The sequence below is a fragment of the Labrus bergylta genome, chromosome 4 (genome assembly GCF_963930695.1).
Source record: "Labrus bergylta chromosome 4, fLabBer1.1, whole genome shotgun sequence".
Taxonomy (NCBI): domain Eukaryota; kingdom Metazoa; phylum Chordata; class Actinopteri; order Labriformes; family Labridae; genus Labrus; species Labrus bergylta.
In genome coordinates, this window is record NC_089198.1 from 25944572 (window position 1) to 26199423 (window position 254852).

A 254852-nucleotide genomic window follows, 5' to 3' on the forward strand; every position below is an offset into this window, starting at 1 on the left:
CAGCCTCTGGCATCAGTGTGTGAATGGGTGCGAATGGGTTGGGGTGTCCTGTGGTTTAAAAGCGCTTTGAGTAGTCAGAAGACTAGAAAAGTCTATACTAAAGTATACTATACTAAAGTCCATTTACCATTTACCATATCTTACATTCAAGGAAAAAGTAATCAGGTTTGCATTATGTTTTTATCATGTTATTTACTGTTTTTAACAATCCTTAATAAGTATTATTTGTAGGAGAAATGGTTTTGTATTGATGTTCATTCCTGCTTGACAGAAATGAAACACCGTCTTAGTGCTTGTGGGTTTACATTCACCAGGAGGCAGGCTTGTTTGTAGCTCAGCTCTGCTCCACTGGCCTGAGTATGTTTTTATTCCAGGCTGTCTTTTATTGATCTTTCTAAAATGTTCAGACATTTATCAAGTTGGAGTCTGGCCATATTTTAAACTTAATTGGCATCTTCTACTGCACTGGACTTAAAATAAGAGCAGATCCTGAGTTGAACCTCAATTTCAACATTAATAATTGTGTTAGCATTCAACACATAAAGCTCCCAGGATTCTTATCGGTAATTGCACCACCAATACCTCACTGTCTGAGCGTAGAAGAATAACCAGGAGCAGGATGTATAAAATAAAAACGAGTAAGAGCTATCCTTAGACAAACACTTCTGAACTTTGCAAAGGGCAAAATCATAAAAACACTATGCTTGCTTTCAATTCTTTAAATGCAAAAAGATTTGTATTTTCCCTTGTCCAGGGATTTTTCACAATAATAAAAGGGTACATGTACTGTAAAGGGTGTACGCTCAGAACAGTAAACAGTAGGTACACTTAAACATTTACAAGATCAAAACAAAACCTGTGAATGAACAATTACAAGTAATGGTATGGAAGGACAAATACACTTGAATTATAGCATAATAGACATCAGCACTATTCTTCAGCAGCCAACAGTCTATGTAGTAAATTCACTTACACAAACAAATATCCTCACACTATCATATATTCTCTAAGTGTAAGCTAGTCACTGTGGTATAAACATCCAATGAATTTTAAAGGGAAATGGGTTTTTTTTTTTCAAGCAGCTGCCCACGCTGAGAGCAATTTATTTCGTTGAGGTGGCCTTCACTCAAAGCAAAAAATAGTCTTCTTCAATTTAGGAGATACACAATTAGGTGTCAAACACACTTTCCCATTTATAAATCATTTTAGTGTTGCTGTGTGAATATACTTAATAGAAGGTTGGATATCTGCTGGGGGAAGTTTGGGGTGCAAACTTTCCAGTTGTTATGGAAATGTTGAGAGCGTAGTGACTCGCATATGAACACCTTGACTCTCTGCTGAACTTTATCCCAGAAAATAACAATGAATAATGCAGCTGAAAACTTAAATGCAAAAAGCATTAGGTGTGTTTCCTGTCTCACAGTTCCAGAGAATTTATCGCCTGTGATTTATCAGAATAAGAAGCATCTGACCAGGTTGTAAAGCACTTTCTGGCTGTAGAAGCCACCCACTCAACAAGAAACTTGTACTGTAGGTTAAACCCCTTTTCACACACTCCCTTCACTCCTGAAAATGTGCCAACATTGTCTGAGTTGGGTGCACATTTAAATGCACACAGCTAAATATGTTCATCCTGACTTTTAGCAGAACGTACGCCCCCTGGTATTATACGCCAAAGTCGTGGAGAGCAGATATGTGATTGCAACAGATTATAGTAGCAAATATCGTAGATTATATAACAACATTTCAGTATGCCTTGTTATATTCCAGTGCTTAGTCCCCAAAAGGAGACTCCTGAGTAGTGTCTTTTACAGGTTTTCCTTTCTTAATAGGAATTAGTGTTCTGAATCCACAGTAAGGACTGTGATCATTTAACATATCCGATTGTAACATCTCATCTTTATGTGAAAGGAGACATCTTCTTTCCCTCCGGCATTTCCAATAAAAGCATTTCTGTTGGTGGCAAGTTTCAAAGTAAACCAGATTGCTCTTTGTTTCCCTCAGAGCCTAGCAACTACCAACAACAAAGGGGAAAACTGTGTTGCAGGCCTGGATGTTGTTGCTATGATAAAGGAAGAGTCAACCATCTAGTAGTGTTAATAAGTAGCAGGTTTTGTTACATACTGGCCCAGAAAAAGATTGCTGAAAGTCGGTTTGTAACCCTCAAAAGTATAGTAGCACAGTTAATGTCCCTCCAAGGTTAACTCTTAAAACCTGAGCCTACGTGATGTCAACCATTGGATTCTCAACTGTGAATATGGAGCTTTGAGTTTTGCATTTGGACAACACAATGTTGGTTTTCTGGAGCAATAATTTACCATATTTGGTAGAAAGTGTGGGGCTGGACAGGAGGAGGTGTCTGCAAATGCCAAGCTATCAAAACTAAACAGTCAACACCTGTGGCTTATTAATTAGCTAGCTAATTAGGAACGTTGCCCTTGTGTTTCTCACAACATGAGACTCTTTTCATGGTGATGGCTGTTCTGCGTTTTTGTTGTTGTTGTCTTACCAGGCTCTAAACATGTTTATTTGTACTTAAAAATGGACATTTTAATATTGGGTCTAATGAAGATTTTTTTTTTTTTTTTTGTACTTTTGGAGCCGACACTCAAGGAACTACATCTTTCTTGATCATTTTTTAAAAAAGATTGTTCTTGCTTGAGGAACCAAATATGATATCCTGTTTCTGTTTTGCTTGCAGGATGGTCAATGCTCTTTCTTTGCGCTGTATAGCAAGCTTTATGCTGTCATTTTCACAGGCCCTCATAACTGTTGGGACATAGAAGTTTAAATCATGGCTCGTTTGGGTCTTAACTTAACACCAATGTGTGTGCTCAATCCAGAATTTTTACATCCTGCAAATCAAAATGTTCTTTGTCATAATACATTTAAAGCTAAAAACTTTTTAAATTGCTCCTTTAACTTCATTTAAGTTCTGGAAAAACGGTTAATATTGTCTTGTTTTCGAACATGTATCAATTTTAATCTGATGGCTTTTCATCCTCGCTATGAGAGTTCAACCACCTGACCAAAATGGCCTTCCCTGTTGGTTTAGAGCTTGGGGCTGGGGTTTTGTTTCCATTCTGTGGCCTTCAAAGGAAATTAATAAAGATATTTCTCACTGTAGGTGATCCAGTAGCCTGCATGTATGTCACTCTGTCTTTAAAAAAGACCTCTGGGAACGGATAAGAGTCAGAGAGTGGTGTAACCTTGCAAGCCAATGCCCAGTAATGAATTAAATAAATCAAATACTTTGGAAGCTCAGGTCTCAAATTTATCTGAATCAATGTTGTTTGGTCTGAAGAATCTGGGTATGACTCGGATGTCAGCTCATGGATCAATGAGAGAAAGGTACAATTTTACTTGATACCTCTTTATCATGTTTTAGACAAGGCCATTAGCTGTTGTTAAAGCTGAATAGGCTTGCAATGATAAAAGGGATATTTGTGTCCGTTGGAGACTATGTTGGCTGCAAAATGTGATCTGTGGTGGTGGCTCCCTTTTCACACGAAGTTTAGAAAGTCATGATCTTCTGTGTGACGTGTATCTCCCCGTATGCCTACAATTGTATGTTTACACTGTCAATCTGCTGCCTGAGGTGTTTCTAGTGTCACTTCAGGACAAAAAAAGATTCTCCTGCTCTCTGTGAGGGAAACCCAGCAGAACGTGGAAGAGATATTTACTTCTGGAGAAAACAGCAGTTCCAGTGTCTCGACAACAAACCAAGGCTTGTACCTGACAGGCTGACAGCTTACCTAGAAAACCTCTGCAGATCAATCAGTCAACGTCTTTTTATGTGGCACCGAATATTCCAACTAAATCCAACATTGATCCGCAGTAACTTAGCACTAGGCAATATTTTGTCTCGTAAAACTTCCTTTAATTGACCAGACTCATTTTGAAATGCCAGCTACATAGACAGACAGACATACTGACAGACAGATGGACAGATGGACGAAAAGACAGACAGGCAGGCAGGCAGGCAGACAGAGGGGAAACAGGGAGACGGACAGAGAGACAGACAAACATACCGACAGGCAGACTTACAGACAGAAAAACAGACATGAAGACACATGGAAAGACAGGGAGATGGACAGATGAACAGACAGACAGACAGATGTATCGACGGATGAACAGAACAGAGAGATGTACACACACTCACAGACATAACAGTGTTACAGACTAATAGTAACATTTCTAATAATATTAGTTGAAATATGACAGATATTGGCATCAAAAACTATAATGATTAAGGCTGATAAGAACTGTAGGGAGTCAAGCAGGGCCAAGACAGGAGGCGGTCCACAACAACGATTCACACAAACTTCCCGACAAGGGAGCACAAAAACTCCCTGAAAACTATTTCAGTTTGTTTCCTCGACTTGCCTTATCTATTTCCTTTAAGTAGCTACCAAAAACAACAACTTTAAACTTCCCCGAACTCCCAATCCACTTTGTTGATACAACATCTGCTGAACTCCCTTTAGCTTCTCTTAATATTTCTGTCAATACTGACCAGGCGCAGAGGTGATGCTGCTTCTAATTGTTATTGATCCTTCTGCCTGCAGAGCCTTGGACAAATGATTTGTATAGACATGTCTAAATTGTTCTCTACTGAAAGTGCTGCAACTGATTAAAGAAACCTCTTGTGTGGCTCTGGTCTGGCACCTCCGAGGAGGAACGCCATTTTTCCTCGCACTTCCTGTAGAGCTAATTTAGACTTTTAATCTAATTTATCACCATTAATCCAAAAGTCAATAAGTTCTAAAGGTAGTCGCACATTACTCTCCATTATCTCACCTGGCTGATGGACAGTGGGAAATATAGTGTTTGTCACTCTAATATCAGCCTCATTACCTAGAGGGGATCACAATTACGGCTTTGAAGTGTCAGGTAGAATAACATGGGAGATGTATCAAAGGGACATGAAACTCAGCATTAGCGAAAGCCCACAGATTAGTTTAATAGACAAGAGTGTGTGTGTGTGTGTGTGTGAGTGTGGGTGGGTGGGTGTGTTTTTGTGGTTGATGGACTTGTAGCTGTCGTGCCGTTTTTTCTCTTTGATGCCGAGTAGTAAATGAGCTGCAGCAGATGAAGCTGCCACGAGCCATCGCAGCAGGTCATCGGCATGGAGAGCATCCTGTGGAAGACACGGCCTTGACCTGTGTATGAGAATAAACTGTCATCATAAAACACTCACACACAAAAAGTAGAAATAGACTTCTCTCCTCCAGGATGCAGGCATATATTTGAGAAAATGAACTTACTGTGCAGCAGGCTTCTATTTTCATCAGCACTACCTTGATAGGGCTCTGCATCTATCTGATAGAAAGCACACTTGTGTCTTTTTAATCGTTTGTGGAAGCAGGAACAGGATGTTTCTATCCTACTTCCTCAATGAATGCTTCTCTGTCTAAAAACAGGAATTGTTGCAGCCAAAAATAGATCTACTAGCACTGATCCTCTCCTCCTCTCCCCCACCCAATCTCATTATCTAATACATACACATCTGTAGCTCAGGGGATCCAGACTTTCCTGGTTACTCCAGAACTCGTTTGTAGTTGGCAAAGCTCCGATGTACGTGGAAAAAAATAAATAGATCTGCATTTCACATGAAGACTGTTGCATTGCGTGACACAAATCCAAGAGAAATTCTTTGATTTTTACAGCGATATGACTTATACATAAAGAAAGGGTTTCTGGCAAATCTTTTGAGGAAATCTTTTGCATTTTGCAGCGCCCTCAAACCCCCCTCCCATGAAATCATCCCACGTGATGAAATTCCAATGCTTTGCTTGAGCTGTATGGCTTTGTAAGCACATTCATCTTTTCTGCTACAATACTGAATGTCAATCTATTTTTCTCATTCCATTGTAGCTTTGGCTGGCATATTTATCCCTACGTCTGAGCACATAAACAGTTGCATTTCAGTGTTTTTGAAAGAACTCAATGAAATGACAGAAATAAATGACAGTTTAATGACTCATAGACATATTCCCCCAATTAGCTGTCATACTGTTTTCTTTTATGCTCCACTGATTGCTTTTGTAGATGGCATTCAAATGAAATAGATCTACAGCAGTTTTTTTTGTTATGAACTGTATTTATAGACGGAATCTATATGCTTGAATATATCTGTATTTTTTTTTTGCACTAAATCTGTAAAACTATTGCAAGAAATTTCTGTTTGAAAATATCTTTCTAATTAGGCGACATGAACCGATCACCTCAGGCAACAGATTTGGTTAACAACTCTGCTTGGGCATCTGGCTGTGAGAAAAACCATGGCTCATGATTACAATTTTCTTGCACACAATACTTCCTACTTGCAGTCCTCAAAGTTTATAAGAGCCAAAAGGTTTCGAAAAACTTCTTTTGAGATTAAATCGACAGAACGAGTCAACAGCCCGAGGCGTTTGTTTAGTCACACATACATTTAAAGCGTTTAGTCTTTGACTATTTAAACACACCGCCCATCGCCTGACCCCCACCAAGGCATGAGGGGGCAAATAATTAGCATTTTATCTCAAACATTATCAATAAGTGACTCCTCTACTCTCACATGGCTCATATCATTTATACATTAAAAGCAAGTTGCAGTGCGCATGCTTTGCACTCTACCCCCACGTCCTGCTGGAATGCTATTAATAGTTTTTACTGCGTGTCTTCTTCTTCCTATACACCTTTTACACCACAGGGTTTGTTTTAGAGAAAGGCAATTAAATGACAGTTTCACAGGCAAGAAAACACGCTGGTGTGTGCTGATGTCTGTGCGCAAAGGCAATCACAAAACAGAAAGTTAACTCAAAGAGATTTTTTTTCTGTTCAAGCAAAATCCCACACGATGAAGACAAAACATGGGAAAGACGACAAAACCAAGAGTAACGAGCAGCTCCTGTGTTTGAAGATATTAGTGGTGTCCACTATTATCTAATGTTACATAATCCTTACTGTGAGAAGAAATGGCATTAGAAGGTAGGACTGATTCAGTTACCGAGCCTCTCTTTTACTAAAAATGAGAAAGGCGTAAACTCAATTTCAGCTGCCATTGAATTGTTTTTATATCATTACCACAGACAAATGTTCGGTATGAAGCTGGGGGAGAATGTCGGCCAAAACTGAAGAAGAATCAAATTACTTTGGGAGTGATTGACCAGTCAAAATAATGTGGCTCTGTGAATGGCGAATCCTGCAGGCTTAATGTGTGGATATGACAGGAGATCCATATTACATCTTGCATCTGCGTAATGAAAATAAGAAATTGCAGACATGAAGCACATGTAATTGGCAGAGCTGTTTTAACGAAATCATGGGAAAACTGCTGCTGCGTCTTGAACAAAGACATAACGGGGCTCGGATAAAGCCAACGTTTTTACAATGTAATATTTAGCTCTTCTTCAGGATTTCATTAGCCTTCACACCTGCTCACCGGCGGAACTCGTGACACATTGACATTCATTAGTACAGATGCTGCAGGAATTCATTATCTGCCAGCTGACGAGACATAAGCTCCTCTTGGAGAGGTGTTGCCGTTTGATTCCATCAAAAGCAATACTTTCCGCAGCATCACCAAAAGTTCTGTGATAAACTGTTGCTGCTGCGTGAGGTTTTACACTCTCTGCCTTCTGATGATTCCAATCAGTGCTCGCATTTCACACCAATTTATGAGCACTAGAGAAATATCTCATTTGAAGTAGTAATTTCAATGTAGAAGCAGTCATTGTAACTTCCTAATTGAATTTCTGCATGGTGAGTCAGATAATAGTTTCCCTCTCAGTGTAAATCCATATGGATGTTACAATGATTGGGCTCATGAATGCAGCAGTGGGTGCAGTTGAAAACTGTCACATTATGCCTAAATAAAGATTAATTTCATACAACATGCTCACTAAAAATAGGAGGTTATTTAACAGGCATAAGGACAGGCTTCTAAAATAGATGCAATGGATCATTACCGATCAGAACTAATCCCCTTGTGCTGTAATGATAATAAGCAGCAGTTTAATACTCTCCATACAAAGGAAACATGAGACCTGCAGCTGCTTGTTAGTGTTACTTGTCAGGGCTAAGTAAGCAGCAGAGGGGAGAATGGACAGAGTAAGACGCTGCACTAATGAGCTTCATTATCAGTCAATGATTTTAAGAGGCTTTGTGGAGAGACCCACAAGGGAAATGAATGAACAAAATTTAGAATAGAAATGCACCAGTGATTCATATCAAATAGCCTTTGAAGCATGTGATTATTGGGAAACAAATTCAATACAAAAACAAGAAGATAAAACTGCAGTATACAAGGATAACACACCGTTTATGGGCCTGTAATCACACACAAGTCATCTGCATCAAATCTGATCTGATGAACATAAAGGGACACATAAGCAGGAGACAAGATGCTAATTTTTCAGCATTAAAATTAAAAACTTTCTCCATCCGGAAAGTGGCTGTGTTCATCTGTGAGTCATGCTCCCTCCCTCCCTCCCTCCCTCCCTGTTTTCAAACGCCTTCTCAGATCCTTGGCCCCTCCCTTCCAGACGCCCTCCTCCCACTCCATTTCTCACCGCAGCAGTAGGTAGGTATCGTCGGATCCCTGCTGCATTACCGGAGGCTTCTGATCTAATTGTTTTGTAATGCAGGGATTTTGCTTAGGATGACTCATAACTTGGAGAGGGGGGAGTGAGAGAGGGAGAAAAAAAAAAGTGCAGATGTCACCAAAAATTTGGATGAGTGCAAAATAACAAACTCAAAGAAAAATAAAAAGAGCTGTCTCTTCAAATAGATATTTGTCCTCTGAATTTTTCCCCTCTTTACGTTTGTTCTTTTTTTTCTCAACTTTTCCTTCAATACAGTTCCTTCAAATATTTAGTTTTTCTAAGCTGAAAAAAAAAAACCCAGTTACTATAAAAGCTCCTCAGATTGTTATAAACAGCAATATCCCCTCAGTTATAGTCCTTGCATTTAGAGTTAATTTAAAGCCTTTGTATCATTGCCATACAGTGCAAAAAAACAGCAAAAAGCAGGCAGAATGCTTTCCCGCTAATGATATACCAGCTTACATTGACAGTATTTCAGTGATGGTTTCTTTGTCTCTATAAACAGATTTCTTCATAAAAGTGCAACTGACAATCCATCGTAAATCAAACATTTCAACTTGAGCCACAGATCTGCTGCGTCGTGGAAGCCATTAAGCGTTTAGTTTCGTAAATGATCGATCCGACCTCCATTCCACAAACGAGCATTTCAGAAGTTGTTTTTCTTCTCCTCTTGATGTCAGAACTGACAAAGCTAAAAATCTTTACTTTAAACAAGTCTGTGTCATGATGACGTATTTCGGCCAAGTAGTGGTAACAGCAACCTTTTCTGCTGCACTGATGCGCTGGTATTTTATCACAGGTGGGTGTGGTCACAAGCACATCAGAACTCTGCCCCCTGTGCTGTCAGGTGTAGTCGGGGTCCTATAGAGCAGTGGTTCTCAACTGGTGGGTCGGGACCCAAAAGTGGGTCGCAGAGCTGTTTTCAGTAGGTCGCAGAAGTGTGTCAAAAAGTCTATCAAGCAATTTTCAAACATGTTTTTTTTTTCCCCTTTTCTTATACTTTTTGAGGTATTGTTGATATTTTCAACACTTTTGTTTCACTTTCAGATAAAAAAAAAATCACAAATGAAAAGTCAGTGTATCAATAATTTTCAACCACACAAAGGGTAATAAATAGATAGTACACGTGTTCTTTTTTAAGCTTAGACAGACTATCAACTGTTTCTTAAGTACTATAATAACTTTCCACTATAAGGCTGCTTAACTCTTACTACAGCTCGCAGCCTTTATTTTCTCCTCCACAGTATCATCGACACATTCGTTATAGTTGATGTCATCTAAAACGATGAATTCTTCGTCCAAGCACTTTTCTCCCCCGGACATCTAATTATGCTAAATGGCTCTCTGTTAGTGTGTGTGTGTGTGTGTGTGTGTGTGTGTGTGTGTGTGCTCCTTTCACAGGCTTCTCTACTAATCAGGATGTGGGCTGCCGGCTACTTGTTAGCTGACCTGCTCATTATTCTTTGGCGTAAACCTGTCACATGTTGAGATGCGGTTAATTGTTTGCAGCTAGCTGGGGACTCGCCCACCTTTGTAACTCAGGTTTACATATCTCTTAATGGGGTTTTTTCCTATCAGGCTTTTTTCAGCAATATTCAGCACAAAAACAAAGTCTTGTTAGGAAAAAAAATTACTGTTCAATGCCAAAATGTATCAAATTATTGCACTTTGAAGGATTTCCTAGCTATAAAATCATGAAGATAGATTTCTGTAAGACATACAGGATACTTTCTACATGGCCAATTGAACAACGATAACATCTGGATAGATCTGCTTGTCAATTCAACCCAAAACCTACTTGTTGATCATTAAAGCTCTTAACGCAACAGATTTGGTTATTTGTTTCTCTCACTGTAGATTATGAATTAGCCTTATTGTGTTTGTTTAGTACAGCTTCTTCTCCTTCAATCGCATGACGAATGCCACCGTAATCACCTGCATCCTGAACCACAGATTAATCTTGCTTAGAACATTCCTCCATGTGACAGCCCAGATTGAGAAAAATGTCTGTTAGCGAGAAAGCCCGAGCATCGGCACCCCGGCTAAACGTCCTGGCCCCACCTCTCCACCTCTCCACCTCCCTCCCCAATCCTCAATTGCCCTGGGCTTGTTCTGCTCATCCTCAACATCAGTTGTTAGGGAGGACCATGATTTATTTGCCCACGCCGGCCTGTGAGATATGAGGGTGTTTGTGAGCATAATTGAGCAGTAGAGTTTTTATTGGGGAATGTGTGTGAAAGCATGTGTGAGTGTGTGGTGGGGTTTGGGTGTGTGTGTGTACAGGTCAGGATTGCATGCAAGGAGACTGAAATATGCTAGCTGTCTTTGTGGTTGTGTCACTTCTGCAGCCTCCAATTAACCGACTAGCTATTTCCTCAACAATGTGTGTTAAGGTGTGCACAGGTTACAGGTTTGATATTGAATTAAAAGAATAGATTGGTTTCCTTCAGAAATCCTGTACAAAAATGCTCATTTTGCTCATAAGCTTGTTTTTTTAAACCAATAAATTCTCTATTTGTATATAACTACTAGATGACATATAAACAAACACAAAAGCAAAATTTGTTCTTTCTGAAACATAGCCCTTAATTTAGGAACAATCAAGATCAATATGAAGAAGAACACACAAGTGTTCCCTGAGACGGAAATACAGATAACAGCAGACATGTTGCATATTTATCATCCTGCTAATTTGCTCAGATGTTTACCAACAGCGTCTGCATTTTCAAAGCCTCAAAGATCTTTTATTCAGATTTGTCAGCTCAAAGTCAGCAGCCATGCATGCAGACTGATGGCTAATTAAACAACATATGAAAGGGAGCGGGGATGCTCTTTGACATCCACACACCACAGAGTAACCAGCAGGACACTGAAACCTGTTAGTGAGGACACGGGTAGCTCAGATCTGGATCCTGCTCAGCGTGCGTCCTGCCTATCGAAGCAGCTCTCATATCTGCCCTGAGTTGTTGACTTTAAGGATGTCAAACTAAGACACATTTAGAAATATACAGTTTTTAACAGAATGTGTGCAAGTGTATACATATCTTTACACACAAGCTACAGGTTCTTTGATCTCCCTTACTTTAAACTGGGTATCAAGTGGAGGAGCACACGGTTGCGGTTTTACTCCCACGTCCCTTCGTTCCCTTTGAAGTCTGCGAACATGAAGACACAGGTGACTTAATAGTTCCCGATTGTCATCAAAGAGATTTGTGTGATCTCAAGCCCCTCAGTAATTCTGACGGTCTGGGCTTTAATGAATATTTTACATTTTCATTTCTCATTTTTTCACACTTGACGTGAGGGAAGGAGCAGTGCCATTACTGTGACATGCTTACCATTGCTAGCATAGCTTTAAAATGTTGACTCTGAATATAGCACAAGAATTTAACTTTTGATGTGTGCAGCTTTTCTTTACTCTGAAATTAGCAACGGTGGTCGATTAGTTGCTATCAATTGATTAGATTATTTTCGTCTACCATGAATCATCTACCTTCACAATCAATATGTATGACTGAATGCACATGGTCAAGTTTTCCCCCATCCATCGTCTGTTTTTGTTAGGATGCACAGAATATCTATAAAATGATGATCCCTCAAGTTTTAACTGTACATTTTTATTTTAATATGCACTGATATCATGGCTTTGTAACTTGTACACGCAATATGTAACTCTGACACCTAGCGCTTAAAACGGGTACTGCAGCCAAAATTCAAAACATTAGAGAGAGCTGTCTCCCCTCGCCCCCTCCTCCCTAGAGTCGTTGTGCAAACAGGTTGCCATGTTGTAGACACGAAAGCTTCAGTGTTTAGCCAGCTCTGCATCGGTCTTGAAACCTTTCTGCTTTCTAACCATCTCAATTTTTTTTCCCTACTTTTACCATGTTTCTGCTCGTGGAGCTTTTTAGAAAAATGCAGAGGATTTTGAGGTTGGGTAGAATCAGTTATATCTGAACCAGTTCACTTGCTCGCTTCCATCGCTGCAACACCTGTTTGTGTGCCGTTTGCCTGGCAAACTGAGGGGCGTCCAAAGTGGATCAGAATTGAAAATTCAAATGGAGAACATACTGGCTGCTGCATTGTCGATAAAGAAACCAGCACTTCATCATAGCATGTTTACTTCATGTCTGATAATATTGTAAGGACATTTTATGATTTAATTCAGTAAATATCTTACATATACAGTAGCTTATTTAAATTGAATGCCGCCTTCATCAGTCCTTTGTACCTTAAATAAATTGACAAGCAGGGTCTCAATTTAAATTCTTAATTGAAAAATGATCTAAATTAATTATCTTTAGATCCACTCCTACATCTGCAGTTCTGAAGGAAAAAAACAAAACATCATAATTTACAAGTCTCTGTTGCATTAGAACACACTAGATTAGTGTGTTTCTCTCCATGTGTTTCTGTGTATATTAGACAGAAGAATTGGAGTCGTTTTTTGGCTGCGTGAAGCTCCAGTAGGATTCTCCGTGAGTTGAAACAGGCATCTTGGGATATAGCGGTGAGCATTTTCTTCCAGCTCTCTGTCCCATTACAAGCTTGGTTTCAATGAATGGGCAAATAACAAAATAATTTAACTGATCTGTGGGAGCGCTGCTGTGCTCCTCTGTGTGTCTGCAGTCAACACACTTTAGAACAGGTGGTTTATGGCGCAGTTGCTTCCCTCATCCTCAAGATACAAACAATTCATCCGTGTGCCTGACCACACGTCATTTTAAGACAAACACATCCCACTGCCTGCTAAAGAGAGGCCCAAGTTCAATTGCCATTTACCCAACGGTGGCGCCATGTGTGGAAATTGTATGTGTTTCTGGAGAAAACTAGGAAAGACACCTATGCTGTACGCCAAGCTGCTTTGGACCAAGATGCTTTGCGCCTGCGTACAATAAGGCTCTTTATCTTTCTTGTGAGACACAGTAGTGTACAAGTAACCCCATATTGACTATGCTTACATGTACAACATATTCAGCTATTCAGATTTATAATTTAATGGAAAATATTTCTACTACGATGTTAGTCCCTAGTCCTGCTAACTGTTTGCTAGGCCAAATATAATTACTCTTTTAAAAAACAAATGATTTCAGCTTATTCCATATGTCTTGAAGAATAATCTATGATCACAATGTGGCCTAAGTCTTGATAGTGAAATAGAATATGCTTTTTGACCTATATCAAATTGGGGATGATAGTTAAAAATTTGTGTCAGTGTTGATGTATTAATTTAATTCAACAAAAGGTTGAACATAAGGTTAAAGCAACGAGTGAGGCAAACATAATCTAATACAACAAAAGTCAAATTTAGTCTTGGGTTTGGAGAATTCTGGTAGACCTCCAGCAGTCTCCAAAATGCTTTGTTTCCTGCCTTGCGTTGAAGACAACACCCTAAACAAGCACTTTCAAATATACAAACTGACTTCTTATCCTAATTGGACTTTTCCTGCCTCCCTCCTCTTGGCTCCTGCATGGTTTGGCTGCAGTGGGGAGCAGACTCTGCTGGTTTCTGGACTTGAATTGGTCATCTCGTGCCAGGTTGGGCTGTCTGGGATGCAGTGCCAGTGACATAGACAAGGTCAGCCAAAACACTACGTAACCATTGCTACATTAGTGCCAAAACCCAGCCCACAAGTGAGATTAACCTCGATTACAGAAACACACTCACTGCAATCATATGAGCGAGGGGTTATAGGTTGTATAAAAGCAATCATTCCTGAATCAGTTGTGATTAATTGGAAAGCATAATTAGATTTGGAGATTTGGAACGGAATACTCAGCAGAACATATCTAATGAGTAATTGAAATAGACAAATGCTTCATTAATATGAATTTCTGAACTGAATGAATACATTAGCGAATGAGTGATGCTTTTGGGTGTGAGTCAGATCTTTACTTGCACTGAAACGCTTGAGAAGCTCAGTCTGACAGCTGGAAAACAAACACCAATGCTGAATAATCACGTCTTTTGGATTCATGCCCTCTGTCATGAATGCTGACATTTCTTCTACTGTTTTAGTCAGACTCACCAACACAGCGAAAGGGGTACACATTTATTTTAGGTAAGCACACATCAGCACATGCTGAAAGTCCCTGGAATGGATACAATAAAACAGCCTTGAAAAAAGATTAAAAAACTGCTCCTGAAACCACGACTGAGTATGCAGGAAACAGGGCCAGAATGACCACTGACCAGTTTGTTTTCATCGCTTTAAAAACAAGTCAAACCTTGGCTTTGTTGAGGTGCCTCAGGCCCACACTCAATCTTGAGCAATGTTAGGTGAAATTGGTCACGAGATTATTCAGGCTTGAAATCCATGGGCATTAGAGTGTAAACCATTCCCCGACTGCGTTGGAGAGAAACAAGTTTTATAAACTGTAATAAGCTTTTCTCTTTTTCAGCAGGAAAAGCCAGACAACCTTTTTTTAAACAAAAACACTTTATAGTGAGGAACAGTGTCTACAATGTACAGTTTCTTTTTTGTGTGCAAACTCAAGGCTGGATGTTAAGGTCAGGGTTTGGGTGTGAAAACCATCTAATCTTTCATACATGATTATTATGCCATTTCAAATAGTCAATGCTGATTGGTCGATTACAACATTCAATGGTCTAATTCTTTATAGCTGTGATCAGATACTCTAGAGGACTAATTGTTAGCATATTATTCTACTGAAAAAAAGGTCTGGTTAATTGACGTCATTCATATATGTGACAATGAACTGAACGTGGTTTGGGGGACAAGACAGTGAAATAGAAAATGCAGAAAACTGTAAAGGTTTTGTAATGATTCATGAGATCTTGTTAATGTTGTCTCTCTTTATCATCAGTGGAAATATTAAGTTCAATGTGGGCTACAAAAGCTAGGCAGACTAGTTTTGTTATCATTCAAATGTAGAGTCAAAAGCACTATTTTGTTAAAAAGGTATATCATCTTTTTTTATAAAAATTCAATTAGAAACACACATTGTCCTTTCAAACTTTAGTGTAAAATTACTGATTTATTTTGTAAAAAAAAGTGTAATAAGTAGGAATGATCTAAGGAGACACATTTCCTAGATGGTTAGTTGGAAATTTAAATCAAGATGAACTGACTTGTCCAGAAAACAGTCAAAACTGAGAACAATTTAATTATTGTTGTCAGCTGGAAAATGATGTGATTTGGTTTGCCAAGTGTGGCTCACATTAGCATTGGACCACCGTCAGCCCTCCTTTCAGCTTAACATCCACATGCCTACGCCAAACTGGGTGACACATTACTCCAGTCGATATGCCAGTTTGAATTTGACCTTACACAGCCTAAATACATTTTTATCTCAGTTTTCTACATCAAAATACTGCCAAACCACATTGCTCCTATGAGATGCTATTCACTCACTGCTTTTTTACATCCAGGTAGTAGAGCAGGTAGAGCAGACTTGTCGACTGGAGCTAAGCCAGTCTATGGCTGCAGCCTCGACCAGTGGCTGCGTTGCACTTTGATTGCAACATTTGAACTGCTTAGCTGGCCAATATATAAAACTATAACATAAAACATATAACTAGTAATCCTGGTGCAACTAGCAAGGGCGATGACACTTAACCGTTTAGTAGACTAAACGCACACATCTAGTAATAAACACAATAACAACCGCTCACTAGAAGTTATCTCTTACATATTCCTTCTCACACTTCTTCCATATGTTCTTTATTGATGAGCCTGCTCCAGGATATATATAAAAATCCCAAGTGATGTGTGGTCTCACCTATCGATCTTTACCTAAATCAGTATGGAGCACACTCCTTTGACCTTTTTGTGTCTGATCCTTCCAGCAGGACCCATAGATATATACTGATATCATCCAACTGCTGTCTTCAGATGCACTGCTGCCTTCTGTGACATACACTGTGACTGATCTTTAAAACCAACCTCACACACGCACACACACACACACACACACACACACACACACACACACACACACACACACACACACACACACACACGGTAAGACCCCGAGCACGAGTTTGATGTGTCATGTTTGGGGTTTTCCCTTTCCCTGCCAAAGATCTCTCCCTGAAGTTGCATCCTCGTGCTTCCTCCTCCGCCTTAGCACTTTGGACTGTTTGATGTGAAGGTTTAAAGCAAAGATGCTGAGCTCGGAGCTGATGACCTTCAGTTTGGCTCAATGACTACAAGAGCAAACGAAGACTGCAGACGATGCAGTGTGTCTTCTTCATTAGTTGTAGATTTTTTATATTGATGAATCTGACAGCCAATATCACTTCACCTTGGATGTTTGAGTACTTATGTTGTGATACCTGCAGCACAAATTCAGTGTTAGAATCATGTTCTCTTAAATAGGAAAACCCCTAAATGACATTTTGAAGAAAGAGTTGTGAAAAGCTAAGCACACTTTGATGATTTTGAAGTTTGTAAGGTGAAACTTGCCCTTTGATAGTCTGGTGGCCATGAACCTGTCCCATTTGATTGGATATTCTGGATTCTCCCATGATTGACAGGAAAGGCTATTTTCCCCAGCACTCAAACTGGAAACAAGATGGCGGCTCTTTCATAATATTAAAATACCTCATCATACATAAACAGTGCACTGAAATCTCATTCTGAAAGCATTTGGTGCGAGAAATGTGTAATGTAGTTTCTGAATCTTGACCCATTCGGCTTGAATAAAAACTTTGTTTGACCTTCGTGGTGTATGCTCCGCTGTGATTGACAGTTGCTTGTTCACGCCATGGTTCACGGCCACAAGCAGCAGGAAGACGAGGCGACAAGCGAAGGTCTTGTGTGAAAGTTTGTGACTTGTCGTATGCAGTGGGGTGGAGGAGGGTTTTGATTTTGGCTTTTGAAGAAAAATAAATAAAAGAAAAAGTATATAAATGCTGTAAAATTTCCGTCCTAAAGATTATGAAGAATGTTTGTTTGAGTACACATTATCCACAATTATTTACAGATACTGTTAAGATATGTAAGTTGAATACAAATGACAACATCAGACATGTCATTTTACACTGAATGCATTACAGTTTGTGTCTACCAAAGCCAAGTGCTGGAGCTGAAGGAAGAGATGTCACGAGAACGTTTTTCATGTAAATATAATGACTAGTGGCAGGATTATACTACAGAAGACCTCGCTTAAGGTAAGCCTGACAAAATTGAAAAATTGAATGCTGACGCAACCAGCCACCTTTGGTAGAGAGCTGCAAAACCAGCACACAATGAAAGAGAAAAAAAATCTTACATACATACACACAACATACATAAATAGCAATAACGTCAAATAGAGCACCTTTTGCCACTGCATCTTCAAGGAAGGCATTCATGCAGTTTTTTGACTGTAAACACCAAAATATGACAGAAGTAGTCGAGTAAGATTTCAGAGAGAGAAGGTCGAACCCTGAATTTGTTCTCACCTTCACCCATCTTGCATGAAGTGGGAGTGTGAATACAACATTGACTGTGAGCATTGTTTGATCATTTGAGATGCAGTCTAATGAAGAATAGATGCTTTCAGTGTCTTATATTTAACAATTCAGGACAGAACAGCAGCAGCAGCATTAATAAGTAAAGGAATTGTCACTTTAAGCTAAACCTAATCTTCTCATGTAATGTACAATCTGCTGGATGTGCATACATATTCAAAGGAAGAGTGTTGTGTCTTGATACTTTATTGCTAAATCTTGTGAAACAACACGTTTTTCTTTAAGTACACAATTAGCTCTTTGAAGGGACCATGCAGCTCGGTGCTGATGAGAAACAAATTTGCCTCCTCTTTTTTATTTAGCGAATGAGTAAAACTAAAGCAGAACTCATTAATTAGCTGATAACAGCCCTTTGTCATGTTTACTCTGGCATTAGTGCTGAATTATCATGTTCATTTGATTAGTGTAGCAGATGAGCTGGCTGGAGTGATTTGAAGATGGCACTCTGATCGGGCAAACTCTCGAGATGAAGAGTAGATAGCAGGATGGACAGATGCTCGTCCTCTTCTTTGCTGAGGTCTTTTCGTCGTCCTGCATGCCAACATGGGGGACTGTTGTCTGCGAGTACAGCTATGACTCACACTGCTGCAGTGTACAGTCACACACCTTTGCAGCATGCAGAACTTACTATGTGCACCGCTTGTAAGAGGTAACTGTCACATTAGCCAGTGCTGGAAAGACATCACCCAGAAACAGACAACAGATTAATAAAACATAGTGGAAGGTAAGATGAGATACTTTAGAGATGTTGATTCTCACAATAAAATATGTATGATTCTTTTTTTTCCTTTAGGAAAAATGATCTCACAATCTAAAGGGCAAAGTACAACAGCAAGCAGAAAGAGTAGTAACAACATGTGGCTCCTCACATTTTCTACCTCGTACATTCAGGCCTGGACTTAATTTCTTTTTACCCTCAAAGGTGCTCTGACTTATACAACCCAAGGCACAGGCAGGGATACAATGAAAACACATATATAATGCTTTTCCATAGCAACTGTCCACACAACCGGCAGTATAATAACTTTAAAACAGCAAAAACTGGCACACTGAAAATCAAGTGAAACTGCCACAAAACCAAAGAACTCTCTCAGGACATAATGATCCGCTTTCATCAACAAGTTTTATTTTATAACTTCCCTTAGCTACTTCTAATAAGAAAGATGAGACAATCACTCTTGCTGCCTTTCGCACTCCTCAAGTCATAAACATTTCGTTTTGTGCGACTACTCTGACAGTTCAATTTACAGTCAGAGCTAAATCAGTCAGACAAAGACTTAAAACTAACTACAAAAGTGTTTCTATAATTATATTATACATGAAGTACGTAAGACATCTGTATTAAACATGCATTATAGTACAAACAAGTTTATTGATGCCAACCTCCAACCTCAGTATGACTCTGTGCAAGTAATAATACTAAATAACAACTAACACATGTATTCTGAACATATATAGCCACTTATGTGCTTTTTAAAAGTATCATGTGCAAAAGTACTTTTTATGTTAAATATACATATTGATATCATGCACATTATTACTTTTCATCATCAGGTGCTATACTGTGTGAGTTATCATGTGCAATATGACTGACATTTTATGCTTATTAATACTATGTGCAACATAAGGGGCGGGGCTAGACTCTCAGTGCAAAGGGGCCTGTGCATTCTTGAAGGGCTCTGCTGATAAAAACTAGTTTTTAAAATTCACAGCTGTATATAAATAGGCAAAAAAATAATAATAAATCCACACACCAAGGCGCTCCCCTTTAAAGGAATAAGTGAAGTTTTGAGCCAAAATGCCCTTCCTGTTGGCACGTCTTTATACTTATTAGTTTGTTGGATCCAGCACTCACTTAGGGGTGTGCGTGTCTTTTTTTGTTTTTGTTTTTTTTCAAAATTCACAGCTGTCACATTTAAAAAAATATATCTTTATTAAGATGAATTGTCATTTATTAGGCCAAAAAAGTGTAAAATAGCGTATCAGTTGAGAAGTAGTTCAGCACCACAGCTAAAGGACAGCGAAACATAAAACTGACACAGAAGTCCACATCACGACAAAGCCCTTTTCCAACATCAAGCAGACAATCCACTCCACAGACAGTGTAGCAGTTTAGTGACAATATGCAGTAAACATAGAAAGACAGCACATTATTTATCTGATTTATTCTAAACCAAAACTTTAATCATGATTATGTATTTTAACTCATCAACTGTCTCCGCACAGTCAGCAGTAGTTCAGTGTAGTTTGCATATTCCAACAACCTGGTCCATGTCTATGTTTACCTCTGAGAGGGCTTTAGAAGGATACAGACAGACACAGACAAAAAGATTGCAGCAACAAAAAAAACAATGAAAAGGATCACAAAAAAGAAGAAGAGGCTTTGGAAAAGATCCTGGAGATGAGCATCTGGTAGTGGAGGAGGAGCGTGGGACCTGGGATGGCCACATCCTCTGCCCCGCGGTCCCCTCTGCTTAAAGGTGGGGCATATTACAGATATAGCAAACATATCCTCCTGACGCGTGTGGTACAATTATCGATCCCCAAAACTACTGTCAATTTAATTGCTGTGTTTCGTCCTGAGGCTGTTTTAACACCCTCAGAGCTCATGTTGTTTAAATAGTAAATTAACTTGTGCTCCTGTAAGCGCCCAGGGGTGTGTTTGTTTTGAAAATGAGGTGGGGTCAGGCAAGACACATGATCTATCCTCTTTGCGCTCTGTGCCTGGCTCTCCGCCCAGATTGTGCGTCACGAAAATACCAAAATGAAGGTGGACACGCCCCAAATCACTGTGTGCCACGTGCTTTATACGACACGGGCCCCAGGTGTTTGTTAAACAGCATTGGTTGGTTAATATGTTCAACAATAATTTCAGAACATGACCTGTTTATGTAATACACATTATCAGCACATCACATGTCTAGTTTGAGGATAGAATTCTCCAAAGAAACAACATCTGACTGTCTTGTATAAACTTCCTTTTAGTCTCATTACCTTCTCACCCCCGGCTTTCTCTCTTAATAAACAAGTGACTGCTGGCTGAACCCAAGGGCTGATGGGAAATGGGAAAAGCCCTCCATCATGTCATCCAACACTGGTAGAGGGAACCCATAGCCCTGCAGTCATGATTTTCCTGGCCCCTGAGACCCCCAGCAAGACGTACCTTTTATCAGCTTGTCCCTGGAGGGAAGCAGCCACCATAACCTTCCTCCAGACAGAGCTCAGGTCTTCCCTCCCAGACACAATCTCAGCTCGAGACAACCTTTAAATGAAGACAGATCTGCCCTGCTGTCTCACTGTACACTCACTAAAATTGTCTATTGGGTTTGTCTGTTGGTCTACCTCCCTCCCCCCACCTTATGCTCAAATATTGCCAGCCTCTCAAAACAGGTTAGCTTGCTGTCAAAGAGAATACACTCACTCGGATTGCCCTGTGGGGAATTTGTTGGAATTTACCAAGAGCTATAGTAGTGAGTGATTGGTATTTTTCATTTTAAAGGTGCTCTTCATCAATTTTTCAAAGCAGGTGGGTGTTTCCTCCTATGACTCCCCTCAATTTGACCCCCTGTGCACATCTGAATAACAATATCTCGAAGTAACTGTTTGCATATATCAGCCTGGGCGACACATACTTGCAGCTTTAAATCAACATTTTCCAGCCTTTTAAAAGATTTATACCGAACCCTGCTGACATAGGAACTGATCACAGTATTAATATCAGAATCAGAATAGATCCATGTTTTATTAGCATTTTATGAGGCAGGGTGTTAAAATAATGGCCATCAGTTTACAAGCATGAGGACTGCAAATCATTTTCATTGTAATAGTACCGTATGTGACATGTTTTATATGCATAAAAAAACATGGCTGCAGTTGGTTCACAAGACTGTGATCATTGTCAGGGACTCAACAGGTGTTTTTGTATTTTATCACATACATACATTTAATATAACAATCACACATTTCAATGTTGTTTCCTTGTCTTTTTTCACGATGTATATAATGATATAGAAAACCATTAGGACATAAAATCAAGTGAGAGAAACCTGCAGTTGTATTATCAATTAATTATTCGTTTTTTAGCTGTGGTTAAGTTGTTTTTTTGTTGTTGTTTTGTATTGTATTTGTTGGGCGTTCTGACTTTAACCAACCAATAGTGACTGACTTTTCCATCAACTGAAAGTCAAATTCAGTCAACACAAAGCTGGTTTAAAGGAAACCCATCATTTCCAAAACCAAATAATTTCGAGGTAACCTGTTGCATTTTTGCACAGTAGCAATAAAGTGTTTTTTATCATGTAGTAAGCTCTAGGATGCAGGTGCAAATAGAGATATAGAAAACAGTAACCGCAAAACAATCTAAATTAAACGTTTCATATCTATTCTGCCTTGTTGTCAGTAATATTGCTCCAATTCTTCACTCAATGAAGCTTTAGCGCTTCTCTTGATGGCTCGATATGCAGCTTTGGGTTATAAATTTAGCTCTGGCATTTTTGTTTTAAACATTAGCCTTTTTAACACTTACTGTCCAGGATAAGATTGTTTTGCCTGTCACAGACTTGGCTGTCAAAGTAATACCACAAAAGCAGGACAAAGTCGTTCTGCTGCTCAGCTGGCATCGGAGGTATTTGATGCGGGCAGGATGGATCAGTCCTGTGTGGCTGCCAATTTCCACATACACCGTATGCGTCACGGTCCGTCAGCGTAGCGCACTATGCCGCTGTACGCTGCTACTATAGTCAATGCTCCTGTTTCCACAGCAAGCATTTAGCTTGTTGCGGTCTGTCTCTTCTGCACATTCCAGCAGAGCCTAAAAGCTCTTCTCTGTTTTTTAAATAATCTGCAAGTCTATTTGCGAGATCGAGCCAGACAGAGGGTCGGACAAAGAAACGTACAGAGCGTCTGCTTAATTTTAAAATAAAACACAATATACGGACATACGATCGTATTTCCCATTACTTTATCAACATAACGATTAAACAGGCATCAAATGAAGAAAGACAAAACAACATATTGTTTGCACATTTTTTTCTTTATTCCCACGTGGCGCTGACAGAACCCAGCACATTTATGTGTGGAAATTGGCAGTAAAGCTTAAGCTGTTTTTCTACACATCATGCCTCTTGTGCTTCTGTAACTCCTTAACACTATATCTTAATGTAAAATGGCTACAAAGTATTGAAAAAGTGTCCAATTATCAACTTTCAACAAGCCTAGTTACATCACAATGACACTCAAATGGGTTAACTTTATCTATTTTTTAGAATTACATTTGTTGTGGTACTTATACAGACTTGTTAAATTACTTTCATGAATAAACTTGGTTCAACATTCAAATCTATCATGTTCCTCTTAGATTTACTGACTCGCTTAAAATTTCTAAAATGTGGACCGTTTCCCAGAGGCCCAAGAAATTAAACAAAAACAGACTAATTAAGACATATACACTTGTGACAAACTTTATTCTGGGGAAAATACCTTAACAAGTTCATTAAAACCCAAAGTACAGCTTTCTTTATAAATGGTTATAGAGTAAAGATTTTTTTCAAATGCCATCTTGGAAACTAATTAAGTGTCTCTTTACTTGTCAGCTCTTGGCATTAACCTTTATGGTTTCTTTTGAGAACACCTGAAGAAAAAATAGCACATTTTCTCACATGCTGATGTATGTTGTTGTGTTTCCTTCATACTGTATGTCAACTCCACTGCACACGTTGGAGGTAGGATATGTGTATTAATATTTAAACATGTGACAGGCAGAGCGATGGAAACACTGGTGGAAAACTGCCGTCATCTATTGATTAGTCACTGTGTGAAGAGATGAGGTGCTTTGTCCGTGTCAGTGCAGCTCATGGGAAAGGGAGTTGTAGTACACGTGACCTTTAGACATGCCATCACTGTTACTCCTTTAGATTAAATGTCACCTCGGTTTTTCCTGCACAGGTGGCTCATCTGCTCCTGTCAACCCACACTTGAGAGTTTATCCCAGAAAAATTGCTTTTGTCAACTTTTTCTCTAGCCGCCATTTTGTTTCCACCAAAACAAATAACGATAACACATAAAAAAGACACCCATCATCTTCAACCCCATAGATTATCATGATAAAAGTAGTAAAATCTCAATGTTCTATGTTAAGAAGAGGTAAAAAGAAGAAAACCAAAAAATATATAAAAGACAGAAAAAAAACGAGGATAGCAAAAATAAAAAAAAACAGACTGCTGGAAAAAGCACAACGAAGAGAGATTAAAAAGGGTATGTTGTAGAGCTGTGTGCTTTTAGTCAACTAAACAGTTAAACCTCACCACCCTTGCTAGTCGGTTAAAGGTATTGTTAATATTTTTTTTATAATAAACCTCATTGCTGGTCAGATGTTATGCTCAAACATTATTCTCATGCAACTAGCCGCCACTAGTCGGGGCTGTAGCCATAGACTGGCTGTAGCTCTAATTAATGGACCTGCTCTCCCTGCTCTACTACTCGGATGTAAACAAGCACAGTGAATGGATACTGCAAACGTTAGCCACACTCAGCAAAACAAATGACATTGTTCAGCAGCAGACATTTTTATATATATTGTGGTCAATTTTCAGTTTTTTGTTTTCTCACTTTTAAACTGAATTTACATTTCTATTCAATCAAATAGGAAAATAGTTACCTAGGAACATGTGTTGATGTGCCATTTAAAGTAAACAGTTACTACTACTGTGTTAATAGGACCTCCACTACCAAAAAGAAAGAGAATAAGAAAACCAGAAAGCAAACATTATGGCACATGTTAAAAAAATAATAAAAGGCACAATAGAACAAAGCAAACATCTTGAAAGGTTGCAATACACTTATGTTATATTTTGTTTATTACAGAGAACAGGTATAACCAACTCCCCATCCCCCACCAGCCATAAACCAAATAACAAATTAACATAGAAAGAAGGTATATCAATACACCCCCATAATGAAAAAACTTTACATGAATAAAACACATTGTCATAGGCAAACAAAAAATAACAAACAAACAGAAGAATTGGCATCCAGTGAGGTGTTTTTACATCAATGATTAAAGTTTTCAATGTGCTGTTAAGGAGCTCGTTCAAACATCAAAGCCGTGTCATTAACACGCAAGTTAGCAGAGTGGGCCGAGCATTAACAATTCAGATAGGGCCTTAGCCCGTCTGGATGAACCAGACGGTGAAAGAGCTGAATAACACGAGTCCTCATCTGTCCCCTGGTCTTACTCAGAGCTTTGTAGCAGGGATATCTCTTTACTTTGTGCTCAACCTTTACAGAGGAATCTCTCTGCAGTTATTCTCTCCGTTTATTGGCAGCAAATGACCAGATTATGAAACAAAACCACTTCATTTGCAAGATCACAGGTGTGAATTGTACTAAATGTTTTCTGTCATGACCTCTGCATCTCCAAACCGTCACACATGGCGTCACACATATATTCCCCAAGATGCTGAATTCATCAGAAGCTCTCCTTTCCCAGAGAGGTCACCTGTTACAAGGCTGATGTATTTTTCATCACCACCACAATTCCTTGATTCATCTCACCCATAACCCCGGCATCAAACGACTGACATTATCACAGTCCTGAGGGTGCCGGGGACATTACAAATTCATGTGCCCTATTGACTTTGGTGGCTACATCAGAACAATCACCTGCAGTCATGGAGCGGTTCAAAAACTCACTTACAATAATGAGATAGTTAGAAGTTTTGGCACTTTGGTTAACCCAGTGTGTGAGAGATGATGATGGCTATGGCTATAATGGTGGTGTTTTCGAAAAAGTCTTGAGAAATAATAAGCACCTTCATTATTTTCACAAAGTATGGGGTTCCCTCTTTAACCATAATGTTGAACACACACAAATGCCAACACATGCATGTGTGTGTGTTTGCTGATAAGTACGAGTGGGTTTATTGAAAAATGTTCTTGCGATTGAATGCTTGTGTACAAGACCTCCTGTGGCACTCCTGCAAAATACATTTATGAGAAAATACGTTAGCTCAGTTGTGTTGTGCAGCTAGTTTCTGTTATATTTGACCAGTCACCATATCTATAAACATAATGTAAAGGTAAAGAGGGAGAAAACATCTCTGAGATCACATATATTATTGTTAAGAAGATAGACGGATTTAGAGTTGGTTTCCCACCTGATGTTAGCAAAGGGAACACAGTGTAACTGAATCCTTTACAGGTTACAGACGAGGTGAGTTCTCCAACATTCTTTTGTGTGTGCAAAGTTTTGGTGTTTACATGGAAGTCATAAGGAGGGGGTCAGTGTAGATAGTTACCAGAGTTCACGATTAAAGCTGATTTTAGCTGACGATTGAACAGAATATCTTAAAAATATATTTTTTATGTCTTAAAGCTACTAAACAGAGTTTTTAGCTGGTTATGGTGCAGACTGAAATTAATACTGATGCATCTGTATGACTTACAAAAGCAATTAAGACCAATAGTATACTACTTGGATGTCTCCTGCAAAATACATTTGTGACACATTTGTTTTGCCAGTTGTGTTTGGCAGTTTCTTTCTTTTGAATTTTAATCAATTCAAGTGATTTACAAGTGCACCAAATGACTGCCATGGTCAGGGTAAGTGTCTTCAAAATAGACATCTACCCTGAAATCTGAATGATTGAAACATTATACTTTAATAGTCATACCACGCTTAAGCTGCCACAAGCCTTGCAATAATGGTTTATGTTAGGGAAAACAGAGCATGTCTCCAAAACCTTAATAGAAAACATATTTTACGTTTCCATTTAACAATCTTGCAAATTGGAAATTTACGATTTTCCCCCTTGGATAGATAATTGCATCACAGATGACATTATTTCTCAAAATAGGTTTTCTGTTAGATGTTAGTTTAAGTTTAAGCAAAGTATGTTATAATACTTTTAAGAAGTTGTTCATGATATTAGATTTACATGATCATAATTTCCAGAAGACAAAGTTGAGGTGTGCGAGTAAATGCCTGTGTAATGCATATGTACGTTTAATAATAGGTTTGCATTTTTGACGATAGAAGTTCTCTTTTGCATGCTCCATCTTTGTTTGAATCATCTCTTCATAGTCACGCTCAAGAGGGAGGAAAATTTACCATGTAATCGATGGTACATCGGAATTCTTTTTTTTCCCACCATCTCTTCGGCTGATTAAAATGCCACAGTGTCTCCAGCTAGAGCCATCTGATAGACGTAACCTTTAAGTGGACCATTAGGAATATATTAAAAAAGACTCATTTCCTGGGGACATGTCACTGATGAATTATTAAAACATCTAAAACAGGGCAAACCATTCCCCTCATTCCCCCCCAAAAAAGATCACCATTGATGAGGATTTAACCCATGAAAAGACGAGTGCATGAAATATATATTTCCACTTGTAGGATCGGGATGTAGCTAGGAACCAGCCCACAGATCATTAGGCAGAGTCTAATATAATTTTCACATCGATTTAGGGTCCAGGGCCCTGCTGACTTTGCCTGAGTGAACCACTGATCCTGGCGATCAGTATGCATTCAAAATCAATGGGCCGAGCAAACACACAAGGGGGGAAGGTGGGACCTTTAATTGTGCATGTGTAAAGAGTCTTAGTCAAGCCCCAACACTTGATTCCCCTCCAGACCAATATAAGCAGTTAAATGTTTCTTATTTTTAAGAACTAATTCAGGGATCAGGTATGAGACTGAATTACAGAGTGAAAGTAAATATAAATAAGGCATGAGTGACTAGTTAAAAGTCAACAGGCGGGGAATTGAAAAGGTAACATTATGCAAATGAAATGCAGGGACAATGTTATGATGACTCACATCTGCTCTAACCTTCTTTATTTGAGTCTACAAAATAATATTCAAGGCACACCCAATATTTCTTACACTTTTTGGTTAAGGTTTCAGCACCCATACAATTAACTTAGGGTGAGCAGGTATTTTGGTATCCCTTTTTTTCTCTAGCCATGCTATTCCTAAGGTAAACATAATAATTACCTGAATTATATGGGGCTGGGTGTTTGTGTATGTATTTAGTACGTGGGCATTCACTGAATAATCCACATCAGAAGAGTTCGAAGCAGCAGTCTTGACGATTTCAGTTTTCTGCCTCTTTGACGTCACCTGTGGCAATGATTGGTTTCTGCAGGTATCTGTGGATCTCACTCCAGTAAAGACGTAAACTGAGTCCTCACTGACTGTTTTCTTTTCTTTGTATTCAATCTCGTTTTTGAAGGTTCGTCATCTGTGGTCATCAGGCTTTTCTTTGTTCAGCCACATTAACGAGTTACTAACAGCCCAGCTGACAGCTCAACAACCATCACCCATCAGTGGTGAACACAACTCAATTCTCCCTGCAATGTTCTGTTCAATGCCAATTTAAACATACAAAGAAGACTGCAAACGTGATGACTTTTATCAGTGTACCGAAGCCTCGATCAAGTCTTGTTAATTAATTCATCTAAAACAAACCTTAAAGAGGTATTCAAATGATTAAAACTTTAAGGACCTTTTCTTATTTATTCTGCTTGAAGATGCACTTTATGAATCAATATTAAAGACACTCACTACGTGAATAATCACAGATAAACATGTTCAACAGAATTAATAAAAAAACGTTTTAAGATCATTGATGAACATGTTTAGGACAGTTAACAATCTATAAAAAACAATAAGTTATAATCAAAATATTTTTTATTTTAAGAGCTTTTTTGCAAATTGTTTTTGCTCTTGCAGCCCTCAGTTGGTCTTTTCAGGTTCATTTTCTCAACCCTTGTGGACTTTGTATTCAGCAGCAGATCCTTCATCCAAACTTTACATGCCCACCATCAAGTGATGGATAAATAAATAAAAATGAGCTGGTCAACAGATACTTCCCTCTGGAAATGGTTGAGAACAAAGCGTACCTTTGAAGCAAGAGAATTTGAATTTGTCAGGAGACTCAAAACACAAAATCAATTGAATGCTTATGTTTCTTTTTGCCTGCTGGATGGGAAAATTAGCTTTTGTTTGTCTCCCAAAAACCATCTTAACGGCTCGATATAGTATAAATACATAATACATTTTTAGGGAAGCATACCAATGAGATGTGTTTTTTTTTGTCCTTAAAATAAATAGTGGAATACAATTGCAGCAGAGTTTTTAAGTTTCTAGTCGAGGCTTATTTTAAGCCCTTAATGAGTACACAGCATTATGCAATGCCACAATATGTTTATTATATTGTGATAGCCACAAAGCTTAAAAAACTTTCTCTGTTTTCCAATTATCAGCTTGCAGCAGAAGCCCATATTTCCAGCACAGACTCCGTGTTTTCTTCTTTCTGCCATTCACATGCTCTGAGGTGCACACAGTTGGACAGGTGCGTGTTGTCCTCCAAATGTTTGCGCTGCAGGGGCCGCGTTCGCGTGGGCTTGTTGTGGAGTTAACTGATGTCTATCCTTAGCTGGGTTTCCAGGCGTGCAGTAGAGTCAGGCAAACAAGCAGAGAGGAAGAAGCTCAGGAGAGGGATGAGGAGGAGATGGCTGGCTGCCTGGCTGAGCCGGTAGGGCAAGGATTACGATGGAGCATTGTGCCTGAGCAGCTTGGGCTGAAGGAGCGTGAGAGAGGCCAGCAGCTGGCCCATGGGGCCCACAGATGGAGCCTCTGGTTGGGGAGTGGAGAACCTGCTCAGGCATTTCAGATGGACTTATGATTACTCACAAGCCCACAGGATCCCAAACACCAACTCTGAGTCATAAGGCAGGCCACTCCTGTCCTTGTTTACTGATGAGGAAAACAGAAAATGGGCTTTACATTGTCACATTGTCACATTGACTTATGACTCTTCTATTAACTAGGTTCATATGTCCTTAACTAATCCGGACTCTTCCAGTCAAACAATCTTCTTCAATTCAAATCAAACACATCTATCATTTCTTTAGGTCAAGAGAAGGGCATGAATACACTTCGTGTCAAGTGTCTCTTTTTAGAGAGAGACACATTTGGAATGCATTGCAGACGACAACAACAAGACTTTAAATTCTGCGGTGCTATTTTTGATTCATAGTCAATATTGACTTCTAATACGTGAGTATATTGGTAAAATATTGAAAGCAAATCACATCATGAAGTATGTATATAAGAACATTTTACAAACATGTGCAAATGAATTGGCAATTTTATAAAACTCAAACTCAAACTCAGCCATGACTTGGAAAAGCAAATCAATTTCTAATGATATTCCTCTGACACTTCCGGAGTGAGTGCCCCATTTGTGACAGCATCACTGGAAATATTAATACGTGGTGAAGGTGGGTGTGTAAACCAGCGCACAGTGAGGGGTTATTATAGCTGAGGAAGTGAGAAAAGCGTCAGTTAAGTGGAGGTCCAGGAGATGTTACATTGATTTTAAGCATCACAAGATGTGGAAAGTGGTCATAGCTGTGCTGTTTTTGCACCACACTTGAAGCAGATCAATTGCTGACTTGTCACAAAGTATGCTTTGAGAACTTGTAATGGTCATGTGATGGCAAACCAGAATATTAGTCATTTTTGTCATCACATGACCATTACAAGCATAGCATACTTTGTAATTTATTCACTATTGAATTAATGTGTTTTACCACATTGCTTGTCATTGTAGCCATATTTTATGTAAAAATTGATTGATTTTGAAATGTGATTTTGAAAGTAGCGTTCCCCCAGTGCTCCGTCCGCACTCGTGTTCTCCCCTCTTTGCTCCCTCAAAAGCCACGCCCCTCACTCACATGCACAAGAACCATTGGTCCAGGACCTCCGCTCATGCTTTGAGTGTGGGCTTGTGCATGCAAGGGGTAGAGAACGAGCAAGAAGACAGGGAGGCATGATTGGTTCATCAGATTGGTACCTCGTGGCAGACATTGGTCAAAGATTTCACAGGCTTACAACTGCTACAGATGACAAATTTTCTTCATTCTCATGAATTTTCATGAATTTTCATGAGTTATTAATGTCTGTCAGGACCTAAAGGCAATTTCAACCAAAATCTTAAAAAATATATTTGGAGAAAATGACCAACCCTGCCTTTAATTTGCTGCTGATAGAAGTTAAATCTCCATTACTTAGTTGAGGGAAATATTTCCCCATGTTACCTAAAAGTACTGCCTGATATGTAAAAATGTAGCCGCCAGGGAATTTGCTTTATAATATAAAGACCAGAACACTAATAAACAGCATGACGACTTCTCTTTCTCTCTCAGGAAAATAAGATCACAGACGAGCTGTTCTTCACAACTTCATGGACCGCTTTTATATCCTACATTTGTTCTTTGCAACATTATGGTGATAATGTGCTGTGAAAATTAAAGACATTGCCTCACTCTTTGAATAAGCTGGCAAGGAAAGAAACCCACACTGACTGAAACCTTGTTATTTTCTTCTCAAGAGTACAAAAAAAAGCAAAAAACACATCACCAGTTGGAATTTATCTTGGTAGGAAATAAAATGTATCCACACACCACCAGGGACTGACAGCTACAATAATACAGAAATCAAGGCTTGGGATGTTTTAATCCACATTTTACCAATCTGTGATACAGAAAAAATAAAAACCTTTTTTACATGAAGAATTTATAGATTGTAAAAAAGTATTCAGAGAGGAACAAACCCAAAACTCTTCAAAAGTCAGAGGCCCATTTGTTAGGATAAAAGTACAAGATCATTCCTGACAGTTATCCATTATAAGGTTCCATAAACGACGGCACTCAGTGTTATAAATAACTCATGGTTGATGTAACTCCTTTTTAGATACAGGCTGATGTATACCTGTAAGTTGATTTAAAACGCTGAAAAAAAATTACATTACTTAGCTGTACAATTATCAGGAGTCAATCAACGCCATTCAGCCAATCAGAATCAAGTACCGAGACCATGCTTTAAAGGCTGATAAAGCATCAACAAGAAAGCAATAATAATCTCTCCTTTTTGAAGAGAGAAAATTTAATTTTTATATATAAGGTGCAAAGGAATCTTTTCTTCAGTGTAATCTGTGATACTGCTTCATTGAAAATCTCACTTTTCCTGAATATACCGTGATCCTCCCACACAGTTTTCCGCCTCCAAATGTGATGTCTCTGTTTCAGCCATCTGGTTCAATTCAGGTTCTCTGTGCACTCCAACTTTTCAGAACATTACGAACCATGTCTGCAGTGTTAGCTCCATTAGCACCCGGTGCAGAGCGCCGGGTCACGCAAACCAAGACACTCCATCCAGAAATAAACCAGGACCCTGACACACAGACCTCACTCTTGTCTTACTCTTGTGTTTTTCTCCCCTGTTGTAGCACACTAATTCTGCCACTCAAACAGAAGCGAGGAGACATCAAATCCTTTATAGACACATCATGCATATTTGAAGACGGAGCATTTGGCCCATAAATAGAAAAGGCAGCTAAATTATTTAGGAAGGATTTGCTGAAAATATACGAATACGTTGTGTCAGCTTCATGGCCACATTTCGTCTGTGTGGGATCTGCTGCATGTTGTGAATTTGATGCTGTAGTATGAGCAGATGTTTGTTCCCATATTTGTTGTTAAATGATATAGCAGACCTCAGATGATGCTGAGGCATGTGGAAGTTCTACAGAACATTAATATGCTGCTAAAAAACCATCAGTTTCTCTGAAATGTAATGCTTTTGGTTTTTATTTTTGGGACAATTAAAACATCAATAATAAAAAATCAGTGTCTCTCATCATTTTCTTGAGAAACAGATGGTAATGTCTGCTGTGGCAAATTGTTACTCATTATGTCATCCCATTATAACAATATTGACAATATTACCTTGAAAGCTTTTCTTCTAAGTGATTGCAACATTGCCTCCAAGGTCCTTATGCAACCAGAGATAGAGTGACAAACAAAGAGGGAACAAATTCCAACTATTTGGGGACTTCTGGTATAGCCAGTGGGGAGCAAGGATAGAATTGAAGTTGACGGGCAACGTCTAAGAGCGGTCGTCAGCTGCACTTGCATGCTCATGTCCGTTTTTAGGTGTTTATTAAAAATATAATTTGTCACTGATTTAGCTTTTTATCACTGAAGCATTCTGGTATTGCATTGAGTCTGATGCTTTGCTCCTCCTTTGCTCTCCACAGGACTGTATACCTGTATACAGCCAACGCCTGCTGAAACGCTAGTGGACAATTAAACATAATTCTTCTGAAACCCAATCAAAAGTCATTTGCCCACAGATTCTCTATTTTGTTGTATAATCTGTATCAAAGTGACTTTATTCAGTGTTTTTGTAACTTTTTTTATGTACCAATAAGTCAACAATGTAACTATGTTAAATTGGATGACTTATAGTGATTCAGCAGCTAATTATCACATTATTATCACAGGCCCTCTTGGCCTTAAAGTGAGTTTCAGCTCATTGTAGAGTTGTCTGACCACAAACCAAAACAGAACAATTGTTTTTTAGTGTAGCAGGCAGTCAGTGCTCACAGCTGTTGTCCCCTTTGCATATTCAAGTTTAAAGACAGATTTTGATTTTGTACTTGAGTATTTCCATTTCATACTATTTCTTCTCAGAGCAGATTTTGACATAAAAATAAATGCACTCTTCAGACACACCTCCTTCAACCCTCAGCTCGCCCCTTCCTTTCTATCTCTACACTTCCCCTGCCCTTCCTAGTTCACTAGCAGGGTTCTGTAAGGCAGAGAAAGCAGCGGTGCTAATAAACATCTGAAAACTGTGATAAACTTCAAGTAATGATATGCATCTCAAAGTTGATTTGGTTGTTATATGTTTGTCTTTTTAGACTCTGTAAAGTGTGGGAGGTCTGTTGGTTCTCCTTCCGTTGTAGTTTAGCGACGACACTCGATTGAAGTGGCTCTAGACATATCTTTCCAGAGTGGGCACGGCCCCCACGTGGTGTTTGGTCTACTGGTTGGAGAGAAAGGGGTTCACTCAGGGAAAAAAAACACATGTATGATCCTCTGAATGAAACATTAACAAGCTGAAGGAAGCGCTGCCCCATCCCTGAACACAGAGCCAATTATGTATTTGGTATATTGGATTTTTGCCAAATGAATAGTCAGAATGTCGCATATTATGTCTGAAAGGTAATTAAATTGGATTGGAGTAATTAGTTTCCAATCTGAAATCCAATTATTATCATATTACATTATTAGCTATAACAGAAAAATCTACCCTCAAATAAATGAAGAAGCTAAACATACTTCCATGTTGAATATTGCAACATTTAAATGTTACTTACAAAAAGGTCGTAACAATGCAATTAAAACGGTTGATACTGATGAAAGCATCCTGTAAAAGAAACATTCTGCATCATTTCAAAACCATTAAATAGTGAATCAATGCTCTTTCCTAATGGCACTAACGTTATTTTTTAAGAAATAAAAACATGACTCCTTCCTTTTATTCCTACAAGACTGTTCTAACCGGATCAGGAACTCTAACTGGTAACCTTCTCGTCTGAAAGTCAGATAGTATTCTCTCCAACCTCTAAGCTGCTGCCTGCTCAGTGTCCTGCGGGCCGGTTTTGATTTCCATACCATGCCGGTTATTTGAAATCTTGAGGAAGATACATGTTCACGGTGAAAGGGAGAGTGTTGTAATAGAGGGCATGCTTTTATTGCGGTGTGTTTCAGCACACAAGGGCCAGATGAGGTCTGGGTGTGTTTCTTCAACGGTGGAATGAATTTTTTTACTGCAAATGCAAGGCCAAGAATGGGAATACAACCTCTGTGTACCCCTCAACATCCAATTTCTTCCTTTCTCTTTTCTTTCACACATACACACACACAAACAAAAAGCATGCAGGCATAGATGCTCACATGCACATATGTATTCAGCTGACGGTTCTGAATTATTGAGAGGCTGCAATAAAATGAATGGTGCACATAAGAGTGAAGGATGGAAGTGGAAATAGAGAAGAGTCCCAGGGATTGCCTGCAGGTCAGAGTTAACATGTGAATCATCATGTATGGATGTGGAAGAACGCCACACATTATTGGACTTCTCTGACAGCTGGATCCATGATTGTCTTTTTCGCTCTTTCTCCTCTCTTTTCTTTCTCTGTCTTTTAAGCACACACACGCACCCTGGCAGAGTTCAGCCCGGAGTGAATAAGTCAAATGAACTGGAACAAATTTAACGCGAGGGGCTTTCTTCTGCATCCTAGATTAAGATGTTATAAAATATGAATGTACAAATATTGAATTAATGTGTAAAAAGACAAAATGGACCCAGGCAGTAGAGTTTCAGGTTTTTACATCATGGCATGTGGGGAGAAAAAAAAAGAGGATTATGTAACTTACAAAATGGGAGCAAACGATGTCAAAATGTTGGTTTTCCATGCATGAGAACAACCAGGAAACAGGTAAATATAATCTACATGTGTACTTCATCACATTACATTGCACTTCATGTTTGCTTTTCTCACACTGTATTCTTAAGCAAGACTTTGAGAGTAGTAGCTTTCAGACCGCTTTGTCTCTGGAAAAACACAGCCTTTTTGGTGAAAAAAGTCCAGTGTACTCCTTTCCTGCATGTCATTCCACATTCTCTCCCTGATTTCCAACTCTATTCACTGTCCTATCTCTCCATTGAAAAAATAATCTTAAAAATAAATTTAAAAAATGTATATTCCAGAAAGTAGAGTGTTCAGAAAAAAATATTTTAGTATTAATAACAGACTTGCATCAGTGTATGCAGCCTCTTCATTCATTCAGTAAGCCCTCTTGGCATTGGCACAACTGGGGTCACAGAATAAAGCTTTCTGGCACAAAAACACATGGAGGAAAAATAGCTGCCTAGCAGAAAAAAAGATGAACATTTCTCACTTTTTGCCACAATTTTATAAAAACGTCATCACTGTTAAACTGGAAATGATGACCACGCTTTTGACCATGTGTTTGCTGACTTAACTAAAAATGTCAGGAATGGAGGGAGTGGCCGCAGACTGCAGCGTTAAATATCAATCCCGCCGACCTTTATTTATTTGTTCTAGATAGCTGTATCACCAATGTAATAAAAATGTAAACTTGCCCAAATCATGGCGATTTGAATAACATGTTAACACTTTGAATCCTATCTCTTTCTGCAGACTAGAACCATCAACCAATCACCAGCAATACATGTTGACATGAATAACAAATGAAGTAGCTACATTGTTTTGCATCTCAGATTTGGATTGCGGGGAAAACAAAGAAAAAGATGGTGCAATGCATAGGTAAAGATGTTTGGAAGAAGAGCTGGAGCAGAAGAAAGTTACTGCACATTATCTATTCGATCAATGGCACTAGCTATCACTTATGTGTAATCTAACAATCCAAGTAGATTATGTCATGGCTTAAATTCTAATTGTAATGACATAACAAGCACCAAAAAATCCTGACTGCATTGTGTCTCCTCCTTTAACAGGTCTGAATATGGCCTAAATAGTACCACACTGTTGTTGGTCAGGGAGTACTCGTAGCCTGTGAGTAGCAGTTTATTAGCCAACCTTATTTTCTCTCAGCCTCAGAGTGATACTCAATAGTACAGGGAGATTATACCGTACATCAGAACAGTTATATAGTTATTACACCTCTGGAGAAGCCTACTTCATAACCGAGACTGTGTACTCAGAGATGAATGAATATAACCTGCATGTATTGGAATTCAATGGGAATGGAATGTGGTGTGAGACTAGAAGGGCCCTGAAGTAATCTAGAGGTGGATTTTTACACTAATTATTTCCCCATAGAGGCGTTACAGCTGAGAGGGAAGTGCAAGGCGATCGCTCGATGACTAATCTCCACACATCGTTTTATTCAAATGGATAAATGACCATCTTTATAGAGGAAGAAAACAAACAAGTGCTACAACAGTTTCTAATATTGACAATTTAAAAGGGTCAAACTCTAGTAAACTAGAACAAACTTCTGAGTCAGTTCAGAAACTTTATTGTGATTTTAGTTGCGTGTTCTCATTTCAGGTTACATCACTGGAGAGTGAAACAGATGAGAGGTTACAATCACAATGGCAGAGGAAGGCCCTCGTTATTTAAACTTCACAGGCTCTCAGTCTTTGATCGTAGCTGCCATGACAATAAGGTTGCCAGGTTATAATGTGCTGCTATTTATAAGCAGCAATTTCTCTGAATAAAATATGGGACGAGAATAAGAATGTAGTAAAGGTCAACTTCATCTGTAGGACTTCTGAGTTGCAATGAGCCCTCAAATTTTACATTCAGGTACCGACAAGAAACCCACTTAATCCCACAAATTCAATGCAGATACATTTGACAGTCAAAGAGAGGCAAAGAGAGAAGGACTCCACCTAATACAAATGTATTCCATTAAATTATTTAATAAGATTTAAATGCAAACAGACCATCCTTATTATTGTATTGTGAATTTATTGTGGGAAGAAATAACAAATGAGCAATTTAGTTGTGGAGGTGTTTAATAAGCCTACTGGAAAAATAAACAAACCATAAACAAAAACATACACAGAAACATGCACATGTCCAGGCACATACCCCCTTTCCCAGTTTGGAAGATCCTTCCATTAACAAAATCTTTTAGGTTAAAAAGCAACACGTCCAGCAATCTCAGTCACTTCTTGCTTGCCTTTCATCTTGTATTGTCAGTTCTATCCCTTCTTATTTATTAATAACTTGTTTTAATTGGGTTTGTTAAGGTGATTCAAAAGGTGTGTTGTTTATTCACAAAACAGAAATGCCCGCAAGCACCCCAAATCATTGTTTTTTTTATCACCCATCACAATTCATACAGCCTCGCTCGTTGTATGCCACTCTGGTAGATATCGCCCAACTATATATGTCTTATCTGCCTGTCCTAACTTCTTTTAGACATAATTTTTTTAAATTTTTATTTATATTGTACTGCTTCATGTTTTTCTTCATTGTCCTGATTTCACATGTTGTGTGATTATTGTTTTCCACGGCTTATTTAACACAAGATCAAGGGCAAATAGTTAAAAATTAGCCTTCTGGTTAACACTGGGACATTTACATTGACTTTGTTGACTGTGACTTCCCTTGAGAATAGATACATTAAATAATATTTACAAATTGTGCGCACTAAAAAGGCTAAACACCTTTTACAAAATGATTTTCAGTATTTGCAGAAGCTACACGACATGAACTGCCTAGGTATTGTAATCCCAATTAATGCACAGAGTACATTTTTATGTTGTTTTTATTACTTGAGTTTATGACACTATTTATGACAGCAATGATGTTTCAGCAGAGAAGAAATATATACATATGATATATACATAAAAAAATTGTAAGTAGGGAATAAGGAGATGCCAACAAACCATCTACAGCTACAGTAGCCCTGAAGGGACATATGTCATGTCTATTTTTTTATTAAGCTTGATATAACACATTATAAATTTGCATCAGGGTGTGAAACACGTTACACTTTTCTTATCGAGTTCATTTTCACAGCTGGCTAAATTTGTTCTCATTTCGTCAAGTTCTTCAAGAGTCCAAATTAAAGTCTGCTGAAGATGTTTCAGGCAAGGCGATACTGGGATTTGTGACTCTCAGACTGACCTTTGAGTAAATGCCTTTCACAGAACAATCGCCTCATGCATTACAAGTTTCTTATGGGGATGTTTCGAAGAGGGAAGAGTGGTTTATCCAACAAAGACCTTGCATGTCTTGTCTTGCATGAGGAGTAAAGGAAATTATTTCTTGTTTTTATCCATGTTTTATTTCATAATTCTGCCACTTCTTTCAGTCATAAATTAAAATGGTATTAATTGTAAAATATAGATTAGCCACATGGTGTTGTTAGTGGTTTGGTGGAATGTGAGTTAATCTTTATAAGGCTAAACCTCTCATGATTATATACTGGACTTCATGGTTGATGTGTGAGTAGAAACAGCTCTTTTCACAATTGGTTGCCCAGATTGTCGACCAGTCATACCATTTGATTCTATCTTCCTACAGTGAAAAAGCATCAGCATCCACCTGTGGTTGACTTGTGTTTGTGTGTTCAGCCTTTTCTTCAATTGAATGTAAAGATATAAAAAGCAGCTTTAGAAAATTTCAATTGAAACAATTGAACTCTTCTTTCATTGACAAACAGAAGATTTATTAATGGGCACTGTAGGCCCAACACCCACAGGGGGTGTCGCGTGTATGATAAGCAGGCAACGCAGACTGTTTCTTGGTACATGGATTGTCACCTCTCGGGGGAAGGAGCCCGAGTTGGTATGTGAGGTGGAGCGCTACAAGCTAGATATAGTCAGTCCTCAGTCTTGGACCTCCAGCAGGCATTGGGGCAGTTTGCAACCAAATATGCAAAGTGGCTGGGATAAGAGTCAGCGCCTCCAAGTCCAAGGCAATGGTTCTCTGCTGGGAAACGTTGCATTGCTCCCTCCGGGTTGGGAGTGAGTCATTGCCCCACGTGAAGTATCTCAACTTAACTTCAACATTATTTGTCCCCGAAGGGCAAGGCAGAACAAGACAGTAAAAAGACATAAGACAAAAGTACATCCAAACCGCCAACACAGCGAAATGCAAGAGACACTGCAGCCTTCGAGAAACAACCGAGTTCGTTGACTGAGGCTCTTAGCAGCTTTCATTAAAATAAAGTGGAGAGTCAACATGAAATATAAACAGGTCACTGTTAAATATACATCACTGGTAATAAAATTCAAAAGTGCATATTACAACACAGTCAAATACATACCGAAACAACTTGGGGTTATCTAGTGTTTTGAGTGAGGACAAGATGGGCCGTGAGATTGACGGGCAGATTCAGGTCATGTACTGGATTGTCATGGTGAAGAGGGACCTGAGCCTGAAGGCAAAGCTCTAGATTTACTGATCTTCATTCTAACCCTCACCTATGGTCATAAAGTATGGATGCTGACTGGAAGAATAAGATCGCAGATTCAGGTAGCCAAAATGAGTTTCCTCTGGAGGGTGGCAGGGCTCAGTCTTAGAGATAGGGTTAGGAGTTCAGACAATCGGTGGGAGCTCCGTGTAGAGCCGCTACTCCTTCGCGTCGAAAGAAGCCAGTTGAGGTTGTTCAGGCATCTGATTAGGATGCCTCCTGGACACCTCCTTTTGGAGGTTTTCCTGGCACGTATAACTGGGAGGACATCCTGGATAGACCTAGTTTTCGCTGGAGGGATTATATATCCCATCTGGCCTGGGAACGCCTTGGAATCCCCCAGGAGGAGCTGGGAAATATTGCTTGGGGAAGAGAGAAGTCTTGGTTGACTTGCTTTTCCTGTTTGCCACTGCGACCTGACCTTGGATAAGCAGAAGAAAATGGATAGATTGATTGATGGATAGATGGATTGGTAGTGAGATTTTTTGTACTATCCACTGTTTTACTTATTGTTGTTTACAGGAGGACATGTAAAAACGCATCTTTAAAGCAGAGGTTTGTTGCTGAAGAACAAAAACAATGCGCTCGAAGAGGCCAACCGATAAGTCTTTGGAGTCTTTGTTCTGTGATTTTAAAATTTATTTAAATGCACCTTCTATACTCTGAGGATTTTTTGCTGTAAATGACACAGCCTTTAACCAATATTAATACTTATAACTATTGCACACTAAAGAGAACCAGACTTTGAAGAAGAAGCATGGTAATTCTAATACATATATTTTATATGCCTGTCAAGATGCCTTAAAAAGCTTTAAAAATAAATTGCCACACAAAAGATGAACTGAGTTGGGCATTGGACATTTAATGTAAAGAAAGATGATATTTTTCTCAACCAAAAAAAAATGAACCCATGTACAGGACAAGATTATCAAAGGGATTAATTGCCCTGCTTTCACATGGGACACAAAAATGAACACAAACTGAAAGTTCCTCATAGTAGCTTTAAAAGGAAAATTTTTAATCCTGTCATGAATTTATGATTATATGATTATGACGCCTAATTAAAACTATCAGTTACACACAGAATGCATACTTTAACAAAAAATAGAACAGATGGTTTGGTTTCACAAATCTGCATCTTTTATTTTCAACACATACCAGTTAGTGAATCAGTTTAAAATATGGTGTTCAACCATCAATTAATTAAAAAGCAGAGAACATGTAAGAGCTGCACACATGCACAATTGCTTGACTTTGTCCTGTCCTGATACTGTTTGAGGCCATGTGTATGACCTGTACTGTCAATACATCGGCCTAGAGCTCCTGTCTGAAGACTCTCTATTGCTGATAACAGAGATTGATGACACTGAAAGTAGTCACACATAATTGACTACATTTACCTCCTGGCTTTTAAAGAGTATCGCTTAGCTTTACATCCATCATTTGTCTAAAAGGTTTGGTTAGCAGCTACATGGGACATCCCAGCCTGAGGCGCTCAGACTTACTGTACATGGGTGTCTGTAAGGGGAGATGTAACTGCTGTATGGCAAGGTTAAAATTAAAGTACCTGAAGGCAACATTTATGAAAAAAAAACAAAGATATGTTTATTCATACTCAACAGTTTTACTGTATGTAAACTTTAGGCCCTAACTGATGAGGTAATTGTGATGGACAGTAGTTTTAAAATGTGCCATGTGGAATTGAATGTTTTTTCCTTCTTCAGAACAGATAGGGAAACAAGGAAGAAATGAGCAGGGATAAAGAAGTAAATGTTTGAGAAATATCCTGTGAAAAGTTTATACTTTCTAATCGATCTTGCTCAAGTGTATTTTGTTGGGCAGAGGAATTTCTCTTTCTGTTGCTTATCTTATTTATTATTTCATTGTGTGTTGCATTAAATTGTATCTATTGTCTTAAAGGCAGTGGATGTTTCCACCAGTTGCTTCAAGTATTGCAAAACCCCCCAAAGAGACCGCCTTGGAAACTATAAATGTAAAAATGAATTACAATAAATACATTATATGTGTTTAAACACTATTTTTCTGCAAATATACATGCTTCAGTTTAATAACTGGACTTTTTAAAGTTATCCCCTGCTCCTTTTCAGCTGCTTTAACCCCCTTTTTGTTCCCATCATGAAGAGAAGTGTTCCTAAAATCTTTGTTCCTAATTAGGGCTCAGTTCCTGCCTCTGGCGCTGCTACACATACCCTGCAGATCACTGCAGGTGTTTGCATTGGCACAGAGGTGGAGAACACCATGCCTGAACAGAAAAGAAGACAATCACAAAACTCTGGTATAGTCACGTGGACTTCAAAACTCCCAAGAACCCACGCAAACTGTCTTTGCTTGACTCTGAATGGTAGAAGCCACTGGGACATTGGCAGCGCTTTATATTTAGCTGCCGCAGTTCTTTTTCAGTGTTGTGACGTCTCCTGCGGTCTCCCCCAGCTGTTTTATCAAGTCATTCTGTCAGGCAGGCAACCCCGCACTGCTGCATTATTCATCCTCTGTTATGGAGATGGGGGAATCGGAAGTCCCGACCACCACTTTGATGACATGCAAAGAAGGAGGGGGGGAGAGACTCTCTGCAACATTTACATCTGCTGTCACCTGTGCTTTCACCACCACTGTGATCATCAAGACCAGCACAGGAATCAGAGATGGGCCTGAACATGTGTGTTTTTATGGGTTTTTGGATTTCATGGCGGCCGATGAGATTTGTGTGGGGAGGTAAATGGGCGCTTATGTGTGTGTGTGTAGATAAAATTATGCACAAATCCTCCACTTGCATGTGCGCGGCAAATTGCATTTTTTTGTTTAATGTTATTTTCATCCACATCTCCCTCTGGTATTACATTTATGCAATACGTTCATTAAAACCATTCATCATCCTCATAGCTTTGGGTTTCCCTTGCACAGCTCCTCTCTGTGCTATAAATAAACTTCATGGTAAAACACCCTCCTCAAGATGTGTCAGAGACAAATCCAACCAGCAGCTTGGATAAAATATGTCCACGTACATTTTAGGGTAATTACATAATCCAGACATTCTGACAAGGAAACAGATGTGAAAAATTAGAAACATGTGCTTCTAATGCATTATATTCCACAAAGTCTTGCTTTCTACTTATGTTTGATAGAGACTGTGGCTGTAGGGAGTGTGGCTTATCCTCCATCACAGAGATTTTGGTGTCAGTCTAACGTCATAATAGTAATACAACAAAGCCAGATGGATTATAAAGACACACACACAACAAAGGTATTGCCGCTGGAAAAGAGGCATGTTTGAAACCCTGATGTAAAAGTCGGCAAGAATCAGTGTTCGCTGATGTTTGCCCATTTGTGTTTGCATAAATGGGCGAGCTTGATTGACAGTGTGAGTGCTGGTGTTGACTCAGTGTGATTGAGTTGGAGATGTGAGTGCACTCCGCCGGCTGCGTTCTCCATTTGTCACCATCTCAAGCCTGCGAGACGGTCCGGTGGACCGAAAAGCTTCTGTCTGCCTCCCTGTAATCCCACTCTTAGCATGTACAGGCACGTCTACGGCCCCCAAGAACACCCATCTCATGGAAGCTAATCCATTGATCCCTCTCCGTGTGTCAGTCACAAAAGCAGTTAGTGCTGTGTTAGCTGTGTGCTACAGAGCCATGCTATGTCAAGTGTGGTCCTCGAGGCTCAGGAATCCATAGTGTGAACGTCATTTGTGATGCAAATGGTGGAAATGATGGCTCTCAGTGTGTGTTGAGCAGGGAAAGAGGACGTACGGTTGAAATAGGTACTTTCATAATAAACGAACCATTACATTACATTGTGAACAACAAATATGCCCCACAATTTCAGCTTTATCTACAGATACTCTGTTTTATTAGGGATGTTCTTATCAACTAAATTCCCCATGTATTAAACAGGAAATTTTTATCTGGACAAAACTTGATTTATTTTAAGGTAAGAAAACAATCAGAAAACAGTTCAAATTGAGCACAATTTATTCATCAGGGCTACTCTGTCCAAATGATATTGCTTAAATATACCCTATGAAGGACGCTGACATATTTCAAATTTGCAGCTGTAGCATGTCCTGGACATGCAAAAAGGGGTGAATAACTTTACTATAGCTAACGGAAGCTCACCACCCATTAGTTAACTAATTAGTGAACTTAAATGAGATCTCGCTTCCGACCAACCTGCTAGTCTACTATTTCCTAGTGGAAGGAGCTATGTAAAATTATTCCACTAACACCCTTTTGAGGACATATGAACAAGTTATAATCACAGCCCCAGGATAATCTGCCTAACATTCATTTCTAGAATAATTAGATTCAAGAATAACCCCTGATATAGGACTCTAGATTACTACTATCCCCCCCCCCCCGGAGTGTGCCATGGTGTGACTGCTGAAGCTTACCTTCCGAGGTTCATGGAGTCCTTAAGGGGGACTCCAGTCTTTGTGTTGTAAATGATTTCAGTCAGAAAATGATTTCAAAAAGTTTCCGAAAATGTATTAAAAATTTTCAAATTATAAATTCAAATGCAAATACAAAACAGTAAATAAAAATATAAAAATGTAAGAAGAAAAGCAAAACACAAAGACCAAAGTCTAAACCCGAGAGTGTAGACACTTGAGGTTTTAAAATATCTTGGTCTCAGAGACTAAGTCCCAAAATGGGGATTCAAAAGTCAGAGTGACGTGGAGTCCTTTAGAAAGGCAAAAAAGAACCCCAATCAACATTTCTACAGCGTTTTTATAGCCAAACTGTCTCTTTTTTCAAGATCCTGTAAAACCTCAACAATGCACGTTCTCAGAAATGTGATATATCCACAGATGATACCAAGTTCAACCAAGTTCATAACACAGGTGATACTAAGTTCATATGTGGTTTTAGCTCGAAGACCGTGAACCGAGCAGATATGCAGAAACGCTATATACGCTTACGAGCTCGTATGTGGTTTTACTCAATTGTATGGCACACTTATCCTGACCTCACAGGTGCGTATAGGCACCGCGAGTGTGTGTAAGTTTAACAGGAAATATAAAAGCAGAGAGAAAAAAAAAAAAGTTATGACATATGAATTAAATGATAAATTGATTAAATGATAAAAAAAAGAAAAAGGAAATATATGAAGTAAATGATAAATTGATTAAATGATAATAAAAGAAAATGGTAAAAACAAATTCAACAATTGCATAACTCTTTCTGAGCTTTCAACACAGCCAAAGAAAGCACATTAGAGATCACCCGGTTGAGCCATTTTACTGACGTCCCTCCCCTCCAGCTAACCAAAACATAGATCAAACTATCAGATCAAATGCAACCCAGTCTCATGTCAAAATGTGTAATACCTACGTTGGTCCACAGCGCAAAACGTAGTAGTTTCATAATAAGGGCTCTAAAATTGTGACATGTCCACGTTTCCTTTTGCCTGTTCTTTTGTATAGGCATACCTCAGGTCACGTGACTGCCCAGTTTTCCCCTGGCGAAAAAAAAAAATTAGCGGACATCCCTTCTATTTTCGGCGGAAAATGCAATATTTTAAGATAGTTTGAGGCTTAAGTGTCGTTTTGATAACCTTTCTGCCGACAAATGTACATTGTATCTTCATAATCTTCGTTCGGTTTATGTTTATGATCTTTAGTTTCTTCGTTTCTACGAAGATTCTTTCAGGTCTTGCTAGAGAAATGTTGGACTGTTACGTTTTCTACTGTTGCTATGGTGATAGCTATGGACGTTATCAACAACGAACCGGAAGGAAGTGGACGTTCAGTTCGTGGCTCTTAAAGCGGGTTACATCAGACCCTAGACATCAAACTAAACTCCTATGCAATAAATAATGATTTCTGTTACATTTTTATGGATGTCTTTCATTACAACCAAATTTAATAAAACGATTGGAACAGATCGATGCATATTAGCAACATTATAAACTATAACATGTAACAATACATAAAGACAATACTGTGATTTATATGATTTTATTTAACTAAATAATCCTGACAGATTAATACTATCTTTTAAAACAGGTTTGATTTGACCACTTTTTCACAATATATATAGTCTAGATTATTTTACAAAACCCATTCGGATTTAGTAAATATTTGATATCGTGGGTAGATATACATTTTTTGCAACCCTAATAATGTTCCCTCTGTGCACAACGCCAGACATAACTACCAAAATTCCTGTTTCTAGAATAACAGTCAAAATATCTGAAATTAACTGATATATGTACTTTATTTTAACATAGATCATATATGTACTATGCAATAAATACTTCGGCCACACGAGATCCGTGGCATATTCAGTGAATATATCTTTTGTAAGCCTTTTATAATCCTAGTTACAACCTTTTTTTGGAAACGGAAAAGACTACAATTATGACGCCATTCAGCATCAAGCTGTATGACTTGACTCTGAGGAATTGTAGTCTTTTAGACAAATCTCAGTGTTTCCCTTACCTAAGAAGTAATATATATTTAATTGAGGGTACACAGGGGAGTTTAGTTGGATGGTTAACACATTTATGTTATCAGATATTTAAAAAATAATTGACACTTTATATGGTATTTTAACCATATATAGCAGCTCCCCCTATTGTATTGATGAGCTGACTACCCTCACATGGTACTTTGTTCCAAGACCTCTCTAAAACAGTTATTCCCATGTCTGTAGCCCCTTTTGTTGCTGAGGTATAAGCCTTCAAACATGCCAAACATGTCAAGGTTCAAAGGGCATTATTTCAAAACAGGGGTCATGTTGAAACCTCAGCTTCACATATGTTACTCTCCAGGATGAGACCTTTCCAACGATGTATGTCGTTCAGGTCTAAGCCAAAAACTTAAATATTCTCATTTCATAGGCAAGGGGTCTTGCAGTCATACTTTCATAGAGCGCTTTCAAAGCCCAGTACAAAATATGTTTTTTTTCATTTTGTTTGTTTGTTTGTTTGTTTGTTTGTTTTGGTTTAAGTATATCATAAAATCTGGGGAACTATATGCTTGGAGGACAGCTCTAAGTGCTTGGTTTAGAATTATGGCTAAAAGTAAAAATCTCTTATGCTCTTGTCCATATTAATTCATCCTAGTACTTTTTTTTATCCTTCTTTTCTTATAGAAGAGTTAATCTAATTTGTCATCATTCATTGTTTTAATATTCAGTTTAATGTCTTTCATAGAGCAACAGGGTTGAACAGGTCAAAAGGCTTCATGTCTCTGCTCAAATGGTCAAATTAGCTCTTTTAAGCACCTTTAAAAGGGGTTTTTAACATCAGTCTTGTTCACAAAGAATACCGCATATAGTGGAGAATGACCCTCTGTCTTTTGGAACATTTTCACACTTTTTAACACCCTTTTTTGATGTTTTGATAAAAGTGTTTCAATTGTGAAAGGTTTGGCAAATTGAGAGTGGGGCCTTAAATGACTTGTGGGCTCACAAAATCTCTTTTGACAAACAAAAGTTTTTGTTTTTGTGACAGTTCCCAATCTCACAAACAATGAAAATTTGGGGGTTCTAGGTCAAACATAAGTATATAAAAAAGGGATTTAAAAATTGAGTCTACGGAGAGGAGGGAGAGGGGGGAGGGGGGGGAGGGCGTTGAATCGATAGTGAACGCGCCCTCGGCTTTTAAACCGACAGTGCAATCGAGCCGACTGCTCGATTGCGCATGTCAGCAGCACTGGCAGACCATAGCATAATGGGCTTTTTGAATGAGTTTTTGCTTAGATTCCTGGAATGGGATCTTTGGTTAACACAGATTTAGTGTTTTTGCAACCAACCTTAAAAAACATCAGTAAATACCCCCTGAAAGATCTAATAAAGAGGTCGCTCACAAGTGACGATTATCATATGTCATTATTTGATGTCAGTGTCATGCGCCCGTTTGTAGTTCTTATCGCTGGCCATTTACTTTATTGACTGCATTTTCTGGTATTAATCTAATCCATTAGGATTATTTTGTTAAATACAATGTTAACATCATATGAATTACACAAACTGTACAGTATTGTCTTTATGTATTGTTACATGTTATAGTTTATAATGTTGCTAATATGCATCGATCTGTTCCAATCGTTTTATTAAATTTGGTTGTAATGAAAGACATCCATAAAAATGTAACAGAAATCATTATTTATTGCATAGGAGTTTAGTTTGATGTCTAGGGTCTGATGTAACCCGTTTTAAGAGCCGCGAACCAAACGTCCACTTCCTTCCGGGTTGTTGTTATTGATAGCGTCCATAGCTATCACCATAGCAACAGTTGAAAACGTAACAGTCCAACGTTTTTTCTGGTGAGACCTGAAAGAATCTTCGTAGAAACGAAGAAACTAAAGATCATAAACATAAACCGAACGAAGATTATGAAGATACAATGTACACTTGTTGCCAGAAAGGTTATCAAAACGACACTTAAGCCTCAAACTATCTTAAAATATTGCATTTTCCACCAAAAATAGAAGGGATGTCCGCTAATTTTTTTTTTTTCGCCAGGGGAAAACTGGGCAGTCACGTGACCTGAGGTATGCCTGTACAAAAGAACAGGCAAAAGGAAACAGAGGCATGTCACAATTTTAGAGCCCTTATTGTGAAACTACTACGTTTTGCGCTGTGAACCAACGTAGGTATTACACATTTTGACATGAGACTGGGTTGTCAAATGTCAAAGGATCCCTCAAGTCGGTACAGTCCACAGCAGAACAGATTCAGTTTGAAGCTCACACTGTTGGTTATGGGAAGTTCAATGACAGTAGTGTTCATTTATGTTACATTTTCTTTTATTGTTCCTCCTGTACTCTGATACGCTGTCAATCCTTAAATTGTACCCCTTTTCATAGCTTCAGATAATTATTAAATAAGTTTATTATACAATTAAACTGTTAAGACCTAATTTGATTTTCTAGTTTGACCCATATCCCAGCTGTTAACACAAATGAGGCATTACATATGACCTATACTACAGCCTGACAGTAGGGGGAGCTCCAAATATTTTGGCTTCACTTTGAGAAAGCAGTCATTTTGTTACATTTTAAAACATGTTATAGCCGTGGTCCTCAAAACCCAAGAGCCCATAATGAACTTGTCACCCACATTTCTGATAGTTCATCAGATTTAGGTAATGATACTGACTCTGTTTGATACATGTCATCCCAAACTCTCTCTCCCTACATTTCCTGTCACTCTCTTTATCCAATCAAACAGTCCTTTTTAAATAAATATGGTTTGTCTATGATTAAAAGTCTGAGCAAGAAAGCCTTAAGAAGGCACCAGAAAATATCATTCATCACCCTCTATTTTTCGAAAGTCTAAGGACATTTGTTCCCTTCCCCCCCGTGTACATCACGTCTAGGAATAAAACCCAAATAAAAAGTGATATAAAATGATTTATGGAAGAGACTCATTGGAGAGTCAGGCAATGAAAATGCCATCCGCCTGAAAATCTAATAAGCATCCTCAGTGAATGGGCAAGCGAGGCGGTGGCATGTTCAGGAAGCTTTTCACAGGATGATCATGTATTAAACAGACTTCCCCTCCTCAAATATTCATGGGCAGAGATTTACTCATTAATCTTTCATTATCTTCTATCTCTCTATTTTGCATACATCAGGGGCTTGTTATTGGTTACAATAACCTTCATTGCACTTTTTCCTGGGAGAGGACGTCTGTGGTTCCGGGCAGCTTGTATTGCCTTCAAGAAGAAGACAATGAGTCAATTCAATGTTTGAGTTTCTGATTTTGTCGTCTCAGTTTTTGTTTGCACTGGAAATCAAATCAGATGTTATCATGAAAGACACAGACAGAGAGTGAGTTCTCTGGATTTCCAGCTCAAAGGCTTAAGTGAGAGAGGAGTTTGGTTGACCGCACATCATCAGGCTCACTGCAGCTTAACAGGATCTCTATATCAGTACAGATGTGTGTCTCACTGACAGGACTCGATTCAACATGTCAATACGGCTGCAGGTGTACCGACAGAGAGAACAAACAGGGCTGGAAGAAGTACCTGTATTCCTTCTTTGTAACCCTTTATAGCTGAGAGCACAGACACAGAAGGGGAATACAGAGACATAGAAGAGACATGAAGTGAGAAGATATTCTAAGAACCAGAAATTATTTTACTTTATATATATATTTATATACTTTATTAGTATGTAAATAAGTATAAAACATAGCGTGTGACGATATAACCAGAAATACACAGAAGTATTCAAAAACTTTACTGAAGCAAATCAAGCAACAACACAACGTTAAAACATCCAATTACAAGTCTTGGGAGCAATATTCAAATGAAAAGAACATAATTCTTAACGTTTATAAGAAGGACTCATTTCTTATAATATATATATATATATATATATATATATATATATATATATACCATTGTTGCGGTGCCACTTTTCATTCCATGCTCTCACAGTCCATGTTTCCATATCCTTTTATTTAATAAAGTCATAAATGGGGTATCAGATGTTTTTTGCCTAAAGTTTTTTTGTTTAAAGCTATCAAAGGCAAATAGAGATATTGACATTGATATCCTCCCTTCTGCCTCTCATACAGATACACAGGGTTCACTTTATCTATTTTCAGCCCTTCAGACATGCTTCAATGTGGAAAACAATCGTTGGTTGGAAAGGTTCAGGCTACAAAACGTCTTGATGAGGAAAATAACATAGTTTGGGTCACACAGAACAGTATCAAGGGTCTCCTGGGTTAAAGTCCAGTTGTTTGACCAGTCTATTGACAACCATCCCCTCACTATATGCAGACTATGTCACTCTTTATTCTTCTAATATTGTCTTGGCCTGGTTGACATTGGAGTTAGAAGAAAGCCTAGAGGGAGGTGGAGGTGGAGGGGCTAGAGAAAGTGTCAATACTTGACAACCTTGGAATGAAAACAGTGATAATCTGAAAATGGAAAAACAGAGTTGTGCTTCATGTGTTGGAATACAATTCTTGGAATAAACTTTATTGTAATTTATTTTATTTCTTAAATATACAACTTTTTTTTTTCTCTTTTTGTCTCTTCAAAGTAATTTATTATAAAGCAATTGAGTTTGGAGTGAAAATCTGTCTTTGGTGGAAATACTACCTGCTCAAAGACACCTGAAGTAGAAAAGAGCCTTAACTAGATATTGTTATGGATATTAGGGTCATTGCAAGCTTAATTTTAAAAATGCAACTAGAGTCACAATCTTAACACATTTTATAGAAACCCTTATCCGAAAAAGTAATACATCTGTCATGAATATAATGTAATAAAAAAGCATATCACTAAAATGTAGCATTAAATACAAAATATAAATATTTAAGGAAATCCACCTAATAAGTACAGTATGGGAGCACAAGCATGTTTATCTACCGTCTCTGCAGACATGCACATTGTACAACAACAATCTTTACCTTCTCTGCTGCCATTAAAGGGCATAAAAAGATGAAAGTAGCCCTCCTAAGATCATAACAACAACCAGTCTTTTGATTTGCGCCCATTTCTGTGATGCTGTGACGTGAATCCTGTGTTCTAAATTAGACTATTTCAGGGAGAAAAAGTACAAACTGTCCCTCTGAGATGAAAGTTGTTGGTAGTCCACAGAGGTCAGCGGTTCACTGGATGCACACTTGGCTTTGCTGAACCGCCCCCAGCATGATTAAGGCTGTGCTGTGATGTGATCCCAGTGATTAACATAGATGACTATAGGAGGGAAAAGCTGCTGGGAGATAGTGTGTGTGTGTGTGTGTGTGTGTGTGTGTGTGTGTGTGTGTGTGTGTGTGTGTGTGTGTGTGTGTGTGTGTGTGTGTGTTGGACTTTAGGGGGACACTGGTGGGCAGGGGCTTTATCGACCTGCTCCCTTGGATCTCTGTTAATAATATACAGGGACTTAACACGCCTACACATGTGGACAATGCCCAGACAGAAATGCATGGAAAAAAAGCACAAACCAAGAAAGCACTGGTAGAAAGAAATAAGAACAAACAAGGCACCTAACTAAAAATATATATCACACATGCACACACGTGCGCGCACACACACACACACACACACACACACACACACACACACACACACACATACTATGAGTGACATACATAAACTCAATAATACCTCAAATCCAACACGTTGTTTGAAATGTGGTAAAAATCTAAATGTTGCTTCTGGTAATTAATTTTCACACCACCTGTAGCGTCACTATCACCCTTTGATAACCTCTCATAACCATTTGATAACCATCGTCACTTTATTTCTGAGAAAACAAAAAATTATCCACCAAAAAGTCAATTGTTGCCTTTTGCTCAAACACTGACTCACTGAAAGCTGAAACAGCTTTTAGATCAGACCAGTGGAAAAACTAAAATCTCCACAGAACAACATATGCTAGCTTGTGTTCGTATCCTGAAGTGTGGGTTTCTGTCTCTGAAAGGACTTCAGTAATTTTGTGAAAGTAAGAAACATTTTTTAGAGATTCTTTCTTCATCTCTTTCTGTCCACTGATGTGACTAATGTCATCGTGAATCAGTGCTGTGCAGTCAGGCTCATGCTGTTCCCACTGGTCATCGGGTTCTGAAGAGGTATGCATGTCGGCCATCTGTTGTTATTTGGACACCCGCTGACACCATAAAATGATGCATTGATTCATGTCTATTGACAGGTTTTCATGCTTTTATTTAGCCGCACCCCACAAAAAGAAACCTATAGAGGAAATGGGATATGCTGTAACTTGTTGCTATTATCAGAGTGTATCTTGCAGCGCTAACCCCTGATAGTTCATCAAACACACGGTGATAAAAAGAGTTTAAGTCAACCAAGTTTTCATACACCTGTTAGCGGTAGAAAAATAATTCAAGCAGAGACTGCACATTTTCAGCCGCCTTTGTGTTTGTTAGATCTATCTGTCGACTTTCCATCAGGGCCGTACTCTTTACAGAAAGCGGCCTAATGGGTGTCTTATGCATGTGTTACAACACTCTTCTGGATTTAATAAGTAAGTAAGCTAGCTTGCTTGGAGTCAGGCTAAAGCTAAATTAACCAGCCAAAAGAAACCAGAGCTGCTCACATCTACAGTTAAGAGGACTAAAGCAATTAAGGATGATGTTGTCCTGCGTTGCAAGAAATTGTCCTTGCAGCTTGTCCAGACACATTCTAAATCCTTGATGTTCTCTCTGCAGCCATTAGCATAGCCGTTAACAGGCAGCTCGCTAAGTGCATGTAAAATTAATATTTTATTACTGCACTTTATTATGTATCTTTGATGTGGCATTGTGTTAACAAGTTTATATTACATTCTTTCAAATCCCTGGAAATCAAACCAATTACTGATACATTATAAAAGCACTAGTATCTCAGCTGATATTTAAAAAAAAAACACATTATAAAAGAGCCATAGATATGTTTGAGATATGTTTAATAAGTGGGCTTTACATAATATATCCAACACAGATGGTTAATATCATCATGGTCGTTATCAACTAAGTACAGAACAATCTGAACCACATCATTATTATTAACAAGACTCGTTAAATGATCCATTAAATAAAACATTTGTGACTTTTATGAACTTATGTCTAGCATGAGTACAAGATAAGCAGTCAGTGGGGTATTACCTACATGGTTGGGTGTAGACTGGGGGAGGGGCGTGGTGGGGTTGTTCTGTCATGTCAAACACAAGATAAAGTAATGAACAACGTGCCTTTGACCTGACCCCAGTTCAATTCCCAGTGGATTTCAATACCTAAATTGCCCCATCTCGCCTCCATCACAGCTGACACAAGTCTCACCTCCCACTTCAGCTCAGCTCACGTTCATGCTGCGTTTGCAAAATCAGAACAACAGAAAAACATTTGTAGCTGTGAGTTGACATTTTCACTGCACACTCACGCAGAATAAGCCCCTTGTGGCACCCCCCCACATGCTGTCATGACACTGGATGCTAACTGGTCCCTGTGTTTGACCATGTGTATCTTCAGTGACTGATGATATGGCTGAAGTTCTCTTGAAGGGCAAACTGACAGAGGACTTTCCAGCATTAGCTGCTTTGAGCCTCTAATGTCTTTGCTGACGATAGAGTAATGGAAAGTCCCGAGATTCATCGAGAGCATTGATTAAAATTACATATAGCACTGTCAGTACTAATGTACAGCTGAAACAGATGGGCAGATGAAACAGCTGTGCTTCTAAATTAATAGCATGTGCAGCATCTAGCTGACAGCCCGTCTCAGTGGGCACTGTGGTAGTTTCCAAACAAAACTCTAATGTACGGAGGTTGTAGTTCTTGATGCGGGTGGCCCCGGTTCGAATGCGGCCTTTTGCTTCTTTCCCGCATTACATTCCCCCACTCTCTCTGTCCCCGATTTACAACTCTATCCTCTGTCCTGTCTCTACAATCAAGGCATAAAATGCCCCCAAAAAATCTTGGAAAAAAAACCCCAAACTCTAATAACAATAGAAACTCTTCTTATAAAGCAATGTCATTTTAAATTGGTCAAACACAAAGAGTAGGAATAGTAGTCATGGAGATTTGTTGTTTTGTTGGGGGAGGGGTGGCTTCACAAATGTCTCTTAGCTAAATGCTACACTCTTGTTCACCAACTAACTGCAAGTTCTGTCTTTTTCTTTAGTCGTGAACAGAAGCTTTCAAACTGAAAACATCTGCCTGCTGTGTAGATGAAACTTTTGAGAGCAGTTACAAGGATAAAAACAAACAACCAAGAAACAAACTTAAAGCCGTGCATACACTGTATGATTTCAGGCAGTGTACACTGATGCACAACGACCTATTACAGAGTTTACCCTACACTCACACACTAGAAGTTCACATTAACCCCAAAACCCCGGCTGCAGTCAACTTCCGCTAAAACATAATCATTACACAAACTCTCACCTCTCACACCACAACATTGTTGAACATCAACATATTCAACACATAGACACTGCTCAACTCCTCAACTCTCCTCTACCTCTCAAGTCCCCCTTACAAAGCACCTTCTCTCTCTCCTCTTCTCTCTTTCTCTCTATCGCTTCTTTCACTTCTTGTATCCTTTCTTAGGTATTTCGTATGGTTTTGTAATGTCTTTGCTGGTTGTAGTCTAATGTGTGTCTATTGATGTCTTAGTACGTTGCTGTCTTTATTTATTTATGCCTCATTTGTTATGTATATGTCACCAGTTTGTCACACTATTGCACTTACCAATTTTAATTATAATTTCAATATTATTTTGGGGGTCAAATTCACATTAGGTCACTCAATCTCAGATAAATTGGATGCTTACTTGTTTGACGGTGGTGAAAAATGACATCCTTTTTTTTTACCCACCTTCACACTTAATATATGATGCTCTGGAGATGAGATTCTCTCATGTGAGACTACATTTACATACTATCCCTCTCTGTCAGTTGGTGTCATCTCAGACTACTTCGTAAGGCGACCATGACGCGCCTGCAGCAATGTGACCTTCCTGCCTCTGCACCTCAATAGCATTTTTTATTGGATATCTCTTTTATAAAGTTCTGCAGACACTGTGAGATCTTATTTCAACATCTCTTGGTTGATTCTGGCTTTTAATGTGAGGTTTGAAAGCAATACGTCTGAGGCAGATATTTTGCCTTCTATTTTACAGAGACGCACCTTGCTGTTTTTATCTGTAGGACATTTTTTACTCCCAATTCTTAGTGCGGTTTTTCACAATGCCTCATGGATTATTGGTCCATGAACGGGGCGGATGGGGACTGGATGTGTCACCAGGCTGATGACGTGTTGCCACTAAGAAAAGTCTCTGAAGACAAACATCTGACATGTGGTTTTGTTACTGTCTAATGGTTTCTGATGGAATGAAATCATCCCGAGACAAAACTTCACACATGTATTCTTAGGAGAGATGGAAAAAAAAAGGCTCATCTCTCAGCACTCTGCAGGAATTCCAAGGATGTTAGAACTTCTCTTATCTTTTACCTCAGAAAAAGTAGACCTCATTTATGTGTTCGTCACTATATTTTATAATGTATTGCTTAACTTCTCCAACTGCACGCTTACTTACTTTCCTCATAAGCCTGGAGGGGCTGGGTGTGCGTATCTGTGTCCACAGCTAATCTTGAAAACCACTGGATCCATCAGCCAAATAGCTTGCGTGCAAGTTTGAGCCTGTGTAACAGCCACCAATGACAGCTGTCATTCTAAGTTTTCCAAAATGCATGTCTTATACCATTAATAGTATACTGTAATTTGTTATATACCCGGAATAAGCCAGTCATTCGTCTACCGCCTGCAGCTGGTCCAAAACACTGCAGCGGCTTCTGGAGGAACATATTACTCCTGTCCTAGCATCCCTTCACTGGCTCCCAATGCACTTCAGAATTCATTTTAAGGATGCGCTGTTTGCTTTTAAAGCCCTGACTGGCCTGGCTCATCTGCACATGACCGCCCTCCTTTGCCCTTACACCTCATCATGGCCCCTTAGATCGTCCAACATGGGCCTCCTGGCAGTCCCTTGCTCACGGCTCGAGCTCAAAGGTGATAGTGCCTTTACTCCTAAACTGCTGAACAGCCTTCCATCTGTTGACTCTTTTAAGTCCCGCCTCAAATCATAACATTATATGTTAGCATTTGAGCCCTCAGGTTTGGTTTATTTATTTTGTTATTTCTTTATTCTTATAAATGTTGTAAACTCATGCATATTGTTTCTTTAATGCATCAGAAAGCACTTTGGTCAGCTGCTGCTGTTTTTAAATGTGCTTTATAAATAAATGTGACTTGACTTAACTTGACTATTGACTGCTGACTTCTCTCTCATCTTTTCTGGCCAATAGGAGCTACAAGAAATACAAAAAAATTGCTTAAGTTTTGAACCTTGTTCTGAAGTAGAATCTAGTCCCTGAAGAACGAAGCATCCCTGTGTCCTTGCTTCAATTGCGAGTCAACCCCTGTTCATTCTGGCTGTGGACATATCTTTTAATGAATCTGCTCTTGTTCTTACACTTACTCTCTTTATATGTTAACTGTAAAATGTCAAAGAAATATAGAATATGAAAATAGTAAAGATTAATCACAGTCAAATTATTCTTTAAAAATCCCCAAATTTCAAAAGATTAGAAATTGTCCTGTAGTAGAGACACACTAAAGAGGACTTTTTCTATGTAAAATGCTTTGCATAAACATTAAATATATTAGAATGATTTGGTTTGATGTGCATCTAATCATTTTTTGGGGGGGGCTTTTTGTGCCTTTTAATGGAGAGATAGGACAGTGGATAGAGTTGGAAATCAGGGAGAGAGAGAGTGGGGAATGACATGTGGGAAATGAGCCACAGGCTTTATTTGAACCTGGGCCAAATACATTTTTGTGGTCAACAATGAACAGTTGGCGTCTGTTTGGCAAAATAAAACACATTCCTTTTTAGTTATCCTTCCCTTTTAAATGGATACTTCATCAATTTGCATTAATCTTTGTATCATTAGAAACCTGGTATTATTTTTGAATGGTCGTGCATCCCGCCCTCATTTTCCCCTGAGATGGGAAACCTTTTTATTTAAGTCTGAAAAGGAGCTTCCAGTGGAAGCTGTTGCGGTTAGCGGGGTAAAACTACAACGCTAGTTCCTCATATTTTCGACCACAGAAGCTGCAGACCAATCACAGATCAGTGGGTGGGAACTCACTCCCAGAATCAAAACTTAACGTCCGCCATATTGCTTGGAAGCTATGCTAACAGGCTCTATGGAGAAAGCTGATAATGGTGAAAAAATATAAATATAGCGGCGAGATGGCTGCTGCCGACAGGCTGGTCTTGTGTCTTGGCCGCTGGGCGCTGGCCCAGGTGCTGGCCGCCGCTAGCTTGGCCGCTAGCCCGAAATTTGGGAATCAGTTGAGGAAATGGCCGTATGTGTTGAAGTAAATATGTCTGTAAATGTTTTTATTACTATACTGTATTTTTACTGCTATATTGTATATTTTGGAGAACCTGTAACAATCGAATTTCCCTCTGGGATTAATAAAGTATTTCTGATTCTGAAATAGAGGACCTTAGTGGGAGTGGCCTGAGGTGCTGTGCATTCTGGGATTTGGTGTCTTTCATCCACATGAGCCAAAAATACATTTTCTGCCTTTTCCCGGCCAAGAAGGCACCAACTTCAAAATTGATTTCACATTTCTACTACATACATGACCCAATGTCAATACAGATTCATGTTTCAACGGGTGAAGTATCCCTTTAAACTTTAAAACTTTCTCAACAGTTTAACATCCTGATCCCTAAGAAAACTTGAGAGCTCAGTTTACTTTCTGAGCCTGTTAAGCTGACCTGGCTCTGCACTCTCTGGCAAGTAGCTGCGAGATGCCTGAGCAGATCCATATCCTCAGAGACCAAAGTATTTTTTACCTTCTATTCAAGACAAAAATACAACAGTAGCTGTCTAATCTGTTACAGCACAGCATGTTTATGAGGCATCCACCATGTTGGTCTGACTGAATGTGCCTTAAGGTCAATACTGCCACATCTAGCTGCATTTGCAAAAAAGTAATAACATTACACTTACATGCCATCATAGTTAGGCAAATAATAGTGTGATTCTGTGCTTTTTGTAATAATTATTTTGTAAAATGTAAAAGCTTATCGCCATGACTGTATGAATACAGATGTACTTCTGTATATGTAACAGTGTGCATGCTCCTGTATCTCCTCTCCTCTCTTCACCCAAATGTTTCATCTGTCTGCTTCTTAGGCAATGAAGCAACTACAGAGGGTTGAGGAATACCCTCTTATGTTTATTTTTAGATCAAAGAGAAAATAACACGTCAAATGTGGCGTTTTGAGCAAAAGGCAACAACGCTAACAATCAGCGGGTTTATTTTTCCTCTAGGTTAGGATGGCTTCTGTTTGGATCTATTTATGAACCCACCAGGGAAATGTTATATCAGCTCTGATGTGTCCCACTAACTGAGGGAGCTGACTGCAGCGCTGCAGCTCTGCAGCATCACAACAGGCTTTACTGATCCTGCAACAGTCATGGCAGGATCAAAAAAATTCCTCATAGAAACTCTGGTGCAAACAGAGAGCATCGTGGGACCATGCACTGTGGCTGCTATAATTATGGCGTTCTAACTCCAGTTCCCTTATGCGCTTTATTTATGATTGTAAAACCTTCAAAGCACGTATACACCAGCACTATTTGGGCTCCTTATTAAAAAATCAGACACTAAAATTTAAAGTTTATACTGCTTGGTCAGATCCCTAAAAGCCATTGTGTACATGGGGCCCATGGTTGATGTGGAAAACAAGATGCATCAAAAGAGAAGAAATTGAAGCCAAATCCTGGCATGAAAGCTTAAATGTGTTACTTTTGAATAAAAAATAATATTTTTTGGGACTTTTAAAACATATCCACCTCCTCATTTATAGGATACAACACATTCTATAAACTCTACTGTTTTTATAAAACCAACAAAATAACCCAAAAGGCATGAAAAACTTGAGTTTGTAAATTTGGACAGAAAAACATGCGCTGTGACCACAAGTTGAAACTATAACTATAAAATAATAGCAAATTCAATTTCAATTATTCTTCCAAGATTGATTCCTTTGATTCAGTTCTATTAAAACATCATGTTAAGATAAATAAAAAAAGGAGAACAGCATGCATGTATTGAGTCATCCTCAGTGTTAGGACTACCGTGTTTCTACCACGTTACTGTAACGCCACTGCTATTTGCGGTACCTAGTAACATATCTCGTAACTTTCCAGATTCAATAACACACTTACAATTACTGACATTTAAAAGCATGTGTTATTTATTAATTAAGGCTATGTGAAACAGCCGACAACAATACCAGATTAAGGTTTATTGACGTTGATTCTGGGAGGAAGAACGTTACGTGCAGTAAACAAACACAGGCAGGTGATCATTCAGCCGTGAGCTGTCTGGCTCGGAAATACTGTCATTATCTTCCCCTGCTCAAGTTAAACGACAACAATAAAGTAGTGGGTTGTATTCTGTGTACAGGAAGGAAAACCTTTCTCATAAGATAGAACACTCGAGGCCCAGGAGCAGCTCAAGTTAGCTCGGCAAATCTAGGAAGAGACACTCCTCTCAAACAGACAAGGCTTGATTTAAAACACTGCCAGATCCGTGATCTGTAAGCGGGGCTAGTAGACTGATAAACAGGTATGTTGTCGGCAATGTGCTTCATATCAACTGTTGAGTCTGTTGCCTTCAGAGACCTAATTGGTAAAATACCTTTACATTTCAAATGATTACACTGTTTTTTTAAATGTGCAAGTGGTCAGAGCTCAGTTCTGCCACAGCGCCACTAAATAATGTGCACATTAATATAAGGAATGTAGAGTAACTTTTATAAAGCAGTAGCCCTGTTAGTAATTCAGTTCCTTATTGAGTTGTTTTTGTAGTAACTAGTAACTGTAACTACTTATTTTCAGTAACGTGCTAAACATTGCTCATCCTTTCTACAATTTTCAACTGGCCAACTGCAATGTTAAAAAAATGACATGCAACCCCAAAAAACATTTTTCCCTCAAACAAAAGCCCATCAAAGTTGGTTCTCCATCTGATAAATTCCCTTTTTTATGGGCAAAAGTTGAATTAAAACCAAGCATCACACTTCAGACACTTCAACAGCAACTCCACCTTTCTTTACAAAGATGTTTCATCACTTTGTATCATTGAGTCCTGCTGTGGTAAAGGTTGCGATTAACATCAACTTTTAGGAAGAAAAAAAAAAGTACAAAGAGTTGCTCCCGGTGACGAAATTCTGAGGAAAGGATCATGCTGTTTTCCCCTTAAAGTTTTGACTAGATCCTGGTACAGATGAGTTATTCACAAAGCATCTTAGCCCTTAAGAGTGCTCATTTGGTGAAAATCTGTCAGGAATAGTGAGGAGGACTTTGAAGAGAAAATTGTGGAAAGATGCAAAAGTAGGTGACCCCACAAACAATTACAGCTTTTTCACAACCTTAACATTAATATCAAAAAGCACTAAAATAATTATTTGATAATTTTAGATATTTTATTCCATTAGCGAGCACTCCTTGAACTTCTTTCTAGATCCATCTATCCATTTTCTTCCGCTTATCCGAGGTCGAGTCTCGGAGGCAACAGGTGAAGTAGGTCAACCCACACATCCCTCTCTTCAGCAACACTTTCCAGCTCCTCCTGAGGGATTTCAAGGTGTTCCAATGATGGGAGAAAAAAAAAACCTTCAGCGAGCTCTGGGTCTAACCCGGGTTTCATCCCAGTTAAGGGTGCCTGGAAACCTTCCAAAGGGAGGCATCCTAATCAGAAGCCTGATCCACCTCAACTGGCTCTTTTTGTTGCAAAGTAGTAGCAGCTCTACTCCAACTTCCCCTCGAATGTCCGAGCCCCCCCTACTAACTCTAAGGCTGAGCCCAGGCCCAAACTCATTTCAGCCACTTGTATCCGCAATCTTGTTCTTCCAGAGAATACCCATAGCTCATGACCATAGGTGAGGGTTGGAACAAAGACCGAACGATAAAACGAGAGCTTTGCCTTCAGGCTTAGGTCCCTCTTCACCACAACGATCCAGTACAACTGTAGAACTTGCTTTCAAACTCAGAAGATTTTGGCCAGTATTTTACAAACCACCATCACCTTCAGAAAAAATGGACTCGACACATTTATTAAAGGTATTTATTGTGGGGCTTTTTATTGCCCTAATTCACAGATAGGACAGTTGATAGAGTCAGAAACCAGTTGGATTTCAACCCCAGACTGCCTGCCCGGAGGACCACAGCCTCATACATGTGGTGTGGGCACTAACCACTAGGCTACTGGTGTCCCCTAAACACATATTTTTGTCTTTATTGCCAGTCATAGCAGAATGGCTGCTAGTGAGGCATTGTCATTCACTTGCATTCACAGCCTTCACAGCTTGTCCACAGCACAGTGCCAAGTCTTTATCCAGCTCTCAGGCCAATCGAATATTGTTCCAACCAAAATAAGATAGAGAAAATCAAACATCTTGCCATCTGAATAACAAAAGACTTCACCCTGCTTTTAATAAACCTCAGATTCCCAAAATCAATCAGAATTAAAGTATTTGATTACCAGTTTCCTAGCAACCCAAGACCATGGCCATCTGTTGCTCCTGCAGACAGAAGAGTCAGCCTGCGCTGCAGCCAGCAGGGAGGAATTCCTCCACGAGTTATATTCCTCCAGCTCATGCAGAGGTCTTTCTTTACCCTGAGATGAAAATACAGGACCCAGTAGAATGGAATTTCCAAAATCTGGGAGCCTTACAAAGACTGTTTTTCAGAGTGTATTCTGTTCAATAATTTATCATTGGACTGAAGGAAAAATGTAATATTCATACAGACAAATGTCCCGCTGTATTTCAGTCAGGACTATGGAGGACTGAGAGGATACCAAGCACTTCCTTTGACACTGTAGACAAAAAAGACATGAGGGGTATATACACAGAGACAGGGGATCAGTTGGAGTTCAGCTTGTAGCTTTAAAAGAAGTTGATGAAGCCTCAGGGTGAAAACTGAAGCCAGTAAAAAAAATGCCTAAAACCTGCATTCTTTCTATTTCATCTACTTTCATCACACACTGGGTCCAGCCCTCTGACAGCGACTCTGACTAACACAGAGAGTGGAAGGTGGAAAGGTGAATTTTCTACATAAACTTTACAAATCAACTTGTGTCTTACAATTGCGTTACTTGTACCTCTCGTAAAACAAGCCTTACCGTCTTCAGCTGCCTGTGACTCCCACACAATGTTTCATCATGTGTGCTGCACTCACCTCTACAAGTAAACAATCAGTAGAAAATCCGCTCCATTAACGGTCTGTATATGTGGACACAGCATTAATGAGCACCAGGACGAGCTGCTGCTGATAAAACTCATTTCAGATTTGTAATTTAGCATCTGTCTCATGCTTCATGCCAGTATATCCGGGACGACAGCAGCATCACCTGTAGCCAATACATTTTTACATTAAGGTTACACCTGCACACTGGTCAGTTCTCTGACTACTGATGGTGATATCACACAGACTTTTATTGTACATTAGTCATGGAAAAGAGAAAACTGGCTATTTTGGTTTGCATCAAACAGTTCAAACATTGCATCATGACCCTAAGAAACAATTATTAGCCGAGATGCTAACTGTGCTAGCAGAGTGAATGCTAAAATGGGAGACCTTTTCAATGCTGGGGTGCATTACATTCTGAATCCCTTTACGATGCTGAGCCGTTAAAAGGCCTCACTCAGCAGATCCAAGAGGCCTTTTAGGACATTAAGGAGCAAAATACTTACTCATGTACTCTGATATGCAAGGCTTCATCCAATCAGAGACACTGGCTTGTAAAGATATTGACAGCCAGAGCAGAGAAACCCAACTGTGATATGATGAGGAATTCATGCATTTTTGATACAAGAGATTTATGCGTTTGGAATCATATATCATTTAAAAAGAATTTTGAATAATCCTATATCATCTTACAAAAGTGCAACACACTGTTGCTAAGTACAAACAGATTGCCTAAAATCCTCTACCCTATTCATATTTAATTTATCTGCAGGAATTCTACTTTTTTTCCCCCATTTATCTCATTTGATGAATATTTTAAGTAATGTTGCTGAGCGTAGTCCCAGCTCAATTTTGACAAAGAGTTGCTGTATTCATATTTTAAGTTGTCCTGTAAAGAGAAGTCAATTTTTTTAACTATCCTAAAACCTCTCTTAAAAACACAATCCTTTGCTAAAATGTGTACATCAAGGTTATTGTACAATGACTACTCAAAACAAAAGGTTGCCCCCAACTTTTTCTACCTAGATGAAGGAGAACATAGTAAAACGTGTTCTTTATAAGAAGAGATGGTTATAAAGGAACATGTGTAACAATATCGATTGACATATCAATAAAGAGGGCCAAACCAGTGACGATAGGGAAAGGAGATACAACAGGATCTCCTCTGTGTCTAGACAGTGGTGGTTTTGAATCAATGGGTTGAAAAATAAACCCAGTCGGATAGATCTATGAAAGAAAAAAAGAAGATCATGGTGGCGATGGAAAGGTGGTGAGTTGTGAAATAGTAGATCTGAAGGACAGAATAGAAAGATTGCACTTATGTCACCAGGTTCAAATAACCAATCTTCTCAGAAAAGACTGCTTCAATGATGGATAAAGAGACAATATGAATGCTAAGAATGAGCTGAAAGTCATGAATATAAGATGAAAGAATCTTGCTGATGAGCTTCATCAAAGGTTAATTTGTAACAGAGACAATGCATCAGGGAAATGATGTAAACATTGATTTGAACATCAAAGTAGAAATCAAGCCTGAGTGTGAGTACATCCATTTGACTATCAGTGGAAGAAACATGAGCATTAAGTTTATATCAATTCCTGCTGCAGAACCATTGTATACATTGTCACACTGGAACACATCTGGCCTATCAATAATTCATAGTTTTATAGATTTTACAATAATGACACATGCGCGCATTATCTAACAAGCAAATCACTTCATGAGCAATTAAGTCTGGCTTCAGTCTAAAGAGGATGTTAGCCTCAATGATTGGATTTATTCAGGGGCCGAGCCTGATAATTTCTGTAACTTCCTATATGACATTAACACCCTCTTCACGCTGTGATTAGACCAGAGAGGAGCCTGAGATTAAACTTCACACATAAATTGTCTTTTTTGTTTTTCATTCCTGGCATTTAGTCAATATTCATGTTCATCTCAGGAACCAACAGGCTGAGGGGGGGGGGGGGGGGGGGAGGCTGTTGTATTTGCCTGTGATCGCCATGATTTTGATGTCTTTGTCATCTGTTGTTTTATGCCTTGTCTGTAAAGCACTTTGACCAGCTCAGGCTGTTTAAAACATGCGATACAAATAACTTGACTTGACTTGACATGACTTGACTCTTTTACATTTTATTAGCCTTTTCGATATACAGGTGTATATTTTTTTCAGCCTTCAGCAGTGCAGAAAAAAGTGAAAGGATTAATATCTTCTCGCTATATGTCTATGAATCTGTATGAGTGCAAATACGCTTTTCTTGTGCTGCTGCAGTGGATGGCTACCAAACTGAATAACATTGTTGCCCTTATGCAAAAAGGATCTAATAATAACTCCTCATCCTGAAGAAGAGAACTTAAACCTCTTTTAATACCAAAATACTGTTGGACGATGTGATTATTATTATTATTCTTTTACTTTGAATTCTAAGCGGTTGACTAATCACAAGAAATGTTCATATATTTGTCGGGTTTTTAAGCTTTTCTAGTACTTACAGTATTTATTCAGCTGAAATGTTTCTCCCAAAATAGAAAAGCCCATGGTTTGGCCTTCATAGCTGTCACTTTCTTCCTGTACCTTTGTGAACTAAACCGCTGACTTTTACATCTGTGCAGGAAGAGCGTCAGCTTCACATCATCTGTGCCTCCAACCCGGTTTGTCCTCATTGTGACAATATTTCTTGCAGCTGTAGGCAGCCTGTTAGAGTTGAATTAAATCATCCAGCACGCAAAGTTACTCTCTGCAGCTCTCTTTTGATTCTTTGACGTTCTTCTGAGACACTTTTTGTGTCTTTAATTTTGCCTTGTTTTGTGACTTGGTAAATAATACTGAAAATAGCTTGGTGTCACCTGAGAGCAGGTAGCAGGTGATTTTCCAGTGGGACAGCTAAGCTTCTTCTCTGTCTCTCTCTCTCTCTCTCTCTCTCTCTCTCTTTCCTCCTCTGTTCCTCTCACTGCCTGGCAGACAGACTGTCTTGACTCCAGGCTGTGTTTGCTGCACACTGTACCTTCACTGAGACATTCAATAATGTCTTTCTATAATTAGAAGCTGTAGTAGTGCACTCATTTCCCCTCTTTAATCCTCGGTGGTAGCTGTTGGCTGCAGCCCTGGTTTGGTAATATTATGTTATTAGCTGGATTTTCCCACCATATGGCTGCCTGACATATAAGTAGCCTCTATAATATCCTCGGTTTTATTAAAGATCTTATTTATATCCCTCATTATTTTGTGGGAACAGTATCTGCAATAAATTTGACAGTTGCTCAACTGTTGTTCATACCTGTATAAGAGGCTTTATCACTTAAAATCCATCCATTTTCTATTGATTTACTCAGAGAGTGAAGACTAGGGGTGGGTTATAAAACAATCTTAAAAGCCATTCTTAAGAAATTTTACATCCAAAGATATGATTAAGATGAGTTTAGTGTAGTTTTAATTGTACTTAATTGGTAGCCATCTGCCATTTTGGTTTGCACATGAAGTAAACACTGGAACAAGGCTTTTTCTTTCTTCGCGCTGACAGTGAATAAAGTGGATCTCTTAAAATCAAAAGAAAAATAGAGAAACAAAAACGACAGTGAAAGTGAACTCCCATTTCTCACAAAAATGGAATTTCTGATGCGGATCCAACCAAAACCACCTCGTGTGATCCTGTTCCTGTTGGAGAACATTGTAGGTACACTGAGTTTTAACTGTCTTTTTTCTAATTTATTATAGTTAACTTTTCTGAAAATACATTCTAGCCTTAGAAATGTGTCAAAGAACTTAATGATATGTCCACTAACTATTTACTGAAGTTTAACTTGTGAGCATTTTGGTTTCATGAGAAGTTCAAGAAAAATGCTCCATTTCAAATTTGCTCTCCTTGTGACATCACAAGTGGGATTCAGGTTAAAAAAAAAAAAAAACCCTCTCCTTCCCCTGATATCTCCAACCATGGACTCCACCCCCAGAATAGAACAAAACTTATGCCCAGGTCCGCCATTTTTACTCTCGCTACAGAGGAGTGAAGTCTACCGAGAAAACTCAGTGGAGCTAAAGGCTCGAGACCCCATTGATGAAGGGCAGGCCAGGAGGTGTGGTGAGGAGCATGGAGGAAGCAGAACAGAGGGTTTGAGAGGGTGTGTAGGTGTGAAGGAGATCAGAAAGGTACAGAGGTGAGAGGTTATGGAGAGCCTTGAAAGTGAGAAGGAGAATTTTAAAATGAATGGGATATTTGACAGAGAGCCAGTGGAGTTGTTGAAGGACAGGAGTGAGGTGTTCTGTGGAGGGGGTTCTGGTGATGATCCGGGAATCTGAGTTCTGGACCAGTTGGAGTTTATGGAGAAGCTTGAGAGGTAGACCAGAGAGGAGAGAGTTGCAATAGTCTATACGGGAGGTGACCAGGGTATTGACAATGCACTTCTTTTTTTTTTTTTTTGCATTTAACCCTTAAACACTTTGTTTATCATACTATCTGTGCTATACATTTAGAGAAATTTAGCACGTGAATTCTCATCAAGTTCTTTTTTTTTTTTATCTGTATGGAGAAAATTCACTGGTTCAGAAGGAAGCCCTTAAACATGCATGCACTGTAGAAATCTTTGTTTGCATTAGCTGTTGTTTGTTTGCTGGTAGTTTCCTCCCTCTTCTCCTCCCTCTGGACACCACTTGCATCATTACACCATTCAGCACGGGTGCTGCTTTAAAAGGGGCAAAGCCAGCCCCGCTGGAATCCTTCAATGGCCATTATTAGTATTCTGTGGGGAAATGAAGGGGCCCATCTGTGGTGGTGGTGATGAGGGGGTGACAGGAGGACGAGGGGGAGGAGGAGAGGGTGGGTGGCATCCCCTGAGAGACCCAGGGATTAACCACTGACACATGGAGCCTGCTAATAAGGCGGTTGAGAGAACCCCAGCTATAGGGGTGTTAGTTACTAACTAACAGCAGTAACTAACAGCACACATGCACAAGCAGTCTTATAGTTTAATATATCTATCTACAGTAGCAGTGTTTCTCCCACGCACAAGCAGAATCTTAAGTCTGTCGAACACACACTCACAGGCAAACACACCCAGTGGCATCTTAGCATCTTTATTAAATTTGTAGTAGGGCCACATCTGGTCACTTACACCCCGAGAACAAAAGAAAGAGGTGGTGGATGAGGAGGCAGAGGGGTGGAGAAAAGCTTGGTGTCAGATATGGAGATTTAATTCCTTGCTGCAGATTATTAATGTGCGTGTGCACGCGCCAAGCATCTGTCACATCTAATTGGAAGGTGTCAGGTGCGGACATGGGGGCCAGATTCAGTCCACCCACAACATGAATTGTCTGCTCCTGTGACTGGTAGAATCTGTGTGTCAACATCTTTATTTATTACGGGGGTGACCCAGAGGTTTTGGGACGACAACTGCCTGATGGGGGATGAATGACTCTTGAGATTGCTGTGAATCACGTTGCGTCAATCGGCAGACCAGAAGCGCCTCATTTGTAGCAGCCCCTATGTTGCTGTTGTAGATTTAATCGGAATTCATTGATTGTCCGGAGGTTTTCCCCTGGGGATGTTATTTCTTCTTTCTTTCTTTGGACTAAAGTAAAATCTTGGTTAATAGTGGATCTTTGATAAAGCAGTAAAGAAGGACTGTTTTGGCTGTCCAAATTGTCCCATCACCAAGTGTTGCATCTATATGGGATCCAAGTGCGTGAACATGGACACTTCCTCTCATTAGACTTACCTGTCTCTACAAACACAACACAAGCTCCCAAGAGGCACAGTCCTGCTTGGTAGGATAAAACACTGCACCACCAGCTTCTGTAAAAAGGTTTTGACACATCCCCACACTGTTTGTGAACGCAGCCCAGAATTGTCTCAGAGTTGAGTTCCGGTTCCGCTTTGTCTGACTGCTGCTGAATGGGTGCTGACATGAGGCAAAATACTGCTCGTTACCTCCAGGTTTCATTCACGCTGCGTAGGTTACCTGACACGCCTGTTGATGAGCCCTCTTGGAATTTACCCAAGAGGCCATGCAATTAACAATCAGGCAGAGCAGCCTCAACAACAATATGACAGGGGGTTCTTCCTCCTTCAGTCTCTGCATCTAACCTAAATTTAGCTTAAGTGACAGTTATAGAGTTCTCGGATAGAAATAGATCACTTGGACAGGGGGAGAGACGAGGTAATTTAATGTCATTCACTGCAAATCAGGTCTCGTTGACTTCCTGAGATATGTTGGATCCAGAAATAGAATTTTGCTGACAAAGGAAGTTGTTGCCACCAAAAATCGATACACTCACTCGCCTCCCCTGCTTGAAGCCCTCAGCATTTTTCTGAGCGCTGCATTTTGTTTTCCTTGTTCCTGTCTGGCCGTGCACTGACTTACGAGATGCTAGTTTTGACTTTAATAAAGTTTACTCCTGAAAGACTGGAGTGCCTGCAGAGTCAGCTTACAGGGGAATTATGCAGACTGAGGCTGCAGTCAGCCAAGACTTAGAGTTAGAAACCTTTATTATTGTAAGTTTTACAGCTGGGACAAAACAAATATTAATCTTCTCTATAAGATATGATATGTTGCTATGTCAACGCACTTGATAGGAAATTTCCTCAGCGCTCTTTCGAAAATATTCAAAGTCTCAGGTAAAATCCAATACATGAACACAAAAAGCAAGATCCTATTTATCAACTCAGACCTTTGTGTTGTGTGCTTTGTGTTGCTTCTTTTATTGTATGACATACGGACCAGTGAAAAGCTAATGAAACACCATGGTGCCATAATGTGGTCCCATTGTACTATCGATTGGCTTTCCAGGATTTATTTCTAGTAATTCTTTATTCTCTGAAATGTCAAACAGTGAAAAAAATGCCTTTCACTATTTTCAGAAAATCAAGTTGGTTTTCTTAATGCTTGTTTGGCTTCACTAACAGTCCAAGAATTAAAAAAAAATACTTAATGTACCATCACATATAATGAAGAAAGAGGCATTCATTTCCAGTAACAACATTCAGCAGCATTATCATGCACTGATGATCAGCTATAACATTATGAGCACTGACAGGTAAAGTGAATGAAATAGATGATGTCAGTAGGTTGGACATGTTAGGCAGCAGGTGAACATTTTGTCCTTGAATTTGATGTGTTGAAAGCAGGAAAAATGGGCGAGGGTAATGATGTTAACAACTTTGACAAGGGACAACTTGTGATGGCAAAACAACTGGGAAGGGAATCTCCAATTCTACAGCCCTTCTGCGGTGTTCCCGGTCTGCAGTGATGAGTACCTCGCAAAAATAGTCCAGAGAAGGAAAACCGTTGGACAAGCAACACGGTAACAGGCGGCCGACGCTCATTGATGATCACTGGGAGTGAAGGCTGGTCTGTGTGGTCCATTTCAAAAAGAGAGCTGAAGCTAAAATTGCTGAGAAAGTTAAGTCTGGTTCTGATAGAAAGGTGTCGGAATACACGGTGCAGTTGGTTTTCTCTGTCCACCACCTAAAGCACCTACAATGAGCACATGAGTATCAGAACTGGACCATGGAGCAATGGGAGAAGGTTGATCCCCGCTCCTGTCGAGTATCTGTTGGATGTCCAACCAAGTCTGATCCATGGAGGCCCAACCCCACAAATGACAGGACTTAAAGGCTCTGCTGCTAACTCCAGAGGTCTAGTGGAGTTCATGTTCTGTCAGCTCAGGGCCAAAACAGTTCATACAGTGCCAACAGTCACATTAGTTCTAATTTGTCAGAGTGCTCAACCAATTTTGTGCTTACAGAAAAGTCTTCTCAACCTCAAAGCATTTTCCTTCACTCTTTTCAGTTGAGAGGCCTGGAAGACAGGACTCCTGCCTTGGAAAGCAAGCAAGGACAGTTATTGTCCTTTAAAGTTGTTTTTATTTTTTTATTTTACTGGAGCCAAGTAAAACTTTGTTGTCATGCTAAACAATATTTATATTTAATTTATAAGCCAAATTTTATTAAAGGTTACTCAATGTGCTTATCATTCTGAACAAAGAACATGGGAATATAAGAATTAACAATCTCTTCCACTATCATGAATAAGACAAAAGTCAAAACAATTAAGCAAACACAAACCCAAACCAAACACAAAACTAGAAAGTCATAGCCACACAAGTGATCGCATATACAATCACACAGAGTAACTATTGGCACACTCTAGAGAATGGATTGGCTTTGAGTTTAACTAGAGAAAAAGGCCTTCTTACAGGACTTTGATCTAATTTTGGGTAAGGGTAAGACCTGCAGGATTGCGTCTGATATTCAGGTCTAATATTGTATCCATGTATTGGACACATTTCAGGGTTTTGCAAAACTTTCCATGTTGTCTGATAATAAGTTTATGGTAACTTTTTGTAGAGAGTCTCTGCCCTCCTTACAAATCTAATGTGAAGATTTCAACTTTGGATCAACATCATTTGCTCAAAGGGGATTTGTTACTTTTTCAAACAACAGCAAACTGAGCTCCTAAATGAACCAATTGAAATGTTCTTTCTGGCACAGTGCTGTATTTTACACACCGAGTTAAACACTGAAGCCTTCGGCTTGCACCAACATGCGGCAGTCAGTCTTTCCCCATATGGCTCTGAACATGCTCACAAGCTGCTGTCAATCAGTGACTCGATGCTTCCCACACCCAACAGTGGAAAGTGAGATGGGCCTACGCTACACGTCCAGCAAAACAGCAGCAGATGGTGAATATTCTGGATCCACGAGCCATTGTGATGGACTCCTCTGAGAGTCGCCTGAGTGACAGCTGTTTCTCAGTACCTCTCCAGATACTGTGTATTCAGCCACAGATCAGCAGGATGACCCTGAGGGGAGGTTGGCAAGAAAAAGCTTAATCACAGATTGGACATTGTCAACATGCACCCTTAGTTATATCATTAAGTGATAATGAGGTGGTCAGAACCAATAAAGATAATGGGGTTTTTAAATGATCAAGGATTTCACAAATTTAACCTTATATTCTTCTACCTGGATCGACAATTATTTTTACTTCCATGCAGGCTCTATAACAATGTCATTAGACAGATGTTCCCTGTCAACCTCTTAAACACTTTATTTTTAATAATGAAAGATGGCTGCTTGCATCCCACCTTAATGAATTATGATCAACTAAGCTTGTGAAAATAAAGCATCTAAACAGTTTAAGTAGGCAATCTGTGAAGCGTGCTTAACTCTCATGACGATAAGGTGACTTTTTGCATCTCTGTTAGCACATTTTCACTATTTTTAACTCCATTTGCTGAACTACTTTTCCTTTCTTTTCTCAGAAGACATGAACACAAAAGCCTTATCCTCACCATCTGCTGGTGTTGCTGCTTCTGTCAAACATCTAGCAATGCTATTTGTGGTATAAACAGTGTATGAACTCAGAGGTGGAAGAAAAGCCATGCATAAAAAAGAAAACATCATGCACTCATTAAAGGTGCTCGACAGAAAAGCGGTTATGAATGGAATTTGCTCAAGCACTAATTCAAGTATCGGTTTTAAGGGCAGGTGAAAGGTTAGTCTCGTTAAATTCGAACATGCTTCTCTTACTATCTTTTCTTCTTTTCTTATGTTGTGAATAAAGTCACTTATTTGACAGGGAATATCAAAGGTATCTGCGTGGAGAGAGAGCCTCTGTAGTTTTTTTTTAAATGGCTTCACTTTGCATAGGATTGGCACAGATTCAAATCAATCACATCAGATGAATACTGTGTGAAAGTAGATAATGCCAGTTTGACATGCATTTGTGAAATTTGAGGCACACTCATTATAAATCCTTGTGTAATTTTTGCCTAGAAATGACTGACCTAAATGGGCACAGAGCTTATGCAGGGTTAACTTAGTTGTTGATCTTGTCTTATGGGATAGATTTGTGTTTCTTCATGTTTTCTCTGACTGAAATCTACCCACTGAAGACTACTTTGACTACATTGTACTAAGCCAGTGTTTTAGTACTTCATCTTTATTGCGTGTGTCTCTTAACATTAGCCAATTAAATTAGCTTATAGTGATTATCTGCACTGTTTTTGTTTTTATTTGCAGACATCTTTGGTGCTAATCAGTCATTGCTGTGTTGTTTTCACTGCATCTCCGACTAATCACTGTGCCAGTACTGGGTTGTCACTGCACTGACAGCAGCTGCCAAACCCCAAAACAAACAGGCACGAGCCTCGGAGGCTACAAATAACACAACGGCAGAAATTAACACAGTGACTAAGTCTGAAGAGACAAGAATATCTGCACAATTTTCAAGAGCCTTTTATGAGTTGATATAGATATAGACACACGTTTTGTAGTCATTAGAGAACAAAGTAGACACTACTTTGAACTACTTTATTGAGCCACTGCTTACAGTACTCTTTTCTCTTTATAAAATATTCCTGCCTGAGTATTTTTCTCGATGTATAACAAGATGTGAAACTTGCTGATCCATGAGAATTAATGCACTCAGTCTAGACTGTGACTACAAGCCGCTATAGAAACAAGCAGTGCAAAAGATAAAACAACGTGATTTACATCTAATAATCCATCTTCACATCCTTTTTTAATGCAAAGTGAAGATGCAGTGCAGTATTACATCAGTCTATCTCTATTCCCTTCAAACTTAATTGTTTGAAATAATTCCAAAGAAAGATAAAAGAGTCCCCTCCTCTCCCCTCCCTCCGCATGACACAAATGAATAATATCAAAGTACTGCAGTGTTTGTTTGTGTCGATTAATATGGTAGTACAGCAGAGATTACTTTTTGCCATTTCCCTTAGAACAGAAAAATTAGAGGCATGTGTGGCCCAAAACTGAATGTGTATGTCCTTGTTCTAAAGCCCTCTAGCAACGGTAGTTATCTGACAGTGATGTAGGCTGACCTCAGGCCAAAAAGGTTGGAAACCCTGAGTTACAGAATCAGCTACAGAGCTGCAAAACACAATTTTTAAATGTCACGGATCAATCCTTTAGGAGCAGGATTGTTTCATCACCATGCCTATGAATGTAACAAAAGGGTCTCTGATGGGAAGAGCGGCATCTGACAGAAGTGAGGAGAGACAAAAGGGAGATAGCGGGAGACACGAGGCAGAATGTGTCTCCCCTCTGTGTCATGCTGCTGCAGTAACAGGATGTTGCTCACAGGTGTGAATGAAGAGCCTGGTTGGTTGCCTCGCCTCTCTATGTTTCCCACTCACACCTCTCCCCTCATCACACTGCCTCATTTCTTTGGGAGCCGCTGCAGACAGTTCCCAAAGAGTTATGTGTTGCTCAGTGACAGGCAGTACATTCTGTTAAGAATATGTGTGAAAAGATGGGAAAAGCCTACGCCTGCTTTGTGCCCCTACCTCTCAAAGCGAACGCTTACCCTTTTTTGGTTTAGTATTTGAGGTTTTTCTCAAAGCAATCTCTAGAATCTCTGTGTGGGAACTCTTGCAATCATGTGAAGTCTGTAAGAATGGAGACGATGCATTTAACAAGCTGATGCGACTATTTTAACACAACAAACTGTTTCCAGTACAAACAAAAGGTTGTGAGACAATGTTCAATTCTCTCTATGTGAATCCTTCCAAGCTGTGTACCGCAAGAAAATAATAACTTTTTAGCTATTTTTTTTTTCCAGTAACTTTTTCTTCAAACACATGCTATGCTTCATAGTCCATAGAACTTGCATCTGGAGATGTTCCCATAGAAACGGGATGTTTGCATCACCCTTATGCAGTCTTTGCCAGTATTTTGTCGACCCATTAAACATTCTTCACTACACACTCACACACACACACACTCATTTTGTGTTCATTAAAATAAAGATACATATAGAACAAAGATAACACGAGCACAAGCTGTGCGTCAGCATGTAAATGTAACTATCAGGAAGCCTGAAACCTGACGCTCGTCTCTCTCATCTGTTCATTATCACTCTTCTCATTCAGGAATTGTGTTCCAACTTTGCAGCCGTGAGGGTGAATGATGTGGAAAGGAATGGATCTGCAGGGGGCAGGAGTAATAGGGAGTCTTTCTCCTTCATTTACAGGAAACTGAGAGAGACGGGGAGGAGAATAAAAAGAGCATGAACATGTTCCTTCCAACTAATCTCGCACTGAGTGTTCACACCTAACTGCTCCAGCAATGTTACATTATTCAGTGTTTGTACAGCATCATCCAATCCAAAATGAGCTCTGTGAGTGTTCCAGTTACAGGTGAAATATATCACAAAAAGACCGTAAAGTTCAAGGTGTCTATTGGTTCACCTCGTACACAACTCCTACTGCCAGCGTGTTCAAGGTTTAGATTCTATAGTTCATCTGTACTATGTTGCACAAACCCTCTGGCGTTGTTATTGACAGAAAATTTTGAGGACACATGAGACGGTTCTCTGTTCATGTCTTTTTTAGAGATCCACAGTGGGAGAAGGCGGCTTTAAAGTCATTTGTTTGAAGTTAAAGCACACAGAGACACAATCTCTGGGGATCTTTCCAGTTAAGTATTAGTGACTAAAGGGAAAGGGAGTTCTGAGAAAAAGCCTGTTAAAATGTGCACTAACAAATCAGGGATAGCACTGAGAGCCTCAGTAATCAGACTTACATAAGAGAGGGGTTTAGAGAGTATAACGTGTAACTAATGGAGATATTTGCAAATTAATGCTCATGTTTGTTCGATTTGCCCTCATAAGGATTGGATTCATGACTGTGAGTGAAGGTGTGACTTTAAGGTTAGGTATAGACTAATTCCCCAAGAAGCGAACCCGCCTGACTGAAAATCAAACCTCAGGCAGTGATAGTACATGCCTCACAACTTGGTATATTTCTGTGAATACAGATTTGAAAAGGTGCAGTAAAGTCGCCGTTAAAGTTTTATCCTCTAGAATAATGCTACAAAAATGCATTTCAAATGCTTATTAATAAACTAAAGAAATACACGTAACATCCAAGCGGCAACCTCCGGTGTGAAGCCAATGCGGAAGTGTAATATGTTGCAGTTCATCTAGTGTCCACTTGGACTGGCTGCAGAAGCACTAGAAGTCACATACACGCCCATACAAAAAAGCCAGCTTTCACAGCAGAAATTAAAGTCTTTACAGCCTGGTTCAAAAAACTTAATTGGTCTGATTAGCTCATGCCATGATCAGCAAAAAATGTACAGCGGAGGGCGAGTTTTTTTGATAACTCATCCGTTTTGATTTTATGAAGAAGAAGTGTTGTTCACAATATAGCCCATAGCTGACCTGATTGACAGGCGGTGCGATGTAACGGGTTGTTCCAGCTCTTACCCCTTCGTTGGCTTGACTGAAAGTTAGGGTGAGACAAGCATTTCTAGCACGGCCAACAAAGGACTCCAAAGCGCTCAGCAGTACCAGATGGGTGATGTCACTCAGGTTTCGTCCATTAATATTTACAGTCTATGATGACATACGATAAGATGAGATCAATTTTGTTGTTCTTCCATTGGGGGAAATGTGGTTGTTACAACAGCTCCAAAAAAAGAGGAGTACAATCAGCAAAAAGTTATAAACAAACATATTTAAAGTAATTAGATATAAGAAGGAAAATACGGCAGTAATAAAATAGTAGAAATATACTCTATGTAAACTTTTGCTTCTGAAAAGGCAGAGAACAATTATTTAAAAAACAAAAAATCACACACAGTGTATCGTCCAGCCCCAAGAGGCCACTTGGAATAACTGCATTTTTCTAAATCATTTTTTTTCCCTCGGAGGCTGCTTGACTTTACATTGTGTTTATTGGATTGTTAAAAACATGATTTCAAATAAATACTAACACTGATCCGTTTCCCTCTGCTGTTATCAGAGGCAGTTAACACACCCTTCATATAAGTTTACCTATAGGGAAACATTGTTTCATGCAGGTTTCATTTTACTTATAATATAACTTACTGAAGAAAATTACAGTTTGATTAAATTGGAAGAGCAAATATCTGGCAAATCATAAAGCAATTTCCTTTAAATGATCCTAAGACATGCTTTGTATTTGTTTGCTCGTAGTTTTAAACATTTGTAGCATATTAACATATTGCACCGTTCTTTGCAATCTATTGATTTCCTGTGTTAAGAAACATTAGCCGGTACCTCAAACATTGCATCATCTGATAAACCTTGTGGCTCGTTTAGTCTTTTCAGTTTACCTGCTTGATCTTCTCGGTTTAAGCATGTCTTCTGTTCTCATCCCAAGTTTTCAGATACGGTCAAATGATGATGTATCCTCCTTCTAGAGTCATTTCTGGATACTCCTTTGAATTTTCCTTATGATGTAGCTTTGAATTCAGGTTGCCAAGTATGAAGACCAGAACAGTTAGCTGTGGTTGGTCATCAGGGTAAGATGGGTTAAACAAACACTGGACATCTTGTTCACCTATATCCGATCTATAGTTACATTGCTTATTAGTGAAGTAAATTATTGTGGATTAGTTAGTTAGCTTCATCATGATACAACAGCTGTTTACATACTTACAGACTGAAGCTAAGGTTTGCAACCACATTTTACAGATTGTTCAAGTTAAATGTCAAATATCTGTCAATCGTGAGACTTGTCAGCAGACTTTATTTGAATAGAACTACATGATGCCTATTTATTTTCACTACTTTGTCTGCTTTTTAAGCCTATTTTGTAAGCTTGAATGCAGAAACCTACATGTTGGAAATGAACTCTTATAAATATGTTTTACTCTAATGAATGTGTTTGGCACAAATATTCTCTTTTGGTTGAACAACGTTTTGATTATCTTAGGATACACGCCATATTAAAACTGAACACACACACACACACACACACACACACACACACACACACACACACACACACACACACACACACAGTAAGACAGAGAACAAGACATTTGAAATGGTCATTTCCTTCCTGGCTCTATTGCTTTATGATAAATGATGGATAGTTGGTCACCCATGCCTGCCCAAGCAGTACAGGTAAGTGTTTCCCTCTAAGCCTGAAGCAACTCTTGATCAGTGGTCCGCGTCTGCAACCCTCGCCCACACCTCTCTCTCTCATCTCCCTGGGGGGGGGCTGCTGTTCACCACAGAGTGCCTCCTGCTTAATGCTGGATGTGACAGAGCCCATCGCACGGTGGGATTCAAGGGAGAGGAGGAATGGAGGGCTTCGGGGGCCGACACAATTTGCAGGTTTCATTGCAGGCATGAGTGACCGGACCGTCCCCCCTTCAAACCTGACCGCTGAATGATTCATGATGAGAAAAGCAAGGGGTGGGGGTGAGGTGTGTGTGTTATTGCATCATGGCTGTGTCTGGGCCTCTCTGGTGAGTGCTGTATTCTTAACCCTGACACGCATGAGGGAGGCTGGGGGAGGAGGAGGGGAGGTGGTGGGCCGTGTTTGTGTTGGAGGCAAATAAGCACAAACACACACGGCTAAAGGAGGAGGCAAATGTTAATAATACAAGCAATAAATCAGGATTACACATGCACACACACTCCTGGCACCAATGGTTACAAAGAAAGCTGGGTGTGGCTGTGGGTTTAGGGGGGTTGCAGTAAGGGTATCCCCACTGGAAAAGCCCTGAACACAACCTGCCCCTCCCCCTCTGTCACCTTATACATAATTAAGACATGTCGAGAGGCATTGTGGGTTAAAGGGAAGATTATTCAAAGCTGTGTATGGTCCCAAACTCTGTGTAGAGTGAGCCAGACTGATTTTGCAGCTTTTCTTTTCAGAGATGTTCCAATTTTCCACCCAGAATGCGTCAACTTAACAAGTCTCTTGAAATGAAAGCTCACTCAATCCTACAAACAGCTTGAAGATGCTAACAGGGAGATAAGAAGTGGAGTGGTGCATGCCTTAGAGGAGCTAGTTAAGAGGAGGCGCCATCTTTTATTGATTCAGGCATTAATGTACATTATGTACAAATTGGTCAAGGGTGGCCCCCGTCTTGTGAAGCCTACCGCTGCACAAACCAATTTGGAGCATTTGTTTCAATATCTACCTTGTGCTCACATCCGGACGTAAGCTGTAACTCCAATTTACTGATGAATACATTTTCTTTGTTTAATTCTTCTTGTTTCGTATATATAGAGATTTTTTAGTCTCAAAGGAGAAATGTGTGAATATCTGCATGTCAGGAGGACTCAGCATGACTTTCTTGGTGACGACTGAAGAAGAAGAAGTGAGGGAGTGAGATAAATAAAGAATAGAGTTGTTATATATCACACAGGTAGCTCAAACCCTGACAATCGACAAACTGTCAGCCTTTTCATAGCAACAGGGCACACTCTTATGAATCAACATCCTCAGGGAGGAAACAAGGGTTTAAGTCTCAGAATGTGTTTGTGCATGTGTTTTTAAGTTTTTCAGGGTTATTTGTTGTTTAAATGTAATTTATCACATTAATTCATATTGCCAGTGACTGCTTGCATCGTGGAGAAACATACAGTGTGCATTTGTGTTTCCTGTGTTCTGCAGGCAGTGTGTCTTTGTGAACACTAAAGTGAAGTGTAACGTAGAACCCAAATACAGAACCAACTCAAGTCCCGTCTGTGCAAATGCACTCTTTAACATGTACACACACATACACAAATCCACACACACTCATCCCCTCTCGCTCCCTTTCCACACATCCAAACACACTTGACACATGCGTATACATAACCATGTCCCTTTGTGGACGGTTGCCATGCAACATTTCTCTGATTGGGTTAGTTGAGCTCTGCTGCATGTGCACTCACACACACACACAGTTGCTGGCTGATGAGGATCAGATCACACACACACTCCTTCGCCACACCCATCCTCCTCTCCCAGGGGACACAGCTGCACTTCCAAGGCCAAGGATGAAGAGATCGAGGAGGGAGAGTTGGCTGATCCTGGAGGAGGATGTGCTGCTCGGTCCAGGGTCGCAACTTCTGCTCATGATCTCCTCTGAGGATTTAGACCATCCTTTGGTTTGAATTCCAGGAGCAATTTCTTGGGCTCAATCAACCTTTTTCTCATTTTTTTTTTTTTTAAACCAGTTACTTGATATTCTTGTACCCCTTTGAAATGTCATTATATGATAAGGTTTGATCCAAAAAATACCCAAAGTCCATCTACCTTTGCTTTTTTGTTTTTATTTTTTAAATGGTCATTTGTCTTGCTGATACGTCAGCTGTTGCAGTAATGCCTTAAGTTTTCAAGATGTTCTGTTTTACGCCTGCTGAGATGACTTTGAAGAGATAAGTTTGACTTGACGAGACTTCAGGGCAACATAAACCTATAGAAAAAAAATATAAATCATTTTGTTTTGCTGCCGGATGTCTAACCAGTTTGCTGTCCCTGCTTTGACACAAATTGTAAACCTCATATTCATGTACACTCAGCTTTAGTAAAGCTATTATTAATCTTGGTTCTTATGTAAGCTGAGAAACCAGGCTGCCATCAAGATCTGTGACGAGGCCACAAGTTGCTCTCTACTTCCTTTTTTTTCTCCACAACACGTGTATCTTCTTAAAAAGTAATCAAGGATTAGACATTGATTAGAAAATGTTGTTGTTTACAAAAATTTATTCATACAAATCTTACAACACTTTCATGACATTGAGAAACGTAAAACCCCATAGAAGGACTGTGTGGATAACGATGTCACTTGTACTAAGGTTCACTTTTCAAACACATAGTTTTCAGATAGATAAGAGATTAAACATTGAAGTAAGGCGTTTGGCGCTTTCAGAAATATCAACAACAGGCATTTTTTTATGATCTGAACAACATCGCAGTCATGGTCTCAAACCCTTTAATCCTACATAGTGATGCACAGAATATGTTAGGGGTTTTTCTGATTAATAATAAATTACTGACCAATATCAAATTAACAACACCTCATAATCGACAGGAACAATCACTGGTCATTGTTCACAACTCGCACGGACACTGAACACCCCGAAACCCATGCGCACACGCATACACACACACTTACACACACATATTGCTTGCTCCATCAACAAATACATTCCACTCTTTTTTTTTTTTTTTTTTTTATTATTTTATTTTATTTTTTAACTCCATGAATCGTTGGCCATGCTTTACAAAGAACGTCTAATTCTACTACTCTCGGGGCAGACTAAGCCGAGCAATTAAACAGACTTAAAAAGAAAAGGAAGTTTCAATGTAAGCTAATGGACTGCAGCATTGTAGGGCCACTAAAAATTGCCATCTGTCACTTGTGGCGAATTTTATCTTGGTTTTTTTTTTCTCACGTCAAAGCAAGGCACCAAAGCCAAAAGCTGTTTCCGCCCCCTCATGCGCGTTCAGACAGTCGCTCATTCACACAGACAGACGTTCAATGCACACACACACACACACACACACGCACACACGCTCACAAACTACGGTGCAAACATCTACACATTCACACAAAGCCTGAAAGCCAAATTGAAGAGTGTATTGATAGTTTCTACGTGGGAACGCAGGCCACAGATTGGATTGCAGGGGTGTTTAAAGCTGCATTTGCATAATATTGAATAAATACCTTAGACTACACTGGCTTTAATTCACCTCCCTTTTAATCTGAGGTGGTTGGGCTCTGTGATCTATGTGGCCTCGTCAAGCTTCACGTGTACACTTAATGTCTTTCTGACAAAACAAAAGGAAGGGAATTCAACATCTGATATGCCCTATCAGACTCATTGACCCTGATCCCACTCTGTTTGTCCCTGTATTGCACCTCTCTCAGACCTTCCTCTTATGTAACAGCTTTTTGTCTTACACACACGCACTCTAATACTTCTTCGCTTCCTCACTCTATCACCTGACAATCGTCTCATCTCTTTGTCACATCCTCGCTGCACACACCTCAGTATACACCTAACACATATCAGCTTTGTTGGTACAAAGAACCACAGCACTAAAATCAACAATTTAGCACAGTAGTCTAGAAGCAAAACATCTCGTAAAAGAAAGGAAAAACACCAGGACAAAGGCAAAAAAAAGGGGGGTCCAGTGTCTCGTCTTATTACATCCACATGACAGCAGCAGGAGAGGTAGAAAGAAAAAAAAAAATCAACAAGTCAGTGCAGTACCAGTTTCCACCACCTCTAGCCCTCCTTTTTCACATTCCCAACACATCTGAGGAGGAGGGGAGTGGTGTTGAAATAGGCCTGGCGCAGCCTACCTCCCAAGTAGCACAATCCAAAAGAAAGCACGATGGCATGCAGTTTCTGAGCAAAAAATTGGTCCAGATGTCAGTCTCCGCATGCACCGATAAATATGACATACTAATCCTAACTCTGATGCTACCTTTCCTCTTCACCTCTTCACAATAAAATGTTTTGTTTCCCGCATCTTACATGGTCTGGGTCTTTTCTGAGTTTCTGTAAAGCCTCCCAAACACAATCAACAGTTGGAGCACATTCTTCCATATAATAATCCTGTTGTCTGACAACATTGAGATGTGCACTGTGTAATTTCTTAACTGTACATAACACACACACACACACACACACACATATGGAACATTCTTTACACGAGTATGATTAATCTCCTGCAGTAAAATGACTTTGAGGCAAGTGAGCAAGCAGTGTTCGCCGCATACTCCTAACAGCAACTTGAGTGCTTCCTCTCTGTTTTGTAAAGGCAATGTGACGCCCTTGGAAAAAGCCTGTGATTAATTTGTGTTTAAAAAGAGAACTGGATTTTCTTTTTAAACACCAGTTACACCAATCACTGTGCAAGTCAATCAGTTATCCGTCAAATAAGAGGCTGTGCAACAAAAGCCATCCGGATTCCCCTGGAGGGGGCAGCAAGCTCTACAAACCCACAGAGCTCCCATTAAAGGGAGCCAGGAGGAGGAGGAGAAGGAGGGTGGACAAGGGCAAAGCATCTATCATTTAGGGATAAGCTGGATATGCCTCACAGAGCATGCTCACTGCTTCTTTGGGCCTGTTTTTTCTCTTCTTTTTTGTGAAAACAAACAACACTAAAAAAATAGAACGTTGGTTACAAAAATAAGTATAACATTCAATACTTTGATTGTCTTTTTAAAATTTATTTTCTGCATATGTAGATGACTTTTTAAAGATTTCAAGCGCATAACGTTGAAGGTGCACAACTATCTTTTTCTGATTTATTTCTTTTCCTTTTTTTTTTTGTTTGTTTTTGATTTCAACATCCTAACATGAAAATAAAATATTGGTCCACAAAGTATAACTGTGTGGTATCAAGTGCTTTTGTACAAAAAGAAAAAAAAACGATATTATTATTAAAATATTCATTTTAATGGCTTTACTTCATACATAAATACATGTTGAAAGAACACAGGCGCAATCCACTGGTTGGTCAGATATATCTGAATGACTTTGATTTAACGACTGGATGTATTTACACAGGAGGGCAGTTTGGGCGCTTTGACGACGCTACAAATAGGTGAGCCGGCGTCCTTTGTTCCTAACTCTCTGTCTGTACCTTCTTCCCAGCACCGCTGCCAGGTATTTCTGCGCCGCCTTCTGCTTTCTATAGCGGCTGTAGCTGTCGGTGAAGATCCCATCTGAATGTCTTTTGGATAGGGGCTCTGACTCTTCCTCCATACTGGTGTCTTCACTGTAAAAATAAAAAAAACAACAAACAAAAAACACAAGTTAAAACTGCAACATTCCATTTCTCCACATATTTATGCTCTTTTTAAATTATGACTTTAATTAATCTTTTCATTTTTGCCTTGATGCAAAGTGCCTAAAATGTATTAAACTGCTTTTTGTTGGCCTTTTACGCGTTAATATTTCGTTTAAAAATATGCAACAAGCAAGACAGTGGAACAGAAACTGTGATTTAAGCGTTTTATAAAACGTATAAATTATTCATCTTGCAGCCCATTGCATATTCTGACGCATGATTCCTCATTAGCGCAAGAAAAAAATCAATTTATAGATTGACCACATATAAATCGCAGTGAATATTAGTCTCAGACCTTTTTGTCCCTAGGGGAGCACAGTTATGAACGCAGAGCCACGCCACAACAAAAACACAAACCATGAAAATGCCAGACGGTTATTTTTTATATAACGAAGGATGAAAAAATAAAAATAAATGAATCACTCACATGAAATAATAAGACAGCGATGCAGCAGCCGTGACATGAAACAGATGATGATGACTGCAGGTGAACGCGTAAAAGAAATGCCCTTACCCTGCACGAATTGTCATCAGAGAATGCAGATAATGTCTCGCTGTTAACTGACCCAGGATCTCCCTCAAGGCTCTATCTAATTCTTCCTCAGCATGCCTTTCTGCTCTGAGATGATAAAACGCCAAAAACACATAGATCATCAGTGACTAAAAAAAAAAGCGCAGACACAATGATCAAAAGTAGCTTAAAATGTTCCCCTCCACCCTCCCGTAGCACCAGAATCACATCAGGTGCAAGCCTTTTCTTGCAAACATTTATCCGTTTTTAAATGGATTATTAACAGTATTTGATGCAACATTTTAGGCTACTCGGCATGAAAATAACACAGAACAAATAACATGAGAAACTCTGGGATAAAACAAAGCAAGCAAACATTATCGCAGTCATTATCCAGTGATCTGATAAAGGCACATTTACCTCTTTTCAGGCGGGTAGTAGAGGGTGTACGCGTCGTCGTTTAAGGATGGAGGGCTTCGTATAGCAATCTGATCGCTATCAAACCCCATGTCGGATAATGAGTTCCCATCTTCATCGAAGGCGTCGTTTTCAAGTCTGCAGGGAAAAAGAGGAGACAGAGCATTGATCACAAATCTGATCTGTGCACGAGCCCGAGTGAAAGAATGCCAAAATGTCTGCGTCCGTTTCTAAAATCAGTGGGAGGTTATAGATGCATTGGAAATATGGGAGGAAAACGAAAATAAAAATGCAATGATTTTTTTTATTTTTTAAACGAGTTAAAAAAATTTAGCACAATAAATAATAACCTTATATTCATTAAATACGTTAAGCTTGATTTTCTGTTTCTTTAAAAAAAAAAAAAATGATCGGGAAATCTGTCTTTTATTCCAACTTGATGCTGCTTCCCTTAACGTACAGCCTCATTAATTATTAAGGACTGGGAAACAATGGGTGTGAAAATGATCACATTCGATGCAGGCATGGGGCCAAAAATTGGATTAAAAAAAGAATGCTGCAATTAGCGGAGAAAATTTAGAATCAATAAGAACCACGCCCAAATTATGGATATGCTTTACACGGAGAGGGAGGGTGAGAGAGGGGGGAAAAAGATAAATCTTAAATGGCTAGAGCTCTATTCGGTTTTGCCTCGCCTCTCCTTGGTGACGCCAGTCCACCGTCATCCCGAGGGCTATCCATTGCAACGACTGCACTCTCATTTTTAATAAGGGGAGTTCTGTGTAACGTCCCACCGGACAGATACCTCTACGCAATTTCAAATGCAATTTTCCACACACGCATTTATGCATTTTGAAAACACGTAATTACCTTTTCCCTCGCCAAATTCAATTATTTAAAATTACGCGCACATTTTCGTGCGCAATTACGCATACTTATTTGAAATAAAAGAACCAGATCCAATTTCTTAAATAATACTTTCTGGGGGGGGGGAAAAATCAAAATGCACTATGAACACAAATGATTTGCAGAAGCATTTATCATCGAGTAATAAAAAAAAGTATATTTAAATCAGAGTACAATGATACATATAAAGCGCTCCCACCTACCTAATCTTAGGGTAACTTAGTCCGAGAGGTGTGCAGAAGACGCTGTAGTGCATTAAGATTCCGTAGATGAGCAAGATTAAAGTGGATTTGCTCGAACTGGCCATGCTGTTAGGACATGAAAGAAAAACATGACACATGTTAGTAACTCCCAGGAACAACATGCTCGCTCTTTGTTCTGTCTAATTCATACGCTGTGCTTACTTCTCTCACTACAAACTACAAAGCTGGATTGAAAAAAAAAGAACTGATTAAACAAAGCTTCCAGTGTAGATTTCTCTTGTGTTTTTAGAAAAATCCCATTTCGTAAAAGTTTAAATATTAGCAGAGAATCCTTTGCATGCAGCGCCAAAGTAACCAAACCCAGCAGACCTCCATGCAGTGCAAAAAAAAAAAGAAAAAAGGAGAATAATTTCCATTACTTTATCTCGTTCTCCATTCAAGAATCTCGACGAGTTTTAAGAGAATCCGTGGATAAAGCACGTACCTATAGCAGGGGAGCAGGGAGAGCGCGGAGTGCTGTGCTGGAGGATGTGATCCGGGCGCGGCTGTGCTGCTAGTGAGTGTATGTCTGTGTGAAAAGAGGGAGACGGTATCTTTCTCACGGCACTTCTTTCCTGGCTGAAGCGCCTCCGTCGTCTCCTTGTGTTGCCCTCCGTGCAGCCGCCTCTCTCACTTTTTATACACAGATAATAAGACTCAAGCAGCCGGAACAAAAAACTCAGGAGGAAAAGTGCGCCGTGTCCTCGTCTACATATCGGTGCTCTAAACTTTTTTGTCCTGCGCTGTGATTGCCTTGGATTTTTATCCATGCATCGTAAGCCTTGCCCCCCCCCCCTCCTCCCTCTACTCCTCACCTCCCCTCCACCTCCTCCTCCCTCCAATAAGTCACACTAAGGATGCTATAGACGTCATCAAGTCTGCCTCCCGGAATATAAAAGTACAGTTCCTTCCTCATCGATGCATCCGTCAAACCCCTCCCCCCCCCCCCCCCCTAAAATGGAAGTTTACCTCTAAACTTTTTTTTAAACAAAAAAAAAAAAGTGAAAAGAGATAGTTGTGAATGCACTCACGGATTAATCACCGGATTTTGTGACTGCCGACACAAATCAATTTGTCCCACACCAAAACCGAGACCACATGTGCCCCCCCCCCCCCCCCCCCCCCCCACACACACACACACACACACACACACACACACACACACACACACACACACGCGTCATCAATAAGTCCAATTAGGCTTTTATGATCATGACTGAGCTGGGAAATGACCATCCTCCCTTGACTGTGGTGGTTTCGTGTGACTCGAGGACTTTAATGGAAGTAAAGGGTGTGTATCAGTGTATGTGGTGGTTGGGGGGGGGGAGAGAGATCAGGCTTCCGATGACCAAGTTGAAGGCCTCTGGGGACTCGGGAGCTGTCCGGTGCTGAAATGAATACTCTCGAGTTGCGGCTTTTCTTGTATTTACAGTAACTTTTCTTTCCTAATCACTTCCAATAATTGCTCACTTGATTGATATCGGCTTTAATGGCCGTGCAATGACAACGCTCAGGCCTCTCTGCAGATCTGTTGGATAGTTGAAAGAAGCGAGGCACGTAATGTGATTTGAACACGGACTGGTGACGCAGGATGCCGCTTCAGAAAGCTGTCATAGAGCCTACGTGGCTCTTTAAACGATTCACGCATTCTCGCAGACATTATTCTGGTGATCTTTTTAATGTGATATTGTACTGATTGATGCGCTCGAACGAAAAAAACAAGAGGAAAGTCTCTAAGTGGTAGGCTATATGCAGAATGTGGCATTCACCTATGAGGAGCATTGGGGCCTTTTTCCTTCGCCTCACACTGGGTCGATAAAGTCAAATTTCGAGATTTTCTTTTTAAACATGTACGTCTACTTTCAACTCTCTGTAATGTTTGTCTTATTATTTTGTTAAAAAAATTGAAGCTCAATAAAATCCAAGCGTTTCTTTTAATTTCTCATAAAACTGATGTTTTACAGCAGATTACGAGTCTTATAATATAAAGGCGTACGCCTGTGTAAGAATCTAATTTTGTAATCCTATAAGGGCCTTGTCACAGTCATCAACACGAGGTCATATCGCTGTACAACACTGAATCAGTTCTATAGTTCATCTTCCAATTCAAGAGTTTGCCAAAGAGGCGAGAGATCCACGTCAGCGTTTTTGTTTACTCTGACGCAATATGACGAACAGGGCCAGTCATTGCAGGAGGGGACGAGGGGGGCTATCCACAACTTCTTTCTTTTCCTCTTTCTTGTGCTAGGAAGAGAACAACTTAAAGCCCATATGGGTTAACTGGAGCAGACAGCAGATATCAGGCCTGTTACGGCAGGTGGAGATGCAGCTCAGTAGGATGAACACAGAGCGCCATCATGAGGAGAGAAGAAAAACGCATGTTCATTCTTCTTGCACATGGGGGGAAGGGAATAGGTGAGGGAATACTCTCACATTTTTAGTGGTCACCAGCCAAACAACCAGAAGCAAAAACAGATGTGTTTCTACAGCACTAGAAATCTTATTTTTCTCCCTTCTTCCCTTCAGGGATTGTCATTCTGATGAGAATGTATTTTACTCTAAATATATATATTTCTGTCTATGACCTTTAATAAATCAGCTCTTTTGCGAACATAGAGTTGGCCTAGTCATAGAATTTGCTCTTTGTTAGTTACTTGCTTTTATTCATAACTAGCATGTTTGTTTTGATTTTAGAAAATTTGACTGAAGGGGAAGTTATTGTGCTGTATTGGGACATTTGAATTGTTTTCAAGTCATCTCATTACACCCTTTGGATTCAGTTAGTAGTTTATAGTTTTAAAAATAGGCAGTGGTTCCCAGTCTGTCTGGTTTTCACTCATTAAAACGTAGCAGCATTGCTTTTATGACTTTTGGCAAGAGTCATAACCTCCTTCTGAAAATCTCAGATTGTTTGACGTTAGAGACCTAAAGATGCAACCACATCAATAGGCCTACATAAACGAAGAAAATGTCTAAAAAAAAATAGATATAGTCACATTTTTCAACCGATATGAAGCAATAGAGGCCTGGGGAAAAAAAGGGTTGAAACAATACATAAACATTGACTATACTGGAACACTTTATTTAGATTATGGTCTTTTTTGGTTGTACAATCAATCATTAGAGTAAAGAATACGTGTCGAGAGCAAACATTCAAATGTGTGTATGTTTATGACTTCATTGTGTCGTTTTATTTTGGCAATCTTAATTTCTTAATTTGTGACACATCATTTTTATCTTCTTCCCGTGTGTGTGTGTGTGTGTGTGTGTGTGTGTGTGTGTGTGTGTGTGTGTGTGTGTGAAGCCTCTTCTCTTTTCAGGAGACCTCCCTCCAGGGAACATAGGAGCGGCCTGCGCACAGTGCAGTCAGAGTCAGTAGGGGTCAGCAAATCACTTCAAAAATCTCTGTAGCAGGCGCTCTCACACATTTTCCTCCTGCAGTCAAATGGCAATGCAGGTAGCTATCGTTTTGGCTGATAAAAGTTGTTTTTTATGTGCATCCCACTCTCTTATTCTGGCTTTTTATTATCACTTTGCAGCCCATAGCAAACAAACCACTGTCCCACTATATTCTTTTATAAATGTTATATGAACTTAAACATCAACAAAGTTCAATATTTTTTTCGAACACCAATAGTTAACTTCATGCGTGTATTGGTATTTACTGGTAATAGAAGTAAAGAATGTATCATTTATCCTTTATTTGACCTAGAGGGCGCCAGATGCTTGCCCATTGTGATTGAGGTTCATAGGTTAAGAGGGACGATATGACGTCATATGTACGTCTTTAATGATAAAACTTGCAAATATTTTTATTTAATTTTAATTCACTGATTCAATGGAAAAAAAAGAAAAGAGCTTTATCGGTTTGTTTCAGGGCCAGATGGTGGATTTCTTTCCCCCCAATCTGAGCCAACAAAGTCCGCCATATTGGGCACAAGGGAAAACCATTCATGATGTGACGTTCAAGTGCTCTCAGAAAATAATCGGATATAGAGGCATGTGTTCTTGACAAACCTTGAAAACGAAGTCTAAATTTCCTCACACTTTGTCCTAGAAGGCTGGTTGCGTGTAGATGTTTTTACGAGATTAAAATAAATACATGAAACGTGTCATAGTCCTTTTTGTACTATGCAGCTGCTCTGATCGTAAACGAGTAGTTAATTTAAATGCCACAGCTTTGATGGCTGTAATATGTCAATTTTCTAAATGTTGAAAAGTTAGAAGTTATTATCTCATGTTTGCCATTTTCACAGATTTACAGTGAGTGAATATATTTGTTTTTTTGTACCATTTTGTCTTTAAAGAAGACATTAGTGTAGGCCTTAGTCTAATAATTAACGGATAGGCCCACCTGATATTAAGAAAATGGTTAGCTGCAGCCATAATTTATACACATTTGGATATAAAGAGTCCGGTAGATAAAATGCAATTTCGACTTTTTATTATCGTTGCTTTTTGTAGGACAACGTTGAAAAATCTTATATTTAACAAGCACATAGGTAATGCTACAGTTTACGGTGTTCTCGTGTGGCCATGTTATTGTTTAAGCCTTGATGGTTTTAATTCACTGTATACGTGTTTTAGGATCAGTTGATGCTAACAAAGCAAGATGTACGAGTCTTCTCTGAGTACCTGAACGCGGCATTGTTCCTTCTTTGGCCTCGTCGGCTCCTCGGTGCTAGTTCGGCTATTGTTGTGTGTCTTTCAGGGCAACCCTGACCTATCAGCAGGCGGTGATTTGTGGATATTTTAACTGTTTTGCTTAGCTCTCATCCCGCCTGATTAAGCAGCCTTTTGTCGGCTGACGGCGCGTTTTCATTTTAGCAGAATATAAAGGATCCCAGCGGAGGAGGCTGCTGAAGTAGTAAATCGGTATGGGACAGAGGGAAGACTGAGATTGTCCAGTGCATTGGTCGGCTGTTTCCACTTCTTTGGATTTCCTACGTAAAAAAACGAAACGTGGGGGAGAAAACATCACAGGACGTATGTAGCCGAAGAACGACACTGCAAAAGTCGCTTTTAAGGTAAGAAATACTCGCCAGGGAAAGTCACATTTTGCCTGAGAAGTAGTGAGCTGGGCCTCGTAGTCACTTGGAGAAAGTTGGGATAAGGAATCACGAGAGTTTCCTTCATGTGCTACATTGTTACAAAACATATTTTACGTTGTTTTTCATGGGACAGGAATGTACTTTTAGGGTAGTTTAGTTTTAAAATTTAATGTAAGGAAAACATTATGAAAAACCAGGAACGAGCCAATAATACTGCATTTAAAGCTATTTATATAAACCGTCAACTTAACAGGATGACCACGAAACCCCTTTTTGTAGCCTGTAGAGCATTTCTTAAAAAGTTTTTATTTTAGATTTCCACAAGTTTACTACCTACCATTCCCTTTCTCACTGCCTCACCCAATCTCTCTCTCTCTCTCTCTCTCTCTCTCTCTCTCTCTCACACACACACTCACACTCAGCTGCTCTAGGCCTCAGCTGTTCAAGGCCTTTATTGCAATGCATATTGTTTCACAAGAGATGAAATCTGTTAACCTTCTTTTTTTCTTTTTAAAGTTTTTTTCAATCCTCCTCTTGAATGTTTTTAGTGTGACAGTGCAGCTGTACTCTACAGGTTTGCACTCACTAAAACATTGATGTGTGTGAGAAGAAGTAATGATGTAATTTTGCTTTAGTGTGTGTGTGTGTGTGTGTGTGTGTGTGTGTGTGTGTGTGGGGCTACAAATTCACTGTCCCTGACTGTGCATGGGTCTGTCCGGGTACTTATGCACTCGGGTGCCACAGTAATCCTCCTCGATGCTAATCCCTCTGTTAGTGCTGCCTAAATTGGTTGGACAGTCGTGTCGCACACACGCACACACACACAGCTGGAATGGAGAGGGGCTGTTGGCAGAGGAGTGAGGCGCACTAACAGGTGGTGTTGGCAGGGATTCAGCGACTTGAGTTTAACTGCAGACATTAAGGATCCTCTCATAGTCCTCAAGTGTCCTCATGGCACGAATGAGACTCTACAATGTCATTTCAGTTTGCTGATTAAAAACTTAGAAGTCAAACTCATTACGTGACACACACTCTCATGCTAACAAACTGGATGAATGTTTGGACTTGTGTCGACCGAAAGAGAAAATCAGTCTTCAGAAAGACTGCAGTCAGTGATGAGGGAGAACAAGAGAACAAGAAGAGCTCTTATATTTTATAGCTTGTAGATGGCTCATTCTCTTTCCCAGCTTCACTCCAGTCTTTGACAGCCACAGCAGGTGGGCTCAGTGGCTTGAATGGATTCGGAAGGAAGTTCCCCCCCCCCCCCCCCCCCCCCTGTGGCCCCCTCTGCTTACAGTGATCGGCAGAGATGGCAGGCTGCCCTGAAGATAAGGCCGGGCTGCGCCTCTGAAAGTGTGCCAGGGAAATTACTGTGCTACGCTTCAGTAATGGTTTGCAGCCCTGGGTACGATCTCCTCTCTGTGAGGAAAGTGTTTACAGTGCAAGTGTTTCAACTTGGCTCTCGGGCTCACACACTGGATTTATCTCTCATAGCAGAAGCAAGATCGCATTGTTAGATTTCACATGCTGCAGTTTGGCTTAGCTATGTGTAGAAATGCTCAAGAGCATCCTCGTGGCTCTTTTTCGTTGTGTTGAAATGAATACAAGGAATTGTAGCTCATCATCATTGTAGTGATTAAAAATCTTCTCAGTGAAGCAGAAAGGCTAACGGCTAAACTGCTTTCAGGTTCTCAAATTTTACAATTAGCTACTTTTCCAAAGGTAATGTTGTGAAACTAAGATTTTTTTTGTGCGGTACACAAAGTCATTACTACTTACTCTCTGGGATTGTGATTTCCTTCCTTCACTATTTTCCTATTACAAGCATTCTCTGTAAATAGCATCAGCCATCCTGAAACATACTATTTTTTTTTTAATCAATGGTATGTGTAGTTCAACACATTCATAAAAAAAGAAAAATCAGTTTTATTGCATAACATGGAGATCCCACCAGTGGCATGAATGGAGTAAATGGTCATGCACCAGTCACAGGATGAAAGCATCAAGATGACCCCCTCTGGCTTGCGGTGAATTTTTCCTGAATATTTTGGCTGGGTTCTCACATCAGCTCACTCCGACCTCCCACAGAAAATAGTTTGAACACTAATGGTCAAAGCACCATCAGTGTTGTTACCTGACTCTTAATTGTCATACCAAAATTACATCTATTTCAGTACTGTATTCTGAGATGTAAAAACCTCAGAATCAGAAATCCTTTATTAATCCCAGGGGGAAATTCATGCTGTTACAACTGTAACAGGCAGCTTGCGCGGTTTGTGCTAGTGCACTCATTTTGAACCTGGTTGAATACCTAACTTCACCCAGTCTGATTATCCTGCCGTCCTTGACAAATTGTTGTGACAGCCTGCCTTTTCCTCATCCTTTGTAGCACTGATGTTGTGTGGGACAATAGAACCGCTCTACAAAGGACCACACCTGCCCACGTCCCGCTGTAACGTTGAATGTGTTCAGAGGTTCCTCAGATGTGACGACCTTGAAAGCAATAGTAGCCGTCCACTGAAAATAATCATAGGACCTTAAACTGGGACAACAAAGCAATGGATTGAAACGAATGCTCAATGAGACAGAATTTTACAGACCTATAAAAAATGTGAAGATGTTTCTTTTTTCTTATCTTTCATTAGAAAGTTTTGGACATGTGGTGTCTTTGCATATTTCTAATTCATATTGCCATCTGATGTCTCATTGCCCTTCAGCAAAAGTTTGGCCAGGTTAGACTGTTTTGCAGACGACTTTGCATGGTCATTTAGGGACAAGAGTTTAGCCTGGACAGACAAGCATCTATCCTTTTGTAAGGAGAAAGCTATATCTGTTTTGTTAACTGAGTGATTGATAGTTTCTGTTGCTGTGATATCAACTAAGTTGTTGATCAGTATGCATGCTTACAATGCTTTCAAAGCTTGATCCAAATTGACATTGTATCTCCTCTCTTGATCCTTGCTTGTGTTGTACTTACTCTCTGATGTACGCCACTTTGGATAAAACTGTCTGCTAAATGAAATGTAGAATGATAGAATGAACTATCTGATCAAAGAATAGATCAAGATCAAATGTAGTAAAGTTGGACAAATGAATAAATATAAATCCTGTGCTGTATATCCTAAATATAATCTCTTAACGAAGGTGTCAGTTTGGTCCCCGGTGATCAAAAAAGTTACATAAGTCAGTAGCTCAAAGGTCGGTTGGCCTCTCCCAGTACTGCAGAGTTGCATCTTATCTGAGGAGTCACACCGATAACCAGAGTTCAGAGCTTTGTAATGTTTGATCAACACATATCTAGAGAGGTCACTCTTTTCTGTGGTATCTTGTAATGCCAGGTTTAATAAGCTTCTCTCCCAAAAAATAGTGTCAATACTATGATCTATTTAGGCCTTTAAAGAGGGTATACCTCTGTAACTGCTGCATTATGCTAATATTACAAATAAAAGACATGAGTTGGCCCTAAAACACTTCAGACCTACAGGCCTGGTTAGGCATTGTGCTGGGATTTTCTTTTCCACTCAAATGTCGCCTGCATGCCAGCCACTGCAAAAGCTTCCCTCCTGCAGCTCTCCTGCATTGTTGTTATTCAGGCCTGTGTGAAGCAGGAGCCTGTGTCTCCTTAATCTGACACGGCATCACTGGCAGTCTGGCACTCAGCCTCACATGTGACATGTCCTTGGATGGGGTCTGGCTCCAGCAATTTGTTTGAACACATACCACAGGCTTTTGTGTTATAGTTATAAGCGTATACAGTAAGCAGAGAGAGCTGTGAGCAAAGTCTGTCTCCTGTGTGTGAGCACATTTCAGATGTACTTTTGTCACTGTATGACAGAGCAGTGTTTACTGCGTTCCCTTGGAGCCTCTGAAAGAATGGTGCATTCCTCCAGCTAATCTCATTGTGTGTTAAACAGCCTCATTTAGGAAACCATCTGAGAGAGGGTAAAATAGTCAGCCTGTAATTTGATGTGCTGTGGAGTCAATTAGAGGCATCATTCGTTTTCGTAAATTTGTCACACGAGGAAGTAAAGCGGAGGCGGTGATCATTCATCTTCAACACTGATATTATCTCCTTTTAATTTATCAGTTTATGTAGTTTCCTGGAAGGGTTTGCCTTGTTTTTTCTTTTCAGAGAGTGAGGGTTGAATGAAAGATGAAAAGCATGGTGGAATCCCCCACACTGCCAGAATAATCAAAAACAAGTGTTTTTACTCAATGGTCTGCATTGTAAAACCTGCCCATTCACAGTGGCTGTACTTGTAAATATATTCCTGACAATTAACTCGTCTGTTTTTTTTTTTTTTTTTTACTTGATGTTTTGATTGATGGTTGGCTTTCTGACTCCATTCTTGTAAGCACAGCATCTTCAGCCTTATTAGCATTTGTGCTGCTTGGTGTTAGCATGTGTATGGCTCAGAGGATTGTGAGTGTGCTGTGCTCCGTGGGGGAGCAGCACATGGTACTTTCTCTTTGCACATAACAAAAGGTAGATGGGACTAACAAAAGAATAAATGGGAAGCCTTTCTCTGTCATATTAAACAGGGAGAGTTGGGAGAACAGTTCTCCATGGGTGGTTTCAAAGATGCCTTTCAAAAGAACTAAAGCTGAAGCTAGAGGATTGAGTACGTTTAAAATGATGTCTTGATAATTTGTTGATTTTTTTTTTTTTTTAGGGGATTTTGTACCAGAGGCAGCAGCAACATGTCAGTCACTCACTGAGCAAGATTGTGCCTTTAAAAGCACCAAAAAGTAACTGATAATAAAAACAAGATCTTTTCATGGAAGAGCCTGACCAATACATTTTTAGGCTGATGTTTTCGCTCATTGGGGATATAACAGTATCAGCCCATGTGGTGTCTGATATTTGCCAAAATTTAAACTTGTCTTAAGCTTTTGCAGATTTAAGAATGATGTCAATATTGCATACTTTTCTATTCGACTGCAGGACTAACCTTGTATCCTTTGCCAGAGAAGAAAGGATTCCAAGTCAAACTTGAAGGTTATGGATAATGTGCCAACACTGTTGGCCTTGCTCAGGATTGTGATCGTCATGGCTATTTCAGGAGATAATCCTCCCAATGTATGATGGTGCAAATCGTAAAGATTGTCACTTATAGAAGAAAGTGGTGTTTTAATATATTGTCCAGGCTTTATTACATGACCACATGACCAAGAAAAACAACACGCTGCTGAGACAATGATATACTTTAAGTCGAGGACTTCTGCTCATCCAGTGGAAATAATTTTATTAGTCATAAAGACACTGATCCAAACAAAACCAAAACTACTTTGATTCACCTCATTCTAGTTCAAGGTCCAGAATTTTGCTTTCAGTTTGAAAGAAGTAATAAGTTAATCTTCGTTAAGCTGTTAGTCGAGACAGAATGGAATCACAGTCATCATGATCTGTGGTAGTCTGGTTCATCAGGATTAATCCCAGACTGGAGTATTCACTTCCAGGAAACGGCAGAGGATTTGACCCATTGATACCCTCTTTGAACTACACTTGCACTCTGCTTCCATGTTTTCTTTAACAGGCCAGCCGTTTTGTTTGCTGTAGCATTAGCTTTAAGGTCAGGCACTAAGTGTTGTGGACATTTAGAAACATGTCACGGTCGACACGTGCGACAGAATAAGGTCAAAGGTGGTGGTCATGTTTATGTTGGCACCGGCTCTGATTTCTGTGGCTTCTATTACGTCAAAGTGGCAAGCATTTTTTTTATGGTTAGTCCTTCCTGCATATTAATACAGTAAATACTACACAATCCAGTGACATGGGCTGCATCAATATTATTCCCCTCTTCATCCGTTAAATGAGCAGTTTTTAGATAGGTCTGTGAACTGCCCATTATAATTTTCTTGAGCTGTAAGACACTGACAAACATTTTGTTGTAGTCATAAACTGTATATAACATGGATATACACTCAGTGATGTCACCAGAAAGCTCCTGAGCATTCTGAAGAGGCTTTATGAATCTAAATGATGGTGGTCCCCATATTTGAAATGTTATCTCTGCCTAACTTTCATTCAATCTAGAAAAAGATATGGTAGAGCTAAGGAGGCCCTAAGCCTCCTGGCAAACAACTACAATGGCACCACATGTCAGTCAATTCAGCCAAGCCCATAATTAAGCAAATATTTGAATAACTCTTATGCCTGATAACATCAAGACGCACAAGTTTTTAATAAATTCACCCTAACCCGTTTCCTAATATAGAAATTAGCTATTGATGCCTTTTTTTTTTTTTTGTTGAACCAGGCTTTAAACGTGTTTATTTGTGCTGTAATAAAGGGCATTTCTTGGCTTTTGCGGGAAGCCTCAAGTGGACACTCTAGGGACTGCAGTATTTTTCATGTCAGAATAGGCTTCATTTTGAACACAGGGGGTTGCTGCTTGATTTTATCGTTCATGTAAGGTTGTATGGGTGGATGGATGAATGCCCCCCACATAAATTATCAGTTGAAATGTTAATCAGAGCTAGCAAAATGTCAGCAATTATTATAAAAATTGATTTAAATGTTGCCTTTGAAAGGAAACTTTGTCTCAGGACTTGTCTATCTGGAATGGCCCACAATCCTTCCCTGACACAAGCTGTAAGGAAAGATGATCCACTGCTGTGACATTTTTGTTCAGGGTAAAGAGTCATGACTGTCATCTTCTTCCTGGATGGTTTCATTGTCTTTCAATTCAATTTCTCGTCCTTCAACGGGAACCAACACTTGCAAATCTCTTCCTACCCTTTATGTTTCAGTGGTTCATTGAATCAAACAAACCTGATGAGTTTAGCAGTGGAGAATGTTCATTGTCTTCAGGGTTGAGTGAACATAAAGAATCAAAGGACAAAAGAACACAGATGGCCCATTGTGTTTTCTATCTAATTGTTATTCTAGTTTAAGATTGATTCTTTTTTTTTGGGGTGTTTTTTTTTTTGTTTTTCATTCAGAGTTTTACAGTATATGACATCTCTCTCTGGTGCTCACTATAATCTGATGTGCATGTATAGTCTCTGACACATATGTAGACATGAACAAATCAACTCAGCAGAGTCAACTATGCTAATGTGACATTTAGGCTTTATGACAACTCAAACACCTAGGGATGCACTGACTGAAACTTCTTTGGCCTGTTCCAATTTCTGATTTTGCAAGGTCTGATCTACTGATTTTGATTTTGGCCAATTCAGATTTTCTTAATATAATTGACACCAAAAGCTATATTTTTCTTGTAACCTCTTCAATTGAAATCATAATACATCACTGACTGTTATCTAGGCTAACTATTGATTGCCGAACCGGCACCAGTTTACATCTCCCTCTCTCTTGTAAAGTAAAACCTGCTTCACTCTCTTAAGCTTCGCCGACGCTCTCATTCTCCTTGACTCCTTTTTTAGGACTTACCCATCAAGTAACCACAATTGGTAACCATTTCTTTAGGCTATTGCTTGCAGTGTCTTGTCTGTCTCTCTTTCTTCCTGCCATTGTATTTGCCACTGTAGAGTTCATCTGATCTTGTTTCGTATCTGTTAATTATGGATATACATGAATCTGTATTATTCCCTGACACTGATACTTCTCATCATGGCAGGTCAAACGTTTTAATCGCTCACACCCTGAACACCCTTTTTATCATTTAAGTGTCCAACTGTTACTAAAGAATATTACAGGAATATTAATCAAATAATATTTAAGGTCCTGTACTACCCCAGCCCTGAGGAGCAGAAGCCAGAAATAGGGACCGGGCAAACGCATACGATGCAGAATAAAACCTTGTAGAGATACTTTCAGGCAAGAGGAGCGAGTGCCAGGAAAAAGTCCTTGTTTATCCTCCAGCAGGTCAATTACTTTTAACCTCTGCTGACGGGCACCCCGTGTCCATAATGCCAACATGTTAGCTTGCACATGGTGTCAAACATGCGGCTTGTGTTCTAATCTGAGTTCCATACATAATCAGATATATTTAAAAGGACTGGATGGTCACCTACATGGGCGATTGGGTGAAAACAAGCTGAAAATCCGTCACCAGCCATAAACATTCACTTTAAAAATAGAACCTTTTTTACTCAGCATACAGGTGAATAAACAGAGTGGCCAACTTAATCAGACTATATTATTGCAAATGAAGTGGATTAGTTAGGTGGCCCTTGTACATGAGTCTGGCTGCCATTTATCATTTTTTAGGATCTGATTCTTTTCTGCTTGGAAAAATGATCTCATCTTCATGAACCTATCTTAGACACTGTAGCAGGTTAATTTACAAGATGTTGCTGTCAGGTCATGGCAGCAATTTAACTGATAAAACTGTTTGACTAAGAAAACTCTGACCATTTTTTTTCTGTCCAGCTCCTCAAGTTTTACAGCTTCCTGTATAAAAATGAATCTCCATCCATCATGCAGACTCTATTTCCGCTGCCTCAGCCAGCATTGGCTTTTGGTCAATACTGTTCATGGAAGCAAATCAATACACCATTCATCTAAAGAAAAGTATATCCATAGATAGATTTTTGACTGTTATTAGGTTTAGTTGTAGAGCTGCCCTGCACAAGTGGAAGTCATACTTTCAGTAGAGTCTGAGGATTTGTTTTTGTCTTAGTTCCAGTTTGTTAGAACAAACTTAAGTGCTGCCAAATCGATACATCCATAAAGAAATCACAGTCGTGGTTGGTGCGGGGGGTCATCTGAAGTAAGCATGTTGCCTCTCTGGTTTGTGATTTGGGTTATGCATCAGTTATTCAACTTCTGAAAGGGCAGATTAATTGTCTCTTGTACAGTTTTGGACACCTGACGGGGTCATAGCCAATTTTAATCACAGTAGTTTATGTTAAATGTTAATTTAAACAGAAAAACGTGTATGTACCGGTATATCAAAGTAGCTCACACATTATTAAGTACAACAGAAGGTACTGAAATAAGAAATTCATGTTCTTAATACATGATCAATTAAATACAATGAAAAAATGATGCCACCTGATGATGTCAGGTGACAGAATTTGGCACCAAGCAAGAAACACTATGCAAATATACTTATTATGTATACACTTAATATTCCTACATGCTCAACTCAAAATTATGAAAAAGCTGTGTAATTGAATGTAAGAACAATGGTCCATTAACTTGCCTTAAAAGTAAAAACCGAGTCTCTCTGAGCCACTGAGATGTATCATCTGTCCTTTGTTCTACCTCTCTTGTCTTTTTGTTTCTTGTCTTGACTTTTTGTCCTCCCATATATGAATGACAGCAGCACTGACCTTTGTCATCCTATTACAAAAACCAGTATGTGACCTGTCTCTGACGGCCATTTGAAACCATGTTGTAACATTCCCTGGCCAGGATATGAGTCATGGGCAGTGGATCTGTCTCGGAGTTGTCCTGTCTTGGCAGATTGTTTCATTTTGTACACAGGAGGACACACACATGAACAGAACTACTTGACGATGAGGCCAAAGGTGACAGAACAATGAGTAAACAGAGGAAGCTGTAGTTGACCCCACACAAACATATACAGTTATAAAATCAACTGCATTTATGTATTTATATATTTCCTCCCAATGACTGACTCTCTGTCCAAACATTAAACATTCTCACACAATAACTGAGCCTAAACATTTCAAGAGGAGGATATGTTGTCTTTCCTTTGAGCTGAACTGATTTGGTCTAAGTCCTTGAAGTCCAGGAAACGCATCATGACACATACGCATGGGTTCATATATGAGTAAGCTCAGTAGCGTAGAGCATGGACTTGTAACACCAGGAGCCCCCTCCCCCCTCTCAAATCTGTGTCTAGTGTGATGAAAGGGGGCAGAGTTGAAGTGGCCATAGGCTGTAATTGGAGCTCATTTCTAGATGGGCTGACTTGACAGGCTTTTGTTGGGACTTGTGAAGTCGTATGAGGTCATTCATTGGATTGCATTCTTTGTGTTCTGTAATGTAAAGAATGGTACCCCAAAAAGATCAGGCCTAGTATGAACAATAACAAAATCAGTTCTTGACATTTGTTGCAGTAAATGTACAACAACAACACCCAGTTCTTCTATCCTTCTACAAATGATGGCCTGTTGTTAGGTTTATTTCACAGAAGTAACAATAAACACCTAATTGTTTCACATTCACAAATACTACTGAAAATGGGATAGTGTTGTATAGTTCTCTTTTCTTTTAGCAGAAATGTATTGACTGTTTAGCTCAATACTTTCCATCTCTACACTGAAAGGCATAAAAAGCCCCAAAATCTTTAAAAAATACTCATCACTTCTAGGGAGTTTTTGAAATGTGTATCTTCAAGTCCAGTACAGTTTGGTTTAATGATTCTTTGTACATATTGATCACAAGCTATAACCCCCCCCCCCCCCCATAATTATTTTTTATGTTAGAAAAATGTCTTGAACAGCCGATCTAGTAGATAATTTGAATGGTCAAGTCAAAGATAGGAATACACTTTTACTGTTTGTGTTGACAGCAAATCAGCTCACCTTTTTCTTTCTCCTCCTCCCTGCAGGCTTGACGATGGGTTGCGTCAGGAGTAAAGAAGACAAGGGCCCGGCTCTAAAGTACCGACCTGACAACCCAAATGCCACGCCGCTCAATTCTCACTTGGGCCACTACGGGCCTGACCCCACCCTGATGGGTCATTCACCTGCCATGAAGACACTCAACAACAGCTACAACAGTCATGCCGCCGCCCTAACGCCGTTCGGTGGGGCGTCTTCAATCATGACGCCGTTCGGTGGGGCCTCCACCTCCTTCACCTCAGTTGCTGTGAGCAGCCCGTTCCCCGGCATCATCACAGGTGAGTCAGTGGAGGAGGTCACAGAGGGGGAAAGAAGGAATAACTTTGGATAGCTTAGCCCTTTCAGAAAAGAAACACAAAACAAAACCTATTAACCTCTGTCAGTTTCTAACTTTTCTTTATGTGTTAGTCAGGGTTCAACTTTGGAATAAACTCTGCTGAACATTTTCCTATGCAGTATGCACAGGACGTTATGAACAGCAGATGTTGTGCAAATTAGACATTTGAAAGGACTGGTCCAAAACATCAAGGCCAAAGAGGAACCCAAAAATAGTCTGTAATATGGGAAGCAATGCACAGTGGCTCTGGAGCCAAAGAAAACAATGACTGACCCTGACTTCAGTGAACTGAGTCATCCACAGTTCTAGTTCTACTTTGGATGTGACTTTGGATTTGTCAGAAATGAAATGACTGCTGGTGACATGAAAAGTACTCGTGAGCCTATTTTGTGTAGTTTATAAATTATAGATTAGATGGTTAAATTATGCAATAAACATACATAGCACTGAGTGAAGGTTCCTCCCAAAGCATACACACTCACACACTCACACACTCACACACTCACACACACTCACACATCCCCCGGTCCCTGCTGTGATCTCTCAGGGAGGATAATCTGGCCTGAGGTGCTGCTGTAGATCTAATCCTGCCCGTTCAATTTCCTCCTCCAGATAAACATATCAGAGTCATGTTGCCTCTCTGTACTCTGTCACTTCAGAGCTGACAAATCATCTCTTTTCATTACGGAGAAGAGATTAAGTGACATCAATTTGATTCACTGATGTGACGCTATGCCTCCCAGTCACATAAAAATGTGATTCTCTGGTGTGTTTTCTGTCCAGGCTCTGAAGCGCAGGCAGGCAGCGGGATATTAGAAAAAATAAAACAAAGTGTTTGTTTTAGAGAAATGTCTCCAATAAAGTGTTTTGTTTTATATTCTTGGATTGAGCATGAATGAGTCTTAAGAAAGTAGTGTGTAATTCTTTTCACTCAGGTGTAAAATTTAATAAAAGTAAGAAAGGAAGGTGATAAAAAGAGCATCTTATTTTGAAGGTTTTACATTGTTGAAGGACTTTTTGTTTCTTGTGCAACACTTCAAAGTAAAAAAAAAAAAAATGACTTAATTTACGGAATCCGACGTCCCATTGAGGAACTGAAGGTTTAAGTAGCTTTGGCATGTCCACACTTTTGATGCTTCGTATTCTCTCGTTTTCAGGCGGTGTAACATTTTTCGTCGCGCTGTACGACTACGAAGCGAGGACATCGGATGATCTTTCATTCAAAAAAGGGGATCGCTTCCAGATTATCAACAACACGTGAGTTAAAACAGACAAACTCCTGCTGCGGGGATATGTGTCCTCATGGTTGTGTGTGTGTTTTTAATCCCTCATTGTATTGGAGTCTGATATTAAGGCTGAAATCTGTCTGGGTTAATGGTTCCTCTAATGGGCCATCTGTTTAGTCCTCATAGCTTCTCTCACGCCACAGTTGATTCCTCCAGTTTTACTTTTGGAATACAGTAATTATCAAACTGCTCTCCCCTCATTATTTCAGATACGAGCCGTTGATGTGATGTAATGTGTAACATTTAGAGAATCTGTATTTAAAGCCACTAAAAGTATGCTGAAACAAACCTGAAGGTCAAACTCTTCAGGAATCTGTTTGCTTTAAAACACTTCTGCTCCTTCTCAAGAGACAAATGTTGTTAGCGATGTAGCATGTCTATTAAAAGCATTCCTCGCTCTTGTTTATGTCGCTAAATATTATTTGTGAGAGCTAAATTCAATATCACAGCTAGAGCATGGCCTACTATATTTGACTGATGTTCATCATACATGTCTTAGTGGTGTTAAATAATCAAATAACTAAAGGGTGCTAAATGCTAATTCCTCAGTTCAGAAGAACAATATTTCCCAGGCGTGCACAGGTGTGAAAATAGGCACAGTGCCAAGTTCTCCAAATTCATCACACCCGTCTTAAGCCACAGTCCATACACAGTGATGAAAAGTCCATCTGCTTACAGAAAGGAGGTGGGAGGAAGATGTTTTTCATAACTGCAGGGAAACAGTTTCTTCCTATAGGACGGTTCCTGATCTTTGTTTAATTTATGCTCGCACATCTGCTGTTGTTCTCATGGACGTAGGATTTAGTGTTTTATATCTTACTGCAACATTTCCATTGTTAGTTGTAGGCGTAGTGTTTTATATCTGAAACTGTGGAAGTGGAGCATCAATTAAAACAGATTTTGAGCATGTCTTTAAAAACATATTTCTATTCTTGTACTTTTCCACGAACCTATGAAGCTTTTAATACAGTCACAACTGTAGGCCATCAGTGGTGAAAGGAAACGTGTGTACTTTTTTTATTCATAACGCGTTACCAATCACAGTCTTTCAGACTAAGATTTGACATAACGATGCACAAGAAGCAAGTTTACTTTGAAATATCAAAGATTAGAAAAGCATTTTGTAACCTCTTCCAACAACTTTTTAATTAATCGCATGACAGCATGCTGATCAAGGGCTTTTATTGTGCAGAACAAGTACCATTACTTTTTTGTAGATGACACTCCTGTGTCCATGTTAAAGCAGGGTTGCTTATGCACGACTATTCCTATGATATTCATGCATTTCCCTCAGTAAGGGATTTACGTACTTCATCCACCTCTGCTTGCCATGACTTATAAACCACTCCCTCCGTATAATGGCTTGGAGAACTGACGTGTTTGAATGACGCATAATGTGACCTTGTTATTTAAGATCTTTTTTTTTTCCTTTTAAACCTTCAGTCTACTTTTAAGAGTAGGTGTATTTTTCAGTCATGCTTTTGTGTCTGTATTGTGTGTTTCTGATTTCCAATTTGCTTCCCTCAGTGAAGGTGACTGGTGGGAGGCTCGCTCCATCAACACCGGTCAGAAAGGTTACATCCCCAGTAACTACGTGGCTCCAGCCGACTCCATACAGGCTGAAGAGTGAGCTCATTAACTTTTCTTTACACCCTTTGTTTCTATCCCCGTCATTATCCCACCCTATTATTTCTTTTATTTTGATTTCCTTCTCATTATTCCTTTCTGCTGCCTCACCCTGCTTAGTTCTTCTCTGATTGAGACAACATGATTTGGCTGGGCGATCGCACATTGTGACAAACAAGTCGTGCACCGACATGGCAGCACAGAGTTGAAACAATGGAGCCCTGTGCTGTCGCCGAGAGCCGGTGGCATTCCCATTGCTGTTTATCCGGTGTGACAGAACGGTTCAGAAACTGTGCTGCTAATAGACCATCATGGCCTGGTTTCTGATTGGTTGACAGCTGCGAGGATACCTGTATTAGTTGTTTAAGCAACTCATTAGAAAAAAGAAAATTGTGGTTAAACCAGTTTGTTAACTTCTGCCTCAGTCTAAAAGAGTGTTCAGGACTGAAAACAGCCAGAGCTAATATTTTTTTGTGAAGGTGTTGTGATAGCTTGGGCTGAATAGTTTCGACATAAGAGCAGATAAGAGCTGTCAGGGAGCTATAATAATGAGAGTTTAGGGGCGCTGGTTTGCCTCTGCCAGTAGAGCGAGCGCCCATTAGACAGAGGTGAAGCTGTCGTCCCACTGGTTGCTGGTTCGACTCCTGCCGTATGTCCATCTGGTGCATGTCCTCCCCTCGCTCTCTCTTCCCCACATATCCTCTCTCTCTCTTCAGCTATCAAAAAAAGTCAAGGGCTGGGAGCGTCGGTAGCCTAGCAGTTATGTTGTGCGCCCCATGTTCACAGGCTATCCTCAAATATATAACAGTTGTAGGTTCAAATCCAACATCGGCCCTTTGCTTCATGTCATCCCCCTCTCTCTCCTCCCAGCATTTCTTGTCTCTCTTCAGCTGTCCTGTCCAATAAAGGAAAAAAGCCCACCCCCCCAAAAAAAAAAATTAAATAATGATAAACTAAATCAATCCTTAAAATACTATTCTTGCTTTTACCTTATTCCACATCATCAGATTAGAGGCTGATACATTTCTTCAGTCTGAGTTTGAAGACCGTTTCATCAGAACCAGATACAAATTCCTGACTTTTTATAGAATCTACCTAACTTAAAGTGTTACCTATTTTCCTGTTCCATTTTTTTTCATCACGTTAACTTAGTCAAGATGTTTGAGATTCCTACATAACCAGAGCAAACAGCAAAGAATCAGATCCCCAGTCATACTAACTCCTGTGCAGTGTTTCACTCTGAGAGCTTCTCCTGTGTCTGACTCTCTGACTCTCTTGCTTTGGCAGATGGTACTTTGGTAAAATGGGCCGCAAGGACGCTGAGCGTCTCTTATTGCTTCCAGGGAACCAGCGGGGCGTTTTCTTGGCACGAGAGAGCGAGACAACCAAAGGTACGAGGATTATTTATTGAAAGAAGTTCTTAAAAGAAAGGAAATGTATTCTTGTTCCCTTTTGTGTACTTAAGTAAAATGCTGACTTGGTTTTATTGCAGCCATTCGATAATTCAGACGAGAAAAATGTAGATTTGTTTACGTAGGCTAGAAGTGAAATGAAATGTATCTTTAGTGTTAAGTAAAGGGATTCATTGGATAAAGATTTGTGTCACCATAAAGCATAACATAACATCTGTGGATTTCAAAGGTGCCTACTCTCTCTCGATCCGGGACTGGGATGAGGTGAAGGGAGACAACGTCAAACACTACAAGATTCGCAAGCTGGACAGCGGCGGTTATTACATCACCACTCGGGCCCAATTTGACACTCTGCAGAAGCTGGTGAAACACTACACAGGTATGCAGTCTGTCAGCATGACCTGCTTACACATCAGCATCATCGTCATCTCATGAAGGCAGCATTTAGACAAATAGTTGTTTACAACAGGACTGCTGCTCCTACTCTCAGGAAGTTTGTCATCTTTTCCTCTCAGACTCATGTTGTAGTTTGTCATCTGGAAAAACACACAGATGACTTCTAGTCATTTCAGCATTTACAGTGGAGTAGTCTTTGTAATGCAAGTTTCCAATGAATTCAGTTTGTTTAACTGAAATGAATCATTCAGATTGTGGAACTCCTGGGACGGTGTTGAGTATGTTTTACAGACACAGTTGTAGCTCAGTAATCATGCCTAAGTCCCCAAAAAATCTGCAACATGTTTTGCTTAAGCCAATAGAAGCGTGAATATAAGAAATGTCCCATTAAAAAAACACAGCCCTAAGCCTGCTGTTCTCTTTCCATTACATTGATAAGCAGGCAGCTGTTCCCAGAAATATCCCCCTGACTGTCACAAGAAAGTCTTTAGATGATGAAAGCACTGGGAGGATAGACTGATCATTGAAAGTGTGCTCTAAATCACCCAGAAGTAGAACTCCTCAGTTTAGGGGAATAAGAAACTCTTCTTCATTTAATTCATCACGTGTATTGAATTGACTGATGATTTCGAAGCTCCACACTCCTTTATCTCCCTTCAAGTGTAGAGCTGTGAAGTGCAGACAGAGGTCAATAACAAGTGTGAGATCATGCAATTGATGTTTGTAGCTTCTTACCTGTTCAGTGGATGATTAACTGTCTCTGTTTGCCGAATTCAAATAAGGCTTTTCACATGAATTTTAATGCTGTTGAGATCAGCCACTGTTTGCACCGTGTTCTTTATCAAAAAAAAAAAACAACCCTGTGATATTTATGCTTTTTAACTCAAATTGGAATCAAATTGGGTTCCTCGTGGTTCATCTCAGGATGTTCAAATAACCAGACATTGTGATTATTTCTGGAAGAGAAAACAAAGTGTTGTTCTAGGAATAACTGACTTATTGTCAATTTAATCTGTTGTTGTTAGAGTGCAGTTTGCAGCTGTTGATGTGATGCACTGTGATGTATAACTTTTATTTTGACTGTCCACTTGCTGTAGAACAGCTCTGCTCTCTGCTAGGATTTAGTGTGCACTAAATACTATACATTGTGTTTGTGTTGAACAGACTGACGGTTTTACTTAGCAGGCTTTAACTAAAACATATTTCTTTTCTGTTTCTACATGTCTTCTCCTGACCAGAACATGCTGACGGTCTGTGCTACCGGCTAACAACCGTGTGCCCGACAGTAAAGCCTCAGACTCAGGGGCTCGCTAGGGACGCCTGGGAAATCCCACGAGAGTCTCTCAGACTGGAGGTCAAACTGGGACAGGGCTGCTTCGGAGAAGTCTGGATGGGTAAGACACTATTACTGCTCTACTCCAGCTCACAGTGAATGTCTCATAAGCTGGGTTTTTATACAGTAACTTCAGTCGGGCAGGGGGATTTTCGAGGAACTCTTTGCATTCCCACCACATTAATCAGGCTCTAAATAAACCCAGAGGACTCAATTCTCAAAAGTGTTCCTGCTTTGGGAGAAGTACTTTCCTAAAGTAAGGGGACTTTGGGGCAGGGCTTTTGGAGCTAGACGTTTCTGACTGGTGCTGGTGGAAACACAGACAACACGGTTTGAAGAACGGTTTAGTCTCTTGGAAAGACACTCTGATCTCAAAGTTCCAGGTAGATAGCTGCCATGATTATTGTCTTGTCTCCTAAGTAATTTGCAAAAACTCTGAATAAATAGTACTGAGATCTCTGTGACTAAATGACCGCCTGTAGCTGACTAAGTAATGATTGATTCAATTAAAAGGATAGAAAACTACATTTTCCACTCGCTCCATGCTGCTGCAGAGTTTTTGTTGTATATTCTTCTTTACTCTATTCTACTCTAGCAGAACAGGCTTGGATGAAATTGGATGGCAGGAGAAGTAATTTAATATATATTGTTAGCTGCTGCTGCCTTTTAGTTTCATCAGCAATGAATCCATCCTTTTTCTCTTGATTCATCATTTAATTTGTTTAGAAAATAGCAAAAGAAAAACACACATCTACATTTCAAGTAGCCGAAGCAAACATACTGATACTACTTGTTACGAGCAACAATTCAAAAACTAAATGATTTGAGTTGAACCTGATGAAGAACAGAGGTAGGCAGAACATGATTTCATTTGAGGAGCTTTTACCAATTCATGTTTTTAACCCACGTGAAAAATTCATGTTTTTCAAAACAAAAACTTAAACACATCTTTTTGTTGCAGATTTATTTTCTGTTTACAAACTCACAGATTATTAACTCATAATAATTTTAAACTGTAGGAAGTGCTGATTGAAGAAGTTTCTTTTAGAAGTGTTGATTTTGTGTCACAAGATCTTTATTGGGTAAGAAGTGTGTTTCTATCTGAAACACAAATAGTCAGAGTTTTACTTTGTAATTTCAGTCTAACCAGGTGTAATGAGGATTCCTGTTGAATCATAATTGTGTTAAATCTTTAAGCTCATGTAGAAGTCCTAAATCCAGATGTTGCTGATGCAGTTAGAACATGTATCAATTAGAAGAATTATTCTGTCGACTTCCTTTGTGCAGCACACACACGTGCATAAAAAAACACTGAAATATTGATGTTTTAATGCTGACACTGATCATGAATTAGTAAAGAAAACAAACAACTGCAGAAACACACACTCACAGAGCCATTAGGGTTTACATATAGAAACAAAACATCCACTGTACATTATTTATAAGGCATGTACATTTGATGTAAAACAACTCAGAAACAGTAAAAGCACATACACAAACTGTGTTTATCGAGTGATTCATGTTAGCTTGATGCTGAGTGGGACTGACCTCAGAACAGATCTGGTCTTGCTGCCTCACTGGCCCACATACTGATGCAGAGACGGATTGCAGCACGCAGCTCAGTAATGACAGGTCACCTCCTACGCTTCAGTTCCTGGGTCCTGCGAGTGAGCACGACGCTGTTCTTTCACCACTCAGTCTTTCATTAAGCGTGGCCTGCAGCAAGCCTCGACCTGAGCGCCTCCGCTGTGCAATCCCAGGAATCTCTCTCTCTATCTCTCCGTCTTCGTTCTGTGTGGTCTTGCTCGGCTACAACTTCTTCCTGAAACTCCTCTTTTTTTTTTTTCCCCCTGTCTGTCCAACTCTGAACTTTTTTTAAATGTCTTGCAGCCTGTCAGTTGACCCCTGCTCTCCTACAACCACATGGTATTAGAAGATCATTATCATTGCCCTACTTTGTCCTTCAGCTTGTGTGTGTAGTCTGTTCAGTATGATTCATTCATGAAGGTCAGCCACATGACGGAAGCAGCAGATCTCCTGCCTCAGCTCATTGTATGTAAGCAGGGCGTGAGTAAGTGGCTCTCAAACGAGGAAGTGGCTGATTATTTAAGCTGCTGTGTTCTCTCTGAACCGCTCTTTACCCACAGGAATGCTGCCAGGGATCACTGGCATGGCGGCGGATTTTTAGAATCCACTTTTTAATCACTTAAAAGGGGTCAAAAAGTCTAAAATGCACCTACATGGTTTAAGCATTACAGAATGTATCACTTAATAAATTGAAAATGCGTTAGATTAATTATTTTCTGCATTTATACCGTTCAAGCTCCATGAATGCACCACTGCTTAGCGGTTTATTTTGAACGAGAGCTCTCATTTTGCTCTCATTCTATGTTGTTCAGGTACGTGGAATGGCACTACTAAGGTGGCCATTAAGACACTGAAGCCGGGCACCATGTCCCCAGAGGCCTTCCTGCAGGAGGCTCAGATCATGAAGAAACTCCGACATGACAAACTGGTGCCTCTCTATGCTGTGGTGTCTGAGGAGCCCATCTACATCGTGACAGAGTTCATGGGCAAAGGTAAAGACTGGAGAATGTACCCATACTTCTATTCATTCCTGTGAAAAATCCCCACATGTTCAGGGCTGAATAATAAGCACACAGCTTCATTCACTGCTACCCGTTAACATGAACATGAAGTATACTGTCGCTAGTTATGCATTTCTCCGTCTAAGCACATAAAAAGACGCAGACTGGTATTCCTGCAGGATATTATCTCCACATCATCTGGATCTACTCATTAAGGCTTTTCATTGGATTACTTTGTTTGACCAAAACTGAAGATTACCATCGCTATGTCAGGCAGATAAGATGTGTTTAAAGTTCTCCCCTGCAAGCTGCTGGCTCTTCCCAAACACTTGAATGCTGTGTGTACTTTTCTATTATTTTGTTGCCCAGTGAATGTGTACATTTGAACAGCTTTTTGTTTTATATTTGTATTAGTTGTTTTGGCAATCACAATAAGGGAAGATGTCACAATAGCACAATTTTATGAATGAGAGACTATAATGTCTGAAAAAAAGAATTAAAAACAAACCTGCTTGATTGATCGCAATCAGCAACAAGCTGCTTTTGTTAATGTAGCTTTAAATATATTAAGCTGTTTTGACCATGCCCCTCTGGATATTCTTGGGTGGTTTGGACTTTCCTTGCACCATGCCCTATTGTTTAACGGTGAGAAGGCAGACTCAGAGGGCAGAACAAACACCTAGCTGTGAGAGTGTCACCCACCTGGGGGAGGGGTTACAGCCCTTTGTGATGTCACAAAGGGAAGATCTCCAAACGGCATGTTTGAGCACACATTTTCTGAAAAGTGGAGCACGCAAAAGATGGAGATGATGGACTTTTCTCCATCTTGGGGGGGGGGGGGGTTTGTAGACAGGTTAGGAACATAATATGTGACCTTTAAACACCATATGAAAGTCTTTACATTTGATGGAGGAAAGTGATGTAATAAATCTGAAACTTGCTGCTTAGTTATGGTAAAATACAATAAGAGGAACTTTCTTTAGTTAGGCACACATTCATGTTTAAACACCGCTCAAGCTGTGTCAATTTACATGCAAACAAATGAAGCTACTGTAGAAAGCTTGTTTTTTGTGTTTTCTCATGCTGAAACTTGGTCTCCTGTGATGCTGCATTTGTTTTGTGTTGATACTTTGACCAGACTGTTGTATTGATCGTGCCTCACTGTAGTTCTTGAAAACCTCCCACAGGTAGTTTACTGGACTTCCTGAAGGAGGGAGATGGTAAATATCTGAAGCTGCCCCAACTGGTGGACATGGCTGCACAGGTAGGATGAAACCCTGGTGTTTGAGCTCTAACACTCCTCCCCTTGAATTTCTGAGCTGTTGTTTACACTGGGAGGGATTATCATGCATGATGAATAAAACAAAGAGAGCTGCATGTGGGCGTGTACCCAGCCGTGTGCGTAGGTGTGCATGAGTCAGAATAAAGGTTCTAGTTAACTCTCCATCTGGCTGTTATATTTATTTAATACACAACCTGACACTTCTACCTTCTTCCTCCTCCTCCCTGCTGTACGTGCATCCCTCCAGTCTCCACCACTTAACTGACTTGTAGCACTTAAACACCACTCATCAGAGGCCACTTGAGCTGGCGACTTCAGTCACCTACTGTGATCTGTTCTTAATTCCCAGGCTCCCTTTTCTCCCTCCTCTCCTCATTCAGCAGAGCATGACAGTGTTTGAGAATGACATTGAGGCTTTTTGAAACCCAGACAAGCCTCTGAGGGAGTCGAGTGAGGAAATGTTGGATAGACTGATGGGGTGCCGGTTTGCCTAGCGTTATGAAGGGTGCCCCGTGTACAGAGGCTGTACAGAGTCCTTGGAATCAAATCCGACCTCAGTCCTGTCATCCTAAGCTCTCTTCTCCAAAAATCTCCTGTCTCTCTTCAGCTATCCAATTAAGACAAAAATGGCCCATAAAATAACTTGTTTTATCCGATTGCGAGTAGGGTTGATTCTCTTGTCTGCCAAAGTTTGAAGCTCTCAAACCAGCTGTCTTTGATTTAGGTTGTTTTAATGTCTTTTTTTTTTTTTTTACTTCTCCTCCTTCCATCTCTTCCTCTTCCTCTGTCCTCTCCAACAACCTCTCAGATTGCAGACGGCATGGCCTTCATTGAGAGGATGAACTACATCCACAGGGACCTGAGAGCCGCTAACATCCTTGTGGCTGATAACCTGGTGTGCAAGATAGCCGACTTTGGCCTCGCCCGGCTCATCGAGGACAACGAGTATACGGCCAGACAAGGTTTGTGGAGAGAGAGCATTGGATGTATTAGATGTGCAGAGACTCATGGGCCGATGTAGTGAGAACTTACACTGGCTCGAAAGAAACTACACATTTCTTCTGAACACTTCTGTCCCAACCCTGAGGTTCAGTTTATCCAATTATTGCCTCAAGAATTATTGAAGTCATTAAATTCTCCACGGCTTTGCTATAAAGCTATGTCATGTTGACTTTTTAAGAGTATTCAACAGATTTATGAATAATGAATGAGCATGGTATTCACAACCATATCACTAGAATCTGTCCTGTTTATAACTCATCATATTTCTTTTCTTAACCCCCCCTTTCCCAGGTGCCAAATTCCCCATCAAGTGGACGGCTCCTGAAGCTGCTCTGTACGGCCGCTTCACCATCAAATCAGACGTCTGGTCTTTTGGTATACTACTCACTGAACTGGTGACCAAGGGCAGAGTTCCATACCCAGGTACAGATGAGAAAAAGTTCTGCGTCCTGTTCAAACTTTCCCAGTATCTTGTATGTGTTTGTCCCTCCCCAAAGAACATGAAGGACTGTTTTATGAAGTTCATCATGGACGGCTGGCATGATTCACTCATTTATGCCTCAGGATAATTCCTACATGCTATTCTGATTCTCCGTCAGCTGAAGCTTTTAATAGCTTTTTTTTCTCACACATGCAGATCAGAAAAGCACTGCATGAAGCTGAAATGAGTCATCACAGATGTCTACTGATTTATCAGAGCATGGGAAACTACCCCTCACTCTCATACATGATCTCTCTGCTTCTTGTCGCCTCACCTCTGCCCCCTGCTGTCTAAGAGGGGTACTGCTGTCAGCGTGTCAGTGGTGGTGACTGTTGGAGTGGCACTGATTACAGAGCGAGCCATATGGCAGACTTAACCACCCTCTCTCTTAGGGGACCATCTGGCTCCTGTGGCCCTCTTGGTTTTTGATGCAAACTGTTGGGTTTGATTAATTCACCTCAGAGCTGCAGAGTCTTGGGGATGAACCCCCTCGTTTCTTTTTTTTTTTTATAACTGAAGTGTGACTCACCAGACATTTCTGGCTCCGGTCCTGCTGTGCGGGGAGTTTTATTTTTATTCCATGGTAGCATAGAGCAATATGAAGCAGGTATACCAAGACCGCGTGCCAAGTGTCTGCATCAGAACACATCATCTTTCGTCTATTTCAGTCTGTGTTTTTATAAATAAATGTATAGCTTCATGACAGCATGTTATTAGAGCCGAGGTTCAGAGTTCCAAGACATAAATCACGCTAACACCTCAGCATCCGACACACCATCACCGCAACCATATCCTGGTCCTCAGCAGTGGCTCTGGGTCTTTCCTCTTTCCCAGTGTGAGATAACCTGATCCCCACTCCCCCACAGAGAAAGGGGGGAGATGGAGGGGGGGTGGTTTGGCAGGATGCATCTCCAACCATGCCACCGACTTTGTGTCATCACCTCTTTTAGCTGCATTAGACCTCCCCATGGAGCAGTTTCTGCACAGTGTCACAGGGTTCAGGATGACGTACTGTCGTACTGTCTTGAAGAATCTAAGACTCTGGCTGCTCTAGTAGTTTTTTTTTAAGACTGCAATTAAAAGTAAGGAATTGCAGCATGAGTTACAAACATGAATTTCTATCAGTGTCCTTCAGGTTGCAATATCTTGTGTTTATCTCTACACATTTTGTTTTTTTGCCAGAGATCACTGGGACATGTTACATTTATATTTACATTTCATTTCTACAGAATAAGGACAACAATTCTAATCTGTATGTGTACAGGCCTCAGGTTGAACACGTTTAGTTTGTGTGATTTTTCCTCCCCCATTTTTTTCTCAAAGCAAGAGTATGTAACTTTTACACTTTTAAACACTAGTTTCAAAGGTCGATTTAACATACAAAAAAAAAACTTTCAGCAGGGAGAATAGCGTCTACCCCATGGCCACAGTGCAGCCCGATCACCTGTTTACTGCAGTATGTAACTTTGGCAGCGGGCCATGGTCATCTTGTGAAAAGTGTGTACGGCTTTAAGGCACTAGTTCACACCATCCTTCAGTTGTAAAAACAAACCAGTAAACCTGTCTCAGTACTGTTAGATACAACATTTGATGCTAAGAGACTTAGGAGAACAGTGACAGCTAAGAAGAGAAAAAGAGAGAGAGAGACAGAGCATGGAGCAGAGTGCTCATCCCTGCAGATATTATTCAGAACAGATTTCAATGTAACTTTAGGCTGTATAGTTATAGGTGTCATCATTGTCTCATGTTTAGCAGCTTTACCTGGTGCAGAAAGTCATCTAACACAAGTTATCTAACGCCAAAACAGTGTCTTTCCTCATTGATCTTCAAGTTGGCTTTTTAAGATTGGAACCTTACAACTCTATGTCAACCAGCATGTAATAAATACGCCTCTCCAATGTAGCTGTTTAACCACATCCCACTGCTTTACACCATCAGTCTACTTGGTTGATTTTCACCATATTTGTGTTTTTCTCCCAGGTATGGTGAATCGCGAGGTACTCGAGCAGGTAGAGCGAGGTTACCGAATGCCATGCCCCCAGGGGTGCCCCGAGTCCCTCCATGAGATGATGAGGCATTGCTGGAAGAAGGATCCAGATGAGAGACCCACCTTCGAATACATCCAGTCGTTTTTGGAAGACTACTTCACAGCCACAGAGCCACAGTACCAGCCAGGAGACAACCTCTAGTTTAGGCCTCAATCGGTTCAAACGTTGGCGTCTCAAAGAGATAAATGAGTGGAGATCAAAGCTTGGGACAACGGAAAACCTTCAATTAATGGGAGAAGCCTTGACGAGGCTGCAAAGAGAAATCTTAATGCTACAAACTAGTCCACAACCACACTGGTACATCTGCAATGCAAGAAGAAAAATGTGTTGGGAGGTAGAGGTTTGTTTGTACCGCTGGACCAAACATGTGGGGAAAGCATTAATTTGTGCACATTGGTGCTGGTACGTTAAACTCTGGGATTAATTAGAATAATCCACATGGACCGGCCAAAGCACTGTGATCTAAGAGCAAAGGTTTTTTTTTTCTCCAATCATTTTTTAAATCAACAGCTACTTTATTATGCTTCTTTTTTCTTTTTTTTTTACGATTTAGATGATAAATTTCCCTTTGCTCCTCTGATTTTTTTCAAATGTTATTTCACAAAACAATTCTTTGATGTACGTGAGGTTGAATATGTTGGTGAATAAGTGTGTTTTTAAGCGATCAACAACTGTGGTTGAGTTGTCAAGTACGTGCTGTGACTGTTAAACTTGGATGGAGAAAAGATGGAGAGGAAGAAGATGGCAGACGTTATGGATGAGAGAGTGCACAGGAATATCCTGAGGAGATGTACAGACAGTATGTGCAAACAGATGTATTGTAGCAGGTGTGATCAGGTGGATGAATGAGAGCACGACGAGTGATTTTGTATGATTCAGTTTTGACATGGTCACTTGAATGGCAAATCAAGTCGGTTTATTCTGATAATTTTTTTTTATTTAAACAAGGACTTGAAATCACAGAGAGGTATTTTGATAATATACGAAAAACATTTTCTGTTTAACATTGTATAAATGTTTTTAAAATGACACTTCAGCTGTGAAATTTCAGTACGATTCGTTCGTTTCTGTTGAAAATGAGCATCTTGTCTTTCATTTGAGTCACCACTCTGATTGCTGTAAAACACTCTTTAACAAATGTCTTTATTTTTTAACAAATCTCTACATACAGCTGTCGTATTTCTTGTCTCTTTCCAGTAAAGTCCCAGCGACCTGTGACTAAACATGCCTTCACTGTCCTCAGTTCTGTTTCTGCTGCAGATAAAGCTTCATCCAAAGCCAACAACACAAAAGACATCCCTTTAATTTGTGTAACTATGCAAAGTCAGCCAGTAATGTTTTATGGAAAGAAGCTGCCATTATGTCATTGATTTCCTTTTTTTAATTCCCTGTTTTAGAGAGGATGGATCCTGTCTTCAGTGAGGTAACAACAACCAGACAAAACCAACACCTTGCACACGTTGTGGTCAGGTTAAATCAGGCGAGATGTTGACGACACGTACATCCCTTAAATAAGTTCTTAATGAAAGTCCCGCTGTCAGTGCAGCTGTGTGTGATGGGACATTTAAAACAGTCGTCTGTCAGTAACCAAGCTTAGCAATGTGGTAAAGATGTGAACTTTTTTTTGTATTTCTTTCATTCTTGAGAAGATAACCTGACTGTTTTTAGACATTTGGACTTGACTTAGGGAGGGGGATAATATTGGACTTCCTGAAATATGGTAACTAATATGATTTTGTACAGAAGAAATAAAAAGTTTTAATTAAAAGATTGTTTTTAGCTTTCGTGTTCTTGACAAGCGACGGTGATCCTCGTTCTACACCACAGCACAAAGATGACACCCAGAGATCACCAAGTCAATTTATTCCATCAAGATTCAGCTGGTGAAAATGTTTGTCACCTTTAAAAATACTCGTTTTTTTGCTTTTTTCTTTATATACACCGATCGACAGCAGGTATGACCTTCATTTTCTTTTTTGACATTCACAAGTAATTAATGATATGAGCTTAATTTAAGATTAAGATTTACTTTTATTGATCCCAAGGGAAAATTTCTGTTTTTACACTCTGTAAGTCATGCAGCACACACATGCACAAACAGGAGCCTATGTTCATGCACTAATGGAGAGATGTCAGAGTGGCGCAGGCTCTCCCGAGCTGATGGTGGAGGGGGGATTCGGTGCCTTGGTCAAGGGCACCTCGGCAATGCTCAGGAAGCGATCTGGCACCTCTCCAGCTACCAGACCAACTTCAAGATTTGGTCCGCAGCGGGACTTGAACCGGCGACCCTCCGGTTCCCAGTCCAAGTCCTTACTACTGCCGCCCCCTTTTTGCAGTATGTTTACATTTCAGCAAGATGATGCTACTTTACAGGAAAGCAATCTAGTTCTGTTTACAAAGAAAGTGCAGAAAGAAGCTCTGAAGAGGAGAAACTGTAGGTTTACTCATCATCAAACCTGTGAAGAGAGAGAATATTCAATCATGTCTGCAATTTAACAGTCAATAATGAAATAAAATATTTGTAAGCCCAGTACTTTAAAGGCACACTGTCGTCCTCAACTAAGTAGCTCAAAATATAAGACTTTTTTTGCATTGAGGTTAAGGTTCTCACCTGACCATGTCCTTGTACTTGTTCAGAGCCTCCTGGGTCACATACTGGATGAAGTCTGGGTCCTGCAGCTGCAGCTCCCCGGGGACTGAGAGGATCAGAGAGGGAGAGTTCAGGACGCTCACCTCCACTGTGGTCTCAGTCTCTGACAGATTCTGTTCATCAAGGATCTTTGGCGCCACCTGGAGAGAGGAAGAAGTAATATGTTACAGCTAACACTGCCGGCATCCAAATGATCTACAATTGTCCCTGTTTCCTTAAGAAAAGTCCTACAGTATTTTTTTTCCCAGTATGGACCAAAAGTTGGTCTGGAGAGGTGTCGGGTCACATCCTGAGTACTGCAGAGGTGCCATTAAACACCAAGCCGCCAACATCTCTAGTGTGCTCCCTGTGCAGCAGCATCTCTCCATTGTCCATATGTCCTGTTTGTGCATGTGTGTATTCCAGGCCAATGTGTTAGGAACATGTCTCTCAATAATGAAGTGTAGTTAAAAAAAAATAGTTTATTTGATGTTTTAATTTATTTCTAGAGTTCAATTAATTGGTGCAGTGGAGTATTTCAGCAGTTACAGCTTCATCTTGTCTTTAGGTCTGTTCTCTGTGCACTCTTGCTTGGGCTCCTTAAAAGACTGAGGTCAAATGAAGAAGATGAGAGTCATATATATATAAAGATATAATGATTTTATATATGTGAGTTCATGATTCTAGCCAATTAAGTTGGTTCAAATGTCTAATGAGTACACATGTTCTCTTTATTGTTAAAGCCAAGTAACTGCTGTTCATGAGTATGTAAGGATTGTTTTAAGAAACTTTGAATTATTCCTTACCACAGTGACACGGAAGACGTTCTCTGGAACGCTGCCGTTGCTCACAGCCTGAGCAACCCAGCTGAACTCGGCTGCCATGTTGCTGAGCCAGCTGACCGTTTCATCAGTGTGACGCTGCACGATGGACAGGATCTCATCATACTGCTCTTTGGACACATCCAGCAGCTGGGAGACCTCATCCAGCTCCACGTGTAGCTCCCGCACAGCCTGGCACTCTGGAGACAGGAGGAAGAGTGGTCAAATGAAGTAGTGTAAGTGGATATCAGATTAAGTCAACAAGGGCACTGAGGGGGAGGGGGATGGAGAGGCTTTACCTGTGAGAAGGGCTCCCTGGCAAGACTCACACTGGCTCTGGAGCCTCCAGCACTCTGAGGTCTGCTTGCGAAGGTCTCGGCACAACTTCCTGTTCTGCAGGAAGCGAGGGAAACTCTCCCTCTCTGAATGAAAAAGAAAACTGGTTTCATTTTCTTACTCCTAAATGTATTTCCAAAGTCACCTCTGATATATAAGCACACTTTAAGAATGGGTTTTGATGCAGTCATTTCAACATCTTCTGCAATCCTCTACCTCTCTTCTTCTCTTCCTCCACTGTCTCCTGGATGTCATCAAACACCTGCGTCACCACGGCTCCAAACTCCTCCACCACACTCTTGCCAAAGTCAAAGAAGGAGTCCAGCACCTCCTCCAGTCCCACACCCTCCAGGAAGCCGGAGTCCCGGGCGGGGTTGTAGGGATCCGAGGTGTCGGCCCCCTCCTTCATGATGTCAGTGTTGTTGAGGAAAGCCCTCTGGAGGACTTTGTCCAGCCGGCCTCTCATCTTGGAGACCAGGGTGACGCTGTTGCTCACCAGGGTGCCCACCTTGCTCATAAGGCGGCTAAACGACTTCTGGATTTGGGCGACCTCTGTGTCGGTGTTGTCAGGGCCTTGATTCACCAGGATGTCTGCTTCAACACGGGGCTGTTGGGGGCCAAAGCGTCGGGACACTCTGCTGAACAAGTTCTCCACCTTGAATTAGACAGTAACAGAAGTGAGTTTACTTTGCTGTTGTCAGTATGGCTTGTGAGCTTTTTCTAACTATTAGGCAACTTATCTTTCATTGTTTCATAATTTAAAGTTCTACCTCTTCAGGCCTCCTAACAACCTCAAAGAGTGCACAGACTGAGGCCAGAGATCTGATTCCACAAAAGGTAAAGTTCTAAGTAAGGAAATGTTGCTCCAAGTTTCCAGCTCAGAGTGAAAAGGAAGGTGTTGGAGGTGTAGTTTTCATACCTTGGTCTTGAAAGTTGCAAATCCCCTGCGGCAGGTGGAGGTGTAGAAAGTTTTGCACGCATCCTCCAAACAGGGTCTGCACTCCTCCCACTCTGACTGCAGGGAGTCTTTGCACTGCTCCTCCGCCTCCTTCAGCTTGTCAGTCACCTCCTTAGCCAGCTGAACTGCCCCCTAGTGGCAGGAAGGGAAACCGTTCATTTATCTCTTTATTATCTCTCTATTAGGAGAGTTTGTTGTTGTTTTTCTCACCTTCTTCTTATCGCTGCTGTGTTGGAGCGACCTCATGAGGTGATCGTGCTTCTGCTCATTTCTCCACATCACCTCCTTCATCTGTTTCACCCCGTACAGAGCCCTCCTCATCTCCTCATCCACCAGTTTCTCCCCACTCAAGGACAACTCTGAGAAGAATGACACAAGGCCAGGGTGAGATATATTCTTAAGTTTGTTTTACACTTTTCTTACAGTGAACACAGGGAATGTATAAAAGCTGTTGTGATTTATAAGTCAAACAAATGTAATAAAAATAACTACCAGCTATATAAAGTGTGTAACATAAGTGAATTTGTGTCTGATATGTGACTGTATATCTGACATTTGCAAAGGGATTGCTGTTAAAAACAAACTTTAACCAACTCTGGTACAAAACCTAATTGATAATGGTTTAAAACAAGTCATGTAAGTTAAACATAGATTTGGTTTTCTTTGTGCTGACTCACCCTTTAAGGTGTCCCCTGAGATGCCTGTAAACTGGTCCTCAGGGGTAGAATAAAGGACCCCCAGAGTCCCTACCAGGACAGCCAAACGCAGCAGGAGCTTCATTGTTTAGCTCAGTGGGTTTCTCTGAAGACGAGCTCAGTCTCTGAAATCACATGGCAAGAAATCCGACAAATAGAACGTCATACAATACAAGCTCACATGCTCGCAACACAGGGGGGACAAAAACAAGACAAACACTCTTGTCTGGTGTAGTTCATAGAATCTGAGTGGAGTATGATCAAACATGAAGCACCCTGCACATGGTCACAATAAGGTCTGCCACTTGGTGGTGCTAAATATCTGTTCAACCCTCAAACACTACTATGTGGAAACTAAGACTTGGATAAAGGTCAATAAATAACTGGGTCAGGGAATGTTGATTGGTAACCTCAAAAAATATGTTCCAAACAAAGGTTTAAATGGTTCATGTGCAGCAAAACCAGTGACAAATTAAAACGGCAAAGCTTATGGGTAGATTTTCAGCTCTAAAACAGTTTTCTTTAGTGACATGGGGTGTGAGGTGAATATGTCGACAACTAGAGCATTTACCTACAGATGAGTTCTCCTTTGTGACAAAGTTTCAGTCCAGTATGTTCTATTACTTAGCTATAAAACCGCACAAGTATTGTTTCTTATTTTGGACATTAATCTGTAGATATAAGAGCCTTAGGTGAAACCATAAGGCGTCAGCAGTAGGGGGTGAGTGTTGGACACCTTAAAGGATACCTCTCAGAGCCAACCACAGCTTAAAAAAAATGTGCCCGTCTGTGTTTACGTCTTCACCATCTGCTGTGTCACGAGGTCAGCCTCCATCAAAAGCACAGAAGAGACCCTTAGAGGCTTCTTTTATCACAACATGTGCTGACATGATCATTTGTTTTACCAGTAAAAAAGCTGAGCTCACCTCTCTGCATCACTTAACTGGAGACTTTGCCCCAGTTGAGTTACACAAGTTGGCATCCAGCGGGGATTTACAGTAAATGAGGATGTTCCCGCCTGACTTATTTCATTATGGGTTTAAGATGCTGGTACAATCAGTTCTATTGTATTCTTCTCACAACATGTTTAGCTGTTTCTAATCTACAACATTATTACAGCAATAGCTATAGAGACAGGTGAATATTTATTCATTAGAATGACATCTAAAAAGGGCTCAAGTTGACAAACGGATGTCGTAGTAAACATCAAAACTAAAATAATCAACCTTAAAGTAGTAAGCAGTCAAAAAAAAAAAAAAAACTTTTAGCAAATCAAAATAAACTTTAATAATATATTTAGCAAAGAATATATCACAAAAATGATTACATATTAAAGTAAATTACGGTTAAACACAGAAAGCGAAGTCATGACTGATGGAACTGGTTCAAAAAGTTGCACACTGACCATGTCAACAAAGAAACTTACCAGCAGAGTGAGAAGGCGCTTCTCCACCGGCGGGAATAAACAAAGTGTTCTGTGTAAAGAATTCCTGCAGTCCCTTTGAACTGATCAGGTCTATTTGAGCCCTTTGCACTCCAGCTTTATCCTATTATAGTCTTTACTTGATGTTTATCCCGTTAATCCAGCATTCAGCACGCCGACTGAGCGGCTTGTTTTGCATAAGAGGATGCTTAGTCATTCAGACAGTCAGACACAGGCTACTGTTTACATGGCAGAAACATGGGTGAGTGAGGTTACAAAGGGTACGGCATATGCCAGAAAATGCTAAATTATCTGTGTGTTCAAGGTTAAAATCTGATGTTTTATTTCTAATGACAATGCAGAAGGCGTTTACATTTCAACAGCCGTCTTTCATATGGGCGGGAATCACAGTTACTATAACATCCTGATACAGCTAATATCAATAATTCTGCAAGACAAACTCAGAATGATATATCAAATTATCAGATAATCTTAACAATACAAAATGCCCCATAAGAGGTAAAGTGTCGGATTAATGTATTTATTCACATCAAATTGATGTCATTGTCACCTCTTATCACACTTCATCTCTTAACTTCTTTTCACCACTGTCCAACACTCTCCATCTTCTCCTTCTTTTTTATCCAGCTCTAAACTTCTTCTTTTACCAGTTAACCTCAATTCATGTCACACTCATTGATGTCATACGCGCCACCTTGAGGAGTCATGAAGCAGTGACTTTGTAACAACCCTGGCATGCACAGAAGTGGTGTCATCACTGTACTTGAAATGTTTCTGGTATCTGATTGATGGGGCAACTTGTCAGTGTGGGATTATGGGTAACTTTGTTGCAGTTATCCAATAAGAAGAGCAAGAAAGAAATAACATGATCAGGAAGCTGGCACCTGTAAATATGAAAACCCATTCACATAGAACACAGATTATTATATTGAAGAGTCTGTCACTGCAGCTATTCTTAGATCTACTCCCAGATGTGGATCTGTTGTATTTTTAGTAAAAGGAAACTCTCAATGTGAAGCTGTTTAGCATGTCCTCTCCTGGTGGAATGTGAGGGTCTCGGGGTGAAAGGGTTCCTATGTCCCCGTCTCTTTACTGGTGCCCCATCTACCTCAAAAATGTGCCCTCTTTGCATGCTGTGACCCAGAAAATAGGGTCCTCACTGGATAATAATCAAAACCAGCCATTTCTTCGGCTCGGTCTGCGGCCTCGCTGACACCTTTGACACCTGGTTCCTATAACACAGGGAGAGACGCTCTTCCCATGTTCTCCCTGTAGAGTGACCTCAACATAAAGCAGTTGTCAGTAAAAAGCTCTGAGGATACAGACGTGCTATTACTCATGCAGAGAGAAATGTAAATCACATAAAGTTGAATCAGTCGTAGTGATATGAGCGCTCATTTCAATATGTGCACACTTTGAAGTTGTATAAAATTCAAGGTGTAGCAGAAGGTCCATATAAAGAGCTCACGGTGGGAGCTTGTGTAAAATGTTGTGGTGCGGATCAAAGCACAGCGTCCTGAACTGACGAGGTAAACAGGTGCAGGGGATAAAGTGCTTTAAATAGACCTGGAGTAATGGATGAAACAGTTAAAGAGTGGGAACACACAGGTCTGAGAGCTCTGTGTGTTTTGTTTCAAGGCAGGGGAACACAGGGAAGCTCACAGGGGAAAGTGCAGCACATATTTCCTCATTATAAAACACAAAAATGCAACATCATGCAACACATCTGCAAGAAATGGGAAACATATTCAACAGAACAATAAACTTATTCACACATGTTTGACATAAATATATGAATCTTTCTTCTTTGGCAACACACAATCATTATTATTATCACTCAATGTCAAAAGATGCCTCTTTTGACATTGAGTGATAGCTGAGTCTACCATTTCCTATTCGTGAAATGTAAATATTGATTGTACAGAGAAATCTCAGTCTGCAGGTTCTCTTAGCTCAATGTTTTGGTTTTTCCGGCAAAAAATGTTCCTGTTTATTTTTTCGTTCCCACCACTCTTATCAGTTTGTTTTTAGTCTCGTAGGACAGCTGTTTTCAGAGGAAAGGCTTTGATTTACTCACTGTGCTTCACTACTTGTTGTGCTTAAACAGCACTTAGACACAGTCAGAAACAAGCTGGTGAACATTGTGAGACCTTCATCAGTTAAATTGTCCCCCATCAGCAGATGTTGAAGATATTTGTTCTTTTATCGCCCTGCTGGCTAGACACATGACGCATAATCAATGATAATGTGTCTCTGTGTTTGCTGGATATGTGAGAGGCCAACTTTGGTGAACAGGTTTGTCATTTTATCTAAAGCTTGTTGCTGCCTCAAAGGTTGAAGAGCTTTTGTGAAGGATAAGAGTGTCTTTACTTTTAACAAGTTACAGATGATCATCTATTTGTAATTCTGGCTTATATTAGAACATTAGACAAGAACAGAAACATTTGAAAGTGTATGAATACATTGACACATATAGCATGTTAACTTATTTTAGTTGAGGGTTATCACAATCCAAATTTGAAAAAGACGGTGGCTTTGATTTCAGTGAAGAAAATCTTGCAGAATGGGGTCTTGTCCATCTCGTCACCATCACAAGTTGCTAAAATGTGTCTATTGACTTACTGAGGTAGCTTAAAAGTCCACACACACACAAACGCGCGCACACTTGGAGCAGCAAGGAGTGCAGACGGTGCGTACAGATGTGGGAACACGTGGCCTCTCCTTGCAGCCCTGCGGGCGCACTACTTCCTCTCACGTTTGGATTTCTTCACTCTTGGAGTTTCTCTGTTTGCGGCTGCGGGTACCACCGGAGTGCTGAGCTCGACTAGGATAAACCCCCCACCTCTGCATCTCTTCAGACTGCCAGATAAATAAGAAGAAAGTTTTCTCCTTTCGCTCTTTAAACTTTCGCTTGCACTCAACTGGTGCAGCAAACTTTATTCCTGCAGCTGAGGTGTTTCACTGAAGTTACCTGCGCTATACGAGTTTGTCCTCAGTGTGAAGATTCAAGAAACACGGATGAAGATTTGAATCATCATTTTTGCAACTCCATCAAAGAAGACATTGGGAGCTATAAAGGGTACTGTTGGGCTGATACCAATGCGATGCAGTGGATGTGACTTCAAACAACAACGGTAGAGTCCTGCAGCCTGCACCACAATGAAAGGTAGGATCTCTCAGGCGCGTAGATAAGTAAAGCTGAAGTTCACATTGCAAAGCCAATGGTGATTTTTTTTGATGTAGGTTTTGGTGGTACAACATACCTCATGCACTTTCTTTGTCACTTTTCTGCCTCTTTCTCTGTGTGAGACGTGAGGAATGCGTGGGCTACAACTCACTACGTCTAACATCTGGTTTCAATTAAGGGACTCTGTTTGGGATTTTCGCATCTGGCCGCTGCAGCACATCAAACACAAGCTACACTAACACAAGTATTCACATCAGTACCACAGAAACATGACAATAACTTCACAGAGAGAGCATTGTAAAAACATTTCGTGTTGCTAATTAAATAGCCCATAAAAGAAAAAAATAATAATAAATGTAAAATTTTGTTGATATATAACAGATTTTATTTCCCATGTCATGCTGCAATAAAGGACTTGGTTGGTTCATTAGTTTGTCTTTGCTTTAATAAAATCTCATACTTGCTTTATTGTGGTCGGACTCCCTTTAACACATTTGGTGAACTAAAATAGACCAAAAAAGTGCATGAGTCATTGTGGTCATTGAGTAATAAGTCGTGATTTATATAAAGCTTCATTCCCTGATGTTTTGGACGTGGTTAAATTAGTATCGTGCACGTCACTCTCACCCTCACACACTTGATGGATCAGGATCAAAACAGAAAGCTGGTGTCTTTATTACATTATATAATCAATACTAGACTACTGCCACCTTGTGGTACTTTGCAGAATAATAACACAAAGCTCCCCATTGTGGGCATGAATATATCCCGCTCACAGTAAGCCACTAGCCACTTCCGGTAGCTACTGTAATGCTGTGACTGCAGTAAGAGGGAGTTAGACTTAACATTACACCCTTTAAGGGTTTGATTTCAGAGGGCTGTTGTGGCTGATATAATTTGTGTGTGTCTGTATTTGATTTATTCCAGATTCATGCAAGGTGTTTTCTTCTTCTAGAAATGGTGTTTAGTTGTGTAAGCACTAGTCAGCATGTTGGCATATCGACTGAAGGACCAGCTTGCACCTGCGAGATCTGTTGTGTGTTTTTATTATTACCAGAACTTCAGAGGCAGCAGTGATCAAGGTTTCTTTGTTATTTGTGAGCTTGATTGCCAAGGATAGATAAACCTCAAGAAAAATGGAAAAACTTTGTTGAGCTTCTTTGTTCATTTCTGAGTCAAAGCTCCCTTGTGTTTTTTCTGGAAGCTTCTAGCCTACATCAGTGCACGGCATTTGCTCATCTCGCAATTGAGATTTGGCAAGAAAAAAAAAGACTTATTCTTAGACTTTTTTTGAGAAATCAGAATGAGCTTGTATGCTTACGCATAAAAGGTATTTGTCTTTGGTGAACTGTGCTTTGAATGTACAAAAGTATAACATTAAATATAAACATAAAATTAGCAAAGAATAATATATTCAAGGCCAAATAAGACAATAGTGTAGTGTGTGAGTAGTGCAAAAATGCTGAGCAATGGTCAAATTTTAACCTGCTCCCAGATTGTCCAAGTCAGTGGCATGTTCCTGACGTTAATTATAGACAAATACCAAATACAATGACTAATGGCCTCAGAATGCAGGATATCATATTTATTATAAGCATATTCATTCTCTGTGACTTTTCTCTAAATATTTAAGCATAATGTCAACGTTAGTGGTCAACTGTCTTGTCCAAAGACATCAAATATACTCGCTTTCCAATCAAGTTTTGTCCAGTTTTGTTTAAATGTCATGACATTGTTTTGCAAACTCACCAAATAAGTGCTTGCTGGGATCTGCTTCTGTGATTTTGACTAATCCTTATTCAGTGTAATGGCCCTATGTAGCAACATTCCCCCCAAACTCCAAATAACACAAAGTTGGACTCAGTGTTCTCCTCTCCAGTCTTCTTAGTTTTTTTTTAACCCTTTGGGTGAAGTGTAATGAACTCCACTTCCCGGAATGGCTCTTAAAAATCCAATCACACTTACGTTTCCATTGTGATGGGACACAAGCATGTTGCTCAGTAACAGAAACCGTATGGGGGGGGGGGGGGGGGGTATTGGGAAATGCAAATTCCTGGAGTAAGGTGTGATTACATATTATACAATTGTTCAGATTGTCACATTTTATTTCACTCTCCTCTCTGTCATGAGAGACATGTTAAGAGTATCTGGGATTTCTTTCACCTTTAAGCCCCAGGAACAGTTTTTCTGAACATTACCAGACTACATGTTGAGCTCAGAGAGACATGCAGTTCTTTAAGAGTTCTTAATTTTCCTGTTATCTCTACAAGGAGCCATTCTTCACTGATGGGCAGCCTTAAGTGGTATACATAATAAATGGTTGGATTAGTTTTTTCTGAAGATGTTTGGGACATGCAATGATTCTTTATTTTCACTTGACAGGGATCATGAAAAGCAAAGAAAGCTTTGAAGTTGGCAAATTCATTTACAACAGATAACGAGCTGCACTCAGTGGCTCTCAGGTCATACAGAATATTAGTTATAAAACAAAGTAAAAGAAAACAATTGACATTATTGAGTTATTATTATTGAGCTGAGCAAGGAATAGAAAGTCAGGGTTCTGACTCAAGCTCTGCACATACAAGCTACCTGGCTACATGTGGCCATACAAGCTTTGAAAAATAGACATTTCCTATAACTGGATAAGAATCATAGTCGAATTTGCTGATTAGTTAACTTGTAAAATTTGATTGTTGACCTTGGATAACCTTGAAATATACATTTGCATACTCTGCTTACCTGCTTTTTAGCAGACTGCACTCAGCAAAGTCTTTCTATTTGTGAAGACCCTCAGAGGTGGAAAAGACTTTTAAATTTCACCTTGCCTTATTTTTGATTTTTGTGTGGTCATTATTACAATGTTACAATTCACTTAGCAGACACTTTTATCCAAAGCAATGTACATCAGATAGTAAGTACTAATCCATTCATACACAGTCACTGAAGGAATGCAGTGCAGGGTTGAGTGTCTTGCCCAAGGACACATCTGACACATTGCTAAGATGGGGGATTGAACCCTCAACCTTTCGGTTGAGAGGTGACGACTCTACCAACTGAACTACAGCCGCACTGTTATTCCCATCTTTGTTTCTGTTGTTTAGCCAAAGTATAACTATGTCTCATTCCATCTTTATTTGAGCATTAATTTGTTTATTTCTGTGTTCTCCCTGCAGACGACTTTGCTGATGAGGAGGAGGTGCAGTCCTTTGGCTATAAGAGGTTTGGTAAGTTTCAAATGACTTCTTGATTTCCAGCTGTGAACTTAAAGGATCACCTTTGAGCCATCCCTTATGTGACACCCGTGATGTTAATGCTCTAAATGATTGCATTTTCTCAAAATGAAAGGCTGTAACCCTCCTACAATAACTTCTGAAGTTAAAAGGAGGCTACACCTCGCTTCTCGGGAACTTATTTTTGGCGGCAGCTTTTATTTTTGTTTCTCTGTTAAAACAGAAGTGAGCTACAGAGGAAAGGAAAGCCACAGCATCCTGGGTGTTCCTGACCAATCAAATAACTTTGCAACCTTATCAGCCCCTCTGTGTAATTTTTGTCTTCGACTCAGCAAAAAAACTGAACATAATAACTTTGGTCTAAAACCAAAGGAATCAGCCTGAAAATGAGTCTGCTGATTTCCTCCCTTGTGTCTGAGTCTCACATCCAATTTTCTTTTCCATTCAAGTCTATAATCTCACTCACTCATCAGGTGATAGAAATGTTACCCTTCGGCCAGATGTTGGTATAGATCCTGAGCTGTGTAGCAGGTTCAGAAATAATACATTCACACATTCCTGTTGTAGATCCCCTGACAAAGTCACAGCCACAGTCATTTCCTCCAAGATTTTAGCAAAATATGCAAAACGTTCTCATCTGAAGAATTCTTTCTGCAGTGCCGAAGAAGGTCCTGAAATACTTTTTTTTGAACAAAACAAAAAAAAAAGGTAACTTTATGTTATATATGATCGATGATTTATTTAGAGATAAGGGCTGCTCGATTTTGGCAAAAATTATAATGAGGATTATTTTGATTGATATTGAGATCACGATTATTATACGCGATACTCATTGATTTGACAACATCTGGATAACATTCACTTTTCAAACTTAAACAATCATACCACTTTATCGTTCTGAACACTTAAGAAAAACAATTATTAAAATGAATGATTGAAAAATATGAATATATAAAAATACAATAAATATATCAATTAACATAAATTAACTATGTTATTGGGGTAGTGGGGATGTACTGTTGCGGCGAAAATATAACAACAAACACTTTGAAACATTCAACACACATGGTAAAACCTTTGGACCAAACGATGACAGCAAAGCATGCTGCACAATAATCGTTTATCTTCATTATCTCGTTTACATGATTGTAGGAAGTTGAGATTGTAATTGAAATTGAAACTCAGCCCTATAGAGATACCTCAGGGGGACTAGGTACATTATTGAAATAAATATTGTACTTTTTAACTTTGTTACCTGACTACTTTTTTGGTGGAACTTAACATTCAGGTCCAGATTTTTGGTGACTGCACACATTTGGAGGAGCAGAACTTTCTAAATGCTAGAAACTCAATCTCAACCTCCGTAAATCTAAATCGATCCATTTTTTTTTATCTAAATAATCCAGGATGGATAACTGTCATAGTTCCACTTGGCAAATTCCGTCAGATTCAATCAGCAGTCCACCTTCCAAGTGTGAAGTTGATAAGATGTGCTGTTGTCAAGAAAGTGGGCTGACATAAAGACAGACTAGGATTCCTTCCTTTATTGTAAGATTATACACTAACTCATCTTCACCATTTGTTTATATTCAGTATGTCCCACACATTCCTCGACTCTGTAATGTGCCGCTTTCAGCTCTATATTTTCATCTCTTTGATTGCATAGCTGGGAAAGCCAAACCTTCAGTGTGGTGTAGAAGTGTCTGACTCCCCATTACTCTCTCTGCTTCTGTCCCAGAACAAAGCTCAGGTTTCAACACTTTGGGGTGAAATGGTCACAGTGATCCCTCTGGTTTCAGAATCAGAATCAGAATCAGAATCAGATTTATTGGCCAGGCATGCTTACACACACAAGGAATTTAACTTCGGTGAACTGTGCTCTCTTATGTACAGGTACAACATTAAATATCAACAATAAACATAATAAGACTAATATTTACATGACTAAACATGAAACAGTGCAGTGATGAATAGTGCAAAAGATGCTGAAGTAACATGATAAGTAAAATGCAGTGCAATGCACAAAAATGCATGTGACAGATGGGTCAATTAAGATGTCAATAACAGTATTTACATAAATAAGTGTGCGTATATTGATAATTTAAATTAAATTATATATACATATATGTATATTCACAGTGACAGTTGGTTTAGAGTAATTTCACCGCTGCAGGTCTGACACTCTGTGACTGTTTAGCGTTCATCAGAGTGACAACCTGGGGGAAGAAACTGTTCTTATGGCGGGTTGTTTTTGCGTACAGTGTTCTGTAACGCCTGCCAGAGGGGAGGAGTTTGAAAAGTTTGTGTCCAGGGTGTGAGGAGTCTGCAGTGATACTACCTGCCCGTTTCCTGGCCCGGGACTGGTATAAGTCCTGGATGGGGGGGCAGGTCGACACCAATGATTTTTGGTGTATTGAATGATTTAAGAGGTGTTTCAGTGGATATGTGTCTTCCAAGCACTCAGCAGATGTATGTCAGGAGGTGTGGGTGTAGTAGAGGTCCACATTGTGTGTCATCACAATTCATACATGTACACATCTCTTGCTGCATAACCCAATCCAAGCCTCCATTCAAATTCTCAAATACAAAAATATGCCTTGCCATATAACGTGTTGGGCAGTGTCCCCCACATGGAAGTGTTTGCATATGTTGCATTTCGCTCATTTATCAAGGGTTTCTTTTAAACAAATAGTAGCAGAAATCTCTTGAAAAACGACTGATATTTCCCAGAGGAGCTGTGTATGTGAACGCAAACAGCCAAATGTTTCACTCGGACTTCACCCGCAGTTCCTCCTGCTAGACTCCTAGTTTTTTTTTTTCTCAGCAAGTCCGAGTGGGCTGATGTGGGAACTCAGTGGAATATTCTCACCTCGAGCCAATAGGAGGGAGAGTGACGTTTATATACTATGACTGTCTGCAAGCGACCACTACGATCTCGGTGCACGTTATTAAATGACTGCATTGTGTTTTCTGTTTGCCAGTATGTTATTCTCCGTTTGTCATTCCGTTTGACTACACATAGCATTGATATAAAGGCAAATATTTCATTCTAGCACAGTATAGGGGACTCTGTTGCTTCATCTGCCACTTCCACATCAGAGGCAAACAAGTAGATAAATGTGTCAATCTCAGCAAAACATTTTGTACGAGTAAATTCCAAAAATCCTGAACTTTTCCCTCTGTTTGACATCCATCCCCAGCTTCCACACATTCTTGTGTACTGGCAGAGAAATTGGTTGACCTGCTTCTTGTTTGTCTTCAGTGTGGAGAGGAATGAGGTCCTTGACTCATTTTGACATCTGCTTTCCACAAGAGGTCTATTATTCCACTGAGAGTGTATCCAAACCTGAGAAGTTGCTGAGCCACTTCCTGCCTCCATACTGGAAGTTTATTCAGGGCAAACCTATATACTTGTAGAGTACATGGAGAGGTGGAGAGGGAGTGGGCATTATGGGCCTTCAGGGTTTACACTTGGGCTGTGCTGTGTCAGCAATGTGTCAAGGACAATGAAGGAAGAGGGGGATGGAAAAAGAGAAAAAATACAACCTCATGTGGATATCATTTTACAAATGTTTATTCCTAGATGTTTAAATCTAATTTCTTTATAGTTGTGTCCCTCAATGCCAATTGGATGTTTTAAATTGTATTGAAATACTTTATTCGTTTGAATTCTTGGAGAAACTGTTTCAGCTGAGAAGTCACATTCCTGACTTATTTTTGGGTTAGGGTTAGCAAGTGGTTTCAATTTACGGGGACTTTATTAGCAGAAAAGAATGTTTTCAGGATGCCTGCCTGTTACTTAAAGCCCCCTCCAGGGCCTGCATGCATGCACTCTGTGATGTCTCGTCCTAATGAAAGATTACTCGCTCATGTTTTCAATAAAGTGCAGAAAGACTGAGAGAATATTTCAGGATTACAAAGAACAGATACAAGTTAACAACATAGTTACAAAAGAAGAGAGAAGACATTTAAAATAACATAGAGCAGTGATGGGTTGACTTGTTTTTTATCTTATCCCAGGTTTGCATAGCCCGAAGGAATCATCTGTCACTGGTCAAAGGATGGTGGGTCAATCCCTGACTGACCAATGACAGGCAGACAGGAATGCATCCCAGCATCCCAGACACAGCACAAATCAATGCGTCCCAGCAGGGGCCAGTAAAGCATACCATGATGATTTCTGCTGAGAGTATTAGTGTGGCGTAGGTCAGCTGCATATAAACCACACACTAAACAGCAGCCTATTGTTTAAACTTAATACAGCTGATAATGGCTCAAATGTAGATAATAATAAGAAAAAGCTTGAGTCTAATAATCCTAGTCAGTAGAGTCTTATGGCAATGTCTTTTAAATGTAGCCACACTGGCTGATCAACAAAATCAGACTAGTAACAATACTGAGCGAAAGAGAAGATTACAAACTAAAATATTTTTGTTTTCAGTCTTTTAATAAATCCTTGGCTAACTTTTGATGTTAGGTCCAGTATCCTTGTAAATAACATTCATACAGGAATATGTCAGGAATAGCATTTTATTCTGGTCCTGATAGTTTACCTAAAACATATCCTAGAGAATCGGGAAATTGTTGACCCTTACCAGCCTTTCTCCATCATGTACTTTAATGTAGTTGATAATATTTAGCAAGTATCTACTTCAGGTTACCATGGAAATCAAAATCAGTCTGACTGACAACTTTTTGGATGCAAAGAGTCAGGCATCATCTACATAAAGTTGAACCCTACTTGACTTTCCTATGTATTAAGTTTCAGAGTTCTTCAAACCTAACTATAATTATAGTCTCCTAACCTCAACTATACAAACTATATAGGAACCATACCTACTCAATCACACAATTTATTTCCCTGAGACCCCCCTTTGGTGGAGCCTGAAAGAACACTTCAGTAAAAATAACACAAACTGAGGTAAACATTTAAAAAAAAATCATATGAATCTAAATACAAAGGCTGCTATGAAGTTGGAAAGTTATTTTTGCTGAAAGTGCCAAGGACATACAGGACGTAAGCATTGGTGAATGCAATTACAGTAGTGCTGTATTGTATGGACTGCTCAGTGTCAAACAAAGGATATTTTCATAGATGCTTTTAAGGTATATGGATCATATGATTATAAAGAGAATCGTTCTGCCTGATTTACTGCATGGCTCCAGTTGTTATCAAGTTTGGAGATCAAAATGCGTTCCAGCTGCTCTGACTTCCATCTTATCTTTATAGGAAGCACGTATTAGACTCACACAGTGCAGACACTGCTATGCAGGCATTAGAGATGGGGCTCCTGAAACGTCTGTGTGACCAATATGGTTGCAGTGCATGTCATATTTAGCCACAATACAGCCATCTCAGTCCCAACCAGGGACCTTTGTTGCATGGCAAACCCCAGTCCCTTCCCCTTTTTTGTCAGTCTGTCTTCTGGACTGTCAACCAAAGCGAAAAACATGTCAGAGAAAATTGTGTTAAAATAAAGGAAGACCTGGAGAAAAGGCATTGACACTCATGGTTTTACTATAGTGTCTGTCAGTAAGTCATTTTATATATTGCTGTAGTTGTTTTGACCAAAATCATCCTAACCACCTCATCAAACATCTTAACACCAATGTGTTCCCAAGGGATGTGTTGATCAATGGTAACGACATGCCTGCAACCGACTGTCATCTGGCCGAGTGTCTTCTTTCACATAATGGATGTTTGTTAGTTAGGCTCTTCTTTCACAGCAGGTTTTGGCTCAGTAACAAGAATAACACACACAAGCAACTGGAAGTCTCTGGCTCCATTTTCTGTCGACAGTCTCAGAAAGGCTGCCTGAAGAAGTTCTACATATGGTTCAGCGTCGGCGTCACACTTGATGGAAGGTTTTGGCTCTGGAGAGGGCCAACATCAACCTCGCTGCTTCCTCAGAAAGCTCAAATGAAAAAAGTGTATTTTTCTTTGTTCTGCTATGAGTCACAGTGCTCACTATCCGACTCTCAGACCTGGCTGTGCTGCGTTTATGGCTCTGGCTGTGATTATGTTGGCCCAAAACAAGCACACCACTTGGTGTGTTTCTTGTTTATACCCTTAGTACTTGTATTGTGAAGATGCTGGAAAAATGTCTGCGCGTTTTGGAAAGAAGGTAGCCATGTAGTTTTTTTCCAATGACTCAGCGCTCAAGTGTGGTATGTGTCTGTGTTTTCACATCTGTACAGCTGCTGCAAGTTTCAGAACCCCTCGGTCTGCCTAAACATAACAAAAGCAACTTTTATTAAGTACAATTAACTCCATTGCACTAAGTAGTTTAGTACAATAGTTCAGGATTAGTTCACCCACACAGAAACATATGTTTTGAGTTGCCTCGTTAAGTAGTGGCTAGTCAAGAAGATAGATGGAGTTTTGGTTTTGTTATGGCCACATATTGGGATTTCTGCAATCCAATTGAGGCATATTTAGTTTATAAAGCTTACAGCAATGTTCTTGTTGGTCCTTTTGTGTTGTGGACAGAATTTCTAAATGTGCACAAAATGGAATTTGACACCCCAGTCAACAAGACTTCCAGTGTGCTATATGTTTAATCACTTTCTATTTGCACTATTGAACTTAAGAAGCAAATTGGGATACTCATTCAGGAAAGGAAGGTTTTGTATTTCATTTATTGATATATTTCTATTGTCCTTGTAATATACCAAATCGTCCTTTTCACCCTATAGTTCAGAGTTACATATTGTCATGGTAGCTGTTTTTGATATAATTTTAGTCAACATACGGTAACTCGGAGAAATTAGCTTTACATTTGTCAATCAATATTTTAAAAAAATCAAACATGATAATATTTACTCAACTTTTAGCCACAGTAGTCTGTATACATTATCAGTTTTTGGTGACAGTTTTTCTGTCCCTTTACCTGTGGCATTGAAAAATTACACCAACAGTTCTTTGGAGTTTGATATTGTTTGTTGTTTTTTAAACAGCAGTGCAATGACAGAATATTCATTCAATTCTTGGATAGGAATTATTTGTCTTTTAATTTAGAAATCATGTATGTACATTATGTAACTCTACTAGTTTAAACTTGATTTACAGAGCTGCTACACTGGCCTTATGCAGCAGTCATAATCCACCTTCTTTGTGGTCAGCGTCTCTACCCAGACGTAAAGCCAGACTTGGCTGGATGTCTGGCTTGATCCACACTGTGTGGTTTTATTGGCTCTGTTTGGCGATGAAGCTTGAAAGTGGTGTCCAGTGATGCGATGGAGTACAGCGTAGGTTCATGCTGGGGATCAGTAGACTGGGTGATGACTGTTTCTGATTCAGTATCTTAAGTGCATCCACGGCAGGCCACCCAGCCAGCATGACCACACAAAAACCCCACTGCACAGATGGACTGTGAAGTTAACTCCAGTTCAACTTGGCACCCCGGCAGCGGTTTGGGGCTTGAATGAATGTGTAATGAAATATTCTTAACCCACATGATAAAATATGCCTCACTTTGTTTGTGTTGTTGTTGTTGTGGTGGTGAGGTACAGATCAGTAAGAGTCAGGCTTTTTGGACTTATTGCACTGCACCAAATTGTTAAATATCTGCCAAGGCACAGATATGAGTCATCACTTTGGGAGCCATCAAAAATAAAATGGCTCTTCTCCACACTGGCATGGTTACAATTATAGAAATTGTTTGCTATTGATCATATGTGTATAATCCAGATTTCACAATCCAGATTTCACAAACAAAGTGCAAAATGTTTTTCCTTTTAAAAGAATGCTGGACCAAAATAGGCCTTTGAGATGTAATGACATCATAAGCACAACACATTTCGTCATAGAAGTTTCAGTCCAAAAATACAACCTCTCATAAATTCTTACTTTACTGGAGCCTCTTGTGCACTTTGCCTTACCCTGGAAATGACTTAACATAAACTTTTGCATCTAATGTGGCTTTTGTCATTGAAGTGGCTGGTGCTTGCACAAAATGGGCTGTTTTATAATTTCCATTCTCAAATGTTGGCAGACTATTTCGCCTTTTCAACAACACATTTTAAAGCGTCTCTCTCACTGTTGGAGTTAGAATGGGTTTTAAAGCTAACCCTTATAAGCTGTTGTAGAACGTAACAGAACTGATCCACTACATTATTTTGGGACATTTGTAATCAAGTTTTTCAACCAAAAACAAACTAGATGACATGTTTTGCCACCAACAACTCTCTGCTGTTATAGAGATCCCAACGGTCACAGTGCCGTAGCAGTTGTAGTTTAAGATATTGTACATTTTTACAAGGGACCTTTTCCAGATCTTTGACAAACACACTCAATAACATGGCTGATTTTCATTCAAAAACCAAATGCCATTTTTGACATGGACCCCTTGGAGAACTTTATTTAATGCGTAGATTTATTTTTACTGTTACAATTTTTAATTGTGTTTTTTTGATTTACAGGTAGTTAAGCTAACTAGGCATTGCACTAGCTGTCTGAGCCTAATGAAATGCAAATAGGATATAGCAGATTACTGTTAAGCTAACTGATGACTTTATGTTTTGATTTTTACTCTTGTGGATGCTAATTAATTTCCTAAAGATCCTTAACATTTTCCAGCTAAAACATTGCTTCTGTCTGGCGCTTTCAGCCTGTTGTCCACTGTTGTTTTCATAGTTTCACATCAAATCTTTAAAGCTTTTACCTGTTTTCAACCTTTATTGGAAGGTTTTTTAGCACACTAAATTGTTGTAAATCTTGATGAATATTTACAGCAGAAGAACATGCATTGCACATTCTCATTAGTCATTAGTCAAAGATTAGATAACAAACGCTCATGTAGTGTGTCTGACATGATGAAAGTGAGGATCAGTGGCCGACCCCCTCCTCTCAGTCTCTCTCTGAGGTTCACATGGTCCTGGTTTACGTGAAATGACCTAATTCCAACATGCCAACACTGGAACATGAGCTGGAGGAGCCAGGGGGTCTGTAGTCCTCCACTCAGGCCATTAAAGATAGTTTATGGTCCCATGTTTTTTAAATAAATTCATGGTTATACATGGCTTTTATAGAGCAGCCATTTTACATTTCTAATTAAAAATATTTTACATTTTAGTTGGAAATATGTTTTTATTGCAATCAGACAAAAAGCTTCAGAGTGCAAAGTTTTGCACACAAGATAAGTTAGTACAGTATATGGTGCATAACCATAATCAGTAACACTGATTAGAGTTAATTATCGAACATGTTCAAGACTCAGCCCCTTGACTTGAGATTTTACAACATTACTGAACTTGTATTCACAGCTCTAATCAAACCATAATTTGCAGACTGAATTAATTGTTCTCCATCAAATCATAGTTTGACCAAGCCATGTATAACAACAACAAAATCTATAATAAAGTAAAGTAGTGATTATAACTTTGATTAAGACGGCATGAGAAGTTTCATTGTGGGGCTGAAATTCCTCATTAGTTAGTAAAGTAAATAAGATCTTAGTGTGTATGCATGAGTGTACATACTGTTCTTGCATGTGCCTGCTAAAAACATTCATTTTTAATAGTGCAGATGCAGGTGCTGTTTTAGTTGCATTTTACAGTTTTCCCAGGGAATATTAATTCTCAATTACATGAAAAACAAATCTAACACCACTTCTGCTTGCCAACTCACGTTGCACATAAAACACATGTTGTATTTCATAACACAGTCAATAATGTGCGTTTTTTGACTTTAACTCTACTTTTTATCTCCAAATCTCATCCTCCACAGTTAGACACACGCACAGGGGCGGCATTTCAATCTTAAATCGAAACTGCTGACTGGCACAGCATGTTTTTCTTTTATTTTGATATTCAATCCTGCTCCACAGTCATCTTATTACGGTGGCCCAGCTTTGTTTATGAGGCACACTTGCGTGCTTAAAAGTCTGTCTCTTAAGATCAAGATATATGAGCCATTTGTCATAGTCTGTCTTCTTTTAACCAAGCACAGATGTGCTGACAAAACCAAATTTAATCATCTCCATGTCCACTGCTTCATTAGATCTCAGTCTCTGTTTTAATAGACCATCTAACTGTTTTCTCTACCAATTCGGCTGTTTGTGTCTTTTAGAACTTTGGGGGTGACAAAACAGGAACATGCACAAGAAATGCACCATAAAGTTTAACCTCAACATTCAGCCCTGTTCAAGGGAAGGATACCAGGCTTCTCTTTTAGCTTCTTTCAAAAAGTACACCACTGTTCATCATTTCCAATGGTTTCTCTACTGCTGATGGTAAAGTAATGCACATTACTTGCATTTGTAGTTTTTGCATAGAAAATTTACAGCACAAAGAGAAAGAGGTCCAATCCATGTTGATTTTGCATGGCATATACACTAAATAAGTAAAAAATGCAATTCTCAGCAACAATGAACTCCTAGATATCTGGGCGGGTGGGGGTTAAATCTAATTTGTTACTTTGCAAGACAGCCCCCCATCATTTTTATATATTTTTTGACGGTCCTCTTGACATTGAAAACAAATAAGGGAAGTCCATCAGATTATAAAAATGAAAGCTATCTTTGTGGTTCTACTTGTGGACTTTAATAAAGCCATAACTTACACTTTAGCATAAAAGAAAAAACAATAACCTGTCTCCCCTAGCAGTATTTGTATAGTCTCTAAGTTAGATGCAGACCCATGTGGCACAAGATAGCATGCTGAGGAGGATATTTTCTGAAGACGCCCATCCATATTGTACTGTATATCTCAGTATGGTGTTTATGTTATGGCCTTCAAAGGACACTGTTCAGCTTTGTCAGCTTTAGGCAATGGTGTGTGTGTGTGTGTGTGTGTGTGTGTGTGTGTGTGTGTGTGTGTGTGTGTGTGTGTGTGTGTGTGTGTGTGTGTGTGTGTGTGTGTGTGTGTGTGTGTGTGTGTGTGTGTGTTGTGTGTGTCCATATGTTATTCTTCTTTAAAACTACCCAACATACAGATCTCTGTCTGTAAACCACTGCTCTCCTCTCTCATCTTGAAAAGGAATGAGTACCACTTTTATAAAAGCGACCAAAAAGCCCACTGTAAGCACATAAAAAACATAGCCCCTTCTTCTTCTGATGCTTTGCATGAAGGGCTGATGTATCAAATGTTTGCATACATGCTTTGATTGGGCTCCACTATAACAAGGTCCAGATGTTTTAGTAGACTGGGCCCAATTTAAAGTGTCATAAACCTGCAAGAGAAAAAAAAAGGAAAAGAAAAAACATGGCTCAGGCATGCAAGGCTTGCTCAGCAATTCAAGGACCCTAATGTCTTAGTAATTTGTCTCAGTGGTAACTTCCCCTGTTGGAGAGTGTTTACTTGTTAACATTCCTGTTGGCAACTGTTAATACTGGGGTAGTTTTAGGGGCCAGAGGGGGACACCATGGCCGTGGTGTACCTTGTTAGCCAAGTAAGTTACATTGTCTCAAGATTGAAGTCAGTGACTTCAATGAACACCAATCAACAACGCAAAAAAATGATAAATAGCCTACAATTCTATTCCATCCGTCTACATTGTATTGCACAGGAAAAAATTATCTATGAAATTAAGTCTCTGTAGCCTATTTACAGAAATTCAAGTGTTGTACATGGTGAAATCTGCAAACAGAAAGTAGCAAACAATATACTGATGATATACAAAATGTCAGCTTGCAATACAAAAAAGTGATCACTCTGTTTAGAGCATAAGGGTTCAAAACTGGATGGAAAGGACTCCAAAATGTGTCCCAATAGAGAAACAACAAGACACCAGAAAAAATACAAATAAAATAACCAGTAAGCCATACTGTTAGCTTGATGTTGCTAGCAGCAGGGCTAAGCTAGCAGTATTTTTATTAGGGCAACCTTGACAAGACTTGAAAAGATTAATTGTCTGAAAGCATTCAAGGTTACCAAAGGATCAATTTTTATGACTTTGAAGTTCCTCTGACTCTTCAACGGCCTCCATCATGATGGTGATATTTGTAGCTTTGAGGCAAGTTTCTTTATGTATTGCAATGACATCAAGTGCACTAAACCATGTCTTCTTTAGGATGAATGGACTTATAGTGCCATCATTAGAGCCAAATTTCAGTTTATCAAACATCTCCCCAATCACTCCTGTGTTAGCCTCAGCTGTGGGAACATGCTGAACAATGCCTGCCAAATACATACATGTTAGCACTAACTATAACGGTTTGTAGCATGCACATGTTAGCATTTAGCTGAAGGCACAGCAACGACGGTAGAGTCTTGTTTTTCTTTCCCCTAGTTTTTACTTTTTTCACTTGAGGTCCTGGAAACTGTCACCTCTCCAGGCTGCTAAACAACCTCTAAATAACAGGCTATAAACCCAAGAAGGAAAAAACTCTTTGGTTGACTTGTTTAGATGACACCTCCCCACTAAGGCCATAACCTGTCACAAGCTGACAAGAAGACAGTACATCATTTAAAGAGGTCATACGGGAAAAAAGTGAATTTCTGGTTAGGAGTCTAAAATTACACAGAAATAGAATGTGCATAAACTGGGTTGAAACCATATCATGTGTAATGACTCTTCTTAAATGCCATTTTAAATTCTTCTTTCTTTGCGGTATTGGCTGTCTTATCCAATAACACATTTCTTAAATATTTTTATACAAGTAAATCGAGACAATGAGGCAAAATAAATGTTACCGGTATTTGTCTCAGGATTGGAAATAAGACTATACCATATTGAAACTGTGTATTTCATCCTCAGTAATCCACTGTGGTTTAAAATGTTTGTTTTTTTTGCGTGAGTGTGCTTTTCAGAAACTACTTTAAAACCAACATATCTGGTGAAAGAAATTTCAGACTGTAACTTGAGTCACAGTGAGATGTTAACTGTAGTTTTGACACTTTGCAGCAGACTACCTGACAGTAACCATTAAAAAGAAATAATATGTGTTCCCTCCCTGCATTTGGCTGTGAAGTGAAAGAATTCCTGTGGTCTCCTCCCTGTTACTGTATATAACATAGTATTAACACTCTGTACAAAGAGTCTTCACACAAAGTCAAGTTTAGTCTGTACAGGGTTTCTTTGTGTTGCCATGGAAGTTTCCATTGCCAGGCAGGAGTGAGACAGGCCATGCAGCGAGTCTAATGGCAGGTACATGGAATAAGGGAATAAGTGTTGAGATTTTTTTTTTCTCTTTGACTGAGTGAGAGGCCAAATGAAATACAGCTGTTTTACAGACACATAAGACTGGCATATCCTTTTTTTCTGTCTCTCTACCTGTTTCGCTGCCTCTCTATCTTTCAGTTGCATAACAGTCAGCTAACTAACAATAATAAACATTGAGACACAGTTGACAATAACATTGTTGCTTCTTCTTCTACTACTTCTTCTTCTTCTTCTCTTGAGCATGCTGCACTCCACTAGTTACTACAGCTGGCAGCTAAATATACTTTAAATAGTGTCTAGGTGAAAAACTTTTTACAATGTCAAAACAAACTTAAGGGCGTGGTCACACTGGCCATCTGTACCGTGCCGTACTCAAGCACGATTGGCCCCCGTGTACATAACGTCATAATACAACGCATGCATGCTTTATGAGAGAGAGAGAGAGAGAGAAAAGGGACGCGCAGTCGAGTCCGCGTCTGCACATCGGAGAACAACACAGAAAACATGACAGCTACTTTGTGGCTTATATTGAGTCATTTTAGTCAGATACAGACATTAAACTCTAGATTTCTCCATAATGAAGGCTCTCCGAATTGTGCCAAAGCCTGAGCACGGCACGAAGCGGTCACACTGGCCAAACGAACTGGACTTTAGGGTTGAAGCGTGCTTGGGCACAGTACGGATGGCCAGTGAGACTGTACCCTAAAAGACATTCTAGCAGTGCTGTAAATCTGTATTTTGCATAATAGTGCTATTAAATAAGAGACTTTACATTCATGCTAACATGCTTCCAAGGCTTACTGGCTATTATTTAGCATTGATGTGCTTCTTGTGCTCACCATTTAAGTATTTTCTGTTTGCTTGCTTATATTTTCTAGTTCTAAATTCAAAAGCAATGTCGTAAGTTTTGCAGGTAAGAGGGAAAAAACCAAAGCATGAATTAGATATCTTCAAATATTATACAATTTAACCTGCAGGGAATGAACGTATGAAATGTTATAACAATAGTTATCAATGCATTTCACTTAAAACTATAAATGTAAGCCTTTTGGTGTTGCTGTGTAAAAGGCTGGAGGTGGACCATGTCTTTAAAATACATCTTTTTAATCAGCCCGAGACCCCCAATGACAGCATGGCTAGTAAGAAGTTTTTTGGGAAAATTATTTTTTTTCTCTTGGTCTGTAAGCAGAGCCTAAAAATGACCATGCAAATACATAAAGCAAGCCAAACTGGACACACATGGTTCTGACTTGACAGCAATATGTAAGACACTGTCTTCCCCATGTTCTACCTCTGCTCTTTCTAGGCTTTTTTTGGCATTTACCTTCCCCTTGGGAATGATCTGGCACGACTCCAGCTTGTTGATTTGGATGTCCTGGCTGCCGTCCACCTCCCCATCTTTCTACATGCTCAGTCCTTTGTGTTCTTTACTGAGCCATTTAGTTTGGAAATGTGTTTTCAGTCAGCTCATGACATGTTTGTGTCAGCATGTTTATGTTCTGTGGTATCTGTATATGCATCAACAGCAAATAGTCATAATGGCATTTGGATATAAAAAAAAAAGGTGTCCTACATTGACTTACGTGACACAAAACGAGTAATACATCAGCAAGAAAATAAATGTATTTTTCATTTAAAGGCTCTATTTCACTTTTCATTATCAATTTGTACATGAAATATGACCCCTTGTTTCAGCTTAAATAGATTTTATATGATGTTTTTGACTGCCCAGGGATTCGTTGCAAATGTTTTTTTTATTTTCATCCTCAGGATAATTAACAGGGTGAGTTCTGTCAGGCTAATAATCACACGTTTGCACACTGAAAATGGCTTGGCGACCCACTTTTGGGTCCCAATCCACCACTTGACAACCAATGCTCTATGCACTGCCATCATTAACTCAGACAAAAAGGTGGCTTAGTGGTTGGTGCGCGCGCCACAAGTGCAGAGGCTATGGTCTTCCAACGTGCAGCCAGGTTCGAGTCTGGTCTTTGGCTCATTCTACTCAACTACATTCCGGCATGTAGTTCCCCACTCTCTCTCTCTCCCCGATTGTGACTCTCTCCCCTGTCCTGTCTCTAAATAAAGACATAAAAAGCCCCAAAATAAACCCACTCCAATTATTGATATAGAACCCTTTTAGTTTTATTATACTTCTAGTTTCTATGTAACAGAATACTGCAGCTACCTTGGAAGTATTGGCTTCACAGCACTGACAGAATTGTTGTTTAAGCAGAATACCTTAGAAGTGAACACTTAATTACTGTAGTGACAAGCAGAGGAAAAACTGTTGTGACCCCAAAAGGAGTTTACTTGCTTTTCTGCCCAGAATCAATTTCCATGTTAGTTCAGTGGAAGAATGCTGTCTCTGAGAAGATCATTTTATGGGTTTGTAACTTTTCTCTGCCAGGCTAAACAGCTAAATATGTTTAAAGATGTGGAGGTGTAAACTCAAGGAGCTTTAAAGTTTACCAAGAGAACAAATATGCATTTATGTTTAAGTCCTTATAGTTAAGGTTTAGAATGTTTGCTTGTGATTAAAAAAAAATAGAGAAACTTTCCCAGGACAGGACAAATTACTTGAACATGTGTGTTCGGAGTGAGAATCCAAATATGATTCAGCGTTTTCCATTACTGCCCCCGAACATACTACAGTCTGTAAATGTACAATGTGTTAGGTCTTACCCTTCTCTGCCAATTTTTAAATCCTTCTTTGAAGGATAGGAACGTACTCTTTGTTCCACATATTTTCCTCCTTTCCAACATCTATCCTACATTACACATGATGTCATCATTTGTCTTTTTTTTTGCTGACTTTTGCTGTTGTTTATTGCCTTAATACCTTCAAGTAATGTTATTTAGTTTGAACAGCGATGAAATGTGGCTTCAACTCTGTTAAAATTGGAAATGATTACAACAACTTTGACAACAAGCTGAAAAGCCATTTTGAATTTGATCAAGAAACATGCTCAGCCTGACATTAAGTCCAGTAATCAACACAGTCTGTGAGTGCAGATTGATGACAAAAATGTTCCTACTGAGGGCTATGTTTAAAGGGATACTTCACCCGTTGAAACATGAATCTGTATTGACATTGGGTCATGTATGTAGTAGAAATGTGAAATAAATTTTGAAGTTGGTGCCTCCTTGGCCAAGAAAAGGCAGAAAGTGTCTTTTTGGCTCATGTGGATGAAAGACACCAAATCCCAGAATGCACAGCACCGCAGGCCACTCCAACTAAGGTCCTCTAGTTCAGAATCAGAAATACTTTATTAATCCCAGAGGGAAATTCGATCGTTACAGTTTCTCCAAAATATACAGTATAAAAACATTTACAGACATATTTACTTCAACACATGAGGCCATTTCCTCAATTGATTCCCAAATTTCTTCCAGAATTGATCTGGGAAATTCCTGGCAGAAAATAGACTCTGTGTCTGTGTCCATAGACAAACAGTGAGAGCACCGACACTACCAGTTCGCTCCAGCTCGAGCCGGCCCGGGCTCCTCGTCCTCACTGCCGCCGACAGGCAGGCCTTAAGTCTCGGTTGCTGAGCTGGCAGCGGCCGGTGGTCTTGTTTCGCGGTGGCCCCGGCGCACGGCAGCCGCAGCAGCCGAAACACAAGACCGGCCTATCGGCAGCAGCCGTCTCGCCGCTGTATTTATATTTTTGAGCCATTATAAGCTTTCTCCATAGAGTCTGTGAACATAGCTTCTGAGCAATATGGCGGACGTTAAGTTTTGATTCTGGGAGTGAGTTCCCACCCACTGATCTGTGATAGGTCTGTAGCTTCAGTGGTCGAAAATATGAGGAACTAGCGTTGTAGTTTCACCCCGCTAACCGCAACAGCTTCCAGTGACACAAAGATTGTCATTTTGCGTCACTGGAAGCTCCTTTTCAGACTTAGAAATACAAAGATTTCCCATCTCAGGGGAAAATGAGGGCGGGATGCACGACCATTAAAAAATACTACCAGGTTACTAATGATACAAAGCTTAATGCAAATAGTGAAGTATCCCTTTAAGATTCATGCGCTTGTTACTTTTAAAACTTTCTTTTATTTGTTATTTTCATTACGTAAACATATCTTTTTGTCTTTACACATTCTGTTCATATCTGTAAATTAAGCTACATGTTAACAATTTCATAAAGCACATCAGAATTATCATCTCTGATATCTATAACACAATTGGCCATATAGTTATAACACAAAGGTATGTGTTGGAATTTTTCCTCCTGGAATCGCTCCTTTATGTCATTGTTGTGGCTATCGTAGAAAAGTTCATTTCTGGGTCTCTGGATGGCCTTAGCGGTTATGTTGCATGGCCCATGTACAGAGGCTGTAGTCCTCATCACAGAGGCCGGGGGTTTGAATCTGACCTCAACCCTTTGCTGCATGCCGTCCCCTGCTCTCTCCTCCCAACATTTCCTGTCTCTCTACAGCTGTCCTATCCCAAAAAGGCAAAAATAGCCCAACGGTATATCTTAATTATTGAAATATCTAGAATGCTAAATGCTTGAATGAAAGAGCTTTGTCCTTGAACTCTATTGACCCTGTAAGCATGAAGTACAAACGTATGAAACAGCCACCATGGTTGAGTTCTGAATAAAAAAACACCAGCTCTGCTTTGCTCTTGACCCAGAACCTGCAGACGCTCCTCTGCTTGTTTACATGGCGAGATGTTGTGGTCAGGACCAGTAGGGGGAGGGTTGTTCTGATGGAGCCCTCCATACTGGTTCCCAACATGAGGCCCTCGAGACACACAAGGACAACAGAGATGTGCACATCCATGTCTGGGTCCTTGGCTGGGCCCCTTTGAGGTGGTCGGATGTGATGTTTGCACAGATGTGTAGGTCCAAGGCCTAAAGGACCAACCACCCTCCCAGTGCCCCTCTGGTGGTCCTGTCCCACCCCTGACTGGGAAGGATGGAGCCTCTTGTGGCAACACATTGAGTCCCATCATGGGTGACATGGCTTAAAGAGACAGAGCTGGGATTCTGATTCTCAAAGTTACATGAAGATTTCTGTCCAGCTGGGGAACTTTGGACTGGAAACAATAAACCTACCTATCATACAAAGACGCTCAGTGCTTCAGATGATGATTCTGTTGTGGTGACATTATCCATTTCTCCTGTCTTCTAGACTTCTAAACACCAATCAGAATCAAGTTTATTGCCAAGAAGGGATAAAGGAGTAGAATCAAAACATTAACAGCTAGTAAACAGCAGTACTCTTACTGTATGTGGACATTGATAGAATAAGATCAAATCAACAGTAAAGAAGAGAAATACAAAAAACAATATAATAGCTAATATGTACATTAGCTGAAATTGAAGAACTTTACAGTTGTGCAGGTATAGGCGTACTTAAGTCGGGTATTCTTTTACTGTGCATGCCAAACGAGAGTTTAAGTCAAGAGTTTAAACAAAAGTTTAGTTATTCCTAAAACATATCTAAAAGTAAAGCTACGTGATGGAGAAAACCTGTATTTATTTTACATAATATGAAGACAATATCTGAACTTTAAATCCATGCAAAATGGTTAAAAAAAATGTTAATGGTCAAATTCATGAGCACCTGAAAACATGAAAACATTGACTTGGCTTGTAAAAAAAAATGAAATTGAACATAGGGTATGTGTTTGAACACATGTGAACATTATTACCAGTCCTGTCTTTTAATGATCACACTGTAAAACTCTTCATAAATAAAAAGTAGCTTGAACTTAAAAAATGAAGTGTCAGTGCTGCCCTAAAATTTAGGCTGCTATATTAGTTTTGTTTCCAACACAGAATTTACTTTCCAATCATGGCCAAACCGAGATAAAAACCTTCTAACTGTGTTAATAGCTGAATGATCTGCTCCAAGTATAGCCACTTCATGTAAAATCATCTCAATAATATATTTTTGTTTGGGTCAGCTTTATGTTAAAGTTTATCCTCTTGACCAATATTCTTATTTTCAATTGAATTATTTTTGTAGGTTGGAAATCTTAAGAATAGTTGAGATTACACAACATTAAGACTTATTCCTTGTTGAAGTGACAATACATGTTACCATGACTAAGTGTTTTTACAGTGCATGATGAGTAGGTGACATTAAATCAGTATTAAATTGTGCCCATTAGTTCCATTTGTTACAATACAATATGTTCCACCAGTTTTTGGACTATGACGAGGTGGCTACTGGTGAGAGAAGATTTCTTGAATAATGTTATTTATATAAAGGCAATAATAAGCAGGTATCTGTGACAGTGCTCACTACACATGGCTTAGCTCCTTCAGTGTTCCCTCATTATGTGCTCACTTCTCGCTCACCTATTTTAAGCAGTGTTTCCTATTTTGAGTTCCCTGCAGTCACTCAGATGAGTCCAAAGCAAAAATAATAGTCAAGCAGCGATACACCAAATATCTCTAATCAGTTGCATTTTGTCGAACCTCAATTTTGAGTCCAGTTTGTGATCATAGAAAGTTATATTTTGAATTGTTATTGCTTACTATGTTTTACGCTATTCTGTCTAAAAATGTTGTAAAATATTTCCAAAATCTCTCTTTTTCCATGTAATCCTACTTTGCAATTTCTTCTATTTCCATAAAGCTCATTATAGCCTGTTGTGAATACACAGCTACACAGCTTGGCTCTCATTCTGCCTGCTAGAGGCTTCTATGTCTCTTCTAATGAAGTCATGTAAACATCCTGTCTGTGGTTTGATGTTTAGCATTGTATCACATGGTGCTGGTGGTTTTCAGGACGTAGTGTCAGACCAGTGAACAACATCTGGGACATGGATGACCAAAACAGTCACTGCAGTGTGTCTTTAGTTGGATGGCAACAAAGAATGTCAGAAATGAAACTACTTTGTTTATAGCTTTGCTTGTCATATGGCCGACACATGTTGCTAAAGATTCATAATGACTCTTCTTGCCTCCTCATGAGAGGAAATGTTTTCAATTGATCCTTGGCTGAGGACAGGCACAACGTGTCCCATTTTTAGACATGCAATACTAAACTTAGTTATGAAAAGACAAAAACATTCCATGTGATTTCATCCTTCGGGGTGTTATTATTAACTCACAGCTCCAGTTGCACAGTGTACGACTACTACTGCTTCAAACATTGTATACTGTTTCTAGGCTAAAGCAGACTTATGGCATAATATACACTGATTTGTGACATAACATCTGTTGTATGTTGCAGGAATTCAGGAGGGGACGGAGTGCACTAAGTGTAAAAATGACTGGGCACTGAGGGCGGCTATTGCACTGCTGTATGTGCTCTGTGCCCTGCTCACCATAGTCGTGGCTGTGCTCGGATACAAAGGTGAGTCCTCTGTATTTACAGATTTTAACATCTGGGCTATTGTGTGGTATACACAAGCATGCTCAAAGTTAATGCAGACTCATTGACTGGCAGGGGGGTTATCTTTTTTTATAACTCATCCGTTTTGATTTATTTAAGATTGGCTAAGAGTTATACATGATAAGATAATTATTAGCTTTGGTAATTTCATAGCTGTTTGCCAGGAGACTGTTACTTGAGTGAAGTAACCTAAATCTGTTGCTAACCTTAAACTGTCGGCTTTGTTGTTTTCGTCATTTGAAATATGCTTGCTAGATGACAAGCTAGAAGAGTCTGATGTGCATTTCTCAGCAGCCTGGTATACATTCGGCCCGCCTCAACTCCACCTCTTTGCTTGCTTCTTTAACATTAAGTTGGAGTTAGCTTTCCGATTTGGTGACCGCCATCTTGGGCATCTTAACGCCTCTTTAGAAACAAATGGGTGACGTCAATGAGACTACATCCATGTTTTATACAAAGTATGATTTATACAAAGTTTATACACTTACCGTTAGGTAGTGCCCTCCAGACGCTGCAGTCCTTTTTACGGGAGAAAAGGTGGAAGTTATTAGTATAAAGAAAACGGTTTGTATCTCGTGTGGAGCTTAAGTAAAAGCCAATGTTGTTGTACCTGTGTTCCTGTCCTCAGCGTTAACTTAAACAAAGAGCTACCATCACCTCACCATCACCTCACCATAACCTCACGTTTCATGCCTGTGTGAGGTATGAGGACATGTTGGCCATGACAGTTCAGTTAAAATCAAGGTCCCCTGAGGATGTAGCTCACTGACTTTTGTTATCTCCCTATCCTCAGACAAACAATAAACAGTCAAAATTCTAATGCGTCTAATTCTTTGGTTTATGGCAGTCATATTACTGGCCACAGGATGTAAAATCAAATCCAAAGTCAGAGAGTACAGCCGAAGATTTACCACATTAAGAGACTCCCTTGACAGAATGCATTGTTTAGTCTCAGTTGAATTGATATATTTCAGATATAAACCATAGCTTTGGATTATAAACACATTTGTTGTGCAACACTGTCCTAACTGCATTAATTTTGTAGTGTTTCTCCCTGTTTGATCCAGGGCAGTAATGTTAAATAGAAACAGAAACGATTCCAGTTATCACACACACCATCAATAAGGAATGCTCTTTGTGTATTGTCCAAATTTAAACATTTGGGATCACAATCAATCGTAGAAAAGTTGTTGAAATATCCTGGAGCGAAATATTGTAGACCCACTTGCTCCACAGGTGGCCTGTAACCTGATGAATCATGTGCCTGAAATAACACACAAAAAGCTGCATTTGCAAAGCAGGGAAAGCATTTTTTCAAAACATGCTAACATTAAAATATCTGAGTCTGATTCAGGTCTTGTAAGGTCTGTCAGGAGTTTCCAGATTTGGGTCTGTGTCAGCATGGAGTCCATGTGATGGTTTGGCTCTAATGTCTACCAGATGACCATGAACCAACTACCCAGGCTTAACAACCCAGAGGAGATTTTATGGCTTGGTAGCAATTTGCTGTCTCATGAACCACAGGTTGACTCACATAAGCCTGCAAGTGTCCAAAATATTTGTCCAGTGTCGGCTTGATTGTTTGTTTTCTTCTCCTCTACACCGTTTAACAGCATATTCTTTAGTTGACCAGAAAATATGGACAGAGTTTTTGCCCTTTTGTCACTTGTTCTTGTCTTGCACCTTATCCATTCTTTGAAGTCAAAAGCATTTGCTTGCCTTATGTTAGGTAACTGCTTAAGTATTGCTCATAATTTAGGTCATAATAAGCCTTACTCAAATTAGATGTCTTATATAATTGCTAATGCTTTTCAAAAACAGTACTGTGGGGTGGGTGGGGGATAGAAGGTTTGCAAGACTTTATGAAATATTTTGTTTTTTCCATGAATTCCTATTGTATGTTATGTTAGTGTCACTTATTTAGGGATAGATTTCCCAGTGCTCAGAAAGATAAAGAAATGAGCACTTTAGCAGGGAGAGGGAAAAGATGAGATCCAAGCTGCAGACAGTCAGCACCGACAGCTTATTGGCCCGTGTTTCTTTGTTTATCCCAAGTGCATGTTATTGTTTCGTGTTTTTGTCACTTCTGGAATGATAACAGTGGAAGCTGAGGATGTTTTCCAGTGAACATTTAAGTCTCTCACATACCAACAGAATAACAAACATTGGAGTAGACCAGATGAACTTTTGTAGCAGATGTGATGAGGAGAAGAGAAACTGTAACCAGAGGTGTATTCTTTATGTTCCACACTGTTTATATTAAATGAAGTGGAATTTGTGCCTGCACTCTGCACCATGAGTTTTTGTAATAACCAACAAATATACAGTTGATCGGCTGCAGAAATGTAGAAAAGTTTTCATGCTGTTCACAGTTCAGTGTGCAGAGCAGCAGTTTGAGGTTCCAGATTTTCACTGGAGAGGAGAAAAAAACAACAGCAACCTCTGCTGTTCACTGTCAGTATTACACCTCTGGTTTCTATCTATCTCTCTATCTATCTTTCTCTCTCTCTCTCTATTGTCAATTGTCTTTCTTTTCTTTTGTGAAGCACTTTTGGTGCTATATGACAAAGTAGAGTTGGGTTGAGTTATTTTGTATTAAATCTTTCTTTCCTCTTTTATCAGTGGTCCAGAGAATGGACAATGTCTCAGAGGGCATGCAGAATTATGGCGGCAAGATCAGTGCTGTTGAGACGGACCTAAAGAACCTGGGTAAGGATCATTAGATATTTAAAACGAGTAGTTTTCTCCTTTTTGGGCTTTGAACAAAGTTTTTTTTCTGTGTGGAAAATGTTAAGTTTTCTATTATCCTATATCTCTTTCCCCTTTTCAGATTATCAGAACGGAGAGAAGTCAGTAAATTCCACAAGTGCAATAAAGACTTTCAAGTCAGATCTGGAAGCTTTACAGCACCAGCTGAATGATGTTGCCGTGAGGGCGAGCAAAAACAGAGACATACTCAACGAGCTGCAGATCACAGGAGACGATATGCAAAATGGCCATGTCTCCCTGCAGAGTTTTCTACAAGGAAACGCTGCCTCACTGCGTGGGGTCAACCAGACACTTGCCACCTACGGGGGCATGATTGACAACCTCCAGACAAACACTGCATGGCTCCAGTCTGAGATACAGAACCAGGTCAAAGAGCAGAGTCAGACCCAGGTTACTGTCAGCGCGCTAAACATCACCCAGGCCCAGCAGCGCAATCTGCTCAGCACGCTGCAGAAGACAGTTGAGGACGCAGGCCAGGCAGTGCAGAAACTCAAGAATGACTATCAGAGTTTGCAGCAGACAGCTAGGCAGACCCGGGCTGACACAGAGTGGCTGAAGGAGAAAGTCCAGAACCTCCAGGTTTTGGCAGCCAATAACTCAGCTCTGGCCCGGACCAATGGTGAAGCTCTGGATGACCTGGGGTCACAGCTCAGCACGCTAGCCAGCCAGATCCAGAATGCCTCATCTCTTACTGAGGGGCACGACCAGAGCCTTCGGGAGATCATGGACCACCAAAGAGACCACGATAATACCACCTCATCCAAGTTTGACGAAATGGAGGCTCGATTAGACAGACAGGAGAACGACATGGACCGTGTAACAGGGAATGTGAGCTTTGCTGCGCAGCTGCTAGGCTCCATCAACTCGGACCTGAACGGTCTGAGGTCCTGCGCTGAGACTGTGCTGCAACATTCAGACCTTTTACTGGGGCTGAACAGTAGTGTGACCGAGGCCAGGACAGAGAGCCATGAACTGAGAGCCCAGCAGGATGAGTTGACAGCCAGGCTGGACAAAGAGGTCAACAACCTGTCCATTGTGATGGAGGAGATGAAGCTGGTGGACAGCAAGCATTCCCAGATCATCACCAACTTCACCATCCTGCAGGGTGAGAACAGTAGATGTACTGTCAATTATGATCCAGATCATAACACGGTTTATTTGTTTGATTCAAATTAACTTTCCAAATACAAGTGAAAGTAGTGAAATGCAGACTGAACTTGTAGCTATCAGTATGCACAGTATGCAGATTTTTGCCCTTTTGACCCTTTACATGTAATACTTTTTGATAAAGAAACCAGCACAAGTCTTCTGAATGCAATATCCTTAGGATGAGAAGGTGGATATCCTCATGCAAACATCCCCTTGGACATAAAGAAGGGACTGATGAGAACTTAGCTATGACTCAAGACTTAGTACTATCCTTATGATAAGATTTCTAACAAATAGGCTATCTAACAAGATGCAATAACCAATTTTCATTTCTACGTATGCCTAACAAACATCCATTTGAACACATGTTGAGGAAAATCCTTTAATTTGGGCATGAACAACTATTTGGACTTAAAAGTGAAATTATTACATTTTGATGGTACTGGTTAATGTCAAGGTCATGCCATAGTGACCAGAAATTCATCTTATATTTGTGAACAATACGTCCTTATCAGTCCTTTGTACACCAAAAGTAGTTTCAAAAGTACCGAGTCCAGTCATACATGCCAATATAATAACTATTATTCATATTAAATTGTATTTAAAGCTCCTGTGTTGAACTACGGTGTGTGTTGATTATAGCGACCTCTGTGGACAAAGCATTATGTCTTCTCTCTTTGCTGATTTTGTCTTGTATAAGCTTAATTTTACCAGGATAAGATATCCCTATCAAAAATATTTGCCGTGGAAAATGTACAAAAAAAAAGGTCTATCTTTGGGCAGGTTGCTGCTAAATACTTGACTGACACCTACCTGCCGGCAGCGGTTTAATGCATTTAAATGACAGTATAGAAATAATGAATCTTGTGGCTGACTGTCTCTTTTGCTTTAGTAGGTGATGAAGACATCAATATTTGTTTCAGTCTGTTTCATAACCCGCTAAAAATATCCTTGAAGTAACTTTAATATTTGTGTCATAATTGATGTTTCATTGAATTCCGATATAGTCTTCAATAATTATATTACCTGACTCTAGACATACATAAAGGTTAACAGCAAAATAATTGGCATGCAACTTGGAGGTAGTAGTTTCAGTTTGGGCCTATACTAAAAATGTAGCACTCAAAGTAAAAAGGAAATTGAATTAACTGCGACAATGCCCCCCATGCAATGAGAGCACTGGGATCCAACACATAACAATATATATGTTTTTTTTTACTACATGGAGGACTATTTGCTAATCTGCTAAAAACTTTTGTATCTGTGTAATAATATTAATTAAAGATAACCATGTAGAGTAAGTAATATTTTTTTTCTGTAATAGAAATATAATAAACAATACATTTTGAAACAGAAAGTCCTCTCATACACTGTAATTATGTTTCAGGTCCACCAGGTCCAAGGGGGGCAAAAGGCGACAAGGGTCCCCAGGGGCCAGTGGGCCAGTCCGGACAGAAGGGCGATAAAGGAGATAAAGGAATGCCCGGGTTGGCGGGAACTAAAGGAGACAAAGGTGCTGTTGGAATTCCAGGTGCAACAGGTCCAAAAGGTGCAGCAGGAGCTCGGGGTCTTACAGGGGCTAAAGGATCGAGAGGGTCTGGTGGTCGACCTGGAAGTCCTGGTGAAAAAGGTGACCCAGGGTCTACTGGGCTGCCTGGTCTTGATGGACTTCCAGGGATGACAGGTCCAGAAGGGCCACAGGGGCCCTCAGGAGCTCCAGGACCTGCAGGGTTGGAGGGGCCTCGTGGGCCCGTTGGACCCATTGGCCCTGCCGGTCCTCCAGGGCTACCTGGGTTACCTGCACCTGTACCTCCACCACCTTCTAAGGCACCTCAGCGTCCTCAGCCCACCCAGCCTGCAAAAATCCTTGTTTCCCCCAAACCACCTCAACCTCCCAAACCAGAAGAGAATCAACAAGGGTCCACGTCACCGCAGGTCCAACCCCCTGTCGCCCCGACTCCAACACCTGGTAAGTTCTATAGCTACAGCAGAGTCAATCTTGGGACCCAGCAGCGATTATGTGACGACAATCTAGCCTCTGGGAGTGACAGGCAACTCTTCAGGGCTGCTAATGTAGCTTGCGGTTAAAGGACCTCAATTCAAGACTTAATTTTCTGTGCACTGGCCAATGTTTTCAGTTCAATCAGCTTCTTCAGATCTAGGAATGGAGAGATGATTTCTAATTGATTGATACATTGGTGTGCGCACTTGCATGCATATATCTGTTGATAGTGATAGACAAATGTAATCCTCCATAGACGACTGCTGATTGGTTCAGGTATTGCATTGAGGCTAATTGTATTCCGTCTCTCTTGAACTAACCTTAATATTCTGTAAATGATCCACTCCAGGTTGCCCACCTGAGTTCAAAAAGTTTGGAGACAGCTGCTATTACTTTTCTTCTGGACCTCAGAGACTCAATTTTGATGAGTCCTTTCAGTTTTGTTCCAACACGTCATCTCATATGCTCATTATTAACGACAACGAGGAACAGGTAAATGACACTCGAATTAAACATTTTTTATTATCTTACAGTCCAAGGCTTTCTTTCTAAACTAATTATCCTCTCTGACATATTTTGTTTTTTCATCCGTAGACATTTGTGAGAAATGCTATTGCAGGAAAAGGCTATTTCTGGCTGGGTCTCACAGACAGGGAGGAGGAAAATGTGTGGAAATGGGTGGATGGGACCCTACCTGTTTTTAAGTGAGTAAAGCTGCCAAATTGTTTTGACAACTACAGTCTAAATATAGTTTTATTAAGCAAATTTAACCTGTGTTTTCTAGGGATTTCTGACGTGATTCATTCTGTTCTAAATAACCACTTGTATGACGCTTGAACTTTGACACATGTTTGCATGCTGTTGATATCAGGAAATGGAAGCCTGGCCAGCCTGATAACTGGACTCATGGCCATGAAGACGGCGAGGACTGTGCTGGCCTGATCCACAATGCCAATTGGAATGATTTCTACTGCACCGACCGCATCGGTTTCGTCTGTGAACGTGCCTCTGACTGTTAGTACTTGCTAAATATCAGGCCTTGTTTTGCATAGTTAGGTTTAGATTTTTTTTGTAAAAAGCTGGTCCTGTTCTATACCAAAACCAAAGTTGTGTGGGTTAGACAAACTTATACATTCATTTTTTTCAAGTTTAAATTTAAAGATTAAGAAAAATGAACGGGGTAATATAGCATCAAAGCAGGTGGGAACTGGAATACTATATATAGAATATACGGTATTTTGTAAGACAGGTGCAAATGTTGTATATGTTAGGGACTATTTTGTGCAGCAGATTTGTTAACTTTTGTCCCTGCACGGAGTCATAATATTGAGTACACCGGGATGTTGTGATTGTATTTTTTCTGGACTTTTTGATCACATCACATGGCCTGGAAGTCGAGTTACATAAGAGGACATGAAAATATAGAAGTTAAAATTTTCCATAACTCCAAGCTCCTCTAGGAATTGTCATTTATGACCATATTATCAGCAATTGATAAAGCAGTCTGTATTAGTGCAAATATTAACAGCAAAATAACATGTCCAAATGTAGGAGTGGGACATGTTTGTACTTTAATTAGTTGGAGGAATATGCTTTGTATCAGACTGTTTGCATCATTTTATATGGCAACATTTCTGACTAATCTAATTTAGTCAAGTTTTTCTGTTGCTTTAATATATAAGGTCATAATTTCTGTACATCACAAAGTTGTTTTAATATATCTTACATGCTTTGTCTTTTTTCTGTTCACAGTGAAAGTTCCAGTTTTATAGCATTCATCTAAGGCAGTGTGGGCTGTCTCTGGGAATGAAATGAAAAAAGGCTAAAGCTGGGATGGAAGATGCTGAAGGATAATGAAGGACACAAAGAGCTCTAAATGACTGGAGGACTCAGAAAAAGCTCGCTCTGTCAAGCATCACTGAGCGTGGACTGATCTTTGTCTTGAAGGCACTTCACAACACAGTGTGGTGCAAAAGACAGAGCATGAAGGACGGACATAGCCCTCCATGTATTGATTTAGTACTGAAGGAAACATAAGAATGTCGGCATTTATTTAGGCTATACTAAGTCATTGCTTGGTGCAGCCATTGTTGTACAGTTGTATCTGTAAATAACACTTCATAAAAAAAAACCATTGTTTTCATATTGAATTCAATATAGTTGCATTCCTTGGCTGCCGTCTCAACCCCAACATTTACACAACAAAATCTATATCAGAGAGTTATGTTGTAAGTGAGGTGGAGCTTTTATTTTTTTTAACTGTCAAACACACAAAACATTCAAAACTGTGATTACAAATAAGCTCTTAAGAGAACAACGAGCAACCACTCTCCATCACCAAATGACTGAAAATGAATAAATCAGAAGGGTATTGTAAATTTCACAAAAATTGAAATATTAATAGCATTTTTTTATTATGTTGTTTGAGAATAGGTGCTCTATGTGAGCAGTGCTGCTGTTTATGAAGGACATTTTTTCTAGCTATTAGACTGCCAGTATGAGTTTTATATAGTATGAAGCACATATAAACAATATTTACGTGTTTTTGTTTTGTAGCCTATGATGATTTGTTCCAAATGCCAAGTACAATATGTGAAATTGATGTTTATGATTTGAATAATCACTTCTTATTGTTGTATGATTGTCCTTGAATAATTACTTCTATGCTTAAGGACTGAATAGCAGTCAGTAACCTTCTAAAGGCTCATATTACCTGAATTAAACATTACAGAGTTCCTATGGATCACAATAAAAAAGGACCAAAACTGTGTGTGGAGTCAGTGATTTGTGTCCTATGATGAACTGAATGAATTGGGGGATGGAGCATGAAAAGCCATTTATGTTTCTTTAAAAACCAAAGAAGAATAAGACTTCTATCAGATGCTCTGAAGATTACACTCAGTAACATCTGCATCCTTTCACAATATTTCATTTGTATTGTGTTTTTCCAGTTCTAGTTAGAATTATAATTAAGGATATGCATATTTACATTCTAGATATTTAGACTAAAGGCTACATTTTCATTTTGAATATCTAAAATTAAAATTATACAATTACAACTGGGTTGTAGATATCTGAAATGAGAGTTGAATTCTATTGCAGATATCTTGAATGTTCATTCTTGATAAGAATAAAAGAACGACCTTGTTGATAGGTGAAATTATAAATCCAATACACCGCTGGCTTAACATGATTTCTCTTAGCTTGTGGATATCTGTAGACAATTGTTGATAAGAGGAATGTTATTGTGGATATCTCAAATGTTCATGTTGACTAGCCTATAGGAAGAATTGAATAATATCTCTTATGAATATCCATTCTAGCTATTAAATGTTAATTCCGCTTGCCATAGGCTAAAAAAACAACTGGCCAGTTTCAAGTAGGCCTGCCTACTTGACTGAAAGCTTGGATCTGTTTATTTTTTCTTTCTTTTAAAATTGTTTTTTTTTTAAATCAGTATAGGCTAAATGATTATAATTCAAACGTAGCAAGGTTCACCCAAAAGATAGCCCCCTAAAGTAAAAGTTAAATGACTGATTTTAAAAATGACTCGAAAAGTAGGGTTCAATATTTATATTTATTTTATTTATTTATATTTATTTTTTGTTTCCTGTCAAAGCGTCTTTGAGTATTTAGAAAAGCGCTATATAAATGTATTATAATTATTATAATTATAATAATAATTATTAATATTAATATTAATATTAATATTAATATTATTATTAATAATAATAATAATAATAATAATAATAATAATAATAATAATAATAATAATATAAGCCTACACAAAAAATATTTCAAAACAGTAACAGAAGTAAATGTAATTCAATGTAAACAGGAAACATTAATTTGTTGTGCACATATGATGGTCACTACTGTAGAGGTAACAGTCACGTGATCGCCGTCACCTGACGATGACATGTTATTTTTCCACGACGGAGGGCGATGCTAGCGTTTCAATTACTGTCATAACACATTGAAGCGAGAGACACTAGCAGCTGTATGAGTCTGAGTTTTAAAGTATAGTCGATGACAGCGGTGGATTTTACACGCTACTGTCCGCTTCAATTACCCAGAATGCCTCGCTTGTTTCCGTCTGGCGAAGCAGTGACAGTGTAGAATAGACTCAGCCAGCTAACAAGAGACATTTGACATTCATGAAGTTCTCGTTACTATGCATTCGTGTTGGATGAAATAAGGCAAAGAGGGTGCGAAAATATCAGGGGAAGGGCAATTTTTTGTTGTTGTTGTCAATACGCCAGCAATGCCTCTCTTCGCGACCAACCCATTTGACCAAGATGTTGGTGAGTAATCAGAAGTGGAGGCTACGTCTAGCATGCGAGCTAAAGTGGCTTTTATCACTCATCTTTGTTTGTGTTTCCCACCTGAATGCTGCTCAAATATCAGCCTTTACACCTATATTAATGCGGTAAATGTGTGGGGGTTTCTTGTAGTATAAATCGCAGGTCAGATATACCGCAAAGCTCTAGTCTTAATGTTATTTCTTTTAGATGCCTGTGTTTGTTGTGATTTGCTCAGTTAGTCATACAGCACAGTTGGCGTTAGCTTCCCTTTTAATGTATGTGCAAATTGAAGCTTTAGTAGCAACTCAAACTTTGTTTTTTTTACAATCTAGTAGCCTTGAAAACGGTCTACAGAGTTCGATATTTGAGTAGTTATGTGATTTAATTACATAAAGGTCACATTTGAAGTGTCTGTTGAGGGTTACATGGACGGGGGACACCGATGTTGTCACCAGATATTTGACGTGACGTTAGCCAGCTAGCCGTCTGCCTCATCATCGCCTCACTGTTGGCTTGCCGACATGATGAGCCTGCCATCTCACTGTTACAGCAAGTGGAAGAGGAAGCGGTGAAATATGAAACCATTTACCTACTCTGTGTTTCCCTTTTCTCTCTTTGAGCAGTGTCGAGTGGTTAACCACTTCATTTGCATGTTACAGAGTTCAAAGGAGTGATAAAACTGTAGCCCTTTAAACCAGCAGTCAATGACATTAGGTTAAGATAATAATGGGTATTTGTGGATTGGCAGGTGTTTATCAGCATGGGTGGTCTGCCTGTTTGTTCAGTTTTTGTTTAAATGTTGATAAAATAAATATAATAATAATTGGGTTTACAAGTTTTGTATACACAGGTGTATGTTAATGTGTATTATATATATATGTAAATTGGACATATAGTAGCTATATCAAATTGTGTGTGTATAGATTGCATCAAATGTATAATTGTAAACATACTGTAACAAACTGTATAGATATAAGGATTGTATAAATATCTAAATATAGTACATCAAATTGTACAAATAGATATGCATATATAGATATATGGGTTGTATAAATATATAAATTATAAAAAATCATAATATATCAAGTTGTATATATGTATGGAAAATCATTGGATTGTAAATATCAAATATAGTATAGCAAATTGTGTATAGATAGATTGTAACTATAGGTTAGGAGTATACATTAAATTCTGTTTATCTGAAGAAAAACAAACATTTTTTTTAAATTATATTTGGTAGTCTTTTTTACTAGGATGCAACAATGTGTGTCAATACCTGAAATAATTGAAAATGGCTTACTATTTAGACTATGTAAGTGCAGTTAACTGACTGCATTTTATTACAAATACAGCTGAAGACACGGATCTTATGGTTGGATAGCAGTGTGTGTCTGCTTTGTCTCCTGTTTTCTTTCTTTTTTTGTTTTTGCTTTTTGTAAAAGTGAAGTACATTTTGGAATTAGATACTACTATATCAATCATTCAATCTTTGTTTGTATAGTTCCGATTCATATCAAATGTTATCTCAAGACACATTACAAAAGAGCAGGTAAAATACCTTACTCTTGATTATATTGTCAGAATCAGAATCAGGTTTTATTGCCAAGCACATTTACACATACAAGGAATTTGACTTGGTGTATTGGTGCTAAACAGTTAACAAGGAAATAAAGCAGAACTAACAACAACTTAAATAATACAGTATAAGAAGCTATTACAATATATTAAATAGAATTTTAAAATGTAAACTATATTATGTTACAAAGACCCAACATTAACCCATCAGGAGCACAGCACTATGCAACATTGAGCAAAGTTACAGTTGCAAGGGAAAACGTCCTTTTAAGAGGCAGAAACCTTGAGCAAAACCGGACTCATGTTTGGTTTAGGCCGTCTGCTGAAACTGTGTAAGACAGGAAGGAGGAGACTGATAGAGACAGAGCAACAGCAACAACAATGAATAATATTTATAGCTATAATGTCAGTAGAAATATTGGCAAAAGTATATGTAGTATTAGCAGTAACAGATAAGTAAGGTAACAGACTAATCAGTCTAATATTAACATAAGCAACTGTAAGAATATTATCTGTAATTCATAAACTGCTGATCCATCAAGCACTGTGAAATTATGTGTTTTGGAGATGAGGGAAGTCTTCCAAAATTCATATGCCAGAGACGGAGAAACTGCTATGGCAAAAAGAAACTCACTCACTACCACTCGATGAAAAACAGTAATCTTTATGTTTTCTTTACTGCACAAGCTAGCGTCCCAAGATTGGTTTTATACAGTACCTCCAGCGGTCTTTACACAAACCAAACATTATGAGATTCATCAAATTGGTATTTACTGCAGGGCTTTGAAATGTATAGGGTTTCTGTTTTTGTGTGTGTCTTTATCTCTCTAGTGTTTTTGCCCATTTGTAAGGGTTGTTAATATGGATGTTGTTTACACAGATTTAAGATCACAAGTTCTTAAATCATAGGGACTATGGTTAATTTAAAAAAAAAAAAAAGCTGAATCAATTCTCTCATTAGCTGCTATTGTAATAATCTTTACCTCTCTCACTTGTCTCTAAATAGTCAAAGTCTTTCTATCTTTAATCTGTTTTCTTACACTGGTTACTGTGCTTCTTCCCTGCAGAGAAAGCGACCAGTGAGATGAACACAGCTGAGGACTGGGGCCTCATTCTGGACATATGTGATAAGATAGGACAGTCACGCACTGGGTTAGTTAACTGCCTTCAAACATAACCTCGCACACAAACACATTAACACACTTCAAGTACTTCAGTAATAAAACATACATGATCTAGGGTTAGTGGTTAAACCCAGGGACAGAAAGAGTACAAGGTATATACAAATGTTGATAGTGAAGTTGTATATTTTCTTGCACAAAGTTTGGGTCATCTTTTCCTAGCAGTTCAGCTCCAAAACCTTTTTCGTCCTATCATCTTGTTACAGTCCAAAAGAATGTCTCCGCTCGATAATGAGAAGAGTGAACCACAAGGATCCCCATGTGGCCATGCAGGCACTGACTGTGAGTAAACTAATCACCTGGATGTTTACAAGATAATTGTTGTTAAACACTAAAAAAGGGTTGAAGAAAGCCAGGAAGGGGTGCCAGTTAGCCTAGCGGACTCTCCCTCTTCCTGGTTTCTGCCTCTATCGACTGTTCTACCTGAATAAGAACATAAAAGCCCTAAAAACAAGTCTTTATTGAAAACAAGACAAAGGTATCAACATGGTGAGTGCTAGAACGAGAAAGTACCAGATGTATGTAACTGTTGAGTTGTCGACTGTAACCAGTTTGTCGCTTTCTAATTTATTTGTCAAAAAACAAGTTACCATGTTATGTTACGTAATAAGTTTACTGATAGATGTTTTCAAAAATAACAAGCTGAACGGGGGCCTAATCGAGCTATACTGTAGCTCACCTTAACTATGCAAGTGAACTTACTGACTAAATGTGAGCTTGTAGAGTGCCTGCTTTCTCATTTGTAAAGTTACTGTGGATTTAGTTGGGAGTCTTATAAATAGTTTTACCTCTTTTCTTACAGCTCCTTGGTGCCTGTGTCTCAAACTGTGGGAAGATATTCCACTTGGAGGTTTGCTCCAGAGAGTTTGCCAGTGAAGTCAGTAATGTCTTAAACAAGGTAGGTGCTGTCATGTTTACTTGCAGTGAGTGTGCTGTCAACATGAGGCCCATCTACTACTTTCTATTACTTGAAATGAGGTCGCATTGCCTCCACTTCCTTGTTATCTTTATGTGTTGTGTTAATGTTGTCCTCAGGGCCATCCCAAAGTGTGTGAGAAGCTGAAAGCACTGATGGTGGAGTGGGCAGAGGACTTCCGCAACGACCCCCAGCTTAGTCTGATTTCAGCTATGATCAAGAATCTACGTGAACAGGGGGTCACATTTCCAGCCGTTGGATCCCAGGTATGTGTATGGTCCAAAACAAAAAGTTCTTTAATTTTTTCTTTATATAACAAGAGTAACAGGTATTTATTAAGACCCCTACCATAGCCAAGTTTCTCATTGAACCTCTCTATTGCCTCCCATGTTTCATGCTTGTGTCTAGCCTTTATCTTAGTTAGTAAAATTGTAAAAAAGGTAAAATACTGCCACATTATCTAAAAAAATATTTCATTTAATTGTAAAATCTGTGGTAGTCTTGCTTTCATATAAAGATTCAGACTCGTCCTTTAATCTTGTTATTTTATCATCTAAACTGTTTGTTATCACCTAAACTTGTGATTATCATTTTATTTATAGGCTGCAGAGCAAGCAAAAGCAAGCCCTGCTTTAGTTGCAAAGGATCCCTCCACCTCAACAAACAAAAAAGAAGAAGAAGACTTGGCTAAGGGTAATGACTCATATTTGATCCTTTAAGTAAACATTGCTTTGAAGAGGCTTTATTCTAAAAGCTTTCTGACTTTTATTTCATAAATCACTTTTTACATCAGATGTATGCATTGCAGATGTTTAGCTGTTTTTGAAGGCATTAAAGGGCAAATGCTTAATTTTATGCGTCTGTCTTTTTCTGTTTCAGCCATTGAGCTGTCACTGAAGGAGCAACGCCAGCATCCACAGACCTCCCTGTCGAGCCTTTACCCAAGCACCTCCAGCCTACTCTCCTCACACAAGTCTGATGGCAGGAAGGTCCGCGCCATCTATGACTTTGAGGCAGCCGAGGACAACGAGCTTACCTTCAAGTCAGGAGAAATCATCACGATCTTAGACGACAGGTGAACTTTTTTTCTAAAGATTATCTTTGGGGGTTTTCTTTCATTTGGATAGGATAGCTGTAGAGTGGCAGGAAATGTGGGCAGTCAAACCTGCAACCACTGCAACAAGGACTATGGCCTCTGTCCATGGGGCGTCTGCTCTCAGAGGGATTCATATTTGGCTGCTTTTTTAAATGTCCTTGAGTGAAGCACTGAGTCTGCCTGTTTTAAAAATATCTCAAATTTAATTTATTAACATACTTGATCATGGAGTTTGATAAAAAACTAAAAGAAACCCCTCTTCTAAGTGAATGAATCCCTAATGGGATATCTGTCCAGCAGTAAAAAGACCGCAATTAAATCTGTATTTGGTCTTCTGATCACTTTGGTCTGTTTGTTCTTTTAGTGACCCCAACTGGTGGAAAGGGGAAACATACCAGGGAATAGGGTTGTTTCCATCCAACTTTGTCACAGCTGACCTCACTGCAGAGCCTGAGATGAGTGAGTAGGCACACACACACTCACACACACTCACACAACCATTATCCTCACATATCTAATGACATTTCTGCCTCTTTGATAACACATCAAGTCCATTAGCAATATTGCTTTATTGATCGTAAAGAGGGAAAAACTTTTATCACACACGTAGCTGATGGAACAATACCAGAAACACAGTGCAATTAAGACATTGGTTGCTCACACAGCACATTTCAGTAGGTTGTAATGACATGCGGTCAAAACTGTACTGCCTGTAATTCTGGTAAGCCATACAAGAGTTGCGCTGATAGCCTTTTGGATACATTTCATCTTATGAAGAGAGTTGCTTTTCCATTTGTTACAAAAGCTGTGTCTGCCTTATTGATTTTCTTTTGTAGTTTCTGACCTGTTCATTTGCTACTGTAATGCTCTTGGCTTTGTCTGGTGGCATGATGCATGCTCTTCTCAAATCGTCCCTCATTAACAATAACTTCATCACTTCATCTACAGTGTGTGCCAACAAAACTGTTATCCTCTGCAATGCCAAACTTGCAGTGTTTGGTCAGATGTAGGTATAAAAGAAAGTCCTCTGGAAGGAATTTACAGATCTATTGGTTCAACAATTGTTGACAATGTATTGCTGGATCTGTGTTGTCTGCATTTATATAGAAGTTCTATTTTTAAAACCCCATGCAGATAAAGTTCATCGTCTGGCATTAAATTGATTCCATGCAATCAAGTGTGATTTTTTTCAAGCCTCCTGGTAATATCCAAATGTTCTTAATTACTGGTCTTGTAATATCCCTAGTTGCTTGCACAACTTCATTATATTCCTTTGCATTTTCATTCTGCAATGGCGTCATCCCTCATAACCTTCATGCTGCATGAAAGCATACTACTAAACTTAATTTTCATTTGGTTTCTGGACCATAGCTTGATGTTCTCCTGCCTTTAAAATATCTGTAATGATTGCTTTTGCGTTGTTTTGCTCCTGCGGCACCCGCTGCTGCTTGGAAATCTCCAGTGAAGACAGAGAAGAAGACAGTACAGTTCAGTGAGGACATCCAGGTGGAGACCATAGAGCCTGAGCAAGAGCCTGTTTTTATAGACGAGGTAAGTTTCTTTGTTTTCACACTTAAATATGTTAGGTACTACCATATAAAAACAGTCATCTGCTGAACTAAACGGAACATAGTAGCATTGACTTGTAGACACCAAAACTTTTTCATAAAAAACACACTGAATTGAATTCATAGCATGAACCTGGAAAGTTTCATCTTAGAAACTTGATTGAAATCTTCCAGGACAAAATGGACCAGCTACTTCAGATGATCCAGAGTGCAGACCCAACAGACAACCAGTCGGACAGCGTGGAGTTGCTTCAGTTGGAAGGTGAAGCTAATTTTTTTCTCAATTGCTATAGAGTTTGTTAATGTATGTAAGTTAGAAGTCAGTGCCTGAATATAGAAGCTTTTCTGTCTGTTTTGACTGACGTGAATTTTATTTCAGATTAAATCATTAATTAGATGTTTATTTTATCTTTAGGTGCCTGCAATCAGATGGGGCCCCTCATTGACCAGAAGTTGGAGGATATAGACAGGTACATTGAGCTGTTGTTTGTTGTGTGTGTTAAGTTTGCTATTTTATTTGTTTTACAAGTAGTAGACATTTCTAAGTTGAGCTGTCTTGTTTTGTGTTTCCCAGGAAGCACTCAGAGTTGTCAGACCTAAATGTGAAGGTGATGGAAGCTCTGTCTCTGTATGCTAAGCTAATGAATGAAGATCCTGTCTACGCCATGTATGCCAAGCTGCAGAGCCAACAGTACTACATGCAGCAGCCGGCCAACGCAGCTCAACAGGTACAGTCACTTAGTCATATAGAGATGACCCCGGGACCGAAGCCCATGAGGGTCAGTCTTTTAAAAAGCATAAAATCCAAACCTGCTGCCATCAAAGGGGGTAAACTAAAGGTGTAAAGGTTTAAAGGGAACTTGGTGGACTGCAAAATGTTATTGAAGACTCAAAAGTGAAATCACTCGACAGCACAGTAGATATGTACGTTTAAGTATAATATTAAGACTGTCATTTTTTTAAATATTAATCGCCAAATTTTAAAAGTTGATCGGGATTAATCAGTTGTACAAAATTTTTATTTTTCGCATTTAAAAATAAAAACTGTTAGGCTTTTATTTTGAATTTTTGTACTGTCTTAAAAAGAACTGTATGTGCTGTTTGAATTCAACCCTACTTTTATTTTGAAATAAAGTAAGGACCTGGTAGAAACACGGAAAAAGGAACTCGTTACAGATCAAAAATGAAATGAAAACAGCTAAAAGGAACAGGAAAAGAGAAATGATTGACGTTGTAAGGAAGATATTACTTCTTACTTATCAGCTGAGCTGTCTGAGAGTTTTTAAAGCGAAATGAGAAATTCAAATTCAAGACATTCAAAGATGAAGCAGTGTCCTTTTCCTTCACTGTGACTACAGGGAGACACTGCGGAGGCTTATCCACAGTTAAGTGATAAAATAGCCTGCGATTAATCACGATTATTAAAAACTGAATTGACCTTAATGAATTGAAATAACTATTGTATGCCCTTTAATGAAAGTTGAAAGAAAAATCTGAGAGCATGATTTACATCCAGATGCTTGAGCTCTTTACTGTAATCTGTGCCTTTCAGAAATGTGTTTTCTTATCATTTTATGTATCATAACCTACTATTTAACAAAGTTTCTTCTTCTTTTCACAGGCTTAGTCCTTCATTAACCCTCGATATGTGCTTTGCTTGTATGTGACCCTAGGTGTACCATGGTCAGCCTGCATCAGGTTCTTACGCCATGAGTGGCACCGCGGTGCAGGGTTACACCGTTCCAATAGAACAACTTCCAGCTGGAACCCCCATACCTGGTCAGCCAGCCCCTAGGTGAGTCTCTCACGCAGCCTGTTTTGGCGATATTCTGAAACGAGTGCATTTTCTCCCCTACATGGGCACTGTGATATATAGAAGAAAAACTATTTATTGCCAATTTACAAACAGCAGGATATGAGGAAATGCTGCTTTACTCCTTTTACATTATTGTATTCTCATTTAGAGTGTGTTTAACTTTTTTTTCCCAATCAAACCTTTGTTTGTAATGAAAATTCTAAAATTGAGTCTCTGACTCTTTTGTCTTTTTATTAACCACAGAATGAACCAGGCTTTAACGTGTGACAGAAATAAAGAAGACACATTTCTTTTGCTACAGCCCCAATCATTAAAAAAATATACTTTAGTATATTTAGTATGAAGCCTTGTTGTCTTATCTGCTCCATATTTTTGCTGGTGATTCCAGCTCAAAGCTTCTTCCATGTTAAGCTGCAGTTTGACAAATGCAGTATCTTAATTCACCAACAAAGTCAGTGACCACTCTGCTGCTGTTAACTGTGTTTATTCACAAATGATTGAAATAGCATAGTTTCTACCACTCCTTGTTATAAATGCTGATATTTACAAGAACTGGTGAGTCCTAATTAAAAACATAATGACCCTCATCAGCTCCTTAGTTTTACCGGTCCTTTTGAAGTCCTTTTTTCTTTTCTTTTTAGACAGTTTGTCATAATGCATTCCTTCCTTCCACATGCTGTTCAATGAGTCTTCCTTGTTGTAGATATTGAATACGTTTTGCTTCACTGTTTCCCACAGTGACGTTCATATGTACATGGGCCAGCCGCCAGTCTACACAGCAGCTCCAGGTAGCATGGCCCCAGCAGAAGTACAGTCCTATCAGAACCAAGCACCAGGCACGACTCCCGCAGGCATGACGCAGACGTCAAACTACAGCACCCCCTCTGGGCCCAGCATAGCACCTTCCTCAGACGCCTCCCAGGCCCCTTACTCAGAGAAAGCCTTGCTATAGGGCCTGCTAAGCTCACTGGAATCCTCACGCATACACACACACATACATGCACCAGACCTTATCAAACCGTGGTCATGGATCATTTCTTTTATTATCATTTTATAATGAGGTTTATCATAAGACTTCAGATGGATGGAAAAAAAAAACTAAATAGAGAACTAACTTAAAATTTGTCACCCTAAAATATTCAAATAAATAGACGGTCTCAATCCAGGTTAAGACGTGATCATGACGGTTTAAACAGCTTTCACCAAGCACCACAAGCTCTGTATGTGTTCTTTTCTTTAGGGATTTATTTATTTCATTAATTAATATTCCATATGTTTATTCTTCTTCCTCTTCCTTATATCTATACGAGACACAGATATCTAGACATGCAGGAGCTTTAATTACACTTAAGATTTGGTCATCATTAAAATCTGATCACTTCTTAATCTAAATCTGATGCCAATAAAATGTCTATTTAGATGTTTAAGACCTGACATTCATTGTCACTTTAATATGATTGGATTTAAAAACAGATGTGGTAATGCTTTATTTAATGGCTCAGTGATTTGGGAAATAAAACCCAGGAACTTTTATGGAAAGAATCGTATAATCTGATACCAATTTAAGGGGAAAGAACTACTCGTTAGATGATGGTTCATCTCGTAAGCATTTGTTGATTTCTACAGTAATGTCTTTAAAACAGCGGCTCTTTTTAAACCCAAGTTAATATTTCGTCCTTTGTCATTTATGATTAGAAACCCTAAAAATTCAAACTTGTTATATTTTTCTGATGCTAGTCAGATCTATTTTAATTCTACACTAGTAGCTAATTTTATTCATGAATTAGACATGCATTGAATTTACAGTATTAAACGTGAAATTGGTATCACATTAAAAAGTTATTTTATGTAAAGTTCACCAGGAAGTATTTGAAAAATGACGGCTCTAATGAATAAGGTGTTACCAAAATTGGCTGCCATCAACCTCAAAGCAAAATATGTATGCAATGACTGTGATCTTACTCCAGGCAGGTGTACAGCGGTGCACACAAACACAAGTTGCACAAGTTAGTTCACACATCATCAGCAGTGTGTTGTACTAAACTTTCACTCGCACACTAACTCCAGTAGAAATCCACAACATGTCTCAGCCTTTACACCAACTAAAAGCAACCACAGTGCTTATCATGTCACACTAAAAAGGGTCACAAGTTCACATTTATATATATTTTTTCTTTTAATTAAAAAAAAAAAAAGAGGACTTTTAGCTATGCTGAAAACGTTAGGCTACTGCATTCTGTATATGTCGTCGACTTTTAGAAGTACTGAAAACTGAAGCCACTTTGTTTATTTTGGAGGGAAACCAGAGGTGTAAAAGCATGCACATGACTCTTGTATATACTGTAATGAACTAGTAGTGTAGCCACATGATGACCTCATGGGTGGGGCCGTTGTTAGCACAGCTCTGCGTGTTCCTCTCAGCCTTAAAGGTGAACTCTGCTGCAGGTGTTACTTTCTTTCTTTCCCGGTGTAAAAGCCAAAGAGAACAAAGTGGGGAAAAAACACACGACAGAAAATATTTTTTTTAAGTCTTCTTTTTCTTTCCTTCCTTTTGTTGGACAATGATTGACTCCTCCTTTCATGCTGCAGAGTTTTCCTTTTCAGACTGAGCTGTGTCTCCATTCACGGGCTGTACTAACACACTCGCTCCACACGCTTGGCTACTGAAGGGGGGGAACTCTGTGAACCGCCCCAGTGTCTTTGAAGCATCTCTTTAGTCAGTGTTGAGAATTGAATACAATGTTTTTTTGTAGTGCATTTTAATTTATGTTTCGATTATTGTTATGCTATTTTAAATGGAGAAGCAGTGCAGGATGTACATATTCAGAGAAAAGCGGAATATGTGATGTTCTGCCTGACTTAGTTGTATATTTAAATCACATGAGAACATGGACTCACTCTTCTCTCTGTGTTTGATACATGCTTATTGTACTGTAGGGTCAAATGGTGATGTGAAAAACAGATCACACCTACCCCCCCCCCCCCCCCCCTCCTCCTCCCCCTGCATTTCAATCCTGTCCTTCTCTCAGAGCTGTCTTAACACTAAAACAAATTCTACCTGAAGAAGATCAGAAGTACGGTTTCTGGAGAAGTACAGTCTGGATTTTTTAAATAACTCAAATTCTCTCGAAGTTCAGTTACAGAGACACGTCAAAAGGCATGAAAGATCAAATGTTGTTCAAGCACATGTCTCTTACCTTACATTTTACTACGCACTACCTGTTTATACGTTTTGGGGGAGAACTTAATGCTTATCAATAATGATCGGATTTCAAAAAGTTGGTGAAAAAGCGAATATATTTATGTTGTTTTATTATGTTGAATGATGCCACATGAAGGAATTATGACGCCGTTTTAAGTCACTAGGTTTTGCAGGGCAGATTGGTGTGTTGATCTGACTGTAAATTTGTGTCCTTTCAAAAACTCATGAAGTCCTTTGTTTGAAATGTGCTACACCTTATGATCCCTTAGCCACCTTGAGTTTATAGAAAACAACCTAAAAAAAGTTCACCTGGGACTTTGAGAAGAAGAGGCCGTTGTATTCTCCAGAACTGGATTCAAGCATTAATATAGTTTATTCAAAGACATGAAGTCCTTTCTGCAGCCTTTGAATACGATCGAGGGTGAAGAAGTGTTAATCATTTTTGGATGGATGAGGGCTGAAAATATAAAATATATAAATAGTAGCAGCTATTCTGGGACCAGGGAACCAGGAGCCAGTTAATCATCACACATCTTCCTGATGTGTTGGAGCCCAGATGTAACTTTATTGCACAGGATTGAGATGCTGCCTGTTTTTAAGTTTTAATCCAACATCTTTATTGTAAAAGTCTCAAACTTGTACCCTGCTGTTTGTATGTATTCTTTTAACCATACTTATTAATTGATATTCACAATAAAACCAGGCCAAATGTACAGAATAATATGGAAGGCACTGTTGTCTCTTTTTCTGTTTTTTCTGGACAAATATGAGAGAACTTGTTTTTAATTAGTTCAACTCTGCTGAGACTTTCACTGACAAGGGGCAGTTTGAGAAAGGGCCCTAAAAAGCTATTTTCAAAATAATCTTGATGAATGATTTTTCTTTTGAAGTTAGAACAGCTTTCAGTATTCTGCATGAAAGATCTAATTACACATTTTTTGACTTTCTCACTCACTCATTTAGAGGATGCAAAGTGTAATATAGCAATGAAGCCCCTCCCTGCAACAAATGCATATATACACACACACTATTAGAAACAATGGCATGAGTTTTTTACTTAACTCCGTTCTTCCAGACTGTTCTTTAAAACCACAACACAGACAAAAACATAAACATTTAATAATCACATTGACAACTTCAAGCAAAACCAATATTAACTAATCATCTAAATAAACAAGATACTTACCAATGCTGATACACAGACACACTTTTCCCTCGACTTCATTCAACTTTCATCACATCAGCGCATCCTGGATACATACACAATTCAGTCACATTATACAACCTGCACACCATCAACACGAAGCATCCCGTAGTACAAATGTACTTAAAATGAACTTCCTGCCTCTTCATTTGGCCAGCTCTGCAGCTCCCATGCTTTACAAAAGTGTGGTTGATCCTCATACTTTCATCTCTGATCAGATTTTCTTTTTAACCCCAACAGTGTTTAAGTAACATTTGAATGAAAACATTACAAAACTGTTAATCTTATCTGATGTAACCTCACACACAGGCCTGGTCCAAATTTGAAGTACATTCATCAATTGATATACAGTTACTGATTTTATTAGACTTAGCTAATCTTATTTTTGTTTAATACAAAAGTTCAGCAAGAAATGTTCTCTTGATGAAGATGATGATGTTCAGTATTTGGTGAAACTGTTTCCCATTTAAGTTCTTTAACTGAGTGATCATGTTTGAAGCTGTTGTTGTTGGTTCACTTGTTGTATAGCATCATATAAAGAGGTGTTTCTGTTATTTAGCAGACCCGACTGATACGATTCAACATCACCACAGAGGCCTCCAAAATCATTCAGTTTAATGAATACCTCTTAACACCGCAGATGGGTCAAAACAACTTATAGAATAATAATAACAATAATAATAGTAAATTACATTTATATAGCGCTTTTCTGAATACTCAAAGACGCTTTGACAGGAAACTGCAAAAAACAAAGCAAAATCTAAGAGAACAAGAAGAAGACAACAGGAGTAGTGTCGAGGGAAGAGGATGAGAGTCAGTGGTTGTAGGCAGTGATGAAAAGGTGAGTTTTTAGGGATTTCTTGTAGGAATTGAGTGTGGGGGAGTCTCTGATGTTTTTAAGGAGAGCGTTCCAGCGGGTGGGAGCAGCAATGGAGAAGGTCCTGTCCCCCCAGGACCGAAGGTTGGTCCTGCATCCGCAGACCTGAGAGTGCGGGTGGGAGTGTGCTGGTGGAGGAGCTCAGACAGGTACAGGGAGCCAGGTTGTGGAGGGCTTTGTAGGTGAGGATGAGGAGTTTGAACTGGATACGCTGGGGGATGGGGAGCCAGTGGAGGTCATGAAGAAGATAGAAGAGGGAAATGATTGCCCAGCTTTGAGTTGAACTCCAGTTGTTTGTGATGTTCCCAAAAAAATGTTTTAATTGTGAGTGTGTATTTCTTGTCAAACTTTAATCCCAGTTGATGCTTCATTCATGAAATTGTGTTGCATAGAAATACTTTAGCCTGGAAATCCATGTTTTCCCGAACTTCAAAAATGGTCCTCTACCCTGCCACTAGATGGCATCAGTGTTCATGAAATCTAGAAAGAATAGACAGAAGATAGAAGTTTGACCAACTCATGATATCAGTTTTCTTCAGCAGCGGTAAGTGGTGGGTATTTTCCTCATGGAAATTATAAGGAAATATTTAACTTGCGTTGCATTTTTGGTTTGGCTGAAATCCTAGAGAAAACTAAATTTATGGAGATACTCAATGTATTAGATTTTCACATATCTTTTATATTTTGTTAATCAAAAACAGCACATGTTAAAGTTAGAAAAGAGTGTTAATATGATCAAGTAATTTGGTATGGATCATTGGCACAGTGTAGTTTTCTCCTTGAGATCATGGGATGGGAGTGCTCTTTTTGTAAGCCCATATAAAGTGAGCATGAGCAGCTCATTACCTCAGCAATAAAAGAATACTGCCTCCTGTGCAGTTTAAGCAATGTCAGTGTGCAGAGTCCAACAGCTCCTCCGTCTCGTTTCGTGGGAGATGATTGTCAAAGTCTTTAGCTCCCAGGTCAGACCACATACTGGAGTTCAGGGACCACCATGCCCTCCGGAAAGAACATCAAACTCATCCTGTATGAGCTGCTGCAGTTTGCGGCCCTGATCGTTCCAGTGTTTGTGATCATGGAGAGGTTCGGCAGACTCATTCGGGATGTCAGAGGACGCGATCTAACGGCCTACTGGCTGGTGGTGGCGGCCTCCATCGCCTACGTGACCTCTGCGACCCTGCTGGTGTGGGTCCCCCTGAAATATGTAACCCTGAAGCAGAGGAGGTTTATTTCGGAGATCACACAGTGGTGAGTACAGCTGTTGGTGAGATACAGCATCATACCTGAAACACAGTCAGAATGACTAGAACAATGAAACCTTTTGGAACAAGTTTGGGATTTCAGCCTTTATGAACAAAGTTGTCGAAGAGATAAACATTTCAGTAACAGCAGCAGTGGCACAACTACTTACACTATTATAAATGAGTCTTCTAATCATAAGGCATTGCCAAATAATATCCAACGTTAAAAAGAAGTTATGATCATGATGTGACATGACCCCTGGTGTTGTACATTGAAGCTGCTTGATGTGATGTAAATTGCAACTACTTTATGTTGTTGTTGAATTTCTAGTGTAGCCTATATGCTTCTTTAATTTTAATTCAAACATATTGTATTAACAATGTATGAGGTCATGTCTGAGAAAGGCCTGATACTGTATGAAACTTAAAATAAATGACTGAATCTTCCCTAGAAATATAAGTTAAATGTATAAGATTTACAATGCATGCCCTGCTACATGTAGTTATACTCTGACCCTCTACTTCTACAGATACTCTATGTCTGGTATATCTGCAGCTTTGGAGGGCTTATACTAAATAACATTAGCTCACTCTATCTAGATCTCTCTTAAATTGACATCCCTGAGTCGGTTCAGGTATATAATTAATCTTCTTCACATGTGCTACACATTTTTTTTAAATCACATGAATGGCATGTAGGCATAGTCTCCTTTAGCTTTGCTCTAATGTATAACTTACTGTAACTGGTTTCCATAGACATCCCACAATGCAGTGAGTAAAAACTGAACCATTTTCAGCTCAAATGTTTCATAAGAATAATGAGGAGTTATGTATTTATGTATAATAATTGATTTGAATATCTTACATGCCTGGTTGTGTCTTCTTCAAATGTCGACTAATATTACTTGTTTTGTTTTCCCAGGAGACCCACAGCACTGGCGTACATCATCCTGTGCACATTGCCTTGTTCTGCTATTCTAATAGCCAGCTCCAAGGTAAAGTCATCAAGACGGATTGCTCTTGTCTCTGTGAAGCACCTGTTGATGTTTTGTTCTGTCGTGCGCTGCCCCGGGGTCCTTGAAGAGGCTTATTCGTTGTAAACAGTCCATTTGTGGCACCAACTCGTGTGTGTGTGTGTGTGTGTGTGTGTGTGTGTGTGTGTGTGTGTGTGTGTGTGTGTGTGTGTGTGTGTGTGTGTGTGTGTGTGTGTGTGTGTGTGTGTGTGTGTGTGTGTGTGTGTGTGTGTGTGTGTGTGTGTGTGTGTCTGTCTGTCTGTCTGTCTGTCTGTCTGTCTGTCTGTCTGTCTGTCTGTCTGTCTGTCTGTCTGTCTGTCTGTCTGTCTGTCTGTCTGTCTGTCTGTCTGTCTGTCTGTGTCCTGCCTTTTGTAAGAGGATGTGTTTAAAGGACAATAATGATTCACTCGGTGATGGTGGACACGGCACATTGCCCCACAGAGAAAGTCAAAAGATGCCATGTCACCAGTTTTGTGCTTTTTAAAAGGTGCATCCACATATTTCTCTCCCTGTGTACTAGAGGTGGAGGAAAAAATCGATACAGTTTAGTATCGGGATATTTTGTGCTGCAATATTTTATCGTGTCATGGTGGCCAAGTATGAATATTTTAGATATGGTTTTTAATTTTTAACTGCTGAAGGGGGTTGCAAAATTCATTTTAATCAAGTTCAATCAGACTGAAATACCAACAGTTCAGATTGTGAGGTGCATGCAGCCTCTTACAGGGTTTGACTTTGATCACAGTGTTCGCATTTATATCATTGACTCACATTGTGTAGAAATAAAAAGACTGAAGTGAGATGAATAAACCGAGAATCTTTTCTTATCTGACAAAACAGCTCTCGATTTCCTTTAGTGTAGTGGACATAATATGCAGTTAAAAAGCTTAATCGCATATTGAATCGCGATTCTCAGCATAATCGCAAAATGTTTAAAATCGCAAAAGAATCAATTGTGTCTCGAGTATCGCGATAATATCGTATCGTGGTGATTCCCACCCCTTCTGTATACTGAGAAGGACTTTGGCATGATCTGGAGTAAAATAAAAAGGCGGGGGGAATGTGTGCTCTGTCACGAGACTACACCTGAAACCTGAGGTATTCAGTAACCAACAGGGAACATAACAGGTTGACCATTAACCCAAACTTTAATACCATCCAGTACAAAAAGACAGGAATTTTTACACACATGACACTGTGTCCTTAACTGATGTAATCTTAGACGAGCCAGAACATAAACAAGAGACACGAGCTACAAAGATTTGTCACACACATTCAGACATCTAATATGTCTTAATCTTGAGTTATGGCCATTCAGCAGCATCTTAATGTCCATAATGATGGGGAAATAAAAAACCCTGAATGGCTTCATAAAACTTGGGAAGCAGGATATCCTCCTTCTCACTTCAGCCAAATGCCATAACCAAGAGTTTCAGTTTGATGTCTTTCTGCCCCCTCTCTCATCATTTTTAAGTGTAAGATCAATATTAACTCCGCTCTAATCACATTTGTGTTTGTTATTATATTTTAGGTGCAAGTGGACGATGGAGTAAGGCTTGATCTGTTCACTGAGTTACCCGTCTCCTTGGTATTAATGTCTCTTATCTGTGTGGACATCATAGAGAGGATCCGGCCCTGCAGGCTCCTCGGACAATGTAAGTCCTAACGTTATTGGCTGAAAGATAAGAAATAAAATAAATGCTGTTAAAATGTATCTGTAGGGGCGCAGTGGTTAGTGTGCGCGACCTATGTATGGAGGCTATGGTCCTCCAGGCGGGCAGCCCAGGTTCAAATCCAGCCTGTGGCTCCTTTCCCGCATGTCAATCCCTACTCTCTCTCTTCCTGATTTCCGACTCTAACCACTGTCCTATCTCTCCATTAAAGGCACAAAAAGCTCATAAATAAATCTTTAAAAAAAAGAAAAAGAAATCTACCTGTACTTTCCGCTGAACTTCTGCCTCAGTCATATTGTAGACGGTTTATATTTGACCACTGAACACTGTCAGACGAAGTGTTTATCTTTATGCTGTACCTACACATGTATAGGACAGAATCAGCGAAAAGAAAAGACAAACCCGCTTGTCCTCAGGGGTCGCCAAAATCAATGCAAAATGAAATTCTTCAAAGGTGCTTGGATTCAATTTTAAAAATCTGGCTAACCTGCATAGAAAAAACATTTTGTTTTTGTGTTAACTCTAAGTCAGTGTTTTTATATCTGAATTTGTTCTGTTTAATTGTTTTTGTATTAGTTCAATGCATTTGAACTGGTTATAAAGCACTGAAACTATATGAAGAAAAGCTTTATCTAATGACAGGTTATAAGGTACTTTTTAAGTCCTGAAATAAATCTGCATGAAGGTCAAAACGTCTGATTTTTATGGGCACATTTTTTATATAGGTGATGGTTCATCCTGATTTCATTAAGCACTTATATTTTATATGTATTAATCTTTTGTGATTAAATTATATCTTTGTGTTTTTCCCTCTCTGTTCACATCAGGAAGGGCAAACTAACATCTGAAACACCTCTTTTGAATAATTCATTCAGAGTCACTTGGAAGGATGAAAAAGACTATTTCCAATAATTGTCTGGACTTTTAACTCTATCCCTGCTATATTCAGAGTTCATGTAACAGCTGGTGTTGTGTGCTTCGTCATTCGCAGCAGACAGCCTGGACTCTGACCTTGACATGGCAGGCCCAGTCCTCACCCACCTGGAGCAGGTGACCACGGTAACAGGCCAGCTGCACACTGATGAGGTCCCTAACGGTGTGACCCAAGACCACCCAGAGGTGAGGAACCCTCCACGTCCAGCCATCCGCTTGACAACCAACCCACGAGTGACCAGCATGGCATACCTGTACTCCTCTTCCTCACGGCCCCGAGCGTACTCTGGTCCTCTGGGATTCTTTTGGAGGAGAGACGGGAGAGGGGAGGTGTTTGTGGATACTTTCCTGTTTTGGATGGACACAGTGGAGATGGTGAGAGTTGCAGGAGAGCCGTCTGTCTTCTACTCCGCCTGGGTGTTCCCCGTCTACATCCTGGCCTTCATGTCAACACTCCGCATGGTCATCACTCCCCAAAACCCTCTACTGTCCTTCGCTGGATTTGCCCTGCAAGACTTTCCTTTCTTCATCATCCGAGTGGCTCTGATTGCTGTGTTCGGCTATGTTACCCCCGTGTTGTACGTGCTGAAAAACGTGCTGGTGAGCCTGACTTTTATCTACTTCACATACCTGACCAGGCTGAGGATTTTCAAAAGGCAGAGCATGTTCTGAAGAGGAGTGGCACGTTCTGTTGTAAACAAAAGATCTGCTCTGATCTGGGGGGGGTTGTGTTTATTTGCTACATTTTCCTTTTTTTTTTAACCACATTTCATTACAAAGTACAAAGTGTAAAATACAGTTATTTTCAAAACCCCTGAACTATATGTGATAAATGTTGTTTGTTTAATCACTTTTATTATTGTTTAATAAGTGTGGATTCATGATTTCATCAATAAATATTTCTTTATAATGAAGTCCTTTGTTAATTAATAATGTTTTATTGTTTTTAATTGATTATATTTCTTCAATGATGAGTTAAATGTCAAATTAAAATATCCCTGAAGAAGCTCAAGTTGTTATTGAACTGCACTGATTTTTACTCCACTTTAATATTAGCATCTGAAAAATGTCTCGGCTTATGGAACAAAAGGTTCAGTTCAATTCTGGAAAAAAATTAAATCTAGAAACCATGTATTTTAACTTGGAGACAGTGCATGCAAGGACTACTTTTATCAGCTGCCACAGAGTAAAAAATGTGATGTAATAGAGACTTGGACTCGTGTAAATTAAAAAACTTCTGTTTCAGACAAATGTTGCTGCCTGACAAAAACCCTGAAATTGACACAAAAGCTGTGTCTGTGTCCAGAGGATGAGGACATTGTCATTGAAGAAGAGACCTCATCATTCCAGATACGTATGTTTCCTCGTAGGATAAATATGATAGCTCATATTTAGAATAGCTTAGTTTGTATGTTCAATGACCCTTCACTTGCCAAGCTATGAAAATGCCACCAGTATAGGAACATCTGCATCTTTTTTAATGTCCCTTTAAATCTCCACTAATACACTCAGTTTTTTATAAACGCATTTGTTCCCCTTCTGTGTATGTGTATAATGGCATATTTTAGCATAATGTAGGAAGCCAGAAGAGTCATCAATCAACAATCTATGTCGCAGATTTCTTCTGCATGACATCTTCTTCTTATTTAATGCAGAGTCAGCAGATAACACAATCTTCTTTTTATCTTTCTGATTTTCATTCTTTCCGTTTTTCTTTTTCTGTCTATAATAAACAACCCCTCCTCTACCCCCCTATATCACGGTGCAGGCAACATGCTGGTTAATGCGTTTTTATAGCCATATAACTCACTGGAGTGTAACCTTGGAGTGTAAGTGTGTGTGTGTGTTTGTGTATCAAAACAGAATGCCAGGGAGACGCTGGTGTATAATCAAAGTCCTCAGCTGGCACAAGTCTGACAGAATTACACCCCATGGAGCCGTCAGTCTTTGTGTGTCTAATGGGTGAGCAGGGGCAAAAGACAGACTGTTAAAAAAAAAGGCCAAGTCTGTGTTTCCTGTCCCTTCAAAGTAAACATAAAAAAGGGGAAATAGGAAAACAGCAACAACAATCCTGCTGCATCCGAGGCATAGTAAATAATAAGAATGAATGAATCAGTTTGAACCGTACTGCCTCACAGCGAGGGAAGATTTGTTAAGGGCATAATAAATGACAAACACGGCTGGTGACAGAACGCCACACAAGCAGTAGACATTCACACAAAGGGACCAGAGCTGGCCTGCTTTCATTTACTGCTCAGAAAACTAAAATTAACTTCTCTTAATTTCCCTACAGCCGTGATCACTCCTCCTCCTCCTCCTACTCCTCTGTGATTCATACTGTAATCTGCAAGAAAGCATTAGTGCAGCTTGACTCATTGTGGCCATTTTACAGTTCCCCATGTGTTGGCAGGCAGGAGACAACTTTTTTTTAATTTCCCGTGACACGGAATGAACACTTCAAATGATCAAAGAAAAAAAAGCAAGAGCCTGCATCTAACACCTCCTAATGCGAGTCTGTGAGTTTCACATTCAACTGCAAAACCTTCTTGCAGCCAGACGCTTTCTTTTAATGCATGCTCAGAGGGGCTTTGCATTAATATCCATACAACTTCATATGTTGTATGCTAAAAATGAACCTTTAATTTTTACCTCTACCAAGCTTTTTTTGTTTGTTTGTTTGTTAGTGGGCAGGACTACTGCAGTCCCCATTTTCATGAAACTTTGTGTAAGGTTGTAGACTTGACCAAGAGAGAACGATTACATTTCAGGCCAGATCTGGATCTAATTTGGAACGAGTTAAAATGTCTTATGTGTTTATGAAAATAAACATGGATTATAAGTATGTGGTTAAAGTCACTGCTTCACTGCTGGTAATATTTGGATAGGCATAAACATACGTATACATAATTATTTGTGGTATATACACACATATACGTATATCATGGTTGCTCCTACAGATCTGCATTAGGACTGTATTATTTGCCTTGGCAGAGGTCTGTGTGTCTAGATGTTTTCTTTCATGACTAATTTACTGAAATCAGCTAAGACCCACTTCAAACACAAATCTTATTGTTTTGAATTCTTTCTTGATCCAAGTACAGCAACCTGAAGTTTCTCTTTAAATATCAAACACACACGAGCCATAGTCACCAACCAAACTCTGTATCAAATGGTCTGTTGATAAATGTACATTTGTTGCAAATACTGCAGCTTTTTTTATTTCAGCTGCCCTATATGTTTGGCTCTTAGGATATCAGTGGTTGTCTGTTTGTGCTGAATATCTCACCAAATTTAGGAAATTATCTAAAAGCAATTGTGGTCAAAATAGTATGAATCCTAAAGAATATTGTGATCTCATCCCTATAGTCCCACTGAATTGGTTCATACCAGTTCAACTGCTACTGTATGGCTTGATATGATATTTTGGACAGATATCCGTGACACCTGGAGGAAGTATCGTAATGACTTTGGGGGATCCCCCTGCTGTATATCCAGCTCCACCAGCAAGTTTTCACTTATCATGTGAAATAATATACATTCAATGGATGAACAGGCTGATACTTTGGCAATGACCTCTATGGTCCCCAAAGGACCTCATTTTCCTTTGTCTTTTCCTGAAATATTTCATAAACGATTTGAGTCTGTGAAATATGACACTCATTGCCCCCTCAGGAGAAAAAGTAATAATCTTGGTGATCCCTTAACACAATCTTTTATAGAGCCAATTACAGGAAAACATTGTCATAGTCAAATTCCTCTAATACTTCAGACCTTAACTGTACTGTAGTTTATTGGTTATCGTAATCACTATTTATGAAGATTTACTGTACATGTTGATCATGTAAGCTGATGTAAGCCTCTGGATCAATGCATCACTGTGCTTAAGTGCAGCCTCCAATAACTGCTGGAGTAGCTGTTTCCCCTTAGTTTGAAAAACAGACTAAATTTAACTTGAAAAGGTGACGAGCACTCATCTGTTATTTTGGAGACAAGTTTGATTCTTTCTTTTGGAAACATCTTGAAATATTCTCACTGCACTGACAGATTTTCTTCACTCTTCGTGGAGACGTATCAGGTCTTAATAATAGACAGAAATGGTTTGAAAAGATTGACTTTTTTTGCAGCAGTCAAGCAGAAAGCAGAATTATCCCAAGCACCTTCACTGTCAGGGTAACATTAAAACAAGAGAGAGACAGCTGAGAGGAGAAACGACACAAAGGGAAGCAACAGTGGGAGGAGTGGGAGCAGACACTGTGGACACAGATGAGGAGAATAAGATAGAGGGGTGAAAAAAGAAAGCACAGATTAGATGACAGAGGAGAGGGAGGAGGAGAGATTTGGGGAGGGGGTGTTGCTGTTAAGGATGGGTGGAGGCTTTGTAAATGTGAGAGGCTGGAGGCGCATTTAAATTCAGGCTGTGTGTCTCCTGCGCTAGCCGAATGTTACCTGCTCTAGCATGGCAACAGAAAGAGAGAGAGAGAGTCAGGGTTTCAGCTGCAGCCTCCACACATACACACACACACACACAGACAAAAACACACACACACACACACGTGCACAGACAGCCACAACAGGAGTGCAAGGAGTGACTCAGGTAAGCTCCTGATGAGAGAGAGAGGGAGCAGCGTGGTTGAGAGAGAGAGGGAGAGAAACTGGAGGAGGAGGAGCTACAGAGCTGAGATTCTTTAGGAGGAAGAAAAAGAAGGAATTGCATAGAAACCCCTGAAAATCTCTGTATGTGGACTCCTTGGGTGGGCTTACAGGGGAAGGAGAGACGGGGGATGCTGCAGACGCAGATGTGGAGGGATGCGAAAGCTCTGATTGGATAAATCTGACAGACTAGAGGGATACACAGAGAGAGGAAAATGACATTTAGTTTTTTGTAGCAGGACTGTTCGGGGGGCTTAAGCTGGGGGAGGCTGGAAGGGAGGTTTGCAGACAGGGGTGAGTCGGGACAGAGGAGGGGGTGAGGCGGGGTGAACAGACACAGGATGGCAGATGGACCACCTGTCCTTCTGAGACGAGGTGAGCATATGAAGAAACACTAACCTCACATTTACACACTCCTAACTCCTGGGGCAGCCTTCAGATTCAGGAACCAAAAATCTCTCTTTTCCCAGGACTTTAGAGATGTTATGAGACATTTGGCATCCTGATCACCTGGACTCCTCTGAGGGACCAGCATCCACACTGCCCTCGCAGGCGCTCCTCCCCTGTAAAGAACCTGTGAGCACAAGAAATTTGACTCTTTATTTTTGGCTCCTGGGATCCCTAACTTCCCCGAAGAGCTGCGATCAGGTGGATCACCTGTGCCATGAGGATCCTGGCCTGAGACGACCCCCTAAAGAGGCTCCATCGGCCGGCCCCCCTCCTCTCCCCACCACCTGGATGTCTTGATGTATTGCTGTGGGCTGGGACACTGGCGGAGAGTGCAGTCCACCTATGTAAGTGAACATCGCAGCTACCATCCGCATGTTTCTGATCCCATAGCAACAGTGGAGTTGTCTTGTTTCAGGAGGGGAGGGGGCGATGCATCTTAAAGAAACTGTATGGTACAAAAGCCATGGCAGATTATTGCACACATACACTATTGCTGTGTAGTTGCTTTATGCATTTGCTCATTAATCGAGACTTTTCATATCTGTGTTTTGCTACTAAGGTGCTCACTCCTCAGTGTCATTCTGTGCGAGTTTTCAGCTGCGCTGCAGTTTATCAGGACAGACAGTGGCTTTGTCAAACAGCCTGTGTATTGATCGCGGTACAGGACTCCATGAAAACATTACCTAACAGCCATTAACCTGTGTTTGACGGCTTCACCTCTGCTGGTTTGTGCTGCAACTCTTTGATATTATTGACAAGGAAGTGAAGTGAACAAGGTGTGATTTTTGATTCATTGAAAAAAAAAAAAAAAAACATGGTCGCTACTTATAAGAGCCTTTTCCCCTCACATTATTTGACTTTATCAGAAGAGACAGGGGGGCAGAGGGGGCAACAGGCAGGTGCAGTTATCTCATTACAAGCCAGGTTTTACTGTCTTCTCAATGACGGAGGAGCAGGGAGGACAGTCTCACTCCTCTCTTCCACCTGTTCCTTCTTGATTCATAAACTCTCTCCTCCTGCCCTCCCCTCTCTCTCCTCTCTTTCAGTTTTTCCTCCTCGTCTGTTTGCTGCTGCATCACTGTAGTTATTGTTCTCCTCATGTTGCAGCCGACACTATACTGTATAGAGTTAGAGCTGTGCATTGTGTGATGGCACTGACTGCAGAGGTCCCTAACGTATTCATGCTCCTACATGAAATAGGCTTACTGTCAGACCTCAACACTCAATAGGCTGACAGCCCAGAGCAGCACAGATTACCACAATCTGTGTTGCTGCTTGCAACATGTGCCCACCGCAGCAACGAGGAAAAAAGAAACTTACATACACAGCTTAAAGAAGTGACACATCAAGAAGTTATCCCATTAGCTCTACTTGTATTTTCAAACTGCTTGGCACAAAAAAGACCATGAGCTGAGAGAAGGCATGTAAATATTAGCAAGTGGGGGGAAAAATCCAAAGCCTTTAAATGCTGCCTTTGTGTAGTGCAGGTTTCGTTACTCATTCCTTATTTCCACACTTCGATTCTGTTTATATGTTGCCAACAGCACAGCTATCAATAAGGGTTAAAAATTGATCAATCTTGGGCACAACTTAGTTTCACTCTGTGGTTCCCAAAACCTGAAGCTACAATCCCCATAAAGAGTCCAAGAGGACTGACCAGATTGGAATTAGAAACATGAATTCTGCACAAGTTATGTTTTATCATATTTTTCTCATATTGTGTTATTTTCCTATCCCAATATTTTCAGTTTTTCTGTATTGAAACTCATAGTTCTCTCTCATTAACTTCTAAAGAGGGAGGGTCCCTAGAGCCTAAACCTCAGCAGACCCCTTTGGGCCAAATCTCTTCTGTGATATGCAAGTCTGCAAGTGCAACCGCAATATACCATGATGTGTATAGCTTGAAATGTTTCCATGATTTCTGTCAAAATATTGTCATGCCAAGCTGAAGTGCCGACATATCTTAAGTGCATTTGTTATGTACTTCTCTGATACATTGAAAATATTTCACATATTAAGCATACATTTGTGAAAAGGAGCCCTTATCTTCATTTACAGTACATACACATATGATTTACTTATAATAAATTGCATCATGTCCTTGGCATCTTGTAATGAAAACAGCTGGAATGCGAAACAGTTTATGCTTAAAAGACAGATAAGACTTTTTGGTCGTTGAGTCAGATCTGCGATGTTTTTTGAATTTCCCGATGTTCTTCTGTTGGGTTTGAATCAAGTCCAGAAGTGAGAGTTCTCCTCCTGGCTCCATTCTGCATCTCATCACCGCTGTTCATGTAAGTGGGGCCTTAAGTTTTTCATTTTTTCTAAAAACATACCGACAGATATAGCCAAAAACAAAACTTCTTCAGTGGCAGCAATGAAACTGTCAGAGCCGAAAAGATCACTCAGGGATACATGATAACAGATTTAATTTAAAGAATTGTAAGATAAAAAGGCAAAGAACCTTTAAGTTTAGCTTTAGGATAAGGTAATGGTTTGACACATGATACACGTTCAATTCAACATTGTTTTCAGACTTCAAATAATTTGTCGTAATTTTTTTTGCATCGCAGCACGAAATTTTTCCTATTTTTTTTTTCTAGAACATCCCTCCAGGTGTGACCTCTGCTGGCACACAGCACAGCTGGATTACTTTAAGTGCTTGTCTTGGCTCTTAGAAGGAGCTTAAGACATCTCACTGTTCTCTGCTTGCTGCTGTTTCATAATGCTGACTGTTGGGACGGTTCAGCCAGCAGGTGAAGGACAAGGTTCAGTTTAACCCTGTTTACAAACATCTGTTAAAACCCAAAGCAAAGAACTTTTAAGGAAAAAGGACTTTCCAGACATTTGATCTCAACATCAAATTTCACACAAAAAAAAAACGAAGGTCGTTTCATGTGCATTCCCTTATATTATGTGTATCATTACAATTACAGTATAACATTTGGATTTAATTGTTTCTTTTTTTGGGCTGTTATATTCGCTTTAGTCCCAGATTTAAAATATTACTGCTTCAAGTAATATCCAGAATCCTGTTTTTATGCCTCATGTACTTTTATCTCTCTACATCAATTTATTACTCTACTTTTAGAGGATATAACCTGAGTTTCATTGCTAATGACCCTCATAATGATGACATTAGAAAGGATATGAAGCAACTAGTTGTAAGAAAATGTACATTTTGCATGGTCCACACAGAGTCACAACTGTATCTGGATTTACCCGCTTTATACCTGATCATCAGTATGAGCAGGATTGATATATTTGTCACTTCATATAACTGATGGAAGACGTTAAAAAAAAAAATCAAAAACGAACAGAGTACATGAATTATAGAAGTTGGGTCTGTGCCTGATTTTCCGGAGTGGCAGTGAGTTTATCTTTGTACCTGTTTTTTTCACCTTCACAGTTTTAGAATCTGATTACTGCATTGCTTATTCAGCAGTTCACTGAAGTATCAAGTTTTAAATCTGCACAGGAGAGGAAAAAATCTTCTTCTTCTTATATCATGACGAGAATAGCCTGCTGACAAAATATACTCAAAATCTGATCAGAACATAACTTCTCAAAGTTCTCTCTTTTTTTAAATGTGCACTATGCAATATTTAAAATGTCCTTTCTCTGTTTCTTTTTCTTTTACACTGCAGAGGTAGTTTTGTTCCTTTTTTTCTTGTTGCCTTCTTCAAACGAGGTGAATCCATGAGGACCACAGATCCATACAGTGCTCAGGTGGACATTGATTATAACGCTGAATCAAATCCTGTGGATTTAGTAAACAGGCTGCAAGCTGTGGTCTGTATTGACTTGTTTCCACATTCAGCTCTCACACCGCTATTTCCTACTTCACCGCAGGCTAAGGGATTGTAGTTCACAGATGGGTATCTTTGTAAGACAAAAATACTATTTAGCTTGATCTGCTTATCTATCTATCTATCTATCTTTCTATCTATCTATCTGTCCATTTTTTTATATACAAAAAAATATAAGAATACATTTGCAGAATGCAGAGTAGTTAAAGGAGGTTGCTTTTTTTCACGTAGTATTTTTTAAGTTTTATGCTTTAATCATAGAGACCGGAGAGTGGTTAGAGTCAGGGAGGGAGAGAGAGAGAGAGCGAGAGAGAGAGAGAGCGAGAGAGAGAGTGCATTCCAACATGCAGGAAAGGAGCCACAGGTGGAATTCAAACCTGAGCCGTCCCCTTTGAGAACAACAGCCTCTGTACATGGGGCTGTAAATAAGATATAATATCTTATTTACAGTCTATGGTCTGACCCAACCACCAGGACAACAGCACCCTGAGGTTGCATTAGTTTAAGACAAATATTACCAAGCTGTTTTATTCAAAAAATAAATATTAAGGCCTACCTGAGTCATTTAGATTGAGTTAGATTTCTATCTCAAGGGAACAGTTAATTTTTTTTCCAACAGTAAACTGATACTCTCATGTCCGAAACCTGGAGCTATGGAGCAGTTAGCCTAGCTAAGCATACAGACTGAATTCATTGGAAGATATTGCTCTCCATGAAGATAAGATACTCTCACCAATAACTCCAAATTAACTTAGGGCTTTTAATTAACAGACTAAATTACCAATATACATTCTCTAAACAATAACCTATAGCACCTACGACCAGGCACAGCAGGCTAATCAAGCTTTTCCTCACACACCAAATCTACATGTTGGAATGAGAAAAAGATAGTTGTAAGAGCTATGAGAGTTTTGACTTTTTAAGTCTTCCATTGAATGCATAAATTCAACTCTGTGTATTAAGTGACTTATATTAGTATGTATAACTAGCTACCTACAGTAGTAAGCTAGGTTTGTGTGTTCCCCAAAGCTAAGAGTTAGCATGTGGATAGCTACATCGTGTGCCCAAAGAGGTTAGGTTCAAGAAAGCTGTTTCTAATGAGAGAGACAGAGAAGAATTAACTACACATCAGGAAAATGTCCTTTTTATTTGATTTTGTAAATTGAACCATAAAAACACACTTTTCTGTATTTCTTCTCTTTTAAGATGGAACATATTCATGACTATAGGACTATTGTTACTCAAGCAAGGGTTCAAAGAAAACCTAAGTTTGGGATTTGGAATTGGCCGTAATACCATCAATCTCTTGTTGTGGCTATCCATCTCTCTCTCTGTCTCTATAGAACCCACCAATCACTGTCCTGGAGCTCAGCAGCATGAGTACAGTCAAAACACACAGAAGTAGAAGCCCAATCCCAAACAGTATAAAAAACATAGCCTATACAAATTTTTCTTCTCTGCTGTTGTAGGAAATTTAGGGTCAGATTTTGGACAAAAATTGTATATTTTGGAACATGATGACTGCTTTTAATCTCGTGTTAAGGATCAGTAACCGACTATCTGGGAAGGCCTTACGTACCCTACTGTCTGGCCTTCTGCAGTCGTCCGCCTTCCTTGCCCCTCCATCCTCACTCTGCTCTACTACCCATTGTCTCTCCACTTCTCTCCCGCCATTACTCTTGTCAATCTCCCCTCTCCCAGATGTTATGAGGGCTGGATTGGTCATTTACCAGCACCAGCCTCTGGATATCGAGGAGGAGGGGCATCAGCCAGATGTTTGGTTGCATATTCATACAGGGTGTATGATTGTGAAGAGTGTGGACAGCCACAGAGAAGAGGACTGAAGAGACTGAAGGAACTTTCCTGCTTATTTAAGGCACTTTTGAAGTTATCCTGTCTCCATCTCTTCTACTCCTACTCCTCCTCCTCCTTCTACTTTTTTTTTTGAGTCAGTTTTGGATCATGTTTAGTCGGGTGTGATTGTAAAAAGGCCGATGCTCCCGGAGGTTGTAAATCTGGTGAGGGTTGTTGTTGGCACAGTGGAGTCAAATGAAAAGCCAGACAAATGAAAAGCCTGTCTCTATCTCGGAGCAGGTCGCTGCTGCTGCTGAAAGTGGACTGGGATCTGTGTGGGTGTGTGGAAAGACGCTGAGTGTTTTGGGAGTTTGGGCCATGACCTCTCTGCCATGAAGCCATGTCAAAAGTGCCCAAGAACAAAAATGTCTCCTGGGTGAGTACTGCCTCTCTGGCTGATGGATCGGGGGGTTGTAAGTGTTCAGTATACTTTTTCATTTCTGTTAACCCTTTTTTACTATGTTATTCCTTGAAATCATACAACGTATACTTATAGCGGCTTTAAATATACTTCTTTCTTACTTACAGCTAAATTTTTCCTTTGTCAACCCAAAATAAGGGTTCATTTTCAGGGCTGGATTAAGGAGATATGATAAAGTATCACATAAACGCATTGTCTTTGATGGTCCTTTTGCACATCTGTCTTTATGTGACTAACAGCTGTGGGATCAAAACTATTCTAAAGCCTCTCTTCTACAGGCTGCTTTACACTATCTGCCTCAGCAAGTCAAACATTAAAGGGGTGTAAAAAGAAAAAAAGATGATGATTAGGATCACATCAATGCATGCCAATGAATGTTTGCTGACTTTGCTCACCCAAAGTTTTCAGTCTACTGAAAGTACTATTTGTTTGCATACATTTGTAAGCAAATGCCAAGCTCATGGAGTCTTTTGTGGGTCAGGGCAGATGTGTGGTTTGTAGTGGTGTGGACACAGTAGAGGGCAGAGTGAAAGGCCGAGGTCTGGAGCTCTGCCTGAAATCATGCGTGCCATCCATCTCTGCCCCGGCAGCCCTGCCCTGCACTACAGGCCCCAGCTTGACAGCACACACACACACACACACACACACACACACACACACACACACTCACTCGCTCACTCATAAACACACATTCTGGTTGTAAGAGGCTTAGGAACAGATGTTTGTTTATGTATGTTGGAGAGTACATGTGCACATGAACATGTGTGCATGGAGGGAGTGAGATGACTGACGGGGTCTTCTCTGTGAGAGATTCAGTGGTGGCAACATCTGTAAGTCTCTATGAGGTCGTTGTTATGTTTCTGTACGATTTAGAATAACTAATCATATGCCTGTACTACACCAATAATGAAAGATTGTATGAGGAGCACCTAAATTTATGGAAGGCATCAACTCCCATTAACTCACTTGTGTGTGTTTGACTAATGTCATGAAAATGTCAAATAACCAAATCTAGTTTTGCTCATGATATTATCTGCATTATTTCTCCATTATGAGGCTGTACTAACATTATGTTAGAAGGCTGAGGACTTTCACTACTCATGCTGCTTCTTTAGGTCTTGTTTAGTTTTTTTAACTACTTGTCATTTTTATCATCTCTCATGTCTCTTAATCATTGGATCACTTCACAGACTTGTTTTAAAGCCTGTTGTAGAATCCCAAGGCTGTCTCTTACTATGTACAACAAATAGTACTTTTACCTTTATCTGAATATTATAATTCATTTCTTGTTGCAATATTATGTATCAAGAATGACATCCAAGGAATTCCCCCTCCGTCTTTTACTGACACACAAAGTGTAAGCTTCAGCACCTATCGCCGTTTGATGAAGTTAAAATTTGAGTACAGCCGCACTTTGCTCCGGAAACTTACATACGTGCATATACTTTACGTTACAGCAGAACTGTGCAACACAGATCCAAAATAACAGAGAAGGTGCATGTATGCGAAAAAGACAGCAACCTTTTTTATTTGTATTTTTCTGTGATTGAATTGTAAAAACGAATTTGAGAATCATTTCCAGTATACAGAGTTTGTAGGCCCTGAAATAAATGTTCATATTCTTGTATGGTTGCATGCCAGTAATGTACAGAACGCTGAAATTGTTCGGTGGGTGTTGGAGAATATTTAAGCTACTTTCTGTATTCCATGTATAGCTCATTGCAGCGCACAGAAATGATCCGACCGCCTTATATAACAATTCAACAGATGTCCTCAGACGGAGTCAGCATAAGTAGGGACTCTGATGGAGCGTTTTGTTGAGCACAGTTGGCTCCTACTGCAGGAGATTTGAGGTGTCATGGAGCAGATTTAGTAAAGCTACGGCTCTGGTTCAATCTCAGGTCACAGGTTAAATGTCACGGTCCTTTAATTCTCAGTGTTTCTTTCTTTGTCACAGCTGGTCTGACCTCTGATGGAGATGTACTAAAGATATTGATAGGGACGTGTGTGTGTGTGTGTGTGTGTGTGTGTGTGTGTGTGTGTGTGTGTGTGTGTGTGTGTGTGTGTGTGTGTGTGTGTGTGTGTGTGTGTGTGTGTGTGTGTGTGTGTGTGTGTGTGTGTGTGTGTGTGTGTGTGTGTGTGTGTGTGTGTGCAATATCAGCCAGTGTGTGCATGTGTGTGCAGCTGTGATTGCTGTAAGTCCAGATGTGTGTTTGACCAAGGGGTCGGTGTCACAAGTTCTTGCTCTAGCGCAGCTGATGCAGCTCTGCATGTTTCGCTCCCATTATGTAACTCTCTCATCTGCGTCCCGCGCTTCCCAAAGCTCTCTGCAGATTTTGGTACCTAAACACGTGGCCAATCTGTTCTTTGAGGGTTTCAAGATCACAGTGATAAACAGACCACACAGTTTTATTAACCTTAAGGCTAACCAGTGATGAAGGCAGCATAAGAAATAAACACAAAATCCCTTCATCCAAAGAATCAGAGAAAAAGTGTGGACAACCAATACAGTATTTCTCCAAGTTTTAACAAGTTGTATGTCCATATGCGTGACCTTCCAAGAACTAGTCTCTGTGAAAACTACCAACAGTCTGGGACCTCACTTTGGAAAATAATGTTGCTGCTGAATTTTCGAGTTTTAATTTCACCAGGAAGAAAATCCACTTAACTCCATTAAATTGTGCAGAGGCAGAAGAAATGTCCTTGGTGTCCTTCAGCTCTCTGCACGGCCAGACATCAGTGAAGGATTTTGTTGTTATATGAACTCGTTCTTTAATTTTGTAGCTGGTCTAGGTGTTTATTTACTATATTAAAACGAGCCGTATTGCATAGATATTTTGTATAGTTTTGGATGAAAAATGTATGTAATAATTTAATAATTCTGTCCTATTCAGCAAGCAAAAATGTCATCTTCAACATTGTAACAAATTAAAGAAACTGTGAGGAATTGATGAATTACAAATGGAATACTTCACTGTGAAATATCCGAGTCCAACACATTTAAATTAGTCTGATCACAAAACTGAATTTAGAGAAGACCTTGCTAAATTAATTCTTTAACCTATCTCATTATTCATAGCATTGGTCCCAGATTTGCCCTCAAACCTCTTCAAATTAACTATCGCCTGTAACCCCTCATCTCATCTGATGTCTTTGGTGTAGACATAAATTGTGAGCAGTTTAACCACAGCTATATTTCTCCTCCTGATTTATATTTTTATTCTTAAAGTTTAGAGGCGGTTTGAAAAGGTGAAGGTATTAACAAAGGGGAAATGTGCAGGTTTAATCATTTCATAATAACACATTATTTTGAGGTCTTGGGGATGCTCCTTCTCTCAGGATGGGAGATTTTGCTTCTTCTTTGTTTTGGTGCTTTGGGCCTTTTGTAACATTTTACATGTAGCTTAATAATGCATGGACGAGAGAGCTCTTCAAAATATGGGAAGAACTTGGTGATACGAGGGGACATAAATTATAAGAGGGATGCAGCCTCTGTGTGTCTTCAGTAGGGACACGTGACTAAACAATGAAGTGAAGAAACAACAACATTTAAGTTAAGAGGTTAGTTTGTTGGTCAGTCTGTAGTTGTGAGCTGTGAATCGGGTGCTCAAAGTAATTAAGTCGTTCTAGCTTTTTAATTTCATCTTTCTATTTTGGAGCCAGGCCACTGTAATACTCCCATTTTTGGAAGTCTTTGGATGCACACTGACGCGCGCGCGCACATTAATCAGGCAACACGCGCACAGTGGACGCAGCCAATTCTGGCCAACAACATAAATGAGACACTCCTTTACTTCGCGTGGACACTGAGTGGGCAGTGCGGACGGGTTCAACGCCTCCTTGGTTTTTTCCGGTTCTTGAGGTTAGACTGAGCGGCGCGCAGCTCAACAGATGCCGCACCGAGAAATAAGCCGTTAATACCCCGAGGACTCGGGAGAGGGTAACTCCGCTCAACTCACAATGCAGACTTAAGTGAAACCCACTCACGACACTCATCCGCGTCTCCTGCTGTGTTTTACGCGTCGAAGTGTTCGGAATAAGTTTTTGTTTTGCACCTTTACGCAAAACGGCGCGCCAATAACGGCTTTTTTTTTTGCAGCATTTGGGAGCACTTTCAGACGCATCCACTTGTGTCAGACGTAAAGTGCGGCTCATGGCATGCTTGTCCATGTCTCATTCACTGCAGCCAGGTGAGCGATAATCTGATCTGGTCGTTTCAACCGGGGAATAACACCAGTGGAGCGCTTTAACCACCATGCCACCCAAGAAAAAGGTAAAATATGCAAAGTGTGTGTGTGTGTGTGTGTGTGTGTGTGTGTGTGTGTGTGTGTGTGTGTGTGTGTGTGTGTGTGTGTCTGCGCGTGTGCGTGCGTGCGTGTGTGTGTGTGTGTGTGTCCTGGACAGGAAGGCTAGGAGAATACACCATCTGTTGCACCGGGCGTTAATCCTTGTGTGAGGCCTTTCTACATCACTGCACAATGTAGCGCAGGGCAGATTGAGAGATGCATATCCACATGCATACATGTATCATGCCATGTGTTCACTTAAAAACGTCAGACTTAAGATATAGTTACATAACCAATTGCCTGTGTGACATCATTTGGATTGAATGTGTTTTCTAACATTCATTCCCTTCACTTGTGGCTCCTGGACCTGCTGTGATCTTTTCTCACTGTATTTATTGTTAATGCTTCAGGTTTTAAGAACCCTGTGCATGGTGCATTGTTTGGCACATGTAGTGTCAAATCCCCTATCCTGACAATGGACAAAGTATCAATACCTAACTCTTTCAATTACATTATATCTGAACATTTCAATCATGAGTTGATTGTGGTTTACATACAGGTATCATTCTCCTGAAACGTTTTTGTATTGAAACAAGCATACAGTCTTTTGAGACAGAGCTGATCGCATAAGATGATGAAACCTGCCTCTTTGAAAGCATCCACCTGTTAGTCTTTGAAAAACTCAGATGTTATTTTAAAACACCTATGGCTGTTCAGAAGATATTCCCAAGAGTCTAACAGACTCCCTTAGCCATCGAATAAAAATAAATATTCTGTCTGCTGCAGTAACTACCATTACATTATTTAAAATATTAGAAAAACATTTGAAACATTTGTTAATGCTCATAATGACAACGATAGTAACAAAGCAATACATAGTATTTATAAGTATAACAAACCTTTATTTTACGCCCTGAAACTTTCTGGTTTTGCTCTCCTCCATAACTCTTGTTTAAACTGGAGCCTTTATCAGTATGAGTAAAGATATTTTACTGTAAGCTTCCTATCCAGCACTAAACAGAGAGAAGACAGAGTAAGCAAATAGTTGGTTCACAAAGTTTATTAATAAAAAAAAAAAAAGGTTTTTACAACAGGGGTTAATTAGGTTTTTACAGTTTTTCTGATGCCCAGAAATGACATGACTCCAAGCTGCTTTGTAACTGCTGAATGAGTAATTAAGGAGCTGTTTGCAAAGTTTCTTTAGATTTTTATTTCATTATTTATTTGTCTCATATATCCTTGGTTTGGATATGTCCGTAACATAGTGGTTCTTGAGCAAACCCTTCACAGTCTCTGGATGGCCTACTGAATTGCATTACAGTGTGTGCTGGTTAGTGCTGCCCCACTGCTTGTTACCTACAATACCTAGAATAGAAAAAGCCTCTTAGTAGCTGTTACTGGAGCGGATACCTGCTCTCCTTTCAGGCAGGAAGTGGAGCAATAAAGAAGCTGAGCTGTCTGGAAAAGTGTGTAGACCTGTTTCCTATGACGTCAGGATAGTGTCCAAGGTGCTTAATGTACCCTTACTTTACCCTTTCTTTTTTGAGTTCAATCAGATTAATTTTTTTACTTTAATTTCTTACTGGAAATGAGTGTCCAGGATGACAGTTCCAGTGATAGTGTTGGTAGCCGCAGTGCAATCAGTGAGAAATTATAACACTACAGGAATGGTCTGAAAATGATTCTTTCATAATCCCGACTCACGCACCCCCTCCTTTTTCCGACAGGGTTCATGTTGCATCATAATGCTATGCAATGCAGCAGAGCCGAGACTTTCTGTCTATGAACCGTTGGTGAAATGTATCTATAACGGGGGCCGTGCAGGCCAGGTATTAAGTTGTATAGATAATTTTAATGCTTCTATTGTGTTTATATCTGATGACTGTCAGGGAGTCTGAGCACTGGCAGCCCAGCAGCAGTTGTTGGCTGTCTGTGAGGAGTTTGCATTTGTCTCCCTCTCTCTAAATCCTGGATTGACGCATGCTATCTTAATCTCCTTACTCAGAGACAATCATGACCCAGAGAGAGACAGAGGAGCTCAAATACACAGGTTTTTCTGCCTGGAATGAAAATCTTTTTTTTTTCTTTTTAAAGTTCCCCCTAAAATGACATGTAGATTTTCTCTGTAGTTGTAGTTTTTATCCTTTGAAGAATCATTCAGGGTAAGGCCAGATCCCACACACACAAAAAGTCAATTACAAAATGACCATTTGAAACAAAGAGTACTGTTAACATCTAATTCTTTCTAAATTCAAATTAAACTCAAAATAATGAATGAAAGGAGGGGTTCAAACAGTATAAACTACAAACATGAGAAGATTTGAAAGTCATAAACAAAATGGTTGTAATAAGTTTTATGTACACTAAAATTAAGAACATATCATCTGATCATAGAGTAGGAGTTTACTGTCCAGAGCTCTATGTCACTTTTTAAGGTTTATTTTTTATTTTTTTTATGAGAAATAGGACAGTGGATAGATTGAGAAATCAGGGAGAGAGAGAGTGGGGAATGACATTCCCTAATAACACATCCAGAGTGTAATGTGTGATTTTTACCTGATGTTTTATTAGTTGGCCATGAATGGTATATCAGAGTTTAAGCTAGCTTAATTGCTACTTTTTCTGGATGTGGGCAGGTTTATACCTCAACAGGGCAACATTTGTCAAGATTTGACTAGCTTCAGAGAATTGGCTAATCCTCTCATTGAAAAACTCTTTCTCATTAACAACTACAATTAAACATAATATTTGCAAATTTGAAGTATAAACACTAAAGCACAAATATAACCTCTGCTTCTTTTGCTGTGAAACTTTTTACAATGCGTTACTGGCACCAGCTTCACACTCAAAGTACTGTACTTTTTACAGGTTCTTACTGTATTCTATAATTACAGTAAATTACTTGAAATACATGTACAGTTCATAACTGTATTCTAAATTACTGTATTGTGTATTATTTACAGTTTATAGACCCTATTTTAATCTACAGTATCCTGTATTTGAAGAATGTTACTGTAATGCCACTATACACCCCTTTTTTTCCTGTTCTCATTTAAAAAATAATGAAAACATATAATAGTCAGATGAGAAAGACCTGTGTAACCAACAAGCTATCTTTAGCTTAATAAGCTCATTGGTTAAAGTAGACAAAATATACAGTGCAATGAATTAGGAAACCACTATTTCAAAAATATTTAATAAGTCTTTTTTTTCATAGTAGGCCTACTTGCTGTTTGTTTAGGCTATGGGAGAACAGAAAGCTAACGGGCTTAACAACAGTAGGATAAGGGGGATAGGTTTGATAAAAATTCAAGTTAATTCAACTTTTAAGCTATTCCTTCAAAGATAGCCACAACCACAAACTGGATATATCAGTAATAATGATAAATGACATATTCATATACTTTACAGACATTTATTACATTTAGGCAGATAGATTCACTGCCACTCTTGATCTATAATTGGAGATCTAAAGGGCCGTGGTGCAGCCTTTAACTCCACAGACGGAGACTCGTGCCAAAGTAAAGGTGGCGGTGCCAGCCCGGCTGTATCAGCTCTGTGGTAGCATCAGGCAGAGGGCATGGAGCCAGTCTCCTTCAGACAGATGATGCTGAGTAGCTGATTAGACAGGGCTTGGAGAAAACGGGATTTAAACTCACACTGCATGCAAATGACCGGCCTGTAATAAAGAAGAGATAGAATGGCGAAAGTCATTGTAGCATCAAAGTAGATTAAAGCCAGCGACATTGCAAGAGATACTATGTTATTAGATCATTTTCACTGTTCCTGGACAACAACAAAAAAGCCAATACAGGAAAATATTCATACGCGAGGAATTTGTGAATACCTGGGCTGAGTGCCAGCTGCTCATTGGAGGGCTGACAGGAAATTAGTCACAATTAAGATGGTGACCTGCTCCATGGACAACAATTAACTGTAGTAAAGTGTGTGGGAAGTAGGCAGGGTTTTTGTACTTTTTGGTGCATGACTTTATCCTCTAAAGCTCATCTGCAAGGTTTAAATGAAGCTCATTTATTTAACAGCTAAAACTGTTTCTGCAGACCAACTAGGATATTCAGAAATGGGAGTAAACATATTCAAATTTTGATCTTTTCACATAGAAAATCTTTCTCAAACATGATCATGGTCCTGTAGTCTAGAAGAGTAAAAACTGGGTCTACTTTTACTCTCATGTCCATTAATTGTGTTCAGAGTTGGGGTAATATAACGTCAGTGCTGATTTCTGAAGAGCTTTGAATGGGAAGGATCATTTCGGGGTCCACTATTTTAGAAATGGGAGTTCTGTTCATTTACTGCATATTGAAATACTTTGGTGAAGTTTGAAGCTGTTATCTGTACATCCCTGGGGGTAATTATGCAGAATTAACACTGGTGCTCGCTGCCTGACACATTTTCTCCTGTAAATCCCGAGTAAGCTTCTTTATGTGAGAAAAGAGAAATATGAGGCGGAGAGGGTGGACCATGAGAGCATTTGAAACATGACACCTCGGAAATCATACATGTTTTTTTTTTTCCAGCTTAGCTTTTTGCAGGTTTGAAATCTTTGTTCTGATTATTAAAGCAATAGTTCAGGGCTTTTCATGGAATAGGGTAACATGAGGCACCTAATAGTAAGTGTAATACATACAGTAGGAGGAAAGGGCTGTCTGATGTTCTTATGAATATATTTATTTATATGGTATATAAGACTATTTTTAAGTTGCAGAAGTACGCTACTGTACATTATACACTCGTGTATAAATACAACCCCACTTCAAAAACCTGAAATACCCCTTAGTGATTGATGAAGCCTTTTTATGGCAAACATCTGGTTTGCACCTGCATGTTTGTTTTAGCACGTCTTCATCTTATCTGGACCCCCCCCCCCCCCCTACCAAGTTGAGATTCACCAAAATCAACCTTAAAATCTCTTCAGGATAAACCCATTTGGCAGGGCAGTATGACACTTAACCAAGCTCTTCATCTCTCTGTTCTTCACTAAGTCGTCACTTTACCTTTGTTACATACCTGACTGGGCGCATGACATATCTACCTACCTGTTGGAAACTCCTCATCCTGGTTGTTTTTTTTTGTCGCTATAGTTGAGACAAAGATAATAGCAGAACAGATGGAAAAGCCAGCAAAGAGTAATGGATATCCAGGGATGGAGCAGAGAGAGGGGCACACACACATTTCATCTCCCAGTTCAAACAATCAGGATACCAGTATCCACCCAAGCGAATGGTCACATGCACAGAACCCCCCCCCCCCCCCCCCCCTCCCCCCCTGAAGTCTCACACACATTCTTCATGTAGAGTGCTGTGAACCCCACTTCACCACTGCTGCTTCCTTAATGCTTAAATGCTGTACTCATGCTAGATCAGTCTGCTCTGTGTGAGAAGGATGCACATTACATGCAGGGTAAGCATTCATTTGCTGCTATTGTTTTAATATGTTAGGTCCTTATTTTCTTTGTTTGTGTCCTTAATAGTTTTATTTATGCCTTTAATGCATGTGTGTGTGTTTAATTGTGAAACCCATAGCTTTATGTGTTCTCATTTCGAATGTGATTTACCTGTTTGAATGACACTTACAGTTGGATGTTTGTCGTCTTGAGAAGGACAGTAGCAGTGATATCAAACTGCTGCCAAGTTGACTCAGTTCTACAGACGCACTTTATATCTGTCAATTCAATAACTCCTTCTATTGATTTAAATGTAGACTACTACTCAATTACTGTTGGCATATTTGAACCGTGTATGAGTGTGTTGTGGATTTCAGCGAATAGTTGTAGTCGGTAGATTGGAGAATGATTTTTTTTCTCTCTCAGAAGATTAAAGCGTACAAGCCGCAAACCAGTGAAAGTATTTTCATCAGTGGGAGTCATTTATGCTGAGATGGCTTTTTTTTTTCTCATATGTTGCCATGGTGACATCTTCCCATTTGTGGAGCGGGTGTGCAGAAGGATCTGGTATCTTTAATGACACAAGTGTGCACTATATATCTGCTGCTGTGGATGATTGCTACTGGTGCTGAGCTCAGGATATTGTTTTGTGGAGAGGGGAGAGGGTTGGATTCTTAAATCAATAATCAGGCTGAACGGATCTGTTCGTCTGTCTCTGGGTAGGTTTGATAGATGGAGGGATTTTTTTTTTTTCTTTGCAATTATATCAAACATTTCTTGTATTTATATGTATACCATTTAAAGGTATAATATGTGACTTTCAGAGTAAGATGATCCAGTAATTGTCCCACTTTAGCACTAGTCTCTCAAACTAAAACTAAGCGGTCCCTTCAGCGCACCTCTTCCCCTCCTGCCCGACCCCGCCCTTAGTGTTCTGACCGAGTGCAGCTGTTGCTATGACTGATCTGATCTTCATTCAGATTTGCGGCCCAAAGTGTTTTATACCAAAAAAAGTGTTTTCTTACGTTTGAAAAGTCTGTTGGTTGTCCTTTAATAGTAGTCTTGAATGAAACTCCGACATTATGCCTTTTTTATCAGTGTCCCTGTGTGGGTTGGGCCGTTTGTCTTCTGCCACTTGGGCTAATGGTTGGACAGGGAGGGGTCACATGAATGAAACATGTTGGCGCCTCTGAGCGAAACATAAACAAGCTAAAGTAAGCACCGTCCTGTCCCGTATGAACACAAAGCTGAAAAACAACAAACCCAGAGGGAGTTTGAATTCACTCTTTTTTTTTTAAAGACATTACTTACTGATATATTTAGACAGGATATATATGATCCCTGCTACATTAATGTTTGAAATGTTGCATATTATACCTTTACCTCACCAAAATGTGAACAAATTCAACAGAAACTTAAAGTAATGTCAAGACTAGATATATGTCAAGATAAAAATAATCAATTTTGCAAGCAACTAACTTCAGTTAAAGCCGATTAAAGGTGTTAATTAAACCACTTTACAACAGTTAACGTTTTAGCTGACACCCTTTTTTAAATTAAAACGACTGTAAATGGTTAAGTACATACTATCCTGGCTTAATAAACATTCACAATGAGCCGAGCACGAATAAAAGACTCCCAATGTACCTGCTTTGCATATTTTTTACAACCTCATTATTAGGACCTAAATGATGGCGAGTCAAGAATTCTCTTAATCCCAAAGGTCAATTAATGACAAACTATAAAAGCATAGCAGCCATCTTGAGATGATAACTACAAACAACTATTTTCAAATCTCCACAGACAACACGCAAATAAATACAAATGAACTAACTTCTCATACAATTTTAACACAAGTGTCCTTTTTTTAAACCCTTATCTGTCAAAAACATGGTTTGAACACTGTCACTGAAATATTGATTTGTTTGCTTGTGTTTCTTGACATGGACGTTTAGCATTAAATCTGCCAAATCAACTGTTTTTTCTTTATCCTTAATCCTGTTTCCATAGAGCAGAAAAAACAATCCAAAAAGAACACAAATCTTCCCCTTGTGTGGCTTTGTATTTTTTTTGTCCACTTATTAACTCTGGAGTGACTCATACAGTATCCACACTTGTACTATAAACCAAGATGCACAAAGCATTTTGCTTTACTGTCAGCTTTTTCGAAGCGTGTTTTCTGCTTTACAGAGAAAAGACTTCAAGGGTGATGACTAACTGGTTTTGTTGGCAAATGTACATCCATTAAACTCACTTGCTGTTAAAGAAGGACTGTGCACAGCTGCTTCTCTGATTGTGTCAACAAAATATTGAAACACTGTTCTTACCTATAATATACTGTAGCCCCAATTTGGAATCCACTGTGGGAACAGTGGATTCCAAATCGGGGTTATGTCTAAGTAAAATACCTACGCGTCGGATAGGAAAAAGCTCTCCCATGGAAAAAAAAGTTGTCACAGGGGTTAAAGGTATACAGCCAATAATTATTATATTAATGGGAAGATCAAAATGTAAGGAAGTTGAGCAAAAATCATACCTAAAGTGTTATAAATACATTGTGATATTTTTGCAAGTCTCTGCTTTGACCTTGTGTCAATATTTAGTGCTATAAACAGAGTTAGACAGGAGACAAAGAGATAGGTCAAAAGAATACTGGAAAAATCAAAACTTATCGAAACTTAAGCTTGATGGAGAAAGGGTGAACGATCAACGCCATCGTCTTCTCACGTCTAGGACGGCCTTTTCTGAAGCTACAACAATTGAAATAGTCAATAGTTTAATGCACATATATATCATCTTTCTAGTCTTCAGAGTACTCAAAATGCTTTTACGCTACATGTCAAATTCTCTATTTAAACAATATTGGCTGTGCCTGGAAGGATCGTCATCATTTAACACTTTCACACACAGACAGGGGCAGCTACGGTTCAGAGTCTTGCCTAAGGACACATTGACATGTAGATTGCAGGATCCAGGGATTGGACAACAGGCCTTCCAATTGGTGAGCAATCTGCTCAGTGTTCTCTTATGTCATTCAGTGCTTTGAAACAATTGGCTCTTGGACATATTCTCTGTGAAGATAATTGAGTTAGACCTGGATGGATGATTTGGATAAGGGCTCAAAGTACATAATACAAGGCTCAGCACTAGTTTTCTCAGCTGCTTGATTACCTGTATTTGAAAACGTGGCAAAATCTCCAATGAGAACATAACTTGTATCTCAGCATTTTTTAAGACCTACCCTAGAGTTGGGTTGCCCTCTGGGGAGTTGCAGTGCTCGGGGCCAGCCAGCTGGCTCCTGGTGACTCGATAGTTCTGATTATTTCTGTTCAGGGATGCAGTCCATCTCCCCAATCAGACTCTCCACTCCTAATGCACTCCCCTGGCTCGTGCCGAAAAAGCTGCGTAAACTCTTTTGAGCGGGAAAGGAGTCACCTTCAGGTAGCAGGCGACAGAATGTGGCTTTACTTGTTCCCCCATCCTCCCATCATCCTTGTCCTCCACCTTCCATTGCCCACCTTCTAAGCCTCGTAATCACGGTAATGGGCTGAGATGGCTCTGCAACAGGGAGGGACACCGGGGAGAGGAAAGAGAGGGAATGAATCAAGAAGAGGGGAAGACAGTTTAATAAAAGACTGAATAAGAAAATAAGCTGTATTAGACATGGATATTATAAAGGATGAAAAATAGGAAAGGCAAAGAATATAATGCAGTGTCGAGCTCAGGAATCCTAGGTATTGTGCTCGGTATTTAAGAGGAAGTCTCTTCAAACTGAACCTTTCTTTGACTTTGAAAAAACATATTTTTATTTAAGAGCACAAAAGGAGTTCTGGGAAATTTTCCTTTGTCTTCACTGTTTTTCTTAAATGATTTAAAAAACGAACCTACTTCCAAGAACAAACAGAATCTCTTTAAGAGCTTCCTTTTTTATATTCAGTTTGCTCAATTTTTGCAATCTAAAATACAGCTGCAGCAGTAAGTAGATCTATCAAATATACTATTAGAAGAAAATCAATTCACCACATTTTTTGATGGATGATAAAATATTAAGTGTACATTTTGAGGCAAAAACATCACAGATTTGTTTGTTCCAGCTTGTTAAACTTGAATAAATGACAGTTCTCTTCATCATTTATGACACTCATTTTGGTTTTGGACATACGGTTGAACGATTTATGCAATTAAAAAGTAATTGTTCAAACAATCTTCTAATGTATCTTCATATAATGAAAAAAGTAATATTAGTAATTTAGTCTAGGACTAAAGAATTGCTCTTAAGATAAAGCACTATAGGTTACATATTTTTGAGGAGCTTTTTTAAGAGAGCGATTGAAATATTAAGTCATTTTTCTAAATAGTGATTATTTTTGTGTGAATTATTAGTGGATTGATCTCTGTCTGGTAATGTAAATCCCTTTAACAAAATGTTTTGATAAAGTAAAAAGTCTGTCAAAAACGCATCAGCATTAAAACGTTATCATAATGTATTTAATGGTACGAGAATTACATTCACCTTTAATATGAACCTTTTTGTAAAAACGAATGTTACAATGACTTCCTTTATATATATGTAGTGTCTTATACACTAAGGCAACAATTATCTCTGACTGATTATGTTGCGCTATAGTTTAAGACATTTCAAAGATTCCTATGGACACAATACAGAAGAAGAAAGCAGGTAGATAATTTATTCCTCACTGTAGACATCTCCAATAAACCGTACCTGCAGAAGTGAGCTGCACATTGTTTAATAATTCAGCGTGGGCGTTTTGTTCTATTGGCTCGGTGACATTGGCTCGCAGGCGTGGCGGGTGCTGTGCGAACAGATGTCTACACCAGCCATGGGTAAACACAAACTCATGCCTGGGCATAATGCTGCCCAGGGGAGATTTATTTCCTCCTCTTCATCCTCTCTTATTCCCTCCTCATCATGTTAAAGTTCTCTACTGCATCCTCTCCCCCTCTGTAGTTTACACTCCGTGTTAATTAGCGACACCACCTACATACATTATGTCCTCATCCTTCTTTAGTCATAATATTCAAGACCATTGTTATTTGTCTCCAAGGTTATTGTAGCTTTATAAATAATGTTCTCTCCTATTCTGAGGACATCTCTTTTTTCTTCCTCTTATTGATTTTCAGTGTAGCTTTTTGAGATTTGGATGAAGTTCTGGAAGTTTTAATTTTTGGTTATCATCCTGAGAAATGTTTCACTCATTTTTATTGATGTGTCATGAGCTGTACGTTTTTAGATTTTTTTTTTTCAGTGTTGTGCTTGTGTTTTTTAGATTATGATATCAGTCAGCAGTACTGCATGTCCCCTGTATATCCTGTTTTTCATGTTTTTTAGTTCAACCAGCATTAACATGGCTGCCAAATGACAAGAAGCCAAAACCATGGCCAAAAGAGTAACTCTGACACGTAGCTGCTAGCTTAAGGACACAATGATAGCTTGAATAGAGTTAGCTTATCTTACCAACGATAGAGTAATTGCGAAACAGACCTGACCCCTCCTCTTTTGTATAAATTGGGTTAGCGAAGCATAGAATTAGTAGATTAGAGTAGAAGCAGGCCTTTCCTGCCATCCTCCTATTGTCTACATTGTCTGCATGAAGATGTACCACGAGCATGCGGGAGGGGATGATTACATATAGTATATCTTGCAACTGGCATACAAACAGTGCAATCTCGTCATGTATCTGTTTTTATCATGGTGTCGTGAGTCTGATCCACCTCCCGACCAACAGGGAAAGTCGCCCGCTGTAAGCAAGAAATTTTTCACAAGCAATTTTACAAGATTTCAGGGGCAGTCAGCCTGAATTGTTTTGTTTTGCGTGAAAATGGCTTTAGCTTAGCAAATTCAGAAAAGACTAGAAAAAGGTGAGACTACCCCTTGTTGAAAATGGTCAAATTAGCTCAGGTTTTGAGCAGGCATGACTCCTTGTTTAAGTCAGTAGACTTAGTTTAGACTAGCTTAGAAGTAGAAGCAGGCTTTCTCCTTTTTGTTCTAAACAATTGTATAGCATTTTATAGATTTAGAAAATTGATTACTTATGAAGGTAATCAGCAGATTAACTGATAATGAAAATAAATGATGCAACACCTGCGAGCTAGTTCAGACAGTCAACTGGAGCTGCACTGATTTCACACTTGACATGCGTCATTATCCACAATCACCTGACATCACCTCCTTCCAATTGGCAGTCTATTTCAGTTGCAAGATTTCCGGTCTCTCCCTCTGCTCTTTCATTGCCAGCTCTGATCTGCGCCAGTACTGCACTCTCACTCCACCACCACCACCACCACCCAAGCATCCACCTGTAGGCTCCAATGAGAGGGTTTAAGATATTATCCCATCACTCCTCAAATCTCTGCGTGTAAAATAAAACAGCGAGGAGTGATGAGGTTGGAGCCTTGACAGCAAACATAAATAAGGTTCTGCTGCTGCAATAAATATTTTAAATAAATACAAAAGTTGTCTGACTGAACTGCAGTCTATTTATGCATGGTAAGCTTTATAATCTAGAAAGATCATCTAAGGTACTAAGACATATCCTGCAAAGCCACATGAAAATCACTTTTCTGATACCGTCAACTAAAGAGTAGCATTACAAAATTTGGAAATTTGGAGGATGGCATTTTAACCTCCAACATTTGCTTTTCAATACGAAGTAACCATGAGAAAAAACACTATTGATATAGATAAAAAATGAACATATAAGAAGATTCTTGGGCGCCAGATAGCCTAGCGGTTATGTTGCTCGCCCCATGTATGGAGGCTAAAGTCTTCATGGCAGCGGGCATCGGTTTGAATTCGACCTTGGCCCTTTGCTGCATTTCATCCTCCACTCTGTCCTCCCAACATTTCCCTTCTCTCTTCAGCGGTCCTATTTAATAAATGCAATAAAAATAAATTGAAAAAAAGAAGATTCTGACAAAACATTTGCAACACATTGGTATATATGTAATGTGTACAATGTAGCATGAAGATTGTTAATTAAAGGAGCTACACCTGTAATGAGCTTGAAATATTATCCTTGAATGTCATAGATTGTTAAGTAATATTTTGTCTGCCATAGTGTATTGTTGTTAAGAAACACAGACTCAGACACACTATAACTCACCAAGGACCCTGGATCAGCCCATTGTTAAAATGCATCAGACTGAGCAGACTGTCTACATTAAGACGGATGATTTGTGAGTGTATGATGCAAATGTGTATCTTTGAATGCCAGATTGATGCAGAGGGCTGTGCCTCCTCCTGGCTATGACATAGAGGGCATTAATTAGCATGTCTTTGAGGGGACAGTCTAATCTGTGGGACACATGGCACATAAACTTGAGCATCCCGGGGGAGGGGGGGGGGGATCTGCTGCAATGCTTCCTAACAATTAAGAGCAGGAGGCTTTAGGAAAAGGGAGACAGTAAATGTAAAAGCATGCCTTGACTGTTTTAAGATCCACTTGACGGTGAAGTCAGTTGTCTTGAATTACAGCTTTGACTATTAGATATTTTGAAGAGCTGATTAATTCAAACAGAGTGATCCATGGTCTGCCATTCGAGAAGCAGCTTGGACACAAATGCCTCAATACAATCATTTTTCTATGGCCAACTGAGCAACTTACAAGTAGACAAACATTGTTTAACCATCTGTTAGCTATTCTGAAGACATTTAATATATGTGAGTATTAAAGCTCTGAAGCCCTACAGTAAAAGTCAGGAGCCACTTGCTCAAACTGGGAAAGTGGCTCCTGACAGTTCTGCTCACATTTCACAATTAGAATAACTCTTTCTGCAAATTTGAAGGGGCACTCCATCAACTTGATGTGATTAATTTAGTTTAAAGTCACAGGTGAGAGTAAACTGTGTAAAGCATTCAGATGCAAAATGGAGTTTGAAAGATGCAACATTTACCAGTCATTAAGGGTCTGACATAGGATACCATTATGAGTATCTTATGGGAGTTGTAGGACCTGCAGCAAATACTTTTTGTAAAAGCCTGACTAAAAACATTGTCCAGTTAAGATGTCTTAGTCGCTGTAATAGGTGAATACCATCACTGTCTATGTCAAGTGAAACCATTCATTCTTGTTTTGTCTCTGACGTGTCAGTTTAAACTTGATTCTCAGTATCATGGTGTCGTCATATTAATTCCTTTGATTTTTACTTGACAAATGATATTTTAACCTAATTCACCAGATGTTTTGGTGTAAAAAAATAAAAAAATATATAAAAAATAAAAATAAATCTATAAATCTATATCTATAAATCTATAAAAAATATTTTTAATCACATTAGTGACAACGCCAAACTTTATCGATGACTTTAAGTAGAATGTGAGGGCCAGTTTTGTCAACCATTTTGACCAGTTTTGAAAAGATAAGTTTGCCACATCTCCAAAAAAACATATTGCTGAATAAGTGTTTAGTATACTTCAAAGCAGAGGCTTTGAATCAATGCAGAGAATGAATGAAACTTGACTTCCCTTCTCTCTGTCACTCCTGCAGGGAGAGCGTCAGGACACGGATGCCTTCGAGGAAAGAAACGCCCAGGTGCAGCTGGAGAAGGCCAAGGTATTGTTTCCCTGTTGCACCATGGGAACGTCAGGAACCAAACACTGCATGGCGTCAAAGTCATCTTTCACAGAGGCTGTTCTCAAGGACATTGCTACATCACAGACACGAAACACAGACATCAGGGCAGTGGATTAGCAGATAAATGTTCTGCTGTTAAAATGAGTCACGGTTGTCTCTGCCGTCATCCCGTTAGGTTACGCTTAATGTGTGGATAAGAGTTATGATGGAGGATATTGATTATTGCTGACTCAGTTCAAATACTTTCTAAGACATAAACAAGTCTCAACTTTTTGATTACATTACGTACTTGTTCATTACTTGACTGGTTCCCAGCAGTAAAGCCCTGTATAGTTTATACTGTATGTTGAAACTCACACAACTTCATCACACTGATTGATTTTTTTCAGATGGTGCAAAGAGATACAAATAACATTATAATGAGTAAAGTAACGTTATTGCTTAAAGAACATTTCTTGTTTTGTCTGGTAAGGACTGCAACTCCTTTAATTTTTTAGAGTACAAGAATGAAAAAAAAACTATTCAGGCCCATTGAAGTCTGACTTCAACAAATGTGTTCATCCTTTCAGCTTTAAGTGCATCCAGAGCTTCTCTGTCACATCCTGCCTTTCAGGGGGAAGTGATTTCATTAGAGTTTACCTCACAAACTGTCAGAAATTGGGGTTTTAATGAAAGTCACAGAAGTAGTTGTGTTACTGATAAATTAACCTATAAAAGCAGCGACCCATTTGCTTACATTTTAAAGTAGAAGCTTATGCATTGTGCTCTATGCACCAACATATGCAACAGCAGTAATATGTCATGTAAAATATGATAAATAAACTGTACCATTCTGCCAAATGTAAGCTCTTTAAAACCTTGTCAAGGTGAACTATTACAACCTCGTAAATAATACTTGCTGCCAGAAATACTCTGCACAGGTGGTCACTGTTAAAAATGGTTTTCATATATGAAAATGTATCAACTATTATAGTGACCATTACATACATTTATCTTCCTCTTTCTTCTCTTTTAAAGTACAGTCGTCTGATACACGTCCAGCTGAATATTGAATTAAACCCCCCCCCCCCACAGATATAATGTGCCCCCCCTGCTGCTTTGTAATTAAGGTGGTGAATACATTCGCCCTGTCCCCGGCTGACCCCCACACTCTCTGCTTCACAGCCTTGTCTTCAAAGTGGAGTAATTAGCAGCTTGATCTGCATGCCTCTGACATTTGAATTTGATAGGATTACAACTAGGCACCGAGGAGCCACTGTGCCGCAAAGACGAAGCTGCAAAGAGTATTTTTTACAGCACATAGTTTGATTTGACATATAAAGATAAGCACAAAGTTCACTAATAAATTTACTGTGGCTCTGTTCTCTTCAAGGGTCCAGTTAGTATGACAGTGTGACAACAAGCCAGACAGTTAAACTTGCTGAATGTGTTTTCTTTATTTATAGCACAAAATAAAAAACTTACTACACAAAAACAAAATAATTTAAAAAATAAATAAAGATGCTCTATCGTATAGAATGTTTTAGGAGTGTCCAATATAACTCTATATTGGGCTCCAGACTAATCATAATGTACATTATTAATTGAAATAAAATAAAATCTGAACTTTTGAGAGATGAAACTCAAGGATCAAAGAAGACTGTAGAAACTTTAGTAATACAAATTTAAATACCTGCCCTCCTGTGTTCCCAGTACAAGCCCGTGGCATTCGCAGTACGTTGCAACTTTTCATATACGCCAGCAGAGGACGACAACGTTCCTGTCCCCGGCCAGGCCGTCACTTTCGAGGCACGAGACTTCCTGCACGTCAAAGAGGTTGGAAACAGACGCCACACACTCATAACTAAACACACAAAAGATAGAGATTACAAGCCTTTGATATGAACATTTACACTGAGAGTTTTTGTCTCCTTAATGAGCAGAAGTTTAACAATGAGTGGTGGATCGGGCGGCCAGTGAAGGAGGATGGTGTGGTGGGCTTCATCCCCAGTCCAGTCAACCTGGAAACCATTCTCATCAGAAGAGAAGTCCAGGCGAGGAAAGCTGCCAAGGCCTTAGCCAAGTATGCACAGGACAATTCTCCTTTTCTCTAGCTTCAGTGAGACAGGTTTACAAACTAGAACTAACTCATTAGCACACAGCAGCTTGTAGGCAGAACTATGGCTAAACAAGCCAAGAAAAAACATTTCCATTAAGGGCTTTTCAGTTAGGATGTGGTGTGCACTGACTTTACACATTATCAATTTCTAGTTCAGAATCATGTTCCTCCAGAATTTAGATCAATAGTTTAGGAGAACATTTCATATTTCTGCATTTATGTTGTAAATGTTACAAACATGTCAGTGGTACATTATGCCCTTGATGTATTTAATCAATCACACTAAATAACTGAGAGGGGGGCTTTTGGGAGGCACCCGGGCCCAGCTGGTAATCAGGTCTTGAGAGATAAAACAAACCAACACAGAATATAGAGCAGAATGTTAAAAGGACGGTCAGAGGCAATTAAAGAGGTAAAGAAAAACTGAGTATTTTAAATATGATCAGAAAGTTCCAGTCATTTTACACATTTCAGCATATTTACTACGTACAATATTCTGTATTATTTTAAATATTACATTTCATACTAATAGTGTTAAAGCCATTTGTTTTTAGTTTTTCAAAAACTCAAATCTGTGAAACTACTTTCAGATTAAAAAGCAGGATGTATTTTCTCTTTTTCATATCTTAGGTTGTGTCTATTCAGAATGGCATTCACAGCACACTGAAAGATTTTTTTTTACTTGACCTAGTTAAGCAGAACGCAATAAATCTAGAGGATCTTGGAAATTTGGCAGTGGTGGGAACTGTTTGCTGATTCACTTCAAGGGATTTACCTCTAAGCACTCTAAGGCTGTGTCTTATATAAGTAGATATGCTGTCTGTAAGCACAGATTATTTTATATCACAGACACAGGGTACTCTATTTTCACCATGACTGAAACAATGAAACATTCAATCTGTCTTTAGTGGGGAAAAGATCTGAGCTCATGTTCTCTTATTGCAGCAAAGCAGCATCTCAAGTAACTCAAGATATGAACTCAAAGAAATACACTCCTCCATCACAAGGTCAGTTATGTGTGCTACATAGCATGTAAGCATTTTGTGGTTGTCTATTTTCATGATTCGTATGTTAACTTGAGATGCTTCTTCTTTTTTGTTTTTGCACAAACAGCCAATCAGCAGGTCAAAAAGAAACCAGTAAGTGACCAATCATTCGTTTTTTGTCTTGTCAACCCTTTAATATCTCCCACTGTTACTCATTATAGACACAGTCAGTCTATGTGCAGCTTTTGATAGATCTTAATAATTCAGAGCCCAAACTCCTATCAGTTTCAGGAGTACAGAAGCCCTAAGCAGAAAAGCATCCATACATTTTAATTAGTCTTTTTTTTTTCCATGAATGCGGGTAATGTCGGGTTGTTTTCTTGAGAGCTTGACTTATTTATCTTGTATTCCCACGAGTTGCAAAAGCACAAAAAGCACTTACCCTATTAGTGTTGCCAATGGCAGGATGACATATCAGCTCATCTATTGATGGGGGCAACTCTTCTGCTGTACAGTCAATGTTCTTTTTTATGTCACAAAATCTCATTATTTAGGAAAATTTCATATAGAAAGATGGTTGATCCAGTGTCTGAAGAGACAGTAAGCTTTCCTTTTGTAAACAAGTAGCCGAGTACAGAGAATTAAAAATATGTAGTGGATCTACTCCTAGATAAACTGAGATGTTGCTTACAGTATAAACCAGCTATAACAGACATGTGCTAAATCAACTAAAAACAATAGCTCATGCACTGAACAACATTTGTGTTTCTTTGTGTTTACAGGGGGAGCAGGTGTCGATGTATGATGTAGTGCCTACAATGCGTCCTGTGGTTCTAATGGGACCATCGCTGAAGGGCTTAGAGGTGAGTCTCTTAAAACAATTATATTGATATTCTGAGCTGGACTTATAGAGAGTAGAATTTGATTTGAAAAATAATGTTTTTCGTGTAATTCCAGGTTACAGATATGATGCAGAAAGCTCTATTTGACTATTTAAAACACCGATTTGAAGGCAGGTCAGTTCTCAACTCTCAGTGTCTCAACTTTTATGTTGAATTAAAAAACAATGAAAATCAGGACGGTGTAACAGACTCTGTTTTTTCTGTCCCTTCTCCAGAATCACTATTACCCGGGTCACAGCAGACATCTCTCTGGCTAAACGGTCCATTCTCAACAACCCAGGCAAAAAGGCCTTAATGGACCGGTCTAACACCCGCTCCAATTTAGGTACACAGCTTTACCGTACAAGGATGTAGCTAGGAGTTCAATTAAACGTTCTTTTTGAGTCTGGAGAGGAAGATGGTTAGGGTTTATCAGGACGATTCACATAGTATTATTACAGAAAATATATTTAAATTAAATTCCAAAATATCTTGCTGTAATTGTCTAAGCTTTCTGGCACTCTTTGTGTTTTCCCTTGTGGCAAACCTCACCCACTTAAAACCCTATTTAGGTTAAAACAAGCTGCAGCAGCTTTCTGACCCAGGTCTGAAATAAATGTGTCAGACTTCTGATTTCTACTCTCCCTTACTGTGCAGTTTAAGACGCATAGCTGATCCCTTGTCCTACGAGGTATAATGTTAGAAAGCACAGCATACATCAGAAAGGAGACACATACAGTTCTTATAGAAATGGTTTAACGTTTTGGGAGATTTTGGTGGGAGTTATACGAGCAGATTGATACCAACCTTCTGAAAAATGCAAATGCAAACAGGAAGCTACATTAGCAGCCACCTAGCTTAGCATAAACACTGGGGGGAGGGGGCTTATCAGGCTTTTTCAGAAGGTTGAAAACAATTTTCAGCGTTGCCTGCAGTAACATTGTGCAGTAAGCTAGAAGGCTAAATACCACCTTTCTTAAAAAGGATAGGTATTGAGGAGAAGGGGAATAAGATTTACTTGGTTTTCTCTACTCTTGTCTCTCTCATTGCTCTCTCATCCCAGATGCTGCCGGTATGTATGACTGAAAGCACTGGTAGTCCATGTCTGTCTGAATACTCCACTTCATATCTTTCTTCCTTCCTTGCTTCATTCCATATCAGTAACAACAGCCATTGTTTAATGTGTGGACATACACAAGCACTGACACATGCAGACATCCTCGGCTGTTTATTAGTTTTAGTGAGTGTCCAATGTGTGAGATGTGATTTACTGGTATGGTAAAAATATCTCCCTCTAGTGACCAATGTTTACATTAGTCCTCTTGTGATTGTAAAACATCCTGGTTTTAGAAATAGATTAAATAGATAGATTGGTGTTTTAGTCTGTTGCTGAAGTTGATCTTCAGATTGTAAAGTGTGTTGTGAAGGGGGTGGGAGATATTGTCCTGAATAGTTGACAGCGATAAAAGCAACCTATAACAATAAAACATTCAATGATAAGCAACATAACATACATAGTTTAGTAACCTAGCAATTCAAATACAGCATCTAAATTCATTTATGTTTTCTCACTTAGTAGCCATTGATTCATTTAAGGTCATATTTATATTTTTTTTAATGTTTTGTGAGCTGTTGTTCGTTTGTCTTCTTAGTTGCTCACAAGTCTGTATTTTTAACTTTTATTAAAACATATATTCTTGTTGTTATTTTTTTATGTATTAAATTGCAGAAAAAAAATTGTAAACCTTCGAAAGATTTCAGACTGAACCCTCATTTCAGTGTCTTGATTTAATAACAGAAAAAATCCAAATCCTTACTGTATGCTAGCTTTAAAATTGCAAATAAATATGGAGTCGTTAAAAAATGCAATGGCATAATGTTGGTGTATCTAATGAATGTTATAGATTGTGGAACTGAAATTAAAATATATGGCTTGTGAAAATATAAATAGAGTATATTATCTAAACTGTGTAAGCTGTTAAAGGTGGAATCGTATTAAATGATAGGAAAAGGAAACATAAACAATTTATGTATCCTCTGGATTTCTGGTGACAATTAATTCTTTAACTTTCTGCTGTTTCAGCTCAGATCCAGGGCGAGGTGGAGCGAATCTTTGAGTTGGCCCGCAGCCTGCAACTGGTGGTTTTAGATGCAGACACAATAAACCATCCTCTCCAGGTGGCCAAGACCTCACTGGCACCCATCCTGGTCTATGTCAAGATCTCCTCACCGAAGGTAAGCTGTCCCAGAGTACACTCGATCTAGTACATCTTTACACAAAGGAAACATAATACTGTTATCTTCCTGTCTTTTCCCTTGTATGCGTAGGTGTTGACGAGACTGATCAAAACTAGAGGGAAGTCACAAACCAAACATCTCAATGTTCAGCTGGTGGCAGCAGACAAGCTCGCTCAATGCCCGCCGGTGAGTGCCATCTAGTGGCCATTGTGTGATAATGCTGATTGTTCATGTTAATAAGACTTGGGTTTTATCTTGAATAAATTATGTATTATTGTGTCATGTAAGAGTGTCCTATCTTTTAATTATTTCAGATACATTTTAGGTGGCCAAAGTTGCAATAATGTTGTACAGATTTAGATGCACAATGCAGATAATTCATGACTCCTCTGCAGGGGGAGGGGATATTCTACAATTCATTAAAATGGTAAAAGGACTTGAGCTTAATTAGCGCTTTTCTAGTCTTCTGACTACTCTACACCACAGGTCACACCTACCCACACACTGATCGCAAAGGTTTCTATGTGCTAATACATGCACATTCATACGCCACCGACAAACGTGTCTAGCCCAAGGACACATCGGACATGTAGCTGCAGGAGCCGGGGATTCAACCCCTGACCTTCTGGTTAGGAGATGACCGACTCTACCAACTGAGCCACAGCCACCCCCTAAAAGGACTCTGGCTGAATCCCATACTTTTAAGCCCTGTGAATGTGACATATACTAATACAAGGCCAGCGAAAACAGTTTAAATGTGGAGAAATAAATCCCACAGAAAATGTAATTAAACAGTTAAAAAAATGCATACAGTGTGACAAAACGTTTATTTTTCCACACATAAGACTGTGTTTGTGGTTTAATTGCATGACCTCAGTATATGTAACATTTTTGCCATGGCCCTGAATGTATGCATACTATCAATATCAGATTAGGTGTTGAATTTTACTTTGTCAAACAAATGTGTGTTCACTTGGGTGTTTTGGAGATGTCCAGATGTTTTTTTAAAGCTTGCTCACACACATTAAACACACTTTCACTGGCATCAACCTGCAGGCCTGTTTTTTTTATTTTTACTGGTGATCTCTTACTTATTCTTGCCCCTGCTCCTGTTGTCCTGTAGGAAATGTTTGATGTCATCTTAGATGAGAACCAGCTAACGGATGCCTGTGAGCACATCGCTGATTATCTGGAGTCTTACTGGAGAGCCACTCACCCGCCAGAGATGGAGCCTGCCAACGCACTGGTGGCTGGGCTGGTCGAGAACACACTGCCTACCAACCCAACAGGAATGCAGGTACATTTGATATAGACAAATATATGGGGAACACTACATGAGAAATAAAACATGATGAAATATTATTTAATAAGATATCATAGTGTCATCTCATCCCATCCCATCCATTCCATCTGAACAGAGATTTTGCTGACTGAGGCAAAAAACAACAACGACTGATAACACATCGAATTAAGATTTTATACACAGCAGAAGACCTGAGTGTTTTTTGTTACCATCTAACATTTTCATTTCATTTCTCCTCATCCTACTCCTCTGGAAAGTTGAAGAAATGAGATAGGTCTACCTCTGGTGAGTGATGTACTTTCAAAAATGCTGTAGCTGAGTTTTACCCCCTTTCACTGCAGACATAGAGATTATTTTAGCTGTGCCTTCATTAGGATTAAAACAAACAAGTACTTTCTTCTTATAGTTAAAGACAGATGAGTTTAGATAAGTGTTCTGTTTAACAACAATCCAGGACGCTGGAATTAAATTGTAATTTCATCACTGCTATATGAGAGAAATTATTTTAGTATTAATGCATAAACAATGTGTTCAAACAGGTTTAATTACTTATAAAGGTGAATATATACGCCTCTTTCCTCCTGCCACATGTTGAGACCATACTGTCAGATGAAGCTACCATAAAGACATCAAGAATCAATAATAATAGTGTGCGAGCTGTAACAGCACTATACTGGTCTTGAATAGGCCCTACATCTGCTACAATGGAAAGATGTTTAAGCTGTTTTCACATGTTTACTTCTGAACACTTCAGGACAGCATACCCCTGAAATCTTCATTTGTGGCAGCTTATGGGGATCTAATTAAAGGAATAAACTCTCTCACATCCTGAATATTTCCTGCTGGGTTCTCACATCAACTTCCTAGTCAGTCAGCTTCTTAGTAAAATGTCAATGAGTGAGTGGTTGTGTTTATGCAGCAGGTTATGCCAATCAGCCTCTCGATGGAGGATATGTTTTTAAAATAAGAGAAAGGAAACACCTTGATGTCACACAAACACAATCTGTAAACACTCAGCAATGATCGGCAGTGACGAAACAGCCATTAACACGCGCTGATCATCTGAGTTTCCTTTTTTTTACTTTAAAAGCTGGCGTCCGTTCTTCATTCTTATCTGTGAAATACTATCCAGCACCTTATTAAAATCCACTGCTCTGGGCTAATCCTGCACCCTGAGCTGAAAGTTTCAATTATAGGATAGTGAGTATTTAACATTTGCTCTCCCTGGTCTTTAGTTTGCACAGCTGCACAGCCAAAAGTATTTTATTTTAAAATGTTTTATTTTATTTCTATGTATTACATTGAATTGTTTCAGACCAAGGTTCATTCATTTAAATGTTGTAATTTCATGGCAATAAATGTGATTCTGATCATGTAACCAGTATTTAGCTTTCCCCAGTATTTTTTTTTTTTAAAACCTCCGCATATTGATCTCTCTCAATCACAGATAATTATCTGTCTTTGCATGGACACCCTAAAGAAGTATTTATACTTCTGCTGATCATGTGGGGTAACTTTTGGGTATGTGGCTAGCATTTATCACTATGTTTGGCAATTTATACACTCAACTCAGGTCAAGAAGGTCTGTCAGTCTACATTAGAACTGGATACATAAAGGATTTAGGAATACCAACATTAGTTGCAGCAGCTGTAGAACAGATGCAGAGATGCCTGAGGCAGCAAGTCAGTCTGCTTCCATGTGAGTATGTGCACAAATCTGCACCGAGTAGCCAAGGGTCCCCTGATATTCCAAATTATTCAGTATGCCTGTAGCATGGCCTGGTGGTGATTACCAGTTTGGGCTCTTGAGGGCCAGCCACCTCCTTAAAAGCAGCTCTGTGTGTGAGAGTGTTTTGTAGTTTTTAGTTTTTTTAAGTGTAGAAGTATGGGCTTAGGCAATATGTCTTTGTCAGTTCAAGCTTATGTAAAGCGTTTACTTTACATGCATGTACTGTATGTGACATTACGTTGCATTGTCTTGATCCAGGACGGGCAGAAAAACAAGAAGTCAGCTGCGCCCAAGAGGAAGGGTTCCCGGGAGAACCATCTAGAGGAGGAGCCCCCTTCAGCCCCGGCGCAGGAGCAGAGGGCTGAGGATGGCCAAAAAGAGGAGGAGGAACGGCTTCTGAGGACTGAACCAAAGAGACCCCAGCACACCCACCACCACCATCACCATCATCACAACCGCCGGATGGAGCACCACGGCCAGAACAATCAAACATCGGGAGGAGCAGAGGTACAGTCCAGCAGGGAGTACAGCCAGAGGATTCACCGCAGGCACATGCCGGAGGAACGGGAGGAGGAGGAGGTGGTGGTGGTGGAGGATGTGGTGGAGGAGGATGAGGAGGAGACTCGTTATAACCACCGGGGCCATAACCACCAGCATCACAACAGCAACCATCATCATCATCACCACCACCACCACCAACATCACCACCGGGGGAGCAACCAGCCACACTCCGGGCAGGACTATGAGCAGGAGCACAACGAACGCAACCGGCAGCACAGACATCACCAGCATGTTTCAACACGGACACAACACACAGATCACTATCCTGCACACAATCATCACAACTACCACCACTATCAGGGCAGAGATAGAGACAGAGACAGAGACAGAGACAGAGACAGAGACAAAGACAAAGACAGATACAGAGACAGAGATAGAGATAGAGATAGAGACAGAGACAGAGACAGAGACAGAGAAAAATACAAGGACAGAGAACGAGACAGAGAGAGGGATCATGGTAGAGAACGAGACAGAGATGCACGACATTGGCACAGGGATTCCTACATACACCAGTGACGGATGTCACCCCCCCCCCGTGTTGGTGCAAGGTTTCATGCTGCTCAATTATAATGCACTAATGAATGGGGCACAGTGTGTCATATTTGTAGAAAATGTTTCTCTAAAAATGTATTTGCCAGTTTACGTTACCTTTTTCCACCCAACAATTTTCTTATTAACATGAATATTTCCCCTTATTTCAGCTTATTTTCCACTTATACATATGGCTCCAATTGTGTGGATTTTTGCACAAACACAAGTCAGAATGAATGCAATGTAATGAGATTTTGACGTCGCTGATTATGGAAGCCAAATACAGTCATGGTTGCCGTAGTTTGACTAAAACCATTATTGGGTGCATGTGTTTTTGTTTTGTTTTGTTGAAATAACAGGATAACTCCACCTCTAATTTATCAGGTGTAACTCTAATTTACACCTAGCCTAAACGAATGCAGTCCAATGCAAACATCCTGTAGTAAAACCTTATGCATTCAATTCATTATTTAATTGGGAAGTTATGATGTGTGTGAATCATTTTATTGATTTTGTTTTGCTGTTTGTACTATATTGTTTGATTCTAACAGCCTTTCACTAAGCAAACCCTCATTGACATAAATAGTGAAGACACAACACATTTATAAAATCACAGATAAGAGCTTCCAAAATGATGATCAACACATTAAATCATTAAACACAATTAACAGATGGCCTCCATGAAAATAGGACTCATTGCAGGACTGTCAGATATGACAACCTTAATTGGAACTTGATGTGTGATATAAATATTTAGCCTATCTAAAGCCTGACATACACTGTATTATTTCAACCTGATTTAGGCCTGATATTAGAGTTGTACATCTATTTTTTTAGTTTGGGCCGAATTTCAACCCCCCCACCACAATGTGAGCTGACATTCCACTACCAATTTTACACAATCATACAGTGTATGTAAGGCTTCAAGAATAAGGTGTTTTCCAAAATAGCAAATTGATGATTTCTAAACTTAATTAACTAACTGCCACAAAAATAAGGAATGATTTATCTTAATTAAAAAATTGCCAGATCGTCAGTTTACAGGATGAAAAAAAAATGCTACTCTTTTTTTCGGCTTCCGTACAACAAATGCATTTAATGATTTCTGTTTTAAGAAAATGGATGTTTTGTTCAGATGAATGGTTAAATATCTTTGTGGAACCTCAGACTTGTGTGTTTCAGTGTCACATTTGAGTCTGCCCTGATGTGCGTATTTTGAAAGACAACGATTAATTTTAAACATGGAAAGTCAAACTATTTTTCTACATGTCTCTCAATGGAGGCCACACTGTACAATGCCTCCTTCTTTTTTAAAGGGTGTTGAAGCATATTTATTGACTTGCATTTGCCCTGTCTGGAAGCATGAAAAATCTTTCAGTGACACTGACCTGTGCTATACGCTGGATACTCTATGCATCTTATTGTGATAAAATATCTTGCTTGAATACAATCTCTATGCATTTGTACATACTTCATAACTGCCTTGTTAGGTTAATGTAAGAGAAACCGAGCCTGTTGCACTGTTTGGTAGAAACCATACTGTGTATGATTGCTTTGACTTGATAAGACTGAATGGACTCTGTTTCTTTCAAAATGATATGTTTTGGTTATACGTATATGTGTTTTGTACATTATTCAGGACTTAATTTTGACAAATATGCATTCTTTTGTTGATAATCTATTAAAATGTGAAACTAAGATTGTGTTTAGTAACATCAATTGTTGAAGGTGCTGGCACCTTGACACCTCCGTCATTTTATCATGTCCAGACCACATCATTTGACCTTGATACTTCACATCAATTCTTTTAAATATAAAATCAATGTAAAGCTCAGCAGTTTTATCAAAAAAGAAAAGTAGGTTGATTGTGTTAGAAGTTTTGCAATCGCAACCAATGTGAAGATAAATCCTACAAGTTAAAAGGAAAAGGATATAGTTATATGATTAAGATAGAATTGAAGCAAACCTCAATGATCTCGATCCTTTTTTTTTTTGCTTCCACTTGGTTGCTTTCTACAATTTTAGGAAAGAAACATCTGCCTTAGCTAGTCAATGCTAAATTGCATATTAACCAACTAGATGAGCTGCAAATCTGCCCTTTTTGGGTAAGTGCTAAAATTAGAATATATACTGATTAAAAAAATGAATGTAGCTACCAAAGAATGTAAATAATAACATTTTACAACTGAAAACAATGATGTGAGAGAAGAGTAAGTGAACCAAAACAATAAATGTGCAGACAGCTCGTACCTTCTTAAATGCTTGTCAAAAGTCTGTTGGAGTGAAGATGTATGGGTTATAATAAAGAGCATCCCCTTCAGCTAGGGCAATAGATACTTTAAATTGGTATAAAAGCAATCACATAGAAAAGTTTTAAATAGTACACAATAAAAAAAAAAGAAAAAAAAAAGGCTATAACTTAGGCCTATATAATCTATCCTGTCTGTTTAGCAAATGATCAGGAACCGAGACAAGCTATGACTATCAAAAAAACCCTGTTTGTGCTTTTGGTATGAACATTTAGGCTACCAATTTTCCAAACAAACATTTCTTAGTCAAAGTAATGTCTTCCTCTCCGTGTAAATGTGTCTAATTTGAGATATGAAGCAGCGCCCCCTGGATGCAATGACTTGTAAATATCTTGCAGTTGTTGAGAACGATACAGAACGTTGCGAGGGAACGTCTTGTCTGTCTTGTCTGTCTGTCTGTCTGTCTGTCTGTCTGTCTGTCTGTCTTGTCTGTCTTGTCTGTCTGTCTGTCTGTCTGTCTGTCTGTCTTGTCTGTCTGTCTTGTCTGTCTTGTCTGTCTTGTCTGTCTGTCTGTCTGTCTGTCTTGTCTGTCTTGTCTGTCTGTCTGTCTTGTCTGTCTGTCTGTCTGTCTGTCTGTCTGTCTGTCTTGTCTGTCTGTCTGTCTGTCTGTCTGTCTTGTCTGTCTTGTCTGTCTTGTCTGTCTGTCTGTCTGTCTTGTCTGTCTTGTCTGTCTGTCTTGTCTGTCTTGTCTGTCTGTCTGTCTGTCTGTCTTGTCTGTCTGTCTGTCTGTCTGTCTGTCTTGTCTGTCTGTCTGTCTTGTCTGTCTTGTCTGTCTGTCTTGTCTGTCTGTCTTGTCTGTCTTGTCTGTCTGTCTGTCTGTCTGTCTTGTCTGTCTGTCTTGTCTGTCTGTCTGTCTGTCTGTCTTGTCTGTCTGTCTTGTCTGTCTTGTCTGTCTGTCTGTCTTGTCTGTCTGTCTTGTCTGTCTGTCTGTCTTGTCTGTCTGTCTTGTCTGTCTTGTCTGTCTTGTCTGTCTGTCTGTCTGTCTGTCTGTCTGTCTGTCTTGTCTGTCTGTCTTGTCTGTCTTGTCTGTCTGTCTTGTCTGTCTTGTCTGTCTTGTCTGTCTTGTCTGTCTTGTCTGTCTTGTCTGTTCCTGTGCTGGATGGTTTCTTGACATAACTTCTGTTTGTGGCTGCCTCACTGTTAAGGCCTTTGCACACTGAGTCCATTATTTTCGGATGCGTTTTTTGGATCCGTAATCCGAAAAAAAAGACACCTTGCACACTGAATCCGATACGTTTATTTTTGTATTATTTGCAAAAAAGTAAGAGAAAAATGCACACACACGCGCGCGCACGCACGCACACACACACACACACACACACACACACTACTTTCACCTGGGTTAGTGAATATACAGAGAAGATCTTGGACAATGGTTGTCTTGTTATCAGTCTGCTTTATCCCAACTTTCTATCAGAGTCAATAGCCTACAAGTCTTCATTCATCATCTAAACAGAGTCCGAAATTACAGAAAATGTGTCGGCCCATCTCACCGGACATTTTTGCCATTGATAATTTAATCTGCCTGCTAAATTAAACCCAGCTGTTTTCACTTTTGAATGATTGTGTGATTAAAACAGTTATCTATAATTCCTTATAGTTTATAGTTGATCAGGTTTGATCAAGAAGGAAGCAGATAACCTATTTTAACTCTGACTACACAAACTCTTGTGTTTGCAGTCCATAGGCTGGTTTAGGATCTGACTCTCTTTTGGATAGTTTATCAGGTCACTTGGTAACATTGGTTGCCTCCTAAATGTATAATATATTCAACAGATAAGTCTGTGTTCCATTTTTTAAAAATTCTTCATCAAAATAGCACAAGCAGTAACCTGGATAAGTAGCAGATAATTGTGTTCCAAAGTAGAAGAGGCCAACCAAAATGTTAACAAAAGGTGAGTAAAAACATTAGTCGTAACATAGTTTAGATAAGCACAAAAACCCTTTGAGCCTCCTCTGTATAAAAAAAAAAAACATTCACATTCATACATTTAGGTAAGTTGTTGTTTTTTAAAATGATACAATGACACTTAATTTCAAAGTTTTACAAAATAGATTAGTATGCTAAATAAGACCCCTTTTTTGTTCATGAAAGCCCTTTTCTTTGCTTGCATGAATTCACAAAGTTATACCAGCCTCAGGGATCTCTTCTTCGACTTTTCCTTCTACTTAATTTGCGTCAACCAGATTAGGCTGTGACTGTGTTCTGTTAAAGAATATTGGGTTGTGAAAGGCAGATGACATTGGTACACTAAAGCGACCAGACTTTTTGACGAGAAGTAATACGATAACAACTATGAGGATCACTAAAGCAGTCGCACAAATGACCAGGACAGATGGCAGGATGAGGTTGCCATTGGATTGGGGAGTCACCACAGGGCTTTCTGTACAAAATAAACACATAGATGATGAGTCAGAAGAATTAAAGTATTACAATGACTCAAATCAAATAAATACACAGACATAACTTACCAACTGATGATGGTGCCTGTTGTAAAATGACTGTAGAAAGACAACAAACAGGCATTACTTTATAAAGCCATGTTAATAAATCAATATTCTACTAATAATTCTTATCAAAATTAATTTGTTGATAAATATACAGGTGTAATTTGTGAGTTTCTTCACTATGTGATAATACATTCAGTGACTTTTTAGGATCATTGACAGATTATGTTTCATGAGACAGTGGAAAACACGAGATACCTGGGCGGTGGAGTGGGGGGGAGGGGGGTGCAGACAATCGTCATTTTTTTTTCTTACTCTTATCTTAGGGTATATTTTAATATAGGTTTGTATTTATATCAAATGTGTTTCCCCTCTAAATTTGCAACAAACAACTTTAATCTGTTCGATTTATCCACGCACACACACAGACACAAACACCAGGAGTATGTCTCACGTTTTTGAAAAGTTCCACTTGATATACCATTATTTATATCAGTTCAGCACAGAATCAGCAGCAAGCAGCTGTATATTAACATTTTTAAAACAAAGCCATGAGAAGCTTCAGCTTTCAATTTACAAGAGGGGTGCGGACAGCGGACCTTCTGTCTCTTTCTCTGAAGCTGATGTGATTTCGCTCTCTTGGTTCCCGTCTCTCCAGTCTCTCCGTCGGAGTCGAGATAGGAGTTTTGCTGCACAGAGTGATGAGCGCGCCTGCACTCACTAGCGCGCTCTCTCTCTCCCTCTGTCTCGGTTTTGTTCTTCTACTTTCTCTGCACGGAGCTATGCTCATGCTCACTCTCTGAATAATACCTTCTTATTAATTATTTTCTTCTAAAAATGAAACTTCAAGACCTGAATACACCATTTTACATTCCTGGTACTGTAAAAGAAACATTGTACATGACTGTTTTTTTGAGTTTATATAAAATAAATCTGATAAATATTAATATATAGTGTGATGATCTCACCTTTAGCGGTTTTGCAAATATATCCCTGATAGCCGTTCCTCATTGTGATCCATTTTCCATCTGAAACTCTTATCGCTCCATAACTTTTTTCATAAGGTGTACCTAAATCCCAGTTAGTGTAGTCCATGGCTGCTTTATCCAACCACAGCCACTGGCCTGAGGACAAGAAGAGGTTAAGTTGTTTTACATTTTCGAGGATTATTTTATTCCAGTGTTTTTGTTCAGCCTCCTACCCAACTTATTTAAAGGTTTTGCTACTGAAGGTTTCAAAATGTGTAAAATATTACTCTTTATTATCACATTACAGAAATCATAGGGCCCTCGTTTACTCTGTAAGTAAGTGTGTTTTTCCTTCAGGGTCTGTTGTCACTCACAACTCTCTCTCACCTAATGTCCAGCCCACAACACTGGCTAGATGTCATACGAGTGACAGCCAATCAACACTGAGGCCTGGGTGCCACTGACATGCAAAGAGACGAGAGCAGCCTAAAGCAGGAGGATATCTCCGGTTGAGCATTTAAAGCACTCTCTACCCAGCTCTGCTGATTGGCACCTGAAATCCACACTGCTGACATGTTGGCTTGTGTATGTGTGGCGCGCTAGTGTTATTTTGGCTGTGTGCATGAAACATGAAAACAGCTTGTGTGTGTGAATCTTTGATCGGCTCAGAATTTGTGATACTTCTGGTCACCTGTCACGGCAGAGCAGGCTGAAAACCAGCCGATTCTGGTCACGTGTCGATCTAACAGTGCAACTTCTTATGTTAATAAAAAGTATTACTAGATTCACTGGTGATGACAATACAGATTTAATAGAGATGCACTGATTGGGAAAGTCAGGGCTGATACAGATGTTTGAAATAACAGTTTAGCCAATTGCAGATTCCGATATACAGCAGATGTTTGATTTTGTCTTTTGGTGTAAGACTCCCACAGTGCCATCATTTTCTCTCATGTTTGACAATGAAAACAAGTCAGAGTTTGTTCAACAGGTGACTTCATCTACCTAATAACAAACTTCTTCTCTGAATAAGTAGTCAGGTGTACTAAAGGCCAGCATTATATTTATCTGGCACAACTAATAAACATCAGCTACTGGCCTCGGCTCATGCCACATTATTTGCTGATGTGCCAGTGTCTGTCAACAGGGCCAATATCGGCCAATACCGATGTTGAACAGATGCATCTGTGAATCCCAAAAATTTACCTCTGTGTGTTTTGTACAAGCCGATCCAGTAAGACGGCTGACTGTCGTCATATACATTTATTTGACTTTGAATGAAGACTTGCTCTGAGGGATCTTCAATGCTGACAAGAGATCCACCTTCACCAACAAACAGACACAAACAGCAGGTTTTAAGTTAGAGATCGATACAACTGAGTGATTCATATTAGTACTCAGACAATTAACCGAAAGTCCTTACCATATGCTGCACATTTAGCAGATGCATCCGGCCAACTACATCGTTCTGGCCAAAACAGGTAACAATTGCCCTTAAATGGCAGCCAGGTATACAGCGGTCTTCTGAATTGTAGTTGCTCTTGAACATTAGGGCATATTCCAGGAAATTCAGATGACTCAGTTGGAGGCACATCTACAGATGTGGCCAAACAGAGGAGACTTGTTGTATTTCAACATTAACCAGACTAAAACTGAGTGTATTACACTGTACAGTATAAAAGCCTTACCTGTACTCTTCATACAAACACTGGCCATTGTCCTTTCACACTCAGAAGTATGCCATCTTCCATCCACATCCACACGCACACAAGGTTGGTCACTACTTGGTTCCCCTGCATCCCAGTAATTTGAATTGAGATGCCAGCCTTCAGTATATCTGAAATATCCACCAGTCTAAAAGCAAAATAGATCAAACTACATTCAATATAATACTTTTAAAAACAAACAAGGGACAGATTATTTTTCCAAAGAAACAGTTATGAAGAACAGATTACTCGCTTTTCTTCCATCCTCTATCTCATTGAATTTACCCAGACTGTATTACTCCTGAAAGTCTTTTAGAAATATAACTACAACATGTGTGGTAAATAAATGCTGCCATATTAAGATTATGTGACTAACACAGCTCAAAGACAAAGGAAACATTTGGATCAACAAAAAGCCATCAACAGTATTTAACTAATTGTAATTAGCATTTCAATGAAACATAGAGTTTATAATTGCAAAATGTAATAATTAAGATTTACAGTAAGTGTTCCCTGAAAGAAGTATCAAAGTCATTGTATGTTAACAGTATTAAGACATAGTAAACATTTCAAGCAGAGGTAAATAATGTTGCCTTTGTAAAGTTTGAGAGGTGTCCTGCCTTGTACCTCAATTTTGTTCAGTCCAATCCACACAGGAGCGTTGAGATTCAGAGTTATCAGGTCAATGTATGTCTTTGACCAGATATTTCGCAGGCTAGCCAGTGTGGCACCATCACCTTTGCAGTTCTTCTGAGCTGCATACCAGGTCATTTTTCTTGTGATAACCTTCACAGAGTCATTGAAAATGTTGACATAGTTTTGAGTTGTTGGTTGAGGAGAGTCTGGCAGAGAAGGGTCTGTTCAGAGTGAGAAATAACAAAGAAACCGTTTTTCATTCATCCTTGTGGCATATTCCTGCTTGTACTGACGCTATAGAGGTATTGTTTTTTTCCAGCTCCTGACCCACTCTGGTTTAGCCTCTTCAATTTTGAAGATATAAATACGATTTTTGGGGTATATATTAATTTAATCCTGCATGTGACATATGGACAGGGTCCAAAATTAACAATCACAAAGGGCCAAATGCGGGTAGAATTTAGGTTTGGCGACTGAATTTCAAAGGGCTACCTGCCTCATAGCAGGTAAGTGTTTGAGCAATAGTTGTAATGAAGACAAAAATGGCGTATTTTTCATCTCGTTAGGTGAAACTGTCGGTTCGTTTTCTCTCCATTCACTCTTGCCGTGTCTGCAATGGTCAGCAATCAATAACTTAACGATGTAATGTTATTCCACAGCCGGCTGTAGTCTGTCAATTTATCCACACAGACTCTGTTAAACAGCGAAGAAACACAGCTTGTTTCTTTGGATTCAAGGAAATGCTTAATTCACAGACAGATTTTTTCTGTGTGTTTGTAATGTTGATAAACTTTGGATGGATCCAGGAGTGGCCTTGGCAATAATTATTTGTTTTAAATAAAAGTGAGCAAATCCTTTTTTTTTTCTCTTTATTTCCTAATCGGATAAAATAATCCAGTCCGATCCATGTGTTAAATCTGTCATCTGATCCAAAAGAACATCATACCTTATTCACTCAATTAAATGTACTGAAACAAATTTGGATGTGAAGCAAAAACACAATCTATTATTTTGGCTGGTAAAAATATTCTTGGCCGGTAAATGTTTTCATCTACCTGCCACCTTGGACGTTGAGTCAAAATGTTAATTTCAGACCCTGCACATGGACATCAATGTTTCCATCCTTTTCTGTAAAATAAGGCACAGGAAATGTATTCAAGAAAAGAGGCAGAGGATAGGCTCACCAACACTTCGAAGGCAGACATATCCATTGGTGTCATTGCAGGACTTTCGAGTCCATTTTCCTAGTTCCTTAGTAGTAACACTGGTCATCACAACACACTCTTTTGTCTGAAACACAGAATGGTCAGAGAAAAGGCAAACTGATCAGCTCCAGGATAATTTTATGATAGGACATAATCCATCTTCAATCTGCATCTGCAATTAAATTTAAAATCTCCTAAAGTCAACTGCTCTCATTGCAGCTGATTATTTGGCAGCAGTGACAAGTTACACACAGCACCTTTCCCATGAATATGTGAGTAATATGAATCAGTGAAATAATGTGTAAATTAATAGTTTATATAGTAAAGTTTCAAAGAATTAAACTGAATTTGTACTCCGAGGGCCTGATTTACTAAAGGTTTGCGTGTTTTAAAATGTGTGCAAACTTGATACCACCCCCCAACAAATGTGCTATCTGATCTACTAACAGCATGCAGTGAGGATTGCGCCTTTCATATGAGCAAAACAACACGCATTGTCCATTTAGTACGTTTGCCTGAATGAGTATGCAATATGGGACGCTTATGGAGCAGAAAATGCAAATAATTTAAGCTAGTATAGGCATTGTGATTTACCAAGCCTGCGGTGACGGGTGTCTGTATTTAACACCTTTGAGAGGAAGGTGCTAATCCAGGATCCCAGTGTTACGCACAACAGGGCGTTGTAATTTTAGTTAGGAGGAGAAATAGGCACAATAAGCCAAAGTTTTCTTATAAGCCAAAAACTTTCAGATTTATTTACTATAATCCGAAATGACGTTTATTTGCCTCTTCCACTAATACCTATTTTGCGCTTGCAGTCATTATTCTGTCCTTCAAAACTCTCCATGATTTAAACCAGTAAAACATGCTAAAACGTATTAAAAGTACTACCGCCTCCACAATGTTTGCACCGCTTATCATTTATGCAATTTTTCTTAGTTGATAACCTGCAAATCGCACACCAACCAAATGTGAAATTTTATTTTCAATTCAGTAGTTTTTACTTGGGATCTTAGTAAATCAGGCCCAAACAGTGGCCTATTTTACTTTAAAAGTTAAGAGAATTTCTCTGTCTTCAGTTATATAATTGCTTACAGTTTTACAACAAATATTCGAGAATTGACGTTTATATCATCACAGTTTTTTAAAGAATTATTTCAGATAACAAGTAATAAATTATTTTCATCATTTGTAATTAAACACAAATGAATGCCTCTGCGTACCAGACACACAACCCCACTTCAAGATGGGATGTATTTGGGCTTCAAGTAAAGACAAATAGTGACATCACACTTTTCAATATCATTGTCAATAAAGATTTACCTGCTCATGGTTATGACGGTGAAGACGTGCAAAGCTCTGATATGGAAAATCAGGATATTAGAATGATTGAAACACACATAAGAAAAATGGTTTACACAATACAGATGTACATTTATGTTCACAATACCCTCAGCTGCAACAACAGAGAATACACATTAAAAAAATTGTAGTTATCTGGTAGAGCAGAGCATTATTTTATTATTATTATTATTGTTAAGATATTTAACACCTTTGAGAGGAAGGTGCTAATCCAGGATCCCAGTGTTACGCACAACAGGGCGTTGTAATTTTAGTTAGGAGGAGAAATAGGCACAATAAAATAAGCCGTCAAGATAGCTTTGTTTCCCATGTGTTAATATGTTCTAAATGGCGTGCATTAAGTTTTTAGTTTGTTTTAATAATCTTTAACGAAGACAAACACCATGATTCAACTTATATATAGCTATATTGTGGCCTATTTATAGCCAAACAGTACTGAACATTCACAGCCACTGTAGCTTAAAGAATTTCAACATTGTCATTTAATTCATCCTATTTCCCACATTTCGCCAACATTACATTTTAAACTGGGGATTTCTCCCCTGCGCTCATCTCCTCCCTCTACAGCCACCTGCTGCTACGCTGTAGGACACTTGGAATGGGGGACCTCACCAGTGCTTGTACTAAGCTTGGGCGGTATCACAGTATTGCGGTATATCAGGGTATTTAGAAATCCCGACAGTATGCGAAACTGATGCAAATATAATGTATTGATGTGAGGGGTTGTAGTGCACAGCACGCACCAGCAGGTGTCAGCTTCTATGTAGAACCCCGTTACCGTGGCCACTATGACTGCAGAGCTGATAGCCCTGCTGGAAATGTAACCGGCTAACGTCAAAGTGGAGGAGGGAGACTTTTTCATATTTATGGTCGTTGTCTGACCAGACACAGCACTAGCCAGCTTTCTGGAGCGCAAAATGGCCCTAGTGTTGTGCCTGAGCGCCCGTGCCACAGAGGACACAGCTTGTATCCTGACAATCCATCTTCTAAAAAAGATGGACGGAAGAAAAGAAAGGCCCTGTTTGAAGCCAAAGTTTTCTTATAAGCCAAAAACTTTCAGATTTATTTACTATAATCCGAAATGACGTTTATTTGCCTCTTCCACTAATACCTATTTTGCGCTTGCAGTCATTATGCTGTCCTTCAAAACTCTCCATGATTTAAACCAGTAAAACATGCTAAAACGTATTAAAAGTACTACCGCCTCCACAATGTTTGCACCGCTTATCATTTATGCAATTTGTCTTAGTTGATAACCTGCAAATCGCACACCAACCAAATGTGAAATTTTATTTTCAATTCAGTAGTTTTTACTTGGGATCTTAGTAAATCAGGCCCAAACAGTGGCCTATTTTACTTTAAAAGTTAAGAGAATTTCTCTGTCTTCAGTTATATAATTGCTTACAGTTTTACAACAAATATTCGAGAATTGACGTTTATATCATCACAGTTTTTTAAAGAATTATTTCAGATAACAAGTAATAAATTATTTTCATCATTTGTAATTAAACACAAATGAATGCCTCTGCGTACCAGACACACAACCCCACTTCAAGATGGGATGTATTTGGGCTTCAAGTAAAGACAAATAGTGACATCACACTTTTTAATATCATTGTCAATAAAGATTTACCTGCTCATGGTTATGATGGTGAAAATGTGAAAAGCTCTGATATGGAAAATCAGGATATTAGAATGATTGAAACACACATAAGAAAAATGGTTTACACAATACAGATGTACATTTATGTTCACAATACCCTCAGCTGCAACAACAGAGAATACACATTTAAAAAATTATAGTTATCTGGTAGAGCAGAGCATTATTTTATTATTATTATTATTGTTAAGATACAATAGTAGTAAGTGTCCACTTACCTGGAAATTCTCGTTGTTATTCCAGTTGAAGTATTGCCTTGATAGACCATCAGTCCAATAAAACAGATAACTGTTTTTATTATGCAAACCAATCCACAGATCTGTGGTTGGTGCCTCCGCCATTAATGTGGTCAAAAACACTGAAATCGTTATACACTTTGTTGGTTTACAGCCCAGGTAATTTGTAAATGTCTTGACATTTCTCAGATACTCTTTTTTTGGCAAATCAAAAATCTTGGCATTAAGTTGTCTCTCTTCCCAATGTTAACCTTGAATTATGAATGATGTTAAACATGTTGTGGTTACATAAAGTGTATTTTTTAATATGCCCCATTTATTTCTGATTTATTTGATGAGTAAGTTGGTATGTTCTGTAAATTTACAAAGCAAAAACAAAAAATAATTCATTTTGTATTGCAAGCATACAATCAAACTATTTAAATATGGCTGCGTAACTGGTATCGTTTCTCTTATATTCATAAACATTTCAGAACATATATAACAGGCACAATATAATTACACTCCTTTTTAAAATGTACCCTTACTCACTTAAGCATTAAAATAATTTCTCTACTGAACACAAAAGTTTTACTACCTCTTTCCCAAAGGCTGCACAGCCCTGGAAACCAAGTAATTATGCAAAAAGCACTTCTTTCTCGACAGACACGAGGAAACTGAAATTGTTCAACTCGTCTGATTTAAAAGCCACTGAAGCATCCACAATGTCAAAATTGTCTCTCTGTTTTTTCTCCCCATAACACCGTTGTGCGCCATTTTCCCTGAACTGAGGTAGGGAGCAGAACACAGAGGATGATGCTGTCTAGACACTTTTTGTTCCTGCGATATCGCCAAGTTGACGATACCATACATTAGTTTTTCCTTTTCTATTATACTTTTACTACTGTTGTCTTACAAACAGTTGTAACATGTTAATTCCCCCTAATGGGTATATATCGTATTATTTTGTAACAGGGGTCACCAAAATAAGCCCATAATTAAAGTTTCTCACAGTATACTTAACTTTTGGAATAAACTATGTATGTGCATGATTTAGACCATATATCTAGTTCATGCTTGTAGGATAACAATTTGTAAAAGCAATGGTATTACTGTACTTCCTGAGAGTCTGTGAGTCTGTTTTTTAAATATAACAACTTCATGTGCAACACCTTTCAATAATAAGGCCCATTTTCTGTGGCTGAATTTATTTTAACACTAAGGATACATTTAGATTGTATGTGTAATTTGCATGATTTGCAACTCTCTCTAAAATAATATTCAGAATTAATAATCAATCAAAAACAAACCTTGGACATGTCTTGAGTTAATTGAGGCCAGATTTCCTCCCATGGCTATGCATTGTGCCCTCGCTCCATCCCACGTTTCCCTCTCCTTGTTAATAATGGTGTAACACTGTAGGTGTAAAAAAGCAGCTTTTCTTACAGTATGTAATACCTCAGGAGAGCAGTAGCTTATTTTTTTAAACACAAATATCCTGTTTCAGACTAAATGCCTATTAAAGTGCAAACAGAAATCAAATTGTGTGCAACATTTTTGTGTTCCTATCCTGTCAAATAAAATGTAAAAGTAACCCTTACCTTTGAGTCCATTTTTTTCCAGTTTAGTGGACAGCCACCTTTCAGAGGGACTGTTGGGGGTACAGTAGCATGGGCTGGGGGTGTATCATTGCGTTTACAAATGAGGGAATTCATAAACCCACAGTTACTATCATGCCAGAACCCTGTGGGCCAATCCAAAATATTGAATCAATATTTCAGCGTAAACAATTATAATAATTTCAACTTTAGAACCATAGTTTAAAGTAACACCATATCGTCTTATTAAAATAATTTAAGTAGGGACTGCTAGTAAAAAATTGTTAATTTTTAGATTACTCACCCATTGACCTAGTCATGACAGCACAATTTTCATCATTGTTTTGGAAACGAGGTTGACCTTCATCCCACCTTAGAAACACCACTGGAGAACCATCCATCCACCTTTTCAATATAAAAGGTTATTGAGTTTAAGAAAAAAAAATGACTCTAACTTTATTCACATATCAATGACATTCTCATTTCTCTAATGATACATATGGCAAAACTATTTGACAAGAATAGCCCTGATCGGGGTGCTGGTGGCGCAGTGGTTAGTGCGCACGCCCCATGTATGGAGGCTGTCGTCTCAAGCAGGCGGCCTGGGCTCACTTCCCACCTGTGGCTCCTTTCCTGCAGTTGTTCCCCACTCTCTCTCCCTGATTTCCGACTTGATCCACTGTCCTATCTATCCATTAAAAAAGCCCAAAAATAAATCTTTAAAAAAATAAAAAAGAATAGCCCTGATCTTGTATTCCTGCTGCACGGATCTTTACTTTTATATCTACAATTATTTTTCAGTACCCATCTTCCATCTTCCAGCTCCTCAGCTCTTGAGGGCCCCTTTGTTCTATTTTGCATCATTGTTCTGTTTTCCTGGTCTCAAACTCAACTCTAATCACAGCAGCCTGCAGCAGAAGACATTCAAAGTAAGAAACTAAACACAGTGCTCAGATAGCAGTCTAAAGAAAACTTTTTTCCCCTCATGAGTTTATGAAACCAAAACAGAACATAAATGAGAGTGAAATAACTAAATCTTTTTGGTGTGCTGAACAACTGGATTTATAAATAAAATTAAGAGACAAGTGGTCCCCTAATTTTCATGCAACTATAGCTGGAATAAGTAAACGAACAATGGGACCAACAGTCTAGTTTAACACCTCTGGTGTCAGGCCAGCCTTGCAACATAAACTGTGTTTAATAAATGGTTCAAATAGAGAGCATCCACTTTTCCAAATCTTATTTTATTCATTATACTACCCATACTCACCCATATGTTCTATCAAGATCTACAGTCAGGCCAATCCAGAAAGAACTCCTATAATTGTATATCTACACACAGGCAGCAAACGAGTTAACATATGTTCTGTGCTTATATGTCATGGTCATATGTCAGTCATGTTGTTTACAGTTTAAGCATATGATAACTGCTTACCCGGTTCCATAAAAAGATACTCTCAGCTTCACTGTTGATAGTTACCAAGTCGCTATGCCTCCGTTTGCATGATGAACGAGCTTCTTCCATGGCCAGTGAGTTCCTTGAAATATAATACTGATTCCCGTTCCATTCAAACCACCCATCGGAGGTCATATTGTAGGCTACAAACGCGTCACAAAAATTAAACATTTTACAGTGCATGTTTATGTTCCGATTTTTTCATTAAAACAATTTTATCAGCATGTTTCTATGAATTTCAATATCAATCAGTGTGTTCGTCCCACAATGAATGATCCCTCATGGTGTTTCATGGCTGAAAACAAGGCTTCGGTGCTACTTTTCTTAGTGTGTAGACACATGTATGTGAAGCTTGCTCACCACACTGCCTTAACCAAAATCTCTTTTAAAAATTGATATAATTGTATCAAAGAAAGTACAATTCAAGCTGATAAAAGCCTGTTTTATAAAATAAGTGTGACCTTTTCAAAATGTAATTAATACAACATAGAAGCTAATGTGTAAAAAAAATAATAATAATTGAAATTAAGTTTGTTTTAAACAAATTAGGTCTGTGGCAGGGCTGTAAGTCAACATTTTTTTTACCCATAGCACTGGTGAGGTTGATAGTCGTTTTTGTAGCACAAGACAAAAACTTGTAGCAAGATGTGTTAAACATCTGTTACATCTCTAAGAACAAACACAGGTAGTGCAGTTTATGATTTAAAGAGGTTGTGGCTGAAAAGGACATTAATGTTGAATATATCTCACAAAGTCCAACATTTAACAGGAAGTGTTTTAAGACAAAACATAAACAACATTATGTGCCCATAGGTCAAAAATGTGAATACACCATGAAATGAACCTTCATCAGAAATTAAGGAAACATGCTAAATTGATGTGCTGACTTCTCTGACGACAATGCAGCAGCCAGTATGTCCTCCTAATTTTGAATGTGGTTCGTAATGGTCTTCATTTATTTGTACCACAGAAGGTAGGCGGTTGTAAGTACTAAAGGGTTATTGATAAAAGGTTTACATTATTGTGAAATTGTGCTTGTTTGAGTTGTAGCTTGTATGTAAATTGATTTGGTTTATTTGATTTACAGTATACTGTACTGGTAATAGAGATGCAGAAATGACACCTGGGGGAGGCTGGTGAGAGTGGGAGCAGTACAGTTTTTCACCTGAGAAAGTCAGATACGCTTAAATGATAGGCTTTAATTTTTTAAGTGTCATCATTTTTTGATGAAAGTCTTTCGTTAATAAATTCACAAGTTGACTTGAGATGCGTGGAAGCTTTTTGTTTTTGTTTGCATCCGCTCAGCAGTGGCTTTCCTGCAAGTTCTGTTTGTTTTGTTTGAAGCCATAACATGGTTTTACAGTAGACTCTAAGCGTCTGTCAGTGAAATCTGGTACTTCATTTAAAAATGAGTTTCAAGTGTGCCATACAAAATATTAAACCATGATCACCCTAAGAGAAGTAACTGCAGTAGTTAGTTTAAACCATTCATAAGAAAATATCTTCCTTGGTATAAATGGACCAGCTGTGTTTTCTCTATATGGTTGCATTGAAAGATACCCCACTTACCAGGACGGACAGGGTCTGGAGAAGGATTTGGAGTCAACCCTGTAATGACAAGGACAGGAGATCTTAAGATTGACAACACTGCATAGATTGCTGGATTGATAATGGGCAACACAAAGTGGAGAGAATATTTAACTGAAAAAAATTTAAGGAATAAATTGTAGGAAACCAAGCGGAAGTGATCAAAGAAATGAGAAAGAAGTGTTACAGTCCCCATTATACCTGTATGGATCTGACACAGCCACCCAAGCTCTTTCTCACAATGCACATCGCCCCAAGTCCCTCGCCGATAAGAATTTAGTAATTGAACACAAGATTCCACATTGTTTTTATTGTCTGGCTCGTTGTCGTCCCAGTCTTGGAACTGAAGCTGAAAAACAAGCAGAAAATGAAAAAAACATTTTCTATTTCATTGAGGCTGGGCTGAACTAAACTAAAGTTGATAGAGTAAAAAAGCGCAGGGTAAAAAAAAAGTTTACTCACTGGGGATCCATCACTCCATAAATATCCAGTGCCTGGGTCTGGGGCACTCAGTCCAATCCAGACAGCTCCATGTCTGATATGATTTTGATATTTGATATGATATCTGAAGTTTATAACATCTACATCTGGAGAGAATTTGTATCTGAAGGAGATTTAGGAGTCCCCTCAAGTTGAATGTTTACATTGAGGTGTTGTGTCAGAGAATTGCCAAATATGGATGTGTTACATGATGTTTTTTATGATCCATGACGAAAAGCAAATGTTTAGGTGCATATAGGCGATTGTCTCTGTATGTTCGCGAGAGATCATTATTTGGCTTCTTGATCCTCCTGGTCAGACGTGACCAGTGACTCTGTTTCTTGCTTAAATAAAAATTATACGATTTGAAAGCAAGTCAGTCTCAACAGCAAATTTCTTCATCATCAAACATATCAACAACAAGGAAATCCACATCATGATCATCAAATTTACACTCATTATTCACATTAGGCTTGGGCGGTATTACGGTATATCAGGGTATTTAGAAATCCTGACTTTTAATACCAGCCAAAATACAAACGCTACTTTTTCTGTTAAAATGATGCAAACATAATGTATTGAGGTGAGGGGTTGTAGTGCACAGCACGCGCCAGCAGGGGTCAGGTGCTATGTAGATCCCTGTTAACGTGGCCACTTTGACTGCAGAGCTGATAGCCCTGCTGGAAATGTAACGAGCTAATGTCAAAGTGGAGGAGGGAGACTTTTTCACATCTTTGCATTTAACACATCTCATGCATTTACACAAAACGTGGGTATATTGTTCTGTAAATAAACACTGTCGGGTGCTCTTTTGAATGAAAGAGTCATATGTTAAAGTTAAAGAGTGACCAGCGGAATCAGGCAGAGAGGTCGCTTGCTAGCTGGTCATGAAATTTATGACAACAGGAAAGTTAGCTAAAGCAAAACCTAGGTCTTTTTTTTTTTTTTTCCTTCAAATACCGTCATATACCGTATACATGGTAAAATGGCAAGACGGTATGGTATTATGAAAAAACAGATACCGCACAGGCCTAATTCACATATGAACCTTGTTTGTCACTAGCCAACCTTTTCTTCTGCAGAAAACTTATTTTGTTTTAATTTTTAAAATGCAAGGTCATACAGTACCTATTTATCGACAATAGCTCAAGCTCGCTGTGGATGCTGAGCAGGTCCCCTCCAATGGCTTTGCAGTAATCTCTGGCCTCATACCAAGTCCTTCCAGCTGAGGAGTCTCGAAATGCCTGAAAAACAAGACAAAGAGGTTCAGCAATGGTTTTCACTTCAAGCTTACTATTACCATTTGAGTGGTTTCATCATTTTGCTTGCCAGAAATAGCAAAAGCACATTATCTGTGTGCTGTGTAAAGCATTAGAGTAGGCAGAACATAAGGTGCTTCGTGAATGCTAACCATTTATTTTTTTTTACTATTTTTTACTCTCTATTCATTAGTCCATACTAACAGGTGTTATTTTAGCACTAGAAGTTTACCAGAACAACCAGCTGTCAGAGGATGAATAAAATAACAATACAGGCCAAGAGTGTGGAAACAAACAGAGTCAGAAATTGTCATTGTACTTCCCATGTTCCTTTTTGTATAAATATCTGTTTTTTCAAATGTGGCTGTACCTTATAACAGTAGTTTCTTGTTCGCAATAGAGTCCACCCAGGGGGACATTTGGAAGGAGTGGTAAGAATGGGTGGTGCAGGGGTTATAACGGCTCCCTCTGCCAGGTGTTTGCAGATGTATTTCTCACTTTTGGTGCAGGGCAGCAGATCCCAGAGACCAGCAAAAATTCCACTTGTCATGGCAACACAGCCTTGTCCACTACCTATCATTTTTTTTAAAAGAGAACATTTGTAAAATGTCAATTGTGAAGTACATTTGTGTCACATCACAGAGTTGGAGTGTGAAATTCCTTCATACCAGGCATATGAGCATTCCAGTATGTAAATCTCACGGCGTCTGTGTTGGTCCACACAAATTCATCGATATTTTTCTGGTTTGAGAGCCCGAGCCAAAAGTGCTTCTCTGGTCTCCACCCTAACAAACTGACAAGGAATGCATTGTCCACCCTGGAAATATTTACACAAGTCATATTAACAGTGTTTTCATGTCACCCAACACGGCAAAAGCTTGAAAATCTTTATTACATTAAATAAATCCCAATACAGGCAACCTAAAAAAATCAATGTTCTTACCCATTTGAAACATCAGCTAAATAAGAATTGTAACTCTTGCAGTCAGCCACAGCCTCATCAAAAGTTTTTGACTGTGTTCCTATAAAGTAACAATACCATCCATGTCTTCTCCATCCCTGAATTGATGGAAAAACAAAAAAATGCACAAGGACTTTTGATTTCTAATTATTTTCCATTCCAAGCTGACAGTAACTCACTCAAAAGCAACCATGTTTGTATTTGGTTAATGTGTTTTTCATTAACTTTCCATACCAAACCATGAACAAAAATACACCCACTACAATACCATAAATATTCTTTAAGTCAAATATTGGCCTAAATACATGTAAAGCTTTTTTTTTTTTAAAGTAAAATAATTTAATTTAATTCTGCATTTTTATAATAAAAAATATTTCTTCTAAAAATAGTTGACTTAAATTCATTTGGAAATCTTTCACCATCCACCCGTTCTTGCAAGTGCAATATTTAGTTGTCATTTAGGTTTCTGTGTAATTGAGACTGCTACAGCTCTGCCTTGCACTCTACTGACCCAGCTTTGTGTTTCTGTTGAGCTGGTCAGGTTGAGTAACTTTAGTTTACCTGAGCGCTTTCTTACTCCTGGAGACTACTTGAACTCTGAGCTCAAACAGACAAACCAGTATGTAAGGTTACTGGAAGTTCATACTCTACACCTTTTTTAAACTTTTAGGATTACGACTTGAACAATCTATAAACCTTGTGTTAAACTTAACGCACAGTTCTGCAGCCTTCATCCATCACAACTTCATCTTCAGTGGCCTTTGTGGAACTCAACTTCATGCAAATGAAGCCATGTCTCTCCTCACACACACGGTCAGCCCAGTTCCCAGTCTGCAACAAAAATCAAATAAAATTTTAATTTTTCTACTCAATGTATTAGTAGAGACATCATTCAATAAAGTGGAGTGCCAAAAATAGGACTTATCTGTTACCAAGGGAAATGGTAAATATCCATATGAGGCTGCTTACCTCCCCCCTGATGAGAACACAGTCGTTTATATCAGTGGAGACAGCAGGTTCCCCAAACTCCCAGCTGGTAAAACTGACAGTAGAGTGATCAACCCAATCAAACAGCTTCTCTGTCTTCCTGTCATTCAGTCCAATCCAAAGCTCATCAGTGGAAGCTGCACACAGAAATAAAGGATCTTTCCTTTAAAGATGTTTGATAAACTTTGTTACTAATCTTTAGTGCTGTCAATTGATTAAACAATTCATATTATTAAATACAGACTTTGTGTTGATTAATCACAATAAAATGTACACCTGAGTGAGGCAGAATTGCTTGACTACATTAAGTGGGTTTTTTTATTTATTCTATATCAGACTCGCGATTTAATGCAAAAGTAGACATATATTCACAGACCAAATCCAAGTTGAGAGATGACAAAGCTTTGGTCTTCCACACTGTGGATGCTGACAAGGTCTCCTCCTCTGAAACGACAATCCCTCTGAGCTTCAGGCCACGTTTTCTCAGTACGATTGAGGTAGAAGCAGTGGCCATTGTAGGGAATCCAAGGTCTTGAACAAAATCCAGTTTCTACAGCTGTTCATTTATGGAACAGAAATATTAAGACTAACTGACACATTTTCAATGGAGCTAAACAGTTTCCAGAGGATGTAGACTTTGATAGCGCTTCATCTTTACCTTTCGTAGGCAGTACCTCACTTGCTTTGCTGTAGCAGATGTACCCTAGTTTCCTGCTGCAAGGGAAACTTTGCCAGGAGTACCGTACAGCAGGAGCAACCATTGCACAGTTGTGTCCAGGATCAGGAAGCGGATGTCCTAAAGGAAGATCATCATTAAAATGGACATTCTGTTTTGAAAAGTCTGTTGAATAACCCCGCTGCTCGAGTTTCAGGTATTAGTTCTGGAAAATAAACCTACCTGAGTCCCATTTCATATAGCGGTAAGGCCTTCCATTAGACCACTTCCAGCCGTGTCCGGGATCCAGGATAAGTCCAGTCCACAGCTTATTACCCCCAGAACCTAGTAGTGCTTTTAAAAATATAACAATTAAAAGAAAATGCAATAATTTAAACTTTAAATATTATTAAAATATGTTATTATGAAATCCACTCATGACACAATGTTACAAAAACATGTTTTTGAATTTAATTTGTAATAGTTGTATTTGCTTGGATACCCACTTTCTCTAATAGTGAAATACGATCACCATACCTGTGACATAGGCCTGCTCATGAGGATCAGTGATACTGAGCAGGGAGGCACCCTGCTGTTGGCAGCTGGTCTCAGCCTGGGGCCAAGTTAGAGCTGACTGAGTGTTGAGCTGGTAGTATGCTCCTGTTGTTGGGTGTATATTCCAGTATCCTTTGGCTGTGATTGGATAGACAAATATGGAATGTTATGTTTAGATTAAAGGTATAATATGCACTATTTTAAAGATTGATATAGCGACAGGTATCAAATACAGCCTGTATATAAATTTATATCATGATTTCTAAAATAAACCCTTTTCACACGTACGGAAATCTTCTGAAAAACTCCGGAGATTTCCAGGAGGAGCTGTATGTGTGAACGCAACAGCCACATTTTTTACTCTGATATTACCCAGAGTTTATCCTGCCAGACCCCTAGTATTTTTTCCGCAGATAATCCGGAGGAGCTGATGTCTGAACGCGTCAGCATATACTCCGGAGATTTTCAATTTCAGCCAATAAAAAGAGAGTGACGTTTATATACAGTGACCGGCTAAAGTGTCTGCATGCGACCACTTCGATCTCCGTGCACGTAATTAAACGGCTGCATTATGTTTTCTGTGCGTCAGTATGTTGTTCTCCTCTCTTTTGTGGATGTTGTCATTCCATTGGATTACACATAGCATTGATATAAAGGCAAATATTCTCATTATAGCGTCGTGTAGCGGACTCTGTTGCTACTTCGGCGTTGTTTATTTACGTCACGTCTTACCTCAGGAAATCCCCCAATCCCCCTCCCCTCTGACAGGGAAAGTCCCCTGCTGTGAGGAGCATATGTGAACGGCTAGTTCAGGAGAATCTCTGGAGAAGTCCTCCTGTAAATATCTAGATATTATCCAGAGTGCATATGTGAAAACGGCTATAGAGTGAAGTCCAAATCCCCGTGGGTTTGTTGTTCTAACCTCTTTGTTAACACTGATGGGACAATGCTTTATGACATTTAAGGCAGCGTTTGCACAAGTGCCAGCTATTTGCACAACAGCAGACTTGTCACTTAACAAAAGCCAGCTACTTTTTCTATTGTTGATTCTAATAAAGAGTTAACTTTAACAGGTTGTGTTTTAGAAACACTCGCCTTGGCTTCAATTCGATACAAGCATGAGAATAAAGTCCTGCCTGTCTGTCTGTATTAGAGCTCCTGACAGTGTTGCAAACTCACTTAGATTTGTTAATTTTTGAGATCTCAACTCCTCTCAGTTTTAAATATTTTGAATTGACTGAGCTTTTTCTGGGCTGATTGTGTTCAGTGGGCACTTCAGTTTTACATTTTAGCAATGACAGAATTTATTAATGTTTTTTCAGACCACTCACATGTAACCGGACAGTAGCCCCAGCGTTCACTTTGATATTTTGTTTCCACTGCACACCAGAGCTGATTTTCTGGTGAGTCAGTCATAGTGCAGTCGGAGTACCACTGGTCTTTGTACTGGAAGGGAAACATGCAAGGCATCCCAGCTGCATTCCCACCAATGGAATAAAGTTCTTACAGGAGATAAGAATAAAACAAAGATTAGTTTCAGATTATATATACTTCAATGATTCAATACAATGATTTACCTTTTCTCTCTCTCTATATATATATATATATATATATATATATATATATATATACCTCTGTATGTTCTTGTGCAGGCCCCACTGGACCCCCCTGAAATGGTGAGGTAGCTTTTGGACCCAACAGTTCTGGAGAGAACGGCTGTGTTATCTGCAGTAAGCTCAATGTAAAGCTCTTGATCTCTAAGAGCCAGCACGGTTCCATTCTTGCATTCCCACTTTTGGAGTTCACTGTTTTCATCACAATCGTAAAGGCTTATTTCACTTCCAACACTTTTCCCTTGGACGCCCAGGCACTTCTTCCTTTGGTGAACCAGAAGTCGGTCACCAGTTGTCCACCGAATTTCATTGCAGAAGTTATTTGTTTTAACCAAACAAAACCCAGTGGCCTTGTTGCTAAGTTGAAATGGGGAATCTGTTCAGGAAGATAAACATTTGTTGCAGAATAATTAAAAAAACAGCTGTTTAACAGTAACCATCACAGGTCTAAAATAATCAATAAGCAAACAAATCCACAACCATTCAGTTATTGTAAAATGTAGATGAAGTGAAACTATAATAAGCTCATGAAGTAATCGTAGCAAACTAGTAATTTATTTAATACATGTATCACACAAAGAAAATATATGTGTTATTTACAAAGGTTTAGCTAGACTTTAAGTTTAAATAAATAATAATGTAAAAATTATGTTTCTTTTCGGAATCAAAAGCCAGGACTGGGCATACCATGAGTATGTTTGTTTACAAGCAATTGTTCTTCTTTGTCCATATATCTATTTGTTTTTATCATACATTTGTAAAATCATTTTAAAATAGCCTCTTGGTCATTCTTTTGTAATGATGTAACATAAAATGTACCAAAGAAATAGACAAAAAAATTATGATTATTATAAAATGTTAAATACTTTCATATTCTTAATAATGACCAAAAAAAGTCAGCAATCAAATGTATTTTCTAGAAAAGCTTGCAGTGCTCTAAAAAAGGTTACATTTAAAATGTAATTAAATTGGACCCTTGAAATTCAAAGTCCAAATGGATCTTTAGATTTGGAGAATAATGCCACCTCTTTATAAGACAAACTAGTTCTCATAGATGAGAGCACACATGCACACAAATAGTAAAAAGAAAGGATGAAATGTTGGAATACTCTACCATCTAAACCCAAACACTGTAATGTTTGGATTAAGAGCAGGAAGGCTGAACATGTAATCCTCATGGTTGAATTTCTTTCTGAGATTTCTTACAGAAGCAGATTGTATCCAATAATTTCTCACAGAAGATAAAAGAACTGTTAACCAAGGGATATTCACAAGTCAACCTCCATAGTGCTGACACACCGTCCTGACATATATTTTGTGTGAGATTAGTTCCATAAGCACTGTATTTAAGGCAAACAAGGTGGGGTCAAATGACTGTGACCCCCCCCCCCCCTTAAAAAAAAACAACCAACACCCAAATGCTGAAATTTGCAGACCTCGCTGTTTCATTGTATTTTCATTTGTATTCACAGACCATTTAGCACATTACGATGTGGCTGTATGCCATTGCATAATACACAGACAGTGTGAGAAACGGGAAACAGTGATATCCTGTTGCAATGAGTGACATCTACGTGCCTATTTGGCATGTGACACAGAGGGAACAATTCCTTATTTTCAACAAATTCATGTTTCTTTAATTGATCATTTGAGACCGAGCCGCTCCAGCCTACGGAACCGCCCTTGGGTAGAGAGGTACTATTGGTCAAGAGCAGCAGGGAAACAGTGTTTGTTTATCCTCCAGTGTGTCAATGCTTGTTCACCTCTGCTGATGGCGCCTTACCTCCACTCTGCAGACATTTAGCTCGTGTGTGTATGTGTGGCTGTTGCGTTAATGTTTGTGACCCTAAGCACATGGGCATAATGAGCTTGTGCGTGTGAGTCTGAGATTGGTTCAGAATCAGCTATATTTGTGAGGACTGCCTAACCACCAGTCAGGGCTTAACAGGGAATAAAACTGCTGATTCCTGTCACATGCCGATATATTAGTACACCTAATTATATAATTATTACAGCCAATCATGTCACACTGATAAGGGAAGGCAGGCTTGGGCCCTTTTTCAAACCGGCCACTACCCACTACCCCTCCGTTTGCGCGTCCCCGCGGAGGGTCCGCCATATTAAGTCCGTCCCAAACCAACTAGCGGGGAGTGGGTTATAAAACCCTCCACTAGCGAGTGTGCACCGATGCCGACTTTCGGATCACGTGCAACGCCTATTGTGTCCGGTCGTCATGGATGAAGCAACATGTGAGTTCCGTGCAAGTGCCTACAAACCTTACAGTCTATGCTACAAACACTGCTCCAACTAAGATAGACATTTAATATCATCATACAGACGTTAACAACTTCAAATGTGTATTGTATTGAGGATCAAATACATGTTTATTTAAAGTGTTTAATATTTACAGGGACTGTTGCAAAAACAAAAGAATATTAAATCATGTTGCAGACAACATACCTATTTCTTATTTTTCTACTTTTGATGTCTTTGTGTGAAATCTCAATTCAACAACAAAAAATACACTTTTTGCTGCTCTGATGTTCAACAATATTATCCTTGTCTTTGCATTAATTTAGGACACCCTGATCTAAAAATTACAATAAATTAACTTAAATTATATTTTACAATAAACAATGTAGGCTCAATCTAATAGTTTTGTTATAAGTCTACACTAATATAACTAAAGTAGAAGAACAATCTAGGCTACATAAATATTTTTACAGAATGCATTAGCTACAAAAAAAAAAGCCGTTCCCGCAAGATACCGCTGAGTAACCATGGTAACACACAGTTCCTGTTTCCGTGTGAGAGAGGGAAGTTTGTCTCAAAGCTTGCCGCTATATTTCTACCCAGCTGAGAGTGTGACTTCTAACAGAGTGCACTCCGTCACGGAGGGCGAGTGTGTAGGGGTTGGTTTGAAAAAGGGCCTTACAGACATTTGGATCTGAATGGAAACACAGCCAAAATGAGCGAAAGTAACACTGAAGAAAACGCTGAGCCTACCAGCTCAAATCAGGGAATAAACATCGTAGACAAGAAAGGCCACTCAACTTCAGTTGTTGGGAGATATTTTTGCTATTTACAGTCCGACAAACGACATAGGAACGTGCTCTATATTTTGCAGAAGACGTGCCAGCCAAAACGGGCAAAACCACAAACCTTTTCCACCATTTGAAACAATACCACCTGTTAGAACCATAGGTTAGAATACACCGAAAGCAAGAAATTATCGTCCTAAACGAGTGCCAGTGGAACCCTCAGCAAGCACCAGGCCAGTGAGTGTTACTCCCCAGCAGCAAACTATCAGCATTTTCCAGCACTGTGCACTAGAGGTGGGAAAAAAATCGATTTATGTAAAAATGTAGATTCTTATCTTCTGAGATTTTAAATGAATTCATAACTTCCAAAAGTCGTTTTGTTTTTTTTGGCCAATCTGTCACTTCCTGATAAGTGCTAAGGCATAGCTTTCAAAAAATAGACTTTGAATCATGAATCCAGAATCGTTTTGAACCGAATTCTGAATTGAATTGTGACCCCAAGAATTGAAATCCCAGAAAAAGAAAAAAAGATTCCCAGCCCCACATAAACCAACCTTCACAAAACCATCAAAGATGATAACCGATTGATGCCACACCTTCAGAAAGTGTTATGCATGGTTTACCCCCAGGTGGTCTGGTTTACATCACTCTGCAGACACTTCAATGACATAGGCTTGTGTCTTAAAAGGTCCTTGTAAAATTATCTGTAATTTAATGTATCTGTATGTTTAGTGCTGTTTCATTTGGTGACCTGGACACTACTTGTTTCAACAGTGCGGTTAAAAAAACTCATGCATGCACTTTTTTCTAAATCTGAGAAGTGCACTGTGAGAACAAGTATGTTGAGAAAGAGGTCAAAAAGTGGATAGTTTGAGGCGCAAATGGCCTATTGGTTAGGTCGTGACCCAAGTACCCAAATGGATGCTCCATGCAGGCGACCTGAGTTCATGTCCAACCTGAGGCTCCTTTCCTGCATGTCATTCCCTTCCATTTTTTCATTCATTTCAAGAACTTAATTTTGAAGTCCAGATATCCTGAGGCTTCTTACAAGGTTTTGAAGACTTGCCGTATGCATTTGCTTCAATTAGGATGCAGGATTATTCAAATAAACTGGCTTTCATTTTATGGTCCACATCACTGAGGTTGAGGTTAGAGCGTTTTTTTAGACCAGTTTGTGTTTTTCCACACACCAAACTGCTAAAGACAAAAAAAATCAGTTATGACCTTGCTTTGTGCGGTGCTGTAAATTGTTTCGAAACAGGAAACAGCTTTCCCTGACCAACTGTTAATCCCACAGTTGTGCAAGATATAAATGTTTGTTTGACAAACATTAGCAGGGCTCACTTTTTTGTTGAGCTTCTCAATTTGTATGTCTTTGAGGGGAAGAATATTATCTTAGTGTGTGAATATGTATTCATATGCTCAATCCCTTTTAATACTGCAACACCGTGATATAATACCGTTACCAGACAAAGCTAAAAATTGTTACAGTGATATGAATTAGAGGACATATCGCCCACCTCTAACTTTTACGTAGACTATTAGTTTGATTATGCAGCAAGATCTACAGTGGCCACCAGGTACAAAGGCTCAGCAACGGCCAGAACAGCTTTCCATAACTAAAAGATGCAGCATAGGGTTAGAAAAAAGCACCCACCACCCGCTAAACAGATGTTTTTGTGCAATGTCGGATGAATTTGCTCAACTTACCGCCCATGGTGGGATGAGAACATAAGTTATGTAACAGAGTGATTTTTGACAGAAAACCATCATAATACTAATACCATCTCCGGTCTTCTGGTTGATTTGCTCTGATCTTATGAGAAGAGCCAGGTGGTTCTGCACGCCCACTGACTCCAGGGCTCTGCCCCTCATCATGTCAGAGCAAGTGTCAGGCTATGTGCTGAAATGGCTTTCCAAAAAAGATGTGAGAGAGTTTTCAGTAACTTGTAAATCAGTGTCTCATTTGTATTTCTGAAGGTATGAGTTAGACAGGTAAAATTTGTGAACCAAATACGTCTCTTAGAGACTTCTCTTACTTTATTCATTAGAAGGTATTTGGAAACGAAGCGCCCAGACTTTACCCCAGGGCACATTCTCTACACTGCTATTCAAAAATGGAATTACAGAAGGCATGGTTACTATGTTCCTCTGAAATAGCCCTCTGATTAATTTAGTAATATTTGGAGATTTTGCTGAGAAGCATAGACTTCCTGCATCAGTATCTTTAAACATTAGAGTCTGAGAAAGCTGCCAGGGGAAGGTAATGCCTCTCAGCAACATAATCACTCCTGAGGGGATTGCATTGGAGACAATGGCATATTCCTTAACTGGTACAGGGATCTGATATTTTTCAATAAGTCTGTGTAACCGTAGAGTCTACCATCTGAGTTGTATAACTGACATACAAATGTGACCACTTTTAAAAAAACTGATTTATTTTTGTAGAGACTGTCCTTATTTTTCCAGATGCAATATCTGTGTGGAGTGAAGTTATATGTTTAAATATCAGAGACCAAGCAAAGAGCATCTGTTGATGGAAGTTGGATAGTTTGATTGGGATTTTACTGATAATTATAATTGCACAGTAATAAAAACTTCTGGCCACCAATTTTAGAGAAAACATAATTAGGAATCATATTCCATAGAGATTTTGGGTTATTTAAAAAATGTCTCAGCCAGTTCACTTTGAATGTAATGGTTAGAGTCGTGAAGTCTAAAAGGTTCCCACATTGACTCGTGTTCATTATCACGTTCTTTTTAACATTATGTGTATTTAGTTTTTCCACAGAAATTTAACGGCATATTCACGTTTCCTTTGGGTTCTTTTTCATTTCATTTTTGTGAGAGCCATTCATGGCTCTCACAAAAATGAAATGAAGCCATGTGTAGCATGTGGGCTAATTGTGCATTTAAGTCAAATTTAAATTAGGAAGAAATAAGGTAGGTCTCTAGGAGCTCAATTGTGAATACCAACAAAATCCAAACACAGGTAAATTTAAATAATAATTTTTGTATTTCACATAAAAAATACTTCCAATATAACAAAACAATAAGTTCAAACAACCAACATAAATATCCTCTTAATCAGAAAACGCTTCTTGGGTCCATCAAAAAAACAAAAAAAAAGTCAATGTCTTTCAATCTGTGTTCGAATGTCTTTTTAGATCCTACCAACTTGTAGGCAGGGTAGATCTCGTAGGTTTTAGCTCGCCATCTCCATGGTGTAAGGTTCATACACAAAAAACCTGACCGCTGTGTAAATCATAAACTCGTTGTCCCGTCTTGGGCAACCAAACAATTCTGTCTCTGCAACATACAATGTTTATGATAAGTGGGAGGAGTTCTGATTGGTTGAAGATTTTAGCGGAGTTCAGGTGAGATTATGGAATGTTAAGAAAAATAAATTAGGGAAATAAATAAATACAAAATAAAATGAAAACCAATTAATCACAAGTTATGGAGGTTCACTGAGGTCACTCCCCTCTTAAAAGGAAAAGAAAATAGAGGGCTAATATCAAATTCAATTTAATTAACCTGGGTTACACATGTGCCAGGGAGTCGAATGCTTTGAAAATGTGATCATCATCATCATCACCTTTTCAGGGTGATGATTTGCCTAAGTGGCTCTCATATTACTCATATTCCCTTTTGTGTATGTCACCACAGTCTGGCAGTGTCTTCATATTGTCACCTTTTCTCCTTTGTCATTTTTGAACACAGGAAAACAAAAAATTCCCCTCATGTCAGATTTAAAATCTGCTGGAGTATCCACAATCTCTTGACTCCCTCGCATCTGACACTGGTGTCCACCATGTTCTCTGTACTGAGGCAACGAGCAAAGGATGATGAGGATGCATGAGGTGATGGTAGATGTCAGTGTAGTTCAAACATTTCCATTTATAAAATTGAATACTATAAGCCTTGATTATAATACCATTAGACAATACTGTTATAATAAATATAACATAATAATACTAATATAATACTGTATTCAGAATTGATGCAAATTAAAAAGCAAATGCAACAACTGAAACACACCGCAATGGAAACAAGCATGCTTCCAAAAGCCAAATTCAATGTTTAGCAGCCCCAGGACGTGTAAGAGGGAGCTAAGTACCCCAGAGATGCCCTGACAAAATCCAGGCTGGACCCGCTTTCTTCTTTTGGCTGTACTTGTAAAATTACTCTCTGATGTCAAACTGCCGTTAGTAAATAGTGCCATAAAGTAGTTTTGTCACAAAACCAACATTTTGACTTGCCTACGGAATCCAAGTTAGGTATCGAAATACTTGATACTGAAACAAAGCTTGAAACTAATACAATACTAGTTAGATGCCTGACACCTTTTTGATCAAGTGTCCACAAGGGTTTGTCACATTTTAGAATTCACAGTTTAACAATCATAAATATAAAAATAATCTGACACTTTAGATCCACCATACAAGAAGAGATTTAAAACATAAGGTAGTAGGCCTGTACAAAGCATTTTTGGAAATCAAATGTTCTAATATGCTTGTCGTGATATTCACGATGCCGTGTGGGGTTGATATGGACACTCTACTAATACACAACTGTTGCATACTCATTAAACATAATTCAGAACTTATTTTACTTCTAAAACTTCTCTGATACTAAAACTAGTGATTTATTCATATCACTATTATTCATTACAGTGCTAATTTAGAGTTTTCTTAGGTATGTTGGTAGTCACTGGAATGACAGATATAAAGACAACAGGGAGAATAAATCCCCAATCTACTTATTTCATCAGATTTAATGTACATGTAACATCAACATGTGACAAGCAGTAATGTGTTTTTACATATGTCAAGAGTACAAGCAATAAACATCATCCAGTTAGCATAATCAAACTTCAAATATATACATTCAATTATATATATATATATAAATAAAAAATCAAATACAAGTCATTTCCATTGAGACATTCTCAAGCCTAAACTGTTCTGTTTCATGAGGTCAGACGTTGCCAACTCAGTTGAAACGGACACCTATAGTGACATTAAATAACTGAATATAAACTGTATCATGCATAAAAAAGGAGCAAAAACACAAATGAAGCATCCAAGTGTAATACATCAGTGTGGGTTTCTGGGATACAGAACGGTATGTTACATTTCCTACTAGAGATCACAGAGCTATAATTGGCTCAGGGTTTTCTACCTCTGCATTTTCTATCAGTTTGTTGGTGTCAACAACATCAGGCTGCGATCTTTCACTGCCAAAGTAGAGTGGATTATCAAAAGTTGGTAAGGCTCGAGGGGCCTTCTTGTAGAGGAAGAATGCAAAAGCCATCAGTGTAGAAGTGATAGTAATGATCAGCACCACTATCAAACTGGTGTGGACCCGACTGCGGGGGTCCTGACCTTCAATAGGCTCTGCAGGAATAACAGCAAGTCAATGTTGATCAGACAAAACTTGTATTCTCTTTCTTAAGATTTAGTAAATGCACTTGTGACATTCAATTTTATATTTCACTTAAAGGCAGGGTTGGTAATTTTCTCCTGATACATTTTTTAAAAGATTTTGGTTGAAATTGTCTTTAGGTCCTGACAGACACGAGCCAACACTCAAAGCATGAGCTGAGCTCCACTTCTGGGCCAATGGCGCTTGTGCATGTAAGTGAGGGGCGTGGCGTGACAGAGGGGAGGGGGTGGGTGCAGACGCAGCACTGAGGGAACGCTACTTTCAAAATCATGCAAGTTTTTGAAAAGTATCAACCCTGCCTTTAAATGTTTTCAATATTGTATTACACTTAACTTTATTGAATTATTTATATAATTCAATAAAATGAGACAGGTGCAACTTACCAGCTTTTGATCCTGGATCTTGAGGTGTCACTGTTAGATAAAGAAGAATAAAGAACATTATTAACATATAGCAATAAGTTATTTTTTAAATCAGGGATCTGTCAATCTTTCAGCATTTTAAAGATTGACCTCTCCTCTATATACGAACAAATTGTGTTAGAGGTACCAGAACTTCACTGTTGTAATTTTTACTTCATATGTTTTAAGCACATGAAAACTTTTGAATTAGATTGAAACCTGATGATCTATTGCAATACTGAACACATTAACAAGCTACATTTAGTTGGCTGAATCTAAAGAGCGAGCATACGTTTAATCTACATGTGTGATATCACTACCTTTTGGTGTTTCACAGATGTATCCTCGGTCGTGCCATCTCCGACCCGTCCTCCAAGCGCCATCTGATGCTCCGATCTCTCCATAGTCATTTTCAGGCTCATCAGGGCCCCAGTTTGTGTAGTCCATGACTGTTTTATCCAACCACAACCATTTCCCTAATAGCGTACAGAAAGTCTGTTTGTTAATATTTTCACTATAATAGTTTGCCAAATAACTGTTGGAGAAAAAAAGAATGGGTATTGTCTGGTTACCACAATCTAAGTACTGTATGAAGGTTTTTTTGAAGTTCTTTGTTTTCTTCCTTTTGATTCTCTTTTTTTAACAAGACAACAGGTTTGTTGTTTTGGCGATGAAAGTTGATATTGGTTATGAACTAACTTTACAGCAACTTTTTGGTTTTCAAGAAGAGAAAAAAAGAATACCTTTATGAGTCTTAAACAGGCCAACCCAGAAAGCACTGACGCTGTCTTGAAATATTTCAACATTGCTTTTAATGAACTGTTGCTCTTCAGGGTCTTCGATACTAGCCAGGATTCCACCTACACCAAACAAACAAAAAACAAAGTCTGGTTGTAACAACTACAAAAACACATTTTTGATTCTGTTCATACATTTTCAATGGCATAAGTAAACTACACAGCATCCAGCCAATTTTCTCTAAAAATGTCTCTTACCGTGCCGTACACAGCTACTCGCTGCATCTGCCCATTCAATTTCTTCTGTCATGAACAAATAACAATGACCCTTAAACGGCAGCCAGGAAGCAGTCTGCTGGTATTCCACTGTCGTGTCTTCTGGGCAAACTCCCGGGAATATGGTTGACTGTGTTGGTGGAACATCTGTGAATGGCAGAGACAGTTAGTAGTGGATCGCCTGATAACAAAATGACTGAGTTGAAACAGTTATCCATATTGTTTAATTTTAACTAGTATATCAAAGGGTCTGGTATAATGATGACATCACTAATTGGCAAAATTTTAAATCATTTTGATGTAGTCAGATGCAGCGCAAGCTAGCTGTCAAGTCAAGTGTGATTCATTTGTAACAATTTTATGGTATCAAAGTAAGAGATATGCTGGAGGAGAAGAAATTGTCATGTGTAAAAATATGTTGAGTGTTGGTGTAGCTGCAGCTTCTCTCTCTCTTGCTCTGCTGATTGTTAATAACGATGAGTTATATCCAAACACTGAAGATACAGTGCACATGTAATGCACAGTCCCCTTTACTCACAGTATGAACAGTATGAGCAGTCAGAAAACAGACATCCACTAAATGAACAGTCAGCTTATGTTACGCGATAAACTTTGGTTACTTTGGTTTGTGTAGATTAAAGCAAATGTATTATTCACAGATGGATGTTTGCTTGAGGTTATGTTGTAAAAAGTGGCGGTTTGGGAAACAGGATCTGTGTGTTAAAGCTAGTATAGACTATAAAATAAAATAGTATACTATGCCTAGTCAGCGTGAGCTTCAACATTAATTACATAGATTTTTTGTTGACTACTGAGGAACTTAAAAAAAATAATTTAGAGGTATTAAACATTCGTAGCTTTGAACAATGCTAAATTAGGTTTCATGGAATTTGCATTGTATTCAAAATGTTGCTCTCCAAGGAGTTATAACATAACATTTAAAAGATTGTACATTTTTGTTTGAGGTTTCTATAAAAAAATATCAGTTTCAGTCTCAGGCAAAGGCTTTATTCCGGTAATTATAGAACAATGCAAGATGCCAGATTTGTTCATATAAATAAATAAAATCAAGTAAATTGCAGCAGTTATAGTATAACAACTTGACAATAAACAATTGTGCTCATTTACAAAGCTCGCTCACAAACATACCTATAGACTGCATGCAAACACTGTTCATGGTCTGATTGCAAAGAGCCGTTTTCCATTGTCCATCCACATCCACATACACACAAGGGAGACCTGTCCTTGGTTCACCTTCAGCCCAGCTGGCAAAGTTGAGGTGCCAGCCATCAATGTATTTAAAGTAACCACCGGTCTGAAAGCAAGAATAGCTTGTTGCAAATATACATTTTAATTTAACATGCTACTGATTAATAATCTAAATGACTCTTTAGCAATATATTATTAATTAGATTGAACATTTTCCAAATCTACATAAAAACAAATGTGGTTAGCTGATTGAGAGGTTTCTTTATTGCCATGGGAAAAAAAATAGATGGACATAAATGTGTCGTTCATAAGTGTATACCCAAATAATATCTGAACTGAAGTTCTTGCACATAATTCTTGCACTGATTGTCAGACTACATGGCAGTAACTACTCCTTAATACTCACAATCTAATCTATCAAATTTCTGTCCTGTAAGATAGCGGCTATGGGCTGTCACTTTTGTAAGTAATACTGGAGAAATCACAAATTGTTAACACTTTATATGATACATAAATCACACACAGTGTTTTTTTTGTTTTTTTCGTTTTGCCGATCAGAAAAAAAAAAAGATCTGTGACAAAGATCTGTGATCCGATCTGAACCATGAGATTTGTGATCCGTTGCCACTAGTAAATAATCTGTTAACAGAAAGACCTAAATAGACATTCTTGTAGTCATTTCCTGGGAGGTTTAAACATGGCTCAATTTTTATGTTTTAATTTTCCTCGGAACTTAGTTTAGGGCAATTTCATGGTAACACCAGATGATTGTAGACTTTTACCTGCTCTTTGTTCAGTCCAATCCAAAGAGGAGTTTTAAGATTCATCGATTGCAGCTCGACATAGGCCTGTGTCCAATCTCTCCGCAGACTAGCCAGGTTGGCCTTGTCTCCTTCACAATGTTTCTTAGCATCTTCCCAGGTTAGATTTTTAGTCACAACCTTAATGCTGTCATTTCCCAGTGATAGGTAAGTGGTTGGAATGGCTGGTACTGGTAGGGGATGGATATTTGGATCTGTTGAGAGAAGAGATAAAGTAGATGAGAGATGAACTTTGTTTTCTAATATTAAGGGGAAGTTTATAGTCACAGGATTTGCAGATTCTTTTTGTATAAATTGGCATAATTTTTACAAGTTCTATCTTTATATTGACACTTTTATGCTGCTGTCTTGGCCAGGACTCTCTTGAAGAAGAGATCTTTTATCTCAATGAGAATATTTTTTCTCAAACAATCAAGATTACATCAAATATTACTGACAACAATGTATTGCAGATCATAATCTCAACCCAGTGACTAAATTGTTTAATTAGCATTTACTAGCTTACGTTAGCTAAATATATACATTTTTCTGTAGCTCTAGTCTTATATAAGAAAGGAAAACTAAGTTATTCATTCACATTCTATTTAGTCTTCCTCATTCAAACTGGACAAATGACCCCATCTTGTGACCAGAAACCTTTTTTTGTTTTTGTACATAGGCTATGTATGAATGGTACTTAAAGGAGGTATTACATGATACATTTTTAATCCATATAGAGAAAAATAAATTAGAGAAAAAGAATGAACTCACCAAGACTGCGATGACACATAAATCCATTGGTGTCATTGCAGGACTTGATATACCATTTACCAATGCCAAGAGAAGGATTCCCTGACATCACAACACACTGTTCCTGGGGAAAGAATTTTAGAGTTGGTACTATTTCTTTTTTTTCTCTCAGTACGACATGGCAGTTTCAAACTAATGCTGACTTGTTTCAACTTGTTAATGACTGATTAAGTGATAAATTGGCTCAATGACTAACTCTTCAAGGTTTGTAAGCAAGCGACTAACATTTGTTCCTTGATGAAAAAAACTTAAAAGTATCATTTGTTTTTTTAAAATGGATATTGAAATTGTTACCTCATTCCATCTTTGATAAAAGGTCCCTTGACGACGGGTATGTTTCTAAGAACAGAGAATGGTTATTTTTAGCATGTGCATTAAAAATATATATATTTCATACATTCTTTTTTGTATTAAACGAGTAACTAAACACCAAGCAAAAGATCAGAGCTCTGTACTGACTTACTGAAAATCTGCCTTAAGCACGGACCTCACCCACTGATACTGATCATCATTAACACTTTGATAACGCAGCATCAAGATGAGCAGTTTAACCAGTAGAGGTCAGCAAAAAACAGATGTTTAGTTGGTGTTAAGCTACTCTTCATTTTTTTTTCTATTGCATTACTTCACATTGAATTGCTTCACTGTAAACACAGTATATCGATTCCAAATTGTGTGTACTCACAGAATAGCCCCAGTTTGTGTATTTCCTTTTCTTCCCATCAGTCCAAAAATATCCATCCTGATTTAAACTATTTAAACCAATCCAGACGTCTCCAGAGGCTAGTTCAGCCACTCTGGTGATTAAAAACGCTGAGCATTGGAAAAAGAAGAACAGACATTATTTGTTTGTCTGCCAAATTTCAATAGCAAAAGACAATAGCAAAAATTACATTTAAATACAAAAATCATTTTACAAGATAATGCATGAGCATCTGATTTGTTGTTTCATCACAGATGATACATTCAGATGTCTCTATATTGTTGTACACATAGTTGTGTATGTTTATGTTAACAGAGGGGGATAGTAGAACAGACCTTGTTCACGCCTTGTAGGAACTGAGACTAAACTGCCTCCCATGATGATGCATTGCCCTCTTGCTTCTTCCCAGGTGGTTTTCCGATTACTCATACTGTAACACTACAGGTAAGAAATACAATGAACATTTTTCACCATAGAGAAAAACTTTTTCTTTTGATGTCATCTGATGTGCTTTTTAAATAATCTTTATTCCTATTCGTCCACCACACTTTGTATATTGTATCGAATCCATTTGTTTTATAGCCTATAGTGACTCTTAATTATCAAAAGAAAGCTATACTGTAATCACGTTGTGTGAGGAATTTTAAATGAAAAAAGCTTCAAATAAATACATCAACTTTGTTTATTTCTGTGATAACATTATCTACGTTCTTTTATCTGTTAAACATGGGATTTCATTTCTTTGCTCAGTTTTTAGATTGAATTTGGTCATTCCTTTTAATTTCTTTCAATTTTTTATTAACTGAATTTATTTTGTAGTTTTCTTAACTTTCACTTTATTTCACTAAATATATCAATATAGAGATTTTTTTTTTTTGCTCTGAAGGTCTTATCTCATTTTATCTCATTTTTTGAAGGTAGACAGTTATTTCTGACCTTTGAGTCAAATTTGGTCCACTTCATCGGGCAGCCACCTTTAGGAGCAGGTGTGGGGATAGCAGTAGTGTTGGCAGGTGCTGAGTTTCCTCG

General features: G+C 39.2%; 8 protein-coding genes across 10 annotated transcripts in view; 4 read left to right on the forward strand and 4 right to left on the reverse strand.

Moving 5' to 3' along the window:
- Window positions 1-80117: 80117 nt before the first annotated feature.
- Window positions 80118-86058, reverse strand: adcyap1b (adenylate cyclase activating polypeptide 1b). 2 transcript variants are annotated; one of them, XM_020635230.3, is made up of 5 exons: window positions 85759-86058; window positions 85275-85379; window positions 84169-84303; window positions 83752-83856; window positions 80118-83165 (listed from the first exon to the last, which is right to left on the reverse strand). In XM_020635230.3, the coding sequence occupies exons 2-5, from the start codon at window positions 85376-85378 to the stop codon at window positions 82982-82984; spliced, it is 528 nt and encodes a 175-aa protein (XP_020490886.1). In that variant the 5' UTR covers window position 85379; window positions 85759-86058; the 3' UTR covers window positions 80118-82981. The 2 variants fall into 2 exon arrangements, with proteins under 2 accessions (XP_020490886.1, XP_020490887.1); XM_020635231.3 differs by lacking the exon at window positions 83752-83856.
- A 3900-nt stretch (window positions 86059-89958) lies between these two features.
- On the forward strand, window positions 89959-115889 carry yes1 (YES proto-oncogene 1, Src family tyrosine kinase). The gene is made up of 12 exons (XM_020635228.3): window positions 89959-90340; window positions 100858-101148; window positions 102365-102464; window positions 104021-104119; window positions 105407-105510; window positions 105761-105910; window positions 107166-107321; window positions 109660-109839; window positions 111036-111112; window positions 111939-112092; window positions 112424-112555; window positions 114594-115889. The coding sequence occupies exons 2-12, from the start codon at window positions 100866-100868 to the stop codon at window positions 114800-114802; spliced, it is 1644 nt and encodes a 547-aa protein (XP_020490884.1). The 5' UTR covers window positions 89959-90340; window positions 100858-100865; the 3' UTR covers window positions 114803-115889.
- Window positions 115890-116507: 618 nt separating this feature from the next.
- clul1 (clusterin-like 1 (retinal)) lies at window positions 116508-121681 on the reverse strand. The gene is made up of 9 exons (XM_020635259.3): window positions 121527-121681; window positions 120083-120225; window positions 119616-119764; window positions 119367-119537; window positions 118664-119102; window positions 118411-118533; window positions 118097-118311; window positions 117273-117451; window positions 116508-117117 (listed from the first exon to the last, which is right to left on the reverse strand). The coding sequence occupies exons 2-9, from the start codon at window positions 120183-120185 to the stop codon at window positions 117102-117104; spliced, it is 1395 nt and encodes a 464-aa protein (XP_020490915.1). The 5' UTR covers window positions 120186-120225; window positions 121527-121681; the 3' UTR covers window positions 116508-117101.
- Window positions 121682-124204: 2523 nt separating this feature from the next.
- On the forward strand, window positions 124205-170730 carry LOC109985012 (signal transducing adaptor molecule (SH3 domain and ITAM motif) 1). Its single transcript, XM_020635221.3, has 23 exons — window positions 124205-124710; window positions 127905-127955; window positions 148263-148385; window positions 151047-151133; window positions 151255-152298; window positions 153730-154311; window positions 154694-154836; window positions 154939-155048; window positions 155216-155358; window positions 158544-158648; window positions 161291-161375; window positions 161611-161686; window positions 162207-162302; window positions 162440-162586; window positions 162923-163013; window positions 163200-163395; window positions 163781-163875; window positions 164879-164967; window positions 165159-165246; window positions 165400-165454; window positions 165559-165712; window positions 166658-166779; window positions 167539-170730. The coding sequence occupies exons 1-23, from the start codon at window positions 124704-124706 to the stop codon at window positions 167750-167752; spliced, it is 3903 nt and encodes a 1300-aa protein (XP_020490877.2). The 5' UTR covers window positions 124205-124703; the 3' UTR covers window positions 167753-170730.
- A 2202-nt stretch (window positions 170731-172932) lies between these two features.
- On the forward strand, window positions 172933-177955 carry tmem236 (transmembrane protein 236). The gene is made up of 4 exons (XM_020635196.3): window positions 172933-173331; window positions 174247-174319; window positions 175869-175992; window positions 177002-177955. The coding sequence occupies exons 1-4, from the start codon at window positions 173078-173080 to the stop codon at window positions 177613-177615; spliced, it is 1065 nt and encodes a 354-aa protein (XP_020490852.1). The 5' UTR covers window positions 172933-173077; the 3' UTR covers window positions 177616-177955.
- A 3330-nt stretch (window positions 177956-181285) lies between these two features.
- On the forward strand, window positions 181286-218436 carry cacnb2b (calcium channel, voltage-dependent, beta 2b). The gene is made up of 13 exons (XM_065954241.1): window positions 181286-182387; window positions 206325-206390; window positions 208104-208226; window positions 208334-208473; window positions 209455-209516; window positions 209623-209648; window positions 210278-210358; window positions 210453-210511; window positions 210613-210722; window positions 212460-212611; window positions 212705-212800; window positions 213738-213911; window positions 215905-218436. Exons 1-13 carry the CDS (start codon window positions 182340-182342, stop codon window positions 216721-216723), a joined length of 1956 nt encoding a protein of 651 aa, XP_065810313.1. The 5' UTR covers window positions 181286-182339; the 3' UTR covers window positions 216724-218436.
- A 1830-nt stretch (window positions 218437-220266) lies between these two features.
- LOC109985002 (macrophage mannose receptor 1) lies at window positions 220267-241700 on the reverse strand. 2 transcript variants are annotated; one of them, XM_020635203.3, is made up of 32 exons: window positions 241513-241700; window positions 240418-240774; window positions 240117-240287; window positions 238768-238923; window positions 238474-238584; window positions 238234-238371; window positions 237952-238131; window positions 237558-237712; window positions 237306-237419; window positions 236571-236686; window positions 236296-236444; window positions 235998-236200; window positions 235497-235612; window positions 234351-234423; window positions 234090-234237; window positions 233871-233909; window positions 232281-232444; window positions 232116-232177; window positions 231150-231250; window positions 230849-230991; window positions 230558-230663; window positions 229251-229390; window positions 229006-229041; window positions 227334-227369; window positions 225990-226095; window positions 224797-225026; window positions 224152-224317; window positions 223887-224057; window positions 223670-223786; window positions 222464-222619; window positions 221520-221549; window positions 220267-221431 (listed from the first exon to the last, which is right to left on the reverse strand). In XM_020635203.3, exons 1-32 carry the CDS (start codon window positions 241574-241576, stop codon window positions 221217-221219), a joined length of 4269 nt encoding a protein of 1422 aa, XP_020490859.2. In that variant the 5' UTR covers window positions 241577-241700; the 3' UTR covers window positions 220267-221216. The 2 variants fall into 2 exon arrangements, with proteins under 2 accessions (XP_020490859.2, XP_020490858.2); XM_020635202.3 differs by having other exon boundaries at window positions 234351-234492.
- Window positions 241701-248198: 6498 nt separating this feature from the next.
- LOC109985026 (macrophage mannose receptor 1-like) overlaps window positions 248199-254852 on the reverse strand; it is a 16310-nt gene continuing 9656 nt past the window's right edge. Inside the window, exons 20-31 of the mRNA XM_020635239.3 lie at window positions 254760-254852; window positions 254159-254261; window positions 253806-253933; window positions 253415-253459; window positions 253082-253184; window positions 252293-252525; window positions 251451-251616; window positions 250284-250448; window positions 250032-250148; window positions 249609-249764; window positions 249271-249300; window positions 248199-248838 (exon numbers count right to left, since the gene is read on the reverse strand). The exon at window positions 254760-254852 is cut by the window's right edge and continues 50 nt beyond it. Coding sequence (XP_020490895.2) covers window positions 248591-248838; window positions 249271-249300; window positions 249609-249764; window positions 250032-250148; window positions 250284-250448; window positions 251451-251616; window positions 252293-252525; window positions 253082-253184; window positions 253415-253459; window positions 253806-253933; window positions 254159-254261; window positions 254760-254852 — 1587 coding nt within the window. The 3' untranslated portion in view covers window positions 248199-248590. The remainder of the gene's footprint in view (window positions 248839-249270; window positions 249301-249608; window positions 249765-250031; window positions 250149-250283; window positions 250449-251450; window positions 251617-252292; window positions 252526-253081; window positions 253185-253414; window positions 253460-253805; window positions 253934-254158; window positions 254262-254759) is intronic.

Coding starts and splice junctions, on each gene's coding strand:
- LOC109985012 (XM_020635221.3), top strand. Junction 152,299..153,729: donor CAACTTCACCATCCTGCAGG/GTGAGAACAGTA, acceptor ATTATGTTTCAG/GTCCACCAGGTCCAAGGGGG. Junction 163,876..164,878: donor CACTGCAGAGCCTGAGATGA/GTGAGTAGGCAC, acceptor GGAAATCTCCAG/TGAAGACAGAGAAGAAGACA.
- LOC109985002 (XM_020635202.3), bottom strand. CDS start 241,576: ATGAGGATTACATGTTCAGCCTTCCTGCTCTTAATCCAAACATTACAG. Junction 240,288..240,417: donor CTGCACAAGAACATACAGAG/GTATATATATAT, acceptor ATCTCCTGTAAG/AACTTTATTCCATTGGTGGG. Junction 238,585..238,767: donor TGAGCAGGCCTATGTCACAG/GTATGGTGATCG, acceptor TATTTTTAAAAG/CACTACTAGGTTCTGGGGGT.
- yes1 (XM_020635228.3), top strand. CDS start 100,866: ATGGGTTGCGTCAGGAGTAAAGAAGACAAGGGCCCGGCTCTAAAGTAC. Junction 105,511..105,760: donor AGAGAGCGAGACAACCAAAG/GTACGAGGATTA, acceptor TGGATTTCAAAG/GTGCCTACTCTCTCTCGATC. Junction 105,911..107,165: donor GCTGGTGAAACACTACACAG/GTATGCAGTCTG, acceptor TCTCCTGACCAG/AACATGCTGACGGTCTGTGC.
- cacnb2b (XM_065954241.1), top strand. CDS start 182,340: ATGTATTGCTGTGGGCTGGGACACTGGCGGAGAGTGCAGTCCACCTAT. Junction 210,723..212,459: donor TAACACCCGCTCCAATTTAG/GTACACAGCTTT, acceptor CTGCTGTTTCAG/CTCAGATCCAGGGCGAGGTG. Junction 212,612..212,704: donor TCAAGATCTCCTCACCGAAG/GTAAGCTGTCCC, acceptor TTGTATGCGTAG/GTGTTGACGAGACTGATCAA.
- tmem236 (XM_020635196.3), top strand. CDS start 173,078: ATGCCCTCCGGAAAGAACATCAAACTCATCCTGTATGAGCTGCTGCAG. Junction 174,320..175,868: donor TTCTAATAGCCAGCTCCAAG/GTAAAGTCATCA, acceptor ATTATATTTTAG/GTGCAAGTGGACGATGGAGT. Junction 175,993..177,001: donor CTGCAGGCTCCTCGGACAAT/GTAAGTCCTAAC, acceptor CGTCATTCGCAG/CAGACAGCCTGGACTCTGAC.
- clul1 (XM_020635259.3), bottom strand. CDS start 120,185: ATGAAGCTCCTGCTGCGTTTGGCTGTCCTGGTAGGGACTCTGGGGGTC. Junction 119,103..119,366: donor TTGCAACTTTCAAGACCAAG/GTATGAAAACTA, acceptor GTCTAATTCAAG/GTGGAGAACTTGTTCAGCAG. Junction 118,312..118,410: donor CCAGGGAGCCCTTCTCACAG/GTAAAGCCTCTC, acceptor TCCTGTCTCCAG/AGTGCCAGGCTGTGCGGGAG.
- adcyap1b (XM_020635230.3), bottom strand. CDS start 85,378: ATGGCCAGTTCGAGCAAATCCACTTTAATCTTGCTCATCTACGGAATC. Junction 84,304..85,274: donor CTAAGTTACCCTAAGATTAG/GTAGGTGGGAGC, acceptor TTTTCCCTGCAG/ACTTGAAAACGACGCCTTCG. Junction 83,166..83,751: donor CTGATGACAATTCGTGCAGG/GTAAGGGCATTT, acceptor TTATTTTTACAG/TGAAGACACCAGTATGGAGG.